Source organism: Salvelinus alpinus, chromosome 17, assembly GCF_045679555.1.
Source record: "Salvelinus alpinus chromosome 17, SLU_Salpinus.1, whole genome shotgun sequence".
NCBI lineage: Eukaryota > Metazoa > Chordata > Actinopteri > Salmoniformes > Salmonidae > Salvelinus > Salvelinus alpinus.
Genome location: NC_092102.1, coordinates 15620366 through 15891766, shown reverse-complemented (window position 1 = coordinate 15891766; position 271401 = coordinate 15620366). Strand labels below are relative to the sequence as shown.

Sequence of the window (271401 nt, the reverse complement as noted above, 5' to 3'; positions counted from 1 at the left end):
CTGGGTCTCGTCTTGTGCCATGATATACAGTGGTTTGATTAATCCTGAAAGCTGTTATATTAAAGTTCAAACAATAGGGGTTGAACAATAATCCTGTAAATCTACCCTAATTCTAACATCATGGAACTGTTTGACAACGGTCCAGTTGTCGTGAACCGTGCTCCAGGCTTCAGGTTTAACCTTCTACGTGTGGTTAAATTACTGCACAACGTTAGGCTAATATGACCCACTAATGCTAGTGATCCTCAGGAACAATTTACATGGATGTGGCACATAAAAGAAAGGTCAACGGAATGGAATGATGCAAAATGTAAGCTACAATTTGAAAGTGACAATTTGAAAGTGACAGTTATAAATGTATGTGGGTATTACTGACGGTGGATCCCGATCGTGGCACATGTTAAACATGATACAAATTGCTAAATGAAATGGAGAAAACATTTTAAAGCTAATTCATCAAATTATGAAGGCACAAAATTACAATTCTGAACAATTGCACAGCTATTTATAGCCTATTTCACTGTGGAAAAGGGACAGTAATACATGTCATGTTGATATGATTTTCAGTTTGCTTTCATATGGCTGGTTTAACATTTGTCTCCAGGGATCATAGGGAAAACATATGCTATGTGTATTTACAATCTCCTTCTCCAAACGGCTTACTCATTTACCTAGCTCTTATCAATAGCTCTTATCCATTTATAAATTACAGTGCATGGAGAATACTGCTGTTATTTATATCGGAAAAAATCAAATAGATGCTTTTCCCACTTGGAACCAGCAGGTTCTCGCGACCGTATCCATGCTTTTCTCTCGCATAAAGGTGGTGAAATTATGAGGGAATGAAATGAAGGTCAGAATACGTCTGATCTGTACACACCTCCACCCCACCTTCATTTCTTATAACTTCACCTAGAACCATGGGAAGTAGTTTGGGGGTGGGGGTGCTTTTAATTCGGGTGTATAAATGCACACATTCAAATCTACAGTCGTGGCAAAAGGTTTTGAGAATTACACAAATATACATTTTCACAAAGTCTGCTGCCTCAGTTTGTATGATGTCAATTTGCATATACTCCAGAATGTTATGAAGAGTGATCAGATGAATTGCAATTAATTGCAAAGTCCCCCTTTGCCATGCAAATGAACTGAATCCCCCAAAAACATTTCCACTGCATTTCAGTCCTGCCACAAAAGGACCAGCTGACATCATGTCAGTGATTCTCTCGTTAACACAGGTGGTAGTGTTGACGAGGACAAGGCAGGAGATCACTCTGTCATGCTGATTGAGTTTGAATAACAGACTGGAAGCTTCAAAATGAGGGTGGTGCTTGGAATCATTGTTCTTCCTCTGTCAACCATGGTTACCTGCAAGGAAACACGTGCCGTCATCATTGCTTTGCACAATGATTTTGGGGATTTTTACGAAATGTAACCCATAGAATGGTTCTTTTGGAGGAAGTTTACATACATTTTACATTTGTATCTAATAATTTATCACAATTGAGAATTGATGTCATTTTTGTGATATGGCAAGGATATTGCTGCCAGTAAGATTGCACCTAAATCAACCATTTATCAGATCATCAAGAACTTCAAGGAGAGCAGTTCAATTGTTGTGAAGAAGGCTTCAGGGCGCCCAAGAAAGTCCAGCAAGCGCCAGGACCGTCTCCTAAAGTTGATTCAGCTGCGGGATCGGAGCACCACCAGTACAGAGTTTGCTCAGGAATGGCAGCAGGCAGGTGTGAGTGCATCTGCACGCACAGTGAGGCGAAGACTTTTGGAGGATGGCCTGGTGTCAAGAAGGGCAGCAAAGAAGCCACTTCTCTCCAGGAAAAACATCAGGGACACATTGATATTCTGCAAAAGGTACAGGGATTGGACTGCTGAGGACTGGGGTAAAGTCATTTTCTCTGATGAATCCCCTTTCCGATTGTTTGGGGCATCTGGAAAAAAGCTTGTCCGGAGAAGACAAGGTGAGCACTACCATCAGTCCTGTGTCATGCCAACAGTAAAGCATCCTGAGACCATTCATGTGTGGGTTTGCATCTCAGCCAAGAGAGTGGGCTTACTCACAATTTTGCCTAAGAACACAGCCATGAATAAAGAATGGTACCAACACAACCTCCGAGAGCAACTTCTCCCAACCATCCAGGAACAGTTTGGTGACGAACAATGCCTTTTCCAGCATGATGGAGCACCTTGCCATAATGCAAAAGTGATAACTAAGTGGCTCGGGGAACAAAACATCGATATTTTGGGTCCGTGGCCAGGAAACTCCCCAGACCCATGTATATAGCCTTGTTGTTTCTACAATTTATCTTCTTAAAATGTGATTTTAAACCTAACCAAAACTTTAGCCCTAATCTCAACCACACTGCTTAATTTATGCCTAAAGGCCAAAAATATAATTTTGGTTTTCATTCATTTTTAGGATATAATTTTGACTTTGTGGCTGTGCTATCTAGTGGAAACAGAGTAAAACCTCTCGTTTTATTTTTCTCGCTTGTCCTCTTCCTGTTTGGGGGCCTTCTTTTATTTACGTCATTGTTGTGCGACTACTGGCATTAAGCTAGCGAAAACGTTAGCTAAATGGTCGAAAATACTACCTTCTATTGGTAAATAATATATTATAAACATAACTTTATTTGCCATATGAGCGGCGTTATCCATCTTTGTAGAAAGGTGTTGATAGGTTTGCATTTGGTAGAAAACTGTGACGTGCAGCTAGCTACCTTGCTGGGCTATAGCTAACGTTAGCAAACTAGCATTCAGTGAAACTTAAAAGGTTAAACGTTTCCTCAGTTTTTACCAGTTGGTGTTTCTGATGTATTCGATCTCTAATAATTGCCTGTTAGTTAAATAACTATTAAATAGTTGGTTTACGAGCACGTGCGCGACAAAGCTGCACTCCACCTTTGCAAATCTAACAAATCGATCACTCATTGGTTCTTATTATTGGACGTTGCACAAAGAAAGTGTTTATTATTAGTCCAGGTATTGTTGCAGAATGAGTTAGGCAATGACCAGTGGTGGAAAAAGTACCCAATTGTCATACGTGAGTAAAAGTAAAGACACGTAATAGAAAATGACAAGTAAAAGTTTAAGTCACCCAGTAAAATAGTACTAGAGTGAAAGTCAAAGTATTTGGTTTTAAATATACTTAAGTATCAAAAGTAAATGTAATTACTGAAATATACTTAAGTATCAAAAGTATTAATAAAATTCCTTATATTAAGCAAACCAGGTGGCACAATTTTCTTGTTTTCAAAAAATTAAATTAAGCATTTGTGTTTAGTAAGTCTGCCAGATAAGAGGCAGTAGGGATGACCAGGGTTGTTCTCTTGTGAATTTGACCATTTTATGTCCCGCTAAGCATTCAGAATGTAAGAAGTACTTTTGGGTGTCAGGGAAAATGTATGAAGGAAAAAGTATTTTCTTTTGGAATGTAGTGAAGTAAAAGTTGTCAAAAATGTAAATAGTAAAGTACGTATACCCCCCAAAACTACTTAAGTATTTTTACTTAATTTTTACTTACTTTTTTACTTTTCACCACTGACAATGATGCTGATGGTTTCCCCTTGTATCTTCTCATGGTTGGGCTCTAGGCTGTGAGTGACACTGCCAGGGAGGAATGAGGATACGGCTGCAGGGCTCAGGCCATGCCGCCGGCCTCCTCACCGAGCTCAATCACTGCCGTCTCTCCCGCCTCTTCTGTGATGTCATCCTTCAGGTGGGGAGCCGCTTCTTCACAGTGCACCGTGCGGTGCTCGCCTGCGCTGGGACACACTTCCGCAGCCTGTTCTCAGGTAGGGGGAAACAGATCGGAACCTCTGGAGCCGGAGCTACAACAACGTACTCTCTGGACTTTGTGTCCCCGGCCAACTTTGAGAAGGTGCTGACGTTCATCTACACCGGAGAGATCTTCACAGACCTGATAGATGTAGGGGTGCTGTATGAGCTGGCAGAGAGGCTGGGGGTGAGAGAGCTGGTGAGAGCCTGTCACACTACCTTCCCTGACCTGCAGCAGCTGGGCTCAGGGTCTGCAGACTGTGTGGCGGATGGAGACCTGGACCCTGACATGGTTGCTGCTGCAGCTGGGTCATCAATGTGCTCGTCGTCTGCAGCATCTTGTTCCTCTCTGTCGTCATCTGCTGGTCCCTCAGCTGCTCCTACCCCGGCGGCAGCACCATCACCTCTCCCTCTCCCCCAGGGCAGCAGGGTGGCCAGGCTGGGCCGGGGTGGTGGACACACAGCCACTCTGTGCCTGCCTCTCAAAGCAGAGGATGAGCAGTCTCACCTGGGCTATGGACAGATGGGCTATGGACAGATGGCCGAAGACAAACAGCTACAGCTGGCTGGAGATCAGCAGAGTTCAGTAGGTAGTCTCTCCACTGTAGCTGTTGGGGCCACCCCAGGACTTCTCCTTCCCTTGCAGCTGAAGACTGAGGAGGGCGTGGAGGTGGTGATGGGAGACAGGGTTGGTAACAGTGAGGAGGAACAGATGGTAGCTAGTGGGAGTAGAGCTGGTTCTCCAACTCCATGTGTGTCTGACGCCTGCTCCTTCCCTGACTCGTCAGCCCAGCTGGGAAGGGTGGTCTGTGGGGTGGAGGCTCCCTGTGCCCCCTCCTCCTTTGGAGACCCCCTGGACAGTCTGCAGTTGGGGGGGGTGGGTGGGCTTAGCTCTGGCCACAAAGGGGTCATCTTCGAAGGGGAGGAGAATGAAGAAGATAATGAGGAAAAGAGAGAACAGCTGCAGGGAGATGAAGGGACTGACGGAGGAGGGGACCAGTGGAGACCCCTGGCTGAAGATGTCATTGAGCTGAGCGATGACGAGAATTACATGGAGGAGGAAGAAGATGAGGAGGACGATGAAGATGACTTTGTGTGTGTGGAGAATGGAGTAGTGGTTAGCAGAGAGGGAGTGAAGCCTGGCCAGATGTCGGGTATGGTGGCGTGTAAAGCCTGTGGGATGGAACTGTTAACAGAGTCTGCTGCCCTGAGGGCCCACGCGGAGACCCACCTCACTGAGACAGGGACCTGCAGAGTGTGTGGGGCATCTTTCCCCGGGGACCGCGGGGCCAGCATCACCCACGCCCTGTCCCATGTGGTGTTCTCCTGTGACATGTGTCATCTCCAGTTCTGCAGCCAGGCCAAGCTGGTACGCCACAGACGCCAGGCGGCTGCTCAGTACACCCTCCCCAGTCAGCTCCACAACGCCACCCAGGGGCACAATGGGGAGCTGCAGTGTGCCGTCTGTAAGAAAACCCTCACCAAGGATTTCCCGGTTAGTGTGGTTTGATTTGCTTAATTTTTCCTGGGTGATTTGGCATGTGTTTTGGCTAATGCAAAATATAGAGACTGACATAGCTCAAACAAATTCACTGAACTCAAGAGTACACCTATTGCATTGTATTGGCTAAGACACTTGAAGACGTGTGTTATCCCTCCTTGTATTGTTGACATATCGTATTGTCTCTCCTGCAACCAGGTCATCAGGGATCACCTGCTGAGTCACGTGTCTATCCAGTCACTGAGCTGTGGTGTGTGCCTGTTACCCCAGCCCTCCCTGTGTGCCCTGCTGTGGCACGCCCTCACCCACCTCTCCCTGCCAGTCTACTCCTGCCCGCTCTGCGCCTGCGGCTTCCTGGATCGCCCTCTGCTGGACAGACACATGGCCCTGCATGCCGAGGAGGCAGAAACTGACAGAGAGGCCATGAGGGCTCATAAAGCAGCCGGGGCAGAGGGAGAGGAGGAGCTGCGTTGCTTCTTATGCCCAGAGACCTTCCGCTCTGGCACAGCCTTCCAGTACCACCTGAGTTTTCACACCAACGAGACCCAGCCCCAGGGGCACGGCCAGGGCAGTCAGGGGTGGACAGGGAAACGTAAGGCTGACCAGCTGGAGTACTCCTGCTCCTCCCCCCTGGAGGCTGGCAGCCTGGGGAAGCTTGGCAACATGGGCTTCGACCTGGGGATGGGCTCCTTCCGCCTCTCAGACAAGCTGCTTCAGGGGGCTGTGGCATCTGGCTTCTCCGCAGGCCTCCTGTCCAATGGGAACTCCTCTAGCATTAGTGGGTCGGCCATGGGCGCCGCCACGCCCCGGGGGAAATGGTACCGCTGTCGCTTCTGCGGCAAACACTTCGCCCACTCTGGCGAGTTCACCTACCACCTGCGCATCCACACTGGGGAGAAGCCGTACCAGTGCAAGGTGTGCCTGAGGTTCTTCCGAGGCCGCTCCACCATGATCTGCCACCTGAAGACCCACGCCGGTGCGCTCATGTACCGCTGCACCGTCTGCGGCCTGTATTTCTCCACGCTCAAGCTGGTGTCCTCCCACATGGAGATCCACAAGGACCACCTGCATACAGACTTCAACATAGAGCAGACCTTCATGTACAATGACCACTCCAAAGAACCCCTCCCCGCCCTGGACACCTGATCAGCTACTCCCACGTCTTTTTTTTGTCTTTGAGCTTGTCTGTCATGCGTCTCTCTCTCTCTGTCTCTGTCTCTCTCTCTGTGGTTGTGGGCCATATCTATAGACTTGTAGAATGCATTTAACTTGTTTTATGTCTGTGTTTGAGATGGTGTTTTGGATGGAAGAGACCTGTTTTGTAGCATAGCGTAAAAGACATCATCTTCTTCCTTGGAAGTAGTTTAGCCACTCGATGGCAGTGTATGCACTGTTGTCTATGGAAGTACTTGTTACTGTTTGCAAGCTGTCTTTTCCTAAATTGCAGTCAAACATTTTCCTAAGTGTACTATTATTCTGCGTTACAAAAAGTGTTGTTTTTCTGTCAGTTAAGCACCATGTTCCATGTATTCATTTATATATGAAACACGTGATGGACCGTCTGTGTCTGTCTGAGTGAAACACCATATTTACCACTGTGCACCAAGCGTTAAAGGCCCAGTGCAGTCAAAAACGTGATTTTTCTGTGTTTTATATATATTTCCACATCATGTGGTTGGAATAATACTGTGAAATTGGGACAATTATGTTTGTGAAAAGACGACCTGAAATTCCAGCCTATTTTAGTGGGATGGAGTTTTTGCCTGCCTGGTGACATCACCAGACGGTAAATTACTTAATAGACCAATAAGAAAAAGTTCCAAACCTCTCTGCCAATTACTGCTACTTTTCAGTGTTCCCCTCAGACAGTCCTAGCAAAGTTATTGCTTGCGAAATTGTTCTTTGCTAAGAAGCTATTTTAGTTTATTTTTGACCATTTTAATTGAAAAGAATCCCAGTGAGTTACTTCATTGTTACCCAGAAATGATTTGATATTGAGATAAAAACGGCTGCATTGGACCATTAAGTGTACCTGACCAGTCATACTGTACTTTGCAACCGATGAATGAGGCCTTACTGTATCAGTTCCCTTGGAAACCATTTAGGTATGTTTTCCTCCAAACATTTGACTTCTTTAGTGATAGACTATTTATAATGCAAACATGATACTGTGGTTCATGTAGACTGTATGTATTAGTGATCAGATGATATGAACAAACAAACAGTGGTTTCCAACTACACAGTGCCATTAAGTCACACAAGCGGTTTCAAATTCACATGAAATCATGTGTGTTGTGCCATGTCTCAGCATTTCAAAAGCACTACATTATGCTCTGTAAACTTGCATACTTTGGATTTGATATTTAAACTTAACTCGTGTTTGTGTTCTATTTGGTGTCTTACCTCATTATGAAATGTTTTATTCTATTAATGCTGTTTTTTAATTGTAATTTGTATGTACTTTTTTTAGTGCAAACTATGAACAGTTTAACAATATCTACACTGAACAAAAATATAAATGCAACATGTAAAGTATTGGTCCCATGAAATAAAAGTTCCCAGAAATGTTCCATACTCACAAAAGCTTATTTCTATCAGATTTTGTGCACAAATTTGTTTACATCCCTGTTGGTGAGCATTTCTCTTTTGCCAAGATCATCTGTCCAACTGACAGGTGTGGCATATCAAGAAGCTGATTAAACAGCATGATCATTACACAGCTGCACCTTGTTGGGGACAATAAAAGGCCACTCTAATATGTGCATTTTTGTCACACAACACAATGCCACAGATGTCTCAAGTTTTGAGGGAGTGTGCAATTGGCATGCTGACTGCAGGAATGTCCAGTAGAGCTGTTGCCATAGAATTTAATGTTCATTTCGCTACCATAAACTGCCTCCAAAATCGTTTTAGAGAATTTGGCAGTATGTCCAATCGGCCTCAGAACCGCAGACTACGTGTAAATACGCCAGCCCAGAATCTCCACATCTGGCTTCTTCCCCTGCGGGATCGTCTGAGACCAGCCACCCGGACAGCTGATGGAACTGTGGGTTTGCACAACCGAAGAATGTCTGCACAAACTGTCAGAAACTGTCTCAGAGAAGCTCATCTGCGTGCTCGTCATCCTCACCAGGGTCTTGACCTGACTGCAGATTGGCGTCATAACCGACTTCAGTGGACAAATGCTCACCTTCGATGGCCATTCTGTTCACGGTGTGAACAGAGTGCCCCATGGTGCCGGTGGGGTTATGATATGTGCAGGCATAAGCTACGGATAACGAACACAATTGCATTTTATCGATGGCATTTTGAATGCACAGAGATACTGTAATGAGATCCTGAGGCCCATTGTCGTGCCATTCATCCGCCGCCATCACCTCATGTTTCAGCATGCTCATTTACATGTCACCCATTGAGCATGTTTGGGATGCTCTGGATCGATGTGTACAACAGCGTGTTCCAGTTCCCGCCAATATCCAGCAACTTCGCACAGCCATTGAAGAGGAGTGGGACAACATTCCACAGGCCACAAACAGCAGCCTGATCAACTCTATGTGAAGAAGATGTGTTGTGCTGCATGAGGCAAACGGTAGTCACACCAGATACTGACTGGTTTTCTGATCCACGGGCCTACCTTTTATTTTAAAGGTATCTATGAACAACAGACGCATGTCTGTATTCCCAGTCATGTGAAATCCATAGATTAGGGTCTAATGAATTTATTTAATTTGATTGATTTCCTTATATGAACTGTTACTCTGTAAAATCTTTGACATTGTTGTATATTGCATTTATATTTGTGTTCAGTGTAGTTTCTAGTTCTGTAAAGAATAAAGTAAACAGAAAAATGTTTTGAGAATCCCATTATCTTGTAACTTTTAGACCTAGGCTTGATTTTTCTTCATTGCATTTAATATGTTATGATCTCCACTGCCACAGAATACTACATTCGTCATCACATTTTAATGATGCAAATGCAGTTATGCACAATTGAAAGCGTTTATCTAGTTCCTGATTCAGGGATAGGTGACCTTTGAAACTGGAACCCTGTTCTGCTCTAGGTAGGCTGCTTCCTCCCATTGTGCCATATGCGGAGTGAAACCTATGTCTTTCCTCCCTCCACTGATCATCATGTCAACATCATTAAACCAATGGAAATTTCCCACCGGACTTCCCAGTGAAAGCAAACACAGGCCAGTATTCAACTAAAAGAATGAGGATTTTGTGTATTTATTACCACACAATAAAAAGTTATTCCATTTGGGGGCAGTTTCCCAGACACAGATTAAGCCCAGTGCTGGACTAAAGAGCAAGCTCAGTGGAGAATCTCCTTTGGGATAGCAGGATACCAACCCATATAGAAATACTATGAGATGTTCATAGTGTTGTCCCTATTGAGCAGTCATCAAAAGGACAAGCTGTTGACTTTTATAATACACAATCATTCTGTTTGAAATACTTTTATTGAATGTAACGGGTGACATCATTCAGCATCCAACACATTTACAAATTCAGTAGCTTTAAAAATATATAGTTAAATACAATCATAACATTTGTTAAATATGGATGTTACTGTGTGGAAATTAAGATGTGTATATAATCAAAATGGTTTAATATTTATCAGTTACAGTTCAACATTTTTACAAGTTTTTTATACTCAGTAGTTATAAGGATCAGTCTTATCTGTGTTGCACAGAGGAAAATGTTTGTTTGCGAGGAAGCATTCCTCTTCACCCTGTGACGTAATGACTGCAATTCTGTCCTCCAGAAGTTCCTAGACATTGGTGCCATAAGTTCCTGTGGGAGTTTAAAGATGGAAAGAAATCTGTAAATGTTTCCTTCCTCTGTTTACAACATTGATGGGCTGAAAAACGGGATGATGAGAAAAATGGGAGACAGATTATGAGAGGGACACTGAGTGTTTGTCAGCCTATAATTTTCATGACTATTACTTAGTGACCAAGGCTACATCCCTATCTCCACACTTCTCCAAAAGTGCGCACTTGCACACTCCCTGTCTTGGATTTAACAATGATGGAAACTCCCTCCAGGCAATGCTTACACTAATCAAATGCTTAAAAATCCATGACAGGGAGTGTGCAAGTGCAACCTTTGGAAGTAGGGTGGACAATCTGGACTCAAGTCATAAACAGCAGAGACTGTTAGGAGGCTTCTTGTCTTGTGCCCTGTCTTTTAGCCTGTGAAAGCAGCACACGCTTCAGTAACAGGTCTGAAGTGATTTTTTTTCTTTCCTCCATTGTCCTTCAGTGATGATGGCTAGTTAAGTCTCAATGTGACACTGTGATGCTTCCTTTTTCTACGAGGCAGCAACGTCAGAATGGCTGGTACTCATGTTGCTAAGCTTGCGTTCCTTCTTCCCTGTGTCTGGTCCTCCTGCTTTGGGTGCAGTTTCTTGGGGATTCAACCCTCCTGGGTCCTCCCTGGGTGTATAGTGGACCACAGCATTGATCAGGTTGTTGCGGAAGCTCTTGCTGAGAAAGTTGTAGAGGACTGGGTTGGCGATGCAATGGAAGAGGGACAGGCACTGGACCACACTGAAGGAGAAGTAGAGCACCTCCACTGTGTTGCAGCTGAACACGTGAGGGTCCAGATCATCCACCATTATCAGGAACATGACCATGTGGTACGGCAGCCAGCAGAGGACAAACACAAGGGAGTACACATGCACCAGCCACACATCCCGTCTTCCCTGCACGTCTGGAGCGGAGCGCACCGCCCGGGCGATCAGCACGTTACAGGTGACGATGACGGAGACCGGGACCAGGAACTGGAAGATGAGGCAGAGGAAGGATATGGAGACGAACCACTCGACGTAGTCTGGCACCATGTAGCAGCCGGGCTCGTCCCACTCCAGCAGGTCCACGTGGAAGTTCTCCAGCAGAGCCAGGAACAGGGAGAAGAGCCAGAGACCACCACAGAGCAGCCAGCGGCGACGCCTGGCCACAGGGAAGCAGGCGGGAGACGAGGGCCTGGACAGGGACAGGTAGCGCTCCAGGGTCATGAAGGCCAGGAAGAAGGAGCTGCTGTAGAAGTTGACTGTGTAGATGAGGTGGGTGACTTTACACAGGAAGCGCCCCCACAGCCACACCTTGTCCATGGTCACCTCCAGCATGTAGAAGGGCATCATCAGAACCACCATCAGGTCCGACAGGCTCACGTTGATGACACAGAACAAGACGCCGTTGGCCGAGTGGCGCCGGCGCCAGTTGACCCACACCACCAGGGTGTTCTCAGCCAACCCCACCATGAACAGCAGCAGGTAGAGCAGGAACAGGGCGATCCGCCGATAGTCCTTATCCAGATTGATGGTGCACTCGTAGACGAACCAGGGCGTGCCATTGAAGAAATTAAACGAGGAGTTGTGGAAGTCGTGTTCGTTCATGGTCTGTTGAATGCAGAGGAAATTGTTAGCTGTGTTAGGAGTTTAGTATTGGGCTAATCAGTTTATATTCAGACGTTACATAACGTAAGCAGTGGAGGACGTGGATTGTTCAAACATGGATTTCTGGCTTGTTTATGAGTTTGCTAATGTAGCCTACAAAGATGAGATGTGAGGAGCATTTCTCGCCATAGAATTGTCATGAATCATTTTTAAATCTACAGTGCCTTCCGAAAGTATTCATACCCCTTGACTTATTAGATATTTTGTCGTGTTACAGCCTTAATTATCACCCATCTACACACAATATCCCATCATGACAAAGTGAAAACATGTTTTTAGATATGTTTGCAAATTCTTTGAAAATGAAATACAGAAATATCTCATTTACATAAGTATTTACACAGCTGTGTCAATACTTTGTAGAATGACCTTTGGCAGTGATTACAGCTGTGAGTCTTTCTGGGTACGTCTCTAAGAGCTCTTCACTCCTGGGTTGTGCAACATCTGACCATTATTCTTTTCAAAATTCTTCAAGCTCTGTCAAATTGGCTGTTGATCACTGCTAGACAACCATTTTCCGGTCTTGCCATAGATTTTCAAGTAGATTCAAGTCAAATCAAATGTTATTGGTCGCACACAGATATTTAGCAGATGTAGCGAAATACTAAAACTTTAAACTCGGTCACTCAGGAGCACTCACTGTCTTCTTGGTAAGAAACTCCAGGGTAGATTTGTCCTTGTGTTTTAGGTTATTGTCCTGCTGAAAGGTGAATTAATTTCCCAGTATCTGGTGGAAGGCAGACTGAACCAGGTTTTCCTCTAGGATTTTGCCTGCGCTTAGCTCCATTTTGTTTATTCTTTATCCCAGTCCTTAACAATCACAACTATACTTGAAAATATGGAGAGTGGTACTCAGTAATACGTTGTATTGGATTTGCCCAAAACCTAACACTTTGTATTCAGGACAAAAAGTTAATTGCTTTGCCACATTTTTTGCAGTATTACTTTAGTGCCTTGTTAAAAACAGGATGCATGTTTTGGAATATTTTAATTCTGTACAAGCTTCCTTCTTTTCACTCTACAGTATCAATCAGGTTAGTATTGTGGAGTAACTACAACGTTGTTGATCCATCCTCAGTTTTCTCCTATCACAGCTATGAAACTCTGCAACTGTTTTAAAGTCACCATTGGCCTCATGATGAAATCCCTGAGTGGTTTCCTTCCTCTCTGGAAACTGAGTTAGGAAGATCGCCTGTGTCTTTGTAGTGAATGGGTGTATTGATACACCATCCAAAGTGTAATTAATAACTTCACCATGCTCAAGGGGATATTCAATGTCTGCTTTTTTATTTTTTTATTTTATCTACCAATAGGTGCACTTCTTGGAAAGGCATTGGAAAACCTCCCTGGTCTTTATGGTTAAAGCTGTGTTTAAACTTCACTGCTCAACTGAGGGACCTTACAGATACTTGTATGTGTGGGGTACAGCGATGAGGTAGTCATAAAAAATTATGTTAAACACTATTACTGCACACAGAGTCCATGCAACTTATTATGTGATTTGTTAAGCACATGTATACTCCTGAATTTATTTAGGCTTGCCATCACAAAGGGGTTAAATACTTGTTGACTCAAGATATTTCAGCTTTTCATTTTTTATTTATTTGTAAAAGATTCCAAAAACATAATTCCACTTTGGCATTATGGGATACTGTGTGTCTCAAATCTAAATATAATCCAACTAAATGTGGATAAAGTAAAGAGGTGAGAATACTTTTTGAAGGCACAGTACCTGAGAAAATATCAGACACTATGGTATGCATATACTAGGTAATTTAATTTAAGCACATTTTGATGTTTTTTTATCTTCTGATTTCCTCTTTAGTAATCATAATAATATAGCAACAAACTGCATGAATAAATTACTTTGTGTATAGTGTAATGAGAGAATGAAATAATAAATATGAATATTCACAAATTACATTTTTCATATATCACTCACAGACTATCAAGTCTAAACTCAAATCATTGCAAATTCTACTAGAGGTGAAGAACAGGAGGAAGCAATACAGTCATACATACAGTATCTTGATGTGCTGCGAAGCGGAGTGCCTGGCAATAGATGATGGGTGGATGGGTGGTGAGGGAAGGTCCCTTTCTTGGTCTGCCTGCTTGGGAAGCTAGCTGTGGCTTGGAGGAGCAAGAAGACCGTACTGGCTCTGGGGTCCTGGAGAATCTGTGCTTAGTTTAGGCAGACTAGATGAAGCCTTTTCCTCCCCTCATTCATCCCCCTGTCCTGTCCCGTCAGAGCCAGAGTTGACAGGACATCCTAAGAAATGGGGTGGAGCTTGGTGGTGCAGAGCAGGGCAGGAAAGCATTGATGGCTGTGGGGCTGCCAGGGGCCAAATACTGGCCTATGTCCCAAATGGCACCCTTTTCCCCCATTTAGTGCAACATATTTTTTTGCCCTGGTCAAGACTAGTGCACTAGATGGGGAGTAGGGTGCCACTGGGGTCAGTGTGACCGTGGCCCAGCGCTAGTACCTGCCAGGCTACCTGCCACCCCAACACGTAACATTAGCATATAACGTTCTGAGAACCATGTGTTTCTTAGAGCTTGGTGAGAGTGTGGTTGTCCCTTTGCACAGGGTTTCCCGATGTCGGTCCTGGTCCACGTTTTGTTTTTTGCCCTAGCACTAGACAGCTGATTCTAATAACCAACTCATCATCAAGCTTTGATTATTGGAATCAGCTGTGTAGTACTAAAGCAAAAACCAAAACGTGCACCCAGGGTGGGCACCAGGACCGACTTTGGGAAACCCTGATTTTTGCATACAACCTTGGTGCAGGATACCCAGCGAGCACATATGTTTCTTAGGTGGGAATTTCAGTACTTCAGCATAACGCTTCCTACAGGTTTCCTCATGGTTCGATTTACAGTCATGTTCTCAGAACATTTAGAAAACATTCAATTCCCAAGTGGCACAGCAGTCTAAGGCACTGCATCACAGTGCTTGAGCCGTCACTACAGCCCCGTGTTCTATCCCAGGCTGTGTCACAGATGGCTATGACCGGCAGACCCATAAGGTGGCGCACAATTGGCCCAGCGTCGTCCAGGTTAGGGGAGGGTTTGGCCGGACGGGATTTCCTTGTTCCATCGCGCACTATCGACTGCTTGTGGCGGGCCGGGAGCCTGCAAGCTGACTTCGGTAGCCAGTTGCACAGTGTTTCCTCCGACACATTGGTCCAGCTGGCTTCTGGGTTAAGCGAGCAGTGTGTCAAGAAGCAGTGCAGCTTGGCAGGGTTGTGATTCAGAGGACACATGGCTCTCGACCTTTGCCTCTCCCGAGTCCGTACGGAAGTTGCAGCGATGAGACAAGACTCTAACTACCAATTATATCACGAAGAACAGAGAAAGGCCCCAAAAATTGTTAAGACTCCAGGCACCCAAGTCATAGACTGTTCTCTCTGCTACCGCACGGCAAGCGGTACTGGAGCACCAAGTCTAGGACCAAAAGGCTCCTTAACAGCTTCTACCCCCAAGCCATAAGACTGCTGAACAATTAATCAAATGACCACCTCCACCCCTTTGTATTTACACTGCTGCTAATCGGTGTTTATTATCTATGCATAGTCACTTTACGCCTACTTACATGTACAAATCACCTTGACTAACCTGTACCCCCGGTTGACTCGGTACCGGTACCCCCTGTATATAGCCTCGTTATTGTTAATTTATTGTGTTACTTTTTATTTTTTATTTTATTTTATTTTGTAAATATTTTCTTAACTCTATTTCTTGAACTGCATTGTTGGTTAAGGGCTTGTAAGTAAGCATTTCACGGTAAGGTCTACACCAGTTGTATTAGGCACATGTGACAAATACAATTTGATTTGAAATTGGGGAGAAAAAGCGGTAAAAGTAGAATTTCTTCCATAGTCCTCCATCTTGTTAAGTGTGTTCAGTAATTTACTAATTGGCCACACCTATTTGGCCAACACACCTGAACACACTTAACAAGATAGAGGATAGAGATTGTTTTGTTGACGCTGAGAACGGAATGTATACAATCACGGATTACAAAGGGAAAACCAGCACGTCGCGGACACTGACGTCTTGCTCCCAGACAAGCAAAACATCTTCTTAAGCTGCTTTGAGGATCAACGTGGCCCGCTCCCAAGGACTGTGGGCTCTCGTTCTCTGTGGCCGACTTGAGTAAGACATTTAAGCGTGTTGACCCTCGCAAGGCTGCCGGCCCAGACGACATCCCTAGCCATGTCCTAAGAGCATGTGCAGACGAGCTGGCTGGAGTGTTTACGGACATATTCAATCTCTCCCTATCCCAGTCTGCTGTCCCCACTTGCATCAAGATGTCCACCATTGTTCCTGTACCAAAGAAAGCAAAGGTAACTGAACTAAATGAACTACACTTCTGTCATCATGAAAGTGCTTTGAGAGGCTAGTTAAGGATCATATCACCTCTACCTTACCTAACACCTTAGACCCACTTCAATTTGCTTACTGCCCCAATAGATCCACAGACGATGCAATTGCCATTGCACTGCATACTGCCCTATCCCGCCTGGACAAGAGGAATACCTATGTAAGTATGCTGTTCATTGACTACAGCTCAGCCTTCAACACCATAGTACCCTCCAAGCTCACCATCATGCTCGGGGCCTTGGGTCTGAACCCCGCCCTGTGAAACTAGGTCCTGAGCTTCCTGACGGGCCTCCCCCAGGTGGTGAAGGTAGGAAACAACACCTCCTCTTCACTGATCCTCAACACAGGGGCCCCACAAAGGTGTGTGCTCAGCCCCCTCCTGTACTCCCTGTTCACCTATGACCACGTGACCACACACGCCTCCAACTCAATCATCAAGTTTGCAGATGACACAACCATCGTAGGCCTGATTACCAACACTGACAAGACAGCCTAGGAGGTGAGGGCCCTGGCGGAGTGGTGCCAAAAAAAAAAAAAAACTGCTTCTATCTCAAGGCCATCAGACTGTTAAATCACTAGCCGGCTAACACCCGGTTACTCAACCTTGCACCTTAGAGGCTGCTACCCTATATACATAGACTTGGAATCACTGGCCACTTAATGGAACACTAGTCACTTTAATCATGTTTACATACTGCTTTACTAATTTCATATGTATAAAATGTATTCTATTTTAGTTAATACAACTCAGACATTGATCGTCCTAATATTTATATATTTCTTAATTCCATTATTTTACTTTTAGATTTCTGTGTATTGTTGTGAATTGTTAGATATTACTGCACTGTTGGAGCCAGGAACACAAGCTTTTCGCTACACCCGCAATAACATCTGCTAAATATGTGTATGTGACCAATAAAATCAGATTTGATTTGATCAGAATGAATTGCCCATGTATTCTAAAATAGAAAGTAAGGGAGCGATGCTCCCTCAGCACTAAACACCTGTACACAGTGTCAACGTTTATGATCACTATGTTTGATAAACAGTTGCAAGATGACATGGCATCATCAACAGAATGAGCCCGTTTGTCAACTATGAAGAAAATTTGCTGGGGTCCAAACACATTAAGGCACTTACATTACACATAAAACAAAAGATTAAACAGTACATCATAACATTATTACACCACTACATATCTACAATATAAAATGTATAATACCACCATACAACAATATTACAATGTACGTGTGTGTAGAGTGAGTGTGCTAGCGCTTGTGTGCTTATGAATGTGTCTGAACCTTTGTGTTACTTCACAGTCCCCGCTGTTCCATAAGGTGTATTTTTACCCGATTCAACTGCTTGCATCAGTTACCTGATGTGGAATAGAGTTCCATGTAGCCATGGCTCTATGTAGTACTGTGCGCCTCCCATACTCTGTTCTGGACTTGGTGATTGTGAAGAGACCTCTGGTGGCATTGTGGGGTATGCATGGGTGTCCGAGCTGTGTGCTAGTAGTTTAAAGCTCAGCTCAGTACATTCAGCATGTCAACACTTCTTACAAAAATAAGTTGTGATGAAGTCAATCTCTATTCCACTTTGAGCCATGAGAGATTGACATGCATATCATTAATATTAGCTCCCCGTGTACTTTCAAGGGTCAGCCGTGCTGCCCTGTTCTGAGCCAATTGTAATTTTCCCAAGTCCCTCTTTGTAGCAACTGACCACACTAGTGAACAGTAGTCCAGGTACGACAAAACGAGGGCCTGTAGGACCTACCTTGTTGATAGTGCTGTTAAGACGGTAGAGCAGAGCTTTATTATGGACAGACTGCTCCCCATCTTAGTTTCTGTTGTATCAATATGTTTTGACCATGACAGTTTACAATCCAGGGTTACTCCAAGCAGTTTAGTCTCCTCAACTTGCTCAAATTCCACATTCATTACAAGATTTAGAGTTGAGGTTTAGTGCATGATTTGTCTGAAATACAATACTTTTAGCTTTTGAAATATTTAAGACTAACTTATTCCTTGCCACCCATTCTGAAACTACCTGCAGCTCTTTAAGTGTTGCAGTGATTTCACTCGCTGTAGTAGCTGACGTGTATAGTGTTGAGTCATCCGCACACTGGCTTTACACAAAGTCACATGTCGTTAGTAAAGATTGAAAAAAGTAAGGGCCTAAACAGCTGCCCTGTTGTTGGAAAAGCTTACATTAAAGAATCCCCTCTGTTGTGTTAGACAGGTATCTCTTTCTCCACAATTTAGCAGGGGGTGTAAAGCCATAACACATACATTTTTCCAGCAGCAGACTATGATCAATAATGTCAAAAGCTGCACTGAAGTCTAACAAAACAGCCCTCACAATATTTATATCATGAACTTCCCTCAGCCAATCATCAGTCATTTGTGTAAGTGCTGTGCTTGTTGAATGTCCTTCCCTATAAATGTGCTGAAAGTCTGTCACTTTGTTTACTCTAAAATAGCATTGTATCTGGTCAAACACATTTTCTTTCATAAAGTTTACCAAGGGTTGGTAACAGGCTGATTGGTCGGCTATTTGAGCCAGTAAAGGGGGTTTACTATTCTTGGGTAGCGAAATGACTTTCTTTCAAGTAGGCTTAAATTGAAGATATGGCAAATAGGAAAGGCAATATTGTCCGCTATTATCCTGAGTAATTTTCCATCCAGATTGTCAGACCTCGGTGGCTGTTCGGGTGGCTGGTCTCACACGATCCCACAGGTGAAGAAGCCGGATGTGAAGGTCCTCGCAGGGTTTACACATGGTCTGCGGTTGTGAGGCCAGTTGGACGTACTTCCAAATTCTCTAAAACAACTTTGGAGACTGCTTATGGTAGAGAAAGGTAACAGCTGTGGTGGACATGCCTGCAGTCAGCATTCCAATTGCACACTCCCTCAAAACTTTAGACTGTGAAGGCTCAGGAGAAGACCCAGATACAGACAGTTTCGAAGTAATAAAAGTTTATTACAAAAACAGGGGGGCAGGCAAAATGACAGGTCAAGGGCAGGCAGAGGTCAGTAGTCCAGAGCAGAGTCCGAAAGGTACAGACCAGCAGGCAGGCTCAGGGTCAGGGCAGGCAGAGGTCAGTAATCCAGGGTGGTATGGCAAGGTACAGAACGACAGGCAGGGTCAGGGCAGGCAGAATGGTCAAAACCGGAAAAGCTAGAAAACAGAAACTAGAGACAGACAGGCACACGGGGAAAAACGCTGGTAGGCTTGACGAAACAAAACAAACTGGCAACAGACAAACAGAGAACACAGGTATAAGTACACTGGGGATAATGAGGACGATGGGTGACACCAGGAGGGGGGATAGAGACAAGTACAAAGACAGGTGAAACAGATCAGGGTGTGACAGAGACATCTGTGGCATTGTGTTGTGTGACAGTACTGCACATTTTAGAGTGCACAAGGTGCATCTGTGTAATGATCATGCTGTTTAATCGGCTTTTTGATATACCACACCTGTCAGATGGATGGATTATTTTGGCAAAGGAGAAATGCTCACTAACAGGGATGTAAACAAGTTTGTGCACAAAATCTGAGAGAAATAAGCTTTTTGTGCACATGGAACATTTCTGGAAACTTTTATTTCAGCTCATGAAACATGGGACCAACACTTTACATGTTGAGTTTATATTTTTGTTCAGTGTACACTACCGGTCAAATGTTTAAGAACACCTACTCATTCAAAGGTTTTTCTTAATTTTGTATTATTTTCTACATTGTAGAATAAGACATCAAAACTATGAAATGACACATATGGAATCATGTAGTAACCAAAAAAGTGTTAAACAAATCAAAATAGATTTGAGATTCTTCAACTAGCCACCCTTTCTTTGCCTTGATGACAGCTTTGCACACGCTTGGCATTCTCTCAATCAGCTTCATGAGGTAGTCACCTGGAATGCATTTCATTAACAGATGTGCCTTGTTAAAAGTTAATTTGTGGAATTTCTTTCCTTCTTAATGCTTTTGAGCCAATCAGTTGTGTTGTGACAAGGTAGCCCTATATGGTAAAAGACCAAGTCGATATTATGGCCAGAAAAGCTAAAATAATACTTTAAGACATGAAGGTCACAGTATGGAACATTTCAAGAACTTTGAAAGTTTCTTTAAGTGCAGTCGCAAAAACCATCAAGCGCTATGATGAAACTGGCTCTCATGAGGACTGCCACAGGAATGGAAGACCCAGAGTTACTTATGCTGCAGAGGATAAGTTCATTAGAGTTACCAGCCTCAGAAATTGCAGCACAAATAAATGCTTCACAGAGTTCAAGTAACAGACACATCTCAATATCAACTGTTCAGAGGAGACTGTGTGAATCAGGCCTTCATAGTTGAATTGCTGCAAAGAAAACACTACTAAAAGACACCAATCAGAAGAATAGACTTGCTTGGGCCAAGAAACATGAGCAATGGACATTAGACCGGTGGAAATGTATCCTTTGGTCTGGAGTCCAAATTTGAGATTTTTGGTTCCAACCGCCGTGTCTTTGTGAGACGTGGTGTGGGTGAACGGATGATCTCCACATGTATATTTCCCACCGTAAAGCATGGAGAAGGAGGTGTTATGGTGTGGGGGTGCTTTGCTGATGACATTGTCTGTGATTTATTTAGAATTCAAGGCGCACTTAACCAGCATGGCTACTACAGCATTATGCAGCGATACGCCATCCCATCTGGTTTGGGTTAGTGGGACTATCATTTGTTGTTCAACAAATTGAAGCTGGTTGAGAAAATGCCAAGAGTGTGCAAAGCTGTCATCAAGTGGACATATTTTTTTTTTACCTGCCTCACGTCACTTCCTGTTGAACGCGGAACTAGGAAGAGCTCGGTTTTGTTTGTTTGGAAAGTTTGTTGTTTTCCAGTGTATTGGAAAGTTCTTGGTAGCTAGCTAGCTTCTTAGTTTGGATCCCATGACGCAGTTGGCATCAGTTGCTGGGACTGCTTGTCTTTTTCCAGTGATCTTGCCGACCAAGGATGGGTCTGAGGAGCTAGTTGGCGTCGCAGCTAGCCTAGCTGCTAGCTAGCTGCATATCAAGCTAGCAAGGTTTCTTGAACGCAGCCCGCGACGCAGTTAGCCATTGTGGCTAGGACCGCGGATTGTCCCGGGTTTGTGGATGTCTAGATCCCTGCTGTTTGTTGTTTTCAATCTTCCCGTGACCTGCCCTGTCTGGAATTGCGAGGAGTAACAGAGTAACCTATGTTGCTAGCTACTATGACAAAGACCAAACCGGCAGGAGTACCGTTGAGGACAGTGGTGTCTATCACATGTGAAGGATCTTTAAAAAAACAAAGAGACCTACAAGCAGTTGTTACAACAACAAGAAAATAGCTTCAAGTGTTTTGTCCAAATACTGGTGGATTCTACTAATAAAATAATGGACGACCTGACCAGAGAGGTCCAGGAACTGAAGAACAGTTTGCAGTTCTCCCAGGGTCAGCTTGATGAGTTGAAACAGGAGAACGGCAAGATGACAGCAGCCTGTAAGTCATTGAGAGAGGACATCAGTTCTGTGTGTGAATCCATGATGATCTTGAGGGACAATCAAGACAGAACAACATGGTTGTGGACGGAATTGCAGAATCTCCACATGAGACCTGGATGGAGTCGGAGGACAAAGTGAGGGAAAAGATCTCTGAGAAACTCTGAGATGGACCACAGGAAAATTGAGGTGGAGTGCACCCACTGGACTGGAAAACCCACCACCCGCCCAGGTGATAGGCCCAGGCCAATAGTGGTCAAGTTCCTGAGGTTCAAGGACAAGGTAGATGTTCTGGAGAGAGCCAAGAACTTGAGAGGAACTTTTATCTTCCACAATGAGGACTATCCTGAAGCTGTGCGCCAGAAGAGGAACGAACTGATCCCAGTAATGAAAGCTGCCAGAGCACGTGGAGACATTGCTTACATCTGCTATGACAGGCTCATTGTCCACCCTCCCTCCCAGAAGCCTGGAAGGGATGAGAGAGCCAAGCCTATGGGTTCGTAGCTTCAACCCCACAGGACACACACACCAATTGATTAATGGACTGCTGAATGTATATTTTTTTCTCTTGAATTGCTTGCTCTTTTTTTATTATGTCTCTCTGATAAGCTACTCAGGAAAGGGATGAAAATAGCCCATATTAATATATGTAGCCTTAGAAATAAGGTTCATGAAATCAATAACTTGTTAATATCAGATAACATTCATATATTAGCCATTTCTGAGACTCACTTAGATAATTAATTTGATGATACAGCAGTAGCAATACAACGATATAACATATATAGAAGAGACAGAAATGCTTATGGGGGAGGTGTTGCTGTCTATATTCAGAGCCATATCCCTGTAATGTTTAGAGAAGTTCTTATCTCAAGTGATATTGAAGTGTTGTGGTTGCAGGTTCACTTGGCACATCTAAAGCCTTTTCTTTTGGGGTGTTGCTGTAGGACACCAAGTGCTAACAGTCAGTATCTATGAAAAGCCAACTGACATTTACTCCTGATTATTATTGATTATTATTTGACCATGCCGGTCATTTATGAACATTTGAACATCTTGGCCATGTTCTGTTATAATCTCCACCCGGCACAGCCAGAAGAGGACTGGCCACCCCTCATAGCCTGGTTCCTCTCTAGGTTTCTTCCTAGGTTTTGGCCTTTCTAGGGAGTTTTTCCTAGCCGCTGTGCTTCTACACCTGCATTGCTTGCTGTTTGGGGTTTTAGGCTGGGTTTCTGTACAGCACTTCGAGATATTAGCTGATGTACGAAGGGCTATATAAAATAAACTTGATTTGATCTAAATAATGTGTGAAATGCTTGATAGTGTATGTGATGTAAACAGAGAGGTCTACTTTCTTGGGGACCTGAATATTGACTGGTTTTCATCAAACTGTCCGCTCAAGAGGAAGCTTCTCACTGTAACCAGTGCCTGTAATCTGGTTCAGGTTATTAATCAACCTACCAGGGTGTTTACAAACACTACAGGAACAAGATCATCCACATGTATCGATCACATTTTTACTAGTACTGTAGAACTTTGTTCTAAAGCTGTATCTGTACCCATTGGATGCAGTGATCACGATATAGTGGCTATGTCCAGGAAAGCCAAAGTTACAACAGCTGGGCCTAAAATAGTGTATAAGAGATCATACAAAAGATTTTGCTGTGACTCTTATGTGGATGATGTTAAAAATATTTGTTGGTCTGATGTGATTAATGAGGAGCATCCAGATGCTGCACTTGATGAATTTATGAAAGTGCTTCTTCAATTATTGATAAACATGCACCTGTTAAGAAACTGACTGTCAGAACTGTTAAGGCTCCATGGATTGATGAGGAATTGAAAAACTGTATGGTTGAAAGTGATGGGGCCAAAGGACTGGCTGCACATCTGACTGGCGGACTTACTGCAAATTGAGAAATGATGTGACTAAACTCAACTAAAAGAAGAAGAAACTGTATTATGAGGCCAAGATCAATGATATAAAAACTTTGGCGCACTTTAAATTAAATTATGGGCAGAAAGACAAATTCACTCCATCTTTCATCAAATCAGATGGCTTATTCATCACGAAACCATTTGATGTTGCCAATTATTTTAATGATTATTTCATTGGCAAAGTGGGCAAACTTAGGCAGGAAATGCCAATAACGAACAGTGAGCAATTGTATTCATGCATAAAAAACAAATAATGAAAGAAAAGCATTGCAAGTTTGAATTTTGTAAAGTTAGTGTGGGAGAGGTGGAATGATGATTGTTATCGATCAGTAATGACAAACCTCCTGGCATTGACAACAGATGGAAAGCTACTGAGGATGGTAGCTGACTCTATAGCCACTCCTATCTGTCATTGTCCTCAGGCCTGGAGGGTAGCCAAAGTAATTCCACTACCCAAGAGTGGTAAAGTGGCCTTTACTGGTTCTAACAGCAGACCTATAAGCTTGCTGCCAGCTGTTGGAAAAAATTGTGTTTGACCAAATACAATGCTATTTCCCTGTAAACAAATGAACAACAGACTTTCAGCATGCTTATAGAGAAGGGCACTCAACATGTACTGCACTGACACAAATGACTTATGATTGGTTGAAAGAAATTGATAATAAGAAGATTGTGGGAGCTGTACTGTCAGATTTCAGAGCAGCCTTTGATATTGTTGACCATAACCTGTCGTTGAAAAAACATATGTGTTATGGCTTTTCAACCTCTGCCATATCGTGGATTCAGAGCTATCTATCTAATAGAACTCAAAGGGTTTTCTTTAATGGAAGCTTCTCTAATGTCAAACATGTAAGGTGTGGTGTACCGCAGGGCAGCTCTCTAGGCCCTCTTTTCTATTTTTACCAATGACCTGCCACTGGCATTAAACATTGAGCATTGGTCCATGTATGCTGATGATTCAACCATATACGCATCAGCAACCACAGCTAATGAAGTCATTGAAACCCTTCACAAAGAGTTGCAGTGTGTTTTGGAATGGGTGGCCAGTAATAAACTGGTCCTGAACATCTCTAAAACTAAGAGCATTGTATTTGGTACAAATCATTCCTTAAGTTCTTAACCTCAGCTGAATAAGGTAATGAATGGTGTGGCTGTTGAACAAGGTGAGGAGACTAAATGACTTGCCATTACTTTAGATTGTAAACTGTCATGGTTAAAACATATGGATTCAATGGTTGTAAAGATGGGGAGGGGTCTGGCAAAAATAAAGAGATGCTCTGCTTTTTTGACACCACACTCCAAAAAGCAAGTTCTGCAGGCTCTAGTTTAGTCTAATCTTGATTTTTGTCCATCATGTGGTTCAGTGCTGCAAGGAAAGACCTAGTTAAGCTGCAGCTGACCCAGAACAGAGCGGCACGTTTTGCTCTTAATTGTAATCAGAGGGCTGATATAAATACTATGCATACCAGTCTCTCTTGGCTAAGAGTTGAGGAGAGAATGACTGCATCACTTATTTTTATAAGAAACATTCATGTGTTGAAAATTCTAAATTGCTTGCAGTCAATTTACACAGAGCTCTGACACACACACTTATCAAACCAGACATGCCACTAGGTCTTTTCACAGTCCCCAAATCCAGAACAAATTCAAGAAAGCGTACAATATTATATAGAGCCCTAATTGCATGGAACTTCCTTCCATCTCATATGCTCAAATAAACAGCAAACCTGGTGTAAAAAAAATGATAAAGCAACACCTCGCGGCACAACGCCTCTCCCCTATTTGACCTAGATAGTTTGTGTGTATGCATTGATATGTAGGCTACGTGTGCCTTTAAATTTTTTTAATGTAGTTCTGTCTTTGAGATGTTCTTGTCTATTGATGTTCTGTATTATGTCATTCTGTTTCATGTTTTGTGTGGACCCCAGGAAGAGTAGCTGCTGCTTTTGCAACAGCTAATGGGGATCCTAATAAAACACCAAATGACTCAACACACTTCCAGGCTGTGTAAGGGCTATTTTACCAAGAAGGACAGTGATGAAGTGCTGCATCAGATGACCTGGCCTCCACAATCACCCGAACTCAGCCGAATTGAGACGTTTGGGATGAGTCGGACCGTAGAGTGAAGGAAAAATAGCCAACAGGTGCTCAGCATATGTGGGAACTCCTTCAAGACTGCTGGAAAAGCATTCCAGGTGAAGTTGGTTTAGAGAATGCCAAGAGTGTGCAAATAATCTCAAATATAAAATACATTTAGATTTGTTTAACACTTTTTTGGATTACTACATGATTTCATATGTTATTTCATAGTTTTGATGTCTTCACTATTATTCTACAACGTAGAAAATAGTAAAAATAAAGAAAAACCCTTGAACGAGTAGGCGTTCTAAAACTTTTGACCGGTAGTGTATATGCACCAAAATTAGATGTTTCTCTGAGTTGACTTGTGAAAGTCTAACACTAAGATCGTATTTTATAACTTAGCGAGTCATGTTGGCAAAACAACAAGCTTTCAAATGATGCCCGCCTAACTCCGATTGCAATTTGTAATGTACAGTTCTTGGATTGAGTAAACATCAGTAATTGTGTGATGGCGAGGATGCAGGGCTGTGTTCCAAACAAAACAACAGGTGTGCTTTCCCTAGTTCCTCAACGGCACAGCTAGGATGTTAAAAAAAAAAATATACACCTTAGTTGAATACTCTTCATTGAGTCATAAAAGTGCATTGAAATTACATAGGAACTGTGCACTTTGGAGAGGTGTGTGGCCACTTGAGCCACGTTTGAGGAGTTAGCGAGGAAACTTGAGTCAACTGAGTTCAAATCAGGATAACCAGTAGCACGAAAATGGCTCATCTCAGCTCAATTTATATGGTATCAAATTCTTCACAAGTAACCTGCTCCGTGGCAGGCTAACTCAGGGATAACTCCATTTATCCTGAATGAAGTGTCTGAGCAGCGAGTTGAGGACCAATGAAGTCAGATTCCCTCCCTCTCACAAAGATTGTCATCATTCACTTCATTTGAGAAAGACTGATCAAATGTTTGTGTAAAACATTTTTAATTAAATATTAACATACCTATCCCATTAAGTAATGACAGAATGATTTTGAAACTTCATCCACAATAAAATGTTTGTATGACCTGATAATTATTATATAAAGAGTGGGGGGAAAAAATGTGCGTGTGCATTGATAAGCACAACAAAGCACACCAAAGACTTTGGTAAATGTAGCCCTATCCGTATAGGCACATACACATGAGTGTAAAGGTTACATTTCTGTACAAAAAAACACAAAAACAGTTTAGTTGGTATGGAAGTGTGTGTGATACACACAAAAAAGTCAATAGGGTCGGACAATGCCAGGAAGCCCCCTTAGCCGTAGAGGAGCAGTGAATGGAAGAGAGTAGGGGGACGTAGGAAGCCTGTGGTAAATCAAACCTCAGAGGAAGCAAGCCCTTTAACCCAAACCCCCTTCCAACCCATCTGATGGTTTGTCTCAACACCCACTTTGAAAAGACTGCTTCTACAGCAGCTTGGCAGCCAGTTGTAGGCAATGATTTTACTGACATTTCAATGGGTGGTCTCATCTACCTAAGAGGGGTCATTTTCCTGAAAGCTTCCTGGCATTAAGATTATCTTAAGGCCATTGATATGCAAATATAAAATGATGATCTTGGTGCTATGAATTTGGAGGGAAATCAACCACCCCTGGTCAGTTTTCTGATTGAAACAGCTGAGTAAGAAAAAGTTGTCAACACCTGTCAGGTTAGGTGAGAGGGAAATCTTGCAAAACACCTTTGACAACACATTGTCATCTTAGTTACTATAACTTTAGTTCTCATCAGCAGCAGTTCTATTTAATTTCTAATGTAATGTGTTTTTATTGATTTTATGTAAAGCAATGGCTTTTGTAACTAAGTGGACTATCCTGGTTAAATATACACAAAACATGAATGAGCAGTCAGCACCATTGTTCTGTTCAAGAGTTTCAGTGGCAACAGCCTTCCAGGTCTCATTGTGATACTGAGCAGCACAGGCACAACATTTGTGTTGGCTGAGCTTCATGTTAATTGCAGATTAATGGGACGTGAATGGAACGTAGTGTTCCGACTGCCACCCCTCTCCTTTCCCTCTAGGTTGTCAGCATTTATCAGCTTTTGGGTGATCTTTTCTCTCTCTCTGTCCATCCTGCTTGCTTCCCTTTGTTAAGAGTAGTCAATTCCTCTCTTTTTCTAAAGCAACAGGAAGAGGTCTGTCAGCAGAATTATGGCTTCTGGAAAGAGGGGATAAACCTGTCCTTGACCTCCTCCAGTCTGTTGGGCCCTGCCTGTTATCTCTAGCCAGCATAAAAACTCAAATGACCCTAACCAAACGCACAGCCCTATCAACTGTACCCCTAACCAAACGCACAGCCCTATCAACTGTACCCCTAACCAAACGCACAGCCCTATCAACTGTACCCCTAACCAAACGCACAGCCCTATCAACTGTACCCCTAACCAAACGCACAGCCCTATCAACTGTACTCCTAACAAACGCACAGCCCTATCAACTGTACCCCTAACCAAACGCACAGCCATACCAACTGTACCCCTAACCAAACGCACAGCCCTGTCAACTGTACCCCTAACAAACGCACAGCCCTGTCAACTGTACCCCTAACCAAACGCACAGCCCTGTCAACTGTACCCCTAACCAAACGCACAGCCCTGTCAACTGTACCCCTAACCAAACGCACAGCCCTGTCAACTGTACCCCTAACCAAACGCACAGCCCTGTCAACTGTACCCCTAACCAAACGCACAGCCCTGTCAACTGTACCCCTAACCAAACGCACAGCCCTGTCAACTGTACCCCTAACCAAACGCACAGCCCTGTCAACTGTACCCCTAACCAAACGCACAGCCCTACCAACTGTACCCCTAACCAAACGCACAGCCCTACCAACTGTACCCCTAACCAAACGCACAGCCCTACCAACTGTACCCCTAACCAAACGCACAGCCCTATCAACTGTACCCCTAACCAAACGCACAGCCCTATCAACTGTACCCCTAACCAAACGCACAGCCCTATCAACTGTACCCCTAACCAAACGCACAGCCCTATCAACTGTACCCCTAACCAAACGCACAGCCCTATCAACTGTACCCCTAACCAAACGCACAGCCCTATCAACTGTACCCCTAACCAAACGCACAGCCCTATCAACTGTACCCCTAACCAAACGCACAGCCCTATCAACTGTACCCCTAACCAAACGCACAGCCCTATCAACTGTACCCCTAACCAAACGCACAGCCCTATCAACTGTACCCCTAACCAAACGCACAGCCCTATCAACTGTACCCCTAACCAAACGCACAGCCCTATCAACTGTACCCCTAACCAAACGCACAGCCCTATCAACTGTACCCCTAACCAAACGCACAGCCCTATCAACTGTACCCCTAACCAAACGCACAGCCCTATCAACTGTACCCCTAACCAAACGCACAGCCCTATCAACTGTACCCCCAACCAAACGCACAGCCCTATCAACTGTACCCCCAACCAAACGCACAGCCCTATCAACTGTACCCCTAACCAAACGCACAGCCCTATCAACTGTACCCCTAACCAAACGCACAGCCCTATCAACTGTACCCCTAACCAAACGCACAGCCCTATCAACTGTACCCCTAACCAAACGCACAGCCCTATCAACTGTACCCCTAACCAAACGCACAGCCCTATCAACTGTACCCCTAACAAACGCACAGCCCTATCAACTGTACCCCTAACCAAACGCACAGCCCTATCAACTGTACCCCTAACAAACGCACAGCCCTATCAACTGTACCCCTAACCAAACGCACAGCCCTATCAACTGTACCCCTAACCAAACGCACAGCCCTATCAACTGTACCCCTAACCAAACGCACAGCCCTATCAACTGTACCCCTAACCAAACGCACAGCCCTATCAACTGTACCTCTAACCAAACGCACAGCCCTATCAACTGTACCCCTAACCAAACGCACAGCCCTATCAACTGTACCCCTAACCAAACGCACAGCCCTATCAACTGTACCCCTAACCAAACGCACAGCCCTATCAACTGTACCCCTAACCAAACTCACAGCCCTATCAACTGTACCCCTAACCAAACGCACAGCCCTATCAACTGTACCCCTAACCAAACGCACAGCCCTATCAACTGTACCCCTAACCAAACGCACAGCCCTATCAACTGTACCCCTAACCAAACTCACAGCCCTATCAGCTGACATGCACTAGGAATTAATAACCCCGATGTACAGGTACCAACCAAACTAGCAGAGTTTCATCCTGACCGTAAACAGGAAGGTTGAACTTCTCCATGTCCCCGTCCCAAATGGCACTCTATTCACACATCATACGTAATGCATGTATGGATAAATTCCCCAAGAGAGGAAATCTCTTTCCTCCATCTTGGTTAGCTGTTTTCATTGAGCCGACCTGGTCGCCTGAACTCTGTGATTTTATGTATCCAACACTACAGGAAGATGAGGAGAGATTTGTCTAGACAAGGTCTACATTTTCATGTAAAATATATAGAAAAATATTCCAACACATTTCAGAAAATCTTTTGTAAAATATATTTTGGTCCAAAAGCTGATTAGCAAAAATATAGGCTGTGCAATCACAATGGTCACAAGGCATCACATATTCCTACTGTACCTATTCAGCCATAACAGTGTATTCAACTTCTATACTAGAAAACTCGACATCACACATTTAAGGCTATCGAATTGCATAAAGCAACTGAAATGTAGTGCTATATTCTATGAGTAACACATAATACCAAGCTGGTTCTTCAATGGATTATCTAATAGTAGTAGTAGTCAAATTTGACCAAGCACAGACCATCAATCTCTACTGATCTTTAATTCTAGTCTGTTCCCAGATCGGATTGTGCTCTTGCCAACTCCATTGCTGTCATTGTCAAGACAAAACATGTTTGCCATGACAATGTGTGAAAGGCAGTTGGTATGATAGCACAGACAGACTGGCACTCAAGCTACTTTTATTCTCCATCATTCTTGAGAAGTGCTTATTTTAAAAATGCTGTTTGATGCGCAAAAAAAAGTGCAGCAATCAATATGTTCAAAATAACATTTTGTCAGTCCAACAATGGGTTCTGGTCCCAAGCCCAATATTGATAGCAAAATGCTCAATGTTTCCCCTATATTCATTCGGCAGCGGGGAACCACCGCTGCAACATTTATATATAATTTCTGCAGACGCGCTTTTAAATAGATAAGTCATTGGCTCAATGACTAGAAGTCTATGGGAACAGCTAGAATGTCCCGTCACCCCAGCTACCCTTGCCCCCACTGCTGAAATTCTAGAGGAAACACAGACTCCATATGATCCAAAGTGAGATGATGATGAGGGATGTTCATGTCAAATCCCACAAGGCTTTCCCTTTGAAACAAAGTGCTCTGATATTTACTGTAGGGTTCACTACACTGATATGTTCCCATGTCCAGTTATATTAGCATTCTCACTCAGTAGATCGGACCAATCCAGGGTCGTGTTCAGTAGCACTAAAATAGCAATGATTTCTTATTGGACAAGTTCAGGTAGTTAGTATCTAGTCATTGGTAGTGTTGTAGCTTCCTGTTTCACTCAGTTTCAAACCTTTTCTCCTGTCTGGTGCTTAAAATGGACACGACCCAGGATTTCAACTGACTGGGTTAAAGGGTCAATCAGGGATTCAAACAACAAGAAAGCAGTCAATGTATCAATCTCAGGTTGTCCCATTAAGTCTAATCAATCCTTTTCAGCGTAACATCTCTAGGACACAAGCAGCAGTATTAGCCTAAGTACCCTTGGCTCCAAAGTCAGTCAGAGTGCTTATCACATTCTTCTCATAAATATCAGTCAGTAATACATTACAACAATGGAAAGAGTCTGGTGTGAGATCAGACTAAAATAATCTGTGTGTGTACATTTTTTGGGGCAATGTTTCATGATATAAATGTATAGCAGAACAAAAGTAAAAGAAAAGCTTCAAATCTAAATGGGAAAGGTTTGGTTGTAGCAGTGGTGGTTATAACGTCCTGCTATGCAAAGATGTTGGAGATGAAATCACGAAATCGCTTGGCATACTGTTCTGGGTGGACAGTGGAGATTTCAGCACCAGCCTGTAGAGGCATAGAGAAGGGATAACGTCAGACTGAACATCTCATATTAGGAATGAAAAGTATCAATGAAATGCTAATTTTACAGTTGAATTTGAACAAATAAGGTATCTAATACGAGATACTAATCTCAGATTAGATCAGCCCAACATTGGAAAACAAGGGTAAAGAAGACAATTGGGATTAGGTAACTTTCAATTATTTATGAACAGAGAATGACGTTAGAAAAGCAGAAATGGACACAGTATGCAATGATAATTACATTGCATCTAATATCATAAGGTGGAATGAAAGCTCATTTCTCAATATATTCCTAGCATTCTGAATCTAAATGATATCTAATAGGACAGACCCTAACTAACCCCCCTTCCTTCTCCCTTTTCACTCACCCCATGCTTGACAGTTTTGGCTGCGTGAGCAGCTTTCTTCTTGGTGTCGTACTGTGTCAGAACGTCTATCAGACCCATGAAGTACACCTCCCTCTGAGGGGCTCCTGAGGGGGGAAACAGAGAGAGATGCAAAATAGTCACTGCTCAAAAACACAAATTACCCAAATTGCAGTGGAGCTGTAAATCCATGACAGGAGTAAGATCATAAATTAATTCAATTCAGTAGGTAAAATGGAGAATCCAATTGCTTGAATTGACCCCAACCGTGTAATTTCACAACTTTGCCTGGAACTCACCAGGGGCACTCCTCATGGCGTACACATCCACGTAGGGGTCAAATTCCCCGGGCTCCAGGGGCTTGCAGGAGGCCATGTAGCCAGCGATGCCCTCAGGAGACGTACCGTAGGACCCCACGTTAGGGGCCTGCGTCAGGCCGTTCTCAGGCTCCCCCTCTTCCTCATTGGAGGGCTCCTCTCCTTCCTCCTCCTCCCTCTCAGCCCGACTCACATCGTGAATACCCAACAGCAGGCTGTAGTCCATGATCTTTAGCTTGACCAGAAACTACAGGACACACACCAAACGATTACTATGGATGGAGATGATGATATCATGGTAACAAACAATGTTTCTACTACCACCTTGTGGTAGATTCTTAAAATAGAATAGGAAGGCAGGTTCTAGAACTGAAAACATCAAAACACAAATTATAGTTCTAGTTCCCCTTCGAGTTCTGTGGAGGTCACCTTACCTCCACATCTCTGTTGAGTTTCTCCATGACCTTCTCCTTCTGCTCCTCGTTCACATACACCTTCTGCATGTTGTTTCTGAAGTCCATGTCCTTGTAGGTGGGGAGCTCTTTCACCTGAGGGACAGTTATGAAACATTGAAACAGACGCATGTGAATTTTCCAAAGAAAGTAATGACATGAATTTAGAAAATGTACTGTAATAAGAAAGGCAATTTTCACATGTACACTACTGTTCAAAAGATTGGGGTCAGTTAGAAATGTCCTTGTTTTTGAAAGAAAATCAAATTTTCTGTCCATTAAAATATCAAGTTGATCCGAAATACAGTGTAGACATTGTTAATGTCGTAAATGACTATTGTAGCTGGAAACGGCAGATTTTTTATGGAATATCTACATAGTCTTACAGAGGCCCATTATCAGCAACCATCACTCCTGTGTTCCAATGGCACGTTGTGTTAGCTAATCCAAGTTTATAATTTAAAAAAAGGCTAATTGATCATTAGCTCCCTTCACAGAACAGCGCAAACTGGCTCTAACCAGAATAGAAAGAGTGGGAGGCCCCGGTGCACAACTGAGCAAGAAGAAAAGTACATTAGAGTGCCTAGTTTGAGAAACAGACGCCTCACAAGTCCTCAACTGGCAGCTTCATTAAATAGTACCCGCAAAACACCAGTCTCAACGTCAACAGTGAAGAGGCAACTCCGGGATGCTGGCCTTTAAGGCAGAGTTCCTCTGTCCAGTATCTGTGTTCTTTTGCCCATCTTAATCTTTTCTTTTAATTGGCCAGTCTGAGATACAGACTTTTCTTTGTAACTCTGCCTAGAAGGACAGCATCCCGGAGTCGCCTCTTCACTGTTGACGTTGAGACTGGTGTTTTGCGGCTACTATTTAATGAAGCTGCCAGTTGAGGACTTGTGAGGCGTCTGTTTCTCAAACTAGACACTCTAATGTACTTGTCCTCTTGCTCAGTTGTGCACCGGGGCCTCCCACTCCTCTTTCTATTCTGGTTAGTGCCAGTTTGACCTGTTCTGTGAAGGGAATAGTACACAGCGTTGTACCAGATCTTCAGTTTCTTGGCAATTTCTCATGGAATAGCCTTCATTTCTCAGAACAAGAATAGACTGACAAGTTTCAGAAGAAAGTTCTTTGTTTCTGCCCATTTTGTACCTGTAATCGAACCCACAAATGCTGATGCTCCAGATACTCAACTAGTCTAAAAGGCCAGTTTTATTGCTTCTTTAAATCAGAACAACAGTTTTCAGCTGTGCTAACGTAATTGCAAAAGGGTTTTCTAATGATCAATTAGCCTTTAAAAATGATAAACTTGGATTAGCTAACACAACGTGCCATTGGAACACAGGAGTGTTGGTTGCTGATAATGGGCCTCTGTACGCCTATGTAGATATTCCATAAAAAAAAATCAGCCGTTTCCAGCTACAATAGTAATTTACAACATTAACAATGTCTACATGGTATTTCTGATAAATTTGATGTTATTTTAATGGACAGAAAAATTTGCTTTTCTTTCAAAAACAAGGACATTTCTAAGTGACCCCAAACTTTTGAACGGTAGTGTATGGTTGGGTGAGATACACATTCTTAGTCTCCTTACCCGCTCTTTGTCACTTGCTTCACGAGACACCAGAGAGCCCTGAGTATCAATAAGATAAGAGGTTAATAGGCAAGGTCAGGGATTATATGACCTCTGAATGGAAATCATGAAGTGGCTAATGAAACAAGAATTATACAACAGGTGAGTCTAGGGTAACTTTACCTAAATGCCCAGGTTTCCCAGAAATCCCGGTTGGAAGATTCCCGGAATAAGAAGGGAATAAGCAAAAATCCCCAATCAAGAATTCTGGAAAACCTGGAAGTTTGTGTATATCTAGGTGTGTGTGTATGTCTCTCTCACCTTGACATTGTACTGTGTGTGTGTGTGTGTGTGTGTGTGTGTGTGTGTGTGTGTGTGTGTGTGTTTTTGCGTGAGTCTCTCCCTCTCACCTTAAGGTCGTACTTCCTGTGCACCACCAGTCTGTGACTGAACATGTTCCTCATGACAATCAGGTAGGTCTCCTCATTCTCCACACCCACGCGGTACATCCCCAGGAACTGGGGCAGCAGAGTGCTGCCGTGGCACTTCACTATGTGCTGCAGCCAGGGAGAAGACAGGAAAGAATGAACGGCAAATAGACTATGGTTGTGTCTGAAATGGCACCCATAGGGCTGTGGTCAAAAAACACACACCAGTACTGTCCAAAGTACATTCATTATGCATTCACATGACTCCTTTCACCCCTGGTTGAAGATTAAATTGAAATGTTTTTCATACTGTTTTTCAACCAAACTGCGCTCTCCATCTCCCTGTCTTACGTCCTGTCCCTCTTTCTCCGTCTCTATCCAGGTTACAAATGTGTCCCCACGCAGACTGATCTATTAAAAAAGGGACACACTTTAAACTGACCTCATTCAGAGTCTCCTGACTGGAACACAATGTAGCTAGCAGAATGCTAACAAAAGATATGATGCTTTGAAGAGACTACTGTACTATTTATATTCTCCGCTTCTATTCTTTGCGGTCTGCATGGAGCCAAAGTGAGCGGCAGTGGCAATGTGGATGGGATGCAAGGTAAACAACGCCCCCAGAACACATAAGCCAAGTCCCAAATGGCACCCTACTTTCCCTATATATAGTGCACTACTTTTGCTGACCTAACAACCTTGAAGAATGAGTACCAATTCAATGAGGTAGCGGCACCCCCTGCTCTGCAGAGCCCACAACAGCGAGCATGCCACACCCACACTGCTCAAATCATAGGCAAATGGCATTTTTTTTGCCTAATAATGATGTTGGCAGAAGACTGGCTCAGTATAAAATGGTAGGTTATAGACTTATGGGTACTTTGTAATTATTGGCGGCTCTTCAGTAACTCACTAGAAATACATGTAAATGTACAATCAGGGCTCTCCTTAGGATTTTCTGACAAGGTAGTGCAGATGTAGGCCTAAGGTTTGGTAGGGAGGAGGTCCTGAGGGTGTCAATCAACTTCCCCCTCAGGAAGTTGGAGCATTTAGCATTTTTGAAAAACCTGTGACTGCCATTTCCTGAAACCTAGTCTTAAATTATACTGAACAAAAATATAAAATGCAACATGAAACAATCTCAAAGATTTTACTGAGTTACAGTTCATATGAGGAAATCAGTCACTTAAAATACATGCATTAGGCCCTAATCTATGGATTTCACATGACTGGGAATACACATACGCATCTGTTGGTCACAGATACCTTTAAAAAAAGAAAGTAGGGGCGTGGATCAGAAAACCAGTCAGCATCTGGTGTGATCATTTGCCTCATGCAGCACGACATCTCCTTCGCATGGAGTTGATCAGAATGTTGATTGCGGCCCTTGGAATGTTGTCCCACTCCACTTCAATGGCTGTGCAAAATTGTTCAATATTGGCGAGAACTGGAACACGCTGTCGTACACATAGATCCAGAGCATCCAAACATGCTAAATGGGTGACATGTCTGGTGGGTATGCAGGCCATGGAAAAACTGGGACATGTTCAGCTTCCAGGAAGTGTGTACAGATCCTTGCGACATGGGGTTGTGCATTACCATGCTAAAACATGAGGTAATGTTTAATGAATGGCGTGACAATGGGCCTCAGGATCTCGTCATGGTATCGCTGTGCATCCAAATTGCCATCAATAAAATGCTATTATGTTCGTTGACCGTAGCTTATGCCTGTCCATACCATAACCCCACCATGCACACGCTGTTCACAACGTTGATATCAGCAAACCGCTTGCCCACAAGACACCATACACGTGGTCTGCAGTTATGAAGCCAGTTGGATGTACTGCCAAATTCTCTAAAACAATGTTGGAAGCAGCTTATGGTAGAGAAATTAACATTAAATTATCTGGCAACAGCTCTAGTGGACATTCCAGCAGTCAGCATGCCAATTGCACTTTCTCAAAACTTGAGACATCTGTGGCATTGCGTTGTGTGACAAATCTACACATTATAGATTGGCCTTTTATTGTCCCCAGCACAAGGTCCACCTGTGCAATTTTATTTTATTTAACCAGGTAGGCCAGTTGAGAACAGGTTCTCATTTACAACTGCGACGTAATGATCCTGCTGTTTAACCAGCTTCTTGAAATGCCAACCTTGCCAGGTGGAAGGATTATCTTGGCAAAGGAAAAATGGTCACTAACAAGGATTTTAGGGAAATAAAATTTTTGTGCATAATGAATATTTCTGGGATCTTTTATTTCAGCTCATGAAACATTGGACCAACACTTTACATGTTGCGTTTATATTTTTGTTCGGTGTATATCAAACAATGTAGCCAACACAGAAGTCTTGTGTTTGATCCTAAATTAAATTGAGGTGGTCTCATTAACCACATTTCCATCCCAAGTTTTCATGCAAGTAAGGTCATACCGTATATAAAAGAAATCATGACAGCTGTGATGAAAACATGTTGTTTTGGTACAATTTTATATGCTGACAGATAATTTGTTAGTGGTTGAAACACCTTTACATGTAAATATTGATATAATAACCATCATATCGAAGAAAACGCGATGGTATGGTGTGTGGTCCTCCCACTATGACTAGGGAAACCAAGCAGTTTATTAGGCTACAGATCAAATAAGTTATGATGAACTTCTCAGTGTGGTGAAAGTGCACGGTGATCTTGATGTTCCTTTCCTATGAATATCGAGGGTTTTATTCTGGTGACATGATGATCGATGCTTGACCACCGTTTGACCCCCAAAAATATTCTCACTCTTATTCGTAATAATCTCATCAGGTAGACCACCCTACCTGCAGTGCATCTGCAAACTGTTGGCTAGAACCCACGTACCAAGACCAGAATAGGCACATTTCTATTCAACGCAACAGTTTTTGTGACAAAACTTTCAGAGTTGAAAATCCGAATGAAAACACATTGTACTTTAGATTTTAATTCGGCACATTAACATTTTCTTCATGCGGATTATAGAATATTTGCAGGAAGATCTGTCCCCAATTGGATGGAAACCTAGCTATTGACACTCAAGGTTTTCAAGGTTAAACCTTGAAAACCTTTTCAAGGTTAAATTTAGGGGATAATGATTATTCTAATTAATAGCCATCTTTATGTGGATACCAGTGAACATTTAAACTGGCTTAATTTAGTTTGTGGAGAACATTTTGAATAATTCAATTACTGGATGCAATGTAGTAGTCTAGTTTACTGTAGGCTATTTAGAATATGAAACAACTGAACTAGGCCTATAGGAGCTTGTTACAGATCTCCGTGCCTGAGCTAATCCAACAAGGCCAGAAAGTGTTCTTGCTTTGGGTGCGTTCGTAAATTCACTCTGGCCATCTACTCCAATTTCAGAGCACTCTCATCTGACTGCCAGAGCGCAGAATAACTGATGAATTTACGAACGCTCAACACCTGTTGAATACGGCCGGTGTCGGTAAACTTTTGCAAAAAAAGCGACATGAAATTGTTGCCAGCAGCACAGTTGCAATCTCCAACGCTCTGGATAACATGAAAACAGCCTAACCAGCTCTGCAAGGGCGAGTAAAATGGCCAGAGTGAGGTGTGCTCTCATTTGTGTCTGGAAGTAGCCTGCAAGCTAGCCAACATTAGCCAGTTAGCTCGGGTGCTTGACTGCTGTTGTGAGGTCAGAACGCTCGGATCAACCCTACTCCTTGGCCAGAGCGTCCAGTGTGCGCTCTGAACGCTCCGAGAGCGAAAGGCTCTGAATTTACCAACTGACAATGCGGTAGAGACAATTTGTCCTCAGCCAAATCCTCGGATTAGCTCAACTCCAACTTCAGACGGTTGAGTCAAAAAAGACAAAATGTGCCAACTAGAGGCCTATTTTTGCATATTTTAGGGTCCTTTTTTTGTACCAGCATACTTTGACCTCGAATTGCGTGCATGGTACGCAAAATGTGTTCAGGTTGGCAGGTCTGCTTTTGACCAGAGCCCGATGGGCCATTTGGGATCCAAAAATAGAGACGTAAAAATAAAAATTGCAGTGGCACTGCAGACTCAAGAGCTCTGCTGCTCCGATGATAATAATAATCTGTTCATTCAGTCACAAATGACCCACGCATGCACATACACTCTAGCCTAATACGGCTGTTTAAATAACCAGGGCCTCAAGGTCAGAGTGCTGATGTAGGATCAGTTTAGCCTTTAAAAAAAAGTATAATGAATACGATTATGGACAAGGACGGCCTAATCCAAGACACAATTTTGAACACGAGCAAGGCAACTCGTTCCTCCGCTAACCAGAAATTTACATCTGGTGAATGGAATGGCGAGTCCAAGGCTTTCAAATGAAATGTATGCCAAAATATTTTCCCTCTCTTTAGCCCGAATTGATTAATGCCAAGTTCAATTAGAATAGCTGCTAAACTGATGTGAAAAAGCATACTGACCAATTCATCTCCAAATATTGTCTCTCCTCGCCTAGTCGTGCAAAACAAGAGGCATGGAAGAACAGTCATAACACCCTATTACAATAACATACTACAGTATTACCAGAGTACAGACAAGACCATGAGACAAAGTATAAGATGCTAATTTGCAATTCAAGGAAGCCCACAATATTGTAATGCTATTGACGCATCCAACCAAAGTTTTTGTTTATCAAATGCACTGTTCATTTGACCCAGTAAAGCATTGCAAAACTTCACCAAAGTAGCGAACTATAAATGGGAATATGATGCCATTTGGGACACATCCACAGGCTTCGAATAGAGGTTAATTCAGCTGCCCACAGCCTGGGTGTCATTACATTACCTGGTGGTATTCAGACAGGATGCCGTGCATGTCTGCCACGTCCTCACTAGAGATCTGCTTTATGACCAGCGTGCGGTCGTAGGAGGTCAGGAGGATCCCCTCCCCCTGGGTGTCCCCACCTCTTACAGGAGGGCTGCGGGTCAACGACACCTACAGGGATGAGAGAGAAAACAGGTGTGCTTAAAAATCAACTGCATGATGATAAACTTCATATTTATTGTTTTAATAGTCATTCGCCTTGTCCATCGGTGTGTCCCAATAACATCTCCTTTCTTCTGAAGTCTGCACTGGTTCACTACTTCTCACAAATCTAAAAGCATTGGATGGGTGAAGGTATGGGCTAGTGGGAGTTTCCAAAGTTGTATCAAACATAGCAACACTCATACCTGGTAGTCGAGATCCTCAATTCCGAAGCGCTCCCGAAGATTGCGGAACACTTGGGGACAGTATTCTTTAAACTTAAAATGTCCTGGTAGATTCTCTCTGCAAGGGAATGTTGAACAAATTCTCAACGACTTGCAGTGTTTACTCTCTTTCTTACCATTCCTTCCCGGTGTAACATACCAAAATAATTTCTTACTTTTTGCCATAGGTGAAAGATGAGAATATGTAACTAATTTAGTGACATAGGCTAATTGCATATATATATATAAATAAATATACACACATATGAGAGAAACAGTATTGACAAGAGTGAGTAAACATTACTTGTTGAAGAGGTGATTGTTGACTTTGATCTTAGTGTTTGCTCTGAAGTCATCAGGCAGCAGCATGACAGGAACAGGCACTTGGTTTAGGTCATTAATCTGCAGACAAACATAAATAAGTACGGTACTCCCATTAGCTAACGTTACTAGGCTTTCATCATGGGAGAACACATAATATCACGAGGATTAAACATGGGATCATCATGAGGGTTAAACATGCAGTTAATAGATAGCAAACAAGATGGAAATTATTTTTATGACAGCCTGCCCTATAGCCCGGTCATTAGGGACCACACTGGCTAACTTTTCTATCAGCAAAGCCCATACAACACACAGTCCATGACGCGACACACTTCAGTGTCAGCTGATAGTTAGCTAGTAGCCAGCAGCAAGTTGGTTAGTTAGCTTGCTGCTAGTGTTACTGACATAAACAACTCTAGCCAACGCGTTTAGCAATCAACCAGACATTAACCCAGTTAACTTGTTATCGGAACGGTTTGTTTAGTTAATGTTACATTTCTACTGAATGCGCATAAGTTAGTCAGTTAGCTACACTGACAGCTAGGTTAGACAGCTAACTGAATGTAAAAATTATCTAGCTACTGTAACGTTAGATAGCTAGTTAGGTAAGCTAGAAAAACTAACATTGAAAACGTTTAATACTCACCGAATGATTTACACCCCACATAAAAACGCTCAAAACTGGGCCACTGGCACGAAAGACCTTCACCTTTTGCTGCACAAAATGTTTCTTTTTGGTTTTGGTTTTTGGAGCCAATATCACCATAGGACTGGAAACAGCGTTACCGCTGGACGCCATCGTAGAGCTTGCCTGGCTTTGCCTTGCGTGTGAACTTTATTTTTTCTTCTCCCGATTCTGATCTTTCGCAAACTGACTTCCCGGTGTCACTGCGTAATGTTACCGGAGCAATCCCGTCTGAATTCAGATCAGTATTAGCCTACATTTGTGCTTGTTTTAACACTACTTTTGGATTCCAAACTAGTCTTCTTCAGATATATTCCAGTCCAGCTAGTCTCAAAAAAATATTGAGGAACTGAACTGCTGACCCCTGTTGTGTTGGTCCACCTGTGTGTTCAGGTGATGGACAGTTGTGAAAAACCAAAGAGATGTTACAATCATGTCATGTGATCTTATAGGCGGAAACTTGTCAATTTCTTTCATGTAAAATGTTACTGACTAGTGACTAACCGTAATAGGATACTAGAGCTGTCCTCACAGTTCTGCTACACTGTAGCAATGCAGAGCTTTCCTATAAGGAGAATAAAGTTCGACAATGAAAGTAAAGAAGCTAAATCCTGCATATGTGCAGTACTTGAGCTTTCCAAAGACAAATTCCATAGAAGACAAACATTACACCTTTTGATGAATTGATCATAGAGGAATTTTCTCACTAGAAAAGTTGCAGCCCTCATCTACCTATCTCACTCACAGCAGTGCCTCACAGCAGTGACTAAATTTGACTGAAACAAGCGTGTTGTCCAAATGATTCACATGATACACTCTCATCTCTTTTCTTATTAACTGTCTAGACCTACTCAAACAGAAACATGACAAGGGATCCATAAGATTAAGGTTAGTTTCCCAATTTTGCATAATTCTATTACTGTTGTTACACTGTTCTCCCTTGCCTGGTGTTCTCCCCTTATTTTCACCATCACTGGCCTTAGAGCAGCGCCAATGTCATGGGGTGTGTGCATCGCAGATTACACTATTCCCTATTTAGTGCACTACTTTTGAACAGGACCCCTATAGTGCACCAGTGCATGGCTTTTGACCAGGGCACCATATAGTGTACTACAGGGAATAGGGTGCCATTTGGGACATAGACCCTCCACTCTGTTATTACTTCTGACATTCCATCTCTCATATGCTTCGGGCCACTAATAACTACAGCATTGCAACAGAAATGGATTACACTCTGCATGTTTAAATGCATACATTTGGTGGAATCGACATTATTAACCCATACTGATCATCATCACATTGGGCTTTAGTTGAATATATCTTGTCTTTATGCCTGCATATAAACCCTGCTCTTATATAGGATATACTACAAGCAATGTTAATTACATAGCATTTTGATGTCTTCCATCTGAGCACATTTAGATTGTTAATTTTGTGCACAGAGAGGGTAGCTATAGGATGTCTCGTATATTCACTTTCCTAAGAATAGCAAATGTAACCACCCTAGATACAGAAGTAGGACATGTGGTGTGATTTAACAAAGGACACTGCTTACTTTCCTGCATCATCCTCTGCGAGACCTGCATTTCAAATTCTTATGCATTGACAAATAGGATATTCTATGCTGTTTCCTTGGAAACAGGCATGTGTCCTTGTATACTGTAGATGCTGGAACAAATTGTCCTTTGCATCCCCTAGACATGGTAGAAAACCTAAGTCATACTAATGCCTATTCATTCCTACTACATACATGTTAATAACGTGTTGGTTCATCTTTAACTTGTTGGTTTATCTTAACGTGATCTGGACAGAGACAGTTATTAAGTCTTATTAACAGTCATTTTAAATCAGCTCAGCTGACATAAGAGAACAGTGGCTAGCAGAGTAGCTGTGCTATACCTGTGCAGTGCTTCAGATTGTGACTATGACTAAGCAGCTTTGTAAAATGAATGAGATCCGATACCACTACAGCTACTGCACTGGTGGAGCTCACAAATAAAACACACCGTAATGCTCTTTTTTTTATATTAATATATGTATTTATTGTTATTTATTTTGATATCATTTTTTTATTTTAGGCTTTGTAAATATAGGCCCCCTGTGCATGGCCCTACCATCACAGCACATACATTGGCACAACAAGATGGGTGAGAAATAGAAATGATCTAATCACACAGTTTATCACACAATTCAAAGACAAGTAAGTAACTGTAACATATTCAAACTTAATTTACCAAAATTAGCATTGTAATAGGGTGTGCCATAAGCAAAACATTATCATGATACATTCCAATATTAAATGGTCAAAGTATAAATTAAATAAAAAAAATTGAAATAAAAATCATAACATGTACAGCAGTTGAATAGCTCAGATGTGTGTGGTGAGTTTCGCCATGAGGGTGCTACCGCCTCCAAAGCACAATGCTCTCCCTAGCAAATAAATAAAATAACCTCTGTTTTTAAATTAAAAAAACTGCTGACAATATAAAAATACATGGTATTGTAGTTCATTACATAAACCAACAATTTATATATAAAATATTATATTGACGTGTATAAAAATATGCTTAACAACTTCTTGAAAAGGGTAACAGCCATAAGCTTTTTTTTGTCTGCCACTTCAGAACACACACTGTCAACCACAAAAATCCAACATACGTATGTACAAACAATCAACTATTAGAGCAGTCAGAACGTCATTTCAACAACAATGGACTGTTTCACATAGCCTAACTATTTTTCTGACACGATTATAGGATAAGTGTAAAATTCAAGCAGTGCTGCATGGAAATTCATACTCCAAAATAAATTAAATAGAAAAGGAATTTTCATCAATTGAATTAAGTATCATAATGTCAGTGTATCTTTGGAGAAAGGGAGAGAGGATGGTGACGGAGACACGTTTTCAAACATTGTGTCACACCAACACCAGCGTAACAGTATTTCAGCCCACTTAGATAAAGGCCCAGTGCAGTCAAAAATGTGATTTTACTGTGTTTAAAAAAATATATTTCCACACTATGAGTTTGGAATTATACTGTAAAATTATGACAATTATGATAATGCCCTTTTAGTGTAAGAGCTGGTTGACCAGACCACCTGAAATTTCAGACTGTTTTGGTGGGATGGAGTTTTGGCCTGCCTGGTGGTAAATTACTTAATAGGCCAATAAGAGACTTCCAAATAACTAATTTTCAGTTTTTCCCTCCACACTCAGACCACTCCCAGACAGTCTAGCTACATTTTTGCTTGAGAAATTGCTCTTGCTAAGATGCTATTGTACTTTTTGACCATTTTAATTGAAAACAATCACAGTAATTGTTACCCAGAAATGATTTGATATTGAGATAAAAACGGCTGCATTGGGCCTTTAATAACAAACACAGGCAGTGTGAGCTATCCTATAAAACAGAAAATCTACAACGAACATACAAACAGACGAAGCCAGGACAAGAGCCAGGGAATTCAATATTGAGAAATACAGCTTTGATATCAGTTAGTTGAGGCAGTGAGTAACAAAGCAGTAATGTGAGATAGATAAGCTACTGCACGTTGTCACACTGAATGATTCAGAGGACTGGTACTGCTGCTGCAAACTGTTGAACATTCAGCTGGATGTTGCCACTGTAGTACTGTACTGTAGGTATGTGCCTTTGTTAGACTGTTTCTTGACAAGAGGACAGTAAACTAATTTGGGGTAATTTCCATAGGAAGTGGTTTAATCCCTGGTGTCTCCTGTCCAGGCAGTGTCTAGCACAAGCTAAAGCCACCCCCTCTCCTCCTCCTCCTCCTCCACCACCTCCTCCTCCCCTTACTCCCCCTCTTCCTCCTCCTCCTCCCCTTACTCTCCCTCCTCCTTGTCCTCCTCCTCCCCTTACTCCCCCTCCTCCTCCTCCTCTGCCTCTACCACCTCCTCCTCCCCTTACTCCCCCTCCTCTAGGCTCAAAGTTTTGGGACAAGGACCACTCTCACTCTCCATCGCATGGTAAAGTGCCGTCTTCGCTTGCACGTGAGGGCAAGGCGGTACCCAGCTCATCCACACACCAACAGTGGCCACGCTGCATACCCTTGGAGGAGCGACACTGTGTTGTGTGACAGGATAGAGAATGATAATATGTCATCATACCACATAACTATTGTCTGCATGCCCACAGCCCAGAGGGCCTGGAAGCAAAGTGTCCTTTATCCAGAGCCATTTTTGGGCTGAATTGAATAGATAGCATGCAATTGAAAAGAGGAATAAAAAAATATTGATTTAACCTTTATTTAACTGGGCAAGTCAGTTAAGAACAAATTCTTATTTACAATGACGGCCTACCCCAGCCAACCCCTAACAACGCTGGGCCAATTGTGCGCTGTCCTATGGGACTCCCAATCACAGCCAGTTGTGATACACCCTGGAATTGAACCAGGGACTGAAGTGACGCCTCTAGCACTGAGATGCAGTGCCTTAGACCGCTGCGCCACTTGGGAGCCCAAATAGCATGCCACTCTCTTGATCTCATAAACACATATACTCTTCATACACAGGCAAATATTCACGTCAACAGCCGCGCTGCGCTATAACTACCTGCTTTTTCCTGTAGAAGCCCCGAGTGTCACAGTTGGGGATATAGATGTCACGATCAGACTGAAAGATAGTGAGCTCAATACCCCGCAGAACACTATTGAGCAGCTTACGGCAGGGTGCCTAAAAAGAGGATACATTGATGAATACAGAAACTATACAGTTATAAATACAGCAACTATACATTGATAAATACAGTAACTACTGTATACAAGGAGAGAGCCTACATATTAAATGACAGTAAGAGAAGCCCATGGTTGATGTTAGAAGACCATTTCTAGCCTATTAGAGTAGCTACAACACGTGTGGATATCATAGAAGATTGAGGTCACTGATGCAGCATGAAGCCAGAAGCAAAACATATTATATGTCACATAATATCATGTCATTATATAATGATATTGTTAAACAAGGACTGTCTTTTTCCAGGTCACTTAGACAGTGGTTTGAAGCAACTGTGTGACTACGTATGCAGTATCTGTCAAATTGTAGAAATAAATTCTATGTTGGGTTTGTGTTTCATTGCAGATCCACCTCCTCTCCTCTCCTCTCCTCGTAAAGTGAAAAATCCAAGGCCGCCACAGTCGAGTCTAAACTTTACTGATTCACATCATGGTCTATTAGTTCTGCCGCATAGCAGCATACACATCATGCACCATAATGTATGGCTTTAGAGCACTATATGTGGTACTGCTGTCGCTGTATCACCCAGACAGCACAGCAGCTTCAGTAATAACTCTCTCTACCCGACTCCTTCCATCATACAGTATCTATCTGTATGAATATGAATGCATTATGTAAGCAGCTCTACATATTTCTCAGATTTAAACAGGTGTGGGTAAATGTAAGTAGAAGTCATTATTAGCTTACTGCATCAAGTGGCTTAAGCAGGTACCGTACTTGGATAACACTTACCTTTTCTATTTCCCCACTTTGTGAAGGATGTGGACCTATAGGAGAGAACAGCACATTACCAATAATACATTCAACCAGGGCATTACTAAGAACCTTAAACCATCTCTGATATCAAAATATAAGTTAGAAGTGTTTTGTTTCAAGCTGTTGCAAGACATGAAGCATCAATCATATACAAGTGCAAGGCAGGAAATGTCAAACTTGTATTGTATTTGAGGTTTAAAAGGCGTCTGAAGATTGTAATTTCCTTTACAAATTTTTTTAATCAACCACTTCAAAAAATGTAGATGAATTATAATCCACATATAAAATCACATTTCCTGTTGCTGCAGGATTATTTTCCTGCTGTAGCAAACTGGCTCAAATCAAGACCCTGCATCTTTACTGGACAGTGATTCGGCTCTGAATTGATATTTCCTGTAGTATGTCCTTCCTAAGGAATCGCAGTGGCTTAGTCTGAACAGTAGATGGAGACCCCTTGCAATGAAAAGCATCATTATCTGACTGTAGGTGACAGTATAACACTCATTCTGGGCTGTCAATAAAATGCACAGATCACACCCTCTCTTTGAAATGCATGCATGTACAGTACCATCACCATACACATCACATTCATATACATACACATACTTGCACACACATACTTACACAAGCTCCAACGTACTAATACACCTAAAGCGTGCCTCAAGTGTCTGTGCATCATAGTGTTGACTACATCTTTTTATTACATGACTGATGGTAGGCTGTTCAATCCAACATTTGAGACTTCTAGTCCAACACTCTCTCAAATTAGATTTTTGTCACAAGACACCATGCAGAGGCACTGCAGCATAGAAATCAAGACCATGCAGCCTTTTCAAATTCATCTTTGGTGCTTGTCATGTATCTAACACTAAATGTCATACTCTTATAATAAAACAGTACTAGCATTTCTTTTTGGTGCACACCAACATAGAATACAATCCTCACACTGATGATAAGAGAATGTGTTTCTTACTTATCAGTCTTACCTGATAAGCTAAGCTGTAGTATAATTGCCCTAACACACACAACACAGAGCTGAATTTAATAATATTAGATGTGCCAGTGGTGTGTGTCTCAGTCTTACCTGTGGGGTGGGGCCTCTCCGTGGGACTGGTCCTGCTGTGCTTGGTGCAGAAGCCCCTGCCCTGCAGCAGCGCCTGGAGCGGGCTGTGTTCCTGAGGAGGGGGCACGCAGCGCAGCCCCTTGGCACAGCTCATGGTGTACACACCACAGGGCTCTCCCTGGGCCAACATGGATGTGCTGCCTGCTTGTCCAATATGGTCCCGGGGGGCCCGACCTGCCCCCAAAGATTCTCTACAGGAGGGACAACCCTTGTAGGGGCCCAAGCGGTTAGCCAGAATCCAAGATCCGCAGTGAGCAATCAGCAACAAGACAATAGTCGTTAAGTTAGAAAGGAGAGGCATTTTCTGTCCAGGTCTCAGGTTAAGCTCCACACACTCTCTCTCTCTCTTTCTCTCTCTGTCAGTCAAATGTGGCTGATGCTATTTCTGGATGTATATTTATCTCTTTCTCCTCTTTCTCTCTGTCCTCTCTCCGTCTCTTCAGCTTTGCTTGGTGCTTAGCCGGTTCAATCGTTAGGCAGCCAGGAGTCCCCTGCAGTGCCAGAGGAGACAAATTGAGATCGAGAGAGACACAGCAAAGCAGCAGCTTTTAAAGATCTGAAAGGCGGTGATAGAGAGGGAGAGAGAGAGCACAGTTATGACACCTTCAGGGGCTGGGACTCAGAGAGAGAGAGAGGGAGGGAGAGAGGGAGGAAGGCAGAGAGGGAGTAGAGAGAGGTGGGGGGTGGATTATTTTCCTTTTGGAAATTAGCAAAATCTCCCCCACCCCGTCTTTTTCTACTGACCCCTTTCCATAGTAATGTTAAACATTTTACATGTACAAACAGTATACTTTACAAAATATACACTTTCTCCCCATTATGCATTGATGTCAGTCAGACCATTCTGATCATATTTGCCATGGTAACAATTACGGCAAGGTATAGCATTGCATTCAGCTATACTGACTGCAATGTCTAGCTTTATTGGAGTTGTTCTAATACTCTTGTCAACCCTGACCACAGAAGAATACAGAATACTGCTTGGATCTCGCAAAAGAGGTACTACATGAAAAAGTAACTGATAAATCAATGAAAACTACAACCACTGATCCAATTGCAGATAATTAAATAGATATTGAACTGTCCATGTACAGAAGAAAGGTGAAAGTTAAAATAACCAAACAAATACCTTATTTTACCACCTAAGTACAATGTAATCATGATCGACACAGATGTGTGCCAAATGTTAGTTAAGAAAGGCTTCCAGAAGTAGAAGTGTTTTAATGTAAACTGATTGCCATGAAAAACACAATGTTTCAGAAACTGGCGTATCATGTACCACTTTGTGTAATACATGTGCATAACTATAACCCATTGGAGTTTGCTGGATCTTTTCCAGATCAAACAATGTTGGATGAATTGGTATCGTTCCACTAGGGGGATTATCCCGCCTCCTGCCAAACTATAGTGAACGTGAATTGAGACCAGGGATGACAGATCTTGATAATGGCAGGACTGGGTATTTAACACATTATAACCGTTTCATAGAATGTAGTTTAGTGAAGTTTCAGAAAAAGTTGTCTTTATTTCTCAGCAGTCTTTTTACAAACTCAAGACTATGTGTGGACTAAATCATATAAAGAAGTTATTCAGTCTTGAGGGGACAGTAGATGGTAGATTCTGATTTTCTTGCCCATGCTGCCGTTGTTTGTATTGGAAGAGGCATCCACTGGATAATTAAGGAGGACTTCCTTTAGCTGGAATGTACATACTGACTGTAAGAGGGAAAGGCTGTGCCAGGCATGCAGCTACTAATAATGCAATCCCTCTATGCACTCAACCGTTCAAGATTTGCTTCACGGGCGCCATCTTCCAGAGATCACTCACTCTCACCCATCCTGAGCCTCAAACCTCTTCATACCACTTACAGTTCCATTGCATGTAGTAAAAAAGATGATCTATGTGTTTTTAGAGTTGTGATTACAGTAGGCATAGAATAACAATAGATATGGGGCTATAATGTAGATTACAGTTCATTTGATAAGCCAGCCTTAGCTGGAGGATCATAGAGCAGAGATTTAGATTGACCCATTAGAATTAGAATGACTCTAATGAATCAATAGAATTACAATGGCTAATTCTATTTCTAAGTGTTAGAGCCCCATAGGTTAGAAATCCACTCTTATCTAGGCCATCTATCTCATAGTGTTGGGTGCTATAGTTTGTCTGAGGTCACTACCATGAAGGAGGTTCCTGTAAGGACAATAAACTGTTGTCATGAGGCAACATCAACACAACGATATCAAAAGACAAATTAGCATTTCAGAGAGCATTAAACAGGAATTAAAAAGATGTTGATCTAACAACATTGAAATTGTAATGGCAAAGCACCACTAAAATAAGGGCACATATATAGATGATTGGCTCTTGACCAACCTGCTGGACCACCTGCTGTATCTTTGGGCAAAATTCTATCTAGAACACAGCGGCAGGTCACTACTTCCCAAAGCTCCGGAACCCATAGATATTCTGAAACACACAAACTAGACTATATCGCAATAGTTCCAGAACCCCACTTGGTGAAAACCTTCTTGGTTTTCAGCCGCCTGGTGTTATTATTAGGAATGATTAATCTTGGCACTAAGAACAGAAATCACCTGCCGTCTTGTGTTCCAATCAATGCTAGCTACAGCAGCTACAGCCCTAGCTAGTCTGTTTCCACATGTTCGGTCAGGAGAACGTTCCAAGAGACACGCCAGACCAATGGGGGCTCTTTTTTTCCACACTCCCTGGATTACTCATTTTTCCTCCCACCTTCTACCCCCACCTCTCTCAGGTCTCTATTGAGTCAGATGTAGGCTACTCCTATTATAGGCTACTCCTATTATTTCCTCCTCTCCTCTTCTCACAAAATATAGACTACAATGACTGCTTGCCCTCCACACCTTTTAACCACCTTATGCTACAGTATCTGGGAAACTCCATTTGTGTCCAATGCCTATGGTAGCAAACAGTTTTCCCATAGAGTAAAGCAAGGGCACAAGTTGTCACTAGCTCAGATAGTGACATACTTGACATACTGTGTCCAGGACAATTCATATTGTGGGAAAAACTATTTACAATATCTCATTGGTTCCTTTTATCAGGGAGCACCACTGCCTCTGGAAACACGTCTCTGTACACAGACAGACCTATTCGATATCACAAAATATGATTTTATGATTCTGATATGGAATTGGTTTCACAGCTTGTCAGTCTTTCTCATGGCTAGCTTTGATTGGCTCACTGAAGTTACCGGTGTCTGATGTCAGTTGGAAGCGCCATACATTTACAAAGTTTTTCTACTGTAACGTTTTGGAGTCTTACCAAATGAACACAAGTGCCTTTGAATTAATTATTTAAACACATACTGGACAAATGGTAAGCAATTCACAAGAATAGTGGTATGCTGTGTAGCCACGGCTCTAGCAAGTGAATTCACAAGCTAGTAACGTTATTAGCTAGGGAATCTATTTGTCCGATGTGAGCTAGCTAGCTAGTATGCTACGTAGGTAACGTTAGCTACTGAAGCGTTGCTCAAATTGTTTTGCCAATACCGGTAACGTTAGGTGCCACTAGCTAAATAGCTTAGGTTAAATTGATATACACATCTATGGGGTTGGTGTTCCCACACAGCCATATCTCCATGTTGCGCTTGTTTACGGAAAACATGAGGTGACCACCTATGCTAATTAGCTATCTAGCAGGCTCCAAACACCCGTGTGCAAGTTTGACTTGGGAAGTTTAGTTTCGTTGGATGGAGGCACCCATAGCTGTATGGACCTGTACAAAACTACTAGAGTAAGTGCCTATTTTATTTAAAGGATTCTTTCTCGCTGATGAAAGATAAGGGCCATATGTTTCGAAAGCCATATCGCAAGGGATGATTATTGACGTTCCTAAAAGTTGAACAAAGCGTCGAGATTGTAGTTCACATGAGCTTGTCGTGGGCGACGCTAATGCCTGAAAACTAGGGAGAAGGCAGAATGCTTGCTAGAGTATTCAATAGCTAAGGGTTTCCCAAACTCGGTGCGAATTATACCATGACATTCTCTATAGAGTGCACGCGCTTAGCATGAACACAAGTCATTATATTTTATTCTGATTGTCAAACAAACCATTTTAAAGAAGTGCATGTTAGTCCACTCCAAAATAATTACAGAATCCAAACTGCATGTAGCCTATACTCGCGCCATTTGATGAATGGAAATAGACATCTGTTACAAAACACAGTGTGCCTAATGTCATTCAGTGATTGCCATTGATTAGGCCTACATTAAATGATGCGTATTGTATGACAAATGTACATTTTTTATAGCCTGAAAAGTCGGGAGAATGAAATGGGGCTGAAACTGTACCAGGAAAACAGGATGGACACCCTAACACATATATGGTCAATTTAGTAGGCTAGTAGTCTACAATGTGTATTACCATGAATTTCTAATAGGCCTACCGTTAGCCAGTGATCTAGTGTTAAAACAAGTGGTGGGTAAACTCTGATTGCTGGTCACAGTAAAAAAAATAAAAAGTAACACTCCCTATAGTTAAATGCATTTATCAGACAAAGGTGTGTCAACATAATTTACTTGAGTTTACCCTCCACCATGCTTTAAAAAAAAATTATTACACCTTTATTTAACCAGGTAAGCCAGTTGAGAACAAGTTCTCATTTACAACTGCGACCTGGCCAAGATAAAGCAAAGCAGTGCGACAAAAACAACACAGAGTTACACATGGGATAAACAAATGTACAGTCAATAACACAATAGAAAAAGCTGTATACAGTGTGTGCAAATGAAGTAAGGAGGTAAGGCAATAAATAGGCCAATAGTGGCGAAGTAATTACAATTTAGCAATTTACACTGGAGTGATATATGTGCAGATGAGGATGTGCAAGTAGAAATACTGGTGCAAAGGAGCAGAAAAACAAATATGGGGATGAGGTAGGTAGTTGGTTGAATGGGCTGTGTACAGCTGCAGCGATCGGTAAGCTGCTCTGACAGCTGACGCTTAAAGTTAGTGAGGGAGATATATGTCTCCAACTTCAGCTATTTATGCAATTCGTTCCAGTCATTGGCAGCAGAGAACTGGAAGGAAAGGAGGCCAAAGGAGGTGTTGGCTTTGGGGGTGACCAGTGAGATATACCTGAGGGAGCGTGTGCTACGGGTGGGTGTTGCTATGGTGACCAGTGAGCTGAGATAAGGTGGAGCTATACCTAGCAAAGACTTATAGATGACCTGGAGCCAGTGGTTTTGGCGACGAATATGTAGCGAGGACCAGCCAACGAGAGCATACAGGTCGCAGTGGTGGGTAGTATATGGGGCTTTGGTGACAAAATGGATGGCACTGTGATAGACTGCATCTAATTTGCTGAGTAGAGTGTTGGAGGCTAATTTGTAAATGACATCGCCGAAGTGAAGGATCGGTAGGATAGTCAGTTTTACGAAGGTAAGTTTGGCAGCATGAGTGAAGGAGGCTTTGTTGTGAAATAGGAAGCCGATTATAGATTTAACTTTGGATTGGAGATGCTTAATATGAGTCTGGAAGGAGAGTTTACAGTCTAGCCAGAAACCTAGATATTTATAGTTGCCAACATATTCCAAGTCAGAACCGTCCAGAGTAGTGATGCGGGTGCGGGCAGCGATCGGTTGAAGAGCATGTATTTCGTTTTACTAGCATTTTTTATTTTATTTTATTTAACCTTTATTTAACCAGGAAGGGCTCATTGAGATTTAAAATCTCTTTTTCAAGAGCGTCCTGGCCAAGATAGGCAGCACCAAGTCATTACAAAAATTACAGACAGACATGAAAAACTACAAGTAATCTAGTAAAAACCATTGAATTCACAAGAGTATAACAATATCAAAAACAGCAAATTAAAAACATTGACAGGTCAGGGAATCAGCCTCAAAATCCTTCATCAGTGATTTAAAAACACCAATCGGGACAAGTTCTTCCAGTTTAAAATTATTTTGTAAGGCGTTCCAAGACGATGGCGCAGAGTACATAAAAGACCTTTTACCAAGAGCAGTTGGAGGCGATTGAAGGAGTGATAAATAGAACTTACACCACTGCCGGTAGTCTACCCTCTCAGCCGTGGCAATTTTACACACAGAACAGGGACCCTACATTCAGTATAAAACATGTTGAATCAGAACATGTTTTACACTCTAGTTCATGAGTTGCCCATAATTCATGTTAATGCTTTGTCTTCACAGATCGTGTGACACAAAACACTACCTTTCTTTTATTACATTAATAACATTTATGACAGTGTTATTTGTCATTACTAAGCATTTAACAATTTAATTAGATCATTGGAACTTCAACCCTGTACGAATCATGGATCTTGTAGATCTCAGAAAATGCTCTAAGTTTTGCTGTGAAAACAGTTCTCATGGGAACACAAATCCAAAATAAGGTAAGCCTATGCCATTTCAAAATCGAATGCTTCTAACCGAACGTTAAAACCTCTTCTAACCGAAAGAGTCACTATATAGGCCTACTGTCATTAACGTATAGTCTTCTTGTTGTATGGATTGGATGCAAATTGGCATCTAGTTGTCTAGTGATATTTTTCAACCATCAGCTGATCCAGGAAAGAAAACAAATATAATAAAGCTAAATAAATGATCTACTTCTTCTTCTGGCAAGCAATGAGCGCTCTAAACAGCTGACTGACAAAAGCAAACAATGATAAATCAACAGATAAATCTAATGCATTGGAATAAAGGCAAAAAAATAAATAATCAAGGACGCATGGCAAACAAATGGCAAAAATGAAGATGTACAAATTAAAATCTATACATAAAGCAGCTCAGCTGAGGCCGAAATTCAGCCCTACTAAGCGGACAGCGCCGTCACATAGAAATAAATGGTTTAAAACATGACAGAGAGGTGGGGGTGATCACATTTATTTTCATAATTACCACTGTACAACATATTTACCACTACATTGTAAACAAATAGGAGAATGGTTAAATTAGCATTATTTAGAGACACCCCAAAGTTTGACTTTTGTTGCGTTTAGGGGAGCTAACGTCTCATTCAGGGGATCTGAGCCCCTCCTGGCTACCCTGTAATTTGCACCTTGCTCACCTAGGTTTCTACCAATTAGCTTCCAAGTAGAGAATTTGACTCACCCTGTCACCCCTCCCTCAAATACAGGGGTAACCAACCCGTCTTCTGGAAAGCTACTGAGTGTGCTGGTTTTTACGCTAGCCCTACCCGAACTCACTGGATTTAGCCAATCCTGACCTCAAGTCAAGATGGATGACATCAACCTACACTACAGGTTCCTGAACTGGCGGAGGAGGATCAGAGACGTGCGTGCTGTACGCTTTCAGGAGCGCTACAAAAGAATGCTGAAGAATGGAGACACACTCAGGTGAGCCTGTTATGAGTGGCAAGAGGGTTCCCAGCGGATCCACAAGTTTGAAATGTCATCACAACGAGATTGCAATCAATTCTGGTTGTAAACTGGTTGAAGATTACAACTCCACCCATGCCCATGTATTAGGCTACACATTCACAGTGCCTTCAGAAAGTATTCACACCCCTTGACTTCTTCGACATTTTGTTGTGTTACAGCCTGAATTTAAAATTGATTCAATTGAGATTTTTTTCACTGGCCTACACACCAATACTCCATAATGTCAAAGTGGAATTATGTTTTAATTCAAAATGAAAAGTCATAAGTATTTCAACCCCTTTGTTATGGCAAGCCTAAATAAGTTCAAATTTGCTTAACAAGTCACAAGTTGCATTGATTCATGCAACTTAGTAGTGTTTAACATTATTTTTTAATGGCTACCTCATCTCTGTACTCAACATATAAACTCACCAAAAAAAGAAACGTCCTCTCACTGTCAACTGCGTTTATTTTCAGCAAACTTAACATGTGTAAATATTTGTATGATCATAACAAGATTCAACAACTGAGACAAACTGAACAAGTTCCACAGACATGTGACTAACGGAAATTGAATAATGTGTTCCTGAACAAAGGGGGGGGGGGGTCAAAATCAAAGTAACAGTCAGTATCTGGTGTGGCCAACAGTTGCATTAAGTACTGCAGTGCATCTCCTCCTCATGGACTGCACCAGATGTGCCAGTTCTTGCTGTGAGATGTTACCCCACTCTTCCACCAAGGCACCTGCAAGTTCCCTGACATTTCTGGGGGGAATGGCCCTAGCCCTCACACGGAACCCAAACCGGCTGCGCACATGCGCAGATGCAATGTATTTTCCCCCCCCACACCAAACGCGATCACGACACGCAGGTTAAAATATCAAAACAAACTCTGAACCAATGACATTAATTTGGGGACAGGTCGAAAAGCATTAAACATGTATAGCTAGTTAGCTTGCACTTGCTAGCTAACGTTAATTTGTCCTATTTAGCTAGCTTGCTGTTGCTAGCTAATTTGTCCTGGGATATAAACATTGAGTTGTTATTTTACCTGAAATGCACAAGGACCTCTACTCCGACAATTAATCCACACATAAAACGGCCAACCGAATCGTTTCTAGTCATCTCTCCTCCTTGCAGGCTTTTTCATCGTTTAAATTATATGGTGATCGCATCTAAACTGTCATTGTATTACCTAGACAACTGGCAAAACAGTTCGTCTTTCGATCACCCACTTGGGTATAACCAATGAGGAGATGGCACGTGGGTACCTGCTTCTATAAACCAATGAGGAGATGGGAGAGGCAGGACTTGCGGCGCGATCTGCGTCAGAAATAGGAATGAGTTCTATTTTAGCCCTTGACGTCGTAGACGCTCGCGAGCAGTGTGGGTGCAATAATTGAATAACATGGATTTCTAAATTTATTTTGCGACGCTCGCGCACGCAACGTGTCCGGTCTGGTCAGCATGTCACCCTCCGATCCAACAGGTCCCAGACATGCTCAATGGGATTGAGATCCGGGCTCTTTGCTGGCCATGGCAGAACACTGATATTCCTGTCTTGCAGGAAATCACACACAGAACAAGCAGTATGGCTGGTGGCATTGTCATGCTGGAGGGTCATGTCAGGATGAGCCTGCAGGAAGGGTACCACATGAGGGAGGAGGATGTCTTCCCTGTAACGCACAGATGTCTCAAGTTTTGAGGGAGCCTGCAATTGGCATGCTGACTGCAGGAATGTCCACTAGAACTGTTGCCAGAGAATTGAATGTTCATTTCTCTACCATAAGCTGCCTCCAAATTTGGCAGTACGTTCAACCGGCCCCACAACCGCAGACCACGAGTATGGTGTCTTATGCATGTTTAAAAAATATTTTTTTAACCTTTATTTAACTAGGCAAATTCTTATTTTCAATGACGGCCTAGGAAACAGTGGGTTAACTGCCTTGTTCAAGGGCAGAACGACAGATTTTTACCTTGTCAGCTTGGGGATTCGATCTTGCAACCCTTCGGTTACTAGTCCAACTACTAGGCTACCTGCCGCCACGCATTGAGAGTGGCAGTGGTGTGTGTGTGGGGGGGCAAATAGTCTGGGGAGCCATTTGACTAGATGTTCAGGAGTCTTATGGCTTGGGGGTAGAAGCTGTTTAGAAGCCTCTTGGATCTAGACTTGGCGCTCCGGTATCGCTTCCCATGTGGTAGCAGAGAGAACAGTCTATGACTAGGGTGGCTGGAGTCTTTGTCAATTTTTTCAGGCCTTCCTCTGACACTGCCTGGTATAGAGGTCCTGGATGGCAGGAAGCTTGGCCCTGGTGATTTACTGGGCCGCTCGCACTCCCCGCTGTAGTGCCTTGCGGTCGGAGGCCGAGCAGTTGCCATACCAGGCAGTGATGCAACTAGTCAGGATGCTCTCGATGGTGCAGCTGTAGAACCTTTTGAGGATCTGAGGACCCATGCCAAATCTTTTCAGTCTCCTGAGGGGAATAGGCTTTGTCGTGTCCTATTCACGACTGTCTTAGTGTGTTTCAGGAGCGGGACAAGACACCCTCTTTTTGACTGATGACTGATATAAGGGCATATATGCGAGTCCTATCTGGCTTATATTATGATGATGGTCATAGTGTATTTTCTTAGTCCAAGTGAAGTGACACAGGATGGTCATAATGCTTCATGACAGTGTCATGAAGTGTATTTTCTTCAAGTTATTTAAAATATGATTAAGGAAAAAAACAAGCAAAAGGAAACTTATTGGCAGGGGGAAAAAACTGAATTTGAATGAATGTGGTTGTTGACACTCTTATATAGGTGTCATAACCAGCCACATAAAAGAATGCAATGTACGTCACAACAGGTGTAAATATATGCAGGGTTCGCACAAGGTGCTTAAAATATTTGAATTTGACACTCTGAAATTCAAGTACTGGAATACCTTGAAAATCTGATGTTTTGGCAAGTTGGTATTTAAAAAGTACAGATAAATGATCAAATATGTTAATATGAAAAAGATTAGAAAAATGTATTGGTCTTGCAAATTAATTTCCAGGCAGACTACCGAATTTTATTTCCTCATGTGTTTCGCGCACTGGTTGCCAGGCAATCCTGCTCATTCCACCCACACTGCCACTCAGCCAGGCAGGTACATAACTGACTGATTAGGCGCTGCCAAACATCACATCGATACCTAAAATGCCGGGCAAATGTAGATTCAAGCCTGCCTGGTAGGATATTGATGTTTATGAATGGTTTTGCCAGACCCATCCAGGGATGTAGAGGGTAAACGCTGTTCATGTACCTATTTGTGAAATAGCGTTTACTCACCTTTTTTTATTGAGTTAATTATCGTTTACCCGCATATTATTGCGTTCCCAGCGTTGACCAATACTCAAAGGCTTCTTGATATGAGTTCTAATTGCGCTTACATTTGCGAACAAGTGGAATCATGAATGATTCATGTGTGCGCGTTATGTCCTCCTGCTCCCCCACCTTTGCCTTGTTAGCGGCACATTCACTCTCCACTCTGTCCAACGGGAAACTCAGCCCAGACCTACAGTGGCAGAGACGCCGCTCACAGTGGGATTTTTTTTAAACACCCCTTGACTCCTGCCACCAAACAAAAAAAACTTGGCTTTCGAAGACTTAGTGTACAACTGGTAAATAGTCACTGATATTTCAGTCAGATGTCTAGTTAACTAGCTAGGTAGCTCAAGGGCTCTGGCTGATAGCCAGGTAGCTAGCTATAACTATCTGGTTAGACGGATTAAGTTAGAAGCTAACGTTGAACGGAGCCTGATCTCAACAGGAGCAGTCGACAGAAATGAAGCTAGCTATAATCAAAACATGGACTACTGTAAGTTCTCATAACAAAATACTTTTTCCTTTACAGTGAGTAGTGAGACAGAGTGGTGAGTGAAGGCCAAATCAAATGAACCGCGAATGAGCATTGCTTTGGAGAGACAGAGAAATTTACTTGCTTTCTAGTTTGAAGAACATGACACTTTTGATGACGTTGACGCTCGCGGCACGTCTGTTTTCTGTACTTTACTACCGTGCATTCTAATTCCAGCGTGTACACGCTTGTTCGCGTTCCGTTTGGCCTTCAGGCTTCAATAAAGGAGATACACAGAGAGTGGAAACATTGAAGCAAGCAGGGAGAGAGGTTAGTAGTACAGTTGTTCCCGAACTTGCGGTCTGGAACCCATGTGGGGTCCCCTAAAATGTAAATGAGAGAATCTTTAATTGTATCAAACACATTAATAACTTGTTTCTCTTCAACTTGTTATAGAATACAGCAAATATTAGTGCTGGGAAAAGTACTTAAGTCCTTGAATTTGACTTGCCACTGTCTGTACGATCCATGTATATGGGTCATAGTGTTATTACCATATTATGACAGGTTATGTATGACAAGTTATGTCAGCTGTTATGACATGGTTATGACCGTACTGGGTGTCAAGTATAGTGTTACCGTAGTTTCAGTGTCCCTTCTGTTCATATTAATTCATGTCATGAGGTCTGTTATGATACACAGTGATTGAAATCATTGAAAACATTTTAGGGGATACTCGGTACACCACTAACTAATTTCTAGCACATGATCTGAACATTTGACTCACCCGCCCCAAAAACAATGAACGTCCTACTGACCGAAGCATAGTAATATTGATGGTATTTCTGGTATTTGAACAAAACAAGATGACAGCAACAGAGTTGGCAAGAGCACAAACTGAGCTGGGACCACCTGGCCCATAATGCAGTTCATCAAAGTGTTAGGCTAATGCATCATTATACTGTCTCGGCAAAAAACGGGTTCCTCCCCAAGCTGTGCGACATAGTCTGGGGATGAGGTTGGGCCTACCATGTATGTCACTGATGGAAACTGTCTCATGACGAGGTAGACGGCCAAGTTGTCGTATTCATGTGCTCAATCCTTATGCTTTGCTATTTTTTTTTTTACAAAACACTGAAAAGGTACAGTTCTGTAAATCAATATGCCAACTCAGTAAAAACAGGGTTGTCCTATGAAAAGATGGTACAGATAGGCTATACGGGGCAATTCTGACTCGAGTTCAGCGTGTGTAAATGAAATGTGATTCCCTTTCTATGCACTTTTCTCTACTCGTATTCTGACCTTGAACTTAAGCATGAGAATAGCATGCTATTCACCTGCTATTCGTTTGGGGGTGAAGATAAATGAAGGTGTGGCGGTGGTGTGTCTACAGATACACTGTGTTCTGACCTTGACTTAATTCCCTCATAATTCCACCACCTTCATGCGAGAGGAAACCATAAGGTCCTAGCGAACGTACCGGTTCCAAGTGGAAAAAGCAGCCCCTTTATTTTTTTCCAACTGTTCATCTCGGTAAGGGGGTGGGCTCTAGAACATCCGATCAGCCAATCAGGGCTGTGTATCTAAATCTCTTCAAATTAGTTTCCTACAGCCAATACGATCAGACTGAGCATTTCAAGAGCCAAAGGAGGCTCAGGGAAATAAATGATAAAACATATATTTTGGAGTTATTTTCATTAGTCCTTTACGCTCGTATACGTATACGGGTTGAAAATTGCAGATTTGGGCACTGATAAACAAGATGACAAATATGGGATTTCATGGCGCCTAGAGACTGCCTTGGTAGTCTATTCCTGCAAAATTATCCATAATTATTAGTTTTAAGAGTTTTTTTTTTAATGCACATTGTTTTTATCAACCTTTTAGTTTTATTTGATAGCTTATCAAGTATAGAACACAGGAATCAAGTAAAACAGTTTTTTTTTATCATCAATGTTATATTAGTTAACATATTTAGCTACTTCTCCAACCTTTTCAATCAACTAGCAAATAGTTTAGATTCAAATACCAGCCTAGCTAGGTCTTCCTAGATCCTCAACTACCATCTACTGGACCAAGATATTCAGAAATGGCAGCAACCTTCATTCACTACACACAGAACGATTCCTCCTGAAGTTTTGCACAGATTAAAACATCCCTGTGTAAGGAGTTTAAGAACAGCCTCTTTCAATACAGGCTCTTATGGGAAAACATGCAGACGACTAGGTGGTAGGAGACTAATTAACAAACTAAAGTATATTGTGCACATTCATATTGAGAGCAATACAGCACTGGAGTTGGATGGTAATGGACAGCCATTTCTGCAGGCTGACCCTCAGGCAGATGACGTCACCCACTCCAAGTCTATACAGTCCATACAGAGCGCAGTTGATCAACCAACATGTAATGAAACTGTTTCCAGTGTTTTGCACTCTACTATGTCTAGTCTTTAACAAACAATTCTCCTCTTTTGTATGAGTTCATCTTAGACAATGAATTTTACATGACCTGCTTCACTGACGCAAGAGGAGGACTTTTACCAACTAAATGAGGCAGCTCTGCCTAGATATAAATACATTGAAAAGGCACACAAGGCCTCCATCAGACGTAATGGAGGCCTTGCTGTTTTATACAGAGACTGCTTTATTTTAAACCTATTGACTGTTGCTGATTTTCAGTCTTTTGGGTGCCTTGCTTTTTAAATTTAAACAACCAAATCCTCTCCCTGTTATCCTTGTTAACCCCCCCCCCCCTCCTCCCCCCAAGACAAGCACCTCTTTTATGCCTAAGTTTTCTGAAATATTAACCTCTGTATGAACCACCTTCTCCAGTGTGATTTTGGGTGACTTTAACATCCATATTGACTCACCAAAGGGATGTATTGCTGCTGATTTCCTCAACTTGCTGGACTGTCTAAACCAGGGGTGTCAAACTCATTTCGCATCGTGGGCCACATACGGCCTAGGGAGATGTCAAGTGGGCCGGACCATTACAATTATACCATACTCTGCTATAAATAACCAAAATATCATGTCTTTCCTTTGTTTTGGTGTAAAGAAGCACAAGAACATTAGGAAAATATTGAAATTTAATGAACTATCCTTTTACAAAACATTTAATGAAACACCTCATATTTCCTTAGACAAATGTGCAATTTACTTTTATCATTCACAAATATGCATTGCAACTGATCCCACTGATTGTACAAAGGCACAAAACTTTAATTGGTACTGAAAAATATAGTAATGCACTTTAAGATTAAATGAGACTTTTAAAGAAAGGAATTTTTAAACCACTTACACATACGCATATAAAATCTAAATGTAATCCCTGCGTACACCTTACAAACTAAGGAGAGTGATTTTAAATGTGTAATGAAGAAAGTGTTCGCCTGTCCTGTAAATCTGTAAACTTCATACATGAAACATACATACACATACAATACATACTGAAAATTTATGGAGTTGTATGAACAGTAGAATTCCATCACACAACTTTTGTTTTGAAGCTGCTGACTAACATTAAAGTGCACATTTTTTCAGTAACAGTCAATGTCTCATCAACTCCTCGAATAAATATGGCCAGTTGGGCCACGTCTGTGATGTCAGTGCTCTCGTCAATTGCCACGGAAAATGCAATAAATGACTTGACTCTCTGTTTCAATTGACTGTCTAAATCTGCCGATAGTTCCGAAATCCTCTCTGCTATAGTATTCCTCGTCAGGCTAATATTGGCAAAAGCTTGTCGCTTCTCGGCACATACAAGTTCAGCCGCCTTCATCATGCATCGTTTAACAAAGTCACCGTCGGAGTCACCGTCGGAATACGGCTTCGATGCTAATGCTATTTCGCTAGCAATTAGGTAGCTGGCTTTTACCGCTGCTTCACTGACTTCTCGGCTCTGGATGAAAGTTGACTGCTGTTTCCTCAGACCCGCCAGCAATTCGTTAATCTTATCTCTTCTCAGTTGTCCTTGCAAGCCGTCATATTTTTCGCTGTGATGAGTCTCGTAGTGGCGTCGAATATTATATTCCTTCAATACCGAAACTTGTTGCAAACACACCAAGCACGAAGGTTTTCCGTGCATCTCTGTAAATAAATAGGACGTGGTCCATTTTTCTTTGAAAATTCTACACTCCTTATCTACTTTTCTCCGTTTGGATAACGACATTTTGGCTAATGAGGTATTAAGGTATTAACAACGTCGTAACAAGCAGCAGATGGCGCATTGATACCGTCTGCTGTTTTCAGTCTGTCTCAGTGATGCAGCTTGTCTTCTACTCTGATGGAAAGAGTGCGCCCCTTAGCGGATAATCCATGAATTGCAGCGAATTAAAAATATTAATTCCATGTCTTTTATGCATTTTTTCCACTTTCAAATTATCCTGCGGGCCTGATCGAACCTCCTTGGGGGCCGGTTCCGGCCCGCGGGCCGTATGTTTGACACCCCTGGTCTAAACCTTTTGCAACATATTAATGTTACCAATCACAACCGTGGACACACATTAGATGTCATTATTCCTGGAGATGTCCCTGCCTCTGACCTGGATGTCCTCGAACTTGGCGTATCTGACCACAAGGCTGTGACATTATCTCTGATGGCACCCACTCCGCAACACCGCCCAAATAGGACCATTAAATTCACGAAACAACGAATCCCTCTTCCTGGAACACATCCAGCCCAACTTTGAGTCTGACTGCAGTGAGCTGGCCCTCAGCGACATGGTCAACCTGTATAACAAAACTCTGAGTACTACCCTGAACATCCTTGCTCCTGAAAAAAACGCAAAGTAACCGTCCAACGCTCTTCACCCTGGTTCACTGATGAACTGTGCGGAATAAATAGTCATGGCCGTAAGCTTGAGAAGCGCTGGTGGAAGGATGGCCTCACTGTCCATCTACTGGCCTACAAAGACCACCAAACAAGCTACTCTGCTGCCCTAAAAGCAGCAGGATCACACTTCTACTGCTGCCTTCTACCATGATTGACACGAACAAAACTAACCCCAGAACCCTGTTCTCAACCATCAACCGCCTTCTTAACCCTGCAAACTCATGCCCTCCTGCAGGCTCATCTGAGCAGTGCAAGCGCTTCTCAGAGTAAGGTTGACAACATTAGAACAAACATCATGGCTTCCAAGACGACCTGCACCCCACCTCCTGAGCCCCCAACGCAGTCTGCCCCTCCCCTCAGCAACATAAACTGCTGTGCAGTCAATCATCATTAAAGTGAAGGTCACCACTTGCTCCCTTGACCCTATCCCTACATCCCTACTCCAAACCTGCTCATCTAGCCTGCTTCAGTTTGATACCACCCTCATCAACAAGTCCCTGCTGACTGGGGAGATACCATCACTCTTAAAAAACGCTGCAGTCACCCCCTTATTGAAGAAACTCAACCTTGACCATGACATTCTATCCAACTACAGGCTATCGCCTGTATAAATACCACTATCGCCAACCTCCCCTTCATATCAAAAGACTGGAAAAATAAGTCGCAAACCAGCTTCAATCCCGTCTGTCTTCCAATCCGCTGTACAAAGTTTTCCAGTCTCTCTTCTGGCCCTTGCACCGAAACAGCTCTGGTGCAAGTTACCAATTACCTATTGATGGCTGCAGATTCTGGATTAGCTAGCCTCCTCCTCCTCTTAGAACTGCTCTGAATTGGTTATCCTCCTACCGCTCCAATGGGAAGCAATACATCACGATTGGAGAGTCCAGATCTGAGAAGTCTTCAGTCACATGTGGTGTCCCACAGTGGTCCGTTTTGGGGCCTATTCTGTTCCTTATCTACATGTTCCCTCTCGGCCAAACATCAACGTCCACTGCTACGCTGATGACACCCAAGTATATATTAACACCAAACCGGACACCATCTCAGCCCTAGCAAAATGTAGCAGCTGCATAGATGACATCAGGGCATGGATATAGAGAACTTCCTCCAGCTGAACAGCAGAAAGCCTGAATCTATGCTTATTGGGACACCCAAGCAGGTCCCCAGTGCTGCCCTACAATTGACGGCCAAGACATCCATCTGTCCTTTGTCATCTCTCCAACCTGGGAGTCAAGATTGATTCTTCTCTGTCTTTGATGCCCATATAAAACATCTGCAAAACATAATTTTTCCGTCTGAGAAACATCGCCCAGCTCAAACAATTGCTCTCCCAGCCAGATGCAGAGAAACTTGTTCACGTCTTCAACTTCTCCTGGCTTGATTACGGCAAAACGCTCTGTTTGGTGGGCCTTCCAGCCAAATCACTTCAGAGGCTACAACTCTGCCAGAGTACTGATCAGGACCAAGAAGTCAGCCCACATCTCCCCGTCCTTGCTGAACTCCACTGGCTACCGGTCAACTATAGGGTTGACTTTAATCTTCCTAGTGTTTTTAACCTCAAATGGATTGGGTCCCACCTACATCAGTTACCACATTTCTATCAATGATAGAAAGTAGGGAGTTTCTCGAGCAACTCCCTACTTCTTCAATTCCCCAAGACATATCTCCGTACTATGGGGGACCGAGCCTTCTGCTCCCTTGCCCCTCGCCTATGGAATGTTCTCCCTGATCATCTGAGAGCCGCTCCATCAATCAGAACTTTTAACGGCCCTTAAAACACATTTCTACAGACTCTTTCCTATAGTCCTAATCTGGAAAGTCCCTTTAGGATGTATTGCTATTTCCTGCCTTGATTCTAAATGTATGATGTTTTATATTGTATATAAATTTGTATTGTTTACTATGTTGAGCTTTGAGAACACTACTGAATATATTATTATAAATGCCTAAATTGGAACGCAGTGCAGTAACATGCTATACATGATGTAGAGCTCTGGCTCTGTGCTTCACAGCGCTGTATGGGCTTTGACTGAAAGCTGTTCTGAATTTGAGCACCTCGCGCGACAGTAAGTTGCCCCCATCACTCCTGCTAATTGGGCAACTTTTGCAAATGTTTTGTTGTCTGAGTGAGGGAAATGCTGTGTAAGAGGACTATTTTTTTTGAAAGATGAGATGTTGAGGATTATAATAAATACCACTTTGATGTCGTACAAGCAAGCCATACACCCGTGAGTCCAAATGGGAACTTCACATTTCCATATCATAGACAAGATGGCGCCGATAGACATGGTCACCTGGTTCCTAGCTCCTAGCTCCGAAGAAACTTTGGAGTATTTTTTTTATTTTTTATTACTGCACAGTTGGAGCTAGGAAGACAAGCATTTCGCTGCACCTGCAATAACATCTGCTAAATATGTGTATGCGACCAATACATTTTTTGTTGATTTCATAAATCAACTGTCATATATGTATCAACTGTGTCAATGTTTATGATCACTTTGTTTGATGTACTGCATGGGGGTTTTAAAGACTCGTGATTGTTGTTTAATTGAATGTGTTTAAGCTTTATGAAACTCTTTGCATGTAGGCCTATCTGGTAGTCTTTAATTAAAATATGGTGCTTCTATAACAGGGATGGGCAACTGGCGCCCCCCCCCAAAAAAAATATATATTTGTACTTTTTTTGAAACTCCGTCGTGTTCTCAACTTACTTTTGAGTTAGAGTAGTAGAATACACAAGGTGACATTTTGAAATGTGTTTTTTCTGTTTTAGTGTCAGTCACTGAAAGTCACTCAATTAGCCCATGTCAGCTATTTTTTTTTTTTTGATTGGGGAGTCGAGCCAGCTATCTAAACCAGGGGTATTCAACCTATTCTTGCTCAGGGACCCCCGCCCAGAGAATCCGGTGACCCTGGGACCCCCATGTTAGCAAAACATGTTTTTGTCCACATGTCTTATCCACTGAATTATAATGGCAAGGACAAGTAATCAACATTTTTAAATTAATTGATTTGGTAGATTGATTTTCATTATTTTGACCTCCCCACATAATTGGATGAAGTATAAACTCTAAAAGCCTATTAACTAGAAAGTTAACTCCAAACTAGGGCCCTGACAACAATATAATTTGGGGTAACGATTAATTGGCATTCAAATGGGCACAGTTATTGTCATAATTGTCATTTTTTGTTAATGTTTTGTGCTTGTAATGCCACTTTGAAAGACATACAGTGCCTTCGGAAAGTATTCATACCCCTTGACCTTTTCCACATTTTGTTACGTTACAGCCTTATTCTAAAATTGATTAAATCATTTTTTCCCCCTCATCCATCTACACACAATACCCCATAATGACAATGCAAAACAGGTTTTTAGAAATGTTTGCTAATTTATAAAATGACGCGACAAGCTTGGCATACCTGTAATTTGGGAGTTTCTTTCATTCTTCTCTACAGATCCTCTCAAGCTCTATCAGGTTGGATGTGGAGTGTTGCTGCACAGCTATTTTGAGGTCTCTCCAGAGATGTTCGATGGGGTTCAAGTCCGGGGTCAAGCTGGGCCACTCAAGGAAATTCAGAGACTTGTCCTGAAGAGACTCCTGCATTGTCATGGCTATGTGCTTAGGTTTGTTATCCTGTTGGAAGGTGAACCTTCGACCCAGTCTGAGGTCCTGAGCACTCTGGAGCAGGTTTTCATCAAGGATTTATCTGTACTTTGCTCCATTCATCTTTTCCTCGATCCTGACTAGTCTCCCAGTCCCTGCCTCTGAAAAACGTCCCCACTGCATGATGCTGTCACCACCATGCTTCACCTTAGGGATGGTGCCAGGTTTCTTCCAAACGTAACGCTTGGCATTCAGGCCAAAGAGTTCAATCTTGGTTTCATCAGACCAGATAATATAATTTATCATGGTCTAAGAGTCTGTACGTGCCTTTTGGCAAACTCCAAGTGGGCTGTTATGTGCCTTTTACTGAGGAGTGGCTGCCGTCTGGCCACTAACATAAAGGCCTGATTTGGTGCTGCGGAGATGGTTGTCCGTATGGAAGTTTCTCCCATCTCCACAGAGGAACTCTGGAGTTCTGTCAGAGTGACCACTGGGTTCTTGGTCACCTCCCTGACCAAGACCCTTCTCCCCGATTGCTCAGTTTGCCTGGGCGGCCAGCCCTAGGAAGAGTCTTATGGTGGTTCCAATCTTCTTCCTTTTAAGGAGGATGGAGGCCACTGTGTTCTTGGAGACCTTCAATGCTGCAGAAATGTTTTGGTTCCCTTCCCTAGATCTGTGCCTCGACACAATCCTGTCTCGGAGCTCTACGGACAATTCCTTCGACATCATGGCTTGGTTTTTGCTCTGACATGCACTGTCAATTGTGGGACCTTTATATAGAACGGGTGTGTTCCTTTCCAAATCATGTCCAATCAATTGAATTTAGCACAGGTGGACTCCAATCAAGTTGTATAAACGTCTTTACCACAGGATAAACAACATATAAACAACATTTACCACAGGTGGCCTGAGCTGAATTTCGAGTCCCATAGCAAAGGGTCTGAATACTTATGTATATTCAATACATACGCAATGATTTCAAAAAAAAAAACTGTTTCCGCTTTGTCGTTATTGGGTATTGTGTGTAGATTAGTGAGGAGATATATATATTAATCCATTTTAGAATAAGGCTGTAACGTAACTGGAAAAAGGGAAGGGATCTGAATAGTTTCCGAAGGCACTGTACCTAATGAATACAACTACGACATACAGTACTTAATACAACACAGCTTTGGTGACACCTCTGTCTCAAAAAATAATGCTTTTGATCGCTTAGAAATGTTGGAAATTAAGCTTCTCCCAAACGTTCCGTTCTGCTTGTAAAATAATGTGAAAATGGAAAAACTGCTATTGGGTAACTATAGCTACTTGAATATAACATTGAATCCCCCTTCTCCTAAAAATGAATGTATTAAAACGATTATGACTATTATTATACGACAACTAAATTCAGCTTATGGCCCCCAAAAAGTGCCCCTGGCTCTTATCTCAAACTAGGATCTTCACCTTCTAATTGGCAGATGTCTGAGTGGAAGTGTTTCTTTGTTATTTCTCTTCAGCTATCAAGGGAACTCTGATGAGGTTGGCTGCTATGTGGCTCCCCGTCCCTTATCAAAGGGAAACTGCTACTTTGAGGTAAGTTTTAACACCTGTTTTATTTTCACTAATGATTAGTATCCTTAGACGATGATAGCCTTATCTTTTGAAATGTGTGTGCCTTGCACACTTCTAAGCAGTTATTATTTTCAATTGTACAATGGGTGGGTCTAATGCTAATAGGGGCAGCAGGTAGCCTAGTGGTTAGAGCATTGGGCCAGGCCAGTAACCGAAAGGTTGCTAGATCAAAACCCTGAGCTGACATGTCGTTCTGCCCCTGAATAAGGAAGTTAACCCACTGTTCCTAGGCCGTCATTGTAAATAAGAATTTGTTTAAAAATCCTGAATGCTGATTGGTTCAAATCGGATTCCAGCCGCTGTCTATTCCACAAGTTATCACCGGCTAAAGCTATGATGTTAAAATGCCTATTTACTTTGTTCCATTTGACTGCGCAATCCACTGTCTCATCAGCCCAGCCAGGCAATTTATAAACTTGATCTCCACTATAAAAACATCTAGACATTACCCAAACCTAATTGAGATGGTTCGGGACGAGTTGGACCACAGAGTGAAGGAAAAGCAGCCAACAAGTGTTCAGCATATGTGGCAACTCCTTCAAGAGTGTTGGAAAAGCATTCCTAATGAAGCTGGTTGAAGGAATGCCAAGAGTGTGGAAAGGTGTCATCAAGGCAAAGGGTGGCTACTTTGAAGAATCTCAAATGTAAAATATATTTTGTTTTGTTTAACACTTTTTGGGTTACTACATGATTCCATATGTTATTTCATAGTTTTGGTGTCTTCACTATTATTCTACAATGTATAAATAAATACAAACCCTGCAATGAGTAGGTGTGTCCAAACTTTTGACTGGTGCTGTATGTATGGCAATAGAACATTTAGAACAAATGACTGTCCATAGATACAGAACAAAAAGACTCAATGACTGGCAACCGAACCGATAGAACGAACGACCAGCCGGCTTGGGTAGCAACCCTAGATTTGTGTCGGGAGTATATCTTGTGGAAGGATGAAATGGTATGAATAAATTCATCAAAATAAAATCTTCCCATGGAAATATGTATATCATTATTTGAATATGTTGGTAACCCGTTGTATAAAAATGATAATGCCCTCGAAGCCAGTGTTTGGAGGATACACTACCGTTCAAAAGTTGTTTTGTTTTTGAAAGAAAAACACTTTTTTTTGTCCATTTAAAATAACATAAAATTGATCAGAAATACAGTGTAGACATTGTTAATGTTGTAAATGACTATTGCTGGAAACAGCCGATTAAAAAAATAAATATATGTTTTATGGAATATCTACATAGGCGTACAGAGGCCCATTATCAGCAACCATCACTCCTGTGTTCCAATGGCACGTTGTGTTTGCTAATCCAAGTTTATCATTTTAAAAGGCTAATTGATCATTAGAAAAGCACAGCTGAAAACTGTTATTCTGATAAAATAAGCAATTCAACTGGCCTTCTTTAGACTAGTTGAGTATCTAGAGCATCAGCATTTGTGGGTTCGATTACAGGCTCAAAATGGGCAGAAACAAAGGACTTTCTTCTGAAACTTGTCAGTCTATTTTTGTTCTGAGAAATGAAGGCTATTCCATGAGAGAAATTGCCAAGAAACTGAAGATCTGGTACAACGTTGTGTACTACTCCCTTCACAGAACAGCACAAACTGGCTCTAACCAGAATAGAAAGAGGAGTGGGAGGCCCCAGTGCACGACTGAGCAAGAGGACAAGTACAATGGAGTGTCTAGTTTGAGAAACGGATGACTCACAAGTCCTCAACTGGCAGCTTCATTAAAAAGTACCCGCAAAACACCAGCCTGAACGTCAACAGTAAAGAAGTGACTTGCTTGCCTTCTAGACAGAGTTGCAAAGAAAAATCCATATCTCGGACTGGCCAATAAAAGATTAAGATGGGCAAAAGAACACAGACACTGGACAGAGGAACTCTGCCTAGAAGGCCAGCATCCAGGAGTCGCCTCTTCACTGATCCACAGCTTGTCTCCACGACTCCACAGCAAGTTGATAGTGGCCCTAGTTATCCAAATTGCCCGATTTTTTTGTGTGTGTGCAAATTCAAGCAAATAAGCAATAAAATCCATGAACCTTGAGGTATAGATTAAGAATAAAGGGTTTATAAGTAGTTGATAATTGTTTATATGCTAGGCTTACTTACTGTATAACCCCTTTATAAATCCTTTTAAGTATGTAACATGTTACCATACTAAACTTAGGTTGTAAACTTAGCCTAATATGAGAATATTATAACAGTGCAGTGTAATTTTATGCATAAAGCTTTTCTTAGTAGCGTCAGTGCTGACATGTTGTTGAAAGTGATGTTCCTCACGCTCCTGGCCTATATGAGATGTGTATGTGCGCAAGCTAGAGGCCATTTTCCAAGCAAGATACCAGAGTTTCTCAGAACCTGATCCCTTTTTATCAAAGAAAACCAAAATAATTCTCAAATGCTAGTCACAGTTGGAGTCTGATGGCTATCTGCAAGTTAGATTAAATGAGTTTGACATTTACAGTTAGAAGTTTAGAGTGATCTTTAAAGAACTCCACGTCCGTACTTTATGTGATCCGGTTCTCAATTCTTATTCGGCGTGACGCACATCCTGTGAAATTCCCCCAGATATTGAAAGTTTGGGGGCATTCTTTCCCATAAAGGTCATTTGCCTGTCAGAATATGCGTCACTAGTATCCTCATGTTTCCTCATTATGCTTTCACAAGGAAATAATTTCACCTTCGTCAGACACTGCCCCTGTGCACTCAAATCTAGGCCTATCTGTCTTCAGTGAATCCAGCAGAAGAACATCTGGGATTTGTGGCATTCCACTTATTTCAACATTTTATTTGAATTCCATTTCAATCCATTCAAAGTCCATTCCAATTTCATCAGCCTATCTAAGCCCAGCTGTGTCTGTGAATCTTTCATTCAGACATTTATAAGCTTTTAAGTACCTTCTACTAATGTATTTGAACCTGTCAAGTGTCAAGTGCAGTACAGCCAGTACTGTAAAAGCCTAGAGATTGAACTGAACTGATCAAAAAGTATCCTCGAATGAGTGCAGAGGAGAGCAGGTGAGTGAGACCTGGACTTTCACTCAGAAAAACCCAAGGAGTTCAGTTTCAGACTGTGAATAATCACGTGGGATCCAGCCCAGAATCTGGGTTCAAATAGTGTTTTCTTTCAAAAACTTAATGTGATTGAGCTGGCCTATATTGCCGGATAGGCAGAATGTGCACTTTTAGGACTATCCCATTGGTTCCTCTGCCAAAGCAGCGGCTACTCTTCCTGGGTTCCAAGCGCATTAAGGCACATCACACAAAAAAATATACCAACAACAAAAACTGTACATCATACAACATCATTACACCACAACATTTCTACAACACAAAGTGTATAATAACGCCATAAAACAATATTAAAATGTATGTGTGTGTGTGCTAGCGTGTGTGTGCCTGTGTCTCTTCACAGTCTGTGTTTTTCCATAAGGTGTAGTTTTCTGTTCTTTAAATCTGATTTTACTGCTCGCATGAGTTACTTGATGTGGAATAGAGTTCCATGAAGTCATGGCTGTGCAGTAGTGTGCGTTTCCCGGAGTCTCTTCTGGACATGGGGAGTGGCAAGAGACCCCTGGTGACATGTCTTGTGGGGTATGCATGGGTCTCTGAGCTGTGTGCTAGTCATTTGAACAGACAGCTTGGTGCTTTCAACATGTTAAAACCTCTCACAAAGACAAGTATTGATGCAGTCAATCTCTCCTCTACTTTGAGCCAGGAGAGATTGACATGTATGTCATTGATGTTTGCTCTCTGGGTATATTTAAGAGTCAGCTGTGCTGCTCTGTTCTGGGCCAACTGTAATTTGCCTATGTCTCTCTTGGTGGCACTTGACCATATGACTGGAGAGTAGTCCAGGTGTGAACAAAACTAGGGCCTGTAGGACTTGTTTTGCTGAGCAATGTCAAGAAAGCAGAGAAGCGCTTTATTACAGACAGACTTCTCCCCATTTTAGCTACTGTTGCATCAATATGTTTTGACCATGACAGTTTACAATCCAGGGTTATCCAAAGCAGTTTAGTCTCCTTAAGTTGCTCAATTTCCACATTCATTTCAAGATTTAGTTGATGTTTAGGGTTTAGTGAATGGTTTGTCCCAAATAAAATATATTTTGTTTTTGAAATATTTAGTACTAGCTTATTACTTTCCACCCATTCTAAAACGGACTGCAGTTATTTGTTAAGTATTGCAGTGATTTAACTTGTTGTGGTAGCTGATGTGTATAATGTTTAGTCATCAGCATACATAGACACACAGGCTTTACTCAGTAACAGTGACAAGACATTAGTAAAGATTGAAAAAAGTAAGGGGCCCAGACAACTGCCCTGGGGAATGCCCGACTCTACCTGGATTATGTTGGAGAGGCTTCCATTAAAGAACACCTTCTGTGTTCTGTTAAATAGGGAACTCTCAATCTACAATAAAGCAGGGGATGTAAAGCCTTAACATGTGCATTTTTCCAGCAGCCTATTATGATCAATACTGTCAAAAGCTGCACTGAAGTCTAAAATAACAACTCCTACTAGCTTCTTATACATTTCTTTCAGCCAATCATCAGTCATTTGTGTAAGTGCCGTACATTTTGAGTGCCCCTCCCTGCTTTGCTATTCTTCTGTAGTGGAATGACTTTTGCTTCCTTCCAGGCCTGAGGGCACACACTGTTCTGTAGGCTTAGATTAAAGAGATGGCAAATAGGAGTGGCAATATAGTCCGCTATCATCCTCAGTAAATTTCCATCCAGCCCCAGGTGGCTTGTCATTGTTGATAGACAACAATAATTTTTTCAATGCTTACACACTCACTTTATGGATAAAAAAATTACAATGCTTGTCTTTCATAATTTGGTGAGTTATGAATGGCTGTGTAGGTTCAGAGTTTGTTGTTGGTATGCCTAAATTTGCTAATCTTGCCAGCGAATTAAAAAAATTATTAGTTGGCAATATCAGTTGGTTTTGTGATCAATGAGCCATCTGATTCAATGAAGGATGGAGGGAGTTTACGCACAAAGCTTTTTACTATCATTCTTTATTAGGGCTTGGCGATATGGCCAAAATATAATTTGACGGTATTTTATGTTTTAGATTAATACAAATTCAATTTTGCTTTATGAGTAGTGAGTGACCCTAGGGTGGCAACACATACATTCTAAGTGATTCCAATGGGTCTTTCTTCATTATGTTTTGCTTTATTCTGTTCAATTAAACTTCAACCCCAAATTATTTTCTGCATTTTAATCAATTACTGCCTTTCCTACACTCATTTGAGATTGTTTCCACACTGCCATGTAGGGCTGCATGATATTGGCAAAAGATCTATGCCTTATTTTTAACCAAATGTTGCAATTGTGATTTGACTTGCGATTTAGATCAAAACACTTGGCATCATGGAAATGGAATGATTTATAATTCTATAGTTGGAACATAATAGTGGGCACTTTGAATACAGTGTTTGACATGACAACGAACAAAAATGTCAGGGAGGAGTTATTGTAACAGGGTAGGAACCAAAGTGTTGGTCAGTGTTTCCTAGGGGACCCTATAATCTTTGGCTTTTCTTTTAGCTACTTCATGTAGCTAACATATTCATGCTTCACCTAATCCTCTTTTGTTTAGAAGATACTGTTGCACAAACAACATGCTGATTTAGGCCTACACCATCACTGGTATCAGGCTGTATAGCTAGCTACATTTGCTTTGACTCAGTACATTTATTAGCTAGTGATTTAGCGTTAGCGGTTAACATGATTTAGCCACAGCTTGCTAAGAAAACTAGATGTTTGCAGATGTAAGAGAAACAAACTAATAGTGAAATTATAGAATGTATTTATATTAAGACCCAAAGTGGAAACAGCATCGTTGTCATCAACATTGTTGTGCTGCATTGACTTAACACAACTGTCTCATGGTGAGCAACAACAAATGTGCTCCTTGAGTGACGGGGCAGGGCTAGGTTTGTGTGAAAAGAGTGAGATGACTCAAGTAGCGGAGTAAATTATAATAATGGATGTTACACACAGCGTATCACATTTAACAAACCAAACATTTAAATACCGTTATAGATGGTAGAGTTAAAACGCAAACCAGTCCGTGCATCAATACCACTATATAGTCAAATACGGTACAATGCCCAGCCCTATTCTTTATATAATTTATCTTTGTTTCATAATACGTTTTTTTCCCTCTTTTAGTTTTAGTCGCATGTTTTCTCAATTTACAGTACGTTTGACGATCAGCTGTGCAGCCAGACTTATTTGCCATTCCTTTTGCCTCGTCCCTCTCAACCGTACAATTTTTCAATTCCTCATCAATCCACAGGGTTTTAGCAGTTTTTAGTCATTGGGTGCATGCTTATTAGTAACTGGAATAAGCAATTTCATAAATGCATCAAGTGCAGCATCTGGTTGCTCCTCATTACATACAACAGACCAGCAAATACTCTTTACATCTTCAACATAGGTGTAACGATCTTTGTCTGGAGAAAGAGAGGAGGACCAAAGCGCAGCGTGGTAAGTGTTCATAATGAAACTTTAATAGAACAAACTGAACACTGAGATACAAAACAATAAATTGAACGAACGAAAACCGAAACAGTTCCGTGTGGAACACACAGACACGGAAGACAACCACCCACAAAACACAATAGAAAACAACCTCCCTAAATATGGTTCCCAATCAGAGACAACGACAAACACCTGCCTCTGATTGAGAACCATATCAGGCCAAACGAAAAAACCCAACATAGAAAAACAAACATAGATAACCCACCCAACTCACGCCCTGACCATACTAAAACAAAGAAATAACAAAAGAACTAAGGTCAGAACGTGACAATAGGATGCACTACAAAACCTCTTGTTTGATCTCTTATGCACTAAATTAGGCCCAGCCTTTGGAAAGTAGAACAAAAACGAGAAATAGAAATAAGAATAAACCGAGAAAGTAAGCTATACACAGGGTCAGTTCCAGGGTCAATTCCAATACCATATTTACAATGTGCAGGGATATTGGCGTGATCGGGGGAGATACTGTATGTGTAGGGTAATCAGGCATCAGGATATATAGTATGATAAACAGAGTAGCAGCAGCGTATATGATTATTGAATGTGAGTGTTTATTAATTTGACCATTTTAAAAACAAGTACACATAAAACTCGAAAAAGCCATACATGCACATGAGTAAAATCATCGAGGATAGCACACAAAGTATTGGACTAGTTTCCATTGTGGTCCTTGAAACAAGATGGCCAGGCAAGATCAAACACGGTAGAACACAGTTTGACAGCGAGATAATAAAACATCTCGCTGTCATACGGTGTGTGTGTAGCGTCGCTATGAATGTGTGTGAGCAAATTAAGTGAGTGTGAGTGTAGAGTCATGTAAGTGTGCATAGAGCCGGTGCAAGAAGAAAAGGTCAATGCAGATAGTCCGCGTAGCCAATTCTTGTTAGCTATTTAAGCGGTCTTATGGCTTTTGGATAAAAGCTGTTCAGGAGCATGTTGTTGTCAGACTTGTTGCTCCGGTACCGCTTGCCATACGTAAGCAGAGAGAACAGTGTATGACTTGGACGACTTAACAATTTTCTGGGTCTTCCTTTCCCACCGCCTGATATAGAGGTCCTGGATGGCAGGGAGCTTGGCCCCAGTGATGTACTGTGATGTTACCTACACTCACCAGCTGGGGTTGGCCCGTCCGGAAGTCCAGGATCCAGTTGCATAGGGAGGTGTTCAGACCCAGGGTCCCAAGCTTGGTGACGAGTCTGGAGGGGACTATTGTGTTTAACGCTGATCTGTAGTCGATAAACAGAATTCTCACACAGGTATTCCTTTTGTTTAGGTGGATGAGGGCAGTGTGGAGTGCATTTGAGATTACTAAGTCTGGGTCTGTTGGGGCGGTATGCAAATTGGAGTGGGTCTAGGGCAAGTTAACTCAACTGATTAAAAAAAAAAAAATTAGAATAATTGTTGTTCATAAGACTGTAAAAACACCAGCAAATCAGTTCCAAGAGATTTTTATTTTAGAAATCTTTCCCAAAGTATTCCCACATATAAGAGAGAGATGTAAATGTAAGCAAGGTTTGAAAATATTTGTGTAAGTCAAATATTTTATCTGTTTGGGCACTGGGGTCACGTTAACACAGAATTCAGCATTTTTTTACCCAGAAGAAATATCATTATAAAACGCATAAGGAATATCTTGCTGAGTTTTGTAAACAGTTCTTGTAGTGTCTGCTCAGCGTCAGACTCATTTTGTGCTTCATTTGCACTTCTCAACGGGCATTCGATCAGTAGACAGGGCTCGGGACTGATGTGTAGCTACAGTGCCTTCAGAAAGTTTTCATACCCCTTGACTTATTCCACATTTTGTTGTTGCAGCCTAAATTCTAAATGGATTAAAGTTTTTTTCTCACCAATCGACACACAATAACCCATAATGAAAAAGTGAAAACATGTTTTTAGAAATTTTAGCAATTCTTTTTTTAAATGGAATACATAAATATCTAATTTACATAAGTATTCACACCCCTTAGTCAATACAAGTCTCTAAGAGCTTTGCACACCTGGATTGTACAATATTTGCAACACATTTTTTTAATTCTTCAAGCTCTGTCAAGTTGATTATTGCTAGACAACCATTTTCAAATCTTAACAGATTTTCAAGCCGATTTTAAATCAAAACTGTAACTAGGCCACTTAGGGAACATTCAATGTCATCTTGGTAAGCAACTCAAGGATATATTTGGCTTTGTTTTAGGTTATTGTCCTGCTGAACGGTGAATTTATCTCCCAGTGTCTGATGGAAAGCAGACAACCAGGTTTTCCTTTAGGATTTTGCCTGTGCTTAGCTCTATTCTGTTTCTTTTTATCCCCCCCAAAACTCCCTAATCCTTTCCAATTACAAGCATACCCATAATACGATTCAGCCACCACCATGCTTGAAAATATGAAGAGTGGTACTCAGTGATGTGTTGGATTTGCACAAAACATAATGCTTTGTATTCAGGACATAAAGTTAATTCCTTTGCCACATTTTTTGCAGTTTTACTTTAGTGCCTTATTGCAAACAGGATGCATGTTTTGGAATATTTTTATTCTGTACAGGCTTCCATCTTTTCACTAGTAGTTGATCCATCCGGTCTTCTCCTATCCCAGCCATTAAACACTAACTGTTTTAAAGTCGCCATTGGCCTCATTGTGAAATCCCTGAGCAGTTTTGTTCCTCTCCGGTATCTGAGTTAAGAAGGATGCCTGTATCTTTTTAATTGATTTAACCTTTATTTAACTTGGCAAGTCAAGAACAAATTCTTATTTACAACGACGACCTACCCCGGCCAAACCCGGACAACGCTGGGCCTGTTGTGCGCCACCCTATGGGACTCCCAATCATTGCCGGATGTGGTACAGCCTGTATTTGAGCCAGGGACTGTAGTGACGCCTCTTGCGCTGAGATGCGGTGCCTTAAACCGCTGAGCCACTCGGGAGCTTTGTTGTGACTGGGTGTATCGATATACCATCCAAAGTGTAATTAATAACTTCGCCATGCTCAAAGGGATATTCAATGTCTGCTTTTTATTTTTTTTTACCCATTTACCAATAGGTGCCCTTCTATGCGAGGCATTGGAAAATCTCCCTGGTCATTGTGGTTGAATCTGTGTTTGAAATGCACTGCTCGACTGAGGGACCTTACAGATAATTGTACATGTATGTGTGGAGTACAGAGATGAGGTAGTAACTGAAAGATCATGTTAAACACCATCATTGCACACAGAGTGAGTCTATGCAAATTTTTACTCCTGATGCTTACCATATCAAAGGGGTTGAAATACTTTTTGACTGAAGACATATCAGCTTTTCATCTTTAAAATGTCTAAAAACAATAAGGGGTATTGTATGTAGGCCAGTAACATAACATTTCAGTTTAATCCATTTTAAATTTCGGCTCTAAGACAACAAAATGGTGTAAAAAAGGCGTGTGAATTCTTTCTGTAGGCACTCTATTTTTCTCTCGTACTTTTCTCGGTGTAGCCTGCTTTTCGAAGATTGCCTGCTTTTCGAAGACTTTCCCGAAGATTGCCTTCGGAAAGTATTCAGACCCCTTGACATTTTCCACATTTTGTTAAGTTACAGCCTTATTCTAAAATGGGTTAAATACATGTAAAAAAATCCTCAGCAATGCACACAATACCCCGTAATGAAAAAGCGAAAACAGGTTTTTAGAAATGTTTGCAAATGTATTAAAACAAAAAACAGAGATACCTTATTGACATAAGTATTCAGACCCTTTGATATGAGACTCAAAATTGAGCTCCGGTGCATCTTGTTTCCATTGACCATCCTTGAGATGTTTATACAACTTGATTGGAGTCCACCTGTGCTAAATTCAATTGATTGGGAATGATTTGGAAAGGCACACACCTGTCTATATAAGGTCCCACAGTTGACAGTGCATGTCAGAGCACAAACAAAGCCATGAGGTCGTAGTAATTGTCCGTAGAGCTCTGAGACAGGATTGTATCGAAGCACAGATCTAGGGAAAGGTAACCCAAAAAATTCTGCAGCATTGAAGGTCACCAAGAACAGATGCCTCCGTCATTCTTAAATGGAAGAAGTTTGGAACCACCAAGACTCTTCCTAGAGCTGGCTGCCCGGCCAAACTGAGCAATCGGGGGAGAAGGGCCTCGGTCAGGGAGGTGACCAAGAACCCGATGGTCACTCTGACAGAGCTCCAGAGTCCCTCTGTGGAGATGGGAGAAACTTCCAGAAGGACAGCCAACTCTGCCGTACTCCACCAATTAGGCATTTATGGTAGAGTGGCCAGATGGGAGCCACTCCTCAGTAAAAGGCACATGACAGCCCGCTTGGAGTTTGCCAAAAGGCACCTAAAGGACTCTCAGACCATGATAATCAATATTCTCTGGTCTGATGAAACCAAGATTGAACTCTTTGGGCTGCATGACAAATATCACATCTGGAGGAAACCTGGCACCATCCCTACGGTGAACCATGGTGGTGGCGGCAGCATGCTGTGGGGATGTTTTTTCAGCGGCAGGGACTGGGAGACTAGTCAGGATCGATGCAAAGATGAATGGAGCAAAGTACAGCGAGATCCTTGATGAAAACTTGCTCCTGAGCGGTCAGGACCTCAGACTGGGGCGAAGGTTCACCTTCCAACAGGACAACGACCCTAAGCACACAGCCAAGACAATGCAGGAGTGGCTTCAGGACAAGTCCTTGAATGTCCATGAGTGGCCCAGCCAGAGCCCAGACTTGAACTCGATCAAACTTCTCTGGAGAGACCTGAAAATAACTCTGTAGCTACACTCCCCATCCAACTTGACAGAGCTTGAGAGGATCTACAGAGAAGAATGGGAGAAACTCCCGGTATACAGGTGTGCCGCGCTTGTAGCGTCATACCCAAGATCACTCGAGGCTGTAGGTTCTTCAACAAAGTACTGAGTAAAGGTCTGAAAACTTACGTATGTGATATTTAGCAACACATTTTTTTTTTACTGTTTTTGCTTTGTCATTATGGGGTATTGTGTTTAGAATAATGCTGTAACCTAACAAAATGTGGAAAAAGTCAAAGGGTCTGAATACATTCCGAAGGCACTGTATAGCAAAATACTCAGTCAATGTTGCTGGCTGCATTCATTCTATGATAAACATTAGAAATATGATGGCAATGGAACATTTTTGCAAAACAAGACCATGCTTTTTCATTTTAAGCTTATTTACTTGTGTGGCTGCTAGCTAAATAGCATTGCACTTCTGTTGTAATCTGATGTTTATTAAGCTATTTTCTGCTGAATGGAAACTATAGTTGCATGCCCCTGATCAGTCTGTTGAAGCAAAGAAAACTGTTCATTTTCAATATAAAACGCAGGTGAAATAGTTTAAAGCACACGGTTTTGATGTTCTGCGTTCTTGAAAATGCAGATTTCTTGACTCTTAACGCGACCCCTGGGGCTTCTTGCAGTGAATTTGAAGTCTACAAATGATTTGTAATTATGTTCGAGCCCCTTTGACCATCCGCTCAGAAACAAAATTGTCCCCTGGCTGAATCTAGTTGATGATCCCTGGTGTAGGGTGGCTGGGATGATTTGAGTTGTGTGCTATAAACAGCCTTTCAAAGCACTTCATGATTACAGATGAGTGATACAGGGCGGTAGTCATTGTGGCAGGTAGCCTTAGAGTTCTTGGGAACGAGAATGATGGTGGTCAGCTTGAGACATTTGGGATTACAGATTGGGACAAGGAGAGGTTGAAAATGACTGAATATACCTGCCAGCTGTTCTGCGCATGCTCTGAGAACACAGCCCACGGGTGTTGACCTGATTTAAAAACCTTACCCACGTCGGCCTCGGAGAGTGAGATCCCCCAGTCCTCTGGGTCAGCGGGGGCCCTCATGCATGGCCCGCTGTTTTTTGTCGAAGCGTGCATAAAATGCGTTGGGGTCCTCTGGTACAGAGGCATCGTTGGGCAGATCATGGCTGAGTCTTCCTTTTTAATCTGTAATGGACTGTAGCCCCTGCCACATACGGTGGGCGGCGGAGCCAGTGACTGAGGTGGTTAGCTCATTGATGCTATCGGCGTAGTCCCGGAACTTATTCCAGTCAGTGCTAGCACATCAGTCCTGTAGCATAGCCTCTGTGCATCATGGGTACTTCCTGCCTGAGCTTCTGCTAGGAGCTTCTGCTACGAACAAGGGCCTTGTATGCTTGCTTGTGGGTAGAGTAACAGTTGTCTAGGCGAAGGGAACTTGTTGATGGAAGTTGGGCATCACGTGTCTTAATGACGCAGAATTAAATTCACCGGCAACAAGAAACACTGCCTCCGGGTACAAGATTTCCTGCTTGTTTATAGCCTCATACAGTTTAAGTGCCAACTTGTTGTTTTTCTTGTTCTGAGGTGGAATATATACAGCAGTCACGATAACAGCTGAAATTCTCTCTCGGGAGGTAGAAGGGTCTGCATTTGAACCGGGTATCCCAAGACTAGTGAACAATGGGTCAAGACTTCCACTGAGCTAGAGGGACTTCCACTGTGTTTTCAGAGAGAGTGAGTGTTGGACAGGTTCGCAGCCAGTGGCGCAGGAGGACTACCCTCTCCTGTATGGGCTGGATCACCTTTCACCTAATTATGCTTGGCTCTACTGCCAGCCGCTGGCTGTAACTGTAGCTCTTTCTCTCCCTGCCTGGCTGGCTGAGAAGGCAGAGTGGGGTGCTTCCCCAGGGCAGTGGGGAGGCGGTGGGCCGGGTGTGTGCTTATGTGAGAGAGAGGAGAGGCTGGGGTTGAAAAGTCAATGATTTAATAGCAGCCCCTGACAGCAGTTTTCCATTTAAAGTTGTGACTCAGTGAAGTTCTCACAGTAACTGTTGACAGTTCGATTTTCTGTTAGGCCTATATGTCTCACTCCTCCCCGATCTAATTGTGAAACACCAGCATTGTGGCACACACTTGGGTATGTGTCACATACAATGTTCCTTCTAAGCTGTGGGTGCGCAGCTCCCCGGGACTGGCGCGCAGAAGAAATATCAGCTTGCGCAGAGAAGCACATTGAACTTCACTCAACTTTCTAGTTTCCCCCTTTAGTTAACTCTATCAAAGTTTCCCTCTATTGTTCGAATTGTGATCGAATCAACGCAATATTAGCCACTTTCAGTGCAACATACCGAAACAAAAACAACTGCAAGTGATTTTCTTGTAGGCAGAGTGCATTGGTGTAGGATTTTATTGCATTCACAGGCATGACTCTGGCCCAAACTACAGAGATCTGTGCGCAATAACCAATCAGAGCTGCAGTATCCCAATATGCAAATAGACCTCTGCCATATATGGATCTGTGCCATTCAATTTGACCTGCACTGTGTTTACAGCATGAGTGGTCGTGAGTAGATGCGCTTGTTTTGAGATCAAAGCATGAGCTGCATGTAGCCAGGTGTGTACATTTGATCATATTCTTTGTTAGTGAGTTATTAGTCCAGTTATAGCTCATTTCTAGTCTGCAATGGGGGAGTGATTGCTTCCTAAAAAGCAGAAAATGTGTGCATTTCAAGTCCGGTAAAGAGCTTTTTGTCTGTAAGGGGCAGTCTTGTATTTTGAGGCAGTGTTGTATTTTGAGACAGGCCTGAATAAGCTATGTAGCCAATTGGCAGAGGGTAGCATAATTTGTCATATTTTCTATAATAATGGTATGGGAATAAGGAATTTTATTTAGTAAAGTGGTTTCTTGCATCAAACACCACAACATTTTCAGTCACCTCCTTTTCTGAAGGACAAGTGGATAACCAGGTTAATGGAATGTATGCCTACATTGAAAACCTCACATTGGCTGCTACTACAGGCTTAATGATAGAACTGCTATTTCCATGTTAAAATCTTATGGTATTTTCTCCATATTTTTTTTAATGGTAGGCCACTCTGATAGGCCTACATTATGATCAAATAGCCACAGTAGCCTATTTGGCCACTGTTATAACTGTAACTTAAGGTGGGTACAGCCTCAGTGTTCACAGTAAACTTCCACAGAATTTTCACAATGTTCAAGTTTGCGCTCAGCAGACCTGAAATTTGCGCAATGCCGAAAATAATTTTGAGGGAACATTGGTCACATATGCATCAATATTCTTTCCCATATGAGAATGTGTGTGTGCCACATCTTTACTTTCTTGAATAGACTACTTATTATTTATCATGCTTGTGTCTTCTTACATAGGTGAATTGTTATGAATCATGTAGGTATTGTTTCTGGCTGTTACAGTAGGCTGTGTGTTATGTTCAAATAGCCTAAATCCACTTCAAGGAGAGATGAGAGTGCGAATATCTTTTTCAATTGTTCCGTTTAACTTCCGTTAGTCAGCACATTACCTAAGGGTGCACTTTCTTTATTTCTTGACCTAGGTGACCATAATGGACACAGGGGTGAGAGGGACGATAGCAGTAGGCCTGGTGCCACAGTTCTACAAGCTGGACCATCAGCCAGGCTGGCTGCCACAGTCTGTAGCCTACCACGCTGATGACGGCAAGTAAGTCTCACACCATGCAGATGACCGCAAGTAGGCCTCAGTCATACCAGCTCCTCAGTTTGACCTCTAAGGTGTTTTGTTATGGATGTAGGCTAATTGCAGGGATTTTCAGAGATGCTATGGACCTTATTTTTATTTATTTATTTCACCCTTATTTCAGCAGAAAGTCCCATTTTTAAGACCAATGTCTCTTTTTTTACAACAACAAAAATAGTCACACCACAGGCATGATTATGTTCTACAGCATTGTCCAGTGTGAATAAGGCTCAATGAGTCACTGTTATCATATTTCTTTTGTATAGGCTGTACGATGGAAACCCTGTGGGCCAGCAGTTTGGGCCCAAATGCAACCGTGGTGACAGGATTGGCTGTGGAATATACTGTGATACCATCGAGGCTGGGTTGACCACAGTCTTTTTCACCAAGAATGGCAAAGAGGTGAGTTGCTCCTTGCTTTTGCCCAAATTCCACAATGAGAGACCATCAAATAATTGGGGCTTAACTTCAGTGCTCTTGACCGCTGCTTAAAGGGGAATGGAAGTGTTTTACAAGCTAGGTCAAATGTCGCTAAGCCTTGTTAAAACATAAGAATCGCAGAGGCAGTAATTTTGATACTTTGTATCCCAAATTTTCTTCATTATTTTGGCAGTTACTTGTACATATTGATTAACCGTTGATCAATTTTAGTGAAGCAGGTGGTCAATGCTGACACCACATTTTAATTCTGAGTACACTCTTTAAACCGGCAGAGATTTATTCTGTCTTGCCAAACATGGGTGGTTAATTCACTGCAGTATTAGGCCTTATATTTAGCCTACGAATTATGCTTATGAATGAGCTTCTAAATAGGTTGATGATCTTTAGCCTATCTATCTTCACTGTTCTCCTGCGCAAGTACACACCTCCGCTTGCCTCTCAGCAGGCCTTCCAGCTATTCCTTGTTGAGTCCCAGGTAAAACTAGGCTACAACTTGTTGGTCACATACACTATATATACAAAAGTATGTGGACACCTCCTTCCTACACCTGTTTCTGACTGGTGAATAAAATCAAGCACACTGCCATGCAATCTCCATAGACAAACATTGGCAGTAGAATGGCCTTACTGAAGAGCTCAGTGACTTTCAACGTGGCACTGTCATAGGATGTCACCTTTCCGTCATTTCGTGAAATTTCTGCCTTGCTAGAGCTGCCCCGGTCAACTGTAAGTGCTGTGATTGTGAAGTGGAAATGTCTAGGAACAACAACAGCTCAGCCGCGAAGTGGTAGGCCACACAAGCTCACAGAACATGACCGCCGAGTGCTGTAGCGCATAGCGTGAAAAATCGTCTGTCCTCTGCAACACTTGCTACCGAGTTCCAAATTGCCTCTGGAAGCAATGTCAGCACAAGAACTGTTCGTCAGCACAGACAGCACACAACACTGAACTGCCTCTCACAAGCTTAAGATCACCACCATGCGCAGTGTAAAGCTCGCCGCCATTGGGCTCTGTGGACTCTGTGGAAACGTTAGCCAAGTGTCAGACACGGTGTAGTAGGATTCAATCTTAGTCCTGTATTGACGCTTTGCCTGTTTGATGGTTCGTCTGATGGCATAGCAGGATTTCTTTTAAGCGTCCGGACTAGCCTTTTGCTTGGTGCGGATGTTGCCTGTAATCCATGGCTTCTGGTTAGGATATGTACATACCGTCACTGTATTTTGAAGATTGTTTTACTGTTAGCCTATTCAAGGACAGAACCAACCTTGCTCTTGCTTGCCTAATTTAAAATACAGCATAGGCCAAATTGGCTGGTGGGGAAAAGTTTGAAAGGTGGGAGAGTACAATGATGTGATCTCAGTTGTAGGACGCGACAGACAGGCAGAGACCAGTAGGCCTACTATGAAAAATAAGATCTAAGAGTTTACAACCATTAGACAAATAAAATTGACCTGAAAACGTCTTGAGAAACAAGCATTTACAGGCCATCATAAATCAACATTCTAAAATGTTTGACTACTCAGGGACGTAATAATATGAAGAAAGGTAATTTACAGTTAGCTGGCGTTCTAGAACCTAGTGCTTCTGTTCCCCCTTAAGCCTAACATCCTTGAGAAGAAGAGCTAAGACATCCTGTGTGTGTGTGTGTGTGTGTGTGTGTGTGTGTGTGTGTGTGTGTGTGTGTGTGTGTGTGTGTGTGTGTGTGTGTGTGTGTGTGTGTGTGTGTGTGTGTGTGTGTGTGTGTGTGTGTGTGTTTGCGCCTGCGTGTTTGTGTGTCTACGTCTGTGTGTGTGTGTGCGCGCGCGTCTGCGTTCATGCGTCCGACCTCCGTGTGTTTTGTTCCAGGTGGGCTCGTTGGTGTTCCCGGTAGCGGCAGAGGGCCTGTTCCCAGCCATCGGGATGCACTCTCTGGGAGAGGAAGTGAGGCTGGACCTCCAGGCAGAGTGGGACATGGAGGAGGTGGACAGCGTCATGATGGTGGACAGCCACGAGGACGACTGGGGACGTCTCTACGACATCAGGGTCACTGGCACGGTAAGGAGTAATACAGAATAGCGTCCTCCCATTCTGTCACTCCCTTTTTATGCTGCTGGAATGACTGAGCTCTCTCACACACACACACGTACGTACGCATGCGCGTACATGCATGCGCGCACACACACCTGCATTGCTGCCCCTGTCTTTCTGTAACCACCTCAACGTAACACAACCAACAGGCCACAAGGGCACAAGCTACTGAATGGCCAGTTTTGGAGGAACATGCATGGCCAACAGATATGACATGTATGAAAAAGAGGAACAGCACTCGCAAATTAAGTATTAGGTTTTATTTAGTTTTATTATCAGCAGGCACAATGGACAAGTTTTGGCCAGCAAGCCTTTTGTCCAGAGGATTGACCATTGTTTTAGACATGTAGCTATCTGGTGGCTGTTACTGGAAGTGGTTAAAGGAATGGGGATTTGAGGAGAGGTTTTGCCCCAATTATGACTCCCCTCTCCCTGCCCTAGCTTCTTGACTCCACAAGACCTTCTTGGCTAACCGTAAAACTGTGTCAATTAGTAATGTTGTTAGCTGGCACCTTCCCACTTGCATGTGTGCCAAGGTGCTGTTGGTTGCGACAGCCAGTAGTGGGGGTCAGGATGGATTTGGCTGCTGTTTCTGTTAGTTTCCCAGCAGTGTTTAGAAAAGTTAAGAGAAACGGTAACATCCGGGGTTATGTTTGTGTTGTGGGTACGTAGATCAGACCCCACTCATCTCTAATACGGAGAGATTCAAAGAATCCAGGTTATATATATTGATACTAGAGGCATGCGTGCGCACGCACACACACACAGGTTGCGTGACAGATTTGTTCATCCACAGGTCGTGACACCTCCAGTTGAGAGGACTGAGAGAGACCATCATCTGTGAGTAGTGAGGGTAGACTGAGGTCATAAAAGAGGGTCTGCGGGTTAAGACAAATTATTTCTCAGCTCTGCTTTCCTGGACTAATGGTTGGCAGTGGCACGGAACGGGATGGTACGAGGCAAGGCCTGGCAGCTCACCAGGTTGTAAAAATTCAGTAAGGGGAGTAGCGGGACTCCAAGGAATCTTTTACTCTGTCTCATGTGGTCGGAGGTTTTCACAGCTGGGGTGTTCAGCTGTGTTTGTGTGTGTCCTGCAGACAACCATTTTGTTTAGTTATTTTTTTGTGTCTTACTTTAGGAGCAAGTGAGTAAAGTAGCCCTCATCAACATGAGGAGAGGGTGATGATGGTGCTTCTGTTGATGCTGGAAACCGATAAGGGCGAGTTTTGACAAGCTCAAGGTCTTTTCGGGTGGAGATCTGAGACTGGTCTCTTGGGTCTTTTAACATGACATTACAACCATTCTCTTCACACAAGACTAGTACAACATAGTTGTTTCTGAATCTGAACAGACCAGGGTTCAAATAATATTTGTTTCATTTCAAATACTTCGAGCTGCACTTGACAGAGCTTGCCTGGCTCTCTAAATAACCTACTTGGAATATCAGGGCGGTAGAGTTGCACTTTAATAGCCCTGGGTGGATCTCTGTGGGTTTTAGTTTCAACATTCAGCAAATGAAAACCAATACTTCAAACTTTTATCTCTTTTGGTGAGAAGCAAACCTCTCTCTCATGATGTGTTAATAATTGTTCCATAAAAAACACCTGGCTAGTCTCATAGTTTTCTAAACAGTGTGCGTGCGTCAGACGTGTGTGGGTTTTTCCCTCCCTCACATGTCATGTTAGTCCCTCCGTTGATTGAGAGTATTAATCTGATGTATAGTAATTAGAAGCAATGCAAATATTATCCCTCTTTCATATGTACTGTAGCTATGCAACGGAGCTTTCCAGTGAAAGTTTCCGATGACATAGCTATACAGTGTGCATCGCGATTGGGCGTCTTATCATTTTATACCACTTAGGCCTACGTTATTGTACCGTATTCTTTCCTGGCGTTGTTTACTTTGCCAGCATCACCATTTGTAAACTTTGCCACAGAATGGAATACTTTTATGTGTTGTTCTTTAGAACTATAAAAACGGTTCTGGTTCTGAATGATAAGCGTCCTAACAGATGGTAGAAAAGGGACAAAGAATTATGATGCCACAAGAAAGGTACAGAGCCTTCAGAAAGTATTCATACTCCTTGACTTATTCCATATTTTGTTGTTACAGTCTGAATTCAAAATGGATTAAATGTTGTTGTTTTTTCTTCTCACCCATCGACACACAATACCCCATAATGAAAAAGTGAAAACATGTTTTAAACATTTTTGCAAATGTTTTAAAAATGAAGTACAGATATGTAATTTACATAAGTATTTACACCCCTGAGTCAATACTTTGTAGAAGCACCTTTGGTGGTGATTTGAGCATTGAGTTGTCTAGGGTATGTCTATATCAGCTTTGCACTTCTGGATTTGGGAATTTTCTCAAGCTTTGCTAAGCTAGATGGGGAGCAGCAGTGAACATCAATCTTCAAGTCATTCCACAGATTTTCAATGGGATTCAACTCTGTGCTTTGGCTGGGCCACTCAAGGACTTTAACATTCTTGTTCTGAAGCCATTTCCAGCATTGCTTTGGCTGTATGCTTGGGGTCATTGTCCTGTTGGAACGTAAATCTTCACCCCAGTCTAAGGTTGTTTGCACTCTGAAGCAGGTTCTCATCAAGGACTTGCCTGTATTTGGCACCATTCATTGTTCTTTCTATCCTTACCAGTCTCTCATTCCCTGCTGCTGAAAAGTTGCTGCCACAACCATGCTTCACTGTAGGGACAGGGTTAATTGGTGATGAGCTATGCCTGGTTTTCTCCAGAAAACAGCTCTTTGCAATTAGGCCGAAGAGTTACATTTTTGTCTGATCAGACCACAATCTTTTGGCTTAAGATCTCAGTCTTTCACATGACTTTTTGCAAACTCCAGGCGTGCTGTTATGTGCCTTTTTCTCAGGAGTGGCTTCTTTATGGCCACTCTCCCATAAAGCCCAGATTAGTGAAGTGCTGTAGAGACTGTTGTCCTTCTGGCAGGTTCTCCCATCTCAGCCAAGGAACTCTGCAGTTCTGTCAGAGTGGTCAGTGGGTTCTTGGTCATCTCCCTAACCAAGGTCTTTCTTGCCCGATTGCTCAGTTTGGTTGGACGACCAGTTCTAGGCAGTTCCATGTTTTTTCCATTTCCAAATGATGGAGACCATTGTACTCTTGGAAACTTTCATCACTCTAGAAATTGTTTTATACCCTTCTCAGATATAAGCCTCATCACAATTCTATGTCAGAGATCTACGTACATGTGGAATACGTCAAGGGGTATGACTACTTTCTGAAGGCACTGTAAATTACTTTTCTGACAAGTGTGATTTTTATGGGGCTTGAATTGAGAAGTGCAAAGCCACAGAATGCAGAGTAGTACAATGGTGATGGCACTGACTTGCCTTCCATGGAGTCCTTGTCTTTGAACACTGTTTACATTGCAGTTGGCTGGACGGGCGCTCCTGTTTAGATAAGTGGGTATCAGATCCCAGCTGTTTACCAACTGTCAGCATCACGCCTGTCTAGCAAAACCCTAAACCCATCCACCACAAGTTTTCCTCTCTATAATAACATAGGCTATGTCCTCCATTTTCAAATGTACATTGCTGTTATAGTTTATGTTCTTGAGATTAAACTGAGTCAAACTCATAGAATCAATGTAATAGAAAAGTTATCATATATATATATATATATATATATATATATATATATATATATATTATAGGGTGGTCCCATTCTCCCCAACTTCTTTTCCGATGGGGTGTGTGTGTGTGTGTGTATGTACAGTTGAAGTCGGAAGATTACATACACCTCAGCAAAATACATTTAGACACAGTTTTTCACAATTCCTGACATTTAATCCTAGTAAAAATTCCCTGTTTTAGGTCAGTTAGGATCACCACTTTATTTTAAGAATGTGAAATGTCAGAATAATAGTAGAGAGAATGATATATTTCAGCTTTTATTTGTTTCATCACATTCCCAGTGAGTCAGAAGTTTACATACACTCAATTAGTATTTGGTAGCATTGCCTTTAAATTGTTTAACTTGGGTCAAACGTTTCGGGTAGCCTTCCACAAGCTTCCCACAATAGGTTGGGTGAATTTTGGCCCACACGCTTTTTCAGTTCTGCCCACATATTTTCTATAGGATTGAGGTCAGGGCTCTGTGAAGGCCACTCCAATACCTTGACTTTGTTGTCCTTAAGCCATTTTGCACAACTTTGGAAGTATGCCATCTATTTTGTATGCCATCTATTTTGTGAAGTGCACCAGTCCCTCCTGCAGCAAAGCACCCCCACAACATGATGCTGCCTCCCCCATGCTTCACGGCTGGGATGGTGTTTTTCGGCTTGCAAGCCTCCCCCTTTTCCCTCCAAACATATCAATTGTCATTATGGCCAAACAGTTCTATTTTTGTTTCATCAGACCAGAGGACATTTCTCCAAAAAGTGCAATCTTTGTCCCCATGTGCAGTTACAAACCGTAGTCTGGCTTTTTTAAAGGCTGAGTGGCCTTTCAGGTTATGTCGATATAGGACTTGTTTTACTGTGGATATAGATACTTTTGTACCTGTTTCCTCCAGCATCTTCAGAAGATCCTTTGCTGTTGTTCTGGGATTGATTTGCAATTTTCGCACCAAAGTACGTTGATCTCTATGAGACAGAACGCATCTCCTTCCTGAGCGGTATGACGGCTGCATGGTCCCATGGTGTTTATACTTGCGTACTATTGTTTGTACAGATGAACGTGGTACCTTCAGGCGTTTGGAAATTGATCCCAAGGATGAACCAGACTTGGGGAGGTCTACATTTTTTCCCCCTGAAGTTTTGGCCGATTTCTTTAGATTTTCCCATGATGTCAAGCAAAGAGGCACTGAGTTTGAAGGTAGGCCTTGAAATACATCCACAGGTACACCTCCAATTGACTCAAATGATGTCAATTAGCCTATCAGAGACTTCTAAAGCCATGACATCATTTTCTGGAATTTTCCAAGCTGTTTAAAGACACAGTCAACTTAGGGTATGTACATTTCTGACCCACTGGAATTGGGATACAGTGAATTATAAGTGAAATAATCTGTCTGTAAACAATTGTTGGAAGAATTACTTGTGTCATGCACAAAGTAGATGTCCTAACCGACTTGCCAAAAATATAGTTTGTTAACAATAAATTTGTGGAATGGTTGAAAAACGAGTTTTAGTGACTCCAACCTAAGTGTATGTAAACTTCCGACTTCAACTGTATGTATTTATGTATGTGTGTGTTTATGTATGTGTGTGTTTATGTATGTGTGTGTGTGTGTACGTACGTACCTACGTATGTATGTATATTAGTACCAGTCAAAAGTTATGACACACCTACTCATTCAAGGGTTTTTAATAATTTTTATTTTCTACATTGAGGTCGAAGGAATTGTCCGTAGAGCTCCGAGACAGGATTGTGCCGAGACACAGATCTGGGAAAGGGTACCAAAAATGTTTTGCTGGATTGAAGGTCCCCTAGAGCAGAGGCCTCCGTCATTCTTAAATGGAAGAAATTTGGAACTACCAAGACTCTTCCTGGCCAGGCGGACAGCTCTAATCTGAGCAATCAGGTTATTTCATAGTTTTGATGTCTTCACTATTATTCTACAATGTAGAAAATAGTAAAAAATAAAGAAAAACCCTTGAATGAGTAGGTGTGTCTAAATGTTTGTCTGGTCTGTCTCTGTCTGTTATTCTTGGGGGGATGGGGGATTGCTCAATTCCCTTAATGTCATAATATTACATAATTACTGATTTATTGAACTCCTTTTGTCATGGTTTTTAATGTTAGGTACACAAAACAGACAGAACACGTATTGTGTAATCCATATAAATCAGTTTTGACTAATAGACTAAAACTCCCAATTGAAATAAGACATGTTATAAGTTGCATTGTCCGCTCTTGCTCCTGTATGTTTTGTCTTGTGTGGAGGCATTTGGCTGGCTGTGCTGCGTACGTGCTGCTTGATACAAATGCAAGCAGCCAAATCCCTCTCTCCCTGTTGCCACAGCAGCGGCTGTCCCCACCAAGCTAATCCCCCCCACCCAGCATAGTGCTGCAGAGGACTGGGCAGCACCTCAGTCTGCTGCTGGAATGACTGAGCTCTCCCTCACACACACACACACACCTCGCTTACATGCACGCACGCACATACACCTGCATGGCTGACACTGTCTTTCTGTTGTCACCAATATAACACCATTTTCTATGCTCCCTGACTCTCTAGCTTTCATTTTGGTGATTATCAGTGAGCTGGACACCGTCAAGTAACTATATGAATGTAGGTTCATTTCTACACAGTTTTCGATTTGGTTTTATTCATTTCAAAGTATATTGAGTTTGCACCCCCCCACCCCCATAATGTTCTGGCTAGACACTTTTACACTTACCGCCCGTGGGCTGCATTGGGGAAAAAGGGGATACCTAGTCAATTGCACAACTGAATGCATTCAACTGAAATGTGTCTTCTGCATTTAACTAAAACCCTCTGAATCAGAGCGGTGCCGGGGGCTGCCTTAATCAGACGTCATCGGCACCCAGGGAGCAGTTGTGGTTGTTGTGGGTTAGCTGCCTTGCTCAAGGGCAGAATGGCAGATTTTTTCTCACCTTGCCGGCCCTGGGATTTGAACCATCTTAACTTTTAGGCTATCTGCCACCCACATTTGTTTTACTATCCTTGTGGGGACCAAACAATTGATTCCCAATCAAAATCCTATTTTCTCTAAACCTAACCCTAATTGTAACCATAACCCTAAACCTAACCCCTAACCCTAAAATATAATTTCTCCTTGTGGGGACTTGTGAAATGTCGCCTTGTCAGATTGTTCTTTGCTTTACTGACCTTGTGAGGACTTCTGGTCCCCACAAGGATAGTAAAACCAAAAACACACACACACACACACACACGTGTCCTCCTGAAGTTTTAAATGGGCTGACTGTTCTAGTATTAAATCCCAAGTTATTCTTCTTAGTGTGTCAATTAACTTAGAAAGATCAAATCATCATGTCCTCTTGCCCCTTCCAGGTTCCCCCACCCAAAGTTGAGCAGCACATAAAATATATTATCATCTGTGCTGGTCTCCAGCCAACACATGCACCTCTCCATAGAGTTCTATCTGAACCACCAGTCATGTTATTTCCATTTGCTAGAGGAGCTAACACCCTTCTAAGGTTGCCTGGTTCCTTCCTTGGAGGAACAGTTGTCATGCATCCCATCATGATACTGTTTGATCTGCTGAAGTTCATCAGTTTCCCATAAACTGTGTAATTCCCCTGTTGAGAACCACTAGGCAGGCAGGCAGACACTGCAGGCAGTGGCATCGACCAGAGTGTCCTCTGACTGTCTCCACGATGGGAACAGAACAGCGTGAGAAAGTGTGTGTTTGTGAGTATGAAAGGAAGCTCTGATGAATACTGCATGTGGGAGGTTTAGGCGAGGCCGGGCCAACCTGCTTCTTTAACTAGACATCTCACTGAAAATTTCCGCTTAAGTCTGCATAATTTCTGAAAAATGTCCTAGATGGCGAGAGATATCTCACACGAATGACAGTGACGCAGATTGAGAATTTTGTTGATTTAAATAGCCAGCTACAGTTGAAAGTAAGACTGTGACTCTTGATGATATTCAAAATATTGGTTCTGGTTCATCATAGTTTAGCCGAGTTGTTAGTTAGTTGAGCTGTTCTACACACTTTTTCCTATATAGTGCATTACTTTTGATGGTCATTAGGGTTCTGATCAAAAGTAATGCACTATATAGGGAATAGAGTGCCATTTGGGGTGCAACCACAGACAATAGAGATGTTTCTTCTCTCGTATGTTCCATTTATTCTCTTTAGCCCTTTTGAAAAAAACAGCATAGACCAGCATGAATTTTAAGCTGGTCTGTGCTGGTCTGATGCTGGTCAAGCTGGTCTGACCAGCATGGTCTCGCTGGTTCTGCAAGCCAACTAGCATGGTCTAACTGGTTGTGCTGGCTGACCAGCATTCATTGTGTTTTCAACTTACTGTTGAGAGTTAGAAGAGTAGATTGAACGAAGTGCAATATTTTTATTTGTTTGTGCATCAGTAGTTTTTCTCATGACAGTCACTCAATTAGCCCATGTGATTGTTAAGTTAGTCTAGCGTCCAGATATCTAAACTTGTAGGAATTATGGTTGAATAACCGACCGGGGGGCCCCCAAGTCACTCAGATATTATATTACAAACTGCAAACATTTATCTCCACCCTATGGCAAAATGTTTAGATTTGTAGCAAACTTGCTTTAAAACTACAAAATGTTCACTACGTCCCATGGCAAAATGTGTAGAATTGCAGGAAATGAACTCTAAAATGACGTCTTTCTCTCCGCTGTCAAGAGGGGGGCCGCTAAAATGTTTTGCTTGCAAGGTGGGGGGGCCCGAACCAAATTTCGCTTAGGACCCTCAGAAGGCTAGGGCCGGCTATGACTGCATGTGTGGGCATGGATGTGCTTACGCAGACCCTCGAGCAACTGCGCCCCCCCCCCAGAATTTTTGTGGCCCCGACCCCATAAAAGTTGCCCATCCCTGACGTAAACCATTTAAACTGGAACAACCATTTCAGTAACGGGTGCAATAAATCCAACTAACGGATAGGATACGTTTTTTTAAAATCTTTGTGTAGCATAAGATACATTTATTGATTTAATCAATCAATGTAAATGCAAAAACAGATTTTGTAACAAACAATTCAAAAAAAAATAACTGCAATACATTTACTTGACTTAAAGGGAAATTTCACCGATGCTCTCTTTCAAAATATACACTACCGTTCAAAAGTTTGGGATCACTTAGAAATGTCCTTGTTTTTGAAAGAAAAGCTATTTTTTTTTGTCCATTTTTAAAACAACATCAAATTGATCAGAAATACAGTGTAGACATTGTTAATGTTGTTACTGACTATTGCTGGAAATGACTGATTTTTATTTTTATGGAATATCTACATAGGCGTACAGAGGCCCATTATCAGCAACCATCACTCCTGTGTTCCAATGGCACATTGTGTTAGCTAATCCAAGTTTATTATTTTAAAAGGCTAATTGATCATTAGAAAACCCTTTTGCAATCATGTTAGCACAGCTGAAAACTGTTGTTCTGATTTAAAGAAGCAATAAAACTGGCCTTTAGACTCGTTGAGTATCTGGAGCATCAGCATTTGTGGGTTTGATTACAGGCTCGAAATGGCCAGAAACAAACTTTCTTCTGAAACTTGTCAGTCTATTCTTGTTCTGAGAAATGAAGGCTATTCCATGCGAGAAGTTGCCAAGAAACTGAAGATCTCGTACAACGCTGTGTACTACTCCCTTCACAGAACAGCGCAAACTGGCACTAACCAGAATAGAAAGAGGAGTGGGAGGCCCCAGTGCACAACTGAGCAAGAGGACAAGTACATTAGAGTATCTAGTTTGAGAAAGACGCCTCACAAGTCCTCAACTGGCAGCTTCATTAAATAGTACCCGCAAAACACCAGTCTCAACGTCAACAGTGAAGAGGCGACTCCGGGATGCTGGCCTTCTAGGCAGAGTTGCAAAGAAAAATCCATATCTCAGACTGGCCAATAAAAATAAAAGATTAAGATGGTCAAAAGAACACAGACACTGGACAGAGGAACTCTGCCTAGAAGACCAGCATGGTCTGTGTCTTGTCGTATTTGGTGTGTTACAGGTAAATTGCCTTCACCTACATTTCAAAGCGCAGTGATGATTGTACCTTATTTCCAAAATATTGGGTAGAAAAATGTACCATCAGAGCTCTAAAGTACGACAAAATATTTTGCTGTGCGACTAGGAAAACTAGCAAAATCTCCCAGATAATAATTGTTGTAATGATAAGGCTTTGCTCTACCCTTGTTTCCTCCTACCCTAGAGAAACAAATGAGTACTACAGCAAAAGTGCCTTACTTCCAGGTCAAAAGATCTGACCAATATTACCGCCGCAACATTTGTATCTTACTATAGCGGATCACAGGGACTGCATTTTACATTCATAAACCATGTCGTTGGCCGTTCTAAAACTGGCGACGTCGTTAACCATTTGTTTACACTTTGTTCAGTAATGTTACCTCATTGGCTAGCTATCTAACAACCTAGTAACTTTACCAGTATATGCAAACATTTGGGGGCACAGAAATAAAGGAAAAGGAATATCTTCTTCAGGAGATCAATGATCATAGCAATGAATGAATGATAGATCTCTTGTATGTCGACATCACAAACCTGACTTTTTTAAAGAAACAGTGTACCATTTTCAGTGTATTGCATCCCAATAGGAAAATAGTGCTTTTACACAATGTAGAAACCAAATATTCCATAAATGATTTCGTAATTTCAATGACCGGTATTTGTATCAAAATGTTTCACTTTTATAATAAACCAATGTATTTACAGTGTTACATATTAGTTTCTAGGGCACAACGTGTGGTTCAAAAGTAGCTAGAATTCATATTGGCCAGGGGTATTCAACCGGGGGTCCACAGAGGTACTGCAGGGGGTCAACAGAAATATAGAGTGCCTTCAGAAAGTCTTTGGACCCCTTGACTTTCTCCACATTTTATTACATTACAGCCTTATTCTAAAATTGACTACATAGTCCCCCCCTCCCCCCCCCCCCCCTCATTAAACTACACACAATACCCCATAATGACAATGCAAAAACAGTTTTTTTTATACATTTTTGCTAATTTATAAAAAATAAAACAACTTAAATTATACATTTACATAAGTATTCAGACACTTTACTCAGTACTTCGTTGAAGCACTTTTGTCAGCGATTACAGCATTGAGTGTTCTTGGGTATGATGCTACATGCTTGGCACACCTGTATTTGGGGGGTTTCTCCCGTTCTTCTCTGCAGATCCTCTCAAGCTCTGTCAGGTTGGATGGGCAGCGTCGATGCACAGCTTTTTTCAGGTCTCTCTAGTGATGTTCGAGCGGGTTCGGGCTCTGGCTGGGCCACTCAAGGACATTGAGACTTGTTCCAAAGCCAATCCTGCGTTGTCTTGGCTGTGTGCTTAGGGTCGTTGTCCTGTTGGAAGTTTAACCTTTGCCCCAGTCTGCGGTCCTGAGTGCTCTGGAACAGGTTTTCATCAAGGATCTCTCTGTACTTTGCTCCATTCATCTTTGCCTCGATCCTGACTAGTTTCCCAGTGCCTGCCTCTGAAAAACATCCCCAAGGCATGATGCTGCCACCACAATGCTTCACTGTAGGGATTGTGCCAGGTTTCCTCCAGACGTGACGCTTGGCATTCGGGCCAAAGAGTTCAATCTTGGTTTCATCAGACCAGAGAATATTGTTTCTCATGGTCTGAGAGTCTTTAGGTGCCTTTTGGCAAACTCCAAGCGGGCTGTCAATTGCCTTTTACTAAGAAGTGTCTTCCGTCTGGCCACTCTACCATAAAGGCCTGATTTGGTGGAGTGCTGCAGAGATGGGAGACACTTCCAGAAAGACAACCTTCTCCACAGAGGAACTCTGGAGCTCTGTCAGAGTGACCATCGGGTTCATGGTCAACTCCCTGACCAAGGCCCTTCTCCCCCGATTGCTCAGTTTGGCCGGGCGACCAGCTCTAGGGAGAGTCTTGGTGGTTCCAAAATTGATCCATTTAAGAATGACAGAGGCATCTGTTCTTGGGGACCTTCAATGCTGAACAACATTTTTGGTACCCTATCCCAGGTCTGTGTCTCGACACAATCCTGTCTCTGAGCTCTACGGACGATTCCTTCGACCTCATGGCTTGGTTTGTGCTCTGACAAGTGTGGGACCTTAAATAGACAGGTGTGTGCCTGAGCTCAATTTCGAGTCTCATAGCAAAGGGTCTGAATGCTATTGCAAATAAGGTATTTCAGTTTTTTATTTGTAATACATTTGCAAAAATAAATAACTTTTCACTGTCATTATGGGATATTGTATGTAGATTGCTGAGGATCTATTTATTTATTTAATCCATTTTAGAACAAGGTTGTAACGTAAGAAAATGTGGAAAAAGTCGAGGGGGCTGAATACTTTCCAAAGGCACTGTATCCCCACTTGGTGCTGGAGTCCAATAGGAATTCGACATCACTTTGCAAGCCAGCATAATGTGACTTGATGCTGGTACGCTGGTGACCAGGAAAACAACAGCAGGGACGTCTCATCTCTCTGTTTTTCTGCAGAGGAAATAAAACAGTCAGAGTTCATTTGTTTCCCAGCTATCACCACAAAACTATTAGAAGCTCCTCTCTTTCATTGGAGGTAACTAACATTCTCTCTTCTCTTTCTCTCGCCCCCCACCCCCTCCCTGGAGCTAACGAACCAGAGATTATCAGTGGGGGTAGGGGGTAGCAAGAAGCTTCTGCTGCAGGCAATTATGGTCTTAATATCACATCGTGTGTGTGTGTGTGTGTGTGTGTGTGTGTGTGTGTGTGTGTGTGTGTGTGTGTGTGTGTGTGTGTGTGTGTGTGTGTGTGTGTGTGTGTGTGTGTGTGTGTGTGTGTGTGTGTGTGTGTGTGTGTGTGTGTGTGTGTGTGTGTGTGTGTGTGTGTGTGTGTGTGTGTGTGTGTGTGTAGTTGAAGAATTATATAAAGGTCATTCCTGGCCCCAACTGGGAGATTTTTGCTAAGGGAGTTTAAAACATTTTTTTTTTTTTTTTACTCTGACTCACTTATGTCACAAAGTGTAATAATGACGTTCTAAACACCTTTTAGGTAACAGCTGCTTCTTTTCTTTTGAAAGAAAGTTACTCGACTCAACTTCCACTCAGAAGTGGAAGGAAGAGATTAAAGGTGGAAAGTGGAAACCATGCAGGAGTCTGCATGAAAGGGATGGGAGTCGATGACACAGCCCCCCCCCCCCCCCCCCCCCCCCCCCCCAAAAAAAAAAGTTGTATCATATAAGTACAAGTGAACTAACACTCACACTTTACTTTTCTCCCCCTTACTAGCTCTGACTTCGCTGAGCTATTTTATTGAGGAGAAAAATGTACTTACTATGACTGAAATTTGGTTGTCCCACCTAGCTATCTTAAGATGAATGCACTAACTCTTAAGTTGTTCTGGGTAAGTGTCTGCTAAAATGTAAATGTACAGCCAAAGCCAAATGAAAGGTTTCTCTTCATCTGCAGTGGGGCCATGACTGTCTGGTGTTGTTGTGTTGAGTACATCCGGAAGACAGCTTATAAGAAAATGTTTTAAAACTAAGGAGTCACTACTTCAACTTTTCAAATAAGAAGCATCCCTCTGTGGGCCTTTCTTTGGCTAGTCAAACACAGGAAGGTGATGGATGTAAGAGACCACACCATAGGCTACGAAGCTAGTGTTGCTTTCTATACTGTGGTAAGCAAAGGCTGTGTTTTGATCCCTGTCCTCTTGCAGGTTCTGCTTTTATCTAGGCCTACTCCACTGTCCACATCACTTCAGTGTCTTCACACGCCATAGACATAAGACTCGAATGGTTATTTCCTTTCAAGTCAACGTTCCGTGATGGGTGGACCAGCGGCCGTTCTATGCCCTACTTCATTTTATTTCTATGTTCCACACCACCTGCCATGTAGACCTACAGTTCACCTGACACACAGTCAATGTAAACAGACTTTGGAGTCATTGTCCTGAGTGAGTGATTGATTTAATTGGGTGCTGTAGAAAAATAATCTCACACTCCCTCTCTCTCTTTCTCTGTCTCCCTCTCTCTCAGACCTTCACAGCCTCACCCCAGTGTGTGTTCAAAACATTCCTCTGAATTTGGCATCTGTGGTGAGTTTATTTACCAAGTAATAGTGAGGGAATGAGTGATTGATTATTTCTATTTTTGGAGTGTGTTTTGATTCTGCAGTATGTTGACTCAGTTTCAATTACACACTTTCAGGTGCTGCTGTATTGCTTCAGCACAGACGGCGCGGCCTGCGTGCCAGCTTTTTGGCCATACGCAACACCACTGATAGAAGGCTATCAATGGTCTGTGTCAAAATTATAGTTGGTTGTGTTTTGGTCAGTCAAATCAATTTTTATTTGTCACTTGCTCCGAATAAAACGGGTGTAAACCTTACCGTGAAATGCTTACTCACAAGCCCTTAACGAACAATGCAGTTCAAGAAAGAGTTAAGAAGATATTTAGTAAATAAAGTACAAAATAGCAGCAGTGTAAAAACAAAAGGGAGGGTGGGCATGTCAATGTAAATAGTCCAGGATCTTCTTCTAGGTTATTTGGGATCAATTGGCTAAGTATGATTGATGGATAGGTAATTTGGTAGACAACTGGTGAGTAATCGTCTGATTCACGAATTGCACCCTATTCCCTATTTAGTGTCGTTACTACTTTTGACCAGAGCCCTGGACCAAAGTAGTGCAGTAAATAGGGAATATGGTGCCATTTTGGGGTGCAGTAGAACATTTTACACAGGCAGCACACAGTGTCAGCCAAACAGGTACCAAGCCCAAGCGGGCTGGTTGGGAGGGAGAGGCCCTCTAATCTCCTACGTTTGTTCCAAATGCCTCCAGGAGTGACAGGAAACTTGGAAGACCTAGCCCCCCCCACACACACACTACCCCTACCACCAGCCCTGACACCACCACCCCGGATGGTGCCATGATCAGAGAGAGAAGGAGAAAGGGAAGCGATAGAGAGTGAGAGAGCGAAAGGGAGAGCAGAGAGAATGACTGCAGGCATCTGTCAGCACTCTCACTGAAGCGTGTTCCAAGCTGCTGGGAGGGAGAGCTGATTAAAAACCTCTCTCTCGCTCTCTCTACCTCTCTCGTTCTCTCTCTCCATTACTCAGCATCACAGAGGCGGGAAGGTGTGACAACACACTCGCTGCAACTCCCTCTCCCCCTCAAAATAACAGCTACTGTCCAGGCATGAAAGTTGAAGAGGTTGAGGAGAAGGATAAGATAGCAGCAAGAGAACAAGAAAGGACAGTCTAAAAACAAGATTGTAAAGAAGTGGGTACTCATTAATGTATAGCAGGCCTGTGAGTTGAGGACACACAAGACAAGACAGGGCACTCATTTTTGTATTTTTTTGTAACTGTCCAGACAGAGTCAGTAATAGAATGAATTATGTTATTTTAAAGGGATTTTTTTTCGTTTTGTCAGATGCTGACTATGTCTTTCATGTCTGAGTTTTAGGACGTGTAATAACCAGATTGTGACTTGGAAGATTAAAAGTATTTTTCAGATGATCAACTTTCACGATCCCTGTCCACTTTAAATATAGCTTTCATGTGCAGATTCCATTCCAGACTGTAGCATCTGGGTCGTCAGCAGTATTATACAGGTAACTGCCAAAATAAAGGTAACATCAACAGAGTGTCGTAAGGCGTTGGGCCACCACGAGCCAGAACAGCTTCAATGCACCGTGGCATAGACTCTGCAAGTGTCTGGAACTCTATTGGAGGGATGTGACACTATTCTCACACAAGAAATTCCATAATTTGGTGTTTTGTTGATGGTGATGGAAAACGCTGTCTCAAGGGCCACTCCAGAATATATGGTTGACAGTTTTCATGTTGAGAGTGGAGTTTGACAAAGTTGGTCCTGGCCTGTGTTTGTCCTTTCTCGCTTGATATTGCTGGTGTAAGGAGTATGTAATTTGGGTGTGAGGTAGTATGCCCAGGTACTGTAAGGAACACTGTACCTGGATTGGTCCTTCATTCAATCTGTCACAGAATAATTGAAAGAAAACTATATTTTCTTGACTGAGACCTAGTTAGGAAGTTATTTATTTCCACTGGATGGATAACCAGGCAACATTCATCATCATTTAATTGAGGGAAACCTTTCCTTTTGAAGTATAACTCAAAACCGCTGTAGGCCTATTACCTTAACGCACCCAGGTGTTGTCACAAGCTTATTAGAGGAGTCCACCCCCACTTTGTCTGTCATCTTTTCTCTTCCACTTCAAACTGAAGGCGTTCCTTCGGTCTCTCTATTCTCTATGACACACTGGATGGAAAAATAGGAGCAGCACTTGGTTGCCTAGCTGCCCACCTACTTGCCCTTCCCATAGAAACCTGTTCTTCTGAGGCTTAGTAATGTGTTTTTCCTATAGGATCTGTTAAGCCTTCCATGGAGAAGTTATTATAATGTTCAATCAGTGGAATATTTGGCGAGACTATTTACGCATGATCAACCTGGGCGTGCCTGTTACAGTGGGAGTATGACTGCATGGCTGTGTCCCAAAATGGAACACAATTCCCTATTTAGTACATTTGCTAGTCTGTACTTGGTGACTTCCTCCTTATTCCGGTTGTACACTACACGACTTCCAAAATCCTAACATCTCTGCCTCTGTGTTTCCTGTAGTTTTTTGTCTTGCCAACGCATACTACATGATGTGGCATAGACGGGGGGGTCACACATTACAAGATTCTTCACTTGGTCGTGAGGGTTCTCGATATCACGCTGTCTCCCAAAAACAAGGTGGCGATGTGATTAGATTGTTAACGTAGCTAGAATGAGCTGTAGCTCAAACCAGCCTCAAACATTCATGCTTGCCATACAGAGTTGAAATATCTAGCCAATACATTTTTTATTGAATAGCATTGCTTTACATTTTTTATTGAACAGCATTGCTTGTGAACTACAAAGCTGTGTCAATTGGTGGTTGCAAGTACAAATGCATAGGCTACCAGTAGTAGTCATGGTTCCTGCTCGAGAGTCTACACATTCTGGGTGATGCGATACAACATCATCCTCTCACTGGCATCTTCTCTGGCAAGCTCTCATTGGCTATTGCTGATCACCATTCTCAAAACTTGTTGTTGCACATCTCACACTACAAGAGCATAGCAGATTTTGTGCCGATAAAATCAAACATGTTTGAAAATATCGGGAGCTCTGGGACGGCTCAAAGATGTGATCGGTAGACCTTAGACTGCGTCTCTGACCCACTCACGTTAAACGAACGTCGGTGACGCTCGCGCGCCCAGAGTAGGCAACAACATGTGGATTTTGTCTCCCGTCTGGGACAGCTAAATCGGGGCCAAAATCGTGTAGTGTACGCCCGGCTTTAGGTGTATCTGTCTTTTGAGTACTCCAAGCGTGTTCGCGAAAGGCCAACTTAGTCAAAACTACAGTATGTTGTATATGAATACTGACCCTATTCCCCCCCCCCCCCCCACACACACTTTAGCAGCTCCTGGAGTACGTCGGGAAGGGGAAGAGCATCCTGGACGTGGGTCTGGCCCAGGCCAGGCAGCCCCTCAGCACACGCTGTCACTACTTTGAGGTGGAGATAGTGGACGCTGGAGAGAAGTGCTACATCGCCCTGGGCCTGGCCAGAAGGGTAAGCACTGTACAATTGCACATCAGTAAACTTACGGCCACACAGAGACAGATGAAATCACATGCATTCATCAATTGTCAATTTTTGTCAAAAGTTAGTCAACTATTTTCGGAAGAGTTGCGTGCGTGTTTGGCAATGATCTCCATTGTCCATCTGTCAACAAATGTCTCCCATTGAAAAACCATTTGGTTCTGGCCTTCCGAGTGGCGCAGCAGTCTAAGGCACTGCATCGCAGTGTTGCAGCGTCACTACAGCCTGGCGCTTTACTTGGCTCATCACGCTCTAGCGACTCCTTGTGGCGGTGCCGGGTGCCTGCAGGCTGACAATGATCGTCAGTTGAACGGTGTTTCCTCCGACACATTGGTGCAGCTGGCTTCCGGGTTAATCAAGCGGGTGTTAAGAAGCACGGCTTGGCTGGTCATGTTTCGGAGGACGCATGACTCGACCTTAGTCTCTCCCGAGCCCATTGGGGAGTTGCAGCAATGATACAAGATCATAATCACGAAATTGGGAAGAGAAAGTGGGTAAAAATTACAACAACAAAAAATAACATTGGCTCAATCTGTAATTTTCTGAGACAAAATCTCTGTCTGGCCATAGCCTAAGGGTAAGCATTCATAACTCTGTATGCAGTTTTTAACCATCAGCACTACAGAGAAGTATAGGTGGCATTTATTTAGTCAGATTCTGCTTGTTTTGAAGTTGAGGAAGTTAATAGTACAATCGTAAAACACATTTAGGTACAGTACAGGGTTCGTACAGACAGTGGCAAGTCAAATTCAAGGACTTTCAATTACTTTTTCAAGCACTAATATTTATTTTCAAGGACCATCAATTTTAAGTAGTTCCTATTATGCAATTGATTCTAGTCGCCATCGGATGGCAGTATGTTGCCACAACCTCATGGGGGGGAAAATTACTTACTTTTCATGACTACCTTACAAGTTCTACTCAATAATACGTCTTCTCTACTTATTTGCAACATACATGAGTGGTAAGTCAGTACTGAAAAGGGAAGGGGTCTGAATACTTTCGAATGCACTGTACCTACATACTTCCCTCATTATTCAATGCCTTTGTTGTAGGAATAGAACACAGTGTGCTTGATGAAGAAGGAAAAAACAATTAAAGAAATTTTAGCACGACTAATTCAAACCCCTCATCTCGTTTTCCAAAGAATGCACATGCGGTTCCCATCTAATGTTAGCACAGGACAGGAGCTGCTAGACTTTCCATAATAACCTGTGTGCCTTGAAGCCTAACACAACAAACAGTTGTACGGGAACTGATCAAAACAATGAGCAACATCTGGTCTTACACCATTGTAGACTGGAACAGAGCAAAAATAATACAGGTTGCCCCTATGGCCAAAAGTAGTGCATAGTATTAGGGAATAGTATACCATTTTGGACGTATCCATAATATACATAGGTATCAATGGAAGGCCAAGACTGAGAGATGCTCAATGACCGAGTTATATCACCCATTTGCATTGCTCATACTGTCTGTAGAGGATGAAAAGGTCTGGGACTGACTGTGTAGGTCTGACCTAGGAACATCAGTCATGAGGTGTAATGAACGTCAGCCACAACCCAAGGCCTGGTCTACGTGGAGTTGCCCTGTCCTGTCATGCTCGCTCTGATCTCTCTGTGGCCATGGGCATGGCTCACTGTAGACAGAGACTAATTACTCTCAGGTCTTGAACCGACCGGCGACCGCAGACTGAAACTAGTCTTGTCTTGTGAAAGGGAAGGTTGATTTAAGGCCAAGGTCACTGGGTCCGACCAACCAGACTTGGGTTCAATACATTTAAAAAATATATATTTTAAATTATTTGAGTGTTTGCTTTAGCCTGCTTGGAATGCCAAGTGAGCAGTGTTTGTTCTTTTGGTACTTGTCTATCGGTTCCATTGCAACAGGCAAGCTCAGTCTATCATAGCTACTGTATTTGAAATGATTTCAAATAGTATTGAATCCAGGTCTGCCGACCAGACCGACCTGCTCCTCCTCCCTTCCACTCTGAATAAAGGAAGACATTTTGTTAGTGATAACTAACTCCATAACGTTTCCTCCCCTTAAGACTTTGTCCCCCTCAGTCTCTCTGAATTTGTGTTTGTTTACAGAGACATTATGGCCTCCCTTCTCCAAAGGACAACTGAGGTGATAAAGCAGATAATTGAAGGGCTGGTTAATCGCTGTTTACTCACCAGAATGTTACATGTTGTTGGGATCAGTTACTTCACTCCGAGAGCATCTTGCTAGATGTCTCAGAGTGGATGCCCAACACACACACCCTCGCACACACACACACACACACACTCTGTCTGACTGCCTGCCTGGCCCGGTTGACTGACTGCCTGCCTGGCCTGGTTGACTGACTGCCTGCCTGGCCCGGTTGACTGACTGCCTGCCTGGCCCGGTTGACTGACTGCCTGCCTGGCCCGGTTGACTGACTGCCTGCCTGGCCCGGTTGACTGACTGCCTGCCTGGCCCGGTTGACTGACTGCCTGCCTGGCCCGGTTGACTGACTGCCTGCCTGGCCCGGTTGACTGACTGGTGGCACCGTACAGTTACTCTAACCCAGTAGAGGAAGGATGTCAAAGTCATTCCATGGACGGCCTAGTGTCTGCTGGTTTTTGTTTTTTTCCTTTAAATTAAGACTTAGACAACCATGTGTCTTGGTTGAATCTTTGCGATGCGCCATTCAGTCATCATGTGATGTTTGAATGAACATTTCTAAAGGCTTTCCCCAAAAACCTTCTGAATTAAATGTTCACTGCAAAGTAGGCTTAGCTGGCAGAATATCATGATGATTTGTATCAATTGTGGGGCATTTGTTTAGTAAACTCTGCCATCACATGTAGCCTAAACTGTACATTGCTTGGTGCAAAATAGGGGTGTGACTGTTTAAACGTTAAAACGAGGACCAAGTTTGGAAAACCCTGAATTACACCTTGTAACAATTGTAAACATAATAACACCGGTAAATGTAATACATTTTCTATTTGTAATAACGTTTCAATTTTTTATGTAATCAACCAGGTAAATCTAATAACTTGCTGGTAAACATAATAAAATGTTGAATGGTAAACAAAACTTATTACATTTAGCAGGAAAAGTTATCACATTAACCAGTGCATATTACATTAACCGGTGAGTAACAACAATTTTGATTAATAATGTAATAACTTCAACCAGTCATGGAATAACATACCAAAATCAATGTTTTTACTTTCATAAACACATAAACAAACATAAGATGTCGCTGGAGAGGATGGCTGATGTTTTATTGGCTCTAAACCAACAGTGCTATTTTGTTCGGTTTTTCACATTTTTTGTAACTTATTTTGTATATAATGTTGCTGCTACTGTCTCTTATGACCGAAAAGAGCTTCTGGACATAAGAACAGCAATTACTCACCTCGAATTGGATGAGTCGGACGGGAAGGATATACTCCAAACAGGCCCTCATCCCCGAAATCCCTGATTTCGCGGAAAGAGATTGGGAAGTTCATTAGGAAGTGCATTGACGATGTCGTACCCACAGCAACGATAAAAACATTCCCAAACCAGAAACCGTGGATTGACGGCAGCATTCGCGTGAAACTGAAAGCGCGAACCACTGCTTTTAACCAGGGCAAGGTGACCGGAAGCATGACCGAATACAAACAGTGTAGCTATTCTCTCCGCAAGGCAATCAAACAGGCTAAGTCTCAGTACAGAGACAAAATCGAGTCGCAATTCAACAGCTCAGACACAAGAGGTATGTGGCAGGGTCTACAGTCAATCACGGATTACAAAAAGAAAACCAGCCCCGTCGAGGACCAGGATGTCTTGCTCCCAGACAGGCTAAACAACTTTTTTGCCCGCTTTGAGGACAATACAGTGCCACTGACACGGCCCCCTACCAAAACCTGCGGGCTCTCCTTCACTGCAGCCGAGGTGAGTAAAACATTTAAACGTGTTAACCCTCGCAAGGCTGCAGGCCCAGACGGCATTCCCAGCCGCGTCCTCAGAGCATGCGCAGACCAGCTGGCTGGTGTGTTTACGGACATATTCAATCAATCCTTATCCCAGTCTGCTGTTCCCACATGCTTCAAGAGGGCCACCATTGTTCCTGTTCCCAAGAAAGCTAAGGTAACTGAGCTAAACGACTACCGCCCCGTAGCACTCACTTCCGTCATCATGAAGTGCTTTGAGAGACTAGTCAAGGACCATATCACCTCCACCCTACCGGACACCCTAGACCCACTCCAATTTGCTTACCGACCCAATAGGTCCACAGACGACGCAATCGCAACCACACTGCACACTGCCCTAACCCATCTGGACAAGAGGAATACCCATGTGAGAATGCTGTTCATCGATTACAGCTCAGCATTTAACACCATAGTACCCTCCAAACTCGTCATCAAGCTCGAGACCCTGGGTCTCGACCCCGCCCTGTGCAACTGGGTCCTGGACTTCCTGACGGGCCGCCCCCAGGTGGTGAGGGTAGGTAACAACATCTCCACCCCGCTGATCCTCAACACTGGGGCCCCACAAGGGTGCGTTCTGAGCCCTCTCCTGTACTCCCTGTTCACCCACGACTGCGTGGCCATGCACGCCTCCAACTCAATCATCAAGTTTGCGGATGACACTACAGTGGTAGGCTTGATTACCAACAACGACGAGACGGCCTACAGGGAGGAGGTGAGGGCCCTCGGAGTGTGGTGTCAGGAAAATAACCTCACACTCAACGTCAACAAAACAAAGGAGATGATTGTGGACTTCAGGAAACAGCAGAGGGAGCACCCCCCTATCCACATCGACGGGTCAGTAGTGGAGAAGGTGGAAAGTTTTAAGTTCCTCGGTGTACACATCACGGACAAACTGAATTGGTCCACCCACACAGACAGCGTTGTGAAGAAGGCGCAGCAGCGCCTCTTCAACCTCAGGAGGCTGAAGAAATTCGGCTTGTCACCAAAAGCACTCACAAACTTCTACAGATGCACAATCGAGAGCATCCTGTCGGGCTGTATCACCGCCTGGTACGGCAACTGCTCCGCCCACAACCGTAAGGCTCTCCAGAGGGTAGTGAGGTCTGCAGAACGCATCACCAGGGGCAAACTACCTGCCCTCCAGGACACCTACACCACCCGATGTCACAGGAAGGCCATAAAGATCATCAAGGACAACAACCACCCAAGCCACTGCCTGTTCACCCCGCTATCATCCAGAAGGCGAGGTCAGTACAGGTGCATCAAAGCAGGGACCGAGAGACTGAAAAACAGCTTCTATCTCAAGGCCATCAGACTGTTAAACAGCCACCACTAACATTTAGCGGCCGCTGCCAACATACTGACTCAACTCCAGCCACTTTAAAAATGGGAATTGATGGAAATTATGTAAAAATGTACCACTAGCCACTTTAAGCAATGCCACTTAATACAATGTTTACATACCCTACATTACCCATCTCATATGTATATACTGTACTCTATATCATCTACTGCATCTTGCCATCTTTATGCAATACATGTACCACTAGCCACTTTAAACTATGCCACTTTATGTTTACATACCCTACAGTACTCATCTCATACGTATATACCGTACTCTATACCATCTACTGCATCTGCCATGCCGTTCTGTACCACCACTCATTCATATATCTTTATGTACATATTCTTTATCCCTTTACACTTGTGTGTGTGTGTAAGGTAGTAGTGTGGAATTGTTAGGTTAGATTACTGTTGGTTATTACTGCATTGTCGGAACTAGAAGCACAAGCATTTCGCTACACTCGCATTAACATCTGCTAACCATGTGTATGTGACTAATAAAATTTGATTTGATTTAATAAAATTTGATTTGATTTGATTTGGGTGCCTTGTGAGGATCAGGCAACGAGTGGCTAATCTGTCTTTGCCAATACTGTTAGCCAACGTTCAATTGCTGGAAAATCAATGGGACGAATTGAAAGCATGTATATCCTACCAACGGGACATTAAAACTGTATTATCTTATGTTTTACAGAGTCGTGGCTGAACGATGACATTAACATACAGCTGGCGAGTTATACACTCTATCGGCAGGATAGAGTGTATGTATATTTGTTAACGGCCTATGTATATTTGTAAACAAAAGCTGGTGCACAATATCTAAGGAAGTCTCAAGGTTTTGCTCTCCTAAGATAGTGTGGTCTACAGTTTATCATGACATACTCTATCTACCAAGAGAGTTTTCGTAGCTGTCTACATACCAACACAGACCGATGCTGGCACTTAAACCGCGCTCAATGAGCTGTATTCTGCCATAAGCAAACAGGAAAATGCTCATCCAGAGGCAGTGCTCCGAGTGGCCAGGGACTTTAATGCAGGGAAACTCAAATCAGTTTTACCTCATTTCTATCAACATGTTAAATGTGCAACTGGAGGGAAAAATATTCTATACCACCTTTACTCCACACACAGAGACACGTACAAAGCTCTCCCTCGCCCTCCATTTGGCAAATCTGACCATAATTCTATCCTCCTGATTCCTGCTTACAAGCAGAAATTAAAGCAAGAAGCAGCACAAAAAAGTGGTCAGAAGAAGCAACTACAGGACTGTTGCAAGCACAGACTGGAATATGTTCCGGGATTCTTCCGATGGCATTGAGGAGTACACCACATCAGTCACTGGCTTCCTCAATAAGTGCATCGATGACGTCGTCCCCACAGTGATTGTACGTACATACCCCAACCAGAAGCCATGGATTACAGGCAACATTCGCACTGAGCTAAAGGGTAGAGTTGCCACTTTCAAGGAGCAGGACTCTAACCTGGAAGCTTCTAAGAAATCCCGCTATACCCTCCGACGAACCATCAAACAGGCAAAGCGTCAATACAGGACTAAGGTTGAATCGTACTACACTGGCTCCGATGCTCGTCGGTTGTGGCAGGGCTTGCAAACTATTACAGACTACAAAGGGAAGCACAGCCGAGAGCTGCCCATTGACACGAGCCTACCAGACGAGCTAAATAACTTCTATGCTCGCTTCGATGCAAGTAACACTGAAACTTAATCACGCTCTACGCAGCCGATGTGAGTAAAACCTTTTATACATTCACAAAGCCGCAGGGCCAAATGGATTACCAGGGCGTGTACTCCGAGTATATGCTGACCAACTGGCAAGTGTCTTCACTGACATTTTCAACCTCTCCCTGTCTGTCTGTAATACCAACATGTTTCAAGCAGACCACCATAGGCCCTGTGCCCAAGAACACTAAGGTAACCTGCCTAAATGACTACCGGCCTATAGCGCTCACATCTGTAGCCATGAAATGCTTTGAAAGGCTGGTCATGGCTCACATCAAAACCATTATCCCAGAAACCCTAGACCCACTCCAATTTGCATACCGCCCCAACAGATCCACAGATGATGCAATCTCTATTGCACTCCACACTGCCCTTTCACACCTGGACAAAAGGAACACCTATGTGAGAATGCTATTCATTGACTACAGCTCAGCGTTCAACACCATAGTGCCCTCAAAGCTCATCACTAAGCTAAGGATCCTGGGACTAAACACCTCCCTCTGCAACTGGATGCTGGACTTCCTGACGGGCCACTCCCAGGTGGTAAGGGTAGGTAACAACACATCCACCATGCTGATCCTCAACACTGGGGCCCCTCAGGGGTACGTGCTCAGTCCCCTCCTGTACTCCCTGTTCACTCATGACTGCATGGCCAGGCACGACTCCAACACCATCATTAAGTTTGGCGATGACACAGCAGTGGTAGGCCTGATCACCGACAACGAAGAGACAGCCTATAGGGAGGAGGTCAGAGACCTGACCGTGTGGTGCAAGGACAACCTCTCCCTCAATGTGGTCAAGACAGAGGAGATGATTGTGGACTACAGGAAAAGGACGACTGAGCACGCCCCCATTCTCATCTACAGGGCTGTAGTGGAGCAAGTTGAGAGCTTTAAGTTCCTTGGTTTCCACATCACCAACAAACTAACATGGTTCAAGCACACCAAGACAGTCGTGAAGAGGGCACAACAAAACATATTCCCCCTCAGGAGACTGAAAACATTTGGAATGGGTCCTCAGATCCTCAAAAGGTTTTACAGCTGCACCATTGAGAGCATCTTGACAGGTTGCATCATTGCCTGGTATGGCAACTGCTCAGCCTCCAACCGCAAGGCACTACAGAGGGTAGTGCGTACGGCCCAGTACATCACCGGGGCCAAGCTTTCTGCCATCCAGGACCTCTATACCAGGCGGTGTCAGAGGAAGGCCCTAAAAATTGTCAAAGACTCCAGCCACCCTAGTCATCGACTGTTCTCTCTACTACTGTACCGCAAGCAGTACCGGAGCGCCAAGTCTAGACCCAAGAGGCTTCTAAACAGCTTCTACCCCCAAGCCATAAGACTCCTGAACATCTAATCAAATGGCTACCCAGACTATTTGCATTGCTTCCCCCCCGCTTCTACATTGCTGCTACTCTCTTTTATTATCTCTGCATAGTCACTTTAATAACTCTACCTACATGTACATATTACCTCAATTACCTCGACACCGGTGCCCCCGCACATTGACATTGACTCTGTACTGGTACCCCCTGTATATAGCCCCGCTATTGTTATTTACTGCTGCTCTTTAATTATAAAAATGTTTTCTCTTACCTTTTTTTTTGTATTTTCTTAAAACTGCATTTTAAGGGCTTGTAAGTAAGCATTTCACTGTAAGGTCTACACCTGTTGTATTTGGCGCATGTGACACAATTTGATTCGATTTTTGAGTTCATATAAACAATCTGTGTGCCTCTACCTGGTTAGCTTGTGGAGCTAATGCAAGTCTTCGGGTTTCAGGCAAATTTACTCAACATGTTAATTTGATACCAATTGCCCTGGTGCCAACCAGATCTGCCATCCAGATTTGAAATCGTTCAAATACCTTGAGGATTTACTCGAGCCTGCATGGAGTGCTAGATTGAAGGGTTTTGCACATGTCCATCAAAGTAAGGGATAAAATAAAGGAAATTAAACATAAAGACATTGATTTTGGTATGTTGCTACTGACCTGATAACATAAACATAAAAAATAGTATGTACTACTTCACTCAATTCGATGCACATACCACCACCTACTGCCAATCACAACAGAAACAAACTCATGCACATCATACAGGAATAGTCATACATAGACACTCAAAAGCACACATTGATGTGCATGAGTTTGTTTCTGTTGTGATTGGCAGTAGGTGGTGGTATGTGCATCGAATTGAGTGAAGTAGTACATACTATTTTTTATTTTATGTTATTGCATGATTGGTTGAAGTTATTATATTGTTTATGAAAAGGTTGTTACTCACCAGTTAATGTAATAATCAGCGCTTAATGTAATAAGTTACGTTTACTGTTCAACATTTTATTGCGTTTACCGGCAAGTTATTACATTTACTGGGTTTATTACATGAAAAGTTATTACATTTACCATTGTTACACACCCTTTGAGATTGCGCAACCACTTAATCTTTTCCCTCCATACAATCAATACTGTCAAATTAAAATGTAATTATTTGTGCGTGGAGGGTACTGTAGGTCATCCGCTTTCGTGGGCCAGTATTCCTTTCATTCGGGCCAGTAGCTTTCAGTTGGCACTGGCCCAGTGTGCTCCTGGCAAATTAACTTGAATGTCAAGCACTGCAAGGGCGTGCTAATTTAAAAGATGGATAGATGTTATTAGCCTGGTCCTGTATGGAATGCAGGTACATTATGGGTCAGAGGTCAGGTCATTGCCACCAGTGGAAAAAGTTGGTCTAGAACCCTGCCAGAAGACGGATGACTGGTTTGGGAAGTATCGAATCACTGAAGCTTTAGCTCCGCAGCAATATGATTTTAGATACCAGGTAAAGGCACACATTGTTTATGTGTTTGTTTATGTATGTGTGTGTTGGGGGGGAGATGTAATCTATGATCTCCCCTTCCTAGACTTGGCGCTACCTCTACTCTCGCTCTCCTTCCTCTCTCTGCAGATAAGAGTTTAGATGTATGTGTGCTGCTTGGAAGCACTTCGGCTTTCATCCGGAGATACACACTGGTTGCTAAGGTGCAGGACAAGGAGAGAGATCTTGCCCTGAGTGGGGTGGCGAGGTGCAATCAGTGGTGCCTGCCTGAGCAGCCATGGCTTGCGTGCGTGTGTGCGTGCCGTTATCTTGCTGGCTGGCCTTCCGTTCCCGTCCATTCCCCGTCGGCCCTTTCCTCTGCCCTTTTCCTTCCGTCCCCGCGGGCTATTTCAGCCCCCCTCCATAACCCCCACACTGTGTGTGTATTTATTAGGATCCCCATTAGCTACTGCTAAAGCAACAGCTGCTCTTCCTGGGGTCCACATAAAACATTACATATACAGTACATAACATTAATAGACAAGGACAAAACTACATATATTTAAAATAAGAATTTATGCTTTCATACATTTATGCCTTGGCATTCCATGCATCATGTACTCATTATAACGGCAACACTGCAGCCATTCATTTTCCCATATATTGCTATCCCTTGCTCTACTGTTACAATTGCTTTGTCTAAGCAGGTCCTGATATCCTAATCTCACAGCACCAGTTGTTCTGTAAACACCTCATAACATCTTTGTCATTATGGGGTATTGTGTGTAGATAGATGTGTTAGAGAAAGAAATGGGATTTAAAAATTAAAAAAATGTATTCAGGCTATAACACAACAAAATGTGTAATAAGTCAAGGAGTATGAATACTTTCCGAAGGCACTTTACAGAGTCATTGAACATTGGTAACTTTAATAATGTTTACATACTGCTTTAACTACTTTATATCTATTTACCACAGGAGGTTGGTGGCACCTTGGGGAGGATGTGCTTGTGGTAATGGCTGGAGCAGAATAAGTAGAATGGTATCAAATACACTGAACAAAAATATAACCTCAACATGCAACAATTTCAAAGATTTTACTGAGTTACAGTTCATACAAGGAAATCAGTCCATTGAAATAAATTCATTTGGCCCTAATCTATGGATTTCACATGACTGGGAATACAAATACGCATCTGTTGGTCACAGATACCTGTAGGGGTGTGGATCAGAAAACCAGTCAGTATCTAGTCTGACCACCATTTGCCTCATGCAGTGTGACACATCTCCTTCACATAGAGTTGATCAGGCTGTTGATTTTGGCCTGTGGAATGTTGTCCCACTCCTCTTCGTGGGCTGTGAGAAGTTGATGGATATTGGTGGGAACTGGAACACACTGTTGTACGATCCAAAGCACCCCAAAACTGCTCAATGGGTGACATGTCTGGTGATTATGCAGGCCATGGACGAACTGGGACATTTTCAGCTTCCAGGAATTGTTTACAGATCCTTGCGACATGGGGCTGTGGATTATCATGCTGAAACATGAGGTGATGGCGGCGGATGAATGGCACAACAATGGGCCTCAGGATCTCGCTACGGTATCTCTGCATTTAAATTGCCATCGATAAAATGCAATTGTGTTTGTTGTCCATAGCGTATGCCTGCCCATACCATAACCCCACCGCCACCATGTGGCACTCTGTTCTCAACGTTGACATCAGCAAACCGCTCGCCCACACGGTTGAAATCTGCCCAGTACAGTTGGAACTAGGATTTATCCATAAAGAGCCCACTTCTCCAGTGTGCCAGTGGCCATCAAAGGAGAGCATTTTCCCACTGAAGTCGGTTACGACACCGAACTGCAGTCAGGTCAAGACCTTGGTGAGGACGACGTGAACCCAGATGAGCTTCCCTGAGACGGTTTCTGACAGTTTGTGCAGAAATTCTTTGATTGTGCAAACCCACAGTTTCATCAGCTGTCCGGGGGCTGGATTATCTTGGCAAAATGCTCACTAACAGGAATGTAAACAAACTTGTGCATGGAATTTGAGAGAAATAAGCTTTTTGTACATATGGAATATTCCTGGGATCTTTTATTGCAGCTGATGAAACATCGTTTTACATGTTGTGTTCATATATTTGTTCAGTGTACATCAAACACACAGTTTCCATGTGTTTGATGCTATTCCATTTGCTCCATTTCGGCAATTATTATGAGCCATCCTCCCCTCAGCAGCCTCCTGTGGTATGTACTGTATTCTAGTCAGGGCTTATCCTGTATACCTACTGCTGTACACACATTTTCTATTACCATACTGTCTATACACACCATATACATACAGTGCATTTGGAAATTATTCAGACCTCTTGACTTTTTCCGCATTTTGTTATGTTACAGCTTTATTTTAAAATTGATTAAATTATATTTTTTCCTCATCAATCTACACATAAAACCCCATAATGAAAAAGTGAAAATAGGTTTTTGGAAATTTAGCTAATTTATAAAAAGCTAAAAACCGAAATGCCTAAGTATTCAGACCATGTGCTATGAGACTTGAAATTGAGCTCAGGTGCATCCTGTTTCCATTGATCATCCTTGAAATGTTTCTACAACTTGATTGGAGTCCATCTGTGGTCAAATCAATTGATTGGACATGATTTGGAAAGGCACAGCCCTGTCTATATAAGGTCCCACAGTTGACAGTGCATGTCAGAACAAAAACCAAGCCATGAGTTCGAAGGAATTGTCTGTCGAGCTCCGAGACTGGATTGTGTTGAGGCACAGATCTGTGGAAAGGTACCAAAAAATGTCTGCAGCATTGAAGGTCCCCAAGAACACAGTGGCCTCCATCATTCTTAAATGGAAGAAGTTTGGAATCACCAAGACTCTTCCTAGAGCTGACCGCCAGGCCAAACTGAGCAATCAGGGGAGAAGGGCCTTGGACAGGGAGGTGACCAAGAACCCGATGGTCACTCTGACAGAGCTCCAGAGTTCCTCTGTGGAGATGGAAGAACCTTCCAGAAGGACAACCATCTCTGCATTGCTCCACCAATTAGGCCTTTATGGTAGTGGCGCAAGATGGAAGCCTCTCCTCCGTAAAACAAACATGACAGCACAACAAGATTCTCTGGTCTGATGAAACCAAGACTGAACTCTTTGGCCTGAATCTGGAGGAAACCTGGCACCATCCCTATGGTGAAGCATGGTGGTGGCAGCATCATGCTGTGGGGATGATTTTCAGGGGCAGGGACTGCGAGACGAGTCAGGATCGAGGGAAAGATGAACAGAGCAAAGTACAGAAAGATCCTTGATGAAAACCTGCTCCAGAGCGCTCAGGACCTCAGACTGGGGCAAAGATTCACCTTCCAACAGGACAACGACCCACCGCACACAGTCAAGACAATGCAGGAGGGACAAGTCTCTGAATGTCCTTGAGTGGCCCAGCCAGAGCCAGGACCCGATGGAACATCTTTGGAGAAACCTGAAAATAGCTGTGCAGCGACGCTCCCCATCCAACCTGATAGAGATTGAGAGGATCTGCAGAGAATGGGAGAAATTCCACAAATACAGGTGTGCCAAGCTTGTAGCGTCATACCCAAGAAGACTAGAGGCTGTAATTGCTGCCAAAGGTGCTTCAACAAAGTACTAAGTAAAGGGTCTGAATACGTATGTAAATGTGATATTTCAGAACTAATTAGTCCTCCTTTCTTTTTGATGACCAATTTACCCCTTTTACCAAAGAGCACCTTCTATCTACCAAAATATACTATAGTGTACCTTAGTAGCGCTTCCCATCCTCCTCTTTCTACTATTCTTCATGTCATTGGTCTTGGCTTCATAATACAGTTTCTTCTTTTGTTTGAGTTTAGTCACATCATTTCTCAATTTGCAGTAAGTCAGCCAGTCAGATGTGCAGCCAGACTTATTAGCCACTCCTTTTGCCCCATCTATTTCAACCATACAGTTTTTAAATTCCTCATCAATCCATGGAGCCTTAACAATCCATTTCATAACAGGTGCATGTTTATCAATAATTGGAAAAAGCAATTTCATAAATTCATCAAGTGCAGCGTCTGGATGCTCCTCATTAATCACATCAGACCAACAAATATTTTTAACATCATCCACATAAGAGTCACAGCAAAATCTTTTGTATGATCTCTTATACACTATTTTAGGCCCAGCTGTTGTAACTTTGGCTTTCCTGGACATAGCCACTATATCGTGATCACTGCATCCAATGGGTACAGATACAGCTTTAGAACAATGTTCTACGGTACTAGTAAAAATGTGATCGATACATGTGGATGATCTTGTTCCTGTAGTGTTTGTAAACACCCTGGTAGGTTGATTAATAACCTGAGTCAGATTACAGGCACTGGTTACAGTGAGAAGCTTCCTCTTGAGCGGACAGCTTGATGAAAACCAGTCAATATTCAGGTCCCCAAGACTTCTCTCTTTAGCTCACACACACTATCAAGCATTTCACGCATACAGTATGTATACAAAGGTATGTGGACACCCCTTTAACATGGTGGATTTAGCTATTTCAGCCACACCTGTAGCTGACAGGTTTATAAAGTTGAGTACACCGCCATGCAATCTCCATAGACAAACATTGACATTAGAATGACCTTACTGAAGAGCTCAGTGACTTTCAATGTGGCACTGCCATAGGATGCCACCTTTCCAACAAGTCAGTTCATCAAATTTCTGTCCTGCTAGAGCTGCCCCGGTCAACTGTAAGTGCTGTTATTGCGAAGTGGAAACGTCTAGGAGCAACAATGGCTCAGCCACACAAGCTCACAGAACGGGACCGCCGAGGGATGAAGCACGTAGCGCATAAAAATTGTCTGTCCTCAGTTGCAACACTCCCAACCGAGTTCAAAACTGCCTCTGGATTCAACGTCAGCACAAAAACTGTACGTCATCTGACAGTCCTACGGACGAATCTGTGTTTTGCGGATGCCAGGAGAATGCTACCTGCCCCAATGCAAAGTAAAGTTTGTTGGAGGAGGATTAAGGATCTGGGCCTATTTTTCATGGTTCGGGCTAGGCCCCTTAGTTCCAGTGAAGGGAAATCTTAACGCTACAGCATACAATGATATTCTAGACAATTCTGTGCTTCCAACTTTGTGGCAACAGTTTGGGGAAGGCCCTTTCCTGTTTCAGCATGACAATGCCCCCATGCACAAAGCGGGGTCCATACAGAAATTGTTTGTCGAGATCAGTGTGGATGAACTTAACTGGCCTGCACAGAGCCCTGACCTCAACCCCATCAAAAACCTTTGGGATGAATTGGAGCTCCGACTGCGAGCCAGGCCTAACATCAGTGCCCAACCTCACTAATACTCTTGTGGCTGAATGGAAGCAAGTCCTGGCAGCAGTGTTCCAATGCTGGAAAAATACATTATTTGGCCATTTTTAACACACACACATTTTTTCATTTTTTCCGTATGTGAAACTTTTGAAGCTCTTCTCCTGCAGTTGTAACAGCTCCTTGTAGAATTATTTTTGTTGCTTTAAAATATCTTTCACCTGCACAAGCGAGACTGTCCTTCTTTGTTTGGCATGGTTATTGTTGGTGTACCACATACTGTAGGTCCAGCCAGGTCAGGTTAATGTGTGTGTGTTTACTATGGCCTGACCTATCCCTGTGGCTGTGTCTCTGTGTCCTCACTGCCTTTGGAATGCTCCCTGATGCAGAACCAGAGCCTTTTAACCTCTAACGAGCCTCTACCCCGGGTCCGGGATCACCCCCCACCCCCCCACACACTGATTAGCATAGCTAGCATAGCTTCACAAGTAGATAGTAGCATCTAAATATCATTAAATCACAAGTCCAAGACACCAGATGAAAGATACAGATCTTGTGAATAAAGCCACCATTTCAGATTTTTTAAATGTTTTACAGGGAAGACAAAATATGTAAATCTATTAGCTAAACACGTTAGCAAAATACACCACTTTTCTAACTCCATCAGTTTCTTACTACTTCAGGTGCTATCACCAATTCGGCTAAACTAAGATATTGATAGCCACTAACCAAGAAAAAACCTCTTCAGATGACAGTCTGATAACATATTTATGGTATAGGATAGGTTTTGTTAGAAAAAAGTGCATATTTCAGGTAGAAATCACAGTTTACAATTGCACCTACCATCACAAGACGACTAGAATTACTATAGAGAGCAACGTGTATGACCAATTTACTCTTAATAAAACATTTCATAAGAATAGACAAAGCATAGCAATGGAAAGACCCAGATCTTGTGATTCCAGACAATATTTCAGATTTTCTAAGCGTTTTACAGCGAAAACACAATAAATCGATAAGTTAGCATACCACATGTGAAAACGTTACCAGAGCATCGATTCCAGCCAAAGAGCGCTATAACGTAATCACCGCCAAAATATATTAATTTTTTCACTAACCTTCTCAGAATTCTTCCGATGACACTCCTGTAACATCATTTTACAACATACATATACAGTTTGTTCGAAAATGTGCATATTTAGCCATACAAAACCGTGGTTACACAATGAAAATACTAGGAAATCAAGCCTCAAAATGTCTGACGTCATCTTTCAGAGTGATCTAGTTTAATTGAAAGCTAATCATATACTTGACTAAAAAATACAGGGTTGACAGGAATCGAAAGACAAATTAGTTCTTAATGCAATCGCTGATTTACATTTTTTAAATTATCCTTACTTTTCAATACAGGTTGCGCCAAGCGAAGCTATAGCAAACAAGATGGCGACATAAACGTTTAACATTTATCGACAGAAACACGATTTATCATCATAAATTGTTCTTACTGTGAGCTGTTCTTCCATCAGAATCTTGGGCAAAGAATCCTTTCTTGGGTCGAATCTTCTTTTGGTCGATAGATGTCCTCTGTCCTTCGAAATATCCACTAACGATCGAACGGGACCCCGAAACGTGTCCAAAGTTTCAGAGTGCACGACAAAGAAATTCCTCAAAATCGCACTAAACGGATATAAATTGCTATAAAACGGTTCAAATTAACTACATTATGATGTTTTTAACAACTATAACGACTGAAAACATGACCGGAGAAATATCACTCTCTAAACAACGATTTGGAAGGAGGCAGGTCTGATGTCCATTTTGCGCATGACGCATGCAGGAAGAGAGCGGTACTTCTACGTTTTCGTGTTTTATAGTGGCTCTGATTGCGCAATCGAATCCATTCAAAACGTGATGACGTACTGACACCCAGAGGAAGACGTAGGCAGTGTCGGTTTCTCTATAGCATCTACTGGCACCTTAAAACCGATCCCAGATCAGGGGTAAAAATTTCTGAAATCTGACTCCCTGTCAGGAAAAGTGATGTAGAAGTAGTTCTGTACCACTCAGAGACAAAATTCCAACGGCTATAGAAACTAGAAAGTGTTTTCTATCCAATAATAACAATAATATGCATATTTTACGATCAAGAATTGAGCACGAGGCAGTTTAATTTGGAGACCAAAAAATGCTAATGCGGAACAGCACCCCCTATAGTTGCAAGAAGTTTTTAACATGTTGACTCTATCTGGCTGAACAAAGGACCTGAGCGCGAAAGCCAAGGCCTCTGTCTATCTGGTTTACTGTAGCAGCAATATAATAGACAGGGCACACACACGCACACAGGCTGTTGTTCTATTCATTCCCATCAAGTGCTGATCTCTGATCTCCATCTCTTTGCCCTGGTATTTCACGATGGTGGTTTTTACACGATGACAAGGGGTTACACAAACAAACCTGCATCACCACCACTCCTTACCCTTACCCTCCCCCTCTCTCTCTCTGTGTCTCTCTCTGAGGGGTTGTGGGCACACACACAAACACACGCTCACCTGGCTTCTCCTACAGTAATCCCTGTGGTGATATTTATAGCCGGGGGACTCAGAAGAGAGATGAGTATCTGCCTCCATGAATCCAACAGGGCCCGGCCAGGGAAGGCCAGCATCTCTGCAGCTCCAGCTTGTTGACTCTGTCACAGTGTGGAAATGCAGGCTAGCTCCAATGCCACTGATAAAGCCCCTGAGGATCAGATAGAGGTCTGGACAGACAGAACGCTACTCTTTGTTGTTCTTGGAAGCAGCTTAGTTTTTGACTAATGGCTTCTGCAGAACATTGCGGTTCATGGTGAAGTACTAGACCGAGGTTCCGGGGTTAACAGAATAAACTTTTATGCAGATTTATACCGTCCGAGGGAGACCGTTGACGATGTGTTTGTGTGTGAACAAACTATACGCTTTGAATGAAGTTACTGCTGCTTTAAGGAGGGCGGCAGGTAGCCTAGTGGTTAGAGCGTTGGACCAGTAACCGAAAAGTTGCTAGATCGAATCCCCGAGCTGACAAAGTAAAAATCTGTCATTCTGCCCCTGAACAAGGCAGTTAACCCACTGTTCCCCGGTAGGCAGTCATTGTGTAAACAAGAATTTGTTCTTAACTGACTTGTCTAGTTAAAAAAAAAATTTAAATCAATAAAAATGATTGCTCAAGTACCATAATATGTCAGAAAACATACCAGTCAGAAAACAACATGGTAGCTGGCAGACTGGTTTTGGAATTAAACTGAGGGGTATTACTGTGCTAAGACACAGGTCTGTGGTTTCACTGTGACTTGACTGTAAATCCATCACTTACAGTCCACATGAATTAGATGAACAGATTCAATGAGCCCAGTGAACCTTTTGGCTTTCACCCTCAGAGCCTCCGTCCTACATGGCATCCTATTCCCTAATATAGTGTACTACTTTTGACCAGTGTCCATAGCCTCTACTGGAACAAAACCCCAAACAATCCAAGCTTAGCGTTGTCATCCTGGAGACGGGGCCAGCCAGAGCGATTCCAGGGCTTGTGGTTGAAAACGGGAAAAGAAAGAGAGTAGACATGGCTTGGAGCAGGATCTGCATTCCTCCTGGTCCTCTGTGTCTTTCCTCTGCTCTCGCTCGCTTCCTTCTCCCGCTCTTCCAGCTCTCCTCCACCCTCAGTGAGGCTGTCAGATAGACTAACCCCGCCATGGCTTCCTCTCTCTGTCTCAACTGACCTGATGAAGCAGCTGTCTGTGGCCTCTCCATTAGGACCCAACTGAAGGCCCATCATGGCATCTTTCCCACCTGTGTAGAGATCACTAGACAGTGGCTTTGTCCGAATACCCGTACTTGCATTCTAAATATAGTATTACGCATTTTGGGTATAATTTTTTTATATTTTTTTATATTATGTGACAACATTTTGTATGCTTTAAATGCCAGGATGTCATACTCATTGCAGCTTTTCATCTAGTAGAATTCGCTGCACATTATTGAGGAAGAGAATCGTCTTCTGAGACTTGTGTGTTTGACAACAGCTGATAATCATCTGAGGGGACGCGCTGTACCAAAATGAACGAACGGCGGGAATCAACGCAATTGTGCGTTATATGACGCATTCTCAGTAGGATGAGCCTAGTAGGTTGATATTTGTTGCTTGCTGCATTAGTTTTTACTAAACAGTACATTCTAAATAATGTGTAGCGCGATTAATACACTGTATGCAGTTTCAGTAAGTAGTAGGCGAGACTGATTTCAGACACGGCCTGTGTCTGTAGGTACACTCATCTCCACTGAAGTGTGGTCCATTTAAGTAAAGGGTTGTATTCGTTTTCTTAACCGCTTCAACAATCAATAATGACCTGTGGCATGTTTCGGGGGTTTATTTATTAGCAATTCTGCTACATGGACGATGAACAGCAGAAATGTTATTTTTTTGAATGTGGAATGAAAAGGAGTTGTGTTCCTCTTTGGGCTGTGGATGGTTGGCTCTCTACTTATGGAGAATGAGTAAACGCGTAGAGAACAAAAAACATCTCTGCTGATTAACTCGCTGAGTCGTGAGTCACACTGACTCTGATCTTATCCAAACCTTACTTAGCCCTTTTTTATTGTTTCTGTTGGCATGGAGAACCTGTATAGAAAATATGTATCCTCTTCCTATGTGTACTTTTAGTGTGCACCGCTGTGGCAACAAACACTGGTTTGATTTGAGGGAGAAAAACTTTAATGAGGGTAGGTATCAGACACCATCACTTTACATAATAAATCAGCCAGATTAATAACATAGCAATAAAATGATATGTTCCAATCAGCAAGAATATAAAAAGTACACTTAACAAACACTAATCGGCTGACAGACTAACCAGGGGAGTACACTGGACAAAAAAATATGTGGGAACACATAAAAGCCAATACAAGTGTTTATTTTGCAGGCCTGTGGGAAAAGTTATGTATTTTAGAGAGGACTTGAATGTGTGGAGTGAGCTGCGATTGTAACTTGTGTGTCTGTCTTTAGGACTACCCCAAGAACAGACACCCGGGCTGGAGCCAAGGCTCAGTGGCTTATCACGCAGGTGAGACTTGGTGCTCTTCATCACATTTTCTCTGTGCTCTTCGTCAACATTACTCTGTGCTCTTCGTCAACATTTCTCTGTGCTCTTCCTAACTTGTTTTCTGTCTTGCCTTTCTCTCCTCTACTGGCCTGTCTTGCTTACTGCTTAGCTCATTCCCTGAGTATGTGGGTTTTGACCCAACTCATGTTTTAGATGGCTGATGGATCACAGCTGTTTCCTTTGCATCTCTCTGATACACACAGTTTCAAACCCAGCATCTCTGGGCACCATCTCAGCTGGAGGGGGCCAGGGCAGATAGAGTAGGATCACGCATGGCGATAAAGAAGAGAACGGCAAAACGTCTGAGGAAGAAAGGGGGATGATATCTCATTCCTCGGGGAGTGATCTCTCCTTCTCCAATCAAGGAATCAGTTGCAGTTATCTTGCTACGGTTGTATAACTGCTCACTGTGGCCCTTTGTGAAGACGGGCCCTGTTACCAACTGCTGCTGTCTCTGTCTCCAGGCATCTGCCGTCCCAAAGCCTCCGGCATCCCACCGCTATCTATCACTAAAGACTTATCACTGTTGATTAGCTATCAAGTGCTGCTAGGTCTGCTACTGTATCAGCGCTAGAGGGAATATATCATGAGGGCGCTGAGAGTTATCTACACAGAGGCCAGTCGGAAGGACCTCGTTGTTAAATCCATCATCGTCGATGGTTTAGAAGGTGTGTGGTGTGTCTGAAATGGCTAAAAGGTAGCCTGCATCCTATTCCCAAATGACTATACAGTGTAGTGCACGACTTTTGACCAGAGTAATCTGCTAGCTCTCCTAGTCTGCCTCCCAAATGGCACCCTATTTCCTAGTGCACTACTTTTGACCAGGACCCTCATGGGCCCTGGTCAAAAGTAGTGCACTACAAAGGGAATGGGGTGCTATTTGGGATGTAACCCTAGGAGGGCTGGAGATTATACAGCCAGTTCTGACTGAGGGATGGATTGGGGCACCACGGTCAATCCCTTTGGGTTCTATATGTGGGCTCCTGCTCTGGTTTGGCTGGCGTGTGGAAGACTCCACAAGAATTTGCATGCCCAAGCACAGCTCCCCATTAATCTTATTTGTTAGAGACAAAAATGATATATGTGGTTTTCCACACTGTTTCTGAGGTTTGCCTTCCCATGCTTGGGTTCACATACAGGCTCCGTCCAGCTCCTTCAGTCTACATCAACAGGACTCCTAGTACCTCATAGGATGCGTCCCAAAAGTGACCCTATTCCCTACATCTGGTCAAAAGTAGTGCACTACGTAGGGAACAAGAAGCCTATTAGAACCTCTTAGTTATATCCTCGCCAGCCAGCCATCCATCCATCCAAGCAAGCCTTCAGCACAGTCAGCAGCGCAATAACTCAGGACTTCACAATATGCACACGCAAGACAAACTAGTATCCAAACTATCTATGTACGCAATAATAATAGGGAAGGCCGATTGTTCAATTTGTGTCTTTTGCCTTACTGAGTTTTGAGAGAGGGCTTCTTGCTGTTTAGTTTTTTTTACAGACACAAAAACAGTGGGGTGCCAAGATGGAACATTGTGAAAAGGTACATCTGTTTGGTTTATCAACTCAGTCGTCTGTTTAGCTCACGACCATGGCTGCGTCCCCAATCGCACCCTATTCCCTATATAGTGCACTACCTTTGACCAGAGGCCCATATAAAGGGAATAGTCAGCCATTTGGGAATCAGCCATATCTGTTTTTATGTTCTCCTCACGTTCCAGAGGGCAAGTGGCTGCCAGCGTATCACTTCACTCACATCAATCAAAAGTCTGACTGTTGCGATATTGGCACAGACAGTGAGAACCTCCATTCCGTGTGTTGCCACAGTGTGATGTTGCTGACTGTGTCGATGGGCCGTGGTCCATTTTCTCTGCTCTGAGCGGACCAAGGCGCAGCACCCTGTTGTGTGTGTGTGTGTGTGCGGCGTGTTGTGGTGCCCTGTTAGTAGCAGCCTGTGAGGCAGCAGCTCACCAAGCCTCATTAACCCTGTCACCTTGGCAGGCGCTACGCTTTCAGAGCACGACCCTATCGCCACTCCTCATCAGTGACTCACGCTCTGACTCAACACCAGCACGATGCCCTGCCCTACAACAACCAGCACTACCTAACCTGGCTGGCACTGGCCCACCACAGAGCCAGACCTGGCATACGCCCTACCTTACCATCACAGCCTTGCTTCTTTGTCACTGGCACAGGCCCCACCTTACCCTACCACCACCGCCTTGCCGAACTAGCCCAGGCCCCACCCTACAACGCCCTACAACCACCATAGCCACATTTTAACAATGAAGGTCCCGTGTGGCTCAGTTGGTAGAGCATGGCGCTTGCAACGCCAGGGTTGTGGGTTCATTCCCCACGGGGGGACCAGGATGAATATGTATGAACTTTCCAATTTGTAAGTCGCTCTGGATAAGAGCGTCAGCTAAATGACTTAAATGTAAAATGTAAATGTAAGACCTACTGTATGTATCTTCTAGGTCAGTGGCTGTGGTGTTAAAATCCATGCACATATTCTAGATGTTGTTGTTGAGTCAAAGTTCCCTGGGCCAGGCCAGGGAGTGATTCAGGGAAGCCCCTGTGTTTTCCAGACATACATACCCTCCTATTATGAACGCCAAGGGGCCCTGTTCTCTTGTTCACACCTCTCTTTTCCTCCGTCCCTCCGGTCTTCAGCTGTCTTCCAGCCAGGTGTCAGACAGATTTCCTGGCCTGGCGAGCTGGTGTCTCAGGTGCCAGAAGCCTTGCCTTCTCTAGCCAGAGCCATTTCGTTATCCACGCTCCACACTGCTATTTTTAGCCGCCCTCCTCCTCTCCTCTCTTCCCCCTCTCTTCTTCTCATCTTCCCCCTCCTCTCTTTCCCCGTCGTGGAACCAGTGTTTGCTGTGTGTGTTGTGACAGGGGCCCACATGGGAGCCCTAATGATAGTGTCTCCATCTCCCTCCCCATCCTACACACACACACACACACACACACACACACACACACAATCTCAGATAAAGATTGTTTAAACAGTATCCTGAGCCGGGGACGGCTCCCATGACAACTCCACAAATATTTACCAGAAACCAGGCGCAGCGCACCGTGGAGGATCATGTCTGCAGGCTACCTTTTAGTGTTTTTCATTCTTTTTTTATTGTTCTCTTTCTCTCGTGTGTGCACACGTGTGTGTGTGTGTGTGCGTGCTTTACTTCTTTCTTGTTTTGTTGTTTTTCCACCAGAGATTGGATTTGTTTTACTGAAAGAATACTGAAGTAGTGTTATGTAGGTGTAGAGGCCTGTTTGTCCCAGTGATCATGTCCCTGGAACATTGGGACGGAGGAACATTTACCCTTGGTAATCACTGTACACGGTGTGCAATGTAGACCATGTCATTTTGAATAGATGGCACGGCACTAAATCCAGAATAAGATTGGAAATATTAGAGCATCGTGTGCAACACATTTACCTAGCTGTTTACCTAGCTGTTTACCTAGCTGTTTACCTAGCTGTTTACCTAGCTGTTTACCTAGCTGTTTACTTAGATGATCCTTGCTTTCTTGTGGACATCCTAAAAAGAAATTCATGTGTTTCTAGTAACATTTTGTTTTTTGCGAAGAACAATTAGGTGACAATGTTGCCCTCTTGGTGAAAGTTCAAAAAGATTGTAGCATAATACAGCAGGATTATCTAGCTATCAGTAAACAAATAAATCCCATTTAGCCCTTTTTACATCAACAGTCTTCACACAGTGACAAGATGTCTCCCCCTCTCTTTCTCTCTCTGTGCCTCTCTCTCTCTCATTTTCTATCTCTCCCTCTGTCTTTCTCTCCCTCTCTTTCTCAGATGATGGGAAGATCTTCCATGGTAGTGGGGTTGGGGAGCCGTTTGGTCCTCGCTGTATCGAGGGTGACATCATGGGCTGTGGCATCATGTTCCCACGGGACTACATATTGGATGGTGAAGGTAAGAACAATAAGATAGGGGCACATTTTCAGTTCAATTCAATAGATCTTTATTGTTCCCGAATGGCAATTTGTTTACAGTAGCGGAAGTTAAAGACATGCTCCGGAACTTTGGCGACTGACTAGTATTTTTTTTAAATCTCCCGCTTTGGGCTGGATGTGTGAGTGTGTAGTTCATACATGCATAATCTATGAGGAGAATTACTGTCTGATGAAATTCCTAGTTTGAAAGCAACTGTTTTTCTGGAAGCTGTGCCATTTTCCCTTCATTTTCCCCCAAGTGGGCCAGCCCCCTAGCAATTCGAGTTCAACCAATGAGCTTCAGCCCCTTGCCATATGACTGACAGCTAGCAAGATGCACACACAGCGGAGTGATAGAGAGAGCGAAACAAATGGCAGTTGTGCACATACAGTTTTCTGCACATATGTGATGTAGTACGCAATTTTCGGGAAACACTTTTTGCTCGTGAGGGCTACTTTCAGAACTACTGGCTAAGAAGTCTACAAAAGTACCGGAGAATCCCTTTAAAAGAGTTTTCAATGTCACCTGTTCCCATTAATGACATGACCGTTCCTCCCTGCAACCTACAGATGTGTTGTAGAATAGTGAGGAAGTAGTGACACTTGCCTGAGTTGAGAGTGAATGTTAGATGATTCAGCTATTTGGGGGCGAATCTTCACTTCCGCCCAATTTTCACTTAGTCATACATTGATGTCAATGGAAATCAGGGGCACAACTTTGGCTTTAGAAGTGGGGGGTACATAACTTGGCGGGGGGGTTCTCCCATTTTCTGGGGCATCTAAAGCTAGTTTCCTGTAATTCTACACAATCTAATATGACCCATGGCCCTTCTAGCCGTCTCTGTTTAGAACAACAAAAAGTAAGCGAAAATGCCCACAGTCAAGCTAAGAGATCATTATTAAATATGTTTAAGTGATTGATAAGACTGAACTAGATCCATGATAATTCAATAATCAATATTGTGTTGCACCTTTAACCAATAACCTAACAAATGAACAACTCTTACAAATAAAGTATCAATTCTTTCGATTGTCTTTATTAAGACGTCCTCTATCAAATTTCAGCCAGCCCGATCCGCCTGCCCGAGTCAATACCTCAACTCTCCCCAGCACAACTGCCTTCCCATCTTTTTTTTATTTTCTTTTTTGTCTCAAGGGAAAGGTTTGAAAAACTAAAGTTTTAATTAAAACACACCTACACATTAACACACAAACAGTCCATCCTCCATATAATTCATATCATAGGGCTAATAGTACTGTAGAGCTCTTTTTACTTGCATACAATAGAGCTGGGTCACCCCGTCCTGCCCCTAGGGGTCCACGGCCCTGTAGCGCCCCAACCCAACACACCAACTCAGCTTTAGGATCTTAGTGAAACATTCCTCATTGGTTTCAGGTGTGTTAGGCCAAGGCCAGAGTGATGAACAACAGTCCAACAGAACCCCAGGGTCAAGACTGAGCAGCCCAGCAGCTAGGGATTGCATAAATAGGTATCTCTCCTGACGTGGGTATGTTTTCAATACAGACTCCTTTTGTCATACAGTATTCCATGTAAGGCATCCAGACCTTATGAAAGTTGCACACTATACCCTTAGTCTTGGAATAAATCAAATCTACTGATACATAACTTGACATTTATGCCGTCCATTGTGGGAGGATAACCAACCTTCCAATTAATGGCAATGCATTTCTTAGCCACTATAAATGCTTGGTTACACAGTTTCTTCTGATAAGTCTCCAGTATCAACATTTCCAAGCAATCAAAAACAGGGAGACGGGAGAATCTGTAGACATGCTGAGATAAAAGAACATACTTCTCTACCAGAATTCAGCCAGCCTTCACAAGACCTCAACATATGCACATATGTCCCAATTTGTGTTTTACACCTCCAGCAGACGAATTACATTTGAGTGCATGATATTCAGTTTCACTGGCATATAGAACGTTCTATGGATGGTCTTAAACTGCAGTCATTTGTGTCTGAGATTATATGAACATGACTGGGCATTCTAACATATCTGTATCCATTCATCATCAATAGCGTCTCCCAGGTCTTCCTCACATTTTTGTGTTACATGTTTTGTGTCATCGGGAAAAGCCTCTATCAACCCTTGATACAGTTTGGAAATCAACTTTAGAGGTTTGTCAGACTGCCTTAAAATAGTCTACATCGTTGAAGCTTCTTGCTTGTCCAGTGTTTGATGCACAGAGAGAATAAAGTGTATCTGCAAAGGTTCACCTCTGTGCTGACAGACTAGTCTTCCCTGGCTGTCTGACCCTGATGAGACACCCTGTCACCATCTGACCCTGACAAGACACACTGTCACCGTCTGACCCTGATGAGACCCCTTGTCACAGTCTGACCCTGATGAGACCCCTGTCACCGTCTGACCCTGATGAGACCCCCTGTCACCGTCTGACCCTGATGAGACACCCTGTCACCATCTGACCCTGATGAGACCCCTGTCACCGTCTGACCCTGATGAGACCCCTGTCACCGTCTGACCCTGATGAGACCCCCTGTCACCGTCTGACCCTGATGAGACACCCTGTCACCGTCTGACCCTGATGAGACACCCTGTCACCGTCTGACCCTGATGAGACCCCTTGTCACAGTCTGACCCTGATGAGACCCCTGTCACCGTCTGACCCTGATGAGACCCCCTGTCACCGTCTGACCCTGATGAGACACCCTGTCACCGTCTGACCCTGATGAGACACCCTGTCACCGTCTGACCCTGATGAGACACCCTGTCACCGTCTGACCCTGATGAGACCCCTGTCACCGTCTGACCCTGATGAGACCCCTTGTCACAGTCTGACCCTGATGAGACCCCTGTCACCGTCTGACCCTGATGAGACCCCTTGTCACAGTCTGACCCTGATGAGACCCCTTGTCACAGTCTGACCCTGATGAGACCCCTTGTCACAGTCTGACCCTGATGAGACCCCTTGTCACAGTCTGACCCTGATGAGACCCCTTGTCACAGTCTGACCCTGATGAGACCCCTGTCACCGTCTGACCCTGATGAGACCCCTTGTCACAGTCTGACCCTGATGAGACCCCTTGTCACAGTCTGACCCTGATGAGACCCCCTGTCACCGTCTGACCCTGATGAGACCCCTTGTCACAGTCTGACCCTGATGAGACCCCTGTCACCGTCTGACCCTGATGAGACCCCTTGTCACCGTCTGACCCTGATGAGACACCCTGTCACCGTCTGACCCTGATGAGACCCCTTGTCACCGTCTGACCCTGATGAGACCCCCTGTCACCGTCTGACCCTGATGAGACCCCTGTCACCGTCTGACCCTGATGAGACACCCTGTCACCATCTGACCCTGACCCTGATGAGACCCCCTGTCACCATCTGACCCTGATGAGACCCCTGTCACCGTCTGACCCTGATGAGACCCCTGTCACCGTCTGACCCTGATGAGACACCCTGTCACCATCTGACCCTGACCCTGATGAGACACCCTGTCACCGTCTGACCCTGATGAGACCCCCTGTCACCGTCTGACGCTGATGAGACACCCTGTCACCGTCTGACCCTGATGAGACACCCTGTCACCATCTGACCCTGACCCTGATGAGACCCCCTGTCACCATCTGACCCTGATGAGACACCCTGTCACCATCTGACCCTGATGAGACCCCTGTCACCGTCTGATCCTGACGAGACACCCTGTCACCGTCTGACCCTGACGAGACACCCTGTCACCGTCTGACCCTGACGAGACACCCTGTCACCGTCTGACCCTGATGAGACACCCTGTCACCGTCTGACCCTGATGAGACACCCTGTCACTGTCTGACCCTGATGAGACACCCTGTCACCGTCTGACCCTGATGAGACACCCTGTCACCGTCTGACCCTGATGAGACCCCTGTCACCGCCTGACCCTGATGAGACACCCTGTCACCATCTGACCCTGACCCTGATGAGACACCCTGTCACCATCTGACCCTGACCCTGATGAGACACCCTGTCACCATCTGACCCTGACCCTGATGAGACACCCTGTCACCATCTGACCCTGACCCTGATGAGACACCCTGTCACCATCTGACCCTGACCCTGATGAGACACCCTGTCACCATCTGACCCTGATGAGACACCCTGTCACCGTCTGACCCTGATGAGACACCCTGTCACCGTCTGACCCTGATGAGACACCCTGTCACCGTCTGACCCTGATGAGACACCCTGTCACCGTCTGACCCTGATGAGACCCCTGTCACCGTCTGACCCTGATGAGACACCCTGTCACCGTCTGACCCTGACGAGACACCCTGTCACCGTCTGACCCTGATGAGACCCCTGTCACCGTCTGACCCTGATGAGACACCCTGTCACCGTCTGACCCTGATGAGACACCCTGTCACCATCTGACCCTGACCCTGATGAGACACCCTGTCACCATCTGACCCTGACGCTGATGAGACACCCTGTCACCGTCTGACCCTGATGAGACACCCTGTCACCGTCTGACCCTGATGAGACACCCTGTCACCGTCTGACCCTGACCCTGATGAGACACCCTGTCACCGTCTGACCCTGATGAGACACCCTGTCACCATCTGACCCTGATGAGACACCCTGTCACCGTCTGACCCTGATGAGACACCCTGTCACCGTCTGACCCTGATGAGACCCCTGTCACCGTCTGACCCTGATGAGACACCCTGTCACCGTCTGACCCTGATGAGACCCCTGTCACCGTCTGACCCTGATGAGACACCCTGTCACCGTCTGACCCTGATGAGACACCCTGTCACCGTCTGACCCTGATGAGACACCCTGTCACCGTCTGACCCTGATGAGACACCCTGTCACCGTCTGACCCTGATGAGACCCCTGTCACCGTCTGAGGCTGATGAGACACCCTGTCACCGTCTGACCCTGATGAGACACCCTGTCACCGTCTGACCCTGATGAGACACCCTGTCACCGTCTGACCCTGATGAGACCCCTGTCACCGTCTGACCCTGATGAGACACCCTGTCACCGTCTGACCCTGATGAGACCCCTGTCACCGTCTGACGCTGATGAGACACCCTGTCACCGTCTGACCCTGATGAGACCCCTGTCACCGTCTGACCCTGATGAGACACCCTGTCACCGTCTGACCCTGATGAGACCCCTGTCACCGTCTGACCCTGATGAGACACCCTGTCACCGTCTGACCCTGATGAGACCCCTGTCACCGTCTGACCCTGATGAGACACCCTGTCACCGTCTGACCCTGATGAGACACCCTGTCACCGTCTGACCCTGATGAGACCCCTGTCACCGTCTGACCCTGATGAGACACCCTGTCACCGTCTGACCCTGACCCTGATGAGACCCCTGTCACCGTCTGACCCTGATGAGACACCCTGTCACCGTCTGACCCTGATGAGACACCCTGTCACCGTCTGACCCTGACCCTGATGAGACACCCTGTCACCGTCTGACCCTGAGGAGACACCCTGTCACCATCAACTCAAGATGGAACTTTGTATCCATTCACTGATTGTTATAATGTACTGTAAAATCACCTGGCCTGTCACCATCTGATCCTGCTAAGATATGATGAGCATAGTGTTGTGTACTGACTGTGCATCATGACAGTGAAGCCTGTAGAGCTGTTCATACTGTGTCAGTGTGATAAGTAGGGAGTTTGCTATGTAAACTGACAGATAACGTTACATTGCTATACTGACTGATAAAAACTCATTGCGCTGAAGAAATGTCAGAATATCGGTCTTCAATCGTTTGGCTGCTGGTTTCATCATTTGATTTAGATCTAGTGTGATTGAAGCAAAAATTATAGCTGAAGTTAGTGAGCTAGCTAGCTAAAGTTAGTGAGCTAGCTAGCTAAAGTTAGTGAGCTAGCTAGCTAAAGTTAGTGAGCTAGCTAGCTAATGTTAGTGAGCTAGCTAGCTAATGTTAGCCAACTTTTGGCTAAATCTAGCGAATGGTAAATCATCAAATTTACTTCTGTTGAAATGGGACAAAACAGAGGCTACAAAACATTTCCATACACACAACAGCTGTTAGATACCGCTACCTGACAGATAGCTAGAGCTGAACTGTCTGTATTATCTAGCTAACTACCTGCTAGTAGTTCATTAACTTAAGTCCAGAGGGGATGAAACATTAGCTAACTTAACATGTCAGTTACACTTCTAGCTCAGCATTGGGAATATTCGTTTTTTCTTCTGTCAAACAGCAGTTGCCTTGCCAGCTAGATTAGTCAACTAAAGAGTAGCCAGTTTCGGCTCTACTTGCTTTTAAAACTCTGAAAAAAAGCGCAACACAGACAGCAGCTGCCTCTGTCCATCTCTCCCATAATGGTCCTACACTGCAGCGGTTCAGAAGCTTTGCCTTCACACAGCCTGTTTGCACGCTCTGCTCTGTGGTGTCCGTCAGGTCCTAAATCCAGCCGACTGAAACCAGAAACCAGCCTACCCGACAGCTCTGAGGCGTATGCATGGTCCTAAAGCACACCAGCGCCGTGTTTTTGTATCACAGTGCAATGATAAAATTGGGGGGGACAAAAAACAAATCTGAATGTGGGGGACATGTCCCTAGTGAAAGTTGTGCCCCTGATGGAAATAATGAAAGTTAAGATTTGCCCCTTTGTTTTTTGTCCTCAGATGACATAGATGAGTGGGACCCATTGGAGGTGCTGCCGAGGCAGGGCGAGGGGCGCATCCAGAACGTTCTGTACCTGAATGATGAGGAGGAGGAGGAGGAAGAGGGGGACGAACTGGACCAGGAGCATGACGGCAGGAAGGTCATGGTGAGCACATGTCATTGGGCACACACACACAAACACACAACACAATACTCTAGACTCAGTCACTTGTGTCACTTACCTTCTCACATGCAAATCCTTTGACGTAAAATCATGAATTGAATCTGCGTTGTGGTTTGATCGGGTTTGTTTGTTGTTATTTTGATTGACTGTAGCTGCTGGAATGGTGAAGCAGCATTCTTTACAGAGATCATATGTCTCATACGGCTGCCAGCCTTGGCCCTTGTCTCACTGCTGCATTGTGCAACGAGGGGTCAGCAAGATTGTAGGCTGCGTCCCAGATGGCATCCTATTCCCCACATAGTGTAATTTTGACCAGGGCTCTGGTTAAAAAAAAGTAGTGCACTATGTAGGACATAGGGTGCCATCTGTGCTGCTGTTGCAACCTTAGAGAGTGAGAATAGAATTGGCCAAGCTGTAATCCAGGGATTTGTTCATATTTATTCAGTGGGACACATTACCAACAAAGCCTGCTTTGACATTACAGAACACTCTGGCACCGTACTACACACACACACACACACACACACACACACACACACACACACACACACACACACACACACACACACACACACACACACACAGCTACACACACATAGTAATTTCACAGCTACATGAGAAAGGCGATATTGACAAAATGGCAGCTCTGCCATTTTTTAAACATCATTCATCAAAGACATGAAACTCTATAGGCCTTCATATAAAGAGCTGCTTTTAGAATGATTGGGTAAATATTTGATGTGTGATTTTAGCGAGTGAGTGTCAGTAACTGTAGGGAATGTCTTCGGGCGTCCCGTTGTGGCTATGCAGGTGTTCTTCATTTATGATGTGGTGGTTTTGCCTACCTCAGTTGAAGCTCGGGATTCAATCAAAGGCACGTTTTAGCCAATCACATTGAACTTGACTTTTAAAGGCAATTTACATTGGAGCCAACGTCTGCAGCGATCTCTGCGAGTACCGTGAAATTGCCTTAAAAAGGTGCATTGCCTGTAGTCTACAATGCTCCTCTGATTGAATCCTGACCTAAGTCTTTGTGGATAAGAGCGTCTGCTAAATTACTCAAATGTGAATGTAAACAGTTGTGAATCTGTGTCTTTTTGGCGCCCCCCTGTGGCTGTGTGGCAGGTGTTCTTCACACGGAACGGGAAGCTGATGGGTCGCCGTGAGGTGGTGGTGCCCCCAGGGGGATTCTACCCCACCGTGGGGATGCTGAGCAGCGGAGAAAAGGTCAAGGTGGACCTGCACCCCCTCAGTGGATGAACCTGACCAACCTGCATCCTCTTAGTGGATAAGATGAGTCCAGAAACCGAACACTGCACCCTGTCATCGCCTGACCAGTGACCACATCAAGCCTTACTGGGGATCAGCGTAGTGAAACTAGGGCAGGGATTCATTCCATGGCATTCTATAACTGACTTTTAAAGGTATTTTATGCTTGAGCGTTTACCATTTATTTGATCTCTGCAAACGTCTGGGAAAATGCTGTTAAAAGGCATATTGTGGGCTGTATAGGGTGCTGCCCTGTAACACAACTTGAATAGAATCCCGGCCTTAGTCACAACCATCAGGTCTACTGTAGCAAAAATATATATATATACACTGGTGCAGTGAAATGTGTTGTTTTACAGGGTCAGCAATAGTAGTTTGGCAAATTAAGGTAAAGTGCCTTGCTCAAGGGAACATCGATTTTTTTCTCTCTCACATTGTTGTCTCGGGTATTCGAACCAGCGACTACTAAAACTACCATCAGGACTCACTGTGGCAAAACTACCATCAGGACTGACTGTGGCTAAACTACCATCAGGACTCACTGTGGCAAAACTACCATCAGGACTGACTGTGGCAACACTACCATCAGGATTCACTGTGGCTAAACTAAAGGCTTAGCCTAAGACAGAGTTGTTGGATAATTCTGTGCAATTTGTTTTATCATTTTTCATCAAGCCACATTTTTTTCCCTGTCAAAGCAAATAGTCAGTCCTGCCTGGTCCTGGGCTCTGAAACAGTGGAGCCCCTAAAATGTCTCTCATGAGGTCTACTGGCACACTTTGTTTATTTCATTTGTCATGGCCCCAAACATAGCAATGCATGTCCAACAGAGTCCAAGAGCCTGCTGGCAGTTCATGTTATAGGCACTAGTGAGTGAGTAGTGCTCTCCTGTGAGCACTGGAAGCTGCTTACCAAATGGCACCCTATCCCTTATATAGTGCACTACTTTTGACTAGTGCCCTATTTGCCCTGGACAAAAATAATGCACTATATAGGGAATAGGGTGACATTTGGGACGCCGGTAGATTCTGTGTGTGATTGAGTGAGTAGTGCCCTCCTGTGAGTGCTCACTAACCTGCCTCCTGGAGCTGAGCTGAGCTTGCTAGGCCCCAGATCTGTTAGTGCTTTATAGCCAACTCTTATGGTCATTGTCATGCCAAACATGTATACACAGATTTGGGACCAGGCTAGAGCTGGGCTAGGTGGGAGTAAAAATGATATTCTCCATATCACATGGATGGCATCCTGGTATCAAGTAACCCTTTATCGAAGACTGGAGATTATGTAAATGTATGAATATACACTACATGGTATGTGGACAAAAGTATATGGACAGCCGTTCAAATTAGTGGATTTGACTATTTCAGCCAGAACCGTTGCTGACAGGTGTATACAATCGAGCCAGCTTCCAACTTTGTGGCAACCGTTTGGGGAAGGCCCTTTCATGTTTCAGCATGTCAATGCCCCCGTGTACAAAGCAAGGTCCATACAGAAATGGTTTGTCGAGATCTGTGTGGAAGAACTTGACTGGCCTGCACAGAGCCCTGACCTCAATCTCATCGAACGCCTTTGGGATGAATTGGAACGCATACTGCGAGCCAGGCCTAATCGCCCAACATCAGTGCCCGACCTCACTAATGCTCTTGTGGCTGAATGGAAGCAAGTCCCCTCAGCAAAGTTCCAACATCTAGTGGAAAGCCTTCCCAGAAGAGTGGAGGCTGTTATAGCAGCAAAAGGGGGACCATCTCCATATTAATGCCAATGATTTTAGAATGAGGTGTTCGACGAGCAGGTGTCCATATACCTTTGGCCATGTAGTGTATGTATAAATTCTATATCCTATATGTTTGACTGTATAGATTCATAATCTCCTATATATTTTCCTAGATTTCTCTCCACATGGAATTCTATAACTGAAGACGTGAGAGAGAGACTGTTGGCTTTTTGTAATAGGGGGGATGGGTGGTGAGGGTTTAGTTAAAAATCCTTAGTACTTTTTAAGTGTACTCTATCCACTCCCAATGTAATTTACAAGCGGTTACTTTTTGCCTAATTATATGTTCCGATTCATTTTTCATGAACATATCTTCATTGCAATCAAAGCAGATGAACATATTTTGGTTGAGGATAATAGATCAACTGCACACGAGATTATCAATATGTTGACAATGTCTTCTGCAACAGTATGCTTTTGTCACAAGCGCGTTAGAAATGGTTGAGTCGGGTGGTGTCTGTAGTACTCAGTAGAACCAGCAGAGTGCGATCAGCATCCTGTTCAGCCCAATCTGAGAGGAATGTTTGTTTGTGGTCCCAAATGGCACCCTATTCCCCACATGGTGCACTATTATTATTATTTTACCAGGGCCCACTGGTCAAAAGTAGTGCACTATGTAGGGAATAGGGTGCCATTTGAGACTGAGTGTCGAAATGTATACAGAGGAAGAGGCGGAGCTCTTGTCATTTGTTCTTAAGGTTTACGAAACTTGTTCCGATCTATGCCAAATGTTTAAGGTTTGGCAGCTTTTGTGATCCAAATGGATTCTGATCAATCCGCCATATTGCATTTCTATTTGTATGATGTAATTCGCCATGAGATGTTTCTGTGTGCTTCCCAAATGAGGCACGTCCAGGTGACAGACAATGTCCCAAATGGCAACGTATTCCCTATATAGTGCACTACTTTCGACCAGAGCACTATAGTCCCTGGTCAAAAGTAGTGCACTATAAAGGGAATAGGGTGCCATTTGGGACATTGTCTGTCACCTGGACGTGCCTCATTCCCTTGATATTGACACAATCCCACACAGCAGCACCTCTGTAGATATGGTTCAGGCATCATGAAGACCATAGACATGCTTATTCATAGATGACATAGAAGCACCAGAAAGAAGGCTGTACTTGTATCTCAATTAGGGTTGCAAAATTGTAACTTTCCAATAATTCTCAGGTTTCCCAGAAATCGTGGTTGGAGGATTCTGGATTTCCTGCGTATTCCCTCCTGAATCTTCCAGATAGGATTGATGGAAAACCTGAGATTATCAACCATGATCTCAATGTAAATGTTAGCACCTTGCCTACTTCCAGGAAGGCTGTCTTACTAATTAATATACGCATTAAAAGGTAGTTATTTCCATACTACAATTGTTTGACTTTCATTGTTTGATATACAGTACCAGTCAAAAGTTGACACACCTACTCATTCCAGGGTTTTTCTTTATTTTTACTATTTTCTACATTGTAGAATAAAGACTTTGAAATAACACATGTGCAAAAATCATGTAATAACCAAAAAAGTGTTAAACAAATCAAAATATATTTTATATTTGAGATTCTTCAAAGTAGCCACTCTTTGCCTTGATGGCAGCTTTGTACACTCTTTGCATTCTCTCAACCAGCTTCATGAGGCAGTCACCTGGAATGCATTTCAATTAACAGGTGTGCCTTGATAAAATAAAAGTTAATTTGTGGAATTTCTATCCTTAATGTGTTTGAGCCAATCAGTGGTGTTGTGACAAGGTAGGGGTGGTATACAGAAGATAGCCCTATTTGGTAAAAGACCAAGTCCATATTATGGCAAGAACAGAACAAATAAGCAAAGAGAAATGACAGTTTCTTCAAGTGCAGTCGCAAAAACCATCAAGCGCTATGATGAAACTGGCTCTCATGAGGACCACCACAGGAATGGAAGACCCAGAGTTACCTCTGCTGCAGAGGATAAGTTCATTAGTTACCATCCTCAAATTGCAGCCCAAATAACATCAACTGTTCAGAGGAGACTGTGTGAATCAGGCCTTCATGGTTGAATTGCTGCAAAGAAACCAGTACTAAAGGACACCAATCAGAAGAAGAGACTAGCTTGGGCCAAGAAACACGAGCAATGGACATTAGACTGGTAGAAATCTGTCCTTGGTCTGATAAGTCCTTGAGACGCAGAGTAGGTCAACAGATGATCTCCGCATGTGTGGTTCCCACGTGAAGCATGGAGGAGGTGCTTTGCTGGTGACACTGATTTATTTAGAATTCAATGCACACTTAAGCAGCATGGCTACCACAGCATTCTGCAGCAATACACTATCCCATCTGGTCTGTGCTTAGTGGGACTATCATTTGTTTTTCAACAGGACAATGACCCACACACCTCCAGGCTGTGTAATGGCTATTTGACCAAAAAGGAGAGTGATGGAGTGTTGCATCAGATGACCTGGCCTCTGCTATCACCCAACCTCAACCCAATTGAGATGGTTTGGGATGAGTTGGACCGCAGAGTGAAGGAAAAGCAGCCTGCAAGTGCTCAGCATGTGGGAACTCCTTCAAGACTGTTGGAAAAGCATTCCAGGTGAAGCTGGTTGAGAGAATGCCAAGAGTGTGCAACGCTGTCCTAACGGCAAAGGGTGGCTACTTTTGAAGAATCTGAAATATAAAATATTTTTTGATTTGTTTAACACTTTTTGAGGTACTACATAATTCCATATGTGTAATTTCATAGTTTGTCTTCTGTTATTCTACAGTGTAGTAAAATCAAAATAAAGAAAACCCTTGAATGAGTAGGTGTCCAAACTAGAATGAGACTAAAAGTCACAGAATATTTTGTGTGCCTCCTTTTTTTTTTATTCATACAAACAATGATAACAAGCAGAATGAATATGGTGAAAACCCATCCTGTCCTTTCAGCTGAGCTCTCCTGCTGTTCTGATCAAACAATCCACCTTAAAAACATTCATCGGACTCTTTAAATACAGACTCATATGTCTCATTCACTGGGTTCAGTTGGTATCATCAGCATTCGTTTGTTTTTTACTGTACCATCATCCAGAGCTAAGGTAGAATAGACAGAAATAAATGATCACAATAGGTAGTTTCAGATAATGGAATATCTTAAAATTAGCGTTGAATGATACACAAACATAAGACTGATCTGTGCTCCAATAAATCTATATTATGGAAAACTAACAATGTAGATATTCTGAGGACTTGCACACTCCAATTGAGGTGATAGTTCAGAGGCACAAATGGAGCTCAGAGAGAGTATAACACCTGACATTGCACCAAACGCAGCCAGACACTGTTCCTTAGTAACAGGGAAATGAAGAGAGGGGAGGAAGTTAACAGTCAGTGTGGTGATAATGGCTGATCGTTTTCATGGCATGAGAAACGCCAGTCCAGTCTCTTTCAGTCCTCGTCTTCCTCATCTTCCTCATAGTAGCGGTTCCTCTTAATCATCTCCTCTACAGACACGGCCTCCTCGCCGTTCCAGAATCCCACATCCTGAGACGTGCGGCTGGTCTTGGACCTCGGCTCAGTCTCCAGAGATGAGGGGGGCGCGGCAATCTCTGACGAGCCAGTCTGGCAGTTTTGAGAAGGTGACCCTTCCCCCTCTTTTCCTGCTCCCTCCTCTTCTCCCTCCAGCTTTTCCTCTTCCTCTTCTTCCTCCCCGTCATTCTTTGTTCCCTGTTCATGGTTTGCTTCTAGTAATTCGTGGTGGTCTTTCAGACGTGCGACTCTCCCCTCCATCCCCTCGTCCTCAGAGCTGGTGTGGATGTCCACGTAGCTGTCGTCAGAAGGCGTGTGGTAGTCAGGTGACAGGCTGTTTGGTTGTTCCTGGTCCTCCATGCCTTGTTCCTCAGGGCTACAGGCCAGTTCAGGCTCCCTGTCCTCGAATGAGCACCTCCTCTCAAGTGGCTCAGGATTGGCTGTCTGACTGGCAGCAAGAGCGGGAGCATGGGAGGCCATGGCCAATGAGAAGGGTCGGCTACGCTCCTTGAGGGAGGCGCTCCTGCAGAGGGTGGAGCGTACGGTGGACTCTGGGCTCTGGTCGGTGAAGGCTGAGTCATCCTCTGGGGGCCACTTAGCACGGGATTGTTTCCCAGCGGAGCTCCCGTCTGAGGTGGGGCTGGCCCCAATGTTACCCCCCTCTCCGTCTCCTTCAGTGCGGGGGGGCCAGGAGATCTTCAGCCGACGTGTTTCCACTGGCTTGTCCTTCTCTGTTGAGCTCTGGGCGCGGGTCTCCAGGGAGGCCGTCACCACGTTGACCTTGGCCAGTTGAGACTCCTCTACCGCTGGGCTGAACAACAGCGTGCCAGTAGAGGCGCACTTCTTCAGCTTGTCTTTGGAAAAGGAGGTGGCCTTGGTAGTCGGCTCTGTCCTGGGTTGCTCCGCAGTCCCACTCTCTCCTTTGGTCTCCCACAGCTCCTTGTGAGGGCGCAGGCCGAAGCCCTCGTCGTAGTTGCCCTTGGCCTTGAACAGCTGGCAGAAGTGAGGCTTGCAGTAGACGTGGCTGTGCAGAGAGGCGTAGGTCCCCAGGCTGGCCAGCAGAGGGAGACAAAGACAGCACATTGAGAAATATTTTTTTCTAATCTTGCAGCATAAACCCTGATCCTTAACTCAAGAGGAACAACACTGTGGACCTAAAGACAATATCAATTCCACTAAGAGTGAGATTAACAGATGTTTTAACAAATAAACAATTCCTTGCTGCATGGTGTCTGTCCCATCCTATCCCCTCACCTGAGTTTGGTGTTGCAGTGGGAGCACCTGAAACAGGTGTTGTGGTAGACCTTTTGGTTGGCTACCAGACGCTCTAAAGGGTAGACTGTCTTCTGACATGACACACAACTCTCCCGTGCAGGCAAGCAGAAGCTCTGTACACACACAAAATAGGCATTCAAGGCACGTTAGGAGAGTGAATGGTTGGTTTGGCAATTGCTGTGAGACAAATACAGAAAAGGGACTGTTGAATTCACCCTGGAGGTCTTGGGCTGAGCTTGGTCCTTCTGAGTCGAGGATGCAGAGGAGGTGCCGGTACTGGAGCTTGCTGTGATGAGACTAAAATCAGTAATGGCACACACTGGACACCAGAGGGAGCTGTTATGAAAATACTGACCTAACGTTTACAAGCTGAAACCTATAGAGGAGACATAAATAATGACAGACAAGAATATACTGTAGATCTGGTGAAATGCAGTGGAGCACCAAATCAGTTACCATTGCTCTCTGTGGAAGATGCTTTCCTACTGTTGGGCTCTGAGTCCGGACCCTGAGAGGAGAGGGAGAGGTGGTGATTTAGGTGTTTCTCACACACACACACACACACACACACACACACACACACACACACACACACACACACACACACACACACACACACACACACACACGAGAACACAATCCCTCACCGTGTCCACACTGCCTGGGGGTACATTCTCCTTCTGTTTGCTGCAGAGGTCAGAGTCCAGCTGATCACTCTGTCAGAGAGAGAAAAACAGGGACGTGTTTTAGAGTTGGGATAAGTGGCGCAGCGGTTTAAGGCACTGCATCTCAGTGCTAGAGGCGTCACTACAGACCCTGGTTCGATTCCAGGTTGTATCACAACCAACCGTGATTGGGAGTCCCATAGGGCGGCGCACAATTGGCCCAGCGTCTTTAGAGTTAGGCCGGGGTAGGCCGTCATTGTAAATAAGAATCTGTTAACTAATTTGCCTGGTTAAATGAATAAATAAAATAAAAGTAACTCATAACTGACAGCTTCTGGCCGGGATGGGCCTGAAGTTCTCACTTTGGGGTCAAGTTCTAGCCTGATCCAAGACCACCGCTGTGCTCTCGTTTCTCGAACAGAATGTAAGCTCGCAAGACTTCAGGATCGTTATACCTTACGAGGTTAGTCAGGTTTAAGAAGTGCAACCATGGACTTCTTACATGATCTTCCATGGCAGGCAGGCAGTGAAGCAGAGTAAAGGACAGGTACTCACGCTGACTGAGGAGGATAACACCTCTGTTTTAGACACAGCAGCCTGGTACATGGCCATCCTGTCCTTCAGGGGCATGGACTCTATGCTCCCTGCATCTAGGAGACCGACAGAGAGAAGCACAGGTTACACACACACACCTCTCATAAGCTATGGAGACGACAGTACAGGTGATCCCTTCAGCACAATGCAGACTGTCTGGGTCATGGGATGTGTCCCAAGTGGCACCCTATTCCCTATATAGTGCGCTTTTTTTTTATTTTATTTTTTTACCAGAACCTATGGGCTTTGGTCAACAGCAGTGCACTATATAGGGAATAGGATGCTATTTGAGACGTGCCCATGGTGTTTGTCAGGCTGCTACGGGAACACAGGGTCACAGGGGGAATAGAAGGGAAAAGCCCTCTTCCCGTAACTATCATCCTTCCTGTAATCAGACATTCTGCTGATCATGGCACTTTAGGAAGGAGCCATCTACAGTCACTGACCCAGTACATTTACAGGAAAGAAGTAGTCTGGACAACTTACTCTCTAGCCTAGTGAAACAATACGTGCATCCTCGTGGAGAACAGTACATTTGCTTTTAACTCTGGTGTCTGAGTGAGTGAGAGAGCGAGAGCTCTGTCAGCGTAATAGTACCTCCAAGTAGCTGATCCATGTTGTCAGTGATGCCTCCGGTCCCTCCAATCCTCACAGGCTCTCTGGACACCTGGAAACACAGAACCAAGCCATGCTATCAGGACGGTATATTCCATTAGGGTAGCCTTTACATTGTAGATTGAGCAGGCTCTGAACATACGGAATAAGGCCAGCAGCACTTGCCTCGTGCTTTCCATACAGAACCATATGATGCTCACGTCGCTGATACTAAATTTAAGGCAGGGGAGAACCTGGGCCATCCATCAGACAGCTCTGAGCACAGTGCTCTGACAGTGAGAAGAGGAGAAGAGTGGTGAGGAGAGATGAGAAGGAAATAGGTGAGAGAGGCGGAGAGGAGGTGTGGCAGCCTGTCAGGGAGTCAGCTGCAGTATCAGCCTGGCTTGTTGTCCAGCCTCCGTCCCAGCTGTCTGCCTCTCGTGCTCAGCCCAGCCCTCCTCTACTCTAATCCCCTTGTGAGCTAGAACCTTAGGGAGAAAAGGCGAGATGGACACCACAGTCTGTCTTCCTGTCCACAGTCCCACATCCCCAGTCAACACCAGCACCCGCCAGGAGACTCACCAGTCACCCTCCTGCCTGACACACGGCACGGCGCATTCTGAACACAGCTGAAGACAAGACAGAGTGGCTGCCTGCTTTTCAACCAACTTTTCAACTCTCGTTTCAGTGATCAGGCCATCGGTGAGAGAGGGATTTCGTAGAGCCTAAGGTCAGTGGTAAAAGCCGAGAGGAGAAGACATGCTGTTCTTGGCACACCTGTAATAGCAGAGACTCAAGTTAAGCCTGGCTTCACCTGGCCTCTACCCGCTCAATGCCAGAACAGCCTATGGTTGAGCCCCAAATGTTGCCGTATTGCCTATAATATAGGGCACTACTTTTGACCAGGGCAAAGAGGGCTCTGGTCAAAAGTAGTGCACTGTGTAGTGAATAGGGTGCCATTTGGAACGCGCACGGTTTCCTGCCTCCTATCCGTCTGTACCGCTTGTGTCTGTAAGCCACGGGTGTGATCGGTATCAGAGATTAGAGGAGCAGCAGGGTGCCACAAAGCCAGTTGGTGCCACACAGACAGACCGAGAGAGATGAGGAGGCAAAGGGTGGCAAAAGGACGAGACAGAGCAGTGCTGTTCCGGGGGAAAAGTCTATATAGAGTTGTGCATTCGTGGCCATCTGGATTTTAGATTTGCATTCGCAGAAGGGGGTGATACGTGCTGTTCCATCCTCCAGAGTGGATTAATCTAGGCTCTAGACTCCAGGCAGAGGAAGCCAGACCCCAGCTGGCCCAGACGGACCCCAGGCAGAGAGACCTCTCTCTAACGCAGCCGGAGGCCCCTTCCCAAGCGTGGCCACTCTTCAGCCTGATCCCTCTCCTCTCAACCCCTCTCCAGACGGTGGTCACGGGTGGTGCCTCAACAAATATGAGGGAGCAGGCGGAGGATGTAAACAAACAAACAGCCAGAAGGCAGCTGAGCTTAGAGAGGGAGGAACTGATCAGCGGCCCAGACAAAGAGCTCTGACACTAATCCCACTGACAATTAAAACCCCCGGAGACAGACTGAGGCTCCTCCCTAAAGCCTACCGCCTGCCGGCTGGCTGCCTGGGACCCAGAACAATAACAAGAAAGAAGGCCAATTCAAATCAAAGTGAGTTGTAGGCTAGGCTACATATAGCACAAAACCACCATTGACAAAAACAAAGTCCTTGAAAAGCCCTATTCACTGACAGACCAGTACTTTCATCAACCATAGTGTAATCAGTGTATATGCTAGCCCTCCCATCAAAAGATTCAATTCACACCATAATGCGCTATAACCTAATACAAACATACTAATCCAACAACAAGCAATGAAAGCAGACCCCAGATAGTCTCCGCTTTGTTTCAGAGCCGCAATAATAAAAGTGAGCTCAAGGAGGTCCGAGGTCGAGGGATTTGAGACCAAACAAAGAAGAAAAAAATTACATATTTACCTCTCGCAAAGCAACGCTAGGAGCTACAGAGAGAAGCAGACCGAAGCACGAGTGGAGGAGAGAAGACTGTTACGCTGGAGCACTCATACCTGTCCTGGAGGAGTTTGGAACATCAACCGCAGCTAACTCAATTGTGTTCATTAGACTGTGGCTCCACTGGACTGGGCTGCCTGACAGAGCAGAGCAGGGACCACGACTGGACTGGTGCCTCCTTCCTTTCTGCCTCGTCACAGTCACACAGAGAGAGAGAGGAGCAGAGGGGAGGGGAGGCCTTCAAGGGGGCATATGGAGGGGAGTGGGGGGCTAAAGAGGTTGGGGGTGACAGGGGGGATGAAGTTGGGTCAATTAAGTGCCTCTCCCTCATGACCGTCTCCTCCAGGGAGAGGAGGGGGAGAAGGATAAGGCCTTTTCTTTGATAAACCAGAGACCAGGGGAGGAAGAGTTATCTGAGGAGGCTCAGTTGCTCATCTCTACTGCAGTCACGTGCAATGCCTGCCCCATGACATCACCGCCCCATGACATCACCACCCCTGGAAGAGAAGCGAGGAGAGGGGCTAGGCCTACAGGCCAAGGAGCAGGGAGCCAGTCAGGGCTGGACGTGGAGGTGTGGGTCGAGGCCAGGGTGTGGGGGGGTGTGGGGAGAGCCCAGGTCACTTCCTGGCTTTCAGCCGGGAGAGAGAAAGCTGCTAATGTGCTTAAGGAAGGAAGGAAGGACGGTTCAACCAGCTGGGGTGTGGCGAGGCAACTCATTAAGCCGCTACAAAACAATCCTCTGATCTGGTGTCCAGGCGGGTGCCCATGTTCAAAAACCGACTAGTAAACTAGCTTTAGTTTTTAAAAAAAATGAAGGTTTGAATCTTGATCAACAATCAACCAAAAACTCTACCTCGTAAGGAAGTCCCATTGAAAGTCTGGCCTTTCATTTCCAACACCTAATATTTCATACAAGCCAGGGAAAATAAACAAAATATAGACTATTAGCCTAGAGTAAAAAGGTTTAAAAAGGATCCTTTGCTTCTAAACGATCTTATCCACTTTTCTATTATCAAAATGGCTGTTAACCTCCAAAGTGAGTGTGAGGAGGACAGTGTTTGTTTCGAAGCCCCCCCATCCTACCCTCCTATCTGCCTGAGGGCATGTTTATATCTAGCCCATCTGTAGGAATGTACTGTGAGATGAGAACACTCAGAGCGATGCATGTGACTGGCAGCATGACTAACCCCAGGAGGGCTCTGACCCCTGGAGAACACACAGCACAACATTCTTTACTTCTGGAACAGGAACATTGACGACACACAGACCTGTTGTCTCAACCACAATGCTACATCTTCAGAAAAAATCATTCAAAACTCTACAATTCATAGGGCTGCTTCACAGGGCCTTTCCTTAGTAAACACATCTAAGTCACTGTCACTGCTGGGTGATTTGACAAATCCTAGTCAATCGAATCAATAATATAATACTTTTAGCAAAGGTGTTTATCTTTGGTTTGCAATCTGTAGAGACTATGAGAATAGAAATGTTCTGAACTTTTGTGAAACATCACAGCACAGTTGAAAATGATATGGCAAATAGAAATCAAAACTGGATGGTGTTCAGAGATAGACAAAAAAAACAAGATAACTATTGTAAAATACATTGTTTATTCAACTAGGCATGTCCGTAAAATCTATATAGTACGTATAAGCTGAAAGTAGAAGCCTATGTGGTGTTTTCCATTAGTTTACTCCAATTAGGGGAGGGGTGGAAATATAATTTACATAAGTATTCAGACCCTTTACTCAGTACTTTGTTGAAGCACCTTTGGCAGCGATTACCGCCTCAAGTCTTCTTGGGTATGACGCTACAAGCTTGGCACACCTGTATTTGGGGAGTTTCTTCCATTCTTCTCTGCTGATCCTCTCAAGCTCTGTCAGGTTGGATGGGGAGCGTTGCTGCACAGCTATTTTCAGGTCTCTCCAGAGATGTTTATCGAGTTCAAGTCCGGGCTCTGGCTGGGCGGCTCAAGGACATTCAGAGACTTGTCCCGAAGCCACACCTGCGTTGTCGTGGCTGTGTTCTTAGGGTCGTTATCCTGTTGGAAGGTGAACCTTCGCCCCCAGTCTGAGGTCCTGAGCACTCTGGAGCAGGTTTTTTTTATCAAGGATCTCTCTGTACTTTGCTCCATTCATCTTTCCCTCAATCCTGACTAGTCTCCCAGCCCCTGCTGTTGAAAAAACATCTCCACAGCATGATGCTGCCACCACCATGCTTCAACGTAGGGATGGTGCCAGGTTTCCTCAAGATGTGACGCTTAGCACTCAGGCCAAAGAGTTCGATGCTGCAGAAATGTGTTGGTACCCTTCCCCAGATCTTGTAGAAACATCAGGAGGATCATTGGAAACAGGATGCACCTGAGCTCAATATCGAGTCTCGTTGCAAAGGGTTTGAATACTTATGTAAATAAGGTTTTTCAGTTTTATATAAAAACCATGCATCCATTTCTAAAAACCTGTTTTCACTTTGTTATTATGGGGTATTGTGTGTAGATTGAGATTTGTATTTTATTTAATCCATTTTAGAATAAGGCTGTAACGTAGCAACATGTGGAAAAAGTCAAGGGGTCTGAATACTTTCCGAATGCACTGTATGTTGATCAGGTGTTGTGAGGCCTTCTACTCTGTGGCAGTGACTTACAAATGTGCCTTTCTTTCAAAAACAAGGACATTTCTAAGTGATGCATGTACACTACCGTTCAAAAGTTTGGGGTCACTTAGAAATGTCCTTGTTTTTGAAAGAAAGGCACATTTGTAAGTCACTGCCACAGAGTAGAAGGCCTCACAACACCTGATCAACATGACCACACTGGACTTCTAATACTTAAACAATATACAAGTGTTTCTCCAAAATACATGTGGAAACCACAGATTTGAAGAAACAAACGACTTTGATAAAAATAAAAGATTAAACAAACAATGCATTTTGCAGTAGTTCGTCAGCTTTGCTCCTGTTTAGCCATTCTAATTTCTTATCATTTATGTGGTGGAAAATGGCAGAAAAATTACATATATCCTATTAAAATATTTAGGGGCATGTAGCTTGTAGATCAGTAAGTTTGGACTTACTTTGTTCTGAAGGTTCTCTCCTTTCTCGAACATCATCTTGAGGTTGTTGAGGGGTATGTCGGGCTTCTCACTGGGGACGCAAGGCACTTCTGCTGCTGCTCCTCCCTCCTGCCCCTCTCGGTCTCTCTGCTGCCGTCTCCTCTCCATACCTGGTCCTGCCTGGTCCTCTGCGGCTGTGGGACTGGTGTTGGGGTCTGGTGAGAGAGGTGGCTGGGCCTGAGTTGCCTGGGTCTGGATCTGGTGCTTGGCGTTAGGATCTGAGGGGAGTAAGCGGCGAGTGTGGGGTAGCGGGGCATAAGGTGTGGCTGACTGGACAGGCTGCTCCCAAAGCTTCTTCAACACACTCAGGTTGCAACTGCGGAAAGTCTGTGGCGACGGCTCCGCAGCCTGGAGGAGGGGGTAAAGACAGACAGTCTCAGTCTGACTAACGGATCATAATCACTGACACATTCCAGAAGTATCCCAACTGGCTGAATCCATAACTTAGATACTTAAGAGACCAGGTTTTTTTGTTTTGTGTCGTGTAAAATAGAAAAGTTGAGGAATGATATGCGGTAGTAATTACAGGATGAGGGGGGGGGGGGGGGGGGGGAATACAGATCAGATACCAGTGTTACACCCACGTCAATTGTTTCAGGAGACGAGTTGGTCTCCGATTTCTTCTATAGCTACTAATACAGCTACCGTTAGCATTCAACCTGAGTAGCATCTTTCTCCCAGACCTCTCCCTGGTTAACCCAACCTGGCTATGACGACACAGTTTCTCATGCTCATCAAATGACTAGGACCATATGACGAGAACACTCTAAGGGGTTTTTAACACGAGCTTCAATGCTTACTTTCAAGTAAACAACGGATGCATTGTCCTCTGTTTAGACAACCATAACAGTAGGATAAGTGGAGCTAAAAGTTTCATCAGCCATTTAAATGAATGCGAAATAAGGACCTTAAAAATGCATAGTTTTCCCTTCACTACCGTCTGTCTCCTTTTGTCAAAGAAAAATAGTAAAAACCTTGGAAAGCCCGGTAACCTGGAGATCCAGTTGGCTCTGTGTCTGTTGGGTGGAAATGATAAAAACTCTCCCAGATGTGAGCTTCAAGAAAAGATCTGCATGAAGGAGCTAGCTAGCACACCCCTCCACGCCAGGAGAGTGTGAGAGAAACACAGAGAGGGAAGTAGGGAGAGAAATAGAGAAAAAGAATGGAAGAGAAAGGGGGGGAACATAGAAAGAGATGAAGAGAAAGGAAAGAAAGAGGATGAGTAAGAGAGAGAGGGAAAAAAACAGAAACAGAAAAGGTCAATTGAAAGAAGGGGAAAATCCCAAAAGCGGGAAATGGTCATTTTTGGAGAAATTAACTGTTTGAGGACAGAGACCAGCAGCATGTCCCCCTCCACAAACTGTGAAGACTAACAGATTTTCTTATGTTAAGTTCTTCTGCTAACAGTGACAATGTACATAATTGTAGCAACAACAACAAAAAATCCCACTAAATGCCTTGAAAGTACCTTGAAATGACTCAATTCTACCTAGGCCAACGCCCAGAACATGCACCCTATAAATCAGAGATTGAATTGGGCTCGAACCTGTTCTAATGCTTTAATACCTGGTACCTCTTATAGAATATAGGCTTCAAAATATTAACAGTACAGTCCTGCATCCAAACAATACTTCAAGCCTTGCTCACAATACAATACAACAGCTGACAGTCGACTTATTCCAGACTCAGACACATACTACCTGGGATTGAAAAAGCTTAATGAAAATAACTAAATTCCCTGCTGTCTGTTTATATCCCCTCAGGTGACATTCCCGGGCCCCACCAACAGACCTCTAGGAAGAGTGTCTGTATTTCTCAGGTAGGATCTGGCATTACATTGTAGTCCTTCATGCCTGTGAAGTGTGTGACCATCCAGTGTTAATTGAACAGGTCTGTAACAGAAGCGTAGAAGTGATGCGAGGTACTGGGAGCGACAGAGGTTATCTACCTCCAGATTAAAAGTCTCTGAAGAAGGATTAAAGCTTTACTAGTGTATCCTCCAAGTGCAATATGTGGACAGGCATGACTGCGTGTTTAGGCCTGAGAGAGAAATAGGTTCATCCCAATATCTCTAGCTTTGTTAGATATTAGTCCCTTCAACCTTGCCTGGGTACTTACGGCTTTCTTCCTCTCCAAGTTGGCTTCCTCTGCAGCCAGTTGGTACCTTGGAAGAGGATGGAGGGGGTTGTGAGGATAGGGTTACATAACAGATCAATTGGATCTCAGACATTTTTGGCTGTATCATGGCTTAGCCAGTGCTGTTTCCACATTTGGCTAGACAAACTGGTAAAACTCTAGCCTGGTCCCAGATCTGTTTGTGCTTTTGCCTACTCCATGACAATGAGTTGGCATGATAGCACAAGCAGACTGGCACAATTAAATCCAGTTTCAAAATATTGCTGGTGTAATTGTCTTATCTTGTACCGATCCAGCAGACACGGAGAGGACAGAGAGTGGGAGGGAATGTGTGATCTAATGCTATGGTTTCAAGCAGCAGAACGGACTGGGATGGAAAAAGCTATCAGTGGTCAGTAGGAGAGGGAGAGATAAACGTAACACTGAAGTGAGTATTTGCGTTTCTACCTTGGAACAAGTATGAGGGTATGTACAATAGGAAGAGAGTGAGAGCAATATATACAACTGGGTGACTTTACATGTGAAGAGTCATCAGAGAGCAAGAAGAGAAAGTGAGTAACAGTTAAGGTGAATGAGAGCGATACTACCACAGACTGAAAGGGTAACCCAGACACGTGACTGGGGCTATAAAGCTCCTGGGTAGTGGGAAAGAATGGAACTAGGTGAACCTGGGCCGACATTCTGCTCATTTTTTTTGTTTTCTGTTCCCAAAACTAGAATCTGTTACGAACACAGTGCCCTAAGTTTTATAGACTTGACGCTTTGCCAAAGTTTTTGGGGGTTAAATTGCGTTGTTTAGAAGGAGTGCAAGGTTCAATTGAGTTTGTGCACATTTCACAAAGGAGGCGTTCCATAACAGAAATATGCAAATACATACTACAACGCGCGGATAGAATCTCGCTCACGCATGGCTTGGTCCAACTCCTTGTTTATTCTGCCCACTATCCTTAAATTGCTCCCACTGTAAACGACACATATGAACTATCTTGAGTTATTTATAAATATATTTGATACTACTGTACACCACTTACTTCGAGAAGCGCTCAGCGATGGCATTGTTCTTTCCTCTGGTGCCGACTATGGACAATTCCGTAGCTGTGACTCTGAGGGACTGGGAGGCCCACTGTCTGCGACTGAACGGAGTGACGGCCATCTCGGTTGTTCTCAGGGAAAAACTGCTCTAGCTGGCTGGATAGGAAGAGAAAATATAGGATATTACATTTACCTCACAATTAAAGGAACAAAAATAAGATTCTACCCTAGACAATCATACTCCTCGTATCTCAGCATGTGTGAGGAGACTATGTGTGTAAGCCATAGGTCTATGGTATGAGTAGTCTGCAGTGAGCGACAGTAGGCCACTATTGTGTAAGATGACTCATGGTTCCTGTGGATGAATAAATCAGCAAGGAGTAAGGCACTAGCCAGCACACAGCAGTTACTCATCCAACTCCGGCCTCTCATTGAGACACTGAACTCATGAACTTGAAGACCCCAAGCTACTACTCACAGCATACACAGGCCTTGCCTGGTCATCTTTCTCAGTGTCATACAGAGACAGTGAAGTGTCCACTTGTTTCCTGGGACGCCACACAGACTTTCTGTCTGGAAGCCAGGGCAAGCAGATACATGCATTCACTCTGTCTTACTGTTATACAGTATGCACTTTCATTTCAACTGTCATTTCAGAATTACACATGGTTCACAGTACAAAAACAATTAGCCAATGTGGAGGATGTTGAGGATTCTAGTTAGGAAATAGCCTCTAGGGTTCTGTACAGTTTAATGAGCTAACATATACTGTACTGTCAAACTAGCCTGTTGGTTTAAATTTCCTTTTTAAACAGATATGGTAAGACAGGACAGGTAGACCTAGACTTTTCCTTGGTAATGAGAAATATGAGACACCTTGCACACATCCACCACCAGCAGATAAACCACCATTATTATGAATAACATTAATAATAGTGAAGTCCCCATTTAGCAGGTTGGCATTAATCCAAATATTCTGCTCTGGAATATAGGCAAGCCTTAAAGGCCCAGTGCAGTCAAAAACGTGGTTTCCTGTGTTTTATATACAGTATATTTCCAAACTATGAAATTTGAATAATACTGTGAAAATTATAATAATGCCCTTTTAGTGTAAGAGCTGTTTGAAAAGAGACCCTGAAATTTCAGCCTGTTTTGGTGGGCCGGAGTTTTGGCCTGCCTGGTGACATCACCAGGCAGTAAATTAGTTAATAGACCAATAAGAAAGAGAGTTTCAAACCTCTCTGCCAATAACAGCTAGTTATCAGTTTTCCCCTCCCACTCAAACTACTTCCAGACAGTCCTAGAAAAATTATTTACTAATAAGTTATGTGTCTTTTAGACCATATTAATTGAAAATAATCACAGTAAGGTACTTAATTATTACCCATAAATTATTTTATATTTCAATCAAAATGGCTGCATTGGACCTTTAACACTTCTCTATTTCTTTGTCCACTGATCAAACACCACACATATCAAATCAAAATATCACCTCAGACAACACATTTTGGAAATTGCCAGCAGCATATGACTGACTACAATCAAATATTTAACTAATAGGAAATGACTTGAGCACAGAGAGCAAAAGATTAGATAGATTGCAGCCAAATTAGGCATCCAACTTAACTTTCAAATCAGTATTTCCAGAAAGATGTCTAAGTACTAGGATAAGCCTTTCTACACAAAATATTTTTTTAAATCATCACCTCTACCTCCATAGAAAGCTCAGGCACGTTACATACCTTCAAGTATTTCTTATCACTCCTCTCTTATTTCTTGATGCTTGTTTCAACCTCCCTCTTTTCCTTCTCCTCAGTAACACCTTGCTGTCTGGCACTGCTGTGTGCTGTGCTCATGGAAGTATGTGTGCTTGGGAAAATGGGAGTGGGAAAATCAACACCATGAGACTCTTTCCAACCAATAACATAGCAGCATTTACTTCCACCTGGCAGGTACAGTACAAGCTGCCCTTCCCATCCGAACCACTGTGTTCCCCAGAGTGAATCTGAAAGCAAAAAAGGTGGGTACATACAGTATAGACTACACCTCCTTACAGTATGACATACGAGGAAGCATCCCACTCAATTCCTGGAAGTGAAGCAAACTCCACCTCCCTTCTCATGAGGTCAAAGGCTGAGAGGATGTGACTCATTCACAATCCAGACAAACTCAACTGACGGTGTGTGTGTGTGTGTGTGTGTGTGTGTGTGTGTGTGTGTGTGTGTGTGTGTGTGTGTGTGTGTGTGTGTGTGATCAAAAGATGAGACTTCTTATCACTATATCAAACCCATGTTATCATCCCTCTTCAACTCCTTAACAGGTCTGTAGTTTATCTGTCTTTCGGCCATTCTGTCTATCAGTAAACCCATACCAAAACAACCCTCTATACCTTGTTGTACCTAGTCTAAGATGTTTAAGACACTGTTATTGTGCCCTCTAATTTACCATGTGGTTAAACAGGACTGCTAAGCTTCAGATGGTGTGGCACCAGGGTCTAGTCTACATCAGTGACACATCACTACAGTCTAATCCAAACCACATGATTTCCCTGTGTGTGTAGGGAAGGGCTCTGTCTGTAGAATTGAGCGTAACCTGACACATAACTATGTCTATGGCAGACATTATTTTGAGAATACAAAGTTGTATAATAGCTAAAAACCCAGTGTGGATCAGATTCAGGATTAATCACTCTGTCTTTACTTTGGGTGGTCTGTATGTCTTTGGAGCAAAGTTAATAAAATGTTGTGATTTTCTATTTGTTTTTATTTCTATTCGTTTTTACATTTTGATTTGAAATTCAGTTTAGTTTCATTTATTTTTCAGACTTGATTTACTCGTTTTTATTCAGTTTCAGTTTGATAAAAACATTTCTATTGAGTTTTTATATGCTTTAGTTTTACTCTTAGTGTTAGGGAATAAAAGTAGGGTTATGCATGGGAGGCTAGGAGCCATTTATGTGGTGTAGGCCTATAGCAGGGGTACAACAGTACTATTTGAGATGGTCTGTCACACAAATGTCCTAGGTGGCAAATGTCTGGATGGATGTTGGCATTTATCAGCGTAGTAACAAACCCCCACCTCGCAACCCATGTGACACCAAACTGTTCACACACTTCTTGTTGGCACAGAGAAAAATGTGCAGTTTTAAATCTCCTTTTCTGCAATTCTACGTTATTCCATGAGAGAGCAGAAAATGTAGCAGTTTTAAATCTCCTTTCCTGCAATTCTACTATTTGTAGATCAGAGATTCTACACCTCACTTTGCTCAAGATAATCCTCTCCAACAGACTCAATCCCTGATCATCTGAGGTTATAAAAATGGGGCAATTGTGACAGTTAAAGGGGAGAGACTATGAATTCAACCAGAAAAGCATCTCTTGAACAAAAGAGCATGTCATTACCCCACTGGGACACTCTTTGCAGACAACAATATATTCTGAAAAACCTGCACTTTAGCATCAGATTATAAACGGAAAGGCTTGATAGACAGTCATCGGAAGAAAAAAAACGAAAACATTATGCTGTCTCAGAAGAATGCTTCTACCTTAGAAGGTTGCGGAGGATATAACGAAACAGTCTCATCCTTACATAACAAGACAATATCAATCAACAAAAATATTTCACAACGCATTCGTTTTCTGTTCTTAACATATGGGTATTATTCATTTATTAAACCTTTATTTCATTAGGCAAGACAGTTAAGAACAAATTTTTATTTACAACGACAGCCTACCAAAATGCAAAAGGCCTTCTGCGGAGACAAGGGCTGGGATAAAAAAAAAGATTTCAAAAAGATAGGACAAAACACACATCACGACAAGAGAGACCTAAGACAACAACATAGAATGGCAGCAACACATAACACAGCAGGGTAGCAACACAACATGACAAAACATGGTAGCAACACAACATGCAAGAGCACAAAATGGTAGCAGCACAAAACGTGGTACAAACATTATTGATAAGCCTTTTTATATAAGAAAATGTAGAGAGGGAAATGTAGACTATTCTCAGAACATAAATTGCTAGCCTATTTTCATTCGCTATAGAAATAACCACCCAGTAATTTCTCCCACTCTGTTAGACTACATTATTTGGAGAGATATGCTTATCTGCCTCCACAAAGCTCGCATAAAAGCGCAGGTACTCAGAATGATATTCTGCTACTGTTGAATAGTTCACTGCCTGTAAATACACTGTATCAGCCAGAACAACTTGAACGTCTTCACCCAGCTCTCCTACAAAATATATAGAACATATTGGTATTTTGTGTCAGTGGATTCGTCTGTTATTATGGAGATGCCTTCTGTTTTTTTGACCAGACTGCGCCTCTGTTCTTCACATGTGTAGTAATGAATGCACTTCATTTACGCTTTTACACGGATAGCGAATGAAAATGGTAACTTTGTACGGAAAGAGGCTACATTTTCTTAGATAAAATGGTTATCATTCCCATATAATGTTGATAAGACAATACGTTAAAATGTTTGTTGATAATGTCCTTAAGATAAGCATTTCATTTGAAGTCAATCCACATGGTTCAACATTTATTTTGAACTAATTGGACAATTAGGTTAGATGATCATGGTATGAACACGATTAATTGTGGCAATTAATTCACACGTGATGTGAGAAGACGCTATATTGGTCTCGAGGTCACATGATTAAAATACAAAAAAATCTAACGCCTGGCCCTAACCATTCATTACATCCGAAAAAAAAGCTTAAACCCCATTGTGTGCTTTTTTTCCCCATTTGATTTTTTCCCAAAGTTTAGAAAAAATTAAAAAAAACTATTGATGGTCATTTTATTTTATTTAGTTTTGCAGTCAAAGATAGTGCTTTCAGAATGTATTCATATACCCTTATTCCACATTTAGTTGTGTTACAGCCTAAATTCAAAGTTTATTAAATATATGTTTTTCTCACACATCTACATACAATACCACATAATGACAAAGTGCAAACATGTTAAGACATTTTTGCAAATGTATTGAAAATGAAATACAGAAATATCTCACTTACCCCTTACACCCCTGAGTCAATACTTTGTAGAAGCACCTTTGGCAGCGATTACAGCTTTGAGTCGTCTTGGGTATGTCTATATCAGCTTTGCACATCTGGATTTGGGTATTTTCTCCAATTCTTCCTTGAAGATTTTCTCAAATTCTGCTAAGCTAGATGGGGAGCAGCGGTGAACAGCAATCTTCAAGTCCTTCCACAGATTTTTTATGAGATTTAAGTCTGTGCTTTGGCTGGGCCACTCAAGGACTTTGACATTCTTGTTCTGAAGTCACTCCAGTGTTGCTTTGGCCGTATGCTTGGGGTCATTGTCTTGTTGGAATGTAAAATCTTCACCCAGTCTAAGGTCGTTCGCACTCTGAAGCAGGTTCTCATCAAGGATCTGCCTGTACTTGGCACCATTCATTTTTCCCTCTATCCATTCTGCCAGTCACATTCTGCTAAAGGTCCCCAAAGCACACACATCCCTGGGTCGCTCCTATTTTCAGTTCGCTGCAGCTAGCGACTGGAACTAGCTGCAAAAAACATTCAAACTGGACAGTTTTATCTCCATCTCTTCATTCAAAGACTCAATCATGGACACTCTTACTGACAGTTGTGGCTGCTTTACGTGATGTATTGTTGTCTCTACCTTCTTGCCTTTGTGCTGTTGTCTGTGCCCAATAATGTTTGTAGCATGTTTTGTACTGCTACCATGTTGTGGTGCTGCCATGTTGTGTTGCTACCATGCTATGTTGTTGTCTTTAGGTCTCTCTTTTTATGTAGTGTTGTGGTGTCTCTTGTCGTGATGTGTGTTTTGTCCTATATTTTTATTTTTAATCCCAGCCCCCGTCTCCGCAGGAGGCCTTTTGGTAGACCATCATTGTAAATAAGAATTTGTTCTTAACTGACTTGCCTAGTTAAATAAAGGTTTTCCCAGACCATGCTGCTGAACAGCTGCTGCCACCATCATGCTTCATGGTAGGGATGATGTTAGATGGGTGATGAGCTGTGCCTGGTTTTCTCCAGACATAGAGCTTTGCATTCAGGCCAAATAGTTACATTTTTGCTTCATCAGACCACAGAATATTTTGGCCACTCTCCCATAAAGCCCAGATTAGTGAAGTGCTGTAGAGACTGTCGTCCTTCTGGCAGGTTCTCCCATCTCGGCCAAGGAACTCTGTAGTTCTGTCAGAGTGGTCAGTGGGTTCTTGATCATCTCCCTAACCAAGGTCTTTCTTGCCCGATTGCTCAGTTTGGTTGGACGACCAGTTCTAGGCAGTTTGGGTAGTTCCATTTTTTTCCATTTCCAAATGATGGAGACCATTGTACTCTTGGAAACTTTCATCACTCTAGAAATAGTTTTATACCCTTCCCAGATATATGCCTATCATGGAGATCTACGGACAGTTCCTTGGACTTGATTGTATAGTTTCTGCTCTGACATGCACTGTCAACTGTGGGACTTTATATAGACAGGTGTGTTTCTTTCTAAATTATGTCCAAACAATTTAATTGGCCAAAGGAGAACTCTAACCAAGTTGTAGCGACATCTCAAGGATGATCAAAGGAAATTGGATGCACCTGAGCTAAGTTGGAGTGTAATAGCATTGTGGTGTGCCTACTTACACTGTGTGGGATCTTATCCCAGAGGCCGACCCAAAACAACGCGGTCGCCGCAGGAGAGGTAGATGGTACTACCTACTGGTCAGACTGAGAAGGTGAGCACACCATACACCGCTTCCGAGCATATTACTCGCCAATGTCCAATCTCTAGACAACAAGGTGGATGAAAATAGGTGCACGAGTTGCCTTCCAGAGAGACATCAGAGATTGTAACATTCTCTGTTACACGCAAACATGGCTCACTTGGGATATGTTGTCAGAGTCGGTACAGCCACCCGGTTTCTTCACGCATCGCGCCGACAGAAACAAACAACTCTCTGGTAAGAAGAAGAGTGGGGGTGTATGCCTTATGATTAACGACTCATGGTGTGATCATAACAACATACAGGAACTTCAGTCCTTTTGATCACCTGACCTAGAATTCCTTACAATCAAATGCCTACCGCATTATCTACTAAAATAATTATCTTTGATTATAGTCACAGCCGTGTATATCCCCCCCAAGCAGACACCTCGACGGCCCTGAAATAACTTCACTGGACTCCATGTAAACTGGAAACCATACATCCTGAGGCTGTATTTATTGTAGCTGGGGATTTTAACAAAGCTAATCTGAGAACAAGGCTTCCTAAATTCTATCAGCATATCGAATGCGTGACACGGGCTGGTAGCATTCTCAACCATTGCTACTCTAACTTCCGCGATGCATACAAAGTACCTCCCCTGCCCTCCCTTCGGCAAATCTCACCATGACTCAATTTTGTTGCTCCCAGCCTATTACAAGCATTTCGCTACACTCGCATTAACATCTGCTAACCATGTGTATGTGACCAATAAAAATGTGCTTTGATTTGACCTCAACCCCATCGAACACCTTTGGGATGAATTGGAACGCCAACTGCGAGCCAGGCCTAATCGCCAAACATCAGTGCCCGACCTCACTAATGCTCTTGTGGCTTAATGGAAGCAAGTCCCCACAGCAATGTTCCAACATCTAGCGGAAAGCCTTCCCAGAAGAGAAGAGGGTGTTATAACAGCAAAGGAGGGACCAGCTCTATGAAATGTTCGATGAGCATGTGTCCACATACCCTACATGACCAAAAGTATGCTCTACTGGAACTGCCAGTCAATTCTCATCAACAACAACTCAGACTGGTGACCAACTGGGTGACAGCCAAGGCCATGAACGATCATCATCCTCCATAGCCAAACAGTAAACAACAACAGTAATAGAACTCATCACTGAATTTGCTCAAATACATGTTCAAGTTGCTCTTCAAAATATGACTTCTCTACTCTTTTGCAATTGGATGCAATTTTGTTAACTTACAAAAAGTATACAGGAGTAACCTAATAATTTACGAGTTAGTTAGCTGGCTTCATGAATGTCAACCATGCAGCACTCACTTGACACGTGCTGGCTCTCAACAGTCCAGTGTGTGCAGCAGCCACCCTCCACCCTGCAGGCAGCGCTAAGTATCTAGCCATGCACGTCAGCACCGATGAAGAAGATACTAGGCTGTGTAGTTTAAGATCTGGAAAGTCAGAACGTGAGGATTTATGTTTAGAAATGGTGATGCTATTGTTCGGTTTACAAAGAAATGGTATTGAAATTCAGTTCTATTGGATTGCGGTTCATACAGGAGTTAATGGAAATAATATGGTAGTTATAATAGCAAAAAAAAGCTGTGGAAAATAATATTGTGGATATAGAGCCCGAATATATTGATAACAGTCACCTTGTCTTAGAGAGGTTTACACGGTTATCAAAACGTCACACCAGGGTAAGCCTACATGAAACACAGCCCTTATTTCAAGTGTTTCTAAAATCCCCTATTGGAAAAATGTATTGTAGAAAAACGATTAGAATTTCCTTTTTTGACAGCTAAGTTTTATGGGTATTATGACTCATACTGTGGCACTCTATACAGGTGCAGGTGGGTAGAGGGGAAATGAAAACAGATTCTGAAAAATGGGTTAGATTGTTGGCAGAGACAATGGGATAAACATTTTGGCAGACATGTTGATAGTACAAGAATCTGAATGGGATAGAGTGTCATGAAATGGAAACAGAAGGGAGGAAGTTATGTTGTGTAGGATGAGATTAGGGCATACGGGATCGGGATTGAATTCCTCTTTGGAATTGATAGGGTACCATGGTACTGGAATGTGTAATGGCTGTATGGTAGAGGAAACGGTTGAAGATGTATTACTATTTTGTGAAATGTATGATGCAGAAAGGGAGAGGTTGTTTGACAGGGTCAGAAGGGAATGGGGATTGGGTGATATTTTGGGAATAGTGAGGTTTGTAGGGAATTTTTGCATTTTGTTCGAAATCACAGGAAGCTGCTGAGGGGAGGACGGCTCATAATAATAGCTGGAATAGAATGGCATCAAATTGATGTATTTGTCACCAACCTCCTGTGTTCGAAATTCAGGGTTAATTAAGAGAATATTGTGGTATAGACAGTTGGTGACTGGCCTCACACTCCAGTACAGTAGGTGGCGGTGTATGCACCTGTCAGTTGGTTGTGATCCGCCAATAAAAAACTCAAAGAAGAAGAAGATAGTACATTTGGAAGAGAAGCTATAGTGGATGTTGAAAGATGGTCGATTAACTGGGGTTTTGAATTGTCGGTGGCGAAGTCTTGTTGTATGTTCTTCTCGAAGAAGAAAGTTGCTGATTGTGATAATATACAGTTGTTTCTGTATGGACAGCCTATGAGGAGGGTTTCTAAGTATAAATATTTGGGTCTATGATTCAATGAGCGATATACATGGAAAGATCATGTCATAAATGTTGAAACAAAGTGTAAGAAGGTGGTGAATCTTATGCGCTCAGTCTCTGGTTATGAATGGGGACAGACAATCGTTGATGGATATTTATAGAGCTCTGATCAGGACGACAATTGATTACGGGTGTATAGTTTATGGAACAGCGGCGAAAACTTGGCTTCAGAGGCTGGACAGAATCCAGTATACAGCGTAAAGGATATGTATTGGTGCATTTAAATGAACATCTGTATATGCCTTACTAGTGAAGCTTTTTTACCACTTTTCACAGATGGATCCAATAACCCAGATAGTGGGCGCACGGGAGCAGGCGTTTACCTTCCTGAATTTGATGTGCAGATATGTAGAAGACTAACAGATGGACTGTCAGTATACTCAGTTGAACTGTTTCGCGATACTAGTTGCCCTCCAGTGGGTACAACCTGTTAGATTTATAATATGCTCAGATTCTGTCTGTATTGAGTTGTTTATCATCTTGTAAATCTAATCGGAGTGACCTACTATTGGAGGTATGAATGTTATGGAAAATTGAGACGGTGTAGTAGTGAGAATTTTTGGAGTCCCAGCACATTCGGGTGTGGAAGGGAATGAAATTGTAGACCAGTTAGCCAAAAGAGCTTTGAAACAAGATATAATTGATATTAATGTTCCACTGGGTTGAGGTGAGGCCAAATGTAAGATCAGAGACATTTTGATAGATGTGTGGCAGAAGAGATGGGACTCTGAGCCCAAGGGCCAGCATTTATATGCCCTCCAAAGAAAGGTCGGTGGACCAAGATTCAAAGGTCAGATTAGGAAGAAAGAGGTGGCGTTTGCTTCGATTGTGCTTAGGACATTGTACATTGAACTCGTCATTACATCTGGTTGGCAAGCATGTGAATGGTTTGTGTCTGGAGTGAATGGTCGATGAAACGGTGGAGCATGTGTCGCTATATTGTGGTAAGTATGTTGAAGAGAGGGAAAGATTGAAGTTTAGGGTCATCAGGGTTGGGAAGGGATTTGAGGGATGGGGGAGGGTCAATTAGAAGTTAGTAGGGCTCTTTTTTACTTTTCAGAAGTAGTGAGTTAGGTAGGAGGATTTAGAAATGTTATAAACCGTGATTGACCACACACTTCAGCACAGTAGGTGGCGGCATGCTTCTTTAACGTTTGTTTGTAGACCACCATTATATCATAGAAAAAGAAGATAATAGTAGTCGCTACAGGGGTCTTCTGGTGGTCCAAACACTTAAAAGATACACCCTCATCCACTTACCCTCACCTTATGCCCTTGGGGGAATCCCCGTCGCCATCTTGGAGGGTGGTCCAAATGATTAGCCAAGCAAGGGAAGTTTGCAACGTAAGCCCCTGAGCCCTCGTTTTTAGTCGGCTGGGTAGAGTGAAGTCTGTTAGGATCACGAGAGGCGGGCTGGCTTAGATTTTTTTGTGCTCCTGAGGATCAGAAGAAATGTGTGTTGGGTCTCACCCGATTTGATAAGTTTGAAGTGTTGTGTGTATCTCTTAGGAACAGAGCACCCCTCAAGGGGGTTATATCTGGCGTCTCGTGGGAAGTAGATGTTGAAGAGATGAAAAATATTATTGGAGTGATTGATGCACGTCGGATTAATTGTGTGGTGAATGAAGAAAAAGTGATGTCTATCTGTTCTTTTGTTTTTTGATATGTAGTCTCTCCCTAATCAAGTGCAGTTAGGGTATATTAACTGCAGTGTCAGAGCATTTATCCCAAGACCAATGCAGTGTGATCATTGTAAAGCTTTTGGTCATGTGTCAAGTGTTTGCAAAGGGAGAAGCCGAGATATCCAAGTTGTGGAAAAGATCATATTATGTGTTATTAAAGTGATGAAAATGTGACATGTTGCAATTGTGGTGGGAACCATGAAGCCACATTTTTCGAATGCCCACAAGGGTGAATGAGAATGAGGTGGCCAAAGTCAGGGCTATTCAGAGCATATCGTATGCAGCTGCTGTTAAAACGGTTGAGGGTGTGAATGGGGCACTTGAAGAGTCCATGGTGGTAGATAGGCCTTCACTGCAGGCAGCAGGGGTTGCCTTTCACCAGTAGGATCCTGACATTTTAAAAGTTAAGGTGGATTTTGTGGCCTTTATAGCTATGGTGATAAATGGTACTGCAAAGGTGGAGAGAAGGTCCAGAAAGATAGAAATCATTGTGGGAGCAGTTGCTGGGCCTGAAAGATTTCTCTGCGAGGGAGTTACATGGAATATTGTCACAAGCCCTACCACGGAGAATTGAAAGAAGGAAGTGGGAGTTTCGTTTTGCTAATGTACTATTTATATTTGTGTGGATTAAGTTAGTTTCCCTATCACGTATGGGTTTTCTTTTTTTACCTTGTTTTGGTTTCAACCCGTCCAGTTGGTGGCGGCAATAGACAATTTGGGGTTGTAGTCCCGCCATCAAACCCACAGAAGAAGAAGGGTCTTCTGGTGTGTTCAAACGTGTCTGGTAAGAAGTTGCATACGATTTTACCATGATAAAATAAAACATTCAGCTAATGATGTTTTGGGTTCCGTGCGTTAAATGCATTTAGCTCGACTTAAAGATAGTGGGGCGACTTCCTGCTTAGACATCAACAAAACTCTGCCAAGACTGCATTATTTAGTTATGGACATTTCGAGTCTTTTCGATGAGTAACGTTAGCCGACTAGCCGCATTCAAATGCTACTCAGAACATGGACATTTCAGACTTGCCAGCTGGTTGTAGTTATATAAGTGCCCTGTTGAAGCAGTTAGCAAGTTGGATATTTCCGAGTGTCCTAGTTCTGACTAGCACCTGCACACAAATAATAGCCGACAATTACACAGAACAGTGTGTGTAATTGCAGGCTAATTTTTGGCGCAAAAGTAATTTGGGAGCTGAAATCAGTAAATGCTTGAAAATCTACCTCGAACTATGAAAAAAATGTAATCTCAATTTAAAGCCAAAAAAGTAGCCTTCCATTTTCAGATCTTCACGTTCAAATGTTTACCTGGCCAAATTAGCAGTATGCTAATCAGGCAGCCAAACGCTTCAAATAACATTGTCACATGCTTCGTAAACAGGTGTAGACAAACAGTGAAACGCTTACTTACCGCCCTTCCCAACAATGCAGAGGAATAGTAGAAAAATAATAAAACCCAGAAATAAATATACTGAACAGAAATATAAACGCAACGATTTTACTGAGTTCACATAAAGAACTCAGTCAATTGAAATAAATGTTAGGCCCTAATCTATGGATTTCACATGATTGGGCATGGATGTGGCCTGGAAGGGCATAGGCCCACCCACTTGGGAGCCAGGGCCTTCCAGTGGGGAGCCATGCCCAGCCAATTAGAATGTGTTTTTCACTACACAAGGGTTTAATTACAGACAGAAATACTCCTCAGTTTCGTCAGCTGTCCGGGTGGCTGGTCTAAGACAATCCCGCATGTCAAGAAGCTGGATGTGGAGGTCCTGGGCTGGCGTGGTTACATGTGGTCTGCGGTTGCGAGGCCGGTTCGACGTACTGCCTAATTCTTTAAAACAACGGAGGTGGTTTATGGTAGAGAATTGAACATTCAATTCTCTGGCAGCAGTTCTGGTGGAAATTCCTGCAGTCAGTATGCCAATTGCACAAAACCTCAACTTCAGACATTGTGTTGTGACACAACTGCACATTTTAGTGGCCTTTTATTGTCCCCAGCACCTGCGTAATGATCATGCTGTTTAATCAACTTCTTGATATGCCACACCTGTCATGTGGATTAATTATTTTGGTAATGGAGAAATGCTCCCTCACAGGGATGTAAACACATTTGTGTACAAAATATGAGCAAAATAAGCTTTTTGTGCATATGGAAAATTTCTGTCCGCTTTTATTTCAGTACATGAAACATGTTACGTTTATATTTTTGTTCAGTATAATAACACAAGGAATAAATACACAATCTCTGTAAGCATTTACTTTGACTATAAGTTTCCAATGAATTAAATCAAACTATAGGCCTACATTTGATGAGAATGAATGCCAGTTTGCATAACAGTTTTCATTTGCAGATTTAATGATAGCTACTGTAATGCATCATTTTCTCAGGTCCAGCGATATAAGGGAATAGCGAGCTGATCATGGCTGAAGAAGAACCCCTAGGTGGCGCTCAGCAGGTACTGCGTCGTCTGAAGCCCAAGTTGATCGATACTCTAAGTGCAGACCCTGCCTTTGTGCTGCAGCATGCAGACTCCCTCAGCCTACTGGCCCGGCATGAGTACAAGCAGGTCAAAGCCCTCACTGACCCATCAAAACAGGCCCAGGACCTTCTGGACCATGTGATCAACAAAGGACCCACTGCTGCAGAGCAGCTTCTGCAGCTCCTGAGGGGCAAAGAAATGCAGGATACGTTTCCCAACCTTCTGTTCCTCAAGGAACTGCCAGTGAATGATCAAAGAGCTGCAGGTGAAAAAGGTACAGGTACTGTACACATCTCTTTAGACTCACCTGGGGGATGGTGTCGCCCCTCTATATTACCATATTTACTGTACTAAAAAATTATGCCGTTTAAATAATGTTTTTTGTTTTTCTAGGGGGAAATGAAGTTACCAGAAAGAGAAGACAAACATTTGAGTCCGAAGAGAACCTTCCCTTTAAACAGACATGCAAGGATGGTGAGTTGACGCTCTTGAAACAAGGGAATATAGGGTATAATTTAATTCAAAACGTTATAATGTTGACTGTCTAGTGATAGTCTGTCTGGTGTTTCATTTTGGACCCTTCTGTTGCTGAGCAGGCTCTAAGATGGTGGTGGAGAAGGATCTGATGCGTGTGGCTCAAAATATCGGTCGCTCCTGGAGGGCAATTGGTACAGGGGCCCTAGACATCCCCTCTGTCAAGCTGGATCAGATCCTGGAGGACTATCCACACAGCCATGTGGACCGTGTGTTCGCCATGCTGCGCTACTGGAGCACACTGAAACGGCATGAGGCCACGGCGGCCAATCTCCACTCCCTGCTCAGCCAGGACGACTGGGCCCTGCTGCCAAACAGCATAGACTTTCTCCTGGACCCCATCTTAGACCCTTAGCAGTCTGGCCTTAGCTGCTATTGCATCATTTCCACTGCAGGGATTTACCACAGTGCTTGGCCTCAGACTTTAGTGTTTCCATGGTTGAGGTTTAGTGGGGAAAGGACGTAACCGGTGGGATTTAAACCCAAGTCTTCTGCATGGTAACTCAACGTCTTTACCATTATGCCAGGAGGAAATCCTCATGGTCAGACTGGGTGACAATTGGTCTTTTATTTTGTTATTTTTTTTTACCAGATCAGCTTTAAAAACCCTATCTCTTTTATACATTTGTTTTGCATCATGTCTTGTTTTGTTAATTCTTTATTTGTAAAAATATATATATACACTACCGTTCAAAAGTTTGGGATCACTTAGAAATGTCCTTGTTTTTTAAAGAAAAGCTAATTTTTTGTCCATTAAAATGACATCAAGTTTAGCAGAAATAGCGTAGATGTTGTAAATTACTATTGTAGCTGGAAACAGCTGATTTTTATATGGAATATCTACATATGCGTACAGAGGCCCATTATCAGCAACCATCACTCCTGTGTTCCAATGGCACGTTGTGTTAGCTAATCCAAGTTAATCATTTTAAAAGGCTAATTGATCATTAGAAAACCCTTTTGCAATTATGTTAGCACAGCTGGAAACTGTTGTCCTGATTTAAAGAAGCAATAAAACTGGCCTTCTTTAGACTAGTTGAGTATCTGGAGCATCAGTTTAATACTTTTTTGCTGATTCCATATGTGTTATTTCATAGTTTTGGTGTCTTCACTATTACAGGTACATTAGCTAATGAGTCATATCCAATGCTAATGGGCTAAAGCCTGAGACTTTTTTGTTTCCATGGATGAGGTCGGCACCCCCCCCAAAAAAATCGCGCTGGCACCAGACACTCTACTTGCCTGTCTCACTCTTTCCTGACTCTTTAATGTGGGTTTTAATCTAATTTTCATTTTATGGTGGGGGGGGAATCCATGTTCAAAATAGATTACATTATATATTCCACTATATGTACTGATCATCTTTGTTGTTCATAATGACCTTTGTGATTTCATGTAGTTATTGTTTCACTCTGGTCGGGTAATTTTACTCACCCTTGAACCATAAACCTAGTAATGACATGGTCAAGCTCAACACTGCATTTTCATGCATGTTAAGAACATGGACTTTGTACTGTAGACTCCATTCTTAAGGGTCTAGTGCTAGCTATGTGATGTTCATCGTGAACAAGATTTCAGTTTCTGAGATTTGCACAGATGACCATTTACGACATAGACCTACTGTGTTGTATATCCAGTTCCAAGGTATGTTTGAAATGTTTTGTACAACTTAATCTTATGGTTTGTTCTGGAACCATTTTAACATGTTTATTGCCATAGGAGATTTATTAAAATTAATCCTGTTGCTCTCTGGAAATCGTTTTCTTCGAGTACGTTACTACAGAGTACAGATATATAAATCAAGTGCTATTTGCATATTAAATTGTCATGGGATGCATTTGCTCTATTGTTTACCAATATTTTATGGTATGCACATCACATTTACAGACAGGCTTTTTAAGCCATGCGTCAACTAGCGAGATTCTGGAACCTGGTATGGCGTTCCTCTCGCAATAGCTGGAGGAATCTGAGTGTTGTTTCGGAGCGAGGTGATATGGAATGTTTGTGTTGTCTGATGGGGCGAGGGTGTACATCCATATTGTGCAGGATTTTCAACCTGTGATTCAATATTTACGATGCATTGATGTTTCCTTCTGAACATTCAGACTATGGGACAACTACAGAACCTTCCCCCAATGATCTGCTGTGCCTGAATGAACCACTTCTGGACCACAGACAGGGCCAGCACTTCCTAACCCAGGCTTTTAAAGTCATCATGGAAGAGGTGCTGTGTAAGGGCACAGACATCAATGAGAAGGTCTCACATCCCATCTTCACCTTTATATAGTTGTCTGTCTAACCATTGTCTTACCCAAGATAGCGCAACGACCATCTGCACTGATAGTTCATGGCAACGCAGTCACTTTAGAATGACTCCATCTGTTGAAAGATGATTCTGTCTAACCTGTAACCTCCCTGCATTGTGTCCATTTGAAATCAATCACTTTTTGACAGCATCCCTTCTGATTTAAAAATAACTTTCCATACATGTTTGCCCATGGATGAAGTGGTCAGAAAGTGACTTTTTGGACCTGAATGACAAAACATTCAGGAGGTAAAGATGATCAAAGTTGACCGAATTTGCATACCCCACCATACCATGAGACATCCATGTCTTCATCACTGGAAAATAAAAATGGTTGAGTTTGAGATCATTTAAAAGCTTACAGTGTTGTCAAACAATTGCATTATTTCTTCAAATGTTTTGTTTTTAAATAAAAATGATTTCATTTCAATGGTGTACCAGCTAAATTACAGTGGTCTGAATTACAGGTCCATTTAATGAACTATATTTATATTATTTCAATTACACCCACACTGTATTCAAGAGCATGTGTCTCTAGATTATGTAAAATAGGGTCTTGAGTTTACAAGTTTTTAGATAATTGATGTTAAAGGTTAAAGTTTTTATTAAAAAACTTGTTTTCCCAGAAATTATAAAATAGTTTAGCAAAAACAATTAGGAACCACTGGGCATTGGGCTAGTACCGGTAAGTTAATTGATATTTTCCCACCTGATTGTTTGCATTACAATCAAACATTGGAAGTACACACTACCCAGTGCTGTATTTTCAGGGGTTTCTTGTGCTTGTTATACCCGGGCTACAGGTGTGTGAGTGGCGGGACCCGGAGGAGTTGGCTGCTCTGCTGGATCTGGAGCTGAGAGAGAACGGGGAGCCCCAGCACCAGCTGCTGCAGAGAGTACGGGACGTAGCCAAGACCAGTAAGTCCCCCACAGCCCAAGCTCTGGTCCAGGGTGTTAGGGCGGTTTGCTATCGCTGAGCCTTCCTTCACTAATAAGCAAGCTGCACTAACGCCCTGGACCAGAGCTACCCCAACCCCACAGGGAAACATAGACAGGGAGATGAGTGTGGTTCTGGTTACAGTTGATTTTTGGTAGGCAATCACTTAGAACTGTCCTGAATGCACGCACTAAATAAAGTTAAGAGCATATCTCTCTCCAGATCATCCGCGTTTCTTCAATCAGCTCTTTGCAGGGGTGGATTACCATGCCTTGACAGGACGATTCTTTACGGAGGCTCTCAACACTAGCCAGTAGGAGAGAGCAATATATGCATATATATCATAAATATCATATACACTTCCCTATGTATTTATTTGGACAGTGAAGGTAAAACTATACTGCAGCATTTTAGATTTGAAGGCATTTTCATTCATATCTGTTTTACCGTTTAGAAATGAAAGCACTTTTTGCATCTGGTCCCCCCATTTGAAGTTATCATAAGTATTTGGACAAATTCAGTTATAGTGTTTTAAATTCAGTAAAATGTTTTTAGTATTTGGTTCCATATTCCTACCACGCAATGACTACATCAAGCTTGTCAAATACAATTTCATTTGATATGTCACATGCTTCGTAGACTAACAGTGAAATGCTTACTTGACATAACTATATATAGCAAGTAGAAAATAACATGACTATATATAGCGAGTAGAAAATAAACATGACAAAATATAGCGAGTAGAAAATAACATGAATATATATAGCGAGTAGAAAATAAACATGACAAAATATAGCGAGTAGAAAATAACATGACTATATATAGCGAGTAGAAAATATGCAGTCGTGGGTGAACAGGGAGTACAGGAGGGACCTAAGCACACACCCCTGAGGGGCCCCGTGTTGAATGTCAGCGTGGCGGAAGTGTTGTTGCCTATCCTCACCACATGGGGGCGGCCCGTCAGGAAGTCCAGGATCCGGTTGCAGAAGGTGGTGTTCAGTCCCAGGGACCTTAGCTTAGTGATGAGCTTGTGACTCTATAAACTTGTTGGATGCATTTGCAGTTTGTTTTGGTTGTGTTTCCAACAATTTTGTGCCCAATAGAAATGAATGGTAAATAATGTATTGAGTCATTTTGGAGTCACTTTTATTGTAAATAAGAACAGAACATGTTTCTGAACCTTCCCTGTTAGCATGTTTTGGGGATATGATCTTTGTGCCACTGTAACTTTCTCACACAGCATATTGGTCACAACATAATCCAAAACGCAAGCAAAACAAACTGCAAATACATCCAACAAGTTTGTAGAGTCACAAGCTTGATGTAGTCATTGTGTGGTAGGAATATTGGACCAAATACTAAACTTTTTACTAAATGTAATATACTACAAGTGAACTTGTCCAAATACTTATGACACCTTCAAATGGGGGGACCAGATGCATAAAGTGCTTTAATTTCTAAATGGTAAACAGATATGTTAGAAAATACCCTCAAATAAAAGGTGACGTTCTGTAAAACATTTGATCTCAAATCCAAAATGCTGGAGTTTAGAGACAAATTAAACGTTTTCGCTTCACTGTCCAAATAAATACGTATTTATTTGGACAGTGAAGATAACTTTTAATTTGTTTCTACATTCCAGCAGTATAGTATATACCATAACATATGTTATGATATGAAGAGGCTTGTGATTGACTGTTGTACAATTCTCTTTACAGGTATACCTATGAGGTAACTCCAGTGTTTGTCCTGATGGAGGACGAGGTCCTCGCCAAACTACGTTCTCTGTTTGGGTGGACAGAGGGAGATGGCATCTTCTGCCCAGACGGCTCTGTGTCTAACATGTATGCCATGAACGTGGCACGATACCACACCTTCCCAGAAGTGAAACTAAAGGGACTGTGGGTCCTCCCTCCACTGCCTGTCTTCACATCTCAAGAGGTAGGGGAAAACGGACAGTATGGTTGAAGTAATACAATATTCAATTTACCATTCATTCATTCATTATACTCTGTGACCAGGGTGAAGTGGGTGCCTGGTCAGATTGGTAAGGGGGGAGGTTATAGCTGCAAAGTTGGGGATAAACCAGCTATAGTATCCCACCAGTCCCAGGAAGAACCGATCTCTTGGTACGGGCCAGTCACGAACCGCCTGGACCTCCCTCTCCTGGGGCTTGATGTTCCCCCGTCCAATCAGATACCCCAGGTACTCCACCTTCTCGAACGCCAGCTTGCATTTCTTGGGATTCCATGTCAACTCGGCTTGCCTGAACGCGTCCAGTACCACCTGGAGGCGCTTCAGGTGCTCTTCCCAACCTTGGCTGTGGACGATGAAGTCATTCAAATAGATCGCTGCATACTGTTGGTGGGGTCGGAGGAGTCGGTCCATCAGGCGCTGGAACATGGGCGGGGCTCCATGGAGACCGAACTGGAGGACCCGGTATTGGTATAAGCCGTCCGGTGTCGAGAATGCCGTCTTCTCCCGGGAGGAGGCTGCCAAGGCTACCTGCCAATATCCCTTGGTCAAGTCCAGGGTGCTGATGTACCGGGCCTTTCCCAACCGGTCGATGAGCTCGTCCACCCTCGGCATGGGGAAGTCGTCGAACAAACTGATGATGTCGTTCACCCCCCCCGAAGTCATTGCAGAAACGGAGACTACTGTTCGGTTCGGGCACCAACATGATGGGGCTGCACCATGCGCTGTGGGCAACCTTGATGACCCATCTTCAGCAGAGCCTCCACCTCCTGCTGCGCGGCCTTCCTTTGGGCCTCGGGGATCCGGTATGGCCTCTTTCGTACCGTTACTCTGGGCCGGGTGCGGACGTGGTGTTCAAAGAGGGTCATTCCGATCCGGCAGCGGGGTTCCGATCCCTGAGCTCCCGGAGCACTTGCTTCTGGGCCGGTCCGAGGTCCTCATTGCTCGGGACCACCACTGCTCCTGTCGATGTCCCGGGTTTTGACCACAACATGGCCAAGGCTGTCCTCACGTGCCACCTCTTCAATAGGTTCACGTGGTAAATCTGTTGGGGTTTCCGTCTCCCCGGCACTCACCACTATCTGGCAGCTCCCTTGTGGCGTCAAGATGGTTGCCTGCCCGGTCAAATACCTCGTGGTGTCGCCGTGGACACAGGAGATGGACATCACCATGGTCGCTCGGATGGGCCAGCAGGCACGATAGTACAAGAGTTATCCAACAGAGCGTGTCATGACCGTCGACTTGGGCCCAACAGGAGGTGACGTAGTTTACTGCATGGCCCAGCTCGTCTCTGGGGCCCGCTGATGGAATTGACTCCTCTCGACCTAGGCAATTCCATGCGAGGTGTCCCCGGCCGCCACACTCAAAACACCTCCTTTGGTCTTCATCCACCTGGGGTCGGCAGCGGGTCGACTCTCCCCCGGCTCTCTCTCCGCGGGTCTGCAGTCCTTTAGCCCGGATGACTGTCGGATTGGAGAGTATGGTAGTGGGGTCATCCTTCCCCTCTGACGGATCCCGGACTCGGCCTGCGTCCCCTTCAGCAGGGCCTCGGTATTCTGGTGCTTTTCCACAGCTCCCAAGAGGTCCTCCAAGGTCTGGGGCGCACGTCGGCTCGCCGCCCTCCATGTTGTGAGGTAGCGCCCGTAAGAAGCAATCCATGACCACTTTGTCGATAACCAGGAGGGTGGCTATGTTGGTTAGGAGCCATGCCCTGGTGATGTACAGTAGGTCGCTCATCTGGGCTCGGGGGGGGAAGCTTCGCCACGACCCTCCAATTGGGCCCGACGGGCCAAGCTGTATCCATAGCGGCTGAGTACCTTCCTCTTGAGACAGTCGTAGTTAGCCGCCTGTTCGGTGATGAGGTTATACTACTCCTTTTGGGCATCTCCGGACAGGAACAGGGCCAGCAGACTCCCATTTCGCCTTGGGTCATCCTTCTTGGAGTGCTGTCCATTCAAACGTGGAGAGGTAAGTCTCGATGTCTTCATCCTCAGTTAGCTTGATAAAAAACTGATTGGGATGTGATTCAGTCTGCGTTTCTCCTCACAGCTTCCGGACTTCCTCAAGCAGGCAGAAATTCTGTAGATGCTGTTCTTCCAGCGTTCATTCCTGAATGTCCTATTGCGCTTGTTGGGCCCAAATGAACTGAGCTATCAACTTGTCTATGCTGATACTGCTTAAACGTCAACCCTGGTCTGCCCGCATTCGCCATCACTTTTGGCAGACCAGGGGGTTTGATCAAGATGTTTACACAGATCAGACATGAACACAAGTGTGATACCTCAGTTTCAAAGGTGTTTATTTAAAACAAGGAAAATTAATCGGTCTCCGCCAGGAGACCTCTTCCGGGTTACCTTCTAGGCTCCAGGGAATGCTGTCTCCTCTGGGGTAGAACACAGAGCCCCTTGGTTCTACCAGACCATGCAGACGTCTATCTGGTAGTAACCTCTCACTACCTCCAACCCTCCCATGTGCTGCTTTCCTGGCAGCTTTATGGGCCCCATACGGCTGGTGAGCAATCAGCCCTTGATTACTCACCAGCCTCAAAGTCCATGTCAATGCTTAAATCACATCAGAAGAGGTATGGTGTGAGGAATGTGCCGGTCTAGCAATGGTTGTGCTGCTGCTGCTAATTTCATGGCAAAATGTGCAAATAACAAATACAAATGATATACTTACATGATATACAGTGCTTCTGCCAGGTAAGCCTACTTTACAGTTAACATTTAATTGAGAAGGCTTTGGGGAAAGTATTTCTATCAGCCTACAAGATGGTTACACACGAGTGATAAACAAATGCGGGCACCACAGACAGACAGGGGCAATACTGCTGGAAATTAATTGACAGATATTTTGATAGGTTTGGCTTTGTAAGACAATAGTGGCCAACCAGGGTTGGGATAATAGCAATTTTGCGTTGATTAGATAGCAGCTGGGAGTTTGTGGTTTCTGATATTTGTTTGCGGTGGTACACTTGAAAATTGGAAATAGTTTCAGAACTGTTTGGCGATCTACTCAAAGGTGGGCTGCAAGCTACTGGTAACTCAGGATCAAACTGTTGGAGACCCCTACTATACAGTATGTAAAGCTACTTTAGCAGCTCATTTGAGTTAACCTGAACACTGTTTCTGTAGCTAGCTAGATAGCTCATAGGTAATCCCTATGAAGTTTCCGCTGGTACTTTAAACGCAGCCAGCCATGTGGGTGATTGGAGGACTTCCACCAGACTGACTCTGGTCTTCCAACATGGCGCCGCGACAGCAAAACCCTATATTTCCCTTACCAACATGGCCGATATCATGCGTCATTAAACTCACGTGGACGTGCTCCCCGGGGAACACTTCCGGTGTAGTTTCCTGTGTTTGTAAACTGAGAAAATTGGAACTCCGACAAGAAATATTAATCTGCAAAACTCAAAAAAAAACTAAGGTAAACCCATTCTAAAATGTAATTCCCAACAAAGCCACAATAGAGTTGCAATGCATAAGTTATTTCCCAGAATTGTAAGGCAATGACAGTTTGTAGTCGGCGCTCAACCCGCACGCCCTACCTGGCTGTTGTGTTGTCTGAGGGGGGTACCCAACCAGTGAGTCATCTTGCGCTAGCTTTACCTAAGCAGACCCTTGCTTAACCCCATAAATTACCTCATTGATTGCTAATTCTCCAAATATTTAAACAAACAATATTTTCACTCATAGTCTTAGCTAACGTTACCCCATAACTATGTGTTGGTGTTTGGCCTCGGAAACTCAGTGATGTCTAGCTATCGTTAAATAGCTAACGTTAGCCAGCTAACTTAGCTTGCTAATTAGGTAGCTAGCTCCTTCTGTAACGTTGAGCTCGCTCAGTATTCAGACGTTATTGTAGTTAACTAGAGCAGTGCAGTCTAATTGCATTGAATAATTCTGCATTTGAAGTTAGCTCTAACAAGCTAGGTAGATAGCCCTTCATTTCCAGGCAGCTTTAGCCCCTCACTTCTAGCCAACTTTAGCGGGCACTTTGCATGGAGACTAGAGTACATGTTTGTAGAGTGGAAGGAACACACGATGATCGATCAACTGTGTGTATAGGGTAAACTATGCTTTCCTGTTTGTTTTTGTACTTGACTCTTAACATGTGATAGCATATCATTAGCCTATACTTGGGTCAATATTGAATGGTATCTTGAGTAACTTGCACATGCATGAATCATAACCCCTTTTCCAGATCATATTTATGAACAGAATGTGTTTGTCCTCCTCCAGCTTTATTTCTGTCATCATTGCAACAATATTTGACAAGAATCTTTTGTTTTCCATGGGAAGAAGAGGCATACACCAAACCATTGGGGCTGCTGTCTACAAGCCTGATCAACTTTCTTTGTTGACCATGCCAAATATATAAAATCAAATTTTATTGGTCACACACATGGTTAGCAGATGTTAATGTGAGTGTAGAGAAATGCACGTGCTTCTAGTTCTGACAGTGCAGCAATATCTAACAAGTAACCTAACAATTCCACAACTACCTAATACACACACATCTAAGTAAAGGGATGGAATAAGAATATGTACATATAAATATATGGATGAGAAATGACCGAGCACCCCTGATAATTAAACCAAATTACACTCTATTAGATATATTAGGCCTGAATTTGAATACCAGTAGTCATGGTCAAATAATTTGGCCTCACAGTAACCCTCTATTTCCAGGCTTTACCACCTGATGATTTGGGTGGGTGTAGTCTTCTCACACCCCTCATCCTGAGTGAACCCCCTTGATGCGCCCCTGTACCCCCAAACACACACGCATTCAATCCACGCACCGGCGATGACACACCATCCCAACAACTCAGTTCGAGACCACATGAAATGGGTCAGTTGAATCCTCCTTTCCATTTTTGTTTTTATTTATTTTGACTCTTGTTTTTCGTCTTTGTGCCACAATTCCATTACATGCATGGCTTGAAGCCTTTCTCTCATCCTCACTTTTCTTTCCATTAGAGGCCTGACAGACCAGGCCAAAAATAGTCTGAAAACAGTCAGTGGATGACCATCTGTAGTCCCTGTGTGTCAGCCTTTATGTGTGAGACTGGCCCTGACATTGACCCTGATGCTGACTCTGAGCTGCTGCTTGTCCTGTGTAGTTCCTGCAGTCTGAGTTGATGACAGTCCTAGGCCACCATACTACTGTCCAACTGAACTGCTGTTTGTGTTGTTCCTCCAGGCTGGGTTGCTGGGCTGTGAGGCAGTGCTGTCCAGCATGGCCCTAATGCAGGCCAACAACATGTCTGGGGGACAAAAGAAGATGTCACAGCACGACCAGGGCCAGAGGGACATCAACAACCCTGAGAGCCACCAGCAGCAGTCTCACCAATCACACCATGGACACCACAACAATCACCAGTCCCACCACAGCCACATGGTCCTGCCCTTGGGGGTCAGCTGTCCACCCCTGGTGAGAAATAGAGACACGTGCAGCCCGACTATGAGCAGCTCGCCGAACAAACATTTTTCATGTGTTCAACCGCAAACTGTCATAAACAAATCTCACAAATACTGTATCAGACACTACAAGCTCCCAGATACTATCCAATCACATCCACATTTACATTATCCCACCCTTGGTTAGCCACAATTGGCTTAAAAATCCAAATATAACACAATATCTGGCGATTAATTTCCAGCAACTTTGCCTGTCTGTGTATGCGCGCGTTTGACTGTCACTTTGTATAGCCAGTTAGCAATGCTTATGATAACCGTCTTGTGGGTAGACAGAAACGTTTTCTCAATTAAATGTTAACTGCAAAGTAGGCCTACCTGACAATAATATACAGATTATTTGTATCAATTGGTGGGAATTTGTTTAGCAAACTCACATGTGCAGTACAGACACATTGCTACCAAAACGCATTCCTCTCTCACTAGGTACGCACTTGAGGTAAAGGGGAATTGCACCAAAAAATCTAAATGTTTTAGTTTTTTTCCAGATCGTTGTGATCTATGCATTGCCATGGACTCAGAACATTCAATTTAGTTGATTCTCTATAAATAATTGTCAGTTTGAAAAAAGAAAAGAAAAACTGAACGGGAAAAAAATAACACAGAAAATGGAATTCAGTGACTAGAAGGATGTGGCTATTTGACTCTTTACATTGCGGGGTTAATCTGGCAATTAATCTGAAATTATACACTGCTCAAAAAAATAAAGGGAACACTTAAACAAGACAATGTAACTCCAAGTCAATCACACTTCTGTGAAATCAAACTGTCCACTTAGGACGCAACACTGATTGACAATAAATTTCACATGCTGTTGTGCAAATGGAATAGACAACAGGTGGAAATTATAGGCAATTAGCAAGACACCCCCAATAAAGGAGTGGTTCTGCAGGTGGTGACCACAGACCACTTCTCAGTTCCTATGCTTCCTGGCTGATGTTTTGGTCACTTTTGAATGCTGGCGGTGCTTTCACTCTAGTGGTAGCATGAGACGGAGTCTACAACCCACACAAGTGGCTCAGGTAGTGCAGCTCATCCAGGATGGCACATCAATGCGAGCTGTGGCAAGAAGGTTTGCTGTGTCTGTCAGCGTAGTGTCCAGAGCATGGAGGCGCTACCAGGAGACAGGCCAGTACATCAGGAGACGTGGAGTAGGCCGTAGGAGGGCAACAACCCAGCAGCAGGACCGCTACCTCCGCCTTTGTGCAAGGAGGAGCAGGGGGAGCACTGCCAGAGCCCTGCAAAATGACCTCCAGAAGGCCACAAATGTGCATGTCTGCTCAAACGGTCAGAAACAGACTCCATGAGGGTGGTATGAGGGCCCGACGTCCACAGGTGGGGGTTGTGCTTACAGCCCAACACCGTGCAGGACGTTTGGCATTTGCCAGAGAACACCAAGATTGGCAAATTCGCCACTGGCGCCCTGTGCTCTTCACAGATGAAAGCAGGTTCACACTGAGCACATGTGACAGACGTGACAGTCTGGAGATGCCGTGGAGAACGTTCTGCTGCCTGCAACATCCTCCAGCATGACCGGTTTGGCGGTGGGTCAGTCATGGTGTGGAGTGGCATTTCTTTGGGGGGCCGCACAGCCCTCCATGGGCTCGCCAGAGGTAGCCTGACTGCCATTAGGTACCGAGATGAGATCCTCAGACCCCTTGTGAGACCATATGCTGGTGTGGTTGGCCCTGGGTTCCTCCTAATGCAAGACAATGCTAGACCTCATGTGGCTGGAGTGTGTCAGCAGTTCCTGCAAGAGGAAGGCATTGATGCTATGGACTGGCCCGCCCGTTCCCCAGACCTGAATCCAATTGCGCACATCTGGGACATCATGTCTCGCTCCATCCACCAACGCCACGTTGCACCACAGACTGTTCAGGAGTTGGCGGATGCTTTAGTCCAGGTCTGGGAGGAGATCCCTCAGGAGACCATCCGCCACCTCATCAGGAGCATGCCCAGGCGTTGTAGGGAGGTCATACAGGCACGTGGAGGCCACACACACTACTGAGCCTCATTTTGACTTGTTTTAAGGATATTACATCAAAGTTGGGTCAGCCTGTAGTGTGGTTTTCCACTTTAATTTTGAGTGTGACTCCAAATCCAGACCTCCATGGGTTGATAAATTTGATTTCCATTGATAATTTGTGTGATTTTGTTGTCAGCACATTCAACTATGTAAAGAAAAAAGTATTTAATAAGAATAGTTCATTCTTTCAGATCTAGGATGTGTTATTTTAGTGTTCCCTTTTTTTGAGCTGTGTATTAATGTAATTATAGTAAATCTATCAACAAAAGAATACATATCTAAGCAGTAGCTTATTTTGGTACATATGTTAGAAACATATGAATTATCAACCATCTCTCCTCTCGATAGTTTATTAGAAAGGATGGACACTCATTTCACGCACCCAGGCTGCTGGATGAGAAAGATATGCAGCCCAGCCAGAATACACAACCGACAAAAAAGAAGCACAGAAAATCAGCAACACCCAACAAGCTGAGAGAGAAAGTGGAGGTAAGTTGTGTTTATGTGAGAGTGGGAAAATGGAATGTACAATGATGGATACAATTGCAGGACAGAAGTGTGTGTGTGTGCGTGCTGTAGCGTTACACTTATTGTGTGTGTGTATATAATATGAGAAGTTGTAATATTTTAAAATCATTGTGTTTCTCAGCAGGTGGAGATGGATATTAACGGTGATGATCATAATTCACAAGTACAGAAGAACTTTATCTGTGAGCACTGCTATGGAGCATTCCGAAGTAGCTACCACCTGAAGCGGCACATTCTCACTCATACAGGTTTGTATCGCATTACGTTTCCCCTTCCTTGCTCAGGAATACTCATAAAATGTGTTAAGTTATAACACTAGTCATAAAGAACATTCATTAGTAGAGAGACATGTACGACTCGCAATTAAAAGCAGATGTTTTATTTTTATAAAAAAAAAAAATGAAGGATCACGCTATGGTGGTAATTCCTGTCATGTCTGACTACTACAGTACTGCTTGTCCATGTACTAGCTAACAGCAACAAGCCCAGACGAGCTAGCTAAACGCTGTCAGCATCCAGCAGTGATCAGCTTGGTGGTTGCATAGTAACGGCGTCACCAGCCCGACCAGTCGTGAAACTGAGCTGCGCTGGCCCGGGTTTCCCTCGACCCAGCTCGAATTTGAGAATAACATTTGAGCTAGCTCGAATTTGGCCCTAATTTTAAGTGCTAGTGGAAACAGTAAAACTGTTTATCTTTAATTTTACAATCTGTGGATACTATGTGATTAAAGGTTCAGAACTTATGTGAATCATCACAGCGCAGTTAAAAAAAATATATGGCACATGGAAATCATAAGAGGGTGCTTTACGGAGATGGGTGGGCTGAGAACCGCTAAGGGGTGGTTTTTAAAAGACCACCATCTATAATAGTTATGACTGAAAAAACGATATACACTCAGTGGCCAGTTTATTAGGTACACCCATCTAGTACCGGGTCGGACCACCCTTTGTCTCCAGAAAAGCCTGAACTCTTCGGGGCATGGAAACATTACTTAATTGGTATCAAGGGACCAAACGTGTGCCAGGTAAACATTCCCCACACAATTACACCACCAGCCTGTACCGTAGACACCAGGCTAGATTGTGCCATGGTCTCATGCTGCCATCAGCATGAAGCAACAGAAACTGGGATTTGTCAGGCGAGGCAATGTTTTTCCACTCTTCAATTGTCCAGTGTTGGTGATTGCATGCCCACTAGAGCCGCTTCTTGTTTTTAGCTGATAGGCGTGTTGGTGTGGTCGTCTGCTGCATTCGCTCATCCGTGACAAGGACCGATGAGTTCCGAGATGCTGTTCTGCACACCACTGTTGTACTGCTCTGTTATTTGTCTGTTTGTGGCCCTCCTGTGTGCGATTCTTGCCGTTCCCCTTCGACCTCTCATCAACAAGCTGTTTCCGCCCACAGGACTGCTGCTGACGATGTTTTGTCGCACCATTTTTGGCAAACCCTAGACACTGTCGTGTGTGAACCTCAGGAGGCTGGCCGTTTCTGAGATACTGGAACCGTCTCGTCTGGCACAGATGATCATATCACGCTCAAAGTCGCTTAGGTCACTCGTTTTGCCCATTCTTACGTTCAATCGAACAGTAGCTGAATGCCTCGATGTCTGTCTGGTGGCTTTTAATAGAAAGCCACGGCCACGTGACTCACTTTCTGTAGGAGTGAACCATTTTCCTGAACAGGGTGTAACTAATAAACTAGCCACTGAGTGTATAATGTATACTGGATGTGTTTAAGTACTATCTATCCAGATGTAATAATGTATATCAAATAACTATATATATTTTGCTATGTAACTACTGTGTAAAAAATGTGCTGTGCATGTCAAATGTGTGTAGAATGTAACAAAAAAATAAAAAGCTATAATAAAGAAATTGGGGGGCGGTGTATGCCTCCCCCAAAAGGTACAAATCCATCAAATTCAATCTATATAGCATTATGTTTTGAACAGTGTTTTTGTGTTTAGGGGAGAAGCCGTTTGCGTGTGACGTGTGTGACATGCGGTTTATTCAGCGATACCACCTGGACAGACACAAGAGAGTTCACAGTGGAGAGAAGCCCTACCAGTGTGATCGCTGCAATCAGGTAAGCGAGATCTACACTGAACAAAAATATAAATGCAACATGCAGCAATTTCAAAGATTTTACTGATTTACAGTTCATATAAGAACATCGGTCAATTTTAAATCAATAAATTAGGCCCTAATCTATCGATTTCACATGACTGGGAATACAGAGATGCATTGGTTGGTCACAGATACCTTAACAAAAAGGTAGGGCCGTGGACCAGAACCAGTTAGTATCTGGTGTGACCGCCTCATGCAGCACGACACATCTCCTTCGCATAGTTGATCAGGCGGATGAATGGCAGGACTATGGGCCTCAGGATCTCGTCAAGGTATCTCAGTGCATTCAAATTGCCATCGATAAAATGCAATTGTGTTCGTTGTCTGTAGCTTATGCCTGCCCATACCATAACCCCATCGCCTGGGACTAATCCGTGAACCCCATCGAAACTGGGACTAATCCGTGAAGAGAACACTTCTCCAACATGCAGGTGGCCATCGACGGTGAGCATTTGCCCACTGAAGTCGGTTACGACGCCGAGCTGCAGTCAGGTCTGCGGTTGTGAGGCCGTTTGGACATACTGCCAAATTCTCTAAAATGACATTGGAGGCAGTTTATGGTAGAGAAATTAACTTTCAACAGCTCTGGTGGACATTCCTGCAGCCAGCATGCCAATTGCACGCTCCCTCAACTTGACACATCTGTGGCATTATGTTCTGTGACATAACTGCACATTTGAGTGGCCTTTTGTTCCCAGCACAAAGTGCACCTGTGTAATGATCATGCTGTTTCATCAGCTTCTTGATATGCCACACGTCAGGTGGATGGTTTATCTTGGCAAATTTGTGCACATCATTTGAGAGAAATACGATTTTTGTGCGTATCGAACAAATCTTATGGGAACTTTAATTTCAGCCCATGAAACAACGGACAAATACAACCTGTTGCGTTTATATTTCTGTTCAGTATACATTGTGCACATTGTACACACACACACACACCTGGGGCACTGTCAGCAAGGCACAACGTTGTGGAACGTTCAGATAGAAATGTCATGAATGGAGCCGACATGATTCCATATTCTACATAACATATTTCTATCTGCAACATTTGCCTACTGAACATGGTCCAGGGTTTGGGGTTAATACGTACATTACACTGACTCCCATCATTTGTGGTTACTTGTATGCTTTCCCTCTGCCCCGGTTCCAGAGTTTCTCGCGGACGGACCGTCTGCTACGTCATCGCCGTCTGTGTGGGGCGGGAAGGAGCATTCCCAAGGAGGAGAACCAGTCATTCTCCTGCGAGGGCAGAGGAGGAGCCTACTCCCAGGATGCACCTGGGCACACGGCTGCCTGGAGCCCCCTACAGCAGCAGAACAGCCGTCTGGCTGTCTGACCTTTTAACCGCTGACCCTCACAGACAGTCCTCAGCTCAGTGGCACCACATAGTAGAGCAGACCAGTACTGCATCCTCCCTCAGCCCAGATAAACCTGGCTAAGACACCAAACCTTAAGTTTTTCTCACCAGCTAGCTCATATCCTGTTGATGGGATAGTGGATTATTTTCTACTTTTGTAATAACTTTTTAAATAAATGTTGTATTGTTACGTACATGGTACTTAACAGAAGGAGAAGACGAGACCTCGGGTGGGGTGGGAGGAGTTTGGGCAAGCTGTCATATTACTACGGCAATAATGAATTCATTAACTGACATGTTTTAGCCTCAATTGGACAAGTGTTTTTTTTGACTGGAGACTTAAGCTCTTTCCAGACAGTAAGTGAACATTCCGAATGGAGTTCGGCAAAATCGAGCAGATTCCTATTATCTGCGCTAGTCAGCTTTCACGTGCACTGCTGACCGCTCCGCCTGGATAGAATTCGGCCCCCCCACCTAGCTCCATTGAATGGGAAACTCCACTGCCACTTCCTGCCTGGAAAGCCCTTTAATGTGAGGTTGGTCTGGTCATACCAATATGAACAAATGTCTTTGCTTCAAAAAAAAAAAAATCTCCATTTGATTGTATGTGTACTCTTACCATTGGACAATACTGATCAGTAACCTAGGACACTCTTCCTGATCCACTAGCAGCCTCAGTGGCCAAGCACATACTATGGACATTATTAAGTATTTGAAGGACAATGTTGAACACAAATCCTTGTGGCCTTGAACCACTCAGATTCATTCAAGTTGGTTCTGTTACTACTACTAGCTTAACAGTTCCTGGTTTGACTTGTTAGTGAATGGCCGTAGCCTAATAGACCTGTGTAACTAGCTGACACTACCTTGATATTGAGATCATTGTGTAGTTGACACATTTCTTGTTCTCCATTGTTAGTGTCATTTACATCCATCCAGTCCTTGTTATGTTTGACTCAATTCTGTCTAAAGATATCTAACTTTCTAATTTGCTACACTGGTCAGATGTTTAACTCTAGAACCTCTCATAGCTACTGTTTTGAGGGCAGTGGCCATGGAAATAGAATTACTCATGTCCATTCTAGTATTCTATTTCTATCTAAGTGATCTTGTATTTTTGTTGTGAATAATCAGGTGTTTTATTTCAAAGGACATCTGTGCATGTAAGCCTATTCTATATTCATTCAGACTCTATGAAGAGTATCACTATTTTTAATTTTTTTGTCCTTCATTATCAAATGTCCTGAGTATGTCGATCCATCTTGTCATATTTCTGGTGTTATTTTAAAGAAGGGGTAATCTCATGAAGCAGGACAGTTGAACAGTTTGTGAACAAATGCTTCCTCTATAATATCATACCGTGTTGATGTTTCTACAGTGAGCTCAGTGTTGTGACAGTTTTTGTTGTTTTTCGCTCTGTACTCCAGCACGTTGGATTTGAATGATACACGAGGTTAAAGTGCAGACTGTCAGCTTTAGTTTGAGGGTATTTTCATCCAAATCGGGTGAACCGTTAAATAATTACAGCACTTTCTGGTCATAGTCTCCCCGTTTAAGGGGCCAAAAGTATTGGGACAAATTCACTTATATAGGATGTGTATTAAAGTAGTCAAGGTAAGTATTTGGTCCAATATTCATAGCATGCAATGACTACATCAAGCTTGTGACTACACATTTCTTGGATGCATTTGCTGTTTGTTTTGGTTGTTTCAGATTATTTTGTGCCTAATAGAAATTAATGGTAAATAATGTTGTCATTTTGGAGTCAGTTATTGTAAATAAGAAAATAATGTTTCGAAACACTTCTACATTGATGTGGATGCTACCATGATTACGGATAATCGTGAGTGAGAAAGTTAGAGCCCCCCCCCAAAAAAAGAAATGCTAACCTCTCTTGTTATTGTAATGGTGAGAGGTTAGCATTTCACAATTCATTCAGGATTATCCAGAATCATTGTAGCATCCTCATTAATGTATGTGTTTAGAAACATTCTATTTTTATTTACAATAAAAGTTCATCTAAAATGACACTACATTATTTACCATTCATTTCTATTGTGCACAAAATCTGAAACAAAGAAGTTTAATGTAGTCATTGCGTGCTAGGAATATGGGACCAAATACTACACTTTTTACTACTTTTAATACACAAGTGAATTTGTCCCACTACTTTTGGCCCCCTAAAATGGGGAGACTATTTACAAAAAGTGTTGTAATTTCAAAACGGTTCACCTGATATTGATGAAAATACCCTCAAATTAAAGCTGATAGTTTAGTCTGCACTTTAACCTTATAGTAATTGTATCATTTCAAATCCAAAGTGCTGGAGTAAAGAGCCAAAACAACAAATGTCACTCCCAATAATTTGAGCTCACTTTATTCACCTCTAGCATCTTAAGGGAAGATCCTCCCTCATTACTGAAATCCAAATCAACCCCTACAACCTAGGCACTCCTGTAGATCCGAGAGAATTGGTAATACCATCTGTCTAGTCCTCTCAAATCTACAGGAATGGCTGAACAGTAGGTGCTAGGGGTCGGTTTAGAATTCAGTATTTCCATGGTAACAGAAGTTCCACTGGGGTTCTTTTCACTCACGTTTTTATTGGAGCGTCTCGGGTTCCATTATGATAGCCTGGTCCCACATCAGTTTGTACTGGCTTGCCAACTCCTATGGTCATTGCCATACCCAACGACCATAGAAGTTGGCTATACAGCACAAAGCGATCTGGGACCAAGCTATCATTGACATTCTATCTGTAAACACTGGATTGAGGAAGCCCAAAATATAGGTAATACAACAGTTATCTGTATAGACCGAGAAGGTTTTCTATAGAGGACCAGTAGTTACTATTGCATCACTGTCAGATTGTAAGTCGTGTCAAAGGAGTTTGTGGCCCTTTACAAAGACTAAAGGCAGTTAGTTTTCTACTTCTGAATTTAAGTTAATATATATTTTAAAATTAAATTAGGAGTAGAGGCAGAACTGCCACTAGTGCCTGTCTACTGTAGCAGTCATTAACTTTTTATTACTAGTAGTTTTGCATGCATCTGTGATCGCCAAAATGAAGGGATATTGTATAAATGTTTTTAGTAAAGACCGTAAAAATTGTTTAAAAATAAATATTTTTTTTAAGTAAAATAACTTTCATTATCACAATCCTAGTAAAGTTGTGACTCAGTAAGATATTGTAGTGAATGGAAAAACTAGGGCCTCAAGCTTTAATAAATGTGTTTTTCTTTTTAAACATTTGGTACTGTCAATGCTTTCTCATATGATTTAGAGAATTGTAGTTTCACCCATCTTGCCATACTGGTTCATCTGAATTGGACTCCAAATCATATCTGGACAACGATATTGCATAGCTGGGACCGTGAGACGCCACTAGAGGAGGCTCTATCCACAGCCATTATGTCTGTGATTGCAACCCAACAGCAGTCAGGCTTTGATCCTATTCGCAACATGATCTAGTTGAGAAAGGGGGGATACCTAGTCAGTTGTACAACAATGCATTCAACTGAAATGTGTCTTCATTTAACCCAAGCCCTCTGAATGAGGGAGGTGCAGGGGGCTGCCATAATCGACATCCATGTCTTCGGCGCCCGGGGAACAGTGGGTTAACTGCCTTGCTCGTACAGAATGACAGATGTTTTTTACCTTGCCTGCTCGGGGATTCGATCCAGCAACCTTTCGGTTACTGACCCAATGCTCTAACCACTAGGCTACATAGTGGGGCTGGCCCTTCTATACCTCTCCCCCTCTCGTTTGGGGCCATCCCTTCCTCTCCAAACCTCTCTCCCCTTTGTATTGGAGCTATCCTCCCTCTAATTGACCAGGCGTTGTAATTAAACCTCCAGGAAGATGAGCTGGATTAGATCAGCCTACACTGGAGACTGCAGGCCAGGGAGCGTGTGCTCTGCCCCTGGGGAGACATCGGCTCCCTCTCCACCCCTGATTTACAGTCCCCACAGGCCAGAGCACTTAACACTGTACTGCCTTAAGTGAGGTGAGAGAGGGGGTGATACCACTCCATAATCTCAGAAAGTGTTGAAATCATCCAGGTTTGAAATCATTCTACAGACCGCACTATGGGGTCAGTGCACTACTTTTGACCAATGTTGGAAATAGGGCGCCGTTTGGGACGCAGAGACTGAGGCCTGCTTTGTTATCCATTATCACCCAGTCAGCAAGACGAGTGAGGCGTGGCTGGCCTGACAGAAGCCCCTCTTCTCCTGCTACTATTGCTCTGTTAGGGCCCTACACACTAAGGATAGTCTGAAGAAAAATGAACAATTATAACCAAATGTAAATCTGTCAATATCTCTGTTATTGTAAGAGGTTTATAGGTTACAAAAATATCTGTGGTTATTTTGTATTTTTCCAGGGTTCGGTCTCTTTACTTACCCCTGGTTTGGTTCCTGTCTATGGTCAAATACCTCACACACACACAGCCAATATGATTGAAACCCTCTGTCCCAACAATATCTCCCTCTCCCCGAGGTGCACGACCCAAGAGCCTTTCCTCCTCTCTCCTCATTTCATGTTTGATTAATAAATGGTACAGCCGCTCTGTGTGAATGCTGCTGAAGAGTGTGTGCGCGCGCGCGCCCTCCCTGCTATTCATCATGACAGCCCAACTCTGTGTTAATTAGCTCTGGTATTTAAGCCAGCATACAGACAGAGCTAGGTGTTCCTTTTAAACGTGTGTGCACACTTCATTAAATGTTCACGTCCTCGTTACTCCAAACCCCACCGCCCGTTGTACACCACCTCTACACACACACACACACAGGTACTACTACCTAGTACATACCGGCGGTGTGGCCACCAAGTGACAAAATATTAATACAGAAATGGTCTTGTCCCTTGAAACCTAGAGTTCAGGTTTAGGCACTTAAAAGTGTGATAGATCAATTGGTTTATAAATGAGTACCAAGTCGTAAAGCATGGTTTATATCATGATGTGCTTCTAAGGTAAACCACAATCTTCCAAAGCTTCTCAAACGACAGCCTATTAGTAAACAGATACCAAACACTTCCATTACCAGGAGGCATTTTCCATAAATTCTGAAATCCCAACAGTTCTGCATAAAGAAATTGTGAAAACAATATTTTTTTCATGAACACCAAAATAATATTATATACTGAAATACTGAATGCAATTATTCTGAAATTAATTATATATGAGGGTCTGAATCCTTATACACAGTATAACACAGAGGAATAATAGACCCATAAAAGAGCTGTTCTGAGGACCCGAGACATCAGTGAGCATGAAGTACTCTCTTGGGAAAAGGAAAGCAAGAATGGACCCTTAAAATGGCAGCCATCTTATATGACTTACTGCATAAGGGTGATAGACAAAATGGCTTCCAAATAGTTGTATTCATTTGGTTTAATGGGTAAATGCAGAGACGGGCAGTAATTCTGTAAAATATGTATTTCAATTCGTTTGGAATATTTTGTCATTTGTATTTCACTGCCGGCCTGAACTACAATCCAATGTTTTTTGTAACAAGATACATTTGTGTACCATTTTTTTTTTTTTACAGCAGTTCACAATTTTGTTGCCCCCATTCACCCTGCATTGCTATCAGACTTCTGATGGTACTATGGTGTGATGAGAGCGTCAGCAAAATTACCAAAACGTAATAAGACTTAGATCACAGGAGGTTGGTGGCACCTTAATTGGGGAGGACAGGCTCGTGGTAATGGCTGGAGCGGAATTAGTGGAATGGTATCAAATACATCAGACACATGGGTTCCATGTGTTTGATGCCATTGCATTAGCTTCTTTCCAGACATTATTATGAGCCGTCTTCCCCTCAGCAGCCTCCACTGTTTTAGATGTATCTTTTGCCTACTAAAAAAAGATAGAAAGCAGCTCTATTTTGCACAGGCAATCACTTGATAAAAAAAGCATACTAAAATGTCCCCTGGCTGTGATACTATAGAATGTATTTTATATGGGACGATAAGCAAAAGCTGTAAAAAAAGGTCCAATTTACAGTTCGTTTACCACCCGATAAGCTGCTTTTTGACATTTTTGTAACACTCAAGATTAATTAGCTGAAGCATATTATTCCCATTCCTCAACACTCCTGTCCCATCTGATCAAGTCTGGGAGAGAAGTTGTCACCATCAGAGCATATGATGAGTGACTAGGGATTTGAATGATGAAACAGTCACACGATTGGCCTACTTACATGTTTATCACACCAAATCATGCATATTCATGTGTTAACCCATGAGACTCACAGACTGGAACAAAGTTTCATGTTTTCCCCTTCTGTCCACCCCCATGCTGAGAGAGTGGAGATTTGGTGTTGTATTGGTTCAATAGTCATTCACATTCCCTGCATAGGATTGACACCACTTCCGGGCCGGCGCCCAGTCCAGCCCTCCTTTCTTTCCAAACCAAGACACCATGGGTGGGTGCTTCAGTGAGTGGTTTGCCACCCCAGCCCCCTGCAGACAGAAGGAGGCCGGAGAGAGTCATAGGCGTTTAGCTGGGACAGACAGCTACATTAACCCACCGTGGCCCCACGCCACCACCACCCCATTAATCTGCAGCTCGTTGGGACCCGTCAAGGCCGGCGGGGCTGGTCCCTCTTCAGGGAATATCGAGCCAAGACATCATGGGTGGGCGTCACTGCCACCCAGCCAGCACGCTGTAGTCTGCACTACTAGTCTCTATTTACGTAAGTCACTCTGAGATCTCCAAAGTCTCTCAAGGGCCCAACTCAGAGTTGAGATAAGCAGGCAATACTCAGACTTGTGTGTAAATCATTCATTTGGAGACTTGGGCAAAAATGTAATCACCGGCTCTTAAGTCAGGATACAGCCCTAAACCTGTTAGCTATATTTCAGTATGTCACAAGTCAGGAAGACTAGTTAAATACATATTTTTCTGGTCTAAAAAGTCCCTTCACATATTTTGCTGGTATAAAAAAATCCCTTCACATATTTTGCTTGTCTAAAGAGGCCCTTCACATATTTAGTCACTCTGAGTTCACCAAGGGTGAATCTGTTACAGCAAAAGTAACAGATTACTGTTGCTGTGAATCTGTTACAGCAACAGTATGTCATAAGTCAGGAGTCAGGACCAAGAAGTAGGTTAGAGAAAGTTAAAAAAATATATATATAGTACAGGTCATAGATATGCTGCACATGAAATATGAGTCTCCTTAATCTGTGCTCACCATAGAGGAGAATTTTAACAAGGCTTCTTCAAGGCTCAACTTCTAGGCTCAGCTGTAGCAGTGTGACTTCTGGGCTGATCCCAAAAGACACCCGATTCCCTATTTAGTGCACTACTTTTGACCAGGCTCTATATATGGAATAGAGTACCATTTGAGACACAACCCTGGTGTGAGAGACTGTCTGATCACTTGACTGCTCTGCTCTGACACACTGAAGTCATGTGGAGGATTTATTAAAGCAATATTCCAGCCCTGTTTGTAATCAACCTGTATGACATACTTAGTCATTTCTGAAATCGATGCGCATGGAGATATGATACAATCATGGCATATTAACCCAACGAGGCGGATGGGAGCGATCAAAAACAGCACATTAAAAAGGTTTAGAGCTTTACCTTACACATTGTGGCAACATATATTTTTTTTAATGCTCACTTGATAACTATTATACACCTTTGATATGATTAGGCTGTCTTGTCATAATCAGAGATGGGCAGTATTTCTGTTACATGTATTTGAAATACGTATTTCAATTACTTTTGAGTAATTTTTATTTCACCGGCCTGAAATACAATCCAATTTAATTTGTATCAAGATACTTTCGAGACCTGTATTTAAAAAAAAAAATGTATAGCAGCTCACCCTGCATTGGAATCAGAAGTCTGATGGCACTATGGTGTAATGAGTGTCAAAAATGTAAATGTAAAAAAAATTCTAAATGAACACTTGCAAGCATGCTGGGTATTATTCTAATGAACTCTGCCCCCAAAACAAGGACAATAATAATACCCAGTGTGCTTTGCAATTGTTCATTTTTACATTCACATTTTGGTTGATTAGAAGACACGCTTATCCATATCGACTTACAGTCAGTGCATTCAACTAAGGTCGATCAACAAAAAACACATCACAGTCATAGCAATAATAATAAAAAAAATTTTTTTAAACATTACTGAGAATGTTGTTGTAGTTAAAGCATCTACTTTTATATATTTTGTATTTTGAATGAAAATAGCAACAACAATATATATTTTATGTAGATTCAATACTTTGCTTGCAAAAGCCTCTTGTATTTTATCTCGATACAATACTTGGCAAGTGTCTCTTATTTTATCTTGAGACATTGATCTGTCGGATATTTTGTATTTGTAACAAGATACTTAGACGTATCTTTTGCCCATCTGTGGTCAAAATGTCAGTCATGAGTTCATAGAAGTGAGGAGCCATGCTGTTTAGATGCAGAACCTGTTTTCTCTCTTTAACACAGCACAGCAACAGTGAGTCTGCGTCTGCCATGTACTAACCTCGAGCTAAGCAAGTTCATATCCCGGTCTCTCTCTCTCAAGGAATTATGCAATTACATTGCAGTTGTCCAGGTCTTCTTTCTCTCTCACTCACGCTCTCTCTCTCCCTCTCTTTCTATTTTCCAGCAATTTTCCACTTGAGCAGACCAACCTAAACTGTAAGTGTCAGGTGAAGGAGTGAGGAGGGATCTGATATCAGGTGAATGATGCATGAATCCCTGGGGTTTGATAGACAGGGTCGGCCTTACCATTTACCCTTAGAGATATTCACGGGTCACTGCCGGTACAAAAGTGCACTCTGGGCTCATATTCATTATTTGGATTAACTTTATTTATTATTATTATTAATATTATAAAGCGTCTCAGAGTATTGAGTGCTGATCCAGGATCAGTTTTGTCTTTTGGATCATAATGAATTAGATGAAGCCACTGGTTCTGGACCCCGTTTTGGCTTGGTGGGAGATCTGGCGACGTGCCCTTGGGCGGGGCACTTGACCCTGGTTGCACCTGTGGGTCGCTCTGGACGGGAGACGATTAGATGACTGAATGTAATGTAAATGTTGAGTGGCTTCACTGCAGGTAGATTGTATGTTTTAATATTTTAAAAAAGATACAAAAAAAGATTAGAGTCGGAGAGATGGGTGGGACCTGATCCTAGATCAGCACTCCTACTGTGAGGCGTTTCATGAATACAGGCCATGGGTTCTTTTGGACCTCCACGGGATAGAATGAAGGCATAGGAACTGCAAAAGGCACAGGGCAATGGTAGGACAAAGATGGAGAAGACAAGCCAAGTTGGAGTATTTTTTCCATTTACTACACCCTGGATAATGCATGTCATTAACCTATCAAGGTGCTGGAATATTTATATGACACAGTTTGAGAAGCACATGAAACATGATGAAGGATGGATAAATAGCTTAGTGTAAAAGCAAAAGTTATTCAATGATGAAAAGTGTTATCCTAACAAACCTATGTAACTTTCCCACCGAAAGGATCAACAGCAGCTAATAAACCAGCTACGGTCCTTGTGACATTTTTTAATCATACATCAACACGGAATTAAACATTTGCATCAGGGATTTATCGTCACCTTATGTCTGGCTGATGGAAACATAGCTAGGCGGTAGATAGATTATGTGTAGCGTGCAAACTGTATTTATCGCTGATAGGAGATACTGTACCAGTGGGCAGATAGACAGGGATTCAAAATGACTGGCAGTTTGCTTCTATTGATCAGCTATGCGAGAGTGATTTAGTTTGCCACTTTAAGTCTTATTATAGGTTTTGATATATAATAAGTGATATAATTCTGCCTCGTTGATTACAGGATGTATGGGACGGGGTAAGATGGGTGGATGGTTGAGGAGGCAGTTACTGATCCTTATGATACCTGTCTACTGTTGGAGAAATAAATATCTGATGAAGTTGCTACAGACAGACAGACAGACAGGACACACACAATTCAATGATGATGGTGGAGCAGTTGTGTGTGACTCGGGCTGCCTCTTATATTGGCCTCTTTCTCTGTGTGACTCTTTCTAGTAGTAGTGGGTCTCTCCTACTATCCGTCTTTCTCTCTGCGACTCTCTACTAGTAGGCTAGTGTTTGGGTCTCTCCTCCCCTATGGTGACATCAGACAGCCCAGCAGTGTTATCCAGCAGGCAGCACCACCTCCCTTCAGGGATAAGATTTTATGACTGAAACCTGACACTGTTTCTGTGTCCTATAAGCGGCAGAGCTGTAACTCACTTCAAAGGCAGCTGGCATCAAATCACAGCACGGCCATAAATTGCCCTGTCACGCCTGGGCCAATCAGGACAAGGCACTAAATCACACGTCGCGCCGGCGGCCAATGGAAAGACGGCGGCGGTAAATCTGTCAAGGGTATGTCTGTTAACGGGGTTGTGGTGTGGTTGGGGAATCCGTGGGGAGGGAGGAAGAGAGGGGAGAAAGTGAGAGAGAGAAAGAATAGATGACAGAGGGAGGAGGGGAGGGAGAAGGGGTGGGTGAACTGAAGGCTACAGCGGTATGCCACAGAATAAAACGCTTGTTTTCTCCCTCTCATTCTTTAGCCACGCCATGTTCAAAGTCACATCCAAAACATACTGTTTAAAAAACTTAAAGAGCATAGAGAGGGCAGACAGAGGAATGTGACAAAAACAAGACTAAACACAGCCACAAAAGAGGAGAAACATATGTGTGTGCCCCCCCCCCCCGAGGGATGGTACTGGAGTTGGATAACACCAGGAAAAATACCCATAAACCTTTACTGCCACCACAGACGGCTGTATGTCTGATGTCTGCAGTGAAAATGAGTTATGGGAATTATTTTTTCACCCTCTCTTTGCATCACTACCCAACTCCTCCAGTCCAAACTGTAGGTTGACTGTTTCATAATAACACTCACCTCTGGCTCTGATAGCCATGAAACAGCAATATCAGTGGGCAGACAAGCTGGGACAAGCTGGAGGCATGAGGGCAGACAGTGGGACTGACTGGCTGGAGGCAGACTGCCCCGGGTCTAGGGGTCAGGGGCTGTGAGCTGCATGCTCTGCTCAGAGAGGCCTCTGGCTGACCAGATGTGGTCCCTCCTCCAGCTCTCTGCAGCAGTCTGCAGTCAGCGGGTCCAAATGAAGAGCGGTTGTTGTCTGGGTACTACAGCACAGCAAGACAGAGGCCTGGATCTGAAGGGATTTCATTATGCTTCTAAATCACAAAGAGAGAGAGAGAGCGAGAGACAGAGATAAACTACCAGCTCCTCTTCCCACATCAACAGCCTTGTGCGGAATGACATCTGAGGGTTCACATCACGTATGACACTTTTCACATGTGTTAGGACATAACATACTATAAAAAAATTAAATGAGAACAGACTTTCAGTGAGGAACAAGGAAAAACATTTTGCCAAAAGTAAACTGCTGAAGGCATAGGAACTGCAAAAGGCATAGAGGAATGGTAGGACAAAGATGGAGAAGACAAGCCAAGTTGGAGTATTTTTTCCATTTACTACACCCTGGATAATGCACGCCATTAACCTATCAAAGTGTTGGAATATTTATATGACCAAGTTTGAGAAGCAAATGAAACATGATGAAGGATGGATAAATAGCTTAGTGTAAAAGCAAAGTTATTCAATGATGGGGGAAAAAAGCGTTATCCTAACAAACCTATGTAACTTTCCCACCGAAAGGATCAACAGCAGCTAATAAACCAGCTACGGTCCTTGTGACATTTTTTTTATCATACATCAACACGGAATTAAACATTTGCATCAGTGATTTATCGTCAGCTTATGTCATTGATATTAATACAATAATTGTTTTCTCTCGCAAAAGCAGACTGTGTGCTGAGTTATGGCTGAGGGGGCCAGGGCAGAGAGAAAGTGCTGTGGTCTGTGCTCTGATGGTGTTGTTGTTTTTGGCCGGCTACTCCACAGAGCAAAGCAGCAATGATTTTCTATTCTATGGGAATCCATAAACAGCCCCTCTGAGGGCCACCATGGCGACCAGAGCCATAAAGCATGCCATACTGTAGTGATGCTGTTGAGAAGAGGAGACCAGCCCTAGACCCCTTTACTACCCCTCCTCCATCCATGCTTTCAGTCCCAGCTCCCCTCCATACACACACACACACACACACACACACCACACACACACACACACACGAATGCGCGCATGCATACACAAGCCTTTATAGCTCTCGTTCACACAGTCTGTGCCAATAAATGATTTTCTGATTGGTTTAAATTGAGTAAATGCAGCTCATGACTCTCTATTTTTCTACATTATTCTGTTGAAGGCAGACAAATAGGGATGCAAATGTTTGGTTTGTGTGACGCGTCAGTCTTTCCTACGATAAAAAAAAAAAACGATGTCTTCTGAATGATCACATTGTGGACGCTGCAGTAGCAGCTGAGTGGATGTTTGAGCATTGGTGTATACCAGTGATCGATGAAGAGGAAGTGTGGGTAATGAAACAGTTATGGGCTTTGACCTACGGACCCACTGTCGGGCCTCTAGTCAGATCCTCTATTGTGTTGCTAGTAAGTCCACCACTCTTTAAGTGGATAAAAGGATGCCATGACTGACAGATGTGTTACCATCACTGGTACCATGCTATTTATTCACTCCAATATCAAACCAGTTTGCTGATACTGAAGGTCAACCTATAGCACATGTCTCAGTCAGTGTGTGGTTTCACGGGAGGGGAATCAGGAGATGTGAAGGTTAAAGAGGACATGGTTAGACAGCAGCAGATCTAGACAGCAGCACTGCCGTAGGTGCTTCGATTCATCTCACCGTGTCCTCACCCAGCAGAGGACGGAGGGAAACAGTTCAAATGGATCCCGCACGCACAAAACACACATTTGTAGTTCCTGTATTGCCATTCACTCACGTAGTTGTCATCTAGATGTTCTATATGTCCCAGTCACTGTGTGTGTGTGTGTCCTGCCGTCCCTTCAATTCCAACTAGATATTCCACCGGCGGGAGGGCTGGCAGCACCTTGGGGCAGTCAACGGCTATCTTTCATCAGATAATTATCTTTCATCGTAAAACGCCGTAGAGGTAATTTATATTAATTATACAGGAATGAGTATAATAGTCAGAAACGCCACGGTTGACACGCTGTACATAACACGCTGTAAAACAGCCAGGGGTGTGTGGTGGGCTCGAGCCTTGTATTTGATGGACAAAAACAGCGGCATTGTGTCTGAGCAGGTCGAATAAGCAAACATCTTAAGAAAAAGGACAATCATGTCTAGGTCAAGGCTTATAAGACCTCACTAGCAGGTTTGAGGCCTGTTGTTCTATGAAACACAAACTTGCTAAGAAAGGGTGCTTTGGTTCTACCTTAACAAGACTGTGAGTGTCGGTGTTATCAAACTCCTCTGATCTGACTGGACATTAATTGAACACTCCCTTCATCTCTTTCCGCCTTTGATATCCGAGCCAAATTCTCATTAAGGATAGAGGGAATAGAAAAGAGAAGGGAGCCCCAGGTGAACAGCAACCTCATCCATCCATTGTCAATTAGCAGTACATGCTCTCTGTCCTAGAGATGGGTCTGTACATGCTGGGGTTGTCAACTTAAAACAGGCTGTGTGAGTACATTCAAGACACCGAGGGAAAATCTATAACATTCACAAGCCTTAAAAAATATATATATATTATACTAAAGCCATTGTATTATCATACTGATGATATACTGATCCAATACGGTTCAAATTAATAAATGGTAGACCAGTTATGGAACATGGTACACATCTCAGTTTGCATCAAATACCTTATAGAAGTCAGATTGAGAATGTGTGTAACTACACTAGGGGCAATAGGCACCAAACAGACAAACAGGGAGGGACCATCTGGACTTCTTAATATCGATTTCCATTCCGAAAAGTTAAACAACATTTTAATTTGCGTGCCCTTATGAACACAACCCAGCAGTGCTGGAGGAATGCAGACACTAAAACAACGTGATATAGTGCCTGATTCTGCACCCATTTCTCTGGAGGGCATCTTTCAATTGATTTAAAATGAATGTGGTGGTGGTGGGGGGGCTCTACAAAAAAAAAAGATGAATTGCATGCTTCAATTTATCTCTCTATTGCTCAATTTGGATTGGATGTGTAGTGAGATTACCAAGGGAAATCAAGGTAACTCAAGGTAAAAACATGTAAGACATGATTCATCAGCACCTAAACACATAACGTTAACTGAAAGTGTCTCAATAAAGACGCACTTAGTTACATCAAAATAATTTACCTCAGCAATGGGTTTTGATGCATCAACCAGGAGATGGAGCCCTTGCTTTAGCTGTGAGTCTCTCCCTGTTTGGCCAGCCAAGTTCTCTGGAAATACATAGTCTGACATGGGAATGTTGCCACTGAGACAGTACATGATTCAAGTGGACTGAAATTCCACATAATCTACAGGGCATTATAAACTGGGGGGTTCGAGCCCTGAATGCTGATTGGCTGACAGCCGTGGTGTATGTATGTATGTATGAGCGTAATGGAGCATAGTCTACCAGTTTTCATTTATAAAAACCTCACATTAACATATTTCAATGTGTGACAAGATCAATAGGGCGACCAAGAACATAACCAACCACACAATATCAAAATAGTCGAAGCTTCAGTGTCTATAAATGTTTTTTATTCAAAAGATTTAAATGACTGAAGTTCATAAAGTATTCCGAAGAGCACATAGTGACGAACAACGATGTTGCCTGATCGGACCATATGTCTGGACCATAGAATTTGAAAGGAGTTATTTCTATGGTCTGTACTAACCCATGTAATGTTATCAGAGATGAGGGGCATGAAGCGGTCAACGGAAGTGGTAAGGAACTGTGGAAGAAAACACGAACCAAACCACTGGAATGTATGGACACGCTACCATCCAATATCTCTCATAGCTAGCGTTAGAACTAGATATCAGAAGAATACACCTTTACAGTAAAGACACACACATGATAGAAATGATTGATTCAGACAGACAAAACTCAGATATCCCTTCCCCTGGCAGTGTCTGATTGGCTGAGTGATCATCCTCTCATCAGTCCTGATTGAAGGAATGGTGAGTAACGAGCACAGGGGAAGAGATGGCGTCACAGAGAGAGGAGCCATGGGTAATGGTGGTACAGTGTTAAATGAGGGGAGTCGACAGGTTCTATCGTAGCAGAGACCATTTGATCTGTTCCTTGGCAGACTGCAGCACCTGTAGATGAAAAAAACTGGCCTTATAAAACAGATCATACCAACACAAGTAAACATACAAACAAACCTGTTTGTGTAATAAGCATCCAGCTTTCGTTAACGACATCCATTTTATGAGGGCATGCATCTCTCCTTACAAGCACGATTCGATATGCATCTAGATACATGGGCTCCGATACGATACAGGAGCAATACGTTTACTCAAAACGATTTGATTGTGTGTGATGTAGTGTTTGAGCTGAGCCATAGGAGGGGCAATTTATGTTTTTGTCCCCCCACTTTTAATCTGAAATCCTCATCACCCACTGATTAAGTTGTCATATAGCAGATTAAAATGTTGAGATATAAATAGACATGTTACTCTTTAGAAATGACTAAAACACAGTTTTGGAATTCACCCTCATCTCAAAAGCGAATGGTTTTGACAGTTGGAACCTTACGGAGGAAAGCTGCTCTCGTCTCGAGTTCAGACCAGTGAGGCCCAACAAAACTGATTACTGGTCTTGTTATGACATCACACCATTACCCTGTCCATGTAAATGCACTGACTGTTGAAAGCACAACTACCAAAAAGATTTTGTACAGTGAACCTGGCAATCGAAAAGCCCCAATCAGCAGTTAGGATGTGCAATCAGCAATATGAGTGTTCAATTCGTAGCATACACAGCTCCACCAGTAAAACACAATTTTCTACAGCGCATTTTGGTAACAATGACCCAGCAAATTACATTTGTTGTCCCTCAATTAATAAAGCCTATGATTTAATATTGCGAAAGCCATTTTACAAACATCAGAATGCTTAAGGTGTCACGCAGATGTAGCCAACGAATATTAGAACAGGGATAGGGTAGACCTAACCCTCGTTGGTGACTTGTTGATCAATTTCAATCGCAATTACATGCAAAAAAGTTTAATAGGCTGAACAAGAGGACGCAGCAATTCAGTCACAATAGATTATAGGTATTTTCCCAATAAGGCAGAAAAAATATATAAGTGAACAAACTTTAGTGAACAGGCTATTCGTAATGTTTCATTCGGTTTTCTTACCGATGCATGCTTCATTTGGATCAGTTTGGGCTCCTGCGGAGCGATGCACTCGTATCTTAAACTTTTGAACTGGGGACCGACGCGTATCGGGGAATCGTTACATCCCTACAATTTTGACTTCCATTTTTTTTTTATTGCACTTCAAAACGAAAGACTTTCCCTATCAAAACAAATGAATGTAATCCACCGATTGAATCTAATCTCATCCACCTTGGTTTAGAAGACCAATTGACCATTTTAAGGAAATGGAGGGAGACCATATGATTCACATAAAAATGCAATCATTAAATTGACCTCAACAAAAAGTTTAACAAAAGGCTAGATGAGGAAGATGAGTAATGCCAGTAAAGGAAAATATGCAGGAATTAATTAATCATCTTAATTCGTTGAAGGAAAGGAGAACCAGAACCATAAAGCATGAGGAAGACAGCCAGCCATTAATCAGTAGACAGAGAGAAAGAGAGAAGGGATGGAGAGAGAGAGAGAGGGAAGGGATGGCAGGATGGCAGCCTGTCACAGGCCTCTTAAATGAGAACATTAATCAGGAGAGGAGCTAAGCGCAGACGCACACAGGCGTGTGCACACACAATGGAAACCACCACTGGCTACCATACCATCAGCCAATCATTTCCAATTGTGTGAAAGCAACACGGTAGGATTGGAGATGGTGAAGTATGCGGATCACCATCATGTAGAGGAGAGAGGGACATTGGTAGCCTGGAAATCTAGACTCAATTCAGCTCCGTTTCAGTTTTTGTTTCACTCCACTGTCACTAAAACAAGAGAGGTGAAATGTAGCGTGATTCAGTCTGGATTCCCAAGCGAGGACATTTGGCACAGCTCTAAGGTTCTGTCCAAAATGGCACCCTATTCCCTATATAGTGAACTAACTTCGACCAGAATCCTATGGGCCCTGGTCAAAAGTAGTGGACTACATAGGGAATAGGGTGCCATTTGGGACACACCCTAAGTCTCAGGAGAGTGGAAAGTCAATAATGCAATGGAGCATATTCCACACTGAGCAGTGTAGTATGTTGAGATGAACGAGGTAATTAGGGCTGTTTTTCCTCACCTGGGTAACAGTCTGCTCTGAGTAAGGCACATCTTCCCCCTGTAGGAGAGAACACATAGTGGCCTTCAGGGCATAACAATAACATTTTGGTCCACCAGCCGCTGTGGTAGATTTAAAAAAAGAATCTACCAGCCATTCAGATTTTTTACAAGTCCCCCCCAAAAAAAAGGCCCTAAAATTACACCAACAAAACAGATGAGCATTACTAGTAAAACGTAAATAATCTGGTATATTGAATAGTTGTAATTTTTTGTCATCTCAGTCTTTTAACCAAAATATCACAGATGAGACAAAAATGTCACCTGCCCCTTTAAGGGCGGGAGGTTGCCGTGGTTGCACGACTGGAGTCATGTTTGTGCCCGTGAGATTTAATCTGACTAGTAGCCGTGTCATCTTCTCTTCCCTAACAGTTGAAACTCAAAACATAGAAAAACAACCTAGCTTGTTACAAAACCATGTAAACAGCCAAGAAACAAGCATAAAGTCTCACTTCAGTAAACTTTAGTTTCACCTGCGCACAACCCCCAGCCAGGCAGTGTTTCAGCGCAAGGTGTGATAGGCTATATAGGATTCGTAGTTCTTTGATTTTGTAAGATTAATTTACCAGCTATGATACAAAAATGGCAGAAATACTTTGAAAACATCTACTGCAGCATTTATTTGACTATAAATGTGATCACACTTGACTTTTATTCACTAATGATAGTGAAATGCTCACACTGTGGAGGCGTGACCACCCACCAACAGTGGCTGGTGAAATAGACACATTTTCCACCAATGACAAAAATCTACCCGCATTTGGCAGGTGTTCTTAGCTCCTGGTCACACAACAGCACCAATACTCAGAACACTTTCCATTAAGGTCCACTAGGTTGAGTGAAGAGTACTTTCTAGGGGGAGGATGGGAGGGGAGGAGAGAGACCTTTACTTACCCTTAGAGCTACGCGGTGGACCACTTGCTGAGGATCACTCTCCAGAATCACGCTGTAGGAGACAGCAGGGGAAAGCTTGTTATCACTCACACACTGCAAGGACAGTGGGTGGGTAAATAAAAAATAATAAAAAATAATAATCACTGGGGGAAGCCAGAAATAAAGGCATATTTCAACACATGTGTTGTGATAATTGCGTAACCTGTTAGTTCATATGTCTTGCCACTGTGATATAAAGGCAGAGACAATAAGAAGACACAGCGGCAGAATAATTTCAACCACACCTTTGTTTCATCACAAAACCAGAGAGCAACCTCTGTCCGGTGGAGTCCACAAAGCATATTGCATGTAACAGTTACATGACCTACAGCATGGTCAAGCAAGTTAACGTTTCCGACATACTCGCACCACTAAACAACTATGGATTTAGAACCACGGAGAGTTACCGCAAGTCGCAAAGAAAACAGGAGCTGCCTCCACTATTTCAGCACCATTTCAACATCATCAAATCACCAATGTTTATTAGTCTAATACAGTGACAACTAAAAGGCCAGAGGTACAATGTATGAATTAATGGTTGGGTCAGAATCGCCATTACAATCATTGGCCAGTACGGAGAATAAAGTAAAACCACAAGTCCAAATGTCTATCTCCATCCATGGCTAATTTAGGAAAGGGCCAATTTTACCTAGCTAGCTACTGGAGGACAACACAACGAGATGCAACCATTCAGGTTTTTCTGTCAAAGACGTTTTGCTCTCGACGCGATTTGATAGGAGTGACGATAGGAGTGACGCCAAATCCAAACTGGCTTCCATTGAATGCTATGGGCAGCAACAACGTCATACTCTTTTGGACCAGACAGCGTCAGATAGATGCCCTACACAGAGGGGCACTGTTTCATTTGCTCTGAATTTTTTCTTTCTGGTCAATTTTTGGGGGAAGCCTGGCTACCCTTGGCATCCATGAATACGCCACTGCCCACACTTGTCTTACTAGCACTGATTTTACTGACAGCTGCTTTACTGAGAAAAAGTTGTATTTACTATGACATGTTGTCGTCTTACCTAGCTACCTTAAGATGAAAGTCATTCTGGATAAGAGGACGGCTCAACTATCAATGTATAAAATATAGAACTCACCCTCCATCCACAATTTCATCCACAGCTAGAAAGAGACCTTCCATGTTCTCAAGTAGAGCTCTCCTCTCAACATTCTTCCTACAGAGACAGACAAATCATTTTCAAGGCTTGCCTTTTAAAGACCGATGACTAAATATGTGCTTTAATTAATAAGCTTTAGATCTCACCTCAACATTTGGCTAAGTGAGTCAAACAGACAGTTCAGAACAGCCATTAGCATCAACTGTTGGAGGGAAACAAAAACACCCAACACACCAAAAAGGTTATTTAGAGAATGGCAGAGTGCACTGAAATGAAACATACAATTAATGCATTAATTGTTTCCAATCACGTCCTTCCAATATGATGACCTCATTTTCATGTGAGCTTCCAATAACGTAGAAGAAGAGATCAATGTTGCTCTTGTAGACGACTGTGAGGCCCTCTAGAAGAGCGATCTCACCTGAGTAGGCACAGAAACATGACAATGAGACAAAGAGGTAAAACACGATTCAATGACCTGTGCATGTGTTAGTGAAGTGCGAGTTGACTCATAACCTGCAGTCCCTGCGGTTATATCCGCGAGGCTGGTGTGTTTAGGGTCATGAAATATTGCGTGGATGAAGGGCATGTGGGTGGAGTGTGGGTTGAAAAAAATTGAAACTTTGCATTAAAAATCCATAAATGTATAATTATTGTGCAATTCATATCTAAAGTCTACATTGAGGTTTTTCTTTAATATTTTTTTGATCTGGTGTTAGGCCGTAAAGCTTAGGCTTACACACTAACTGTTCACGCGCCAAATGCTTTTGGGAATTTGGGCAGAAAAAGTTAACGGCGATCAACTGAGGCAAAAAGGACAATGTCTGAGTTTAATTCAATAAGAGAGAGTTACTGCACTTTCTCCCTGGTCCCTAAACTTCTTAAAACGTTCCCGGTCCCTAAAAATGTACCGAATCGTAGTCAACTAGATAGAATGAATGCTTCAATCGTTGTATGACATTTTCTGGTGACCAAGGATTCATTTAGTCTTCTAGGGAAACAAGTAACGACAGAAGAGATGCGTATCTAAGTATAGACAAGTTGACTAACAAATAGGCCTATGTTTCTGCTTATAATTTACTACATTTTGGTAGGCGATCTAAATTAGGCGTAATTGTTTTTGTTTTTTTATCCTGCACCCACTGTCAATTTTCTATATTTTTGTGGTTTAGGGTCGGGTACGGGCCTCAGATTTTCATTTTATCAAAAATAGTCGGGGGTTGCAGATGGGTTATTAGCAATTGCATGGGCAGGTGCAGGTGAACAAAACTGACCTACACATAACTAGTCTGCGTGCGTGTGTGTATTCAAATGCATTTCTTACTGTCAGTCCTGTGTGTCTTGCTGAAGATGTTCTTCTCAAAAGCTTTCTGTTCCTTCACTGAAGGGTAGGTGCCATCATAATACTGTCAATAAAGCAGTAAAATGCATGAACAGAATGAGGGGATCGATACCACAAATATTTTTGGTTGTTGGGTAAATCCATTTGAATGCAATCACTTTTTGACAGCACCCCTTTTGATTTGAATGAAACCTTCCATACATATTTGCCCATTGTAGAAAATGCTCAGAATGTGACTTTTTGGACCTGAATACAAAAACATTCAAGAGATAAAAAGGTGCATACCCCACCATACCATGGGACATCCATGTCTTGAAAAGATAAACGGTTGAGATTGATATCATTTAAAAGCTTACAAACAGGGTTGTCAAACTGTTTTATAATTTTGTCATCTTTTCTTTTTTCTTCGTAAATGATCTAAAAACGTGTAAACTCAACAAACCAAACAATTCACGTATGTTGTAGCTTAGACCCTACTTTACGTCATCTGAGGTTTTTGTGCACGTCATCGGTTGAGGCACAACATGCTCGAATACAGGGTGGGTGTCCTAAAATAATAAAATAGAAATTTAGACTTTCAAAATGGTACCGGCAGTACATCAGAGAATGTTGACTTGAATGGGAATACCGGTTTTAAATTATACTGGAAGCTATAAAAAATGTTTTTTAAAGTCCCATACTCCATATATATATATATATATAAAAAATAAACTCCCAGTAATTTATTGGGTATCACTGTGCCACCCTGAAGAAGGCACAGTGATGCCGAAATGTTTTTTTACCCAATGAATTACAGGGCGGTTATATATAGAGTGTGCGGCTCTTCTGGTTTTAATAGCTTACAGTTTATTCACCATTAGTCAGCACCTCTACACTAAATACTTTTCTCTGGGTGTGTGCCAGCTCATGCTTTTTATTAGTTTAAAATTATACTGTCAATCCTCCAAAGGATACCTATTGAAATCATAGAAATATAGATAATAGAATAGACATGACCATTTAAGTTGACATTGGTCTGAAGGGATAGAAATATAATTCATAGAATGGACCTATGTTTGAAATGACACCCACCTTGTACTCAAGAGCATGTTGTGTTTCAACCGATGGCTGGCACATCACAAAAACCTCTGAAGATTTAAAGTAGGGTATAAGCTATATATGCAAATAAGAAAAAAAGATAAGAAAAATTGGAGTATACACATTATTAGATAATTTACATTAAAAAGGTTAAAGAAATCGATTTTTATTCAACAATAAAAAATATATGAAATAAAATTGTTTGAAGATCCTGTTTTGTAAGATTATAAATTATATCAGACATAAATATGTATCTTCTCCAGTGATGGACATGGATATCTCATGGTAGGGTGCGGTATGCAAAATGGGAAACTTTGAGCACCCCTATCTCCTGAATGTTTTGGCATTCATGTCCAACAAGTCACTTTCTGACCACTTCTTCCATGGGCAAAGATGTATGGAAAGTTTTGTTTAAATCAAAAGGGATGTTGTCAAAAAGTGATTGAACTCATATGGATCGACCGTGTTAGTACATTTCCAATGGTAGACTAATGCAGCTGGGTATTGCATAACGACAGAATTAGTTACATAGCAGAGCTTGCCAACTTCGGTTCTGAATTACTGAGTGTGCAGGCTTTTGTTCAAGCCCAGTATAACACACCTAATCATCAAAGTCTTACTTTTGCATAGAGCCTCTCTCCATCATTATCCAGAATGAGGACTGCTTTCACAGTGTACAAAGATGGTTCCTGTTAGACAGATGTACACAGACATGAGTAGCAGTGAGGGGGAATATTGGCGTACTCTTCCTCTGTGGCGAAATAAATTACACACACAGATAGATAGAGGACTCATCTTTATATCTGTGCCATTATAACGTCTGTGACAGCATGGGCAGCGCCAATGAGGCTACAACCCATAGGAATTAGTGAGTTGCAAACTATTATTTATTTTTGAACAATTCATTTTAATGACTCGAGTCATTTCGTTTTTCATTTTAGTCGTTTGTTTGACCTGATAGTGCTGGCTGCAATGAGTACTACAGCAGGAATAATACACGCTCCTCCGGCTCAGCAGCTTCAGAGACGTGCTCAATTCACAAACAGTCTGTCATATGCGTGCAGGAAAATAGACATGTTTAGAATTGATATTTCATCGCATGGTGCAAGAATGACTGCAATTCATTGATTATTGAATGTTAGGATGGACACAGCTTTGTAGAACCAAAACATACACAGCCTCTGCTCAACAAATTCAAACGCGTATCGTTTGGGGGGGGGGTTGCAGTTCGCTTTCGATTGTGCTTATCACCAGGCCTGGCTACCCAGACTCCTTACTCCGGACAAACGCTACGCCACGCCTACGGACGTTAGTTTATTTTCAGCAATTAGAAGTATGTAGCGAATGACAAAGCAACAGAAGAATTGAGTGCGAGTAGTTAGGCTACTTATCACCCTCGCGGCAGTCAAGCTATGCATTCCGCCAAAACTAGACATTGTTTCAAATATATCAAGAAATACTCTTATTTGTACGCCAAGCAATCAACAAATGTACATTGTTTAAAGCACACATTTACAAGTCTCCGTCACAAATGACAGCTTCAATAAGCCCACTATGCTGAACGAGAGGCTTGTATAATCATGACTCTTTCAAGTTTTCAGGTCATTGTTCGCTGGTAGAGGGTCCTGCGTGCTCTGGGCATTACAGACTCAAATTAACAAAATGTGTCTTTAAAATGGTGGAAGCCCTCAATGGCGTTGGCCACTAGAGGCCTCTATCATTCTCTATGGGGTCCTAGGCGCCTGATTTGTGTCACTTTCGCTAACACACCTCACTCCAATAATCATGATCTCCAGTTTAGAATGCAATTAGTTTAAATCAGCTGTGTTTGCTGGGAGGGGTGCGACACCACGCCGGCCCCTGAGAACTGGAGTTTCCAAATCCCTGCTTTAAGGCAAAGATTATGGATGTACTGACGATATCGTTGTCTCTCCTTCCAAACAATGGAGTAGTTGTCCACAAAGCTGCACAGCGGGCTGTCAAACTCCCGCTTATTCCTTTTTGGATTGGTGGAAACTAATTATTTTTAATATAGTGTTGACGTCAATGGATAGAGATGCTATGCTAACAGCCTCATGTCAGAATAGCCAGCTCGAGACAACTCCGATGTTGTGGGATGTCACGCCCTACTTATCAGTACACTTGTAAAAAACCATTACAAAACTTATATTCGAACAAATAAACCATTACATTTTTTGTTGACCAAATTAGACACTGACCTCCAGACAAAAACTCATCGCTTTGAATGTAAGCGAAAAAAACGAAACATGTCCCCCTGCTGGGGAAGGCACATTTTTGCCGGAGTTGGGCTCTCGCTCGCCTCTTTCGCTCTGTCTATGTTACACATCATCAATCGTTAGCTAGCTAATTAGCTAACATTAGCAACTAGTTAGCTAACTAGCTATGATAGCAGGTAAGGACGCAAGAAATAAGGACATTCGCTAACGGAAACATGTTACATTACTAAGCTGACTAAGCACTGTGACCAGAGATAGAGGATTTAGCCACAGAGTTTCTGAACTTACATACTGTATCGTCTGATTAGCTAGCTAGTTACACTGTTGTAAATGCTACATCAGCTAGTTTGCTAAAACATCCGGCGAGTTAGCTAGCTAATATCTTCCAATTTCTCGACAGGCAGCAAACACATTATCTCTCGTGACGTGGTCAAAGTCACTAGACTTTAATAAGTCACATCAGGAATGTAACATAAAAAAACTATATTTTTCAAAACAAACGTTACCAGCGTTACAGTATCCATCTTCTTCCAATAGGTCCTAGCTAGCAATCTTCTTAGCTTGTTAGCAACCTAGCTAAATATTTATGTGATCTCCCATTGGATGATATTCCGCGTCAGTCATAACACCCCGATATGACACCGTCCATTCTGTACTGAGTACAGAGTACAAAGGTATAAGGCATTTGCCAACCAGTCCAGACCATTAAGGTGCAAATACTTGAGTGAATAAACTTTGAATGTAATGTTTCTGTTACTATAAATTATACAATTGGGTTACATGCTCATATCATTCATTATGCAGGATTTAATTGTGAGGGCCAGGGGCCAACATTTGTGGTTGGAGGAGCTGACAGTACTAATTAAGACAACGTTAGGGAGGGACTGTGCAGTTGGGCAGTAACATTTCCAGCAAGCAGGGGTGGTGGTATACCACTAGCTTGCTCTGTGGGTATTATAAAAGTTTCAAGTCAGTTAGATTTCTTTGACCAAAGGACATGCGCTTCAACTCCACCACTGCAAACCTTAGGTTTTTACATTACAGCATAATACAGTATAACCTACATGGTAGGCCTACAGTAATGAAGGTAGGCCAACTGTATTCCTCTCTGGCTTCAGCTCATCTGTTCTCCCCTTTGATTCCTATTGTGTGTCTGAGTATACTCAGTCATGTTATATGAAAAAGTTTTTTTTAAAGAATCATCCCACATTAAACCAACCTAATTACCCTGGTTGTTTCTTCTGGGAAGTATCAATCTGGAAACCCATACTAGTGATGGGGTTTCCCCTCTATTCAGAATGGCATCAGTGTTTACGTGTCAACCTCCATTTTGGTTATGAACATCAATTCTGTCTGTTATTGCAAGGAGTATTGTGAGTGTAATATTGTTTTCACAGGAAAGACACATTGCCATTGAAGTTATTTGTTTTTGTCATAGAATGTATTTTTCCAAATATAAATCTAAATGTATATTATATATTATATAGCCTGCATTAAATGATCATATTATCTAAAAATTCACTTGCAACAGTTATGTGGCTAACCGACACATTTTGCAATGCAGCAATGGGTTTTCACAATTGTACCACTAAAGATTTCGAAATGACCCTTGATGTCTGAGAGGAAACACAATATGCAGCCTTGACTGTACAGTCAAAAGCCTGAATGCTTCTCAGAAGAATGTTGGCATGCCACATGTTGGCATTGCTTGTACTTAGTATAGCAGTATGAGAACATTTATTTTTAACAGATTCCTCTGTTCTCATCCTTGATGCCTGTGTTTTTACAGTATAGCCTGTTCTTAATATAACCATGACAACAGTGACTGTTAGTACTTTACATGTTTAATTCCTAAATGTATTCATCATTTACTTCTATACAATATGGGCAAATGGGTTTTCCATTCAATAGAGAGGAAAGAGGACCTCCCTCCATAACCAAATCAAATGTTATTGGTCACATACATGTGTTTAGCAGATGTTATTGCAGGTGTAGCGAAATACTACTAGATTTATAAAGTATATAATGAACATCCCTTACCTACCAATAGAGGACCACAATGGAAACAAGTCTTTTGACTTTTTGTATATATAATACGCAGCAATTTTGGTATATGTATCTGTTTCCTGATGTAACATATTTATGTGTTTTAAATAGTCAAATAAAATAAAACACTTTTTGTATTGTGAGCAAAAGCAGGATTTCTCAAACTCTGTCCTGGGGCCATGGGTGCACGTTTTGGTTTTTACCCTAGCACTACAGTACACAGCTGATTAAAAGAATCAACGCTTGTTAATGAGTTGGTTATTTGAATCAGTTGTGTAATGCATGGGCAAGAAACAAAACGTACAGCCATTGGGGGCCCCAAGACCGAGTTTAGGAAACCCTGAGCTAGAGGATAAAAATGTTCATGTAACTGATGGAAAATCACAAGACGTGGACACTAAAGTCTAAAGGCAACACTTTGGCAGTATGCCCCTTCCTGAAGTATGCTCAAGACACTTTTAACGGCTTAATCAATATGACTAAATTGAACAACAGCATTTACTGGTGTAACAAATAACCTCTTTATCTGGTAGTTCTATCATGTTCATCATTACAGCAAACCTGATGCTCATGGAGATTCTGCAGAATAGTCAGAAGACGGTCTGTTGAGGTTGAGTAAAATGTTCGCCATTGACCAATTGTTACATCGGAATAACAGCAAATGAGGAACATGAACCTGCACTATCATTGCATTCATTGCTAATGTCTCAATATGACCAATGATAAGATGTTCAGATTACCCTAGTTGTGATCTTTCACAATACAGAGTATTTCACCTTTTTAAACCTCACATTTTGAAAAGTTGTTATTCTATGACTATGGCCTATTACTACTATCTTATAACAATAATAAGATTACATTTATCACCTGGACTTTTTCAATGAAGTGCAACAGGAATGTGTATTGTTGTTGCAGTGTGGTGTGTATGCATAGAGAGAAAAAGAGAGAGAGAAAGAGGGAAGACGGGAAGGGAGGATGTTGGGTAGAGGAAACTCTGCTGGGTGCTGATAAAAGCAGCATTGGGTGCTTATGAAGGGAGCTGCTAACTGCTGTGGTTTTTGCCATGAGAGGGGGAGAAGGGAGCAGCCCATGCTATCGCATTGTCCCTCCATCCTCCCTGCCTTGCACCGTCCATTGCACAATGCTGGACTAACACACTGGGCGTTGTCCACTGTCTACCGTCACCACAAACTTGCATTTGCCATGCAATGTGAAAACACATCGATATTAACTTAGGAATGGGAATGGGTTATATTTTGAACAACATCATCATATAGAGATAGGGGATGCTGGATGAAGCATACAAAAACACATTTTCCTTTCCATGTCTGTTTGCTATTGTCTCTGAGCATTATCTATTGCCAATGCTTGTGGTGATAATTACACTGAACAAAAATATGAACGCAACATGTAAAGTGTTGATCCCATGTTTCATGAGCTGAAATAAAAGATCCCAGAAATGTTCCATACGCACAAAAAGCTTATTTTTCTCAAATGTTGTGCACAAATTTGTATTTCATCCCTGTTAGTGAGCATTTCTCCTTTGCCAAGATAATCCATCCACCTGACAGGTGTGTCATATCAAGAACCTGATTAAACAGCATGATCATTACACAGGTGTACCTTGTGCTGGGGACAATAAAAGAACACTCTAAAATGTGCAGTTTTGTCTCACAACACAATGCCAGAGATGTTTTGAAGGATCGTGCAATTGGCATGCTGACTGCAGGAATGTCCAACAGAGCTGTTACCAGAGAATTGAATGTTGATTTCTCTACCATAAGCCACCTCCAACGTCGTTTTAGAGAAGTGGCAGTACGTCCAACCGGCCTCACAAACGCAGACCACATGTGTCGTGTGGGCGAGCGGTTTGCTGATGTCAACGTTGTGAACAGAGCACCCCATGGTGGCATGGGGTTATGGTATGGGCAGGCATCCGCCGCCATCACCTCATGTTTCAGCATGATAAAGCACGGCCCCATGTCGCAAAGATCTACAATTCCTGGAAGCTGAAAATGTCATAGTTCTTCCATGACCTGCCTACTCACCATACATGTCACCCATTGAGCATGTTTGGGATGCTCTGGATTAACGTGTATGACAGCGTGTTCCAGTTCCTGCCAATATCCAGCAACTTCACACAACCATTGAAGAGGAGTGGGACAACATTCCACAGGCCACAATCAACAGCCTGATCAACTCTATGCGAATGAGATGTGTCGCGCTGCATGAGGCAAATGGTGGTCACACCAGATACTGACTGGTTTTCTGATCCACGCCCATATCTTTTTTTTTAAAGGTATCTTTGACCAGAAGATGCATATCTGTATTCCCAGTCATGTGAAATCCATAGATTAGGGTCTAATGTATTTATTTAAATTGACTGATTTCCTTATATGAACTGTAACTCATTAAAATCTTAGAAATTGTTGCATGTTGCGTTTATATCTTTCTTCAGTATATTTTTGTTCAGTATACATTTCCCTCCATGGTATCAATGGGGCGGCAGGTAGCCTGGTGGTTAGAGCGTTGGGCCAGGAACCGGAAGGTTGCAGATTGAATCCCCAAGCTGACAAAGTACAAATCTGTCGTTCTGCCCCTGAACAAGGCAGTTATAACCCACTGTTCCTAGGACGTCATTGTAAATAAGAGTTTGATCTTAACTGACTTGCGTAGTTAAATTTTAAATAATCAATAAAGAACTATTTCTACTTTCCCCTCTGTCCATGCAGTCTCTATTCCTCTCTTCCCAACAGCTGTGGGCCTACTGGCTCAGAGAATTTCCCTTCTCCAGACCGCAACCAGGGGAAACAAATTCGTGGTGAGGTATTTTTTCCGCTCAAATCATATAAATCATGTTTTCGGGTTGTTAAGGCATTACTTCCAATACCACACCTCTTCAATGACAAAATGGTGACAATAATTAAAAATACTTGTCGAGAAAGAAGCAATGTATTAATCATGGAGTAGAACTAGTAGAACATGCACCTGACTCCTAGTTCTAATTCTAGAATTATCTGTGGAAAGAATGGTCATTCTGACATAGCCGTATCCATATACACTGGGTGTACAAAACATTTGGAAACATCTGCTCTTTCCATGACATAGACTGACCAGGTGAATCCAGGTGAAAGCTATGATCTGATGACCTGAAAATCCACTTCAATCAGTGTAGATGAAGGGGAGGAGACAGGTTCAAGAAGGATTTTTAAGCCTTGAGACATGGATGTGTGCCATTCATATGGTGAATGGGCAAGACAAAAGATTTAAGTGCCTTTGAACAGGGTATGGTAGAAGGTGCAAGGCGCACCGGTTTGAGTGTGTGAAGAACTGCAACGCCACTGGGTTTTTCACGCTCAACAGTTTACCTTGTGCATCAAGACTGGTCCACCACCTAAACTACATCCAGCATTGGAGTCAACATGGGCCAGCATCCCTGTGGAACGCTTTAGACACCTTGTGAAGTCCATGCACCGACGAATTGAGACTGTTCTGATGCTGAAAGGGTGTGCAACTCAATATTAGGATGGTGTATATGGATACGACTATGCTAGAAACACCATTATTTGTGTGTATCCATATATGTATATAAATGGCTATGGTTTCTAGCCCATATTCTGTAGGTCACGAGAATACAGGGTTAGGTGTGGGCAGGGTGCCATGCAAAAGGCAGAGGGCGCACATCAGGTCATTACACCTACACTTACATGGAACTACGTAGGTCTTTGGGGGACAGGGACAAAGGAAGGACTATAATAGTGCCTTTGGGGGATTATTCTCAGAGATGTGGTAAAAATCAGGAGGATGGATGAGATACTTTAAGAGAACAAATTGAAAAGTACTTGCCCAAGATGTCAAAGACCAATTGCAGCAAACAAACACAACCATAGAGAGGGGGCGTTGAGCTGGTAACTGCAGCCAGAGTGAAAACCACTGTGGTCGGGGTAATAACAGCCTGCTGTCTAGCATCCTTAGGAGGTGGGTGAGTAGGGCGCTGGGTGCTAGGAAGTTGGGAAGTCCCTTCTCTCTCTTATTCCTGGTAAACACCCACCCCTGTTGACTCTGTCAGCCACCTACTCTTCCCATGTTTTGAGAACAATGACACGAAAACATCATAAACTATGGCTTGGAGATGGGATCTGTCTTTGTAATAGGACTTTTTCAAACTTCTGGCTTGTTATTTTATGTGTAGGGGTGATTATTTTATTTTATGTGTTGAGCAATTTTTACATTCAGCATCATTGTCAAGCGAAATATAGTATTCTTTCTAACAAAGATACAGTATCTACGTCAAGATGTTGTGTATCCCTGGAAATAATCAGAAATCATTGTAAACATTACAAAACATAGCTTGTATGTGGTAAGTTGAAACGCGGGATATGGTAATTTAGGCCGTCTACACACTTCTGTACTGAATTAAATATTACCACTACCCATTAAAAACCTTGTCTATCTTTATTTCCTAAGCACCATTCAACACAATCACAATTATTGTCTGTCTTTTAATAATTGTAAGCACAGGCTTAAAGCACAGGCTTTAACACAGGCTTAACACCTAACAAACACCAGGCCCTGTTGTTATCTCATATCCCAGCAATAATGCCTTGCATTACACCTGGGAGGAAAACACTTAAATTTGCTCAACTTGCCATTGGCTTAACACAACTTACTGTATTAGCCCACACAGCTACAATGATGCACTTTCATGCTAGGTTTAGGACCTCATATCGAAGCTTATAGAAGCACCAGCTGATGTCTAGACATCAATCTTAAAATTATCTATTTTGGTTTCGATACAAGCATTATTGAAACATCTAACACAATACATTCATTTGACTTGGTGAATTATTATTTTTTACCTAACTTGCTTACTTACCACTTTCCATATGTTTTCTTCCTTCACAGACTCTTCCTAAATAGTTGAGGAAATTATTAATTTTGTATATGGTCTCTTAGAAACAATGGTGGCACATCTTACCCCACTCTCCCCTACGATTAAAAGTAATTTGATGTATTTTGTTGTTTAATCAACATTTTTGAAATGTGAACCCAACCCCACCTCTATAAATCCCTCATAGAATTCCTCTTTCATGTTCTTTTTGTTATAAACATAAATGTTGCATGTCGTTGCTATGAATATAGATTTAAATATGAGAATATCACACCAGCCCTTTTGACTGTACGTCCATTGTTGCACTGAAGTAAAACTACTCCACCAAGTTCATCAAATTATTTCTAATAGTTAAATGGGCTTATTACCAACTCCTGGTTGTGTATTGATAAGGCTAGAGAAATGTCCGTCGTGCTAATGTTAGTTTTAGGCTTGTTCGGCTTGTCTTTGTGCATACAGCATGTGTTGGATTGGGGCAGTGGTGTGGGGATTTTTGGGGGAGTAGGACTCTACTGGTCACCTGCTATGTAAGACACGCTTCTCTCCATTCTCCCCCTGCTCCCCCTGCTCCCCCCCCCCTTTAGTGGTTGCTCTGCCAGATAAAGGAACAATGTGTCCTTTCTTACCTGGTGGAGGTGTACATTCCATCCCTACTAAACTAAGTTGCAATCCAGCCTGTCTCCAACCCACCACTGCCCCCGCCTGCACAGGGCCCTCTCTAACAACAATACCAGGTTGGTTTAACTCCAGGTGCTCCAGATCACACTCCATAAACCTCTCCTTTCAGAGGACTTCTTTTGGGACATTTTATTGTAAGGGGTTTGGTTAGTTAAAGGAAGATGAGTTCTGATCTGCTAGATTTGTGTAAGGATTTGTGCATCGTGTTGTATCATTGAATGGTTAATTTGTCACAGAATGTAGTTAACATTTAAACACCTATTCATCATAGCTAAGCTATTTGCCTTGGTTTAAAAGGTGATTCAACGGGATACTTGTTGGTCTGTCAGGCCCTTGGTTTGTGGTTTTCTGCTTTACAGGAAGGTTGCTTACATCGCAGGCAGAGACATCCCATTTATGCTGGGGATTGTTTGTGAAGCAGAGCAGAGAGCTAGAGAGAGAGCGACAGAGACAGAGTGAGTGAGAGTGAAATCACATGCACTCCCTATAATGGTCGGTTAAAAGCAGACATATTAACAGACGTCCTCACTAAACTGAATAGAAATACTTTTTTGTTCTGTTTCTACTTTTTTTTTTTCTTTACCAGGATTATGTTTCTTACGTGTCAGTCTGAAGATTTTTTTCTCCTGAACACCTGTTGAAGACACAGAGACATGTTGCCCAGGTACAGTATGTTCTTTCACAACCCCCTTCTCTACAGCTTTTTAGCAGTTTATATTTTTTCATTGCTAGATAAGGTTGATTTGCTACCTCTTTCAGGTCTCTTTCCAGTGTCAAATATAATCCGTTTTGAATTAACTCATTGTTACTTTGTCATATTAATGTACAAAACAGGTCCTACAAACTTAAGAAGCGGTTATTCAAAGAACAAATGTAACTTCATTGAAAACATATAATGGCAATAAATTGTCAAATGTATCTCATTCAAAATGAGTCACAAGCAAATATTACGATCATATGCTCAAGCTGAAGGACAGGCATATTATAGAATTCGAATCAAACTGTCATCTTCAAGAGTAGAAAGCATTTAGGCCAGAGCACTTATTGTAGCCATTTATTTGGTGAAGTATTGACTCACAAGCCTTTTTTCCCTCTTCAGTAATTAATGTCAAATTTACCACACTGACCATTGCTAAGAAGGATTATCCACACAAATAGCATATTATATCCTTTAATCTTATCCACATTACTGTCTTGGGGTTTTGCATACAAATATATTACATGTATTTTGCTCTTAGTTATGTGAGTAAGTTTTCCCTGCAAAATTGAATTGTATCTCTTCAGATAATGACATGCGACACAATTTTAAAGACAATTTAAAATATGAAAATGTAGTCTAGTGGATCTCTGTTCCCTACCAGTGTGCTCACAACTGATATTCTTGTTTATGCAACACCTGATGTAAGACATGTAAGAAGAGTTCTGGTTAGACAGGCCAAGCAACCTTGTCCCCTCAGTACTAGAGGAAACAGCCTTAGGAAGCATCACCACAAACATAACAGTGGCTGTGGCAAGATATGGTGAGAGTTACAAGCCCATCCATGTTGGTTACTCTATGCATGGGAACCTGTAGCTACAGATCACATAGTAGAGATACAACGATGGATGAACCTGTAGTTGGTTTGATAAATTAGGCAAGTGGGTATTTTGTGGGATAAGGTCATATCTTTGCAACAGTGTTCAGGTGAGAGCCATCACCTGCTAATTGTGAGAGATACATGTAGAGCGGAGTGCAAGTGTGAGAGACAAAGTAATTCCTCATCAAATGTTCCACTGTGAAGCAGTATATCCAGATTGCGTGAAAATATTTTCTGTTGCCGAGGAGATCACCTCAAGTAAATAAACAATTGTGGTCATGGAAGATGGAATGGTCATAATTGTGCTGTTGCAGAGAATTCTTGCTCTTTTCCCGAGTATTTGTTGAGATCCAAACAAAGCCAGTGAGGAATGAGAGCAAATGCTGGACAATACATAACTTAATTTTTGCAATGTTCAAAAGTTAGACCATGACCAAGTATCTCAGTCAATACCTTGCATTCTATAGTGCCAACTACAATACACATAACTAAATATGGAATTCATGCATGGTATAATGACTATAAAACCACAACAATGTACTGTCTGCTATTCTCAATTGAGGACTTATTTATGTGCTGTCCCAGACGTAAGGTTAAACCCTTTATAAAGGTTATAAAGCCCTCTCTGACTTTCACTTTACTATATGGAACTTGACTGCGGTTAGGGCCCAGCCCCAGCCTCTGTTTGCTGCTGCTGTGGAGGGAACGCTGTGCTGTGCTGTCTCCCAGGAGATTGCCTTATCGGTGTCTGGCATAGCAGCACCACAGCTCAGCTGATAGGATGGATCCAGCCCAACGGAACTCTGTGTGCCTGGCTTTCGCATGTCCCAAAGAGTTCAACACAGAATAGCACCCAAACACTCATATAGTAGGTTACATGTCACAGTGGGTATAGTTTTGGTATATACATCTTTCTGCAGGGCAAATAGTATAACAATAGCATAACATGATTTTCTATATTTTAAAATGTCATGTTTTTGCTTTGAGGAGACTTCGTCTAGATGAGTGTTTTCCTTGTTAGTTCGCAGCTACGTATTGAATCCGTAGATTTCAGCATTTTCTAATGGCTGAATATCTGATAGTAATATTTGTCAATGTCTGTCTCTTCCAGGAGGGGGCGCTGCAACCACAGCCTGTCCTGAATGTGTGCAGCAGCCAACTATGTGCTCCCATTGAGGAGACACAGTGAGGTGAGTCGAAAACTCTTTTCACAATATCATGCTGAACTAAACTGTGCTGGCTCGGATATTTCCTCTTTTGGAGGGCTGTGGCATCATGTAGTGTAATAGACCATAGACATACACTTTATTCATTAAAACAAGCAAAACTACATATGATTTGATGACAGGTTGTTACTGATTGTGTTTAATTATTTGAAGCAAGTACCAGGAAGTACCTGTCGTTTCCACTTCTTATGCCACGTAAATTGGACAAAACAGGGCTGTAAAATAAAGCATTACCAACAAATTCCTATGAGCTATCAATATCTACAGTGATTTGCTATAAGTTTATTTCTATTCTCCAGGGCTTGGCGAATCCTGGCAGGCTGTGTGGGGGGGTATCGATGCCCACCCATGCCCCTGGAGCCCGGTCACATGGAGCCCCCCACCCACACGACGAAGAGATGGACTTGGCCTGGCAGGAACTGATGACCATCACTGAGCTTCAGGTAGGAGGATGAGTATTCAATAACCTGACAATTACGTCACCATATAGCCTAGATCATACATATCCTGTGATATGTACTTTTGCGTGTTCACAAATACACACAGCATTTTAAAACTCAATGACAAACTTGTCGAATTGTTTTATTTGTTGTCAATACATATAGTAATGATAAACTGTAATGATGCATAGTTTTCCATAGACAAAGCATCCGCCAATGAGCCTTACCTTTTTTTTTTTCATTTCAGGAGTTTGAGGTCCCACATGACAGCCCATATGAAAATATTCAGTACCATCCCATGGAGCTGCCCATCTCTCTGGGAGGTTATGGCATGGCTCAGTCTCACTCTCATACAGAGCCCCTCCGCTGTGGTGGTGAGACAAATCCTGATGCTGCTTATGAGGGATCCTACTCTAAAGTAATGCCAGCTTGCCAACATCAGGCCACCAGGGAAGCAGCAGCAGAGGCACTGTACGGACATTCTGGAAACCATTCTGGAGCCCAGCTGAACCCCAGAGTTCTGAACCCTCTACAGCCCTCGCTGATGGGCCTTCTAGAGCATATGAGTCTGCCGAGCGTCGGTGGTGAGGGACTTGTTGGAAACGACAATGCTGGCCCCTCTCAGGGCCCGGGTCGGTACGTGCTAGGGACAAGTCATGGGCAGAGCAAACACCCGCCATGCACTGTGGATGATCTGGAATCTGACTCTGGCCTATCTCTGGGGTCCAGCCCACCACTAGCCTCACCAGATGATGCCATGACTGGTGTCCCTGCTTATTCAAGCACAGAGGTTGGTCTGAACTATAGTCACGGGGAGATGGAGAATATGGGTGAGCAAGGAAGGAGAGCTAGCCTCTTTTACTCTGTGGACTATCAGCAGCATCCCAATCACCCCTACCACTACTCAGGGATGCACTCCTCTTACTTCCCTGTAACACAACCATCCCAAATGCAACCACAGCCTCAGTTCCTGCCTCCCATATCAATGAAACATCAACAAGGTTTACCCAGTGCCTTGAACGACCGGCATCTTAACAGCTCTGCCACCAGAGAGAGCTCTCCCCAGGCGTTCTATGTAAAACCCAGAGGTAACCCACTTCCTGTCCCTCTGAGCCGGGATGAACGCCGAGCCCTCGCCCTCAAGATCCATTTCCCTCTAGAGAAGATCATCAACCTACCTGTGGATGACTTCAACGAGCTCCTGACACAGTACACCCTCACGGACTCCCAGCTCGCCCTCGTCAGGGACATCCGCCGGCGGGGGAAGAACAAGGTGGCAGCCCAGAACTGCAGGAAGAGGAAACTGGAGAACATTGTTTACCTGGAGGGGGAGTTGGGTCAGCTACAGGCCCAGAGGGAACACCTGGCCAGGGAGAGGTTGGAGTTCCAACGCAACATGACTATTGTTAAACACCGCCTCACAGACTTGTATGCTGAAGTCTTTTCTCAGCTCCGGGATGAGGATGGACATCCCTACTCTATAGATGACTACTCTCTACAGCAGACCCCTGATGGGAACGTATACTTGGTGCCTCGTAGTGAAGTGTTGGAGGGAGAATAATGTAAAGATGAAATCTATTGGACAGTTATTGTATACTGCCTCAGTTTATATATCAATATGAAATTGTTGCTAAATCTACAGTACAATAAGTGCCATTAAGGATATTTACATACAAAACCATGGAACAGTGTATGTAGAGATCAGATAAAATGGCAGCTAAAATGGCACCATGTTAAACAAACTAATCAATACTTAGAGCCTTTAGAAAGTAGTCATAACCCTTGACTTATTCCACATTTAGTTGTTATAGCCTGAATTCAAAATGGATCAAATATACTGGACAAAAATATAAACGCAACAGTTCATATGAGGAAATCAGTCAATTGAAATAAATGCATTATGCCCAAATCTATGGCTTTCACAAGACTGGGAATAGATATGCATCTATTGGTAACAGATACCTTCAATAAAAATAGGCCTCAGGATCTCGTCACAGTATTTCTGTGCATTCAAATTGCCATCGATAAAATGCAGTTGTGTTCGTTGTCCGTAGCTTATGCTTGCCCATACCATAACCCCAACATGTTTGTTCTCTGTTCACATCAGCAAACCGCTTGCCCACGCCATACACGAGGTCGGTGGTTGTGAGGCCGTTTGCCAAATTCTCTAAAACGTTGGGGAGGCGGCTTCTGGTATAGAAATTAACATTCAAATTCCCTAGCAACAGCTATGGTAGACATTCCTGCAGTCAGCATGCCAATTGCACGCTCCTTCAAAATTTGAGACATATGTGGCATTGTGTTATATGACAAAACTGCACATTTTAGAGTGGCCTTTTATTGTCCCCAGCACAAGGTGCATCTGTGTACAATTCAGCAGTGTATTGATCATGCTGTTTAATCAGTTTCTTGATATGCCACACCTGTCAGGTGGATGGATTATCTTGGCAGAGGGGAAATTCTCACTAACAGTGACAAAAACAAATTTGTGCATAACATTTGAGAGAAATAAGCTTTTTGTGTGTATGGGACATTTATGGGATCTTTTATTTCAGCTCAGGAAACATGGGACCAACACTTTGCATGTTGCGTTTATATTTTTGTTCAGCTACACAAAATACCCTATAATGACAGTGAAAACATGTTTCAAGAAATGTTTGCAAATGCATTAAATTAAATACAGACATCTCATTTGCATTAGTGTTCACACCCGAGTCAACACGTGATATCCCCTTTGGCAGCAATTACAGCAGAGTCTTTCTATGTAAGTCTAAGAGCTTTGCACACCTGGATTGTACAATATTTGCACATTATATTTTTAATTCTTCAAGCTCTGTCAAGTTGGTTGAGCATTGCGTGACAGCTATTTTCCCGTCTTGCCATAGATTTAAACAGATTTTATTCAAAACTATGCCACACAGCAACATTCAATGACTTCTTGGTATATCACTACAGTGTATATTTGGCCTTGTGTTTTAAGTTGTCCTGCTGAAAGGTGAATGTGTTGCCTGGAAAGCAGACCAGGTTTTCCTCTATGATTTCACCTGTGCATAGCTCTATTCAGTTTGTTTTTATCATGAAAAATTCCCTAGTCCTTGCCGATGACAAGCATACCCATAACATGATACAGGCACCACTACGCTTGAAAATATGGTATTGGATTTGCCTCTAACATAACGCTTTGTATTCAGGGCAGTTAATTTCTTTGCCACATTACTTTTGTGCCTTACTGCAAATAGTATGCATGTTTTGGAAAATGTCTATACAGGCTTCCTTTTCACTGTCATTTAGGTTAGTATTGCGGAGTAACTAAACTGTTGACCCATCCTCAGTTCTTTCACAGCCATAAAACTGTTAAAATCACCATTGGCCTCATCGTGAAATCCGAGTGGTTTCCTTCCGCTCCAGCAACACAGTTAGGAAGGCCGCCTGTATCTTTGTAGTGACTTGTATTGATACATCACAAGTCTAATTAGTAACTTAACCATGCTCAGGGATATTTAATATATACCAATAGGTGCCCTTAGCGAGGCATTGGAAAACCTCCCTGGTCTTGGAGGTCAAATCGGTTGAAATTCCGTTTGACTTACGGAATTATAAAAATAAAAAAAAATCAGCAGTTGGTGCAACTTAAGCACATTTTCTCCTGAAATTTATGCTAAACTACAACAAAAAAAATCCACCTTGATATGGGGTATTGTATGTAGGCCAGTGACAGGCTCAATATAAAATGTTAAATTCAGGCTGTGACAATGTGGAGAAAGTCAAGTCACTTTGAAGGCACTGTAGTAACGTGAGCTAACCAGTCATATGCCTATGCTCGTTCTGGATACAATGATAAGTCTTAAATGTAAAATGTACACCTGGGAATTCTATTATAAAAATGTCCCTGTATACCATGTATATCAGAATATGAAAATTGTGTACAGTGTGGTAGTTGAACAGTATTTATAATATGAGGAAAGGTATGTTGGTAAAAAATATTTTATTGATAAAACAGGAAGTGGGTAAAAACAGTTTAAAATCCTGCACAGCAGTCTTCGCAGTATAAAAATAGCCAATTGCATCTTCCCAGTCACCCTAAAAGAGAACAGACCATTGTTTAAAATCAGGACAGCCTCACAATCTCTTAATATTTCCAAGTTATCCAAAAAGTTATTGTAGCTTACTATATGCAATGCAACAATGTTCCGCTTAAAATCATGCTTTTGGATAGCTGTCCGTTCGAGCAGTCATTTTCCTAGAAAGCACCAGAGGAAAAGGAGACAAATGAGTATCAGAAGATAAACCAATGAAAGGCGTTAGTCTGATATATTCCATGATTTGACTGCAAAATATATTCCATGATTTGACTGCAAACGTCAGCATGCATTATGAGATTGGCACGCCGGTAAAGACCATGTTACGCAAAAGGTCCAGACCGTTGTATTAGATGGGGGCATTGGTTTCTAATAAAACACTGCACATCCAAATAAAACGTACACGGTCATTAATGCTATACTATTAATTTCTACAATAAAACTAGCGTTTGCTCATACCAACTACAGAACATGTTATTCAAACTGACAGTAGTTGGAAAAGTCTTCTTACCTACAGGCGGCATCTAAGCGCTTTGGGAGCTGCTGTCTGCTAGTCTCACATGCCTTCTTGCTACTCACTCTCCTGCTTCACACTGCTCCTTCCTGCCAGGCGATGGGTTTGTTTGCTACGTCTCTCCCTCAGCTCAGCTGGCTTCCATGGCTGGCTAGCCTCAAGACTGCATCATGTAAGCTAGCCTTCTGCTGGCAGCTGTACTGTCTGACAGGCAAGTCTGATCTAGCCATCCAACTCACGTCTCTGGTGCAGTTCTCAAAGAGATGGGCTCTCTGTGTGGACTTAGTATTTGTACTACCATAACTTCATCCATTGGAGTTCATCAAGGACTTCAACGCTATTGTAACACTACTTGGTCACAAACCTTCCATTGATGTGCTGGGATATGAGATGTTCTACAATCTGTAGTATGTGCATTGGAATAGACTAAGAATGTCTCGTGTAAGAAAGGAATAAAGCATATTGGGCTAGGCAAAGAGTCTCCATTGACTGGTGGTACTTCATCTTCTAAAGAATGGCCATTGACTGCATCTATCATTCAAATGTGGATTTGTATACAGTCTAATGCATTAAAACAAACCAGAAGAGAACCTCCCCCTCCCACCCAATCCCCTAAAAGAGAGGCTAACAAGACTGAACGACAGTTTAAAAAAACTGAAAGGTGGTTTATTTCAACTTGATTGTTGCAGTTACACAAATAAAAACCATAGATGCAAAATCTACATAAAACCTCATTGGAATGCTTGCTTTCCAGAAACATAAGAAACCTGTTTGACAGTACAGAAAAATGTATGAAGCCCCTCCATGATTTCTCTATTGTACACATCTCTTCTTGTAGCAGCTGTAACCTGCCACAACTGTTTGGCTGAGCAGATCTAGGGTGTAAACCTGCAGCTGCCCTGTCATTTGTCTCGCTCTCCTCTCCTAAGTACTGAGTCCTGTTGAACAATACGGAACAACATTAAGTTAAACTGTGCACTGACTGTTGGATTAACCAGAACCTACTACATGAGATCCAGCATTAGTAACGCTTGGATCAAACACAACTACTAGGACTGTATGTATCAAAGGGTACAAGAATGGAGGTAGTTTCTGAACACTACATTTTAAAGACAAATCCTAGAATATGCTAGTCTCATCTACACACTTCGTTTGTTATGGTTTCAAACTGTCACGTTAAAAAAAGCATACCTTTTGAACATTTAGAATCGTCGTCCACCGGAGCCCCCGCCATACCCACCGCCGCCACCTCCACCTCCTGAGTTACCTCCATATCCACCTGAAATGAAAAAGAAAAACATAAAAAGTCAAAGGTTGAACAAAACACACTAACTTGTGCTTTCTGGTTAAGCCAGCCAAATAATTATTACACAACCTAAGTCACCTGAAGGCGTGCCAAACCAACTTGAGTTAACAGCTCAACCAGTGCCTGGTCTAAAGCTAGTCTGCCACCTACCTCCATATGGGCCGCTACTCCTGCCGCCGCCACCACCGCCGCTTCCACCACTGCTGCCACCACCGCTACCTCCACCGCCGCCACTGCTGCCTCCAAAGTTGTTACTCTTCATTGGGCCGTAGTTGGAAGCCTGGTTGTTGTAGTTGCCAAAGTCATTGTAGTTGTTACCGCCACCGCTGCCAAAGTTTCCTGCAACACAATTTGAACAGCCACATTACTTTAATGAAATTGGTTCTGTACATTTTACACCGGCCCAAGGATGTTTTGAATGTTTAGAACAGCTGAGAACAGTATTTTGTACGTCACTTTCACGTAGTCAGCCATGACATAGTCCTCATACTACTTCACATTTAGTAGGCCATTTGAGTTTACAATATGATTTTGTAGCATGTGAAATATCAGGTGTAACATTTGTTGCTTACTTTTTGTAAACAGTATATAATATATCACTACTTTTTACCAAACAGAATGTAGTGTGAGAATTAAGTCACAGCCTATGATGCCATCCACTTACCACCAACTGGGGCTGCTTCTTGTGGGGAAGCCATGGACTTACCGCCGCCAAAGTTTCCACCATTGCCATTGTTGTAGTCGTTATAGCCATTTCCACCACCGTAGCCGCCACCCTGTCCACCACCATAACCTTGTCCTCCGCCGTAGCCACGGTTACCACCACCATAACCACCAGGGCCTCCACCATAACCACCTATAGAAAGGAAAGTTTGAATCTAAATACACGACCACCTAAAAAAATTGTAATATCCTTGTGGCTTCTCAAATAATGCATGTTGTGTTAAGTTTTCTACCGTAATGACATGTTTACCAGCTAAAATTGCCACTGGTGAGAAAAGCTATTGAATGGCTATTCTGGAATCCAAATCTTACCGTCACCTCCCCCATAACCATTGTTGTAACCGCCATCTCCTCCTCCGTATCCACCCCCTCTGCCTCCTGAAACAGACGAGTCAGCGTCACCTAAAGTATATTGAAACAATCACAAGGGGTTAAGCATACAGGTTAAAGCAGAGAGAGAGAGTGGTGCAGGACCACAACATACCACGGCCATCGAAGTATCCACCATCACGGCCAAAATCATTACCTCCATATCCTCCACCTCTGCCATAGTTGCCGCCACCTCCGCGGCCTGGAAAAGAAAACTCAAAGAATTAGTGCCAATGCAACTTGACAATTATATTATGTGAAGTGACTGATCAGTACTCAAATAAAATGTATCATAATGTGTTACACGGGGATACTGCTTATCGCAAGGATGTGAACTCCTTCCCAGGCCATATCACATGTCCTGAAGCAGGAAATACTCCTGTCCCTTTCTGTGTGCAAATGTACTTACCACCCCTCATACCCACTCCTGTTGTCTGCATCTCCTGTCTGGACAAAGCTTTCCTCACTTCGCAATTGTGACCGTTCAACGTGTGGTATTTCTGGACTGAAAATACAATGGCAGTGTTAAAATACAGCAGATAACTCATAAAAGTCAGCTATTTTCATCAATACAAAGAGATTGTTCAGACAACTACTTACTGACAATCCTGTCCACTGCATCATGGTCATCAAACGTGACAAAGGCGAAGCCCCTCTTCTTGCCACTGGTGCGGTCGGTCATAATGTCTATTACTTCAATCTTGCCAAATTGCTCAAAGTAGTCTCGTAGGTGGGAGTCTTCAGTGTCTTCCTTGATACCGCCAACAAATATCTTTTTCACTGTGACATGAGCGCCTGGACGGCTAGAGTCCTCTCTGGAAACAGCCCTCTTGGGCTCTACCAGCCTACCATCAACCTTATGGGGGCGTGCTTCCATGGCAGCATCGACCTCGTTCACACCAGAGTAGGTGACAAACCCAAAACCTCTAGAGCGTTTGTTGGCTGGATCTCTCATGACCTGTTGATGAGATTAAATTTAAGGCAAAAACATTAATTTAAAAAATAAAATACATACGACAGATTCACCGATATTTAGGATTACCAATCAAACATTAACAAGGAATGTAAACCTGTGTGACGCTGTAGTCTATTCGGGTACAGTTCTCCCTGCAGCTGATAATATTTCTTGCTATATTTTTTACATTATACTCACCACACAATCTGTAAGAGATCCCCATTGTTCGAAGTGTTCTCGCAAACTCTCATCCGTGGTTTCGAAGCTCAGACCTCCGATGAACAGTTTGCGGAGCTGCTCGGGTTCACGTGGGGCCTGGACAAAAAAAAATTACAATGTATTTAGAACAAAAGACGCAGATCAGCAAGCGAGCGCTACACTCTAGCGAACTCAAAGTTCATTACCAACCGTTCGTCAATATTCCTGCAGTTAAGTTTGTCAAAAACAAACACGTTGGGGGGGTCAAACAATAATATCAGATGGCGTCAACATGGCGGGGCATTTGGCAAATGTGAACCAAAACTATGAAATGTGTGATGGTTGAAGTATGGATTAAATTATCTGACTAATATTAAACGCAATGGGGGGAAAAAAGATACGTCCTTTCTTGCAAAATGGCTGAGCAAAGCACACGAACAATAAGGCCATGAGGCCTTTAAGATGGCGGCGTCCCCACATGAGCTATGGCTGTATTAATAGATAAGCGCGAGTGGAAAACCCTTTTGGTTAGATTGGTCAACGTACACGTTAAAATTTAATGCACATAAGAACAAAATTGTATGTAGATATTCGTTAGAGACACTTACCTCTTTCGACATTGTGGATGGTAGCTTACGATTCCTTTGCCTTATTCGAAGAAAGACGATCTGCGACAGAATGCAACGACCCTGCAAATGAAACAAAGAGTACAATAAAATAGGGAGGATACGCCTCTTGGATTCAGCGATTGGTTATCTATTGCCGTTGCATTCAATTTCTCACTTCCGCTGCAACTCCAATTGGATATTTTACAGTCAATTATCAGCAATGTCCAATAACAAAACGATACCAGCCGGTGGTGGGTGTGGGCTTACGTTTTGTCAAAACGTTATGTAGACGTCACTTCAATTCCATTCCATTCCCAGGCTAGTCTGTATACATTTAGCAAATAGTCTATTTGATAGAAGTAATACCAAAAATACGTCCGCATATTTCCTAAGTGAACATAGCTACAACATTTACTGATGATCTCCTAGTTATTTGGCTTGACGGTTTCGTGGGCGTGCACGGTCTGCCATTGTGCATTTTGGCGCTCGCTTTCTTGCACAGCGAGGCAAACAAGCAAGTCGTTTGTGAAGGGGAAACGAAAAGCCCAGCAACAGCGTCAAGAAAACGAACCAGTAAACCGCTAAAACTAGCAAGGGTGAGTAAATACATATAGCAATTTCTTAGCGACTTAACTAATATTAGCTAGTTTACACCCCCCCCCCCCATTTCAATCAATCCGTCTCAAGCAAAAAGTATTGAGGATAACGCTTGATAAATTGTTAACGTTAGCCAGTGGCGAACAGCTAGTTAGCTCATTCTCATGCTAGTCAGGCGGGGGTTAGGACAAACACAAGTCTACACGCGCTTAGGGCTATTTAGCTAGATTGAAATGCCTCTATGTACTGTAAATGTAACATTATCGTTGGCAAACTGGAACGAATTAAAACGGCAATTGGATAACTAGTTAATTTACCCTTATTTATTTTAGAGGACAGGCCATGTGTTGTATCAAGGAAGCAAAGCATCTGCTTGCCAGCTAGCCGTATTGGCTAATTTAGCAAACGTTAACCTACTAACGTTAGCATGGTTTTTAATTCGAGTGATTCCCTTTAAACGGACAGTCAGCTGTATCATGATTTTATACTAGTTAGGTTAGTTATCTGCTGTAGCTAGCTAGTAGCAATGAACAGCTGACCAATGTATTATATTGCACGCATTGCTTAACCCTGTTTCTACGTTTTCTAGGTTTTATTTCGAACGTTTCATTTCCAAGTTGGGACGTGCCCCTTGTTCACTCATTTGAGGTACCGCTACCAAATAATGGGAAAGAAAACTCGTGAAAATGATGATGATGCCTCGGGCTCATCTTCAGAAGAGGAAGAATTTATTGTGGAGAAGGTTCTGGACAGAAGGACGGTGAAGGGCCGAGTTGAATTCTTCCTTAAGTGGAAAGGCTATTCAGAGTAAGTCCATCTGGGTGATTCCAGACGAAACTATAACAAAATAAGATTTTCACAAAGTGTAAATCCATGGAAGGGACCTTTGGAGAAAGTATTGTTGACATTTGAGAAATAATAATAATTAAGTAATTGAAGTTTTAAGTAGGTGCTACAAAGCAAAAGTTGGGGTCATATAAAGCTTTACTGCTTGCTCTGTAATGTGTGTAGTATTTTGATTTGGCTCACTTTTCAATATTGTTGAACATAATATAACTTGGTGGGTGTACAATTTCACACATGTACAAGCACAACTGTACACAAGGAGCACGTGTGCGACAAACTAGAAACGAGCACAAAGAAAAACATTTGAGGTAATAAAGCCAGAATCCTTCATTTCAGGTCACAAAGCAAAATATTTGGGTGCATATGTGAGTAAAATGGTCACGTTGCAGAGCCCTGAAAAGTGTTTTACTACGCATGTGTGGGTTGGAAATGTGTTTTTTTGCATATCCAACTCCCCCTGAGACACCCTCAGAAGTTATGGGCCATAACTTTAAAACTATCAGAGATCCCACCCTGGAACTTGTATATTATGTTAAACAATAGCTGCATTCCAAACACGTAAAAGACAGACCCTCAAATTAAGTGGACACTTGGTTACTTTTTATTGGACCGCCCTTGCCTGGAAATCGCCACTCGTTCATCCTATGGTTGTTTTCAGTGATCATGGAACCACCGGTAGTTGGTGTGCTTTATTTGAGCTACAGTCAACTATGATTGCAATTATTGTCTAACTTATTTACATTCATTTTTTGCTTACACTTGTATGCTGACTTCTCCATATTGATGTTGGTCTTTACATTTTGGTAGGCTTTTCTTAGCGGATGTACAATCATCCCAAATTTAATTGTGGGGCATTTCAGGCCCTGGCGTGAACAGAATTGCATACTCTTATCACAAACAAGGGCTGACGTGCTTACGTTGCCAACTTCCCTTGCTTGGCTAATTGTTTGGACCGACGGCAAAGATGGCCATGGATATTCCCCAAGGGCATAAGTGGAGGAGGTTGGGTCTTTTACGTGTTAGGAATGCAGCTATATTGATATATCAAAAAATTTATATTTTCAATATTCATGTTTACAAGCCATAAAGCTTCAAATGACACTAACTTTTGCTTTGTAGCACCTGCAGACAAAACATTGTGGCATCTTAAAGGGGGCCTGGGTAAGGCAAATTATGCTTCAAGAAACAAATATCAACAGAACATCAAAGGACCCTTCCATGGATAACATTTTGATGAAAATCCCCAGAAAAAAAATATTTTGGTGTTCTAGTTACATGTTACTGAGAATTATTATTTTACAACTTTTACGACGTTTCCAGTAGCTCGCTAATTTCTACCCCTAACAATTCATAATGCTATTGATTTTTCATGGCTTTCAGTGCTGAAATGTTTTGGTTACCTTCATGCTCTGTACAACGCTCTGACTCGTGCACACCGAGGGTTGGGTGTAAAATGAATTGGAAACCATGTGAGAAGGCCAGTGCAGGTGTTTTTCTGTGTCAAAATGGGGCTTAGGCGGTGGGAATGGTTTCACCAGTTTTACATTAAAAAAATGAAAAAGATCTTATTTAAAATAGGTCAATTTTCTACATACTAAGTATACACCTGCCCAATACTTAAAATAAAAAATATTCAGAAATAACCCTGCAGTGTGTTTTCCCTATCGAATATATTTTGTTCTTGCTATGACAATGCATTTATTGTTTGCAGAAAGCACAACACATGGGAGCCAGAGAAGAATCTCGGCTGCCCCGAGCTCATTGCTGAGTTTATGAAGACTTACAAGAAGCCTAGCGGCGGTGCCACCCCCAGCAGCGTAGGAGCCAAGTCCAGTGCGGGGTCATCAGGCCGTAGCAAGGAAGGCAGCAGCAAGAGGAGAAACTCTGACGATGATGAGGAGGGGAGCAGCAACAAGCCCAAACGGAAAAAAGAGGTGCGTAACCTACCTCGTGAATTCGTGTGGACAAAGTCTCCCCCCAAAAAAACAGCGAGAATGAGTTGTTTGTAATCCAATAGAAATGTATTTGTCACATGTGCCGACTACAACGGGTGTAGACTTTGCTGTGAAATGCATACTTACAAGACTTTTCCCAACAATGTGGAGTTAGAAATGAAGACATTTGCGAAAGGGAAACGGTAACACAATATAACAATGATGAGATTTATATACGAGGAGTACCGGTACGAGGTAGTTGCGACAATATGTACATGTCGCTGGGGTAAAAGAGGCTAGGCAAACAGGATAATAAACAGTAGAAGCAGTGTGTGTGAAAGTGCAAAAATAAGGGGGGGTTACATAGACAAAAATCAAGGAGGGAGGGCGGGTTACATAGACCAGGCTTGGTTAACACTAGATAAGAGCTATGTGAATTGACTGCCACATGCAAGTCTACAAAACGGATCATCACTTTATGAAAGGGGGTGACTTTCATTGAGATTCGTTACCTCTCCAGCTTTTGCAGCTCACTGATAGGCCATTCAACACTTTTTGTTTTTAAATGACCTCTTAAGTGTCCAACCAAGTGTTGCAGCATTGTAATTGTTGGCTAGAACAAAAGCTTGATCATCTTGGAGAACTTTCCTTTGCATATTTATAACCAACTGAAGACGCCTCATTTCAAACTGAAATAGTTGAGCTTTTGGGTGTTGCTTACCGTCACTAGAATGACAAAGGCTTTGTGAAATACAACTGTTGTCTGTGCTTGTTTCCTGCGGTGGTGCCTAAGTTTCACTTCTAATGTACAACATAGAGATGATCAGCGGTATAATTGGTCATTTCTCCTTTCTTCCAGGATGACGTCCTGATTGCGAGAGGCTTTGAGAGAGGTCTGGAACCAGAGAAGATTATTGGAGCCACAGACTCCTGTGGAGACCTCATGTTCCTCATGAAGTGGTGAGTGTTGAGTACTAAGACATATGTCGTCCACTAGACTACGCCACTAAGAATGTCTTCAAACTGGTGACTGGAAACTGATTAACTGAAGTTGTTGCTCACTTAAAGTTGATTTTGTTAACTATTCCTCTTCAAGACAGTGGGTCTAAGAGCTTTCTGGTTTTCCTGATCCAGTCTTGTGACATCGTGAATTGTCGTTATTTCCTAAGTAGTCTACTAGGGCGTCTTGTCTTTACTTCATCATGGTAATAGGCCTGTAAATAAAGCATGTTTATTTATTTCGTCTCGCTACAGGAAGGACTCTGATGAGGCAGATCTGGTGCTGGCCAAGGAGGCCAATCACAAGTGCCCGCAGATCGTCATAGCTTTCTACGAAGAGCGCCTCACCTGGCATGAAGACGGGGATAAGAAGGAGAAAGGCGCTGTGAGCATGTAAGCAGGAAGTGTCATCACAGGAATGGTCACTGACCCCCCCCCCCCCCCCCCCCGACTGCAGGGACGACCTGGAGACACTCATATAGCCAGTACCAAATCGCACCCTATTCCTCCCCTTGGCCTTAACACTTTTTATGATTGCCTTTTTTTTGTGGCTTGGGTAGGTGTAAGCAGTGTAGTGGTATATTTTCCACCAGTGACGGGTTAAGGCAAAATGGAGGGTTTGTGTGCGATTTGGGACTGAAAGACCCCCCCCCACCCCCCCCCCCCCGCTAATGACCATAACAAAAACCACACAAACCAACGATGGACGACACTGCCCACTTCATGATACCTCCCTCCGTGCCCCAATGTACAGGTTAATGTCCCTGAATAACAAAGAGCCCAATCTAGCCGTTTTACACACAAACTGAGAAGGATGGGGTAAGACTGTGGGTTTTGGAGGTGGTGAAACAGGCTGGCTGGGCTCGCTACTGGGGACGGCTTGTCTTTCTTTCCTCTTGCTTTATTCCCTTTCTGTATTTTTGTGTAAGTACGATTCTTGATTCTGTGGTACCCTGTCTAGGTACTGGCAGCCATCTTAAGGTGACTTGAAGGTAGTCGTCTTAACTAAGAGGTAACGTTAAAATGGCCACGTCTATCAAAGTATGGTCCAGTGCCCTGTATGAAAGTCCCGCCTACTTCCTGAATCATGTACTAGCTGTTTTTGAATGGGATTCAAGAGTAAATCATGAAAACGTGAAGGGAAAAAAGTTTTTTATTTAACTAGGCAAGTCAGTTAAGAACAAATTCTTATTTACAATGACGGCCTAACCCGGACGACGTTGGGCCAATTGTGCGCTGCCATCCTAAGCATATATTTGTTTTAGTGGATTCATTTACTTCTACCTTCATGAAAGCCATCAGTTCGGAGTAAATCTACTAATATCATTTTACATGTATCTTTAATGACCTTTTTCATGAATTTGATGTACTCTGGAATCCCATTCGAAAACGGTATGGGACATGATCCAGGAAGTAGGGGGGACTTTCATAGCGCATTCACAAAGCGTCTCAGAGTAGGAGTGCTGATCCACCTGTCCATATATTCATATTCATTGTTATCTAAAAAGTATAAAAAAACTGATCCTAGATCAGGCACTCTGGGGAAACTTTGAATACGAGCCCTCGACATGTTTCCCCTGGGAAGATGATCGCCTTCCAAGTCTTATCAAACCTCGAACATAACAGTAGTTATGCAGTAGATAAAATTGTTTTATCGTAATCAGATCACCTTGGTAGAAAATCTCCCCTGCTTATTTTTTTTGTTCAGTAGTTTTAGTCCACCTTTTGATGTTTTAAGGTCAATATGGTCCCCTCTAAGTACTCCATGTCTTGTTTTATTTCTCAAATTCTTCGCTAGTACTGTGGCTGGACTAAGTTTTGAATAACCTACATTTTAATATTTAAACTCTTTTGTCCATTGGCTTCTGTTATGTAGCTGTTCTGTAGGTCAAGTAATCATGTAGCTCCGATTCCATTGCTAAGATCATGAACATATTTAGTCAGAGTAGCTGCTTTTTCCTAACTTGGAATTGGATTCTTCCGATTACCCGTTTTTTTTCCTTTCTTTTTTATCAGACAATTTTATCACCACAACAAGCACAATTAAGCAAATATTACAGATGCACAGACGGGCCACTTCAAAAGTTGTACCCAATGTTTCAAGCCATCTTTATTTGCAAATGTGAATGAAATAATCACAGCAGTGCTGAATTGGAACCCGACCCTAAGATCAGAAGTCAGTTGACAATCAGCATGCCACATGCTCTGCAGTAGAAAGTGACACCAAACGAGCATACTGATTGATTTGATCAAGGTATGCCACCCTGGGGCTAAATGTCTTGGCCGACTTGCTCTGGCCAGTCCCCTGAGTGAGAGAATGGGATAAGGCAGATCGGAGCTTACTTCCAGACACTGTTCCTTCTTGGGAATGCTTATCGATCCATTTGAACGTTTTAAGATCCTGTCAATGATTTTTGATTTATTTAGAGTATTAAGTGTTAAGTCCACTCAACCTACAGAGTATTTGTTCCACTTGTAGAAAGATCATTTGTCCTGACCTGAATTTCTAGTTTTATCATCTTTCCTGTTAATGCTAAATACTGAATGTTTTGGGAAGATGTTATCCACATCATTGGCTTCATATTACAGATTTGTTTTAACTGCCTATTTTGGCTTTCCACCCCTTGTGTTGAATGTAGAGCATTGAGTTTGTGTTCAATGATATCATATCCACATGTGTGGTAACAAAGAGCAAGGTTGTTTAGTCACAGAATAGAGGAACAGTATTCCAGTATATTTGTAGCCTATACCATTGAGTTGATGATGGACAGAGTGCTATTGCTATGTATTGTGGTCAAATATTCTCGTATTCAATTTGTGATGTTTTCCCACTCATTTTTTTTTTAAATGAGCAATTGAGTCCTGAGTTGTCTTGTCACTGTAGTCATAGAAACAAGTGAAAGATTACTTTGATATCCTTCTCTCTTCAGAAACACCTCTATTCAGGACAAATGTAACGGTTGTCTGTTTTTTATTTATATTTACTCAAAGATTTTCATTTGTAGTCCATTTTTGATTTTCTTTTTTTCAGTGTTCCACATTTTGGTGTATCTTACCATATTTTTTTTAATGCTCTGAAATTTGGGTTTTATATGTATTGTGGTAAACTGTTTTCAACATTCAACGGACTGGTGATGTTTCTGCTAGACTGCTGTGCACTAACTAGTCATATTTAACCAGCAGATGGAGCCATTTGCCATGTCAAAGGAAATCCTGAAATGGACCTAATTGGGTATTTATTGCTCATAAACTAATCTAATTTCCCCACATTACAGAGAATACGCATTATATCTATCGAGAGATTCAATGATTGATATACTAATAGTTGCTTTATACATCGCCTAGACTATTTTACTTTCAAAAAACGGTTTAATTCAAGAGTACCATCTAGGTGACAGATGGCATATTGCCTCCATTAGTCCAACTCTGTATATTGAGCTAATTCAATGGAATATTCTCTTCCACCTGGCCCGTATGAAGAGGCTTTATATAGTAAAGACTACAACCAGGCCCTTGAGGTATTCCTGCTTTGATCACATGGTGGTCAGGAAAACAACCTCACACGTATACATAGGCAACTATAGTACAGCGTTTATCACTGTACCAGTGACCGGTGAAATATAGTCCTCCTTTTAACCAGCTCGTGTTTAAAAGACGACTTGTAAAAGCACCACTGGATATACAACTCACCACTATATGTTGCTTGCTGTTACATATAGTGCCAACGTTAAGGAACAGGCAGTACATCTATCTTTCTGTGCTGGGCCCAGCAACATCCAAGTTGTGAATAAATAAACACTTTTTAGATAATGATTACTGAATAAATGCCTAATAATGACCATTGGCTTATACCTTAAAAGCCTATCTGCTTATTGCAAATATAAGTGCCTGGCTGTCATATGTCCCCTGCCATCCTAAGCGTTAATTACTATTACAGGTATAGGTACTAGGATGTTGCTGGGCCCAGCACAGGCAGTGTGGTCTTCTGGTCCCAGTGATGCTGAGCAGCACAGGCATCTCTGCTGCTGCAGCAGTCGTGTAATGGATGTGGGGAGAGAGACACACTGACATGTACTGCCAGTTTGATATTTACAAACCGTTTGTTCACCATTTAATAATAATTACTCCCACATTTGTAAATGTTAGTAAGCTAGTTATTCACAGGTCTATATAGTTCCTTTAATGTCCTGTGTTGTGTGCTTGTTCTTTACCAGGTACTGCAGGAATGTCTACCAAGGGCGTGTCCATCTTTTTGTGAGAAATTACACTGGTCGCTCAAAGTATTTATAAAGTGTAAATGGCACTCACTTTAGATTAGGGACTGCAAAAATACTTTACTCATGATTAGCAAATGGTTAAATGTAGGAGTAATTATAAATAAATGAACACACAATTTATTAATGGTTTATTACGGACCTTTATTCATTCACTACCAGAATGGGTAACACTATTTTAAGCACATACTGTATATTAGACAAAGAAAATCACTGAACACCTTCTAGATGACCATTGGCTCATATAACAGCCTAACTACATATTTCAAGTGTCCCCCCCCCCCCCCCTGTCCACTTTAGAAAAGTGTGTAAATATTAGGCTACATATAATTCAATAGGAGAGAGGGAGACTGCCAGTTCTTTAATGTTCTGGCTGTAGCCAATGGATACATTAAGGAACTGTTAGTCTCTCCCTTTCTCAGTTTAAAAAAAATTCAATATAAAACCTGTGTTTCTAGAAGAATGATGCCGGGACTAGTTTATGTGAATGCAGATTAATTTCTGAGTGAGTGTGTCGGTCTCTGTTTCCTTCCTACCTCGACTGCACCACAGCATGTGATCTGTCATGATCTCACAGACACAGCACTCGGACCAGCAGAACCAGAACTTTTAGAAAATAAGTTGGTTAATTTCACACGTTTGGCAGCGTCAGCCTCAAACCCTTTTTTGGTTTAACTTTTTCCTGCACCATCTTTCTGTTTTTACTGAGAGTCAGAGCGGGTTTCATTCTCTTTGGTGCGTTTGATGGTCAGCCAAATGCTCAATACAGAATCATTATGACAACAGAAATAGCGCAAAGGTCAGAAAAAAACAGGCTCATGGGCCAACGGCCGTATCCATTTTTGGCCCATCCTAATAAAATAATTATCGTTGTAAGTAATTGCCAGACGGTCAATCCGCTAATGCCCGTTGGTGCAATCGGATCTCTCTCATTCATATATATGATCTGAATATTTATATATATATATATAGCTACATTTAGGGGGGTAGAATTTTCCAAGCAAAAAACATGTAAAAGTTCTTCCACTCCAAATGGAATGCAAAGGTCACCAGTAAATGATCCAGCCCGTGGGACCATTAAGTCCAGAAGGGGGTTTTATGGAACCTGGAGTTGTCTGCTCACTCTGCTGAAGAACTTGGAGTGGTGCAGTGGGAGAGGAGAGCTGTAGTACTCCATGTTCAGATTGGCTATTCTCCCAAAGTGTGCACTTGTACACCTGCCTTTATGGATTTAAAAGGAATGGACTGACTGGTGTAAGGAATAAAGTGGAAACTCCCTCCAACCGTGCTTGCGCCAATCCAATGCATGAGGGGGAGTGAAGGAAGTACACACTTCTGGAGAAGGGTACAGAATCATAACGCATCCTTAGTCAGGACCAGGGCAGCTTTCTCTGTCCATGATGTGTGTGGTGAATAAGGCTTAGGCATCTCTGGAAAAATATGAGTAGTCTTACAGAGAGGGTTGAATCAAACCAGCCAGGGACTACGGACGAGAATTTGCTGTCTAGCTATATCAGGCACTAATATTACACCCCGGTATTGTGTGTATCTGTTGTGTACTGTTAAAATACAGTACATGGATTTCAGGTGAGGATTGTTGCAGTGATGTCATGGAGTGTAAGCAGACATGACAAATTGACTGAGCACATGTACCATTAAGCGTGTGTGGGTTGCTTTCTGTCATTAAAAGCGTGCGCGCCAGCCTCCCCGAGCACAGCCCGTGCCGCATATTCTGTGTTTGTGTCACTTTCAGTGTAAATGAGTTCCAGAGGGCATTGCCTGTGGAAGCGGTTGGTTGTCTTGCTGCACATCATCACAAACGAGTGTTGAGGGGGCTACTGTGCAGCTGGGTTGTTAGTCGGGAAGGGAAGGATGGCTGCAGTGGGCTTGATCAATATTACACGGCCTGTTCAACAACAACACACACACACGGCAACTGAATTTATACAGCATCTATTATTGTATTTTGCTGTTAAATGTTGAGTTATAATGATACTGTATTTCAATAGGGGCTGTGTGTCGGAATATCTCTGAGACCAATGCCATGTCGTGGTCCTTCTGGTGTTCTGATCAGGTCTGCATAGCTGTCCTCCAGCTGTTGTTCTGTGGGTGAGTGACGGCTTCTGCTTCAGCCTCTCACAGCACAGAACCAGACCTGGGTTCAATACTATTTGAAGTCATTTCAAATACCTTATCTGTGTTTGATTGATCTTTCCGGGCTTAATGAACCAAGTAAATAGTTCCAAAATGGCAAACCCCACCCATCTGGCACTCCAGGCAGGCTAGAGCAAGCACTTAGTATTTGAAAGATTTTGAATAGTATTTGAACCCATTCTCTGACATCAGTTTCTCACAGCACAGTGCAGTATCACTGATCCGTATGAAGGTGATTGCAGAGTGATGCGCTAATTTGACTCACTATCATGGTTAATGTGCAGTAAGAAGGCAACAGAGAGAGCTTCTCCATTTTCAGTGCGTAGCGTTTTGCACTGTATAGAGAATAGTGTTCCATTTAGGACACTCCCGTTGTGTCCCCCTCCGCTGGCGGGATTGGGACCAACCCACTCCACCGACTCCCTTCCCTCCTCCATCCTTCTTTTCCTCCCTCCTCCCCTTCATCTCTTCTACTGACCAGGGCAGAGAGTTATAGCTGCCATAAAAGGCAGGTAATGCATTGTTAACTAATTCTGTCTGCTCAGAGCTGATATACCCCTCGCTCTAAATCTCAGTGCTTCCAATAAAATGTAAATGCTAATTATTGGCCCCTATGAGCAGATATAATTTAAACAGGCTAGCTAAAGTTACATGCTGGAGGCCGAGTGTGAAACGACTGACTAGCCCTGAGAGAAGAGGGGGAATCCAGTAAAGGAGAGATGAGGAGGAAAGGGGAGAGGGGAAGATTAAATTGATAGCAGCACCAGATTCTTACGGGCATGTCTTTGTTATGTTGTTGTTGAGTAACCTACATGTGGTGGGACAGGGGTAATTCGAGTTCTCCTCACCAATGAAACCAGCAAAGAATGAAAGCCTAGTTACTGGATATAATGCATGATATTGCATGATATTTCCATGTTAATACAGCCGGTGTCATACTCAGTGTTACCATGGGCTTCTGAATATTGATCCCGTTCTAGATTTCAATGATCCAGCTCTGTTTCTCTGCCATCTGTTAAGGATGGTCATCTGGCTTGTCCTGTAATTACATCATCAATTCATTTGCACCAAAGAAAGGGAGAGAAAGAAGATTGAAAGCATTAAGTATGCCGTTCGTGATTGGTGGGGGGGAATGAATTGATATGCAACGCAGGCACACACTCAATGGTTCCAGTGTTTTAGTAATTGTATAATAGAATATTTTGCTGAATATATTCCAATACAACAAAAGTTTATATTCCTGCAAGTTTCAGATGATACATTTGTAATTTGGTGAGGAGCTAAATAAGAGGCACAAATAGCTGAAATTAGCTCATTGTTCTAACAATTGTTATTACATTGTTATAAACAAAGTGTTTCTCCGTAGCAATACATTATAAGAACGTAATACATCGTTAGAAGAAAAAGTATGGGATCCATCATATTAAGTAGTGTGACTCTTTGGACTGTAACAAATACTATGGATTGACCAAATAGTTTTCCAGCGCACTCTTCTTGACCACCGTGCAGCGACTGATCCATGGGTAGTATTCATCAGGCTCCAAATGGAAGAAAATGGACTAAAACAGGGAGGGACAGACAACTAGATTTACCTGAACTTGTACAATAAGAAGTTTTCGTATTCCATTGTGCCCTAATGAATACAATCCAGGTCCTCCTTATTTACAGTGCAGCAGCTAAGAGGAGAGCTCTAAAACCCAAATGAATCCTGATTCATTTTATCGTCCATGTTGGTAAATTACACATGGAGATTGGGACTGTCGCAATGGATTTCCTGAACATTTTAACAACAGTTCAAATAAGTTTTTTTCTGGGATGGAGCTCTCTTTGCCATGTGTAAATTCCTATTAGACACGCCTAAGTTACCAGGCAGCTGCACAATGTGATTCAGAGGCTAATTAAGGAATATAATGAGCTTCCCTTGTGTTGGAAAATGCATTCTCAGCAGGGATTGACTTTGAAGTACCACAAACAGGCTATGTAGATCAGCCATTTAAACGGGATCCTTTTGGAGGTTGCATTGTCTAATATCTACCCTAGAACAGCAGTTAGAATACATGGCCAATACATAGCTTCATTCTAAGTTGTGTGCTAGGATGGATGTCGGAATAGAGCCTCAGCCAGAGTGAAAATACAGATATGCTAACAGGGAGGGTGATGATATGCAGCCAGTCACCATTAGATCTCAGTGGAAAACTGAAAAGATACCTGCATCCCATGATGTCCTCACTGAGGAGGACACACACACACAGCTGAAAGTGTAGATATTCTGAGGCTTAAAAGAAAAAAGGGGAAGGACAATCAAAAGTACACACCTGCTCCTTGGCCCTATCCTATTCTTCATCACCACCTAGCCCCTTTGCGCCCCCTGTCCTCCCTTGGCCGGAAATAATCACGGCTGACAATCCTCCATCACCCAGCCTCAGGCCCCCTGCCTCACTCCTCAGCTTTGTGCCCCCTGTCCTCCCTTGGCCCAAAGGAATCACGGCTGCCTGACTTGGGCTGTTTCAGACAGCATGTGACCCTGCATTTTACTACAGAGCCTTATTGGCGCCCTTTTACGTTGAAAAGTCGGCTTGTATTTCCTAAAGAGGTCAAATGTGTGGTGAGCATTAATCCGCTCACATTTAGCCTAGACACGTTCTGGGTCTCTGGCTCTTAGCCCTGCCCAAACCCCTGACTGGGTGCTGCATGTCCACCGCCCACCACTGATCAAGGCATGCTAGAGCCAAGCGGAGAACCGTTTCTGCTTTCCCTCTATCCGAGCATAATGCTTCGCCATGAAGTATCTAACGTTACACTCTCTCAATGAATGGTATTATACGCTTGAGGTTTCAATATGGGGGATCAAGTAAAAAAAAAAAAAAAAAAAAAAAACAGCTGTGACTGTAGAACTAAGAAGCCACATTTGGCAATGGAGAGAAAAAAAACAAATGGCCACATCTGTCTAATGTTAACCTATGCACCAGACCTGGGTTCAAATAAGATTTGATTTTACTTTCAAATAATTTAACTGTGCTTGACTCAGCTGGAAAAGTGGAGAAGTTCCAAAAGTGCAAACACTGCTCATCTTGCACCCCAGGCAGGCTCAATCGAATGTGTCAAGATTTCAAATACTATTTTAACCCAGGTCTGCTCTGTCTACACTTCATACATTTCAACTGGAGATGTCAGACGGTAACTGAAATGGCCATTAGAAGGAAACACACTCTTTTCATGGGGGCTTATGGTTCTAAGAGCCTGTGAAATCCTCTAGATTTCCAACTGCGATATTTCTTTCATCACAAGATGTAGTTCTCATATTCATTGATTAAGCAGTTGGAGTTGGATCTGGCAATTTTTTAAAAGTGTCTTTGATTCAAAATAGAATCCTTTCCACAAGAGGAAACAGGTTTACAAAGCACAGTGGACTTTTGATGCTCATGGGATTAGTGTTACATAGTTTAAGTGTGGTGTAGATGATCAATCCTTCTTACTCTGGATATTTGCATGGGTAACTCTACGAAAATGGAGGCTTTCCTGTCCCGGCCTTATACACCAGGAAAAACACTTAAAAATGTGAGATAATGACCCCAAAATAACTATAATACTTTCCTTTGTATTAGTTATTTAGTGGACTACTTAAAAAAAAAATTATAATTAAATATTACAAATACTTTACGAGTAATAGCTGTCCCTCAATTTCATGTCACTAGTGTTAAAATGTATAAAAACCACCACCAAATTCTTCCTGGGTCAAAGGTTCATTGGAGACGAGACTATTTTGAAAAGCACACGGTGAGTGTGCACTCTCTCTTCATATGTTAACAATTTGAATTTCCACACTGGTGTCCTCTATGTGGCAGAGGAGCCCCCCATCTCCTTCTGCACCATCTCACCCAGCAGAAGGCATGATCCAGCAGCCATATGGGCTCACCTGGACATGATAAAACACCAGTACCCTGCCATGCAACACCTTCATTTCTTCAGTGATGGCCCTGCCACACAATATAAACAGAAGGGCAACTTCTACATGATTTGCACAGAACCTTACAAGAAGGGCTTCCAGGGGACTACGAGGAACTTTTTTGAGGCCAGTCACGGAAAAGGTGCTCCGGATGGAGTGGGAGGTTCATTAAAGAGGTCAGCCGACCTCTTGGTCCGCCACGGGAGAGACATAACGGATGCAATGTCTTTCTACCAGGAGTTGAGGGACTCTGGCAGTCAAATACAGTTGCATTATGTCAGCGAGGAAGAGGTGGAGAGAAAGTCACAGAAGATGTCTGAGGTATCTCTGGTTACCATAAAAGGAACCATGCGAATGCACCAGGTTGTAAGTATCACACTTGGCATCCTACAATATAGAGACAGAAGTTGTCTCTGCCAAGCAGCGGAAGGTGTGTGGGATTGCCCATGTTATGGACTCCCAAGAAGTCACCATCCCGACAATGCCGGCTAATGGCCGTGATCTCTCCTCCACATCAACCAGATGTCATCGACCTGGATACCTCAGCTCCACTTTGTCCGGATGTCATCGACCTGGATACCTCAGCTCCACTTTGTCCGGATGTCATCGAGTCTCACCACAGTGGACAGTGGTGTATCGTGAACTACGACGAACAACACTGGCATTATACAGGAGGTTGAAGAACATCATGTCAAAGTTAAGTGCAAGCACAGCAATGGTGTCAACAAGTTCTACTGGCCAAGCCCAAGAGATGATATCTGGTATGGGGATGACCAGATTGTTTGTCTGATGCCAGAGCCGCTGCCAGTGAACAAAAGATCAGATTCAATTTGCCACAGTATCTGGAAGTACTTGGAGGAGCACCTGACTGTGTGAAAGTGGCAGACGTGAACTGGCTACTGGTGAAGACGCCGTCAGTAGCTAGAAAGCAATGGAGATTGGCTCAGAGATGATAAGAGATGGACACGACACAATAACATGGCAAAGACAAACATATCTGAAGTAAAAGTGAAGAACAATACAGGACAAATTCCATGAACATGTTTTATTGCAGACAAAATGTTGGTATCAGTGTGGTTAGGAAAACAGTTTAAGTTTATGTTCAATGTTGATGTTTCTAATGTTCTAGTGGACATGTTTAATATGTTTGCATGACAATGGCGTGTTATGAAAGACACATTTTAGTCAATAGGCTTCATCTTTCGGTCTTAATCTTTGACCAATAACCCTCGTTTTAATGTTCATATTAAATCAACCCACCTCATGAAATCTGAAATGATTTGTAATTCAAAATAGTACTAATAAATTGATAAAAATGTGTTTGAAATGATCTTGCGTGTGTCACTGGTTTCACATTGTGTCACTGTTATTACTGTATGGCATATTGGTGCTCTGGCGTCAGAGTTGCCCAATTGCATTGAATACGTTTTTTTGTATCTACCGAACTGTTGCTACATTCATTAGTAAACGTTTTAAGGATATGATCATTCAATTTTGACGACTCCACCTCAATTATTTCTAATGTTACAAAAAAGAAAAACTATAGTACAAATGGAAAAATGTCAGACAATAGAATGTTACATGTTTCAAGTCAATTATTACTCATCCAAATAATTCCTTAGTATTATCATGAACTTTTTCTGTCTTTGATTTTATATGCGAATTAAAGACTGAAATTACATTCTGGAAAGCCTGAATTGTCATCTAAAATATAGGTAACACCAGTGACAAAAAGGCAGCACAAGCATTTAAACAAAAATGTAATGTAGTAAAAATATGTTGATGTCATTTATGTTGATTTATAATGTTAAGGGGTTAACTATTATCTGACTATAAGTTTGGATTTTAAAAAAAAGATTTCAAATTTGTAAAAGTTGGCTGTTCAAAAAGCCACCATTTTCATAGAATGACCCGCATGCGTAATGCATTCACAACAGTTCCAAGCCCTTTATATCAGAAGTAGGAAGTATCTTTAATTACGTTGAGAATGTATTTGATCATAGACAGTGTGTCATCATCAGATCCTTCATTTCTAGTGGTTGAGAAGAGCCACATGACCATAATACATCAAAAAAATGTTGAAGGTATTTTGTATTTTTTTTGCTTTATTGAAGAGATGTGTTCAGGTAAGGGTGAGTCAAAGGGCAGTGGGATGGATTCGAACCCATGCCGACTCATACATGTATGCCAGAGTCAGTGGCTCTCACCGCTGGACCACACAGGCCACCATACTAACATTCCACATCAAGTCCATCTCGTCTCTTCTCTGTTGGCCAGAAATAAAGCCAATCTTCCCAAAGTAGCCCAGATTAGCGTGGCAGGAATCCAGGAAATGTGAGTGAATTTGGGGAGCAGACAGAACAGATGGCCTCTCCACCACCAGACACCAGACACCACCATACCCTCCCCTAATCTTTCCTCACCAACTTCAGCTCCTCTCTCTCAAATTCAAATATTCTTTATTGGCATGACAGGAACGATCAAATGTTGCCAAAGCAATACAATACACAAAATAATTAGGATATAATAAAAAATTACATCTCTCACTCCCTCTCCCCTTCTCTATCTCTCCTTTCTCTCACCACTCACCCTCCCTCTCTCCCTCTGTATCTAGGCCTTTGAACCACTGTGGCACCCTGCCCTGGTTTCCTGACTCAGCCTGACATACATGTTACAATATTGATACGGCAAGGTTTAATGGTCCGTTTTACCACGTAGCATTTGACCATCTACTAGACATGATAAGAGCAAAGAGAGGAGAGACAGCGTCACGTGTTTCATGTGTTTCCACTACTGACCTCTCCATGATGGCATGCCTCCACCTGGTTTGTTTCAGTGAGTTGTTGTAAAAAGGCTGACTCCGTGTCGGAAAGGTACAGTATATCATGCAATTTTGGAAGGGATCATTTTAAACTAGAGTAGAAAGGGAAATTGAATTGATCTGTAACACTTGAAGCTTGCCGGTAAGGTGCATTACGATGCAGTTATAATGCATTGTAAGGCTTGTCATAAGCATGCAGGCCTATTACCCTCTTATAATGTGTTATTGTCATCTCATAATGATCTTGACTATATTTCCTCCATGATGGCGCTAGACTAGGGTGTCATCTTTTATCTGGTCAGGGATACAACATGGATGGTATAGTCTTTATTTCCCTGAGGTGAACTATTGATCCAGGTAAGAAGGTGGGAAATATACACCTCTTTCACATCTCAGAGCTACTGGACAGTATATCTAGGTTCAAGAACGTTATCCTAATCCCAACTGTAATAAATAACCGTGCTACTTTCAACTTGAAAAGACTTCCTCTCCTGAGTGTGTTGTTACTTTCAAAACGGTCTGCTCGAAAAAGGAGACTTTACTCCAAACTATGTGCAAATGTATGTCAGATGTGTTGCCTTGACAACAGGAAGGGCAAAGGAGGGCCGCCTCGGACTAAGTATCTCATCTGTTTCCTATTGGCTGGGGGAGAGAGAGAGAAAGGTTGCGAGACATGAGAGAGAATGAGGTAGAGATTGAGAGATGGGAGAAAAGGAGAGTAGGAGAGGGAGAGATATTGAGAGAGGGGGAGAGAGAGTAGGAGAGAGCGAGAAAGAGGGGGGGAGAAGTGGAGGAGACAGAGGGAGAGAGAGAGAGAGAGAAGTGAAAGATTGGGAGAGAGATGTGAAAGACTGAGGGGGGGTGGGTGCTGAGGTGTATTTCTGTCTGTAATAAAGTCTGACCACTGGGTACACTTACAGCCCTCCTGAAGCTGCTCCATTCTACTGACTGCCAACCCACTGGGCCTTGAGTTTACAACACCTGCTGCGTCTGGTTCCCCTACATAAATCCAGGTGCTCCTGAGCAGGCGTCTCTTTCTGCAGCCGCCACAGGGAGGCTGAAGGATGGAAGAGGGAGGGAAGGAGGCAGGAGGAGAGGGACTGGAGGGGCTGGAAGGCAAGGGCTATGAAAGGAAACGGGGATACCTAGTCAGTTGTACAACTGAATGCATTCAACTGAAATGTGTCTTCCGCATTTAACCCAACCCCCTTAATCAACATGCTATGAGTTCTTAAAAATGCCCCAGTTAGCGTTCTGCAGAAAAAAGCCAACATTTTGAAAGCTGGGGGTCCCTATTCCCACCACTGAGAGTAGGCCTATAACTTTACCACTCAATCACTTTATTTGCTTGTTTAACTGTAAATTGTGAAATTAGTGTACACTGAAAATGAGTGTATCAACCCATTTGTTTCATAGCGTTAAAAATATAACAGTGGCGGCGGGGCTGATCACATCATGCCTGCTGAGGTTCGGGTGTGGTGGGAAGGGAACAGCCCTACCCTCTTGGCCCCACACTGCCCCCTGGCCCTTAGTATGGGATTTGCAACTACTGAGCTGATAAACCCTAGAAATGATTTCCCTCTCAGCAGCTCAACCAGCTCCTCCAGCTCAACACAGTACACCCAGTGCTCTTTGCTGATTGATTCATGTACTATGTTTGGCGTTTTATGGCTGTTTTATTACCCTCCTGCAATTTACTAGGCTTTATGTGCCTTTACTGTCCAGTGGGTGGAGCACAGCACGAGGAGCTATAGGTGTGCCCACAGCACAAGTGCACTGTAACCAGTGTTGGTGTGTAGTGAACTACATGTAGTTCAACTAGTAATTTCACTACATTTTCCAGTGGTAGTCAAAATCAATTGAAATCTAGGTAGTGTTTTCAGTAGTTTGTGTTGTTGTTGTTGCCATATAGTGGTGCAGCCAACTGCTGGATCTACACCCTACCTATTTTTAGCAAAAATAAAATATGGGTGAAGTAGGAAATATCATGTTTTATAGAGGCTCATTTACACACACTCTTAAAATGTGACCCCAAAGTGATCTGTTCTTGCGATTTGTAGTCCGCCATTTCAGATTTACATATCATTTTTCAAAGTAACGTTAAGTAAACTATATATTTTATAAAAGTAACGTTAAGTAAACGATATATTTTATAAAGGGACAATAAATAGTTTAAACAATAACAAAGAGGACTCCCCACTCCTGTTTCGGTAAAAAGCTGAGGGAACGGGCTGGATAAATGTAACCACTCTCAAAATCACAAACAGGACTATGGATTGAATCATGGTACCATCCATGATACCAAAAGTATAGTTTTAGCCATGTTTTTAGGCTGTATGGCATTTGTTTACATTTACTTTGCTTACAAACATTGGCGTAAAACAAGCAAATATTTTGTGTTCTGATGGGGTACAACAGTTGAACTAAGCTCATGAGGCATTTATACGTTATATTCTTCAAGAATCAATGGGCATATATAATTCATTTATAAGTGGATGTAGCAACTATAGATTACCTCTTAAATGTAACTAAATGTAATCGTAAATGTAATCTATGTAATCCCCAAAAGTAATTATTTATCATGAGGGCCATAAACAACAACTAGTAATGCTGCATACTCCAAGAAAGGTTAAAATCTCACCTTTTGGTAAAAAAAAAAGGAAATTGCTGAGTTGTAGTATACCAGGCATATGCATTGTTAGTGGCTGTGACATAGGGTTGAGCCAGGAGTTGATGGACAGCCAGAAGAGCGAAATAAATGGTAGGCAGGACGTCCCAGCTTCAAGTGGTGTCAGAGGCACAAAGGCTTCTAAACAGCTTCTACCCCCAAGCCATAAGTCTCCTGAACATCTAATCAAATGGCTTCCCAGACTATTTGCATTGCCCCCCTCATTTACACCGCTGCTACTCTCTGTTGTTACCATTATGCAGTCACTTTAATAACTCTACCTACATGTACATATTACCCGGCACCCCCTTGTATATAGTCTCGTTATTGTTATTTTACTGCTGCTCTTCAATTACTTGTTACTTTAATTTCTTATTCTGATTTATATTTTATTTCCAACTACATTGTTGTTTAGGGGCTCGTACGTAAGCATTTCACTGTAACACCTGTTGTATTCGGCGCATTTGACTAATACCATTTGATTTGATTTGACATCTGCGTCACACAGGCAGAAGAGACATTGTCATGTGTCCGTGAGAATCAGGGCTACCGCTACTATGAGGTCCACATATCCGGTAATAAAAAACACGTAGGTCCCCAAAACAGGGGACTTTATATCTAAAAGGTTTTACTGGTAGCTTTAGTTTAGCTTAATTTCTTCCAGTTTGAACTAATTGGTAGTTTGGTAAACTATATTTTCAGATAAGCATCCCCAACACTGACTGAAACCATGCATGTATGGTCTAAACACACACGCACCGTAGGCTACGTACATAAACTTGCATGCACTCATACCTGCGCACACACACACGCACATTTATAAATGATTAAAGCTGGTTCAGGTTGAAGTGGGTATTAACACAATGCGGATGTATCACTTTTCAAATAATTCAAAAGATTGGCTCACCCTGCAAGGCTGCTGAACGAGGGCTCTGGCCATTGTCATATCAGGATATCACCACTAGAGGGCGTCACCCCTCAGTGGACTGTTTTGGAGGTTGGCGCACCAATGTTTGGGCTAGATTCCTCGAGATTCCTCAGCCCTGATTGGTGAAATTAGTGCCAGAACGCAACGCACTGACGTTACCTTTTGAGTGTCACGCTACAAGCAAAGCCATCCATCTCCTTCAGCTGCACCGCCCCATTACAACACACAGGCACTCCTAGTAACATGTGTTGTAGCCCACTCAGGTAGCTGTTGTAACATGTGCAAAGGAACTCTTAACATCTTCTACCAGACTTTGTTCTCCCATTCATTTCAAACAGACCAGAGCCAGTTAGCTGCAGTACTTCACTCTTCTTAGCATTTAAAACGAGTATTCAATAAACGAATTGTCAGACATAATGTTGAGTGATGTGTTTGTGTTAACAGCTGTGTCTTCAAAATGCATTTTTTTCATGCAGTGCAACTGTAGGCTACTGGATAGACTTGTTAGAGAGCTAACAAATCATATTTAGAAATATTCTAAAAATGCCCACCAGAGGGAGCAAGATTCTGTCAAATCTAGTTATATTGAGATATATCTCCTGCATTCGGCGTCATATTTACTTACAGTTGGAAATACAAAGCCAAGATTATGTAAATTCGTTTTTATATGCAGCAACAAGCTATGCAAATGTTACAAATAGTCCAAGCCAAATCCAAGCCAAATCCAAGCCAAATCATTGCTTGAACGTGAATAAATCTGCCTACTGCCCCTGAATCCCCGGTAGGCTGTCATTGTAAATAAGAATTCGTTTGTAACTGTCTAACCTAGTTAAATAAAGGTTAAATAAAATAAAAAAAGGTCAAATGTAGGCCATTTTCCCTCCTGCTCTCTGTGAAGGCAGTGCTTGAAGTGGACAGAAATAGATGCCTGTGCTCTTTAGGATTTTAGAGGCAACATTTTTGGAGGCTATTTACCTCTTGCTTTCAGTAGAAAGGATATCTAACTGAACGACCAGTAACCCCAGAGGCTCTTACAGCACTAAGAGCCTGAGATCCATCATTCTTAATGGAAGAGGATAAGTTTTCACCCAGTGAAAGAGATAAGAGACAAAGAAGGGCGATTTATGATGGAGGGAGAAGTGGGGGAGAAGAGCTTGCGGCTGTGTTCCTCCCTTGATTTTTTCCAGCTGCTTGGTTTACTGCTGCCTGGTTCTGTGGCCAGGTTTGTGTCTGTACATGACTGTGGCCAGAGGCTAGGGACGCTCCCAGCCCCAGGCCAGGACCACACCACTGGCTCCCACAGTCCCGAAGAGAACAACCCAGGCCGGCCCCGCCCCTCTGTGGGCCCCGCCTGTGATGAGCCAACTCCCCCGCGGGCCCCAAAACCACTCCCAAGACCCTCAACCCTCTCTCTGGGCCTTGGAACTTTGAAGTCCCCGCTCCAACCCCCATCCCCTCTCCCCCATCTGGCTCCTTCATCTTCCCTCCTCTCTCCTCTCTCCTGAGTGATGAAACATAGAGTGGAGACATGTAACATGTTAGTTTAAGAGATAGTGCAGGTGTAGATAACCCATGCAGCAGACTCTGGCTAAGCTTTATTTATGAGTAGCCTGTCAGTTGTTTAGGTGTTGGAGTGACATGAGCAACTAAAGCCATTTACTCTGCAGTAAATCAGAAGTACCCCGAGCCATTCTGAGAAAGACGGCGGGTAGAGTGTGTGTTTACATGTGCGTGCGACTGTTGTGTAATGTGTGTGAGCTTGTTTGGCTAAGTGGTGTGGCATGTGGTGTGTGTGTCAAGGCAAATCAATGTTTATTAGTCACGTTCACAGGATACAACCTGTGTGGACCCCAGGAAGAGTAGTGAAATGCTTACTTACAAGCTCAATGTCAACAATGCAGTGTTCAATATCAAGAAAGTCCAGTATAGATATTTTACAAAAAGCACAGAATCAATAGTAGGTCAGATAAGAATAAAACACACAAACGTGTAAGCTAGATATAAGTGTGTGTGCGTGTGTGTGTGTGTGTGTGCGTGTGCGTGTGCGTGTGCGTGTGTGTGTGTGTGTGTGTTTGCAGGCTAACAGTGAGGGTGCGGGGTGAGGCCACCAACACAGATCTAGAGACAGCATGGTTGAGTCTAGTCCATTGCTACAGACATAGCAATAGAATCATAAACAGGTTTTAATACGCCCCACTAAAAGCTATATTTACAGCTGCCTCTCTAGGTCTGCGCTTACACAGGAAGCCCAGTTGTGATGTTTTTTTCACTATTTGGCCTTTTGACCAATCAAATTAGCTCTATTAAAGATCTGATGTGAAAAGATCTGATGTGATTGGTCAAAAGACCAATTAGTGGAAAAAAGATCAGAATTGGTCTACCTGTGTAAACAGAGCCTAGGAAGTCGACATGAAACCGACTTGCAACACTGTACCCAAATACTTCACCTGGACTTGATTGAGCTTGCCTGGTACAATGGAACCAATAGAATTGTCACATAAGTGCAAACCCACCCATCTGACACTTCAGGCAAGCTTTGCAATTGAGTTATACAGAGACTTGTACTGCATCGAGGCCACCTCAGGACAGGTCTTCAGGTATCAGTTGGCAGGCTTTCAGACCTGTCATGGTGTGATTGATTGTAAAAAGGGATACATACTCCCTGTATTTGTTACTACTGTTTCCCCTGTCTGTAGTGCGAGTGTTGTCTTCTTTTTCTATCTACCCTTTTGTCTGTTCTTTCTCCCCCAGCTGTCTCTGTCCTGCTCAACAATGAGTGGGTCTCTGGTGTATCGTTTTGTTCCCTTAAGTGGGTGAGTTGCAGGGCCTTAGTGAGAGAGAGAGAGGAGAGCAGAAGGGAAGATAGAGAGAGCAGAAGTGAAGTCTAAAAAAGGAGGGAGAGGGAGAGGGGAAGAGACGAGAAGAGAGGCGGAGTGAGAGGTAAAGGGACAAGAATAAAAGGAGAGAGAACGAAAGAGTGAGGGGGGAATCTTGGCCCTTATCTCTTGTGCTGGAGGCAGGTAGTGGTACATCTGCTCTGTCTCCAAACACAGCTGAGCTCTGGGCTGTCTGTCTGGAAACTGATGTGTTTTTGTCCCAGCAGCTACCTACCACTGGCAGAAATACAACGACTTTGTGTATGTGAAGAGAAAGACAGGGGGGGCAGAGAGAAGGGGAAGAGAGATAGAGAGAAGGGGGGGAGAAAGAGAGAGATGGGAGAGAGGGAGGCAGAGAGAAGGGGGGAGAGAAAGAGAGAGATGGGAGAGAGGGGGGCAGAGAGAAGGGGGGAGAAAGCGAGCGATGGGAGAGGGGGGCAGAGACAAGGGGGGAGAAAGAGAGAGATATGGGAGAGAGGGGCTAGAAAGAAGGGGGGCAGAGAGGAAAATAAGGGGAGAGATGGGAGAGAGGGGGGCAGAGAAGGGGGGAGAAAGAGAGAGATGGAAGAGAGGGGGCAGAGAGAAGGGGGGGAGCAAGAAAGAGATGAGAGAGAGGGCAGAGAGAAGGGGGGAGAGAAAAAGAGAGAGATGGGAGAGAAGGGGGAAGAAAAAGAGAGATGAGAGAGAGGGGGGCAGAGAGAAGTTGGGGAGAAAGAGAGATGGGAGAGAGGGGGCAGAGAGAAGGGGGGAGAAAAAGAGAGATGGGAGAGAGGGGGCAGAGGGAAGGGGGGAGAAAAAGAGAGATGGGAGAGAGGGGGCAGAGAGATGGGGGGAGAAAAAGAGAGATGGGAGAGAGGGGGCAGAGAGAAGGGGGGAGAAAAAGAGAGATGGGAGAGGGGGGCAGAGACAAGGGGGGAGAACGAAGCAACCATATCATGTCAAATCAAATCAATGTTAATTAGTCGCGTATACAGATTTGCAGATGTTATCGCAGGTGCAGTGAAATGCTTGTGTTTCTAGCTCCAAAAGTGCAGTAATGCATAGCAATACAAAACAATACACACATAATCCAAAAAGTAAAAAGAAAGAATTTAAGAAATATCAGAAGGAGCGATGTCAGAGTCCGGAATATAAATATACACTACATTAACAAAATCATGGGCCTTAACATGAAGCTGGTCCCCATTATGCTGCTCTAACAGCCTCCACTTTTCTGGGAAGGCTTTCCACTAGATGTTGAAACATTTCTGCGGGGACTTGCTTCCATTCAACCACAAGCATTAGTAAGGTCAGGCACTGACGTTGGGCGATTAGGCCTGGCTTGCAGTCTGCGTTCCAATTCATCCTAAAGGTGTTCGATGGGATTGAGGTCAAGGCTCTGTGCAGGCCAGTCAAGTTCTTCCACACCGATCTCGACAAACCGTTTCTGTGTGGACCTCGCTTTGTGCACAGGGGCATTGTCATGCTGAAAGAGGAAAGGGCCTTCCCCAAACTGTTGCCACGAAGTTGGAAGCACATAATCGTATAGAATGTTATTGTATGCTGTAGCATTAAGATTTCCCTTCACTGGAACTAAGGGGCCTAGCCTGAACCATGAAAAACAGCCCTAGACCATTATTTCTCATCCACCAAACTTTACAGTTGGCACTAGGTCCACAAGAACACAGTGGCCTCCATCATTCTTAAATGGAAGAAATTTGGAACCACCAAGACTCTTCCTAGAGCTGGCCACCCGGCCAAACTGAGCAGTTGGGGGAGAAGGGCCTTGATCAGGGAGGTGACCAAGAACCCGATGGTCACTCTGACAGAGCTCTAGAGTTCCTCTGTGGAGATGGGAGAACCTTCCAGAAGGACAACCAATCTGCAGCACTCCACCAATCATGAGAAACAAGATTCTCTGGTCTGATGAAACCAAGATTGAACTCTTTGGCCTGAATGCCAAGCGTCACGTCTGGCACCATCCCTACGGTGAAGCATGGTGGTGGCAGCATCATGCTGTCGGGATGATTTTCAGTGTCAGGGACTGGGAGTCTAGTCAGGATCGAGGTACAGATGAACAGAGAAAAGTACAGAGAGATCCTTGATGAAAATCTGCTCCAGATCGCTCAGGACCTCAGACTGGGGCGAAGGTTCACCTCTCAAAGGACAACGACCCTATGCACAGAGCCAAGACAACGTAGGATTGGCTTCAGGACAAGTCTCTGAATGTCCTTGAGTGGCCCAGTGAGAGCCCGGACTTGAACCCGATCAAACATCTCTGGAGAGACCTAGAAATTGCTGTGCAGCGACGCTCCCCATCAAACCTGTCAGAGCTTGAGAGGATCTGCAGTGAAGAATCTGAGAAACTCCCCAAATACATGTGTTCCAAGCTTGTAGAGTCATACTCAAGAAGACTCAATGCTGTAATCGCTGCCAAAGGGGCTTCAGCATACTACTGAGTAAAGGGTCTGAATACTTATGTAAATGTAATATCTCCGTTTTTTATTTTGAATAAATGTGCAAAAATGTAAAAAAATATTTTTTGCTTTGTCATTATGAGGTATTGTGTGTAGACTGATGAGGGAAAAAAGCGATGTAATCAATTTATAGAATAAGGCTGTAATGCAACAAAATGTGGCGAAATAATACTTTCTGAAGGCACTGTATACACCCTCAGTGGCCAGTTTATTAAGTACGCCAATCTAGTACGGGTCAGACACCCCTTTGCCTCTAGAACAGCTTGAATTCTTTGTGGCATGCATTCTGCAAGGTGTGGCGTTCAAACATTGCTCAATTGGAATCAAGAGACCTAACGTCTGCCAGGAAAACATTCCCCACACCCTTACACAACCGCCACCAGCCTGTACCGTTGACACTAGGCAGGATAGGGCCATAGATTCTTGCTGCTAAGCCAAATCCTGACACTGACTTCAGCATGATGCAACAGGAACCAGGATTCGTTGGTCCAGGCAATGATTTTCCACTCCTCAGTTGTCCAGTGTTGGTGATCACGTGCCCATTGGAGACTCTTCTTGTTTTTAGCTGATAGGAGTGGAACCCGGTGTGGTCGTCTGCTGCAATAGTCCATCTGTGACAAGGACCGACAAGTTGTGCATTCTGAGATGTTGTTCTTCACACCACTGTCGTACTGCGCCGTTATTTGTCTGTTTGTGGCCCTCCTGTTAGTTTGCACGATTCTTGCCATTCTCCTTCCACCTCTCATCAACGAGCTGTTTTCACCCACAGGACTGCCGCTGGCTGGATGTTTTTTGTTTGTCTCACCATTCTCTGTAAACCCTAGACACTGTCATGCGTAAAAACCCCAGGAGGCCAGACGTTTCTGCGATACTGGAACCGGGGCGCCTGTCTTGCCTAGAGCCTGAGAAAATTGGCTGCGGGGCAAGGGTGTGTGTGTTTGTCTGTTTTCGTTTCTTTCTCACTCCCTCTCTCTCTCTCTCTCTGTGTGTGTGTGTGAGTGAGAGAATTTCTGTCAGTGTAAAGGTCCTTAGGGGGAACCCCCCCCCCCCCTTCAAACTCCCTCCTTTTGTCAATGGCTGTCCAGACAAGCTTGTTCCTTCTCTTCCCCCCCCTTCTTTCTCTGCAGTCTGTGGCACTCTGTGCTTTATTGCATTTGATTCTAGCGTGTCCATTCCAGAGATGGCTCAGATAGCAGCTGAGGCTAAATTGCCGGTCATAAAGCATCTGCAATAGCAATGGAGCCCTCAGGGTGAGACAGCTGCTGCTAACCTATAGGGAGTAAGGAGTTGTAGTCGTTGTAGAGTCTTGTAGAGATGTTGTTGAGCTGGTATACAAAGGTTTATCAAATAATATTTTTAATTGTAGAGCATTGATTTATACTGGATAAATATGAACGCAACATGCAACAATTTCAACGATTTTAACCGAGTCACAGTTCATATGAGGAAATCAGTCAATTGAAAGAAATGAATCAGGCCCTAATCTGTAGATGTCACGTGACTGGGAATACAGATATGCATCGGTTGGTCACAGATACCTTTATAAAAATGGGCCTCCCAATGGGTCTCAGGACCTCGTCATGGTATTTCTTTCTCAATAAAATGCAATTGTGTTCGTTGTCCGTAGTGTATGCCTGTCCATACCATAACCCCACCGCCACCATGGGGCACTCTGTTCACAACGTTGACATCAGCAAACTGCTCGCCCGCACGACGCCATCCACATTGTCTGCGGTTTGTGAGGCCGGTTGGATGTACTGCCAACTTCTCTAAAACAACGTTGTAGGCAGCTTATGGTAAAGAAATGAACATGAAATTCTCCGGCAACAGCTCTGGTGGACATTCCTGCAGTCAGCATGCCAATTGCACGCCCCCTCAAAACATGAGACATCTGTGGCATTGTGTTGTGTGACAAAACTGCACATTTTAGAGTGGCCTTTTATTGTCCCCAGCACAAGGTACACCTGTGTAATGATCATGCTGTTTCATCAGCTTCTTGATATGCCACGGATGATGGATTATGGATTATCTTTGCAAAGGAGAAATGCTCACTAACAGGGATGTAAAGAAATTTACATAAGCTTTTGTGCGTATGGACAATTTCTGGGATCTTTTATTTCAGCACATGAAACATGGGACCAACACTTTACATTTTGCGTTCATATTTTTGTTCAATTTAGTTAAATCGTGTTTGACACTTAAATCAAATTACATACAGATTATTTTTCACATTTCAAGTTTTGTCATATTTTTGTTCTTTAAACTAGAGTCAATAAAGTAAAAAAAGATTTTTAGAAAATAGATAAATTAAATGCTAAATTGATATTGATGATATTGATGATATTGTGTCATATATTCATTCTCTGGTGCTGTGTTGCTGTCAGACTGTGAGAGACGAATTACTGTGTCTGGTGTAATTGACTTTTCCTGTTTCTGTCCTCAACTGATCAACAAAACCTGGAGCTACCTGCAGAGGGCGACGTTGCTAAAGTACCTTGGCCAATTGTCAAATCGTTCTCAGAGGGGTTGAGAGAGAGAGAGAGGGGGGGGGGGGGGGTGCAGAGGGAGGGATGGAGAAACGGAGAGGGAGGGAGGAAGGAGAAGGAGGAAGGGGACTGTTGTGTTTCTAAGGAGGGTCTGTAGTGATGTGTGTGTGTCTGTGTGTGTGTGTGTGTGTGTGCGTGTGTGTGTGTGTGTGTGTGTGTGTGTGTGTGTGTGTGTGTGTGTGTGTGTGTGTGTGTGTGTGTGTGTGTGTGTGTGTGTGTGTGTGTGTGTGTGTGTGTGTGTGTGTGTGTGTGTGTGTGTGTGTCTGTAAGGAAGTGCTGGTGGATGAAGCGGTCGTCTGAAGATGATCCAGCTCACTGTCTGTCACGGTCTCCTGTGTGCCAAGTTCAGCTCCAGAAAGATCCCCCAGTCAGTACAACACCATGGCCAAGATAATAAAATATATTGTCTCCTTCCTCTTACACATCTGCCAATTATTCTCTTTTCCCTTTCATCAATGTCTTGATACAGTGTTATTCCACTGAAGAAGTGACTGAGAAAGATCACAACTCAAAGGTACCACGGGTGCAAGACCAGGCCTGGTCCCTGGTAATGGCACACACACACACACACACACACACACACACACACACACACACACACACACACACACACACACACACACACACACACACACGACAGACAGACAGACAGACAGACAGACAGACAGACAGACAGACAGACAGACAGACAGACAGACAGACAGACAGACAGACAGACAGACAGACAGACAGACAGACAGACAGACAGACAGACAGACAGACAGACAGACAGACAGACAGACAGACAGACAGACAGACGAGACAGACACACGAGACAGACAGACAGACACACGAGACAGACACACGAGACAGACAGACAGACACACGAGACAGACAGACAGACAGACACACGAGACAGACAGACAGACAGACAGACACACGAGACAGACAGACAGACAGACAGACAGACACACGAGACAGACAGACAGACAGACACACGAGACAGACAGACAGACACACACGAGACAGACAGACAGACAGACACACGAGACAGACAGACAGACACACACGAGACAGACAGACAGACACACACGAGACAGACAGACACACACGAGACAGACAGACAGACACACACGAGACAGACAGACAGACAGACAGACAGACAAAAGGAGGAGAAGAGGAGGAGTAGGCTCCTTCCTCCCAGTTAGGCCTGCCTCGGTGACAGATGAGCCCAGTGACAGATGAGCCCAGTGACAGCAGGGCGCAGCAACCTGCAATTGTACAACCCTGTGTGATCTGTCAATGTCCACACTGCGTTTCACTTCACTCCCGCAAAACACACAAACCGACACCTGGGCGCACGCAAGCAAGTAAGCACATGGGACACATACACGTAGAACGCATTCCCGTGGCAGACACACACACACATACAAAACGCAAGCATGGAGGCAGGCACACGCACGCAAGAATGCACACCCACCCTCCGATTAAGTCACTCGCAAAGAATTTGAAAAATCGTCACTTAGAAACACCTTCTCATACCACCTAGATACCACAAATACCTGTTGCAGGTTTCTTTTAGGTTTAGTCAGTTTGTGGTCATGCCGTGTTGTCTTGGTTAGACTCAATTTATTGGTCATTGCTTGACTTATAGTGTGACCTTGATGTGTTCAAGGGCCTTCAATAGTGCATCTTCATCAACCCCTGTTCTGTCTGGTTCTGCCTTCGTTATTCCTTTGGTTGGAAACAGACAGTAATGGTGGGAGTTTCTCTGGCAGAGTTTGTCCCAGCACATGTGTCAGTTTGTCTTTATTGGAATTTCCATAGGAAATCCTTGGCAGTTAGTTTTTCTATGTTGTGGTTGCAGTTTTCTATTTCTCCCACAAGGTGTCGCCTCAGGCCTTACTCACTAGGAAGAGAGTCAGCCACCACACTGACTTACTTGGTTTCATTTTGCGCACTGTCGGCAGTGCTGTGGTGTATCACGGGCAAAATGAAATGTAGAAAATGAAAACAGGGACGTAAATGTGTTTGCTGCAGGCAGCGTAAACCTAATGAACTCACCATGATATAGTACATTAGGAACAAGGCAGCAGAGAAAATCCCATCAGAAGACGACTCACAAACAGACCAGCACCAAAATAATGCATTATAAAATACGAATAGTGAAACTCCCTAAGTGAAAAAGCAGCGCAGTTTAAAATAGTCCTATAGCTGGCTATTCTGTCTGCCTTCTAACTCTGATCAGTCGCGAAAGCTGCTTATTGTTGTGTTCAAAAAGGGACAAGACAAATGGGATTGCATAGATCAGTGTATATGTAGCATACAAAACCAATAGTATAAGACTAATTAATGTCATTACATTCAACTTCCTCGCATTAATCCCAGATGCGTTTTATCATCAGGGTAATACTTTAACCCCTGCAGGTATTATGTGTCACAGGTTTGTAATATAAACCTATTTCTTTCACTATAAAGGTTGTAGGATCCAGGGCCACACCAACACAGACACCAGAGAGTCAAAGGTAAGTACAGAATTACAGTTCAGCGTTTAGGCTTTATGATGCAGTTATAATGCATTATAAGAAGTGACATAAGCATGTATGACTCCCTTATTATGTCTTATTATCATCTCATAATGGCCGTGACTAAATAACAACAATTTTGAGTTAGCCCTTTTGAAAATGTCCTACATACAGAAACATGACATATCATTAAGATAATACATTTTAAAGGCTCAGACAAGCTAATAACAACCAATAAAACATCATACTTGGAGGCTACATAAAGTGTTACCATCCTTAAAGATGCAATATGCAGAAATCGCTCTGCCATTTCCTCGTTGCTAAAATTAGAATAGTTTGCCTAATTTCAGTTTACTGCTGTGAAATATATTTTCCATGACCAAAAATAATGTATTTTCACCTGTGTGAAAATAAAACACCCCAAAATTAAACTTAAGAACCGGCAGCATAGAAATAGCGCACATAGAACAGATCTACTATTTCTTCGACATTTCTATGTGAATTTGGTTGGATCTCGCAAAAAAAGTTTACTTTAGCATGAGCTTTTCCTTCCCTGGATTGTAGTAGATATTGTGGCGACCTTAACATAGACTCTGCGACCTCGTCAACAGGTTAGGATCTGTTGGCAGAACGGTTCAGGTGTTACCTTGGCCGTCGCTGGGCCAGGGTTCGAGTCTCTGGATTTTAGACAGACAGACAGACAGACAGACAGACAGACAGACAGACAGATAGATAGATAGATAGATAGATAGATAGATAGACAGCATAACACATACAGAATATACCAGGGATCATCAACTAGATTCAGTCGCGGGCCGTCTTGTTCTTGAGCGGATGTTTGGGGGCTCGGAACATAATTACAAATAATTTGTAGACTGCAAATTGACCGCAAGAAGCCCAAACCAAAAAAAACGAATATTTATTTATTAATTGCTCAGAAGACTTGGGGGGCCAAATAATACCACCCGAGGGCCAAACTCGGGGAAGTTGGGGAACCCTGGCATATACTGTATACACACATTAACCCTGCAGTCACAAACGCATGCACACCGATACACACACATGCTTGTCACAGCAGGAGAGGAACATAGAGGGGAATCGACAGCATTAACTAAACATAGACCCTACACTAAGTACTGTATATAGACATTAGTATACCTAAAGGGGCAATCTGCAATTCAAACAATAACAAAGCTCACACCCAAACAATGTTTTGGTCAACAGCTTAGGGATAGGGACTGAGAAATGTAACCGCTCTCAAACTCATAGACAGAGCTATGGATGCAAGGAGTGACCATGCAGGAGATCGACATTATCATTTGAACCATGTTTTGAGGTTATAGCCCACAGTGTTTGTTTACAAATGCATTGTTAACAAACAGTGGACTTAAACAAGCTTATATTTTGGGTTCTGACGGGGTTAGACAGTTCATAAGTTATATTCGTCAAGAATAAATGGCTCCGTATCATTCACTTAAAAGTCCAAAAATGTATGTAGCAATTGCGGATTGTTCCTTTAAGGTAGGTGTTAACCTGCTTTTAACCTCTGCAGATGACATACAATACTCAACATGCATTTGACATTAGTACAACCATAGATATCAGTAGACTTACGGTAGTCTACTGACCTGCAGATGACATGTTACATTAAACAAGCACTACAAACATAGACATCAGTAGACTTACGTGTGTCATGTGATTCAAAACTCCCCCACACACACACACACACGCACGCACGCACGCATGCACGCACGCATGCACGCACACACACACACACACACACACACACACACACGTATGCAATACATGCAGACCCTCTAGCAGTGTGTATGTTGCAAGCTTGTTGTTTCTGTGCTGGGGCTTGTGGGTCTGTCGGCGAGGCTGATCAATGAGCTCTTACTGCTTCCCCAGGATTATCAGCCGAGTTCACCAGGAGGGGAAGGTTATTACTCACACAGCACAGCAGAGAGAGAGAAAGAGAGAGAGAGAAGAGAAGAGAGAGGGAGAATGAGAGAGGAGGAGGAAGAGGAAGAGGAGAGAGAAGAGAGAGAGGGAGAATGAGAGAGGGAGAGCGAGAGGAGGAGAGAGAGAAGAGAGAGAGGGAGAATGAGAGAAGGAGAGCGAGAGGAGGAGGAAGAGGAGAGAGAGAAGAGAGAGGGAGAATGAGAGAGGGAGAGCGAGAGGAGGAGGAAGAGGAGAGAGAGAGAAGAGAGGTAGATTGAGAGAGGGAGAGCGAGAGAGGAGGAGGAAGAGGAGAGAGAGAGAAGAGAGAGAGGGAGAATGAGAGAGGGAGAGCGAGAGAGGAGGAGGAAGAGGAGAGAGAGAGAAGAGAGGTAGAATGAGAGAGGGAGAGCGAGAGAGGAGGGGGAAGAGGAGAGAGAGAGAAGAGAGAGAGGGAGAATGAGAGAGGGAGAGCGAGAGAGGAGGAGGAAGAGGAGAGAGAGAGAAGAGAGGGAGAATGAGAGAGGGAGAGCGAGAGAGGAGGAGGAAGAGGAGAGAGAGAGAAGAGAGGTAGAATGAGAGAGGGAGAGCGAGAGAGGAGGAGGAAGAGGAGAGAGAGAGAAGAGAGAGAGGGAGAATGAGAGAGGGAGAGCGAGAGAGGAGGAGGAAGAGGAGAGAGAGACAGGGACGGGGAGTGTCAGAAGAAGAAAGAAAGATGTGCAGCTTTGCATGTGGGGGTCCTGATGTACAGATGGTGGACAGATAGGGGGAGAAGAAATAGACAGATAGAAAGGGAGGAGAAAGTGGGAGAGAGAAGAGAGATAGAGAGGCACATCAACAGATAAGAAGATGGAGAGAGTGGCAAGCCAACCTGAGAGTGAACCATGCACACAAGCCATAAAACACTGGACGTATGACACATAATGTGCGATTCCTATTGGTCAGCATTCAAGTGCATCCAATAGGGGCATGTAGAGGTGTTGTATTTAATTTGGTGTATGTGCATTTATAAAGGAATCGCTCTGTAATGTGGTTCCGGAAGACTCATAATAGCATGTACAAAACACCTAGCCAAGCTAGCACACCTGCACAGCCTCCAAGCTCATCCTTCAGCTTGCTGCTACAGACCACATTACATCTTATAGCCAGCTACCCACCCCCCTGAGGTTTTCCTCAGTAGGCCCATTTTACAGGCTCTTTCACTCGGACAGTGTGTAACAGCTCCCTGCTCGGTGGGAGTTTTCATAGACATCCCTGAGATCCAGCAAATTTCAGCACACCTGCAGTCCAAAGCAAACCAAAGACCAAAAGGTATACCGTTGAGACCTTGCAGTCCATCAAGGCTGTTCATTTTGACCTTGACAGCGTGGCCAAAACAGCACTGTAGTAGCTAACCTATACGCTACTTCATTCTTTCTCTTTGTCTATCTTTGTCTCTGTCATCTCTCCTCTCCCCCCCCCTCTTTCGCCCTCTCTCCCTCCCCCTTTCTCTCTCCCCCCTCTCCCCATCTCTCCATTGATGGAGGGAGAGCTCTTGTATTATTTCCAATCTAGCAGTGCTGCTGATACGGTTAGGGGCTGTGACAATTCTCAGGGCGCGGTGGTGGAAGATTGTGTGGGTGTGTGTGTGTGGTGGAGGAGGAGGGAAGGGGGGAGGGGGGCGACAATGGAGCGGGGAAGGAAGGGGTGACAGAGAGGACAAGACATCTGGAAGACACGCAAATGAAAAAGAATGTTGCTGCTGTGTCGAGAGGCTAGAGGCGAGAGGGCTGCGTGTGTTTTGTCGTGCACTGAGCATGTGTGAGGCGGTAAAAACAAATACACTCCGCACACAAACACACACTTCTGCAGTGACGCGGCTTCCCTCTAGGCTCGCTAGTGTGTGGATGTCTGACAGCAGCACTGACTGACTCCAGGATTCCACTTGTCTCACACACACACACACACACACACACACACACACACACACACACACACACACACACACACACACACACACACACACACACACACACACACACACACACACACACACACACACACACACACACACACACACACACACACACAAACTATGAAATGCTGACAGTTGTTTGAAAACATTGAGAGGAAATTGTCTGATAAATAGACAGCGCTTGAAAGAAGAGATTTTATTTCCTAGATACAGTGATAAGAATGAGGATTGATAGTATTGGCGGTTGGTTGTTGACATTTGTTTGGCTCTGCAGGGTTCAAAGTGTTGTTAGAGATGGAAGCCACTAGGGGCTGCTGTTAGCCTCACGGTGTTGAGATACGCCACTGGGCATTGTCTCACAGTGGATCCGCTTATTGATAGCGGAGCTGAAGGTAAAGTACAGATTTCAGATTTACCTTTACAAATGACAATTTTATTTTCTCTAATGAAATACACTTTATTGCTTATAAAATGTGATACTAAACTAATTTGAAGAGTAAAGTACACCTGAAGGGAACAGATACATGTCATGTGCCTGTATAATAGCACAGATACATTAAATATACAGATGCCTAATATTGGGGAAAATATACATTTGTTTTCTACCCTAACCTAATCTAAACTGTCTGACCCTTTAGAAGGAGACGTACCTGAGGTCTACCTATTGGATGACCTGATGACCTCAGGACAACACGTGCAATAAACACTTTCACTCGTACCTGTGCTTACAGCAGACTACTAGACAAGATACCACACAGACAAGAGCACCAGGCACAGACGTCATTTCAACGTCATTGAACGTGGAAACAACGTTGATTCAACCAGTGGGTGCTCGGGGGCTCCTAACCCCCCCCCCCCCCCCCCCCCCCATAAGCCTCCATTTAAAACGGATTGCCGCAAAACAAACAGCCGCCATTTTCTTAAAAAAAGAATCATTCCATCTTTATCTCATTTTTTATCTCTTCTTCCCATCTGTGTGGTGAGACTCTCTTTCTCATTCTCTCTCTTGTCATCCTTCACTGTCACTCTGTCGCTCAGAGCCACGAGACTTTTGACCCCCATCCAGGTTCATCAGCGGGTCAGGAGCCGGGCGGGGGGGGGTTATGTTGCCTCCCTCCTTGGCGGTGGATACAGCTGCTGCTGCCATGGCAACTGGCGACTAGACAGCAGAACAGAACAGAGCAGAACAGAGCAGAACAGAACAGAGCAGAACAGAACAGAGCAGTCTGTGGATGCAGGGCTGCATCATGTGGATCTTATAGCTGTCCTATAATCTGGCTCACCTCTTTACCCCTTCTCACATCTTTCACCCTTTTTCTCCATTTCATATCTCATTAAAAGCGTATACGGATGTTGTGGTTGAATAGGCTTTTGGGGTTTGAGATGGCCATAAGGCACATCTTGATGGACGTAGCTTGCATTGCTAATTGCAACCCCAATTAGAAGTACAAGCTCTTTTATGAGGTGATGAGGAAAATACTACACCCGCAGGGGATATAAAAACCTTTCAAACACAAGTGTAGACTTTAAGACGTCTGCTTGCAACCACTATTTGGCAGCACCACATATTCTAGAAATACTGCATGTTTAATACATAAAAAATGATTGACGTTAAGTTACTATCTCGGAGGATGGAGAGACACTGACGAGTCCTCTGACGTCAAATAAAGAGGAGAGATAGACAGACAGAGGGAGAGGAAGACAAATAAATAGAGGAGAGATAGAGAGAGAAGAAGAGAAAGGAGACAGCGTGAAAGCAAGAATGAGATAGAAGAGAAGGGGAGAGGGAAAGAGAGAAAAAGTTAGAGAGAAGAGAGGGAGGGCATGTGACTAATAATTAATAGCAAGAAGCAGCAGTGGCATCCAAAAGCTATTTTCTAGTGACGCTACTCCACCTGGTTTGGGTCTGAGCCCTCGAGGCAGTCGGAGACAGGCATGTCAGTTCACAGCCATAACACCTGGAGAGTCCCATTTCAGAAGTGTTCGCTTTTTCTCACCCTCTCTCTCCCCCTTTCTTTCTTTCTTTCTTTCTTTCTTTCTTTCTTTCTTTCTTTCTTTCTTTCTTTCTTTCTTTCTTTCTTTCTTTCTTTCTTTCTTTCTTTCTTTCTTTCCTTCTTTCTTTCTTTCTTTCTTTCTTTCGTCTCTCTCTCTTTCTTTCTTTCTTTCTTTCTTTCTTTCTTTCTTTCCCCCTCCCTCTGGCTTTCTTCCCCAAACAAACATGATAAATGGTTATTGGTGTCATGCTAAAGCAAGAGCTGTCACGGACGAAGCTTTGATGTTCAACTACTTGAATTTCCTGCTTTGATGATTTCTCTTGAATCTAGATGAATTGATGCACAGTCATTTACGGTTTCATATAACACACTAAGTTAGCAATTGAACACATTCTCTGTGCGGTTTGGAGCCCCTTTGATTGTAGAGTAACTCAAGTATTTTTCCTCTGAGCCCTGCTTTCTGGAACAATGTCCGCCCACTTAGACAAGAAGAATGCTTATCTCAAGTGCTTCAAGAGGCTCTTATCTCTCCTTTCTCCTCTTTGTATGAAAGTTGCGTAAGTTATCTAAGCTATGGTAGTTTCTCTGTGACACACACACACACACACACACACACACACACACACACACACACACACACACACACACACACACACACACACACACACACACACACACACACACACACACACACACACACACACACACACACACACACACACACACACACACACTTCTCAGCGTAGCTAAAAGCATATATTGATTTATGCTTTCTACTTCTCATTGAACTTAGCATGGTTTGTTTAATATTTTTGGACATACCCCAAGCGGCCTGGGTCCAAAATGAGTGTACATCACTAAGATTTATTGTGATTTCCCATGTCGTTTTTTTGGGCCTGCCAATAGGTGGAGCTGTGTACATAAAACACAGAGGGAGTGAGACCGCCGTTGACGGTCAAATGCAGAAGGAGAGATACGGGAAAAGACGGGCCATTCATTTATAGAGGGTCTCAATGTCAACTACTAGAGGATCATCTGGATGAAACTGAAGCTGAAAACCAACCCTGGTTAGTATGGTGGTCAAAGATTCTGTCTGTAGAGGTAGGTATTGACAGATTTCATAGCTCAAAACCTACCCAAGAAAGATTTACATTCATTTGAGTCGAGAGCTTCAAGTTCCTAGGTGTCCACATGCACAGTAGCGAAGAGGGCACGACAGCGCCTCTTCCCCCTTCTGGAGGCAAAAAAATATTTGGCAAAAAGTTATACTTCTGCACCGTAGAGAGCATCTTGACTGGCTGCATCACTCGACCGCAAAGCGTTACGGAGGACAGCCCAGGACATCACTTGGCCGAGCACCCTGCCATCCAGGACCTCTATATCAGGTCGGAGGAAGGCCCGTAAAATTGCTAAAGACTCCAGGCCACCCGAGCCATTATTATTTATATGTTTTTTAAAACATTGACTGTTCACTCTGTTAAATAGTTAATTAATGGTTTCCCGGACTATCTGCACTGACTCTATGCACACTCACAAGACTCACAATACAGTGCCTTCAGAAAGTTTTTTATTTTTTATTGCATGATCTCAATCCACCTCATCCGCAGATGTCGGCCATCCGCATCTGCGGTGAAAGGTGGCAGAGTTACAGCGGTGTTTGTCAGATCGGTCTTCTCACGAAAAACGTCAGTAGCGTCAAAACGGTTTGGCCTACAAAACTATGACCCCATTATGAAAAGATGACTCACGAACACGTACGTGTCAGGTGTTTTGCTCTAGGACTCCCACAAGCCTCGCAAGTTAGTCTGAAGGTCCCCGGTACCAGTTAAAACAGTTAATGGTGTCACGCCCTGGCCATAGAGAGGCTTTTATTCTCTATTTTGGTTAGGCCAGGGTGTGACTAGGGTGGGCATTCTAGTTTCTTTATTTTTATGTTTTCTATTTCTTTGTGTTTGGCCGGGTGTGGTTCTCAATCAGAGGCAGCTGTCTATCGTTGTCTCTGATTGAGAACCATACTTAGGTATCCCTGTCTATCGTTGTCTCTGATTGAGAACCATACTTAGGTATCCCTGTCTATCGTTGTCTCTGATTGAGAACCATACTTAGGTATCCCTGTCTATCGTTGTCTCTGATTGAGAACCATACTTAGGTATCCCTGTCTATCGTTGTCTCTGATTGAGAACCATACTTAGGTATCCCTGTCTATCGTTGTCTCTGATTGAGAACCATACTTAGGTATCCCTGTCTATCGTTGTCTCTGATTGAGAACCATACTTAGGTATCCCTGTCTATCGTTGTCTCTGATTGAGAACCATACTTAGGTATCCCTGTCTATCGTTGTCTCTGATTGAGAACCATACTTAGGTATCCCTGTCTATCGTTGTCTCTGATTGAGAACCATACTTAGGTAGCCCTGTCTATCGTTGTCTCTGATTGAGAACCATACTTAGGAAGCCCTTTTTTCCACCTGTCTTTGTGGGAAGTTGACTTTGTTTAGGGCACATAGCCTTTAGCTTCACGGTTTGTTTTCGTAGTGTTTATTGTTTTTGTTCAGCGTCATTTTTATTAATAAAAGAAAATGTACGCTCACCACGCTGCACCTTGGTCCTCTTATTTTCACGGTCGTGACAAATGGAAGTATATATGGAAGTAGTTTAGTGCATAAAAAGGTTGTAAGTATGTGTAAAAAAATATATAATAATAATTTCCTGATCTTTCTTATATCTCTCAGATATAGAACAGACACTTCAAAACATCTGTTATTCCGTGTAAGAATCTGCAATTCAATGCGTTTCTATACTGGCTAATACCAGTAAGGCCAAATTCAATGTTTCATCAAATACCGTATGTTGTTTTTTTATAGCTAAAGTGGTCCTAAAATCAAATAGCTAAATGATCCTTGGTATGACCATCTTGAACAATTCCATATGTCAGCTTTAGTAGTTATCTTTTAATTATTGTTTTTTTTAAACTCTTCGTCGTTGGGAAGGGCTCGTAAGCAAGCGTATCACGTTTAAGTCTACACCCGTCGAAATTCGGCACACGTGACAAATCATATTCGATTTTCACTTGATTTGATTTGAGAATGAGTTCTGGCATTTGTAGATCTTTGGAGAGATGAATCTCAGAGTGAACCTGTTACTGTTAAGGGACACTATCTTATCCATCCCACTGTTGTATTGTACTGATGAAACAAATGACTTTGCTATAGGGTTGCTACTCTATAAATTCATTAGGACCCAACCAGTTAACTCTAATCAATATAGTTGAGACAGTAAGCCTGTGTGATGAATGTGGCCTATTTTTCTTAGTCTCTCTTGTGGGATATGTGTAGCCTGGCCCTGATCCCAGAACAGTTTGTGCTGTCTTTCCAATTCCTATGGTCATTGTGTTTGGTGTGACAATGACCACAGCAGTTGACAAAAACAGCAATAACAGATTTGGGACCATGCTCAGATATGTGTAGATCCTGGTTGTTGTGATATACAGTAAGTCAAAAGTTTGGACACACCTACTCATTCAAGGGTCTTTATTTATTTTTTACTATATTCTACATTGCACAATAATAGTGAAAATATATGTTATATTTGAGATTCGTCAAAGTAGCCACCCTTTGCATTGACAGCTTTGCACACTCTTAGCATTCTCTCAACCAGCTTCACCTGGAATGCTTTTCCAACAGTCTTGAAGGAGTTCCCACATATGCTGAGCACTTGTTGGTTGCTTTTCCTTCACTCTGCGGCCCAACTCATCCCAAACCATCTCAGATCATCTGATGCAGCACTCCATCGCTCTCCTTCTTGGTCAAATAGCCTTTACACAGCCTGGAGGTGTGTTGGGTCATTGTCCTGTTGAAAAACAAATGATAGTCCCACTAAGCGCAAACCAGATGGGATGGCATATCGCTGTTTTTTTGGTGGCTACATGATTCCATATGTGTTATTTCATAGTTTTGATGTCTTCACTATTATTCTACAATATACTATTATTCTACAACCCTTGAATGAGTAGGTATGTCCAAACTTTTGACTGGTACTGTAGATTTTTTAAAACCCAGTCAGATAAACACTCCAAACAGCCTAACCGACCGCTCGGAGAGGTCCGCATGGTCCTAAAGCACACCGTTGACTCGTTTTGTATCGCATTCCAATGACAAAACTGGGGGGGGGGGGACAAAAATGCAATTTCAGAATGTGCAGGGGACATGTTGCACCCCTGCATTACTTCTGTATGCCTATGCAATCCCTATTGAATTACCACTGCCATCTGTGTGTGTAGTGTTTAGTCACTACTGATCACTACTGAATTGCTTCTGATACTTTTTCATTTCCTACATAAATCCCTTTTGGAATTACTATTGAAAATAGACACATTTACTACTGTTTGCTTATTCAAATATCTTATGTCACTACTGTGTCACTATTAGACTAGTGCACATGTTATTTCCTCAAGTTTCTAACTGTAGTTATAACATCAAACAAGAAATACTAGGTTTATACAAACTTCATTGCATTGACTATTTTATATATATTATTTCATCCCTTTGAGGCCTTGTCTTCATTCAGCTTTGACTTAACTAGCTTCAGATCTTGTTGACCTCTGTAACTGTAAAAGCCTTGGTTTCATACATGTTAACATCAGAAGCCTCCTTCCTAAGTTTGTTTTAATCACTGCTTTAGCACACTCTGCCAACCCGGATGTCCTAGCCGTGTCTGAATCCTGGATTAGGAAGACCCCCAAAACCCCAAAATGTCCATCCCTAACTATAACATTTTCCGACAAGATAGAACTGCCAAAGAGGGCGGTGTTGCAATCTACTGCACAGGGTTCAATTCTCGGGCCGACTCTTCTCTGTATACATCAATGATGTCGCTCTTGCTGCTGGTGATTCTCTGATCCACCTCTACACAGACGACACCATTCTGTATACCTCTGGCCCTTCTTTGGACACTGTGTTAACTAACCTCCAGACGAGCTTCAATGCCATACAACTCTCCTTCCGTGGCCTCCAACTGCTCTTAAATGCAAGTAAAACTAAATGCATGCTCTTCAATCGATCGCTGCCTGCACCTGCCCGCCCATCCAGCATCACTACTCTGGACGGTTTTGACTTTTGAATATGTGGACAACTACAAATACCTAGGTGTCTGTTTAGACTGTAAACTCTCCTTCCAGACTCACATTAAGCATCTCCAATCCAAAATTCAATCTAGAATCAGCTTCCTATTTCGCCACAAAGCATCCTTCACTCATGCTGCCAAACATACCCTTGTTAAACTGACCATCCTACCGATCCTCGACTTCGGCGATGTCATTTACAAAATAGCCTCCAACACTCTACTCAACAAATTGGATGCAGTCTATCACAGTGCCATCCGTTTTGTCACCAAAGCCCCATATACTACCCAACACTGCGACCTGTATGCTCTCGTTGGCTGGCCCTCGCTTCATACTCGTTGCCAAACCCACTGGCTCCAGGTCATCTACAAGTCTCTGCTAGGTAAAGCTCCACCTTATCTCAGATCACTGGTCACCATAGCAGCACTCACCCGTAGCACGCGCTCCAGCAGGTATATCTCACTGGTCACCCCCAAAGCCAATTCTTCCTTTGGCCGCCTTTCCTTCCAGTTCTCTGCTGCCAATGACTGGAACGAACTGCAAAAATCACTGAAGCTGGAGACTCATATCTCCCTCACTAGCTTTAAGCATCAGCTGTCAGAGCAGCTCACAGATCACTGCACCTGTACATAGCCCATCTGTAAATTGCCCATCCAACTACCTCATCCCCATACTGTATTTATTTATTTATCTGGCTCCTTTGTACCCAAGTATCTCTTTGTACCCAAGTATCTCACATTCATCTTCTGCACATCTACCATTCCAGTGTTTAATTGCTATATTGTAATTACTTCGCCACCATGGCCTATTTATTGCCTTACCTCCCTTATCCTACCTCATTTGCACTCACTGTATATAGACTTTTTCCTTCTCTATTATTGACTGTATGTTTGTTTATTCCATGTGTAACTCTGTGTTGTTGTATGTGTTGCACTGCTTTGCTTTATCTTGGCCAGGTCGCAGTTGTAAATGAGAACTTGTTCTCAACTTGCCTACCTGGTTAAATAAAGGTGAAATAAAATAAATAAAAACATCCTCTTTTTAGTTGCAGCCACATAGCCTTTTTTGAAAATAAAGACAAATACAAGAGATAACCAATTATAAGCCATTATCAAACATTATCAATCATCTGCTAACAGAGGACAAATAAGACAATACAGAAAAACATTTGATAAACAATGTTAATCTTACCAACAATGGCCTCCAGTCTGCTTATGTCAAAGGCCTCCTTGGCAACAAGTCAAAAGAGGTAAGTAGAATGGGTAAGTATACTAATACATTTGCATTCAAACACACATACTTATTAGCTAGAATTACGACAACTGCATAGCTACATTTCAATTGGGCTAGGAGAAGCGAGAGGCATAACTAGGTCCAAAATCTGTCTTCTCC

At 43.0% G+C, this 271401-nt stretch overlaps 12 protein-coding genes across 39 annotated transcripts; 6 read left to right on the top strand and 6 right to left on the bottom strand.

Moving 5' to 3' along the window:
- Positions 1-2523: 2523 nt before the first annotated feature.
- On the top strand, positions 2524-7863 carry LOC139542273 (zinc finger and BTB domain-containing protein 39-like). 2 transcript variants are annotated; one of them, XM_071347502.1, is made up of 3 exons: positions 2524-2618; positions 3609-5287; positions 5492-7863. In XM_071347502.1, exons 2-3 carry the CDS (start codon positions 3635-3637, stop codon positions 6437-6439), a joined length of 2601 nt encoding a protein of 866 aa, XP_071203603.1. In that variant the 5' UTR covers positions 2524-2618; positions 3609-3634; the 3' UTR covers positions 6440-7863. The 2 variants fall into 2 exon arrangements, with proteins under 2 accessions (XP_071203603.1, XP_071203604.1); XM_071347503.1 differs by lacking the exon at positions 2524-2618 and adding an exon at positions 2634-3058.
- A 1874-nt stretch (positions 7864-9737) lies between these two features.
- On the bottom strand, positions 9738-13954 carry gpr182 (G protein-coupled receptor 182). The gene is made up of 2 exons (XM_071347501.1): positions 13779-13954; positions 9738-11699 (listed from the first exon to the last, which is right to left on the bottom strand). The coding sequence occupies exon 2, from the start codon at positions 11694-11696 to the stop codon at positions 10611-10613; it is 1086 nt and encodes a 361-aa protein (XP_071203602.1). The 5' UTR covers positions 11697-11699; positions 13779-13954; the 3' UTR covers positions 9738-10610.
- A 16240-nt stretch (positions 13955-30194) lies between these two features.
- Positions 30195-41540, bottom strand: pip4k2ca (phosphatidylinositol-5-phosphate 4-kinase, type II, gamma a). The gene is made up of 10 exons (XM_071347500.1): positions 41094-41540; positions 40428-40525; positions 40106-40202; positions 39720-39869; positions 34898-35044; positions 34509-34547; positions 32897-33010; positions 32445-32709; positions 32149-32252; positions 30195-31762 (listed from the first exon to the last, which is right to left on the bottom strand). Exons 1-10 carry the CDS (start codon positions 41244-41246, stop codon positions 31682-31684), a joined length of 1248 nt encoding a protein of 415 aa, XP_071203601.1. The 5' UTR covers positions 41247-41540; the 3' UTR covers positions 30195-31681.
- A 3489-nt stretch (positions 41541-45029) lies between these two features.
- On the bottom strand, positions 45030-48136 carry igfbp6b (insulin-like growth factor binding protein 6b). Its single transcript, XM_071347499.1, has 4 exons — positions 47723-48136; positions 46615-46649; positions 45703-45822; positions 45030-45214 (listed from the first exon to the last, which is right to left on the bottom strand). The coding sequence occupies exons 1-4, from the start codon at positions 48060-48062 to the stop codon at positions 45101-45103; spliced, it is 609 nt and encodes a 202-aa protein (XP_071203600.1). The 5' UTR covers positions 48063-48136; the 3' UTR covers positions 45030-45100.
- Positions 48137-51003: 2867 nt separating this feature from the next.
- spryd3 (SPRY domain containing 3) lies at positions 51004-139349 on the top strand. Of its 4 annotated transcripts, none has more exons than XM_071347494.1 (11): positions 51004-51121; positions 54908-55127; positions 68914-68989; positions 83937-84061; positions 84364-84499; positions 86384-86572; positions 103718-103867; positions 124079-124136; positions 127995-128114; positions 134782-134927; positions 136071-139349. In XM_071347494.1, exons 2-11 carry the CDS (start codon positions 55009-55011, stop codon positions 136203-136205), a joined length of 1254 nt encoding a protein of 417 aa, XP_071203595.1. In that variant the 5' UTR covers positions 51004-51121; positions 54908-55008; the 3' UTR covers positions 136206-139349. The 4 variants fall into 4 exon arrangements, with proteins under 4 accessions (XP_071203595.1, XP_071203593.1, XP_071203597.1 ...); XM_071347492.1 differs by having other exon boundaries at positions 103715-103867; XM_071347493.1 differs by lacking the exon at positions 51004-51121 and adding an exon at positions 51176-51541 and having other exon boundaries at positions 103715-103867.
- A 1450-nt stretch (positions 139350-140799) lies between these two features.
- LOC139542265 (LIM domain and actin-binding protein 1-like) lies at positions 140800-161031 on the bottom strand. Of its 3 annotated transcripts, none has more exons than XM_071347490.1 (11): positions 160924-161031; positions 152889-153045; positions 151840-151885; positions 149683-150069; positions 144596-144665; positions 143960-144054; positions 143387-143455; positions 143196-143247; positions 142955-143025; positions 142719-142852; positions 140800-142515 (listed from the first exon to the last, which is right to left on the bottom strand). In XM_071347490.1, exons 2-11 carry the CDS (start codon positions 153008-153010, stop codon positions 141384-141386), a joined length of 2178 nt encoding a protein of 725 aa, XP_071203591.1. In that variant the 5' UTR covers positions 153011-153045; positions 160924-161031; the 3' UTR covers positions 140800-141383. The 3 variants fall into 3 exon arrangements, with proteins under 3 accessions (XP_071203591.1, XP_071203590.1, XP_071203592.1); XM_071347489.1 differs by lacking the exon at positions 160924-161031 and adding an exon at positions 154632-154870; XM_071347491.1 differs by lacking the exons at positions 151840-151885; positions 152889-153045; positions 160924-161031 and adding an exon at positions 150696-150823.
- Positions 161032-164322: 3291 nt separating this feature from the next.
- LOC139542269 (uncharacterized) lies at positions 164323-168756 on the top strand. 2 transcript variants are annotated; one of them, XM_071347498.1, is made up of 4 exons: positions 164323-164770; positions 166381-166746; positions 166866-166946; positions 167069-168756. In XM_071347498.1, the coding sequence occupies exons 2-4, from the start codon at positions 166413-166415 to the stop codon at positions 167359-167361; spliced, it is 708 nt and encodes a 235-aa protein (XP_071203599.1). In that variant the 5' UTR covers positions 164323-164770; positions 166381-166412; the 3' UTR covers positions 167362-168756. The 2 variants fall into 2 exon arrangements, with proteins under 2 accessions (XP_071203599.1, XP_071203598.1); XM_071347497.1 differs by having other exon boundaries at positions 164438-164770; positions 166381-166752.
- Positions 168757-174779: 6023 nt separating this feature from the next.
- LOC139542264 (zinc finger protein 740-like) lies at positions 174780-186992 on the top strand. 9 transcript variants are annotated; one of them, XM_071347482.1, is made up of 7 exons: positions 174797-174924; positions 176917-177079; positions 177431-177661; positions 180080-180220; positions 180381-180507; positions 182226-182344; positions 183539-186868. In XM_071347482.1, the coding sequence occupies exons 2-7, from the start codon at positions 177035-177037 to the stop codon at positions 183722-183724; spliced, it is 849 nt and encodes a 282-aa protein (XP_071203583.1). In that variant the 5' UTR covers positions 174797-174924; positions 176917-177034; the 3' UTR covers positions 183725-186868. The 9 variants fall into 9 exon arrangements, with proteins under 9 accessions (XP_071203587.1, XP_071203586.1, XP_071203583.1 ...); XM_071347483.1 differs by lacking the exon at positions 174797-174924 and adding an exon at positions 175573-175651 and having other exon boundaries at positions 183539-186992; XM_071347484.1 differs by lacking the exon at positions 174797-174924 and adding an exon at positions 175784-176293.
- An 11401-nt stretch (positions 186993-198393) lies between these two features.
- LOC139542262 (coatomer subunit zeta-1-like) lies at positions 198394-208500 on the bottom strand. 4 transcript variants are annotated; one of them, XM_071347475.1, is made up of 9 exons: positions 208350-208500; positions 206227-206295; positions 204512-204593; positions 203517-203608; positions 203334-203389; positions 203167-203244; positions 202025-202076; positions 201093-201131; positions 198394-198974 (listed from the first exon to the last, which is right to left on the bottom strand). In XM_071347475.1, exons 1-9 carry the CDS (start codon positions 208365-208367, stop codon positions 198927-198929), a joined length of 534 nt encoding a protein of 177 aa, XP_071203576.1. In that variant the 5' UTR covers positions 208368-208500; the 3' UTR covers positions 198394-198926. The 4 variants fall into 4 exon arrangements, with proteins under 4 accessions (XP_071203576.1, XP_071203577.1, XP_071203579.1 ...); XM_071347476.1 differs by lacking the exon at positions 208350-208500 and adding an exon at positions 207826-207942; XM_071347478.1 differs by lacking the exon at positions 206227-206295 and having other exon boundaries at positions 208350-208469.
- A 7482-nt stretch (positions 208501-215982) lies between these two features.
- nfe2 (nuclear factor, erythroid 2) lies at positions 215983-222335 on the top strand. Its single transcript, XM_071347466.1, has 4 exons — positions 215983-216122; positions 218147-218225; positions 218561-218704; positions 218949-222335. Exons 2-4 carry the CDS (start codon positions 218178-218180, stop codon positions 220260-220262), a joined length of 1506 nt encoding a protein of 501 aa, XP_071203567.1. The 5' UTR covers positions 215983-216122; positions 218147-218177; the 3' UTR covers positions 220263-222335.
- Positions 222336-222669: 334 nt separating this feature from the next.
- Positions 222670-227584, bottom strand: LOC139542260 (heterogeneous nuclear ribonucleoprotein A1-like). Of its 10 annotated transcripts, none has more exons than XR_011668482.1 (11): positions 227454-227584; positions 226846-226962; positions 226293-226650; positions 226102-226197; positions 225808-225894; positions 225636-225725; positions 225265-225456; positions 224751-224939; positions 224486-224573; positions 222871-222941; positions 222670-222781 (listed from the first exon to the last, which is right to left on the bottom strand). XR_011668482.1 is itself a non-coding variant. In XM_071347468.1 (10 exons), the coding sequence occupies exons 1-9, from the start codon at positions 227463-227465 to the stop codon at positions 224497-224499; spliced, it is 1218 nt and encodes a 405-aa protein (XP_071203569.1). In that variant the 5' UTR covers positions 227466-227584; the 3' UTR covers positions 223934-224232; positions 224486-224496. The 10 variants fall into 10 exon arrangements, 6 of the variants coding, with proteins under 6 accessions (XP_071203569.1, XP_071203572.1, XP_071203570.1 ...); XR_011668485.1 differs by having other exon boundaries at positions 225307-225456; XR_011668483.1 differs by having other exon boundaries at positions 225636-225701.
- A 128-nt stretch (positions 227585-227712) lies between these two features.
- Positions 227713-234953, top strand: cbx5 (chromobox homolog 5 (HP1 alpha homolog, Drosophila)). The gene is made up of 5 exons (XM_071347474.1): positions 227713-228049; positions 228640-228857; positions 230608-230830; positions 231690-231790; positions 232085-234953. Exons 2-5 carry the CDS (start codon positions 228715-228717, stop codon positions 232224-232226), a joined length of 609 nt encoding a protein of 202 aa, XP_071203575.1. The 5' UTR covers positions 227713-228049; positions 228640-228714; the 3' UTR covers positions 232227-234953.
- The last annotated feature ends 36448 nt before the right edge of the window (positions 234954-271401 follow it).

Excerpts from the sequence above, each read along its gene's own strand:
- LOC139542273 (XM_071347502.1), top strand. The coding sequence starts at position 3,635 with ATGAGGATACGGCTGCAGGGCTCAGGCCATGCCGCCGGCCTCCTCACC. Across the intron at positions 5,288-5,491 it reads CCCTCACCAAGGATTTCCCG|GTCATCAGGGATCACCTGCT; the intron begins GTTAGTGTGGTT and ends TCCTGCAACCAG.
- gpr182 (XM_071347501.1), bottom strand. The coding sequence starts at position 11,696 with ATGAACGAACACGACTTCCACAACTCCTCGTTTAATTTCTTCAATGGC.
- pip4k2ca (XM_071347500.1), bottom strand. The coding sequence starts at position 41,246 with ATGGCGTCCAGCGGTAACGCTGTTTCCAGTCCTATGGTGATATTGGCT. Across the intron at positions 39,870-40,105 it reads TTGAGGATCTCGACTACCAG|GTGTCGTTGACCCGCAGCCC; the intron begins GTATGAGTGTTG and ends TCATCCCTGTAG. Across the intron at positions 31,763-32,148 it reads CCAAAACTGTCAAGCATGGG|GCTGGTGCTGAAATCTCCAC; the intron begins GTGAGTGAAAAG and ends ATGCCTCTACAG.
- igfbp6b (XM_071347499.1), bottom strand. The coding sequence starts at position 48,062 with ATGCCTCTCCTTTCTAACTTAACGACTATTGTCTTGTTGCTGATTGCT. Across the intron at positions 45,823-46,614 it reads AAAGTGGGGAAATAGAAAAG|GCACCCTGCCGTAAGCTGCT; the intron begins GTAAGTGTTATC and ends TCCTCTTTTTAG. Across the intron at positions 45,215-45,702 it reads GCTTCTACAGGAAAAAGCAG|TGTCGCTCCTCCAAGGGTAT; the intron begins GTAGTTATAGCG and ends CACACAACACAG.
- spryd3 (XM_071347492.1), top strand. The coding sequence starts at position 55,009 with ATGGATGACATCAACCTACACTACAGGTTCCTGAACTGGCGGAGGAGG. Across the intron at positions 68,990-83,936 it reads AGGGAAACTGCTACTTTGAG|GTGACCATAATGGACACAGG; the intron begins GTAAGTTTTAAC and ends TTCTTGACCTAG. Across the intron at positions 124,137-127,994 it reads CTCAGTGGCTTATCACGCAG|ATGATGGGAAGATCTTCCAT; the intron begins GTGAGACTTGGT and ends TCTCTTTCTCAG.
- LOC139542265 (XM_071347490.1), bottom strand. The coding sequence starts at position 153,010 with ATGGCCGTCACTCCGTTCAGTCGCAGACAGTGGGCCTCCCAGTCCCTC. Across the intron at positions 150,070-151,839 it reads ACTTGGAGAGGAAGAAAGCC|GCTGCGGAGCCGTCGCCACA; the intron begins GTAAGTACCCAG and ends CCCCTCCTCCAG. Across the intron at positions 143,248-143,386 it reads CCCCAGGCAGTGTGGACACG|GGTCCGGACTCAGAGCCCAA; the intron begins GTGAGGGATTGT and ends CTCTCCTCTCAG.
- LOC139542269 (XM_071347497.1), top strand. The coding sequence starts at position 166,413 with ATGGCTGAAGAAGAACCCCTAGGTGGCGCTCAGCAGGTACTGCGTCGT. Across the intron at positions 166,753-166,865 it reads TGCAGGTGAAAAAGGTACAG|GGGGAAATGAAGTTACCAGA; the intron begins GTACTGTACACA and ends TTGTTTTTCTAG. Across the intron at positions 166,947-167,068 it reads TAAACAGACATGCAAGGATG|GCTCTAAGATGGTGGTGGAG; the intron begins GTGAGTTGACGC and ends GTTGCTGAGCAG.
- LOC139542264 (XM_071347479.1), top strand. The coding sequence starts at position 175,469 with ATGGCGCCGCGACAGCAAAACCCTATATTTCCCTTACCAACATGGCCG. Across the intron at positions 177,662-180,079 it reads GGGTCAGCTGTCCACCCCTG|TTTATTAGAAAGGATGGACA; the intron begins GTGAGAAATAGA and ends TCCTCTCGATAG. Across the intron at positions 180,221-180,380 it reads AGCTGAGAGAGAAAGTGGAG|CAGGTGGAGATGGATATTAA; the intron begins GTAAGTTGTGTT and ends TGTGTTTCTCAG.
- LOC139542262 (XM_071347475.1), bottom strand. Across the intron at positions 204,594-206,226 it reads GAGAGAGGCTCTATGCAAAA|TATTATGATGGCACCTACCC; the intron begins GTAAGACTTTGA and ends CTTTATTGACAG. Across the intron at positions 203,245-203,333 it reads TCACTTAGCCAAATGTTGAG|GAAGAATGTTGAGAGGAGAG; the intron begins GTGAGATCTAAA and ends CTGTCTCTGTAG.
- nfe2 (XM_071347466.1), top strand. The coding sequence starts at position 218,178 with ATGTGTGCAGCAGCCAACTATGTGCTCCCATTGAGGAGACACAGTGAG. Across the intron at positions 218,226-218,560 it reads CATTGAGGAGACACAGTGAG|GGCTTGGCGAATCCTGGCAG; the intron begins GTGAGTCGAAAA and ends TCTATTCTCCAG. Across the intron at positions 218,705-218,948 it reads TGACCATCACTGAGCTTCAG|GAGTTTGAGGTCCCACATGA; the intron begins GTAGGAGGATGA and ends TTTTCATTTCAG.
- LOC139542260 (XM_071347468.1), bottom strand. Across the intron at positions 226,198-226,292 it reads TGCAGTGGACAGGATTGTCA|TCCAGAAATACCACACGTTG; the intron begins GTAAGTAGTTGT and ends TTGTATTTTCAG. Across the intron at positions 225,895-226,101 it reads AGGAGTGGGTATGAGGGGTG|GCCGCGGAGGTGGCGGCAAC; the intron begins GTAAGTACATTT and ends TTTCTTTTCCAG.
- cbx5 (XM_071347474.1), top strand. The coding sequence starts at position 228,715 with ATGGGAAAGAAAACTCGTGAAAATGATGATGATGCCTCGGGCTCATCT. Across the intron at positions 228,858-230,607 it reads AAGTGGAAAGGCTATTCAGA|AAAGCACAACACATGGGAGC; the intron begins GTAAGTCCATCT and ends TATTGTTTGCAG. Across the intron at positions 231,791-232,084 it reads CTCATGTTCCTCATGAAGTG|GAAGGACTCTGATGAGGCAG; the intron begins GTGAGTGTTGAG and ends GTCTCGCTACAG.